The sequence below is a fragment of the Macaca mulatta genome, chromosome 7 (assembly GCF_049350105.2).
Source record: "Macaca mulatta isolate MMU2019108-1 chromosome 7, T2T-MMU8v2.0, whole genome shotgun sequence".
Lineage (NCBI taxonomy): Eukaryota > Metazoa > Chordata > Mammalia > Primates > Cercopithecidae > Macaca > Macaca mulatta.
The window spans coordinates 32629970-32918327 of NC_133412.1; the positions used below are offsets into that span (position 1 = coordinate 32629970).

At 41.3% G+C, this 288358-nt stretch overlaps 6 protein-coding genes, 1 non-coding gene and 1 pseudogene across 19 annotated transcripts; 2 read left to right on the top strand and 6 right to left on the bottom strand.

Moving 5' to 3' along the window:
- Positions 1–17285: 17285 nt before the first annotated feature.
- LOC144329763 (uncharacterized) lies at positions 17286–20224 on the bottom strand (annotated as a pseudogene).
- Positions 20225–24714: 4490 nt separating this feature from the next.
- Positions 24715–26857, bottom strand: PIGBOS1 (PIGB opposite strand 1). Of its 3 annotated transcripts, none has more exons than XM_015142291.3 (2): positions 26798–26857; positions 24715–25377 (listed from the first exon to the last, which is right to left on the bottom strand). In XM_015142291.3, exon 2 carries the CDS (start codon positions 25301–25303, stop codon positions 25145–25147), a length of 159 nt encoding a protein of 52 aa, XP_014997777.1. In that variant the 5' UTR covers positions 25304–25377; positions 26798–26857; the 3' UTR covers positions 24715–25144. The 3 variants fall into 3 exon arrangements, with proteins under 3 accessions (XP_014997777.1, XP_014997779.1, XP_014997778.1); XM_015142293.3 differs by having other exon boundaries at positions 26659–26857; XM_015142292.3 differs by having other exon boundaries at positions 26635–26857.
- Positions 26858–26947: 90 nt separating this feature from the next.
- PIGB (phosphatidylinositol glycan anchor biosynthesis class B) lies at positions 26948–64733 on the top strand. Of its 2 annotated transcripts, XR_013395595.1 has the most exons (13): positions 26948–27148; positions 28084–28217; positions 29059–29178; positions 35558–35662; positions 37754–37884; positions 40009–40149; positions 48720–48771; positions 50015–50226; positions 51130–51194; positions 55398–55557; positions 60353–60566; positions 63882–64062; positions 64372–64733. XR_013395595.1 is itself a non-coding variant. In XM_077939447.1 (12 exons), the coding sequence occupies exons 1-12, from the start codon at positions 27013–27015 to the stop codon at positions 64534–64536; spliced, it is 1656 nt and encodes a 551-aa protein (XP_077795573.1). In that variant the 5' UTR covers positions 26948–27012; the 3' UTR covers positions 64537–64733. The 2 variants fall into 2 exon arrangements, 1 of the variants encoding a protein (XP_077795573.1); XM_077939447.1 differs by lacking the exon at positions 55398–55557.
- Positions 64325–114457, bottom strand: CCPG1 (cell cycle progression 1). Of its 8 annotated transcripts, none has more exons than XM_077939444.1 (10): positions 114308–114457; positions 99069–99137; positions 95254–95368; positions 88110–88186; positions 86758–86959; positions 81610–81861; positions 74306–74427; positions 68873–70029; positions 65393–65490; positions 64325–64845 (listed from the first exon to the last, which is right to left on the bottom strand). In XM_077939444.1, exons 2-10 carry the CDS (start codon positions 99126–99128, stop codon positions 64829–64831), a joined length of 2100 nt encoding a protein of 699 aa, XP_077795570.1. In that variant the 5' UTR covers positions 99129–99137; positions 114308–114457; the 3' UTR covers positions 64325–64828. The 8 variants fall into 8 exon arrangements, with proteins under 8 accessions (XP_077795570.1, XP_077795566.1, XP_077795571.1 ...); XM_077939440.1 differs by having other exon boundaries at positions 68624–70029; XM_077939445.1 differs by having other exon boundaries at positions 113933–114457.
- Positions 82754–82848, bottom strand: MIR628 (microRNA mir-628). Its single transcript, NR_032655.1, has one exon. It is a non-coding gene; the product is annotated as a microRNA mir-628 (primary transcript).
- Positions 114458–114781: 324 nt separating the features above from the next.
- On the top strand, positions 114782–119818 carry PIERCE2 (piercer of microtubule wall 2). The gene is made up of 2 exons (XM_001089888.5): positions 114782–114877; positions 119252–119818. The coding sequence occupies exons 1-2, from the start codon at positions 114860–114862 to the stop codon at positions 119597–119599; spliced, it is 366 nt and encodes a 121-aa protein (XP_001089888.1). The 5' UTR covers positions 114782–114859; the 3' UTR covers positions 119600–119818.
- Positions 119819–136585: 16767 nt separating this feature from the next.
- Positions 136586–203526, bottom strand: DNAAF4 (dynein axonemal assembly factor 4). Of its 3 annotated transcripts, none has more exons than XM_015142294.3 (9): positions 203338–203526; positions 202846–202993; positions 196287–196420; positions 174513–174744; positions 157455–157600; positions 153598–153707; positions 144956–145109; positions 141068–141173; positions 136586–137147 (listed from the first exon to the last, which is right to left on the bottom strand). In XM_015142294.3, the coding sequence occupies exons 1-9, from the start codon at positions 203458–203460 to the stop codon at positions 137038–137040; spliced, it is 1263 nt and encodes a 420-aa protein (XP_014997780.1). In that variant the 5' UTR covers positions 203461–203526; the 3' UTR covers positions 136586–137037. The 3 variants fall into 3 exon arrangements, with proteins under 3 accessions (XP_014997780.1, XP_014997781.1, XP_028706784.1); XM_028850951.2 differs by lacking the exon at positions 136586–137147 and adding an exon at positions 138491–138594; XM_015142295.3 differs by lacking the exon at positions 141068–141173 and having other exon boundaries at positions 136921–137147.
- Positions 203527–223914: 20388 nt separating this feature from the next.
- PYGO1 (pygopus family PHD finger 1) lies at positions 223915–266976 on the bottom strand. Its single transcript, XM_015142296.3, has 3 exons — positions 266230–266976; positions 228624–228709; positions 223915–226863 (listed from the first exon to the last, which is right to left on the bottom strand). Exons 1-3 carry the CDS (start codon positions 266276–266278, stop codon positions 225739–225741), a joined length of 1260 nt encoding a protein of 419 aa, XP_014997782.2. The 5' UTR covers positions 266279–266976; the 3' UTR covers positions 223915–225738.
- Positions 266977–288358: the final 21382 nt, after the last annotated feature.

A 288358-nucleotide genomic window follows, 5' to 3' on the forward strand; every position in this document is an offset into this window, starting at 1 on the left:
TTTCACACATTTGATATAACATTTCCAGGCAACCATAACACAGTAAACTCGGGTTTAGAGATAACAGATGTCATAACAGGTTGATAAGTTCAAGAGCTGTTCCCGTGTGAGAGAAGGGCCTTCAGACTGTTGGTGAGGTTAAGAGAAAAAGGCCGGGTGCGGCGGCTCACGCCTGTAATCCCAGCACTTTGGGCGCCCGAAGCGGGCGGATCACAAGGTCAGGAGATTGACACCATGCTGGCTAACACAGTGAAACCCCGTCACTACTAAAAATACCAAAAAATTATCCAGGTGTGGTGGCAGCGCCTGTAGTCCCAGCTACGTAGGAGGCTGAGGCAGGAGAATCGCTTGAACCCGGGAGGTGGAGGTTGCAGTGAGCTGAGATGGCGCTACTGCACTCCAGCCTGGGCGACAGAGAGAGACTCTGTCTGGAAAAAAAAAAAGGGGGGGGGAAGGTAGCCCCATGTTCATGTCTAGAGGAATAGTCCTGGCAATCACTGGTCAGCTAAAATCTGGGAAGCCAATAATGCAGTAATTGCTAATGGCTGGTATGGTACAGGGAAAGCCCACCGTCAGCTTTCCCCACTCCTGCGGCCAGGCATGGCTCTCACCAGGAGTATACCAGACAGGAGATCAGAAAACCCAGGATGGCGCTATGGCCCATTCATCACCCATTCATTCACTCATTCATCAAGTCAGGCCCTGTATTAGTAAACAAGGTAAACTGGTCCCTGACCTCAGGACTTACTTGAGAGACCAGCGAATAAGTAGGCAACTCCAGTAGTGAGATAAGAGCCTCAGTAAAGGAAGTTAAAGAGTGTTATTGGAACACAGATAAATGACACCAAATCAAGAGAAAATGATGGATAAACTTAGAATGAATGAGGGCAAGGGGCAAGGGAGAAGAGAATTCCAGGAAAAGGGAGCAGAGGGAAGGCCTGGAAGCAAAAGATAGGATTCGACCCTGGAGCAACAGGAAGAGGTTCAGAAAAGCTGAAAGACTGAAACAATCAGAAAAGAATTTGGAGAAATAACAGAGGCCGTGTGGTGAATAACCGTGCAATGATGATCATGATAATAACTAACATTTCTTGATCATTTACTCTGAGTCAGCCAATACGCTAATAGTTTTGACTACATCACCTCTTATGTGTCTTACAACTACTTTATGAAGTAGGTTCTATTCTTGCCTCTGTATTACAGATGAGGAAACTGAGTCCTAAAGCGATTAAGCAATCTGACCAAGATCATATAGCTAATAAGTGGCACAGCCAGGACTAAAACTTAGAACTGAAGTTTGTAATGGTTCTAAGACTAAGAATGGGTTTGAGAGGTCAATTAGCACTCTGTAATCCAAGTGAGGGATAATAGTGATCTGATTAAGGCAGTGGCCATAAGGATGGAGATGAATGGACATATTTGACATATTTAGGAGAATGAATCAAGAGGACTTGGATGTCGGGGTGTGAAAGCGAGGCAGGAGTCCATGGGGATGCCCAGTTTCTGGTTTGGGCAACAAGAAACCATTGAGCAATAGGAAGAAAACCTAGTTGCAACCGGGAGGAAGGGTGAAATAGGCCACGGTGATGAGTTTAGGACATTTCCATTTTGACACACTAGCAACAACAGAATATCCAAGTGAAGCCTGGATATTTAGTATGTAGTCAAATAGGCCTATCTGAAGCACTGAAAATTTGTGCTGTAGCTATTACCCAAAAGGTACTGGAAGGCGTTAGAATCAATGAGCTAATCTAGAAAGTGAGCTGAGAGGACAATAGGCTTGTTACAGAACCCAGATGAACACCCAGCTTTTAAGGCATGAGCAACAGAAGTTCAAAAAGGAATCCAAAAAAACAGTATCCAGAGAGGTAGAAAGAAAACAAGGAGACTGTTATTACGGAAACTAAGTATACTAAACACATCTTGTGTGCCAGTTCAAAGTCATCTCTACGCCACTTCTTACTCCAGCCACAGAATCGATCACAGTATACCTCTTGCTTCCCACCCTGGGGCTTTTCGGACACTGCTACTTGCAACATGGAGAGTTTCACCTCCAGTTTTCCTAATAGAATTAAAGTTGGTGGAATCAGTAAGAATTCATGGATTTTAATATATAAATATATATATATATGTGTGTGTGTATGTATGTATTATCTAGTTCTGTCTGCTAAGAGGTCCTAGAAGCAATTATATCAAAGTAGCCATGAGTACACTTAGCACTTGGATCTTGATTTCTTTTTTCTTTTTTTTTTTTTTTTTTTTGAGATGGAGTCTCGCTCTGCCGCCCAGGCTGGAGTGCAGTGGCCAGATCTCAGCTCACTGCAAGCTCCGCCTCCCGGGTTCCTGCCATTCTCCTGCCTCAGCCTCCCGGGTAGCTGGGACTACAGGCGCACACCACTTCGCCCGGCTAGTTTTTTGTACTTTTTAGTAGAGACGGGGTTTTACCGTGTTAGCCAGGATGGTCTCGATCTCCTGACCTCGTGATCCACCCATCTCGGCCTCCCAAAGTGCTGGGATTACAGGCTTGGGATCTTGATTTCTTAATATCCCTTTCCAACAAAAGGAACCAATTACATGATATTATATATAGAAAATCCTAAATAATAAAAAAACTATTAGAGCTAATAAATGAAATAAGCAAAGATGCAAAAGACTAGATCAACACATAAAAATTAGTTGCATTTCAACACATTAGAAATGAACAATTGAAAAGGAAACTTTAAAAGTTCCATTTACAATAATATTAAAAAGAATAAAACACTTAGGCATAAATTTAACCAAGAAGGTGGAGGATTTATACATTGAAAACCACAAACCACTACTGAAAAAAATTAAAGAAAATCTAAATAAATGAAAAGACATGGTTGGGCGCAGTGGCTCACGCCTGTAATCCCAGCACTTTGGGAGGCTGAGGCAGATGGATTACCTGAGGTCAGGAGTTTGAGACCAGCCTGGCCAACTTGACAAAACCCCGTCTCTACTAAAAATACAAAAATTAGCTGGGCGTTGTGGTGGGCACCTGTAATCCCAGCTACTCAGGAGACTGAGGCAGGAGAATTGCTTGAAGCCGGGAGGTGGAAGTTGCAGTGAGCCCAGATCGCACCACTGCATTCCAGCTTGGGTGATGAGTGAAACTCCTTCTCAAATTAAAAAAAAAAAAAAGAAAATACATTTAATGTTCACGGATTCAAACACATAATATTGTGAAGATGGCTATATTCCCCCAGATAGAGCTACAGATTCAGCAACATTTTTGAAGAAATGGAAAAGTATACGCTAAAATGCATATGAAATTACAAAGGACCCAAAAATTTAAAAAGCTCATGCTTCCTGATTTCAAAACTTACTACAAAGGTACAGTAATTAAAAAAAAAAAAAAACTTATGGTATTGATGTAAAGACATATAGAGGAGGGGAATAGACTTGAGAGTCTAGAAATAAAAGTATGCATCTATAGTCAAGATCATTCAATGGAGAAAGAAGTGGCCCCAGCAAGTGGTACTGGGAGAACTAGATATCTACATGCAAAAGAATGAAACTGAGGCCTGGCGTGGTAGCTCACGTCTGTAATTTCAACACTTTGGGAGGCCATCGTGGGTAGATCACTTGAGCTCAGAAATTCCAGACCCAACTGGGCAACATGGTAAAACCCTGTCTCTACTAAAAATAGAAAAATTAGCCAGACATGGTGGCTTGCGCCTGTAGTCCCAGCTACTCGGGAAGCTGAGGTGGGAGGATCGCTTGAGCCCAGGAGGTTGCAGTGAGCCGAGATCCCTCCACAACACACCAGCCTGGGTGACAGAGCAAGACCCTGTCTCTGGAAAAAAAAAGAAAAAGAAAAAAAAAGAAGAACAATAAGAAATTGGACTCTTACCAATATCACATACAAAATTACATGATATACAAAAATTAACTCAAAATGAATCAAATAGCTGAATATAAGAACTAAAACTCTAAAACTTTTAGAGGAAAACATAGGCACAAATCTTTATGACCCTGGATTTAGCAATGATACTTTTTAGGTTTGACACCAAAAACACAAGCAACAGAAGAAAAGAGTAGATTAATTAGACTTCACCAAATTTTTTGTAAATGGTGCATAAAACACGCTATCAACAGAGTGAAAACACAACCTACAGAATGAGAGAAAATATTTGCAAATCATATATATCTGATAAAATTATAGTATCAGAATATATAAACAGCTGTAACTACTCGACAACAAAAAGACATAACCCAATTAAAAAATGGGCATATGAATATAATTGGATATACATTTCTCCAAAGAAGACATAAAAATGGCCAACATCAAATGGAAAGATGTTTAATGTCATTAGTCGTTAAGAAAATGTGAATCAAAACCACAATGAGCTGCCACTTCAAACTCACTAGGTTGGAAAGAAAGAAAGAGCAAGAGAAAGAGAAAGAAGGAGAAGGAAAGGGAGGGAGGAAAGAAGGGTGATTTGACAAGGACATGGAGAAACTGGGAATGTAAAATAGTACAGTCACTTTGGAAAACAGTTTGATGAGTCTTCAAAAAGTTAAACAGATGAACTAGCAAGCCTATTCCTAGAACTATGCCTAAAAAAACTGAAAACAGGCATCCAAACACATATTTAATACTTGTACATAAGTGTTCATAGCAGCATTATTTACAACAGCCCAGAACTGGAGACAAATGGCATCAAAGAATGAATAAACAGAATGTGGCACATCCATATAATGGAATTGTATTCAGCCGTAAAGAGGAATAAAGTATTGATACATGTTACAACATGGATGAACTTCAAAAACATTACACTAAGTGAAAGAAGTCAAATACAGAAGGCCACATATTGTATAATTCTACTTACATGAAACATCCAGAGCAGGTAAATCCGTAAAGATGGAAAGCAGACAAGTGGTTTCCAGAGGCTGGGGAGAGGGAGAACTGAGGTGTTCACTGTTAATTGCACACGAGGTTTCCTTCTGGGGTGATGAAAATGTCTTGGAACTAGATAGATGTACAAAATGTCACAGAATTGTACATTTTAAAATGACCAAGATTAATGTTTTGTGATGCAGATTTTGCTTCAATTTTTTTTTTTTTTAAAGAACCAATACTTTTTTTTTTTTTTTTTTTTTGAGACAGAGTTTCGCTCTTTCACCCAGGCTAGAGTGCAGTGGTGTGATCTCAGCTCACTGCAACCTCCGCCTTCCGGTTTCAAGCAATTCTCCTGCCTCAGCCTCCCAAGTAGCTGGGACTACAGGCCCCCGCCACCATGCCCGGTTGATTTTTGTATTTTTAGTAGAGACGGAGATTCACCACGTTGGCCAGGTTGGTCTCAAACTCCTGGCCTTATGATCCGCCCACCTTAGCCTCCCAAAGTGCTGAAATTACAGGTGTGAGCCACTGCGCCTGGTCCCAGTACTTCTTGATTCAAAACTTGGTCTGGGGCCTGACGTGGGGCTCACACCTGTAGACCCAGCACTTTGGGAGGCCGAGGCGGGCAGTCAGGAGTTCCAGACCAGCCTGGCCAACAGGGTGAAAACCCGTCTCTACTAAAAATACAAAAATTAGCTGGGCGTGGTGGCACACGCCTGTGGTCCCAGCTACTCAGGAGGCTAAGGCCTGAGAATCACTTGAACCTGAGAGGCAGAGGCTCCAGTGAGCCTAGATGCCTAGATCGTGCCACTATACTCCAGCTTGGGTGATAGAGCGAAACTCCATCTCAAAAACAAAGAAACAAAGAAAAACAAAACTTGGTCTGGGAAGGAAAAAGATGAGTCAGAAAGTGAAAGAGTGCTCAGAAAATGACAGTGACATGCAAAGGACACAGGATCCATCCTGAGGGAGGACTATTCCTCAGTTAAAGGCTTATTTATTTTTAATGAGACTGTAATTTTCCTTTTAAGCTACATTAGCAAAATTTGTTTTTCGAAAACAGCTACTGTGAATGTCAAAGTATATTATTAAGTATTTTATACCTAATTGTAAACTTTTTTTCCCAAAAGTCCTGCTTTACATTTGTTAAATGGAGCACAACTTTTGGATAATGTTTAAAAATTAATTTCTATACTTGAAACATTTATTTAAAAAGAAAAAAAAAAGGGGACACAGGAACCAGCTTGAAGGGGTTCCCACTAGCCAAATCTGGGTCAATTTGAACATCAAAATTAATAGTGTTTGTCAGGGCTGGCTTTGTGGGCCTGTAGAATCACACAAGGCTTGGCACGTAGAATTTTAATAATGTACAGTCATTGCCTTAAAACCCTTTATCATTTTACCTTTGAATTTGTGGTTTCTAAGTGAAGTCTGATGGCACAATGGAGCATTCTGAGAACCTGGAGCCTCTGATGACACATGGGTCTGAGGCCTGCTGCTGCCCACTCCCTACCCCCGGTCCTGTGGTCCCTGCCCAGCTTTGCATTCCCTGCTTTGCTTCAGAGCAGTGACTGGGTCACCTTGGCTGGGGGAGGCCCGTGTTTTGTCATCACCTTTCACCCTGGCAGAAGCCTAGGCATGGATAGGAACAGGAGGGTTCAGGGTTGGGCCCATATCCCAGGGCACTGTCAACCTAAAAAAAGGACATCAGGGAAAAAAACTTCATAATATAATTATTTTATCTGGGAGTAAGCAAAAAGGATTATAACCTGGGATGCACAGTTACAGCAAGCCACAAACGCATCCAAAGAGGGGAGGGTAAAGAGAAGCCTTTATCAGTAACACAGAGACGTTCATGTAAGCTGCTTAGAAACAGTTTATTGATACCAGAGGTTCAAAGCCAGAGTCGGTAGCAGTGAATGGCTTCACTGGTAGAGAAGCCATTATCAGGCAAGTCTTCTTTTGAGATTATCTTATCTGAATAGATGCAGTCCTAAAAAATGTCTAGTGAGAAATCATGTCAAAGAAATATGTGCATGTGTGTGAAACATGCAAGAAAGCATAAGATGCATGAAGGGCATGAGAGAATTTCTTGTGGGTTATTGCCTGGAAACAGCTTTTAGCTTTAGACATGCAGGCATGAGCTCTCTCCTTTGTGCTCTCCTATCTCCAATTTGTCTGGGTCTGAGTAGAGTGGACTTTATCCTGTATCTGCAACTTTCATAGCACCATGGGGTGATCAAGAAGGCAGTTGTCCCCTCCCTAATCTGACAGTAACACAGCACATTCTGCAGGCCATTGAGCTAGGGCCTCTTACCAGTGCCATCCAACAATCGAGAACAAACCAGCGTGGAGGATACAGTTCCCTGGGCATTGTCCATTTGCATCGACTGGAACAGCAGTTTATGAGAAGAGGAAATTGGCTTCCTTGTCCGCACCCAGGGCCCTGCATTTTCATTTGTGCTGAGCCTCACAAATTACGCAGCCAGCCCTGATAGTAGTAATGAATTGTAACCCACGAAATAGGAATCCATGAATCATGCTACTACATCATTTCTGTATGTTTCTATCAAATTGAATCTATCAAATAATAAAAAAACCATCAACAAACCCAATTTAAGGGACATTCTACAAAACAGCAGGCCAGTATGCTTAAAAAATGTTACTTGTGACCAGGCGCGGTGGCTGACGCCTATAATCCCAGCACTTTGGGAGGCTGAGGCGGGCAGATCATGAGGTCAGGAGATTGAGACCACCCTGGCTAACAGGGTGAAACCCCGCCTCTACTTAAAAAAATACAAAAAATTAGCCGGGCATGGTGGCGGATGCCTATAGTCCCAGCTACTTGGAAGGCTGAGGCAGGAGAATGGCATGAACCTGGGAGGTGGAGCTTGCCGTGAGCCGAGATTGCACCATTGCACTCCAGCCTGGGCGACAGAGCAAGACTCCATCTCAAAAAAAAAAAAAAATGTCAGTTGTGGACCAGCCACAGTGGCTCATGCCTGTAATCCCAACACTCTGGGAGGCCAAGGTGGGTGGATCACCTGAGGTCAGCAGTTCAAGACCAGCCTGACCAACATGGCAAAACCCCATCTCTACTAAAAATACAAAAATTATCGGGGCATGGTGGCTCACACCTGTAATCCCAGCTACTCGGAAGGCTGAGGCAGGAGAATTGCTCCAACCTAGGAGGCAGAGGTTGCAGTGAGCCAAGATCACACCACTGCACTCCAGCCTGAGTGACAGAGTGAGACTCTCTCTCTTAAAAAAAAAAAAAAAAAAAAAAAGTCAGTCGTGAAAGGGAGTGACTGAGAAACTGGCTCCAGAATAAAGGAAACAAGAGACATGACAACTAAATTCAAATATGATTCTGGATTAGTTCTGGGACCAGAAAAAAACAAGTTTGTCTTGTTCTAAAGGACATTAATGGAACTTGGGAGAATTTGGATGATATATGAAGTTAGATAATAATGTTATTTCAATCCTAATTTCTTGATCATTATATTGTGATTATGAGAGAGAGCATCTTTGCATTTAGGAATGAAATATTCAGGAATAAAAGGGCATCCTGCATATGACTTACTCTCAAAGGATTCAGGAAAATTATAATATACTTGCGTGTGTGTATATATAAGTACATATACACTGTCATGGGAAGCAAGTCGGGAGTACAACCAGGGGGTCTGGACCCAGAGAGATCTGTGGTGATAGCTAAGAGATATGGTATTCTGAAAGGAAAGATAAAAGGGGTGTTTCTTGGCTGGGCCCAGTGTTTCACACCTGTAATTCCAGCACTATGGGAGGCCGAGGTGGGCGGATCACCCGAGGTCAGGAGTTCGAGACCAGCCTGACCAACATAGAGAAACCCCGTCTCTACTAAAAATAGAAAATTATCCAGGCATGGTGGTGCATGCCTGTAATCCCAGCTACTCAGGAGGCTGAGGCAGGAGAATCACTTGAACCCGGGAGGTGGAGGTTGTGGTGAGCCGAGAATGTGCCATTGCACTCCAGTCTGGGCAACAAGAGAGAAACTCTGTTTCAAAAAAAAAAATGGGGTGGTGTTTCTTGACTTACATATATTTTTCAAAAAGACAGAGGGCAAGGGCAAGATGGGTAGGGAATCAAGAACTACTGGATAGAAGGCTGATGTCAGTCTCTACAATGCAAATCATGGTCCCTCACCAATTTACTGATCTAAGCCATTTCATAGACTTCATAGACTTAGAGCCCAATGATTTAAATAGCCGTATCCACCCCTGGGAAAGGACTCTTCAATGCCACAAAAATATGCAATGATCATTCTCTTGCTCCTTTTCTCAAGACACCCAAAGCCATTAACCAGACAAATGTGCACTGGGGAAAGAAAAATACTCAGACTTTGATGGCCACTGGATACAGGCCTTAAGTTGACACTGGTACAAGCAGACTAGAAAATGCCACCATGACCTTTCAGTTAAGAGTGGGAGTTCAAGAAGGTTAAAGGATGAATGCAGCTTTGGACCAAACTAATCTAATAGGACCCACTTTGCAGGATTTTTTTCTCCCAGTCTTTAAGTGGGACAGATATAAACTCAGTAGTTGGCATGTGAGAGACCTCACACCGACCTTGTTGTAAAAGCCTTTATGGTAGAAAGTGCCAACTGAAAGCCCCCGAATCTGCCTTACCTGGCTAAGACAGTAAATTAGAAGCAATTCATAGGCCAGGCGTGGTGGCTCACACCTGTAATTCCAGCACTTTGGGAGACTGAGGCTGGAGGATAGCTTGAGCCCCGGAGTTTCAAACCAGCCTGGGCAACATAGTGAGACCCCATCTCTATAAAAAAGTTTTAAAAACTAGCTGGATGTGGTGGCACATGCTTATAATCCCAGTTACTTGGGAGGTTGAGAGTGGTGGATCAATTGAGTCTGAGGTCAAATCTGCAATGAGCTGTGATTGTGCCACTGCACTCCAGCCTGGGGAACAGAGAAAGAAAGGAAAATAAAGAGAGAAAGAAAAAAAGAGAGGAAGAGAGAAAGAAAGAAAGAAAAGGAGAGAGAGAGAAGGGGAGGTGAACGGAGGGGAGGGAAGGATTGTAGACATTAATGTAACCTTCAAAGATTTGAAGATCTAGAGATAGGGGACTCTATATCCCCATTCAATTCCCTCCGCTCCCTGTAAAAACCAGATAGAAAAAGTCTGGAGATGGATGGTGGTGATAATTGCACAACAGTGTGAAAGTACTTAATGTTACTGAACCGTATACTTTAAAACAGTAAATTTTAAGTATATGTTCTGACAATTTAAAAAATAGATGGATTGTAGAGTACCACAAGAGCAAAAAACACTGAACTGCCTTAACTGCAGTTGCTAGTTTGAATGCAGTATCTTATTTTAATGACAGCTTTGAGATATAACTCACACACAATAAAGTTCACCCCTTAAAAGTGTACAATTCAGCGGTTTGCACGCAGTATCTTCATGACAGCTTTGAGATATAATGCACACACAATAAAGTTCACCCTTTAAAAGTGTACGATTCGGTGGTTTTTAATATATTCACAAAGTTATACATTGATCACCACTATCTACTTTCAGAATGTTTTCATCACCCTAAAAATCTTTTTCTTTTGAGATGGAGTCTCACTGTTTCCCAGGCTGGAGTGCAGCGGCACGATCTCGGCTCACTGCATCCTCCAGCCCCCTGGGTTCAAGCAATTCTCCTTCCTCAAACTCTTTAGTAGCTGGGACTACAGGCGTGTGCCAACACACCTGGCTAATTTTTGTATTTTTAGTAGAGACAGGGTTTCACCGTGTTGGCCAGGCTGGTCTCAAACTCCTGACCTCATGTGATCTGCCCACCTCGGCCTCCCAAAGTGCTGGGATTACAGACATGAGCCACCATGCCCAGTTCATCACCCTAAAAATAATCTCCACGGCCGGGCACAGTGGCCTAGCCAATATGGTGAACCCCTGTCTCTACCAAAAATACAAAAATTAGCTGAGTGTGGTAGTTTGTGCCTGTGATCCCAGTTATTCGGGAGGCTAAGGCAGGAGAATCGCTTGAACCTGGGAGGCAAAGTTTGCAGTGAATCGAGATCACACCACTGCACTCCAGCCTGGGTGACAGAGCCAGACTCTGTCTCAAAAAAAAAAAAAAAAAAAAAATCATCTCCACTAGTAATGATTCTCCATCCCCCCTTCAATCAACCCCTATCAGCCACTAATTTACTTTCTGTCTCTAGACATTTACCTGTTCTAGACATGTCATACAAATGAAAACATACCAATAGGTGCCATCTTGTGCATGGCTTATTTCATAATGTATTCTAATTTTTTCTATGTTATAACACATACTTTTTCTCATTTTGGCTGAATAATATTCCTTTATACGGATATACCACTTATTTATCCATTCATCAGTTAATGGACGCTTGGGTTGTTTCCATTTTTTGGCTATTATGAATAATGCAATGAACACTCATTTACTAGCTTTAGTGTGAACATATATTTTCTGTTTTGCCTGTTTTTTTGTTTGTTTGCTTTTGCAGTTGCAAGATTTAATAGAGTGAAAACAGAGCTCCCATACAAAGGGAAGGGACCCAAAGAGGATAGCCGTTGCCAGCTCGAATGCCTGGGTTTATATCCTGATCATTGTCCCTCCCACTGTGCTCTCAGGTGATAGATGATTGGCTATTTGTTTTCCTCCTGTTTTTGCCTAATTAGCATTTTAGTGAGCTCTTTTTACTACCTGATTGGTCTGGTGTGAGCTAAGTTGCAAGCCCCATGCTTAAAGGTAGATGTGGTCACCTTCCCAGCTAGGCTTAGGGATTCTTAGTCGGCCTAGGAAATCCAGCTAGTCCTGTCTCTCAGTTCCCCTCTCAACAGGAAAACCCAAGTGCTGCTGGGGAGGTTGGCTGACGACCGCTCTAACTGCTTCCTGCCGAATTGGAGCATAGTAGGGGTTGTGCAGTTGAGATTTCCTCAGTAGGGGTGACTCTGACGTCATTAACATCGGAGCATGGGCTAGCAGGCCGGTCCAGGGGTCCACAGTAGACCTTAGTCATGGACTGCATCTGGGTATCCATTTGAAGAACCATTTGTAGCTTTACAGCTTCGATTATGGAAGAGAAGAACTGAACAAGAAGGTTAAAGATACAGGGTCCAAAGAGGAGAAACAATATTATAGCCGCTAGAGGTCCTAAGAAGGGGAGAATCCAGGGTATCCATTGGCTGAGGAGGCCCCAGGGTCTGGTGTTTTAAAGCTCCTCTGCTCTACGTTGTATTCAGTCTTGAATCTCTTTAACTTTCTTGGTGACAATTCTGGATTGATTAACGTAATAACAGCATTCTTCCCCTAAAAACAAACAGGTTCCCGCTCTTTCGGCAGTTAGTAAAGTCTAAAGCTCTTCGATTTTGAAGGACTACTGCTGCAAGGGAGTCAAGTTGATCTTGCAAGGTGACCAGGGAGTTGGCGACCCGTTCCATGTCACCATTTAGTTCTTAAGATAGTTTGTAGTAGAACTGAGCAGAGGTTGTGATACCGCCAATGCCAGTACCTAGTCCGCCTAGCACTCCTGCTCTGACAACAAAAGGAAGAATGGGTACTCTTTTGTTGCAGGGCTCAGGTACGACATAATTGTATAAATCTTGTTCAGTGTAGATAGTCATGGGGGCACTAAGAATGAGAGGAAGCACATAAATTCTGAAGAGCCATTCAAACAATGATAGGCTGAGGTACCACAGACAAAAAATATTCCTGAGGGTAGGCAGACTATTCGTGTGGGAGGAGTTACCCACCTGATGCATTGGGAGTTGGTTGTGTCTATAGTATTGCTAAATTTTACACAGGTGAGGTTTGAGGTATGGGTTATTTCCAGATTGGAAACAAGAGGTCCTACTAAAACGGAAGTGGAGTTTATTTCTGTGCTGAAGTTGTTCCATTGTTCAGGTACAGGGATTGAAATGTATGGCCTGAAGTGCAGGGGGAGGCACATCCAACAGTTAGTAGGGTTTTGGGCTGAGACCTCATGAAGCCCAGTGAGGGTGGTATTAAATAGGCTTATCAGGCGAGTATGGGTACGGAGGGTTTCATGTAGTTTTGAGAGATCTAGTCCTTTGTAGGGGCTAGGCGTGCTATGTACCCAGGTCAGTTGGGAGATTACTTCCTTTACGTGTGTTCTTTCTTGCCTGATCTTGAACTTCACCCCCATCAGACATACCGGTATGGGTGAAGTAAGTCCAACAGACAGTGGCTCCAAGTCCTCCAGGACAACTAGGATTAATCATTTTCCCTGTCCAATAATGAGTATTTGCATGCATGCAAAGAGTGGCAGAGTTACAGCAGTTGCAGGGCATATGGCTGTGGGTGGTGAAAGTGGGGTTTCCCTTAGATAAACTCCTATATGATGGGGCATCAATATTTCCGGGAAACCACATTCTCCATAGAAACTCTTGGTGAGGGGAGCTACTGGTCGTACAGCAGCATGGAGGGGGTGCAGTGAGAGTGAAAGGGGGTAAGAGAACAGTAAAGAGAAAAATATAAGGGAGGGCCATGGGGATTTGCAATTTTAGTTACTTTCCTCATGCTTGTTGCTTGAAGAGCAGGCGCAGATCCTCTAGAGGTTCACAGGAATAGCTAGTGTTGTCTCCTGGATTTTCAGGTTCCTTTGGCAGTATCCAGGGTTTGACTCAAGTGTGATGTATCCAAGACTCCACTCCAACCAGTTTAACCGCAGTTGGGGTAGATAAAATGACTGGGTACGGTCCTTCCCAGGATGTATCTAGGGATCGGGAATTAGAGGGAGGGGACTTGACTAATACCATGTCACCAGGGTGGAATAATTCTTTTCCCTCTTCTTGGGGACAGGCTCCTTGTAATGTTTTAAGAACTTGATATTTGGCTAAGGAGGTGATGTCTGCAACTAAGTTGGCCGTCTCTCGGTCAAGCACAAAGTCATTGGTTAGGAAGGGCCGTCCATACAGCATTTCGTATGGGCTAAGTCCTGCTTTTTGGGGAGAGTTTCGGATTCCTAGTAAGGCTATAAGCAACAGAGCAGGCCATGCAAGGTGGATTTCCTGGGTTAGCTTTTTCAGATGTCATTTGAGTGTTTCGTTTATCTTCTCAACCTTCCCTGAGGATTGTGACCTCCAGGCACGGTGTAAGTGATATTGTATGCCTAATGCCTGGGATACTCCCTGGGTTCTATAGCTTTGAAAGTGGAACCATTGCCACTCCGTAAGCCTCGGGGAAGTCCAAATCTGGGAATTATTTCATGAACTAGTGCCTTTATTACCTCTTGGGCCTTTTCCGTCCTACAGGGGAAGGCCTCTGCCCAACCAGTGAAAGTATTTACCCAGACTAGTAGACACTGAGATCCCTGAGATTTGGGCATGTGGGTAAAATCTAGCTGCCAGTCTTCTCCTGGGTAATGACCTATTCGTTGTTCTCCTGAAGGAGCTTGGCGATAAGGCAGGGGATTATTTCTTTGGCACACTTCACCGGCCCTGACTATCTGCTTAATAGTTTTGAAAAGGCCTGGTCCAGTAAATAATGATTTGGCCATCTGATGGGTGCTATCGATGCCTAAGTGAAAGGTTTGGTGAAGAGTTTTAAGTAATTTCCATTGCTTAGCTGCAGGCAAAAGTATTTTTCCTTCTTTGGTGGCTAGCCATCCTGAGGGGAGGAAACTATGTCCTCGCAAGCTTCCCCATTCTATTTCTTCTACTGAGTACTGGGGCTTGGTTTCCCAGAAAGGATTACCCCGTACTAGGGGTCCTTCTATAAGTATTTCTAATGGTCCTTCTATAAGCATTTCTAATGGAGGGTCCTGCCTTGCGGCTCTTTTGGCTTCAATATCTGCTTGGCAGTTCCCTTCTATTTCCCTTTCCTTTCTTTTTTGATGACCCCAGCAGTGTAAGGCTGCCACCTCTTTAGGTTTCTGGACAGCCAATAATAATCTCCTAATGGCTTCCTGATGTTTGATAGGTGTTCCCTCGGAAGTTAGGAATTCCCTTTCTCTCCATATTGCCTCATGGGCATGGGGGACTAGGTAAGCATACATAAGTATGCTTACATAGTCTGTATATCTATTTACCCTTTTTCTTTCTCCTAATTCTAGTGCCCCAGCGAGGGCTATTAGTTCTGCCAGCTGAGCACTAGTTCTTGGAGTGAGGGGATTACTTTCGAGTATTCCATTATCACTGACCACTGCACACCCCACTTTTCAAAGTCCTTTTTCTACAAAGGAACTTACATCAATATACAAATTGAGGACGGGATTGGTCAAGGGAACCTCTAAAAGGTCCCCCTCAAGTGGCGTAGGTTTGAGCAATTACTTGTTAACAATTATGTTCTATCTTTTCTTCATTGTCTGGAAGAAATGTGGCTGGGTTGTGTCGCAGCACTGGCCCCTCAAGTAATAGAGCCTGATATTTACGTAAACGGCTGTCTGACAGCCACAAGTCTCCTTTAGCAGTGAGTATGCCGGTCACATCATGAGATGTCCACACAGTAAGATATCTTCCCTGTATCATTTTAACTGCTTCAGATACTAAGACTGCCACTGCCGCCACTACCTGTAAACAATGAGGTCAACCCTTTGCCACTACATCAGTTTCCTTATTCAGGTATGCCACGGGTTGCAAGCTCATCCCTTGGACCTGTGTAAGGACTCCTAGAGCTATTCCTGTTTTTTCTGTGACATATAAAGAAAAGTGTTGCCCCATTGGCAAGCTTAACACTGGGGCTTGGGTTAGGGCCTTCTTTAGGACCTGGAAAGCCGCTTCTGCTTCAGGTGTCCATCTTATTAAATGGGTATTGGCTTTCTGAGTTTCCTTAGTGTATATAATGGTCTGGCTATTTTGCCATACCTGGGAATCCATATTCAGCAGAAGCCTGTTATGCCAAGGAACCCTCTTAGTTGCTTTAGGGTTTTGGGATGAAGATAAGCCAGCACAGGCTGGATACGTTCCTCACTGAGGGCCCTAGTGCCTTTGGATAATTTTAGCCCTAAGTATTTAACATGCTGTGAGCAGAGCTAAGCCTTTGGTTTGGAAACCTTGTAGCCACAGGTGGCGAGGAAATTTAAGAGCCCTTGGGCGGCTTGATGGCACAAGGTTTCTGAACGGGTGGCTAAAAGTAAATCATCCATGTACCAAAGGACAAGAGTGTCCAGGTATGAGAACTGGCTCAAGTCTTGGGCTAATGTCTGGCCAAATAGATGGGGGCTAACCCTGAACCCTTGGCGTAAAACAGTCCAGGTGAGTTGAGACGTTGGGTTCAAAGGATCTTCAAAGGCAAACAAGAATTGAGAGTCAGATGTAAAGGGATGCAGAAAAAGGCATCCTTAAGGTCCAGGACTGGAAACCACTCTGCTTCGTCTGGTATTTGGGAAAGCAGAGTATAAGGGTTAGGTATAGCTGGGTATAGAGGGACGATGGCCTCATTGATAATCCTGAGATCTTGCACTAACCTCCACTGTCTGTTGGGTTTCTGTACTCCTAAAATTGGAGTACTGCAGGGGTTATTGCACGGTTTTACTAGGACTTGGGCTTTTAGGTCCTTAACAATGTTTTGGAGTCCTTGTTGGGCCTTGGGTCTAAGGGGTTACTTCCTTTGGTAGGAAAAGGAGGTGGAATCCTTTAGTTTAACTTGAACAGGATGGGCATTCTTTGCTCGTCCATATTGTCCTTCTGTTGCCCAGACTTCAAGCACAGGACAACAAACGGGGTGTTCCTTCTCCTATGTTAAAGTGTGTAATGGCCACTGCTTTTGCTAGAATGTCTCTCCCTAACAAGGGAGTGGGACTTTCAGGCATAATTAGAAAAGCAGGTGAAAAGAGTAAAGTTCCCCAGTCACAACTTAGTGCCTGGGAGAAGTGTCTAGTGACTGGCTGTCCTAGGACCCCTCGGATAGTGACAGATCTGGAGGATAGTTGTCCGGGACAGAAGAGTAAGACTGAGAAGGCTGCGCCAGTGTCCAGGAGACAGTTAACCTCCTGGCCCTCAATGGTCAAGCATACCTGGGGCTCTGTGAGGGTGATGGCATGGGCTGGCACTTGCTCCGGGCACCCTCAGTCCTGCTGCTGGATCATCTGGTTAGTGGCTTCTGACTCAGAGGACCTTCATCCCCTGGGGCAGCAGGCCTTCCAGTGATTCCCTTGACATAAGGGGTATGGACGAGGGGGCGGCTTATTTCTACTTGGACAATCTTTTTTTAAGTGTCCTTGCAGACCACACTGGAAGCAAGCCCTATTAGGCATTCGATTTGCCCAGCTTTTCCCTTTTCCAGAGCCTCCAAAGTCCGCTTGCCTGAGGGCCATGACTAAAGCGGTGGCCCTCTTTTTTAATCCCATTTGTCCCACTCCACCTGCTCCTCCTGATCTCCATTATAAAAAACTGAGGTTGCCAATTTCAATAGGTTTTCTAAGTTTTGCTCTGGGCCTAAGGTGACTTTTGAAGTTTTTTTCTAATGTCTGCAGCTGACTGAGTGATGAACTTATCCTCTAAGATTAGTTGGCCTCCAATAGAATCAGGTGACAGAGAGGTATGCTTCCTCAATGCCTCCCTTAGTCTCCCCAGAAAGGCGGTAGGATTTTCTTCCTTCCCCTGTGTTATAGTGGACGTCACTGAATAATTCATAGGCTTCTTCCTAGTTTTCCTGAGTCCTAGCACGCAAGCTAGCAAATGTCTGCAGCACCAATCTCCATGTTCTGATGCTGTGTCCCAGTGAGGGTCTACACTGGGAACTGCCTGCTGGCCCGTGGGGAATCGTTCTCTTTCCTCTGTTGTCATCCTATCATTGACCTGACTGAGATACCAGAGATCGCCAAACTCTCGGACAGCAGTTATGGCGGCACTTCTCTCATTTGGGGTTAGTGTCTGATTTAGCAGTAACATTATATCTCTCCATGTCAGATGAAAGGATTGTCCTAACCCTTGTAAAACATCAATATAGCCATCAGGGTTATCTGAGAATTTACCTGGGTCTATTTTAATTTGCTTTAAGTCTGAGAGAGAAAAAGGTACATGCACTCTGGATGGGCCGATTTCTCCTCCTCCCACTGCTTGGAGGGGGCATAATCGGGGAATACTGGCACTCTCTGGTTCATTGTTTACCCCTTTGTCTATCTCCTTTTGGACAGTTTGGGTTGAAGGGGGGTCCTTATTAGTTGGGGAAGGAGTCGGGGGACGCTGGGGCAGGGAGATAGATTCTGAGGGCTTCCTGTAGGGCATAAATCACACGTTTTACATAATTGCCAGTTGTCTCTTAATGAAAATAAAGTTTGTACATATGGCACTTCACTCCATTTGCCTTCTTTTCTACAAAAGAGGTCTAGCTGTAAGATGGTGTCATAATGTATACTTCCCTCAGGAGGCCAGGTTTCTCCCCCTTGAAGAGGATATTGTGGCCAGGCGGTACTGCAGAAGAATGTAAGTCGTTTCTTTCTTAAGTGTCTGAGAGTCAAACTGGTCCCAACTCTCCAGAATACATCTTAGGGGCATTTTTCCTTTTGGGGGAATGTTTCCCATCACTTTGGAGGTCCCTTCGTGGTCGCCGAATGTTACCCGGGGTCCTTACTCCCAGAGCTCCCAAGATGGTGGCCGACCGCTTCTAAGATGGTGGCAAGCCTCATGTTCTCTGACCTGGGGTTCTTGGCTTCAAGGATTCCAAGGAATGGAATCTTGGGCCATGCAGTGAGTGTTATAGCTCTATTAGAAGCCATGGAATCCGGAAGAGAACCGTGGAACCCAGTGACTAGTGTTCAGCTCAATTAGGACGAACCCAGGCACTTAGCCGTGTAGGAATAATGGCAAGCCTTTAGCCTGATCGGGAGTGGCAATCGGCGCCTCACTGGATCAGGAGCACAGCGGACACCCTGCCGGATCCGAAGGGATGGAAGTCAGCGGCAGGTCTGCGACGGCAGTAAACAACAGGGGTGGACGGCGAGCCAAAGCTCAGCTCCAGCCGTAACAAACATGGACCAGAAGAATTCAGTTCCAAGATGTAACAGAGTGAAAACAGAGCTCCCATACAAAGGGAGGGGACCCAAAGTGGGTAGCCCTGAACATATATTTTCAATTATCTTGGGCATATGCCTGTAAGGGGAATTGCTAGGCCATATAGTAACTCTACATTTAAACATCTGAAGAACTGCCAAACTTTCCCAAAGTGACTACACCTTTTTACTTTCCCACCAGTACTGTATGAAGGTTCCAATTGTTCCACATCCTCACCAGCACTTGTCATTTTTCATCTTTTTGACTGCAGTCATCCCAGTGAACATGAAACGGTCAGTGTGGTTTTGATTTCAATGAACGCAGTATCTTCACCGGACGAAAAAAAAACTCAGCCTCTGGCACTTGGTATATAACAACTAAATTGGCATCCTTTTCAAAAGGAGGATCAAAAGCAGTTTAGTTTAACTTGATGTGTTAGGATTATTCCTTGAATGTAATAACATTATATATTCCTGTCACGTGACCTGACTTTGCATCCTATGGGAAGAGTCCACGTCCCTTGCTTTGTTGATTTTAGGCTTGAGCGTGCGACATGCTGTTAGCCAAAATATGAGAAGATGTGATAATTTGCCACAATTGAGCAGAAACTTACAACTACTCTCAATCTCTTTCTCTCCTACACCCTGTCATAGCCCTGACAGAGGCTGCTCCTTGAGCCTCGGTCCCATAATGAGAAGACACAAAGAACAGAATTCCAGTCTAGAGCCAAGCAAAGCCAAACCTGTTACCCAGCAGACACTTGGTATTTAAATTAAAATTTTTATAACTACTTTTAAGTGCATAGGAAAAAATCTTGCCAAGCGCAGTGACTGGCACCTAGAATCCTAGTGCTTTGGGAGGCCAAGGCAAGAAGATTGCTTGAGTCCAGGAGATTGAGACCGGACTAGGCAACAGAGTGAGACCCCATTTCTACAAAGATTTGTTTTAAGTGGGCCAGACGTAGTTGTGCACAACTGTAGTCCTAGCTACTGTAGAAGATGAGACGGGAGGAATCACTTGAGCCCCGGAGTTCAAGGTTATAGTGAGCAATGATGATACTACACTCAAGCCTGGTGTATCTCTTTAAAAACAAAAAACAAAAAGAAAACCTCAAAAGTTCACCCTAAATTGTTAAGGTAGTGAATAAATCAATTTATACATCAATAATTTTCACTTTTCACTTTGTTAATTTTGTATTATTAGAATGCTTTAAGGAACATATACTACTTTTGTAATTTCTTCGCTTTTTTTTTTTTTTTTTTTTTTTTTTTGAGACAGAGTCTTGCTCTGTCGCCTAGGCTGGAGTGCAGTGGCGCAATCTCGGCTCACTGCAAGCTCCGCCTCCCGGGTTCATGCCATTCTCCTGCCTCAGCCTCCTGAGTAGATGGGACTACAGGCGCCCGCCACCGCGCCCGGCTAATTTTTTGTATTTTTAGTAGAAACGGGGTTTCACCATGGTCTCGATCTCCTGACCTTGTGATCCGCCCGCCTCGGCCTCCCAAAGTGCTGGGATTACAGGCGTGAGCCACCGCGCCCGGCCCGCTTTCTTTTTTTAAAAATTACCTATGCTAGGCCAGGCACAGTGGCTCATGCTTGTAATCCCAGCACTTTGGGAGGCCAAGGCGGGTGGATCATTTCGGGTCAGGAGTTCAAGACCAGCCTGGACAACAGGGTGAAACCCAATCTCTACTAAAAATACAAAAATTAGCTGGGTGTGGTGGCGGGTGCCTATAATCCCAGCTGCTCGGGAGGCTGAGGCAGGAGAATCGCTTAAACCTGGGTGGGGGAGGTTGCAGTGAGCCAAGATCACGCCATTGCACTCCAGCCTGGGCATCACAGCAAGACTCCATCTCAAAAAAAAAAAAAAAAAAAAATTACCTATGCTGGTCTCCACTTAACATAGCTGAGATTAACTTATAATGAATTTTAGAAATTCTTAAATCTTAAGATTAAAAGTAAATTCTTACACATCTTAAGAAAAAGAACATCAATAATAATAAAAACACGTTCATTTAGATAAAGAACTTCGTACATACATGATTACATTTATAGATCTCATTGAAAATACAAGCTTAATAGAAGCATTCTCTTTGAAAACTAGCACAAGGTTGCCCTCTCTCACCACTCATATTCAACATAGTAACAGGAAGTACTCACCAGGGCAATCAGACAGGATAAAGAAATAAAGGGTATTCAAATAGGAAGAGAGGAAGTCAAATTGTCCTGTTTGGAGATGACATGATTGTGTATTTAGAAAACCCCATCATCTCAGCCCAAAAACTCCTTAAGCTGATAAGCAACTTCAGCAAAGTCTCAGGATACAAAATCAATGTGCAAAACACCAATAATAGACAAACACAGAGCCAAATCATGAGGGAACTCCCATTCACAATTGCTACACCAATAATAGACAAACAGAGAGCCAAATCATGAGGGAACTCCCATTCACAATTGCTACAAAGAAAATAAAATACCTAGGAATACAACTTACAAAGGAGGTGAAGGACCTCTTCAAGGAGAACTGCAAACCACTGCTCAAGGAAACAAGAGAGGACACAAACAAATGGAAAAACATTCCATGCTCATGGATAGGAAGAATCAATATCATGAAAATGGCCATACTGCCCAAAGTAATTTATAGATTCATTGCTATTACCATCAAGCTACCATTGACTTTCTTCACAGAATTAGAAAAACTACTTTAAATTTCGTATGGAACCAAAAAAGAACCCATATAGCCAAGACAATCCTAAGGAAAAAGAACAAAGCTGCAGGCATCAAGCTACCTGACTTCAAACTATACAAAAATGCTACGGTAACCAAAACGCCATGGTACTGGTACCAAAACAGATATATAGACCAATGGAACAGAACAGAGACCTCAGAAATAATACCACACATCTACAACCATCTGATCTTTGACGAACCTGACAAAAACAAGCAACGGGGAAAGGATACCCTATTTAATAAATGGTGCTGGCTAGCCATATTGAGAAAACAGAAACTGGACCCCTTCCTTACACCTTATATAAAAATTAACTCAAGATGGACTAATGACTTCAATTGAAAACCTAAAACTGGGAGAAGAGAGACAGACCCTCTCATATTATTTTATACTCAGAAAAGTGAAAAAAAAGGCGAAACAAAAGGCAGGTAGCCCGGGGCCTAGGAACCAGACCTGAAACCAGGCCTGGGCCTGCCTGACCTAAGCCTGGTAGTTAAAATTCCACCCCTGACCTAGCAACTGATGTTATCTATATATTCCAGACATTGGATGGAAGGATATTGTTCTGTTTCACCCTGCCCACCAGTTCTTGCAGCCCCTGTCACATACCCCCTGGCTTGTTCAATCGATCACGACCCTCTCATGCGGACCCCCTTACAGTTGTGAGCCCTTAAAAGGGATAGAAGTTGGGCACCTGACAAGCTCAGATTTTAAGATGCTAGTCTGCCAACGTTTCCAGCTGATAAAAGCCACTCCCTTCACTATCTCGGTGTGTGAGGGGTTTTGTCTGCGGCTCGTCCTGCTACAAAACCATAAAATCTCTAGAAGAAAACCTAGGCAATACCATTCAGGACATAGGCACGGGCAAAGACTTCATGACTAGGTCACCAAAAAGCAATTCTAACAAAAGCCAAAATCAACAAATGGGATCTAATTAAAGAGCTTCTGCACAGCAAAAGAAACTATCATCAGAGTGAACAGGCAACGTGCAAAATGGGAGAAAATTTTTGCAATCTGTCCATCTGACAAAGGGCTAATCTCCGGAATCTATAAGGAACTTAAACAAATTTACAAGAAAAAAACAAACAACCCCATCAAAAAGTGGGTGAAGGATATGAACAGACTCTTCTCAAAAGAAGACATTTATGCAGCCAACAAACATATGAAAAAATGCTCATCATCACCTGTCATTAGAGAAATGCAAATCAAAACTACAATGAGATACTATCTCATGCCAATTAGAATGGTGCTCATTAAAAAGTCAGGAAACAACAGATCCTGGCAACGCTGTGGAGAAACAGGAACGCTTTTATACTGTTGGTGGGAGTGTAAATTAGTTCAACCATTATGGAAGACAGTGTGGCGATTCCTCAAGGATCTAGAACCAGAAATGCCATTTGACCCAGCAATCCCATTACTAGGTATATACCCAAAGGATTATAAATCATTCTACTATAAAGACACATGCACGGCCGGACACAGTGACTCACACCTGTAATCCCAGCACTTTGGGAGGCTGAGGGGGGGTGGATCACGAGGTCAGGAGATCGAGACCATCCTGGCTAACACGGTGAAACCCCATCTCTACTAAAACTACAAAAAAAAAAAAAAAAAAATTAGCCAGGCACGGTGGCAGGCACCTGTAGTCCCAGCTACTCAGGAGGCTGAGGCAGGATAATGGTGTGCACCTGGGAGGCGGGCCTTGCAGTGAGCGGAGACTGTGCCACTGTACTCCAGCCTGGGCAACAGAGCAAGACTCCGTCTAAAAAAAAAAAAAAAAGATACATGCACACGTATGTTTATTGCAGCACTGTTCAAAATAGCAAAGACTTGGAACCAACCCAAATGTACATCAGTGATAGACTGGATAAAGAAAATATGAGACATATATACCACGGAATACTATGCAGTCATAAAAAATGAGTTCGGCTGGGTGCAGTGGCTCATGCCTGTAATTCCAGCACTTTAGAAGGCCGAGGCGGGCAGATCACGAGGTCAAGAGATCGAAACCATCCTGGCCAAAATGGCGAAACCCTGTTTCTACTAAAAATACAAAAATTAGTTGGGCGTGGTGGTGCACTCCCATAGCTTCAGCTACTCAGGAGGCTGAGGCAGTAGAATTGCTTGAGCCTGGGAGGTGGAGGTTGCAGTGAGCCAAGATCGCACCATTGCACTCCAGCCTGGGCAACAGAGTCAGACTCCATCTCCAAAAAAAAAAAAAAAAAAAAAAAATTAGTTTATGTGCTTTGTAGGGACATGGATAAAGCTGAAAGCCATCATTCTCATCAAACTAACATAGGAACAGAAAACCAAACATCACATGTTCTCACTCATAAGTAGAAGTTGAACAACAAGAACACATGGACACAGGGAGGGGAACATCACACACTGCGGCCTGTCTGGGGGTGGGGGACAAGAGGAGGGAGAGTATTAGAACAAATACCTAATGCATGTGGGGCTTAAAACCTAGATGACGGGTTGACAGGTGCAGCAAACCACCATGGCACATGTATATCTATGTAACAAACCTGTACGTTCAGCACATGTATCCCAGAACTTAAATTAAAAAAAAAAAAAAAGAAAATACAAACTTAAGATTAGGGTAAAAAGTAATACCAATTCTTAGCAACTTCAAAAAACTTTTTAACTATATGAATAATAGCTTCATAACAAACTATTCCCTTAACACCATTATTAATGCAAATTTGCTTAGTGGATTAAACAAACATCTGTGTCACACCTGCCATCCTCTCAAACAGCATCTACCTTCTCTAAAACCCCAATTTGATCTGAGCCATCCCAATTCTCAACTACTCCTCCACACTGCCTGAGATGAAAAATGGCTGGGATTCAATGACCGCCGAAATATATCAAACCAATCTAATTGCAGGGTAACTGCAGGGCTTTCTGTCTGAGGTAGTTTAACTTGGTTCACATATCTACAAATACTATTGTAAACACTCTCCCCAATTATTTTATACACACTGAGGCTGGCACCCCATGATATTACATATGCTAAATTCCTAGAAAAACAAACTTCAAGTAGAAAATATTTCTAAAACATTCACTTTTGTTTAAAAGGAAATTACTTTTCTGTCCTGGTAAAAAGACATAAAATGACAAAAATACAGTAAACGTTAAGTGTTAGGTTAAAAAATCATTATCCATGATTTATTTTTAAATACATCTATGTTTTTGCTAGATTAAAGTTAAAATAATTACAATGGAACTTTAAGCAATTATTACGGTTCAACTTCATGAAGTATTTGTTTTCTTTTTGTTGAGATGGAGTCTCGCTCGGTCGCCCAGGCTGGAGTGCAGCAGCGTGATCTCAACTCAGTGCCACCTCCGTCTCCCAGGTTCAAGTAATTCTCCTGCCTCAGCCGCCCGAGCAGCTGGGATTACATGTGCACACCACCAAGCCCGGCTGATTTTCATATTTTTAGTAGAGACAGGGTTTCACCATGTTGGTCAGGCAGGTCTCGAACTCCCGACCTCGTGATCCACCCACCTCGGCCTCCCAAAGTGCTGGGATTACAGGAGTGAGCCACCGCGCCTGGCCTAACTCAATGTAGTATTAACTTTTCTTCTCTTCTGATTCTTGTACCAACTGCACCTTTAATTCCTTCTGATCTTTGGTATACTGTTCAAATACTGGTTGAAAAATATATACTCCTCCAGCAATTCCAAGGATAGTGGTAAAAAGCAGGTGTGAAAGTGTCAATCTCCTAAACATTGTTGCAACAAATACAGCACAAGGAAAAGGTGGTTTCGGAAGCCACACTCCACATCCAGGAAATCTCTTCAAATCTGTGTACAAAAATGGAAAGCAAAGCCATCACTTAGCACAATGTCCTTTTAAAAGATTTTACGTCACTACTTTGCACTGGAGTGAACAATATTTTTATGTTACTAATTGAAACAAGAATATAAATACATAAGGAGTACAGGAAACGAATTAGGGAAGGGTATAAGACAAAGCCAAAACCTCTTCTATTACATAATGTTCTCAATGGTTTTAAACGCATATATATATTTTTTTTTTCTTTTTTTTTTTTTTTTGAGACGGAGTCTCGCTCTGTCGCCCAGGCTGTAGTACAGTGGCGCGATCTCGACTCACTGCAAGCTCTGCCTCCCCAGTTCACGCCATTCTTCTGCCTCAGCCTCCCGAGTACCTGGGACTACAGGCGCCTACCACCACACCCTGCTAATTTTTAGTAGAGAGGGGGTTTCACCGTGTTAGCCAGGATGGTCTCAATCTCCTGACCTCTGATCCACTCCCCTTGGCCTCCCAAAGTGTTGGGATTATAGGCATGAGCCACTGCGCCCGGCCTAAATGCATCATTTTTAAAATGGCAATAAAAGAAAGGGCCAAAAAAATTGACAGTGACTGCCCTTTGTTCTCGTCTGTCTGTGTGTGTGTGTGTGTGTGTGTGTGTGTGTGTGTGTGTGTGTGTGTGTGTGTTTTAGGAGTCTTGCTCTCTTGCCCAGGCTGCAGTGCAGTGGCACGATCTCAGCTCACTGCAAGCTCCGCCTCCCGGGTTCACGCCATTCTCCTGCCTCAGCCTCCCAAGTAGCTGGGACTACAGACGCCCGCCACCACGCCCGGCCAATTTTTTGTATTTTTAGTAGAGACGGGGTTTCACTGTGTTAGCCAGGATGGTCTCCATCTCCTGACCTCGTGATCCGCCCACCTTGGCCTCCCAAAGTGCTGGGAATACAGGCGAGAGCCACCGCACCCGGCCTGGTTTTACTTTTAACTAGAGGACAAAAAACAAAAAGAAAGTAACAACAACAACAAAAACAAAAACACAGGAACCACTGAGCATGTTTCCACATTTATACAAGAAGCTAAATCATCCCGACCCTGTCCACCTCGTTCAACGGGCATTTTTTCTGAGAGCAACGAACTTAAAATGTTACACCAACACTGACGTTTACGATTATCATTACTTTTTTTTTTCCAGCCAGGATGGTCTCGATCTCCTGACCCCGTGATCCGCCCGCCTCGGCCTCCCAAAGTGCTGGGATTACAGGCGTGAGCCACCATGCCCGGCCTATCATTACCATTTTTAATAACCACTCAGGCACCTCCGACTGTTCTGCGCCTGCTCCACGTCGCTAAACTCGCTACCGCCTGCTCCCCTCCAGAGATGAGACCGGGCTCCTTCTGGCAGTTTTCGGACCCCAAGCACAGAGACCGCCAAGCCAAAGGCGAATAGTAATATACCTCGGTTCGGAAACAGCGAAAGAAAACCGCCCACGAGCCACCTCTTGGGGTGGTAGAGACAAAGTTGCCAGTTCCCGGTTACTTCCGGGCTTGGGAGCGACGGCTGCTCGCAAAAGCCAAACTTAGTGGATGGACGAGCAGCACGCTCCTGCAGCTTTCTTCCGCTTCAGGAAGGTGGCGGCCGGGGATGAGGAGGCCTTCTAAGCAAGTGCGGAATGGAGCGGGGACGCGAAGATGCCAGCCTCACTTTGCGTGGTCTCCAGAACCGCTCCCACGAGAAGATAAAGCTGCGAAAGAGAAAGTCTACCTTGTACTTCAGCACCCAGGAAAAGAACGTCAGGCGCCGCGGCGGTGAGTGAGGGGGTGCTGTCTGGAGAGCTCCTGCCCCATCTGAAAGGAGCCCCCGTATATTTCACTACCAGCCAGTTGCCCGTTGAGCTCTGTGTTGCCAGATCTTAACGAGTTTTGAAATGCTGGAAACACAGATTTTAATATAAATTCTGATTTCTAAATGTTGGCAACTAAATTCAAATTTTAAAAGAATACTCTGTATTTGGCCGACAGACTGTCCATTTGTGGTCAAGAGCAGGACTTTGGAGACAGCAGACAGATCCGGGTTTGAATCCTGATAAGTCATTTACAGCTTTATTTGGACAAGGCAGTTTAATTTCTGGACCTCAATTTGCTCGTCTGTAAAATGGGGCTAATAATACCTATCCCATAGCACTGTGTGGAGGATTAAGTGAGATGCATGTAAAGAAATTAACACAGTGCCTGGCATATATAATAATAAGCCTCAATGTATTTTAAAAGGTACAGAGGACCATTTTATATTGCACATATACAAAGGGTTGCTTCCCAAATTAGTAATTTATTAGCTGTTTTTTTCATTAGATACACACGTAGTATGGCCTAATTAATTAGCCTAAGGCCTTAGTTAACCCACTCTTTAATATTTTAATTAATATTTAAATATTAATATTATATTATTTAATTTTTAATATTTTAATATTTAATATTTTAAATATTTATATTATTTTAATATTATTATCTTTATACAGTAAGTTGCAAGAAAAGTTGGGTAAGCTAAAAGAGGGACAGTCACCCAGTGATGAGGCTGTGGTCCTTGTATAACCTTCCCTAGGTTGGCTTTGAGAATGGTGTGGAGGGGCCAGAGGTCGCTACTGTGCCTTACAAGGGGCCAACCAGAGCAGCAGATTTTACGTTCTGCAAGTGTAACTGCCTAACTTTTGTGCCACTATTACCTGTTTTGTTCTGTTTTTCAGATCTTCTTGGAGAGAATATTCATCTGGTCTTGTTCACCATAGCTTTACGAATATTAAACTGCTTTTTGGTACAAACAAGCTTTGTTCCAGATGAATACTGGCAGTCTCTTGAAGTTGCACATCACATGGTTTTCAAATATCCTTTGTGGTTTCTTGTGTATTCATCTTGGAAATTGTGTTCAGTTTCTTTTAGAGTAGTCCCCCCTGCTCTCTTGTCTTCAGGAGATAGTTTCCAAGATCCCTAGTGGATGCCTGAAACTATAGACAGTACCAAACTCTGTATATATTGTTTTTATGTATGTAAAAAAAATACACACATTTATAAAGTTTATATAAATTAGGTACAGTAAGAGATTAACAGTATTACAATATAATAAGTTTAACACAATACTATAATAAAAGTTATGTGAACATGGTCTCTCTCTCAAAATATCTTCATATTTTCTGACAGTGGTTGACTATGGGCAACTGAAACCATGGAAAGTGAAACCACAGATAAGGGGGGACTACTATACATATTTTCAGTTTTCTGTATTTTCCCCAAGTAATTTTAACTCATCAAAGTACGCCATTATTTTATACTAATATTTCTCCTGTATCTTTCCTTTATGTTAATATACTTGACACAGCCGTTAGCATACATTCCCATAGTTCTTAGCACTTGGAGGATACCGAGAAAGTAAAAAACACATTACTGCCTTGAAGAAGTTAAGAGTTTAGTTGGCCAATTGAATTTTTAATGCAAATATCCAGTATAAAATGCTGTTTTAAGACTGCCACAAAATAAAATATTGGTTTACAAATGGAAATGAAAATAGATTTGCCAAGTGAAGTGGGGTGCACGTAGAGGCAGGAGGACCACTTGAGCCCAAGTTTGAGATCAGCCTGGGCAAGACAGTGAGACCCCATCTTAAAAAAAAAAAAAAAAAGGAAACAGGTTTCAATATTATTTGACATTTACTCCTTAATGTTACTAATTATGGTTATTTGACTTGGGAATGGACAGAGAGATTGAGGAGTTACACTTATCCCTTAATCTTTGCAAGCATTTACAAGATTCTTCATCTTTTAGGGAAAGATAGTGTTCAGTTACTGGTAAGTTCAAATAAAAGTAACCAAAATACTTATTAAAAGTAGATTTATTCTACCTTTTTCAAAGCTTAATATATATTAACTAAATGATATTGGGGCCATGGAATTTGTTTTTAAAAGGCTACTGTTGCTAAAGTCCAGCCATATCTGGGAAGCCCATGATACTACAGACATACTGTGATGTGTAACTCTTTAGTTTGTGCTGCAATACAAGACTGAGCATGAAAATGTCCTGATGCGAGGAATCCTGTTATGATGTGCAGATTTTCAAAATGACTATGTTATGTATTATTTGGACATTAGAAGTATACTTCTTTCTTTTTTTTTTTTTTTTTTTTTTTTGAGACGGAGTCTCGCTCTGTCGCCCAGGCTGGAGTGCAGTGGCCTGATCTCAGCTCACTGCAAGCTCCGCCTCCCCGGTGTACGCCATTCTCCGGCCTCAGCCTCCCGAGTAGCTGGGACTACAGGCGCTGCCACCTCGCCCGGCTATTTTTTGTATTTCTTAGTAGAGACGGGGTTTCACCGTGTTAGCCAGGATGGTCTCTATCTCCTGACCTCGTGATCCGCCCATCTCGGCCTCCCAAAGTGCTGGGATTACAGGCTTGAGCCACCGCGCCCGGCCTACTTCTTTCTTTTTTTGAGGGGGAATGGAGTTTCGTTCTTGTTGCCCAGGCTGGAGTGCAATGGTGTGATCTGCCCGTGTGGTGGCTCACGCCTGTAATCCCAGCACTTTAGGAGGCCAACGTGGGCAGATCACCTGAGGTTGGGAGTTGGAGACCAGCCTGACCAACACACAGAAACCCCTTCTCTACTAAAAATACAAAATGAACTGGGCGTGGTGGCACACATGCCTGTAATCCCAGCTACTCCTGAGGCTGAGGCAGGAGAATCGCTTGAACCTGGGAGGCAGAGGTTGCGGTGAGCCGAGATTGCACCATTGCACTCCATCCTGGGCAACAAGAGCGAAACTCCATCCCCACCCTACCCCCCCACAAAAAAGTATCACTGGAGAGCAGCATTGTATTTTGTGTTTTTTACCTTGTAAGTAGAAGACCACGTTATATGATTTTATGAAGTCTGTATACATACAAACCCACTCAGGATTTAGTGTTGAAATTAAAACTTTAAAAAATTTAATTTGACAAAAATTTAGTGATATGCATAATCATTGTGCTATATAGTAACTAGGATCAACAGTAAGTAGGATTGTAATTCCTCAGTTATCAATTGCTGGGGTCAGTTGCCAGGAGATGGTACAAGGGCAGGACTAATGGTGCGAAAGTTTCTGTAGCCTCACTCCCATGATCTTTTAAGCTATCATCAGATGAGACTCCGAGTTTGGGGTCTCCCCGATTTCTGTCAGTGGGGGTTAATGGCTCAGCATTCCAAAGGCAGTCCAAATCCTGAGGTGTTTTGTGTAGCTTAGAAAGACACAGGTTCTGGGGTATTTGTTTTAAGGTAGGGTTGTACTCTCCCAGTTGCAATACTTGCTTCCCCATTATTGAGAAATTAGGGAAATTAAACCACTGAAACTGATGCTTCAAATGGGAAGATGATAGGGAAGAAGAATTCAGAGTGGTAGCAGAGTTTCTTCCATTAACACAGGTAGAATTTAGGAGCTGCGGCCTGACTTTTCTCCTCTTACAGTTATCTACTAGTTTATAGATTATGCAAGGTATCCATAAAGTCTGGAATCACAAGAAAATATACATAATCTCATCAATGACATTTTATATCCCAGGAAGTAGGTCAGATTACGAATGAAGTCTTCAAGATAGGAAAATTCCCTGCTCCTCCAAGACCTATCCACTGCACTCCATCTGTAGCTGACCCACCAGGTCATTTTGTGGTGTAAAGGAAGCCTCCCCTGTCCCGCTCCAGCCCCCCTAAAAGGAACTCATTGTCATATCTAGAACTTGACCATGCAAAGAGATTCGTTAGGATATGATCAGTCATTATTATTTTAAGCAAATTATATACATAATTTTGAAGCTGGAAGAGGTCAGAGAAGTAAAGTAAATAGACCAAGGTCACAGCATGTTAAAAGCAGAAGTAGAGCTAAATCCTAGGTCTATTACTCACAGCCCAGTGCTTTTCCCAGATAGCTCCTCTACAGACTGCATAAGGCTTATGCACAGCTGGGCATGGTGGCTCACACTTGTAATCTCAGCACTTTGGGAGGCTGAGGTGGGAGGATTGCTTGAGGCCAGGAGTTTGAGACCAGCCTGGGCAACATAGCAAAACTCTGTTTCTACAAAAAAAAATTTTTTAAAGGAGACATGGCTTAGAGCTGCACTGTCTACCAAGGTAGCCAGTAGTTTTATGTGGCTGTTGAAGACTTCAAATGTGGCTAGTCCGATTTGAGAAGTGCTAGAAATGTAAAATATGTACTGAATGTCAAAGGCCTAGTACAAAAAATAATATTTTTATAATTTTTTAATTGATTAAATGTTCAAATAATAATGCCTTAGATACAATGGGTTAGACAAGATGAAATTAATTTTACCTGTTTTGGGTTTTGGGGTCATTTCTGTTTTTGCTTTTTAATTTGCCAGCTATAGAATTTAAAATTACACATGTGGCTCATGTTATATGTCTTTTGGCCTGTGATGGCTTAGAACATGTGAAAGGAAAGAGGAAGAGGAGGGGAAACCTGAATGGGGAACCACAGTAAGGTTCGTTGGTTTTTGGTTTTTTTGAGATGGAGTCTCACACTGTCGCCCAGGCTGGAGTGCAGTGGCACGATCTTGGCTCACTGTAACCGCCACCTCCTGGCTTCAAGTGATTCTCCTGCCTCAGCCTCCCGAGTAGCTGGGATTACAGGTGCCTGCCACCACACCTGGTTAATTTTTGTATTTTTAGTAGAGGTGGGGTTTCACTGTGGCCAGGCTGGACTCAAATGATCCGCCTGCCTCTGCCTTCCAAAGTGTTGGAATTACAGGCATGAGCCATCAAGCTTGGCCAACAGTAAGGTCTTTGAATAGTCAGAAGACAACACAAGGGTATTTGGCTCCTGTAGCTTAGGGGAGGAGTCAGGAGCTTCAAGAACAGAAGTATGGAATGAGGAGCTGCCAACATAGGCCTAGTGTTCAAGTTACGCCTGGCATGTTTCTTCTCTTTACCTCACTCCACTGCTTTATTTTACTCTTTAGCAGGTCCTTACTGTAACATGGAAAATTATGGTATCAAAATCTGGAGAGACTGCTAATGATTGGGAGTTCAGAACTCTGCTTATTTTTATGCTAAAGTCTACTTTGTTTTAAATTCAAGATTTCTACTTCTGGCCGGGCGCGGTGGCTCAAGCCTGTAATCCCAGCACTTTGGGAGGCCGAGACGGGCGGATCACAAGGTCAGGAGATCGAGACCATCCTGGCTAACACGGTGAAACCCCGTCTCTACTAAAAAATACAAAAAACTAGCCGGGCAAGGTGGCAGCGCCTGTAGTCCCAGCTACTCGGGAGGCTGAGGCAGGAGAATAGCGTAAACCCGGGAGGCGGAGCTTGCAGTGAGCTGAGATCCGGCCACTGCACTCCAGTCTGGGCGACAGAGCGAGACTCCGTCTCAAAAAAAAAAAAAAAAGATTTCTACTTCTACTTAACCACCCTAGAAAAACTTCTCTTTATTCAGGGTAAAAGTCTCTAGCTCTTAACCTCATAATCATAGATAGTATCCTGTAGATACTTTGTAATTTATTAATATTCATCTTAAAATGTGGATCTCCAAACTGACACAATACTGAAGGCAGAGTAACTAGTTCAGAATATGGTGGGTTCATTAACTTACATTTCTCAGAGCGCAGGAATTCTTTTAGCTGTTTAATAGCTACCTCACACTGTTGGCTCATATTAAGTTTGTAGCCAAATTGACTTTTCATATGAACTGCTTTCAGGGGGCCTGGGAAGTAAGGATGAAGCTTATAGCTCCCTATGCAGAGTAAACAGAAGGTATGTACATGAGTGCCTTTTCCTGTATTTTACAGGGCACAGTTTATGTGGAACTAAGTACCGTGTACCTTTAACTTTCCAATTTTAGCATTTATTTACACACTGTGGACAAAAAGAACATAAAGCTAAAGTGCTAAAAGCCACTGACAACTCAAAGTAAAGCAGCTCCTATAATGTGGAGTTAATGAAGTTTGATTCAACAAAAATATGAATTAACAGCCGGCGCAGTGGATCACACCTGTAATTCCAGCACTTTGGGAGGGTGAGGTGGGTGGATCACCTGAGGTCAGGAGTTCGAGACTAGCTGGCCAACATGGTGAAACCCCATCTCTACTAAAAATACAAAAATTATCCAGGCGTGGTGGCGGGCACGTGTAATCCCAGCTACTTGGGAGGCTGAGGCAAGAGAATCACTTGAACTCGGGAGGTAGAGGTTGCCATAAGCCAAGATTGCACCATTGCACTCCAGCCTGGGTGACAGAGTGAGACTCTGTCTCACACACACACACACACACAAACACACACATACACACAAATACAAATTCACATACAAATTTTTAGAAACACATCTTTTGAACAAACCAAGATTAAATTGTGCTCTACCATCGTGTTATTTTGTTAGTGTTAACTATGACACCTTTTTTTTTTTGGAACTCTGAGAGATGCTAGTGCATAGCATTAGCATTTCTAACTATAGTTGTAATACATTTATTCTTTATTTCAATTTTACACTTAAATTTACTCTTTAATGTCATCTGAATACCATGTTCATATAATTGCAGAATATTTGTGCTTTTTTAAAAGGTAATTTGTTGGTTGGGTGCAATGGCTCATGCCTGTAATCCTAGCACTTTGGGAGGCTGAGGCGGGCAGATCACGAGGTCAGGAGACCAGCCTGTGCAACGTGGTGAAACCTTGTCTCTATTAAAATACAAAAAATTAGCTGGGCGTGTGCCTATAGTCCCAGCTACGCTGAAGGCAGAGGCAGGAGGAGGTGGGAGGTGGAGCTTGCAGTGAATGGAGATCACACCACTGCATTCCACCCTGGGCGACAGAAAAAAATGTAATTTGTTATTATCTATATTGCAGGATAGAGAAGCCGTGTAACTTAGTAATTAAAGTCAGGCCAACCTGGGTTTATAATGCTGGATTTCATACTAACTAGCTGTGCAGCCTTGTGAAAATTACTTAACCTCTCTGTGCCTCAGTTTCCTCATCTATAAAACAGTCCTTTACTCAGAAGATTGTTAGGACTAAATGAGTTGGTACATATAAAGTACTTAGCATGATACATAGTACACGGTGCTGCAAATACTTGAATTTTTAAAAACCTGTTGTTGCTAATGAATATAAATATATTTTTAAAATAGAAACAACACAGTGAAATGATTGGCTAACTATTAATATTTACATTAAAATTAGGGCCAGGCACAGTGGCTCACGCTTGTAATCCCAACACTTTGGGAGGCCAAGGTGGGAGTATCACTTGAGGCAAGATTAGCTGAGTGTGGCAGTGCATGTCTGAAGTCCTAGATGCTCAGTAGACTGAGGCAGGAAAATCGCTTCACCCCAGAATTCAAGGCTGCAGCCTGGGTGACAGAGTGAGACCCTGTCAATCAATCAATCAATGTAATAAAAAATAATTTTAAAATATATGTATAATATATATGTGTATATATATGTGTATATATGTCATATATACACACACAGAGAATGAGACTGGTAAATATTTTATATTTTATATTTATATATAATATATATAGTTATATTTATAATATATTTTATATTTATATATAATATGTTTGTCTATATATGTCATATATACACATACAGAGAATGAGACTGGTAAATATTTTATATTTTATATTTATATATAATATATAGTTATATTTATATTTTATATTTATATATGTTTGTCTATATATGTGTATATATGTCATGTATACACACATACAGAGAATGAGACTGGTAAATATTTTATATTTTATATTTATATACAATATAGTTATATTTATAATATATTTTATATTTATATATAATATATGTGTGTGTATATATGTCATATATACACACACACAGAATGAGACGTAAATATTTTATATTTTATATTTATATATAATATATAGTTATATTTATAATATATTTTATATTTATATATAATATATGTGTGTCTATATATGTGTATATATGTCATATATACACACACATACAGAGAATGATACTGGTAAAACTTAAAACTACATTGATTATTTTAATGAGAATATAATTTTATAGAAAAAGGGATGTAGTTTTGCAAAAGAATAGAAAAATATATTGTCTATTTTTGTACTAATAATGGCTTCCCATAGATAGTTGGATCAGCTTGTTGACTTTTATCATAATTCAGTGTGAACCAACAGATGTTTTTAACATCCTGTTCTTCTTTTTAACTGATGAAGATTTGGATTCCTAGACTTGCCCAAGCACTTCTGTCTGCTGTAGCAGACGTGAGACTTTACTCATTAATGAAGCAACTAGAAAATCAGGAAGTGGCAAGATGGGTGGTAAGTCCTAAATACTTTAGAAGCTGTATGCCAGTTATTTCATTCCTATAGGTATAAAGCACATGGAAACACTGATTCCCAGAACAATTTTAGAAGGTAATTCATACAACTTTATAGAGGTACGTCCATAATTAAGAACAGTAACATGCAAGTGGGGCACCTGCCATAGCTTTTCTTCTGATTAAGCCCTGGACAGGGATGCCCTCAAACCCTTTTAGAGTCTAAACCCTGGGAGACAGCCTTTGGAAGCCCCTTCACTCCTCAAAACTATCCTTGCCTCTCTTTCCATAGAATTGAGTAAGGATAGTTCTAAATTACCAACTACTTCACAAAGCATCTTAACTATTTACAACCCTTGTTCTGTTCCTCTAGCCAGCCTCTGTCTGAGGTGCAGCCCAAGAAATCTTTTTGCACTGAAACTCTTTCACTTCCGAATGAGATGTTGGAAGTATTAGGTTGGTGCAAAAGTAATTGTGGTTTGTGCCACAACAATATTAGGTTGGTGCAATTACTGGACTCATGTAAGGAAGACAGTATGGTATAGAAGACTATCTTTTGTCATTTAACTTATTTCAAGGTGGAGAGATAGATTCCTGACATCTCCCACTCAGATCTTGAATGGATTTTTCCCATTTAAACAATATCCTGATGAGGGATTGGATTCTGTAGTACTGTTGTTAATTCACTTGGCTCTTTGTAAAGTTAATAAGCTTATATGAACCTGTTTGAAAGTCTTACTACCTTTTTTATATTGTTTCTATTGGAAAATACATTCTAAATTCCAAGTAACCAATTTAGCAACATATCTCTGAAATATAATTTACTAATAAATTAGAAAGGGAACATTTCTGCAGGTATTCTATTCTTTTGCATTAAAAAGAAAGATTGGTTTAGCAACTAAGTCCTAGCTAATTGATTCAGCGATATGGTTAGCCTCATTATTTTGTGCTTATATTTTATGTGCATTGCTGAAGACTCAACATAAAATGGTAGGCAAAAGTCATGATGGCTTTGAAGTCCTTCCCCCAAAGATACAGCACTAGGGCCGGGCGTGGTGGCTGACGCCTATAATCCCAGCACTTTGGGAGGCCGAGGTGGGCAGATCACAAGGTCAGGAGTTCGAGACCAGCCTGGCCAACATAGTGAAACCCCGTCTCTACTAAAAATACAAAAATTACCCAGGGGTGGTGGTGGACACCTGTAATCCCAGCTGCTCGGGAGGCTGAGGCAGAATTGCTTGAACCCGGGAGGCAGAGGTTGCAGTGAGCTGATATCATGCCACTGCACTCTAGCCTGGGTGACAGAGCAAGATTCCGTCGTGGGAAAAAAAAAAAGAAAGAAAAAGATAAAGCACTAGGTTCTTCTAGTTTAGGAAAAACTTTTACTTTCATGAAAATTAGGAACATTTTTTAAAGGCTATGTTTGGCCAGATGGGAAGCTAGTGCCACATGCTTAACAATTGCCTCAATAAGTTTCTTTTAACACATTTGTTTTGTAGACTTAATGGTGCTCTGTGTGCATGTTCTTCCAAAAACTGATTCATTAATTTAGTCAATTTCCAAATTAAAATTTAATAATGTCTCCTGATTTTTTTTCCCTGTTTCCTGTTTTGTCTTAATTTTTCATTCCAAAACAGGGAAAACATTCCAAACAAGTGCAACATTCCAAACAAGGTCAATTTAAAAAGTCACAATACTTGTGTCAGTACTATAAGACAGTTTGAGAAATATTGATTGGAAGAATCTAGTTATGAATTTCAATCTTCTTAAACTCTACCAGAAAAGAATCTGTTTTTTATGTGTTTCATTAATGGAAAGTGGGATTGATTTTAAATCAAATGGAGTGCCATAAAAATGCACCTGAAAGTATAAACTTCTTAACATGAACAAATACAGATCTGCTATTATTTTAAACCTGTGTTTGATACAAGTTTCTAAAAACAATGTTTGGGCATGCCTACTTACTTTTAATATCATCTACCTTTTCATGTCCTTTTCACAATATTTAGACTTGCTTGCTATTTAGAAGATAATATGTACTAAGGTTTTCAATTTCCAACTTCATACATGTTTGCTCTATACTTTTTCTTAGTTTTTTTGCCAGTTGTGCTCCTGGTTCACATGGTATTGCTGTACCAGAACCCTTACAAACACCATGGAAACTGTTCTCACTATAATTGCTCTTTTCTACTATCCTTTGGAAGGTTCAAAGTCTATGAACAGGTAAGAAAAATTATTGTTAATAATTATGTACAAAACTTTACTTTTGAAAAATCTTAAATATCAACATATTGTAATGTCTAGTAGACCCCCTAATTTTCATGAGTCATGAGAACCACAATAATATATTCAGTTGATACATTATAGCAGAGAACAGATAATACTCAAACGGAATAATTAAGGAGAGTTTAACAATAGGAATATTTGCGAAGGTGTAGACAATATTTAGGAAAGCCAATAAGGAAACACCATCGTACCGCCAGCCTAGTTATAGCAGGAAGTCTGTAGTATCTCTAGGCCCCAAAGAGCAAGGAGAAGAAATGGTTACTGGAATTTGTAAAGAGCTATAATTATAAGAGAGGGCCCCAGCAGGGGACAGGCACAACCAGTCTTTAGCAATAATGAGGAGACAGCCAGGGGAATAAATAATCCTGACCCAACTCTTCTGCCTCTCAGCCAAAAACAGTCAGAAACCAGAAAGCAAGGTAGCCACTGATGCTGTCCATTCAGGTCAGCTTTCCTGCATGCAGACTAGATAAAGGCTGGAGGAGAAGAGATTTGGAAGGGCAAATAGGAAATACTTGGACTTTATTTGGCTTCCTTTAAACTGGGGAAACAAATACCAAGCAATGGGAACGTGAGTGAAGGCACATAACTGTCAGTGGGCTTCATTTACAGTTACAGTTACAGTATATTCAGGGCAGATTATCCAGAGTAGTTGTAGAGTGCGGTAGGATGCCTGTAAGAGGAGAAGAATAAGAGATGAGGCTGGAATGGGACTTTGAATTTGGATTTTATTCTGTAGGTAATAGGGAGCCATTTGAGGCGTCTGAGCAGCATGACATAATCAAATCTGATTTTGAAAAACTTTTGTAGTAACAGTATTTAGGATATACTGAAAGGAAAAAAGACAGAATTTGAGATCTAGTTAAAATTCTAGTATCCATTCTTCCTACACAAAAGGAATAGGAAGTTAAAGGTTAGGAGGATCAAATCAAATAAGATCATTTCGTCTTAGACTCTCTTAACTACAAGAAAAAGCATTCACTCAAGTTATGTATATGATGAGGACTTTATTATAAGACTAAAAGGGAAAATGGGCATCTCAAGCCTTGTGGCCAGGACTGGAAGAAAACTGCAGAATATCTCAGCCACACAAATGAATTGAAATGTTATGCAGAATCCAAGGCAGTTTTGGGGAATGGGCTGTTTTGTTGTGCCTTTATATACCAAATAGCCTATGAATCCTGCCTTAGTCTTCCATCATTTAGGGACTTAGCTAGTCTCTGTCCACTTCTATTCTTGCTAGCAATTACCCAAATTTCTCTGTATCTCATATTCAATTTGAGAGAATCTAATTAGGTCCATTAAATGTCATTGTCTCTATCTGGAGATAACTTTATTTCACACTGGCCAGCCTTAGATTGGCTACTTGGGCCCAGGTGCCGTTCCCTAATTCAGTTAGGAAGTGCAAGGGTCATGTGATACAAAAGGACTGCTATATAAGCATTTTTCCTTGTATAAGCACGACAGATACTATTCCAGACCTCACAATAAAATGACATTTTGCACACTCCTTTAAGAAATGCAAGTATTGGCTGGGCACGGTGGCTCACGCCTGTAATCTCCACACTTTGGGAGGCCAAGACAGGTGGATCACTTGAGGTCAGGAGTTTGAGACCAGCCTGGCCAACATGGTAAAACCCCATCTCTACTAAAAATACAAAAAATTAGCCGGGCATGGGGATTAGCCTGTAATCCCAGCACTTTAGGAGACTGAGGCGGGTGGATCACCTGAGGTCTGGAGTTGGAGGCCAGCCTGGCCAACATGGTGAAACCCCGTCTCTACTAAAAATACAAAAAATTAGCCAGGCATGGTGGCACACACCTGTAATCCCAGCTACTTGGGGTGCTGAGGCAGGAGAATCGCTTGCACCCAGGAGGCAGAAGTTGCAGTGAGCCACTGCACTCCAGCCTGGGTGACAGAGTAAGACTCTGTCTCAAAAAAAGAAAAAAAAAGTTCATATAGCTATTCATACCAAAAGGAAAATGTCAAATCACAGTGTAAATAATAGATAACTTCAAGTTAATTTCCCACTTGTCTTATCACACATTTTCCTCTTACAGTGTCAAGTACTCATCCTTGGTGGCACTTGCCTTCATAATTCGTCCCACAGCTGTCATTCCCTGGACACCTTTGCTCTTCAGACATTTCTGTCAAGAACCAAGAAAGCTTGATCTTATTCTACATCATTTTTTACCTGTAGGGTAAGTGTGGCAATAATCCATCCATTAATTTTAGTAGCCTATAAGTCACAGATTATGAACAAGATTTTACATCTTTCAGTTAATTATTTTATCTTCTAATGTCAATGAGCACTCTTAGTCCAAGGAAATAGAATATTGCAAAACTTATATATTATATTCTTATATTTATGATCCTGATTATAACTATTTTAATTTGCTTAACTGAGTGCTTTTGTAATTACTTCTAACTTAGCGCTTTCTGATGCTTTATTTACTAAATATTTCTCAAATATATTTTAGAGATACTTGATTCTTTTACATTTGTATAAGGCTTTATAATTCATAATGTGTTTTCACATATTACCTCATAATTTTCATAATACTTCTATCTAGGCAATATATGTTTTTATTTGGTAGTAGAGAAAACAGGAGGCTGGGAGAAATTAAAAATGTGTTAGTCAAAGTCATTGGCTTGGTTGCTATACTGATATTGAAACCCAGGTCTTCTAACTATACTATGAGCTCCTAGGATCAGACATATCCCAAGTATCTAGTAGACTACCCCAAATAATTATTTATTGAAGGGATGACTGCATTCTGACTCTTACAACAGTGATCTTTTTAATATACAATCATGCACTGCATAACGACATTTTGGTTAGCACTGGACTGCATTTATGACAGTGGTCCCATAAGATTAAATTACCATATTTTACTGTACTTTAGTTTCTCTGTTTGGCTATATATATTTTATATTTATTTATTTATTTGAGACCGAGTCTCGATCTGTCACCCAGGCTGGAGTGCAATGGCGCAATCTCACTTCAACCGCCTCCCAGGTTCAAGTGATTCTCCTGCCTCAGCCTCCCAAACAGCTGGAATTACAGGCGCCTGCCACCACGCCCAGCTAATTTTTTTATTTTTAGTAGAGTTGGGGTTTCACCATGTTGGCCAGCTACTCTCAAACTCCTGACCTCAGGTGATCCTCCCACCTTGGCCTCCCAAAGTGCTGGAAATACAGGCATGGGCCACCATGCCCAACCTGTTTAGCTATAGTTAGATACATAGATACATAGCATTATGTTACGATTGCTTACAATATTCAGTATAGTACCATGCTGTATAGGTTTGCAGCCTAGGAGCCATAGGCTATACCATATAGCCTAGATGTCTGTAAGCTGTACCATCTAGGCTTGTGTAAGTGCACTCTATGATGTTTGCACAATGATGAAATTGCCTAATGATGCAGTTCTCACAATATATCCCCATTGTTAAGTAATGCATGACTGTACTAGTGTTCACTAGTCACAAGTATTTTTCGGGTAGCAATCTGAAAGGACTAAATTGTCTTGCGTCTCAGTTGCCACTGTTGTCGTTTCTCAGGTGTATTAATAATATTGCATTAAATGTATTCATTCATTCAGGAAGTATTTAATCCTACTATGTGCCAGGCAGTGTTCCAGATGTAGGAGATGCATCAGTTTAACCAAAAAAAGTACCTGCCTTCATGAAGTTTACATTCTAGTAGGGAGAGACAGACAGCTAAAAAGATAAGAATAAATATATATTTGTCAAGTGATGGCAATACAGGGAAAAATAATTGTGGCATAAGGAGGATGGAATGCCAGTGCTTGGGGTGACAGGGGAGCTGTTATTTTTAAACAGGGTGGTTGGGAAAGACCACCATGTAAGGTGACACTGGAGCCAAAACTTAAAGGAGTTGAGAGAGTGAACCATGTAGTTACTTGATGAGAGAATATTCCAGGCAAAGGGACCAGCCAAGTACTAAGTATGTTGGGCATGTTCAGGGAACAGCAAGGAGACGGATGTGGCTAAAAGAGAGTGAGCTTGGGAGAATGGAATAATGAGATCAGAGAGATAGCAGGGGCTCAGTTCATTCCGGATTTGACACTGAGGGAGATAGAAAGCCTTTTTAATCTCATCAGCAGCATGATAATAACTTACTCATTTAATAAGCATTTAACCTACTTTGTATCCAGCATTTGATAATTCAGAGGTGAGTAAGATACAGTGTCTGCTCTCAAAGTCAAAGTCTGTGGGGGAAAAAGATAAAACAATACAGATGCTCCTTGACTCGGGATTACATCCTGATAAACTCATTGCAGGTTGAAAATATAAGTCAGGCAAGGCACAGTGGCTCACACCTGCAATCCCAGTGCCTTGGGAGGCCAGGAGTTCAAGAACAGCCTGAGCAACATAATGAGACCCCGTCTCAACAAAAAAAAATTTAAAAATTGGCCAAGTATAGGTGGCAGTAGGCACGCCTGTGGTCCTAGCTACTTGGGAGGCTGAGGCAGGAGCATCCCTTCAACCCAGGAGTTCAAGGTTGCAGTGAGCTATGATCATTCCACTGCTATTTCATAATAAAATATTTGAATATCTCATGTAATTCATTGAATACTATACTGAAAGTGAAAAACAGAATGGCTGTGTGGGTACCATTTTAAAGTTGAAAAATCGTAGGTTGAATCATCATCAGTTAGGGATTATAATTCTTACCCAGTGATTTAAAGGGGTCTAGTGGTCGGATACGGTGGCTCACGCCTGTAATCCCAGCACTTTGGGAGACTGAAGCAGGCACATCACCTGAGGTCAGGAGTTCAAGACCAGCCTGGCCAATATGACGAAACCCCGTCTCTACTAAAAATGCAAAAAAATTAGCTGGGCATTGTGGGGCGTGCCTGTAATCCCAGCTACTTGGGAGGCTGAGGCAGGAGAACGTTTGAACCCCAGAGGTAGAGGTTGCAATGAGCCGAGAACGCACCACTGCACTCCAGCCTGTGCAACAGAGCAAGGCTCCATCTCAAAATAGAAATAAAAATTAAAAATGAAGTATTCTAAGTTAGACATAACAAAATTCTGCAGAAGAACAGAAAGTAATCTAATTTTGCTTGCAGAGGGAATATTAGTAGAAGCCTTATAAAGTGGGTGGTGTTTCAAGTAACATCAGGGTGAATATGAATTTGGCATGCATGGAGAATGAGCTCGCTTAAAGCTGAAAAAGCCTAAAGGAACCTTTTCACATAGATCAGATGCTTGCTTTGTTTATTTTGAAGCGAAATATAGAAGAGAACAAATGAGATAATGCACGTGAAAATATTCTGAAGTTGTGCAGTATAGAACAAATGTCAATCACAGTCCTAATTAGTCTTATATTCAAGTCCTTTGATGCATAGAGTTGGCTTCAGACTTGAATGATATAACAACCTTTTACATATTTAGCACTCTTTAAAAATAGTCAGTTGCATCTCCAAACAGTAATAGTGTCTCTAAATATAGAGAAAAATATTGAATTCGTCTTAGGAAAAATTATAATATATGTGAACCAATTTTTGTTTACTTTTTATATGGCCTTGAGAATTTGGGATATCATTTTGTCATTTTGTAAAATCCAAAATACTTCAATTGCCTTCCAGCTGCCACACTATCTCACCAATAATTGACAAGACAGGAATGACTATAGGTCTTACAGCCATTCCCAAAATGAAGAAGACTATATTATAAACAACTTTTTGCTAATAAACTTGAAAAATGAACACATTTCTAGAAAAATGCAGCTTACCAAAACTGACAGGAGAAGTAGAAAATCTGAACAGTACTATATGAATTAAAGAAATTTAATTTGTAATTAAGATCTTCAAAGAAAGATGCATCAGGTTCAAATGGCTTCATTGGCAAATTATTCCATACATTTAAGAAAGAAGAAACATCAGTTCACATGAACTATTCCACAGAACGGAAAAAGAAAAACATTTCCCAGTTCTTTTCATGACAATAGCATATTCTCGATACCAAAATCTAACGAGGACATTACAAGAAAGGTCAATTATAAACCAGTATTTCTCATGACTGTGAATGCAAAAATCCTGAAGAAATATTAGTAAACTGAATCCATACGATATTTAAAAGAATACATGACATCCAAGATTGGGTTTGTTCCAAGAATATAATATTTGATATTTGAAAATCAGTCAGTATGATTCATGACATCAAGAGAATAAAGGAGAAAAATAATATGGCTTTCTTAATAGACACACAGAAAGCATATGATGAAACTAAAGGCCTAGTCATGATTGTCAGGGAGGGGGAAGACAACCCTTAGAAAACAAACTGTGGAAAGGGACTGATTCATACGACACTTCGTATAAAAACTTTACAGAAAAATTGTGCTTAGTGTGAACATATTGAAACCCTTTCCCTCCAGATTGGGAAAGATACAACGATGGTTATTATCTCCACTCCTGTTCAACAGTATCCATCCTACCTAGTGCAATAGGACAAGAAAAGCGAGTTAATGGTAGAAGGGAGGAAATAAAACTGTGACTTTGTATCATGATTTTATATGTAGAAAATTCAAAAGAATCTAAAGATAAACTATTAGATAGGTAAACAAATGAAGCATGCTCACTAGATACAGGGTCCATATACAAATATTAATTGCACTTGAATATTAAACCAGTGGGTAAAAGTTTGAAGAATAGTTACACAGTTCCAAAGTATCTTCCACAAGAGACCTATTAATTACAAATGATAATTTTATAGCAGAGAAACTTGGGAGACATACCTTAACTAGGTGACTGAAGTTAACATTGCTAGTAATAGGACAAATCAGTATTGTGAGATGCTTGATCTGAGGCACTGAGAAAAACATCCCTTCACTTTGGTGGTGTTAACTGCCAAAATGCATAACCTGAATCTAATCCTGAGAAAACATCAGATAAACCCAAATTGAGGTACATTATGACCACGCCTGGCCTGTAATAAGTCGTAATATCTAGTAGTGTAGGCCAGGGAGCCACCACACCCGCCCTGTAATAAGTCTTAACATCTAGTAGTGTAGGCCGGGCGCAGTGGCTTACGCCTGTAATCCTAGCACTTTGAGAAGCCAAGGTGGGCGGATCACCTGAGGTCAGGAGTTCGAGACCAGCCTGGCCAACATGGCAAAACCCCATCTCTACTAAAAATACAAAAACTAGCTGGGCATGGTGGCGGGTGCCTATAGTCCCAGCTACTCGGGAGGCTGAGACAGAAGAATCGCTTGAACCCAAGAGGCGGAGGCTCCAGTGAGCCGACATCATGCCACTGCACTCCAGCCTGGGCGACAGAGTGAGACCCTGTCTCAGAAAAAAAAAAAAGGACTTATTACAAAGCTATCGTAGTTAAGACAACTTAGAATTAGAATTAGTGCAAGGTAAAACAAATAGATCAGTGGAACAGAATATGGTCCAGTAGCATACAAACATATGTAGTCACTTTATGAGGAAAGTGATACTGTAGTACAGTAAGGAAGGGATAGTCTTTTTTCTTTTCTGATTTGTTTTTGTTTTGTTTTTTTTTGTTTTGTTTTTGAGACAGAGTCTTGCTCTGTTGCTCAGGCTGGAGTGCAGTGGTGCAATCTCGGCTCACTGCAACCTCCGCTATCTGGGTTCAAGCGATTCTCCTGCCTCATCCTCCCAAGTAGCTGGGATTACAGGCACCTGCCATCACACCTGGCTAATTTTTGTATTTTTTTTTTTAGTAGACATGGGGTTTCACCATGTTGGCAAGGCTGGTCTTGAACTCCAACCTCGTGATCCACTCGCCTCAGCCTCCCAAAGTGCTGGGATTACAGGCATGAGCCACCAAGCCTGGCCTGGATAGTCTTTTCAATAAATACATAGTTGGCTATCCATATGGAAAAAAAAAATCTTCTTGACTCCTACCTTCCCAGCGTAAGCAAAAATGAAAAACAAAAAAGCAAAAAACTCTAAGGGAATTATAGATCTTGATGTAAAGGTAAAACAGTGGTGGTTGTGCAAGATATGACAGAATATCCTCATGATCTTGAGGCAGGCAAAACTTTCCTAAATAGACGATAAGTACTAACTATAAAGAAAAAGATAAATACATTTGAATATATTAAAATTAAAGACTTTTGTTCATCAGATTCACCATTAAGAGTGAAAAAGCATGGCCAGCGTGGTGGCTCACACCTGTAATCCCAACACTAGGAGGCCAAGGCGGGTGGATCATGAGGTCAGGAGATCGAGACCATCCTAGCTAATATGGTGAGACCCTGTCTCTACTAAAAATATAAAAAATTAGCCGGATGTGGTGGCAGGCACCTGTAATCCCAGCTACTCAGGACGCTAAGGCAGGGGAATTGCTTGAACCTGTGAGGCGGAGCCTGCAGTGAGCTGAGATCATGCCACTGTGCCACTGTACTCCAGCCTGGGCAACACAGTGAGACTCCGTCTCAAAAAAAAAAAAAAAACAGAGTGAAAAAGCAAGCTACAGATCAGAAGAAGATGCTGTTATACATGTAACCAACTAAACCCTTACATCCAGATTATATATAAAACTTGTAAAAATCTATAAGAAAAAGATAACTCATAGAAAAATGATTGAAAAGATTTCATCAGGTACTTCAAAAAATATTAAAATGGTCAATAAGTATAAAGAGACTCATCTCATTTGTTATTAGGAAATACAAAGTAAAACCACCATGAAATACTACTATACTATACATCCACCCAAATGGCTAGTATGATGTGGAACTTATATATTCCTGTGGGAATGCAAACTAATAACTACTTTGGAAAACTTTTAAGTATTTACAAAAGCTAAATAAATACATAGTTGCACTTATAACTTAGGACAGGGGTCCCCAGTCCCAAGGCTGTGGACTGGCACCAGTCCATGACCTCTTAGGAACTGGACTGCACAGCAGGAGGTGAGCAAGCAAGCATTACTGCCTGAGCTCCACCTCCTGTCACATTCTTATAGAAGTGTAAACCCTATTGTGAACTGCACATGCAAGGGATCTAGATTGTGCTCCGTATGAGCATCTAATGTCCAGTGATCTCAGGTGGAACAGTTTCATCCAGAAACCATGCCCCACTCCCACCCCGCAACCTGTTCATGGAAAAACTATCTTTCAAGAAACCAGACCCTGGTGCCAAAAAGGTTAGGGAGCACTACCTTAGGGCCCACCAATTCCAGTCCTAGGTATATGTCTAACAGAAATGCATATATATGGATACCAAAAGATGTGTAAAAGAATGTTCATTGCAGCACTATTCACAATAGCTGAAAATGGAAGCACAGTGTCCATCAACAGCAGGAATACATACAGTGTGGTATACATAGTTACAATACACAGCATTGTAAATGAATGAACTACAGCATGCAAAAAAACGTGGTTCAATCTCACAAGCATAATGACTAAAGGAATTTGGACATGAGTACATATGGTATGATTCTATTCTTATAAAATTCAAAAAAAGATAAAACTCATCTGTTCTGTCAGAAATTAGGATAGTGGTTATCTTTGGGAAGCAGAAGGGCTACCTTTGGGCTACTTTTGGGGAGGGGGTAGGGACTGACTGGAGGGATAAGGGGGTGCTGCTAATACTCTTTATCCCGCTGTGTATGGCAGTTACACAGTTGTGTTCATATAGTGATGATTCATAGAGCTTTATCCTCATAGGGTATTTTTCTGTATATGTGTTTGTAGTAGGCAGTCTCTGAGATGGCCTCCAATGATCGCATCCTTCTGCTGTTTATGTCTTTTATAATCCCCTCCCCTTGAACATGGGCTAGATTTGTTGACTCAATTCTAATGCGTAGAATACAGCAGAAGGGATTGGATATCATTTATAAGACTGGGTTATGAAAAGATATGGTGGCCGGGCACAGTGGCTTACATCTGTAATCCCAGCATTTTGGGAGGCCAAGGTGGAAGTATTGCTTGAGCCTCAGAGTTTGAGACCAGTTGGGTAATACAGTGAGACTCCCATCTCTACAGCAAATCCAAAACTTATCCAGTCACGGCGGCACACACCTGTAGTCCTAGTTACTTGGGAGGCTGAGGTGGGAGGATCACTTGAGCCCGGGAGGTCAAGGCTGCAGTGAGCCATAATCACACACTACTGCACTCCAGCCTGGGTGACAGAGCAAGACCCTGTCTCTAAAAAAAAAGAAAAGAATAAATAAATAAAAAAGACTATGGCTTCCATCTTGGGTGCCTGTCTCACTCACTCTTGGCCGACTTACCCTGGGTTAAGCCAATTATTATGTCATGAAGCAGCCTTAAGGAGATGGACATATGTTGAGGAACTTAGCCCCATCAGCAACCATGTGAGCAAGTCTGGAAGCTGATCTCTCCACCCACAATTGAACCTTCACATGAAACTGTAGCCCCTGCTAAGAGCTTGACTACAATTCATGAGAGACCTCGAGCCAGAGGCACACAGCTAAGCAACACCTAGGTTATTGATCCCCAGGAACTATGAAATGGTAAATATTCATAGTTTAAGTTAACAAGTTTTGGGGTAATTTGTTACACTGCAGTAGTCTTTCAATAATCTTTATATTAATATATTTTTATGATATTAATTGATTAATTATATAATCTTATTTACTGATCTTTATCAACAGATACCTTTCAAAATGTGTAAATCCATATTCAGTTGGTGAAACTGTAAAGCATTTTTATAGTGGCTTTTGATGCAAGGCACATACAAAGCCATATGCTAATGGATTTTCAGCAAGCTGCAAATGTGAATCACTATTCTATTTTTGTTTTTCAGCCTTGCTACTTTGAGTTTGTCTCTGATGATTGATCGTATTTTTTTTGGCCAAGTAAGTAAAAGTATATTAAGCTAACAGCTATTTTTATTTTTAATCCATTAATATTTTAGAACAGCGGCAAACAATTTTTTAAATGATATGGGATACACTACAAAAGACTTCTAGGCATATCCTAATAAGCCTTTGGTTCAATTTGTTGTGCTTTCTACATAAAAGAATTAGTATTCCTAGTTAATATTCAGGAGAGTACATTTTAAGGCAGGGAATTATTAAGTGAGCACTGAATGTTACCTATTGTTGCTGTTTGTCATTATTGTCAGCTTTGTGCTGTAATTCAAATTGTAATGTTTTCAAAGCTTTATCTTAACAGGTAATGTGATATTGTAAAGTACCACACACAGTCCAAAAAATTTGTCTAGTATCCTCCTTATCTCTAACTAGATATAAAACTTGGATGGAACTAGAGGCCATTATTCTAAGTGAAATAACTCAGGAATGGAAAACCAAATATCATATGTTCTTACTTACAAGTGGGAGCTAAGCTATGAGGATGCAGAGACATAAGAATGATAGAATGGACTCTGGGGACGCGGGGTGGGGAAGGGTGGGAGAGGGGTGAAAAATAGAGAGTACATATTGGGTACAGTGTACATTGCTTCGCTGATGAGTGGACCAAAATCCTAGAAATCACCTCTGAAGAACTTATTCGTGTAACCAGAAGCCATCTGTGCCCCAAAAACTATTGAAATAAAAAAAAAACTTAGATTGCTAAAATGTAAGTTTGAATCTCACTTTGAATCTCAAAAACCTAGTTTTACAAATTAACAAAGAACACATTAATACGTAAAGAAGAAAAAATAACAAGAAGGATTTCATATAGTCATTAGTCAAAATTATTAGGTCGGGCACGGTGGCTCACGCCTGTAATTGCAGCACTTTGGGAGGCCAAGGCGGGCAGATCACAAGGTCAGGAGATTGAGACCATACTGGCTAACACAGTGAAACCCCATCTCTACTAAAAATACAAAAAATTACCCGGGCATGGTGGCGGGTGCCTGTAATCCCAGCTACTCGGGAGGCTGAGGCAGCAGAATGGTGTGAACCTGGCAGGCAGAGCTTGCAGTGAGCCGAGATCGTGCCACTGCACGAAAAAAAAAAAAATTATTAATGTAAACTATTGCCTGGTTTTAAGACTTGTTCTGATTTAATGTCAAAATTGTGTCAGTTCCCTAATGCCAAACATTACTACTTGGCACTAACACATTTCTATTTATTTTTCCTTCAACTGTGCCAGTGGACTCTGGTTCAATTTAATTTTTTGAAATTTAACGTGCTGCAGAACTTGGGAACATTTTATGGTTCTCATCCATGGCACTGGTACTTCAGTCAAGGATTTCCAGTTATCTTGGGTACTCACTTACCCTTCTTTATTCATGGCTGCTATCTAGCACCAAAGAGACACCGGATACTTTTGGTGACTGTGCTATGGACACTGCTTGTTTATAGGTAAGATTTGTTCAAAAGGCTAAAATGTTTTATGTTACCAAGAAATCAAATCAAATTCTTCAAAAAGTAAACTTTATTTTTTGGAGGTGCCATTAACTTTTGTTAGTGGGAATTATCTTAGAAGATACAAGTAGTAGTAATTATGGAGGCACTAGAGTGAATACTTTAGATATGTAGTTTGCTTAATAAGGATTACACTCAATTTTTAAGAACTTGGACTAATTTTTTTGTTTTTTAAAAAAAAGGCACAGTTACTCATGCCTGTAATTTCAATACTTTGGAAGGTCAAGGTGGGAGGATTGCTTGAAGCAAGGAGTTCATGACCAGCCTGAGCAACATAGCAAGACCCTCTCTCTGAAAAAAATGTAAAATTACCAGGGCATGATGGCATGTGCCTGTAGTCCTAGCTATTTGGGAAGCTGAGGCAGAAGGACTGCTTGAGCCCAGGAATTTAAGGTTGCAGTGAGCTATGATTGTGCTACTGCATTTCGGTCTAGGTGACAAAACAAGATCCAGTCTCAGTCAATCAATCATCAATCAATCAGTCAATACCACCAAAATTTTAAAATGAAGGACCACAGAAATACATTCTAAAATAAAAATGATGTATCCTTGTTCCAAATTTGACTAATTTTACTTACTTGGATAGAAATAGAAATCCCGTTTTTAGAATGTAACTGTACTCTGTAATTTCAAATTGACATCATATTTTATTATTAGTTTTACCATCTCATAATCACCTTATAACTAAAAAATGAGACTAATTCCTGAAGCAAGAAATTCAGTCTGAGTACTTCGAAAATAAATAGATCAAGTTAAATATATTTTATATTAAATACATTACTTTCTCAATGTATCATATAATATGATAATTAATATTTTTAATATTTCTTTTTATTATAGCATGTTGAGCCACAAAGAATTCAGGTTTATTTATCCAGTTTTACCATTCTGTATGGTGTTCTGTGGTAAGTGCTTTTGTTTGTTATAGAAAATAAATTATATAGAAATAGTCCAAAGACAACACATCCTCATTAAACTATTTTTATTTTCAACTAGGTTAATAAGGAATTACTTAATTACAGATTATCTTACTGCAATATTCCCTTTTTGTAGTCCAAATACCTTTTTTCCTATATCCTCTAAAGTGAGATAAAAACATAAAGATCCTAGCCCAGTGCAGTGGTGTGCACGTATAGTCCCAGCTACTCAGAAGCCTGAGGCAGGAGGTTCGCCTGAGTCCAGGAGTTTGAGATCAGCCTGGGTAGTATGGCAAGTCCGTCTCTCAAAAAACAAACAAACAAAACACCCACATAAATATCCAATACCCAAAGCAGTTTTTGGTGGTGGTGTTTCTATTTGGTGGTATTGTTTCTCACTAAAACGTAAAGTTAATGTCTGTTTTAGATTAGCTATTTTAAGTTTATGGTTAAACTGTAAGGGTCTTCATTTTCACAAAGGAAAAATGTATTTATTGCTGTTGAAACTAGTTTTTAATGCTTTTACACACAAAACATTTACACCTTTAAAACTCTAAGGCATATACAATTATTATTATTATTATTTTAGACGGAGTCTCACTCTGTCGCCCATGCTGGAGTGCAGTGGCACGATCTCAGCTGACTGCAACCTCCACTTCCTGGGCTCAAGCAATTCTCCTGCCTCAGCATCCCTAGTAGCTGGGATTACAGGCATGCAACACCATGCCCAGCTAATTTTTGTATTTTAAGTAGAGACGGGGTTTCACCATGTTAGCCAGGCTGGTCTTGAACTCCTGACCTCAGGTGATCCACCCGCCTCAGCCTCCCAAAAGTGCTGGGATTATAGGCGTGAGCGACTGCGCCCAGCCTGGCATATGCAATTTTTTAAGTAATTAACTCCTGATTTTATTTCAAGCCTTTTCTCCATTTTTCCACAGTCTTAACATGTATTTTTTTTGTCACTTACAAAAATTCTTACATGACTCAATTCAGGAAAATCTGGGTTTTTACATTGGTTGGTTTGGAAAAATTATGAATTGAAACTTTATTAACTTCAAGTTTAATTCGGAATAAATGACTGTTGGCTTCCTTCAAATATTAAGACCTTAAAAAAAAATCACTACGTTGGGAGAGAAGAAATGACTAGCCAATTGAACTGGAGGCTGGAAAAAACCTAGGGAGTTAGTTTTCAAACTTTTTACTTAAAAAAAAAAAGAAAAACATTGAGTCAAGCAGTGTTTGACCAAGTATACATCAACTCCTACAGATCTGAGATGTATAATCTCTTCGATTTAAGGAGATAAACATACAAATATAAAATCAAACATAAAAATCTGTATTTTTGATACATCTGAAGTTCTGAAACCAAAGCCTTAGTCTGTCATTACTTTACACTCTAACCATATACAAATGCAGGCACATACAGAAATATAGACATCTAACAGCTATTTGGCAAGCCTTAAGAATAGCTGGCCCCATTTGCCAGAGGAAATCTGTTCATAAATCACTATTCAGATGTTAAAATGGTTTCTGTTTTGTTGGGTTTTTTTATAGCCACTTGAGTGTGTGTTATAATTAAGCATTGCCAGAGTACAGAGGCAAATGTTTTTGTGTGCCTGAAGGGGATGGGGAGGTTGGTTAGTAACTTGGTTTGATTTCTGTTTTCATAAACCAGATTTTTCCAGCATTCCTCCTCTGTGTCTTGTTTCTTTACCAAGTATTTACCTGAAGATTGAGTTGTCTGAATCCTCATTCCCAGTCTGAAAGATTGAATCTTTAAGTGGCAAGATCCCTGTAACCAGGGCCTATTCCCAGTTTATTGAGATAAAATGATGATGAGGGATAAAGAGATCCCCTTTTAATAGGTGAGAATCACCCCTTCTTCCATCCTCTGTCTACTTAGACGGATTCCTAAAAGACAGTGACCTAGAAAACCCCTTGATCTCCTCACAGGATGCTCCACCCCCTACCTAAGGTTCTAGAGTGGGTCAAAAAACTGATTCCTAGGAGACTTGCACTTCCCCTAACGGTCAGAGCTCTTTAATGCCAAGAGGTTCCAACAGTAGGATCAATTCTGTCTAGTGATCTCACCTAGACAGAATCTTCGGACATTTAGAACAGTTCTCTTTGGAGCTCTTGATGTTTTAGAGACCTAGTTTGAATCTTTCCTAACTACTTGAAATCTTGAGTTATACCACACATTTCAGCCATATGCTGCTTTTGTGTGACTTGTTTTAACCTATTTTTATATAAACATGACAACTCTATCAGCCATTGCTGTGTAAAAGGCCTCCTCAAAACTGTAGTGGCTTAAAACTCCATTTATTATTATTTACAGGTCTATATTTCAACTGGGCAGTTCTCATCTCCACTGAGCTCACTTAAACAAACGTCATCAGCTGCAGTTTGGGTAGATACCTCTGTTGACCTAGGCTGGGCTCTCATGTCTGGGGTTCAACTAACTGTAGGCCAAGTCTTCTCAGCTCTTCTGAGTTTTCTCTTCCTCCAATAGGCTAGCTAGGGCTTGTTCACTTGGCGTAGGCCGGGTTCCAAGAGAGGGAGCAAATATGCAAGACCCTTTGAGACAAGCGCTTGGAATTTGCACACTGTCACTTCCACCACATTCTTTTAATCAAAGCAAGTCACTGGGCCAGGTCAGACTCAAGAGGTGGGGAAATAAATGCCAGCCTCATAGTGGGATGGGACACAGGAAGAAAAATAATTGCAGCTGTTTTTTTCAATCTACAGTAACCTCTCTTGCCTAATTTGAATTTCTCTTAGTCCTATAAAATAGGACTCAACTCTAGAAAATGTAGTTTGTGACTGGCTCTCATCTTTAGTGAATTGTTTAACAATGTGCCTCAGTTTCCTTATTTGTAAAAGAAAGGTGATATTTTAGCAACACTAATTCGGTTCTTAGATTGAATCTCTCACTTGTGCTGATAGAGTTCAGCACCCACTACTGATTCTGAGTTGAGTGTCTGCTTATCTGTTTTTACCACAGTGGTGGCCAATATAGACTTCTCTCTTACTGGGCCACTTTGTTTTTCCATATTCTTATCTTTATTTTATTTTATTTTTTTTTTTTGAGACAGAGTCTCGCTCTGTCGCCCATGCTGGAGTACAGTGGCACAATCTCGGCTCACTGCAACCTCTGCCTCCTGGGTTCAAGAGATTCTCCTGCCTCAGCCTCCAGAGTAGCTGGAATTACAGGCCCACGCCACCACAGCCAGCTAATTTTTGTATTTTTAGCAGAGATGGGGCTTGACCATGTTGACCAGGCTGGTGTCAAACTCCTGACCTCAGGTGATTCACCTGCCTTGGCCTCCCAAAGTGCTGGGATTACAGGCGTGAGCCACCACACCTGGCCCCATATTCCAATCTTTTTATCAAAATTGCATATGTACATTATTTCAGAAGACCTTCCACAAAAATTAAAAAAAAAAAAAAAGTGTTCCCCTGCTCTCCCTTCTATTTCCTCTCCCCAAAAACAATCACTTACACATTCTTACAGCTGGTTATTTTGGTATCTACCTCAATATCTCTATAACACTTATAATGCCACTTAAAGGTCTTTGTTTTAGGCATTAACTATTGAATTCTATCGAAGATGAAAAGATGGCTTTACTTCCTTAACAAGGTAGCAACATAAAATTCTTCCTGGCCAGCTGCCGGTGGCTCACGCCTGTAATCCTAACACTTTGGGAGGCTGAGGTGGGTGGATCACCTGAGGTCAGGAGTTTGAGACCAGCCTGGCCAACAGGGTGAAACCCTGTCTCTACTAAAAATACAAAAATTAGGCGGGTGTGGTGGCACGCACCTGTAATCCCAGCTACTCGGGAGGCTGAGACAGGAGAATCACTTGAACCCTGGAGGTGAAGGTTGCATTGAGCCAAGATCGGCACTACTGCACTCCCGCCTGGGTGACAGAGCGAGACTGTCTGAAAAAAAAAAAAAAAAAATTCTTGATACCTTCATCTGTGCCCAGTACCCTCATTATGGTTAATAGTTCAAAGTCTCTCTTTCCCAGCCTCATTCTACTGTATGTCCCACTCCAGAATTGAACCACCTTTTGTTGTTCTCATCTAAACAGTGAAACTAAGCTTTCTCAGAGATTATTTAAAAATAGAAACAATAACTCAGATCTCTAATTGGTAAAATGTGATAGGGATTTTTTTTTCTTAACATTAGGTTTCCTGATAATTCTTGTCAAAACCAGGATGGAAACAGTAATCTACAGTCTCAGATACTCCCATCCTCTCTATTACCATGAACCTTACCTTGGTAAGAAGGAACTTAGTCATTGCTGGAAATTACGGAGTGCCACGCTGGATATCCAAAATTTTAGAAAGTGTGTATATCACGCTAAATAATATGTGATGATTAAGAGATATGGCTTTATAAAGGAACCATCTCATGAAGTATCTTCTTATATGCTCAGGTTTTTAGATTTTATCCTGAAGAGTAGTCAACTGAGACGTAATGGATTGTAAACATTTCTGTAACAGTAATCTGTTGAACATGATCTGATAGGAGCCCAGTGTTTTTTTTTTTATGAAAATAAATGCTGATGGTACAAAAACAATTAGTGTGCCATCCTCAAGTCATCTAGCCCCATTCCCCAGAGGTAACTATTGTTATCACTTTCTTAAGAAGTTCTTCCAGAAATGTTCTGTATACCCACTTTCGGTTATCTTTTTGTAGGTCCAGATAATAGGAGCAAATTAAGTATTTAGGGATGATGTTTAGCACCCAGTTAGCAATGGGTTGTTACTATGTGAAAGTAAGGGACCTGTATTTCAGTCACTGGGGTACATACGAAGTCTTAAATCTTCAGCGATTCGGATTCACATCATTTACGTGGTGGGGATGATCACTTTCTGAAGCTAGGTCATTTGAGGGTGGATTATTTCAGTGAGAACTGCATCTCCAAATTTGTGCGTGCCATTAATTAGACTTACTGGACGTCACCTACTGGAATCTTGTTCATTTATTTTAAATATTGATGAAACAGAAGTACTTGTCTATAAGAAAATGGTGGACCTTAGGCTTCTCTTGTGGTTCACTCAGTCTAGCATTGGAACTGGAAAATCTTTCCAACCCTTCCTTTAGCAACTCATTTCTGAAATCCCCTTTGGAAGCTTTCAGTGCCACAAGGTTTAAAAACCCCTCAGAGGCCTTAAATTCAGGACTCTTAATATAACTCTAAAGTTAGGTTCTTTTCTAACATGTGCACAAGTCATTTGATGAGAACTGAAATTACAAAGATATTTTCTTTATATGTCAAATGCTTAGTAATGCTTATAGGATGCTAAACATGTAAATAAAGGCAGTTCTGGCTGGGTGCTGTGGCTCACACCTGTAATCCCAGAACTTTGGGAGTCTGGGGCGGGCAAATCACTTGAATTTGAGACCAGCCTGGCCAACATGGTGAAACCCCATCTCTACTAAAAATACAGAAATTAGCCGGTCATGGCGGCAGACACCTGTAATCCCAGCTACCCGGGAGGCTAAGGCAGCATAATCACTTGAACCCAGGAGATGGAGGTTGCAATGAGCGAGTTTGGCACTACACTCCCGCCTGGGTGACAGAGCGAGACTCTGTCTCAAAAAATAATAATAATATAAAGATAGTTCTATTTTAAATAAGGCTTTATCTCCAAACCTCATTTTTAAGTTGGAACCTGAAATATTTTTTTCTTAGAAATAATACTGTGACATGTAGTAAGGCTCCCAGAATATTCCACAAAAGCTCCTCTGATCCATAATACTGTTGAAGACAATTTTGAATGGCAACTGTTTCAGTATCCACTGTCCCCAAGAAAACTAAGCTATCAGCTGACTCTCCCTGGCAGTGTTCAGCTGCTCCTTCTCTTCCCAGCATTTTCTTTATATTACTTCTCTAAGTAATACGGAGATTCAGTTCTCACTAAAATGATCCATCCTAAAATGAGCTAAGCTCAGAGAGTTAAAGCCACCATCATGTAAGGCAAGCATTACCTAAGAGACGCCCTGTCTCACCAGTGCTGAAGATGCTAGAAACACAAGCATGTTATCTTCCAGCATTCTACCCAGAGTGCTATTTTCATAGTCTTGATCACCAAGTATTCTCATTTTGTATCACCCACCTGTATTATTGTATTCCTAGTGCCATAGTTTCTTTTTTTTCTTCTTTTTTTTTGAGATGGCATCTTGCTCTGTCACCAGGCTGGAGTGCAGTGGCGTGATCTCAGCTCACTGCAACGTACGCCTCCCGGGTTCAAGTGATTCTCCTGCTTCAGCCTGCCTCAGTTGGGACTACAGGTGCATACCTCAGCCTGCCTCCTGCCTCAGCTGGGATGACAGGCATGCGCCTCCACACCCAGCTAAATTTTGTATTTTTAGTAGAGATGGGGTTTTACCATGTTGGCCAGAATGGTCTCGATCTCTTCACCTCGTGATCTGCCCGCCTTGGCCTCCCAAAGTGCTGAGATTACAGGCATGAGCCACTGCGCCTGACCCAGTGCCACAGTTTCTAATAAAAATTTCCAACATTTAATGAATGAACAAATTATTATTATTCTGAGACAGAGTCTCGCTCTGTCGCCCAGGCTGGAGTGCAGTGGCGCAGTATCAGCTCACTGCAAGCTCCGCCTCTCCTGCCCAGCCTCTCGAGTAGCTGGGACTACAGGTGCCCGCCACCACGCCCAGCTGACTTTTTTCTGCATTTTTAGTAAAAAGAGACAGAGTTTTACCCAAAGTGCCGGGATTATAGGCGTGAGCCACCGCGCCCGGCCTTGAATGAACAAATTATTAAGTGAATCACTTTACACATGCTCACCTTATAAGTATCTTCAAATAACTGAGAACAAACCGTATCTTCTAGGGCCTTGCTGTAGGATGGGCTTGCTGTAGTTTGGATGTTTGTCTCCTAAACCTTGTGTTGAAATTTGATCCCCATTGTTGAAGGTGGGGCTAACGGGAGGTGCTTCAATAATGGGGTTGGAGCCTTCGCGAATGGCTTGGCACCATCCTGGGGTAATACGTGAGTTCTCCTTATTAGGTTTCCTGAGAATTCCCCTGAGTGCTGGCTGTTAAAAAAGAGCCTGGCACCTTCCACTTTCTTGCTTCTGCTCTCTCACCATGTGATCTCTGCACACACGGACTCCCCTGCACCTTCTGCCATGAGTGGAAGCAGCCTGAAGCCCTCACCAGTAGATGCTGGTGCCATGCTTGTACAACCTGCAGGACCATGAGCCAAGTAAACATCTTTTCTTTATAAATTGGCCAGCCTCAGGTATTCCATTATAGCAGTACAGACAGACAAAGACAAGGCTTTAATGTAGCTTTTTGTATTTGAGCCTACTAAAGTAGGTGGTGTTTTAGCCTACCACCCAAGTCAAGTGCTTCAGCTTATATTTGGGGATCTGCTGGATCTGACTGGGGTTATTACAGATGGTTGAACTTTTAGAATCCTATTTTATTTTTGAGACAGAGTTTCGCTCTGTTGCCCAGGCTGGAGTGCAGTGGCACGATCTCAACTCATTGCAATCTCTGACCCCATGCCCGGCTAATTTTTATATGAGATGGGGTTTCACCATGTTGGCCAGGTTAGTCTTGAACTCCTGACCTCAAGTGATCTGCCTGCCTTGGCCTCCCAAAGTACTGGGATTACAGGTGTGAGCTACTGCACCTGGCCCTATTTTATTCATTTTTATTTTCATAGTCAGGGTGTCACCCAAGCTGGAGTGCAGTGGCGTGGTCATAGCTCACTGTCCCCTCAAACTCATGAGCACAGATGAACCTCCTGCCTCAGCCTTCCCAGTAGCTGGAACTACAGGTGCGCACTATCACGCCTGGCTGATTTTTTTATTTTTATAGAGATGGAGTCTCACTATGTTGCCTAGGCTGGTCTTGAACTCCTGGCCTCAAGCAATCCTCTCATCTCAGCTATTTTATTTCAAATAAAGCTAATTCCAATTATCATTCCTTTTAGTAGGTTCCTCATTTTATCATTTCAAACATCTTATAAATGTAGATTTAAGTGATAGGCTTAGTTTTCTTACTCTTGCTACATTTTTCACCACACAACTTTTCAGATTATTACTTAATCAGAACTATTTCAAGTAGATTAAAAAGTACTAGGTGACATGGATATGTGATATTCCAACTCATGAGTTATGAACCGTGTATGTCATTAACATATTTATAGGAGGAACAAAATAAAATACACTGCCTTGGCCCCACTGAGTATTGTACTAACATTTTGGGCAAACCGTTTGGATGAAGAATACCCAAGTTCAAAAAGAACTATTATCTAGTTCTATAAAAAGAATATATGTAAATTATGAACAAAATGTCATGCTTACTAATAAGCTTAATCTTTTCCAGTGGAAAGGCTTGTTCTTGGTATTCTCAGTAGATCCTAATATGTCCATTAACAGTGGCTGTTGCTGAAGAAAAGGACTATCAGAGGGGAGAGAGACTTTTACTTATCCTTTTATACCCTTCTATTCATTCAACTTGGTTTTTGCTTTGGTTTTTTGTTGTTTTGCCCCACAGAATAATCACTTTCATAAATCAAAAAAGAAAAATTGTTCGGCATCTTCAAGTTGCCTGACTGTAGTGGGAAAAAAAAGTAAGACATAGCACTCAGATACTTATGGAAAATCTCCCAGGTGCCCAATGGCTTATTTTCCTAAGAGGACACATTATTGAAACTCATATTACACACTAAAATACCAATTATTAGTGCTTGGGAGATTAAAGAGGTAGGTAAATGGAATAATTTAAAGTCCTATTTATTTAGCAACTACTATGTACCAGGGCAGGCACTGGACATTTTTTTCTAACACTTGAAAAAGGTACTATTATCGAAATGATCAGCAAAGTAAAACAACTTGTGCTAGAACTGGAATTCAAATCTGGACCTCCTAGACTCCATGACCATAATCTTCCTACTATACCTCAATACCTTTTACTAGAAAAAGTCAAGACCTAGATGACAATAGTAGTGAATGGTCAGAGATGTGACTTACTGCTTATGTCTTATTTGTCGTAACAGTATTACAGTTTATGTTATTTCCATTAAAAATTACAGATGTATTTGCAGTTAACATAATGAAAGATTGTCAGTGTTAAGGTTCAATATGTCTATCTTCATATAGGATACTCACTAACCCACCTGAAAACATGGAAGAAACCAGCTCTGAGTTTCCTGTTTTTATCAAATTTGTTCCTCGCCCTTTATACTGGTTTAGTTCATCAACGAGGTACTCTTGATGTTATGAGTCATATTCAAAAAGTTTGTTACAACAATCCCAATAAATCTTCAGCTTCAATATTTATAATGATGCCTTGCCACTCTACTCCTTATTACAGGTAATAACAGATGTTCCACTATATGCTGTTAAGAAACTGAAACTGACTACTTTAAAATTCCCTTTCAGATTCCTGGATTTGAATTAATTGGTCATTGATCAAATGATAAATTTTAAACTCCCACTCATATTTATTCACTGATGGATTTTAAAAACCACTTGAACTGTGTCAAAGAAGACCTTTTAAATAAACTTTATTATTCTTTAAAAACAATTTACTTACACTTAATTCTGATTTAAGTCAGTATAAAACAATTTGTAGGTATTTGATAGTCTTCTTAGTAAAGAAACTTATGTATTACTTACCTTACTACAGATCTCTGTGATACATCTTTACATAATCTGAATTAAACTTAAAACATAAGATTTTAGTCCAGATCTACTACTGGACTATTGCCCTCATCTTAAACTAGAATTTTTTTTTTTTTTAGACAGAGTTTCACTCTTGTTGCCCAGGCTGGAGTGCAATGGCACAATCTTGGCTCACTGCAACCTCTGCCTCCTGGGTTCAAGTGATTCTCCTGCCTCAGCCTCCTGAGTAGCTGGGATTACAGGCATGTGCCACCATGCCCGGCTAATTTTGTATTTTTAGTAGAGACGGGGTTTCTCCATGTTGGTCAAGCTGATCTCGAACTCCTGACCTTGGGTGATCCGCCCACCTCAGCCTCCCAAAAGTGCTGGGATTACAGGCGTGAGCCACCATGCCCAGCTTTAAACTAGATTTTTAATCTCTTTGGACATCAGTTGTCTCACCTATAAAAATTAGGGAAAGCAACTAGATGATATTCTAATGCTTGAATTAAGTGTTTCTGGGAAATAAACTAAAATTGCCTCAACTATATATGGCCTTTAGAAGGACATCCGTTTTGTCCTGTGCTTGTATTTCAGGAAGCTGTATTAGTTACCAATTACCCAATAATGGTACAGGGGCAAAGGAGCCAGATTTCCTATGGAAAATTATATACCAGGCTGGGCGTGGTGGCTCACGCCTGTAATCCTAGCACTTTGTGAGGCTGAGGCGGGCAGATTGCCTGAGCTCAGGAGTTTGAGACTAGCCTGGGCTACATGGTGAACCCCTGACTCTACTAAAATACAAAAGAAATTAGCCAGGTGTTGTCGTGCATGCCTGTAGTCCTAGCTACTCGGGAGACTGAGGCAGGAGAATCGCTTGAATCAGGGAGGCGGAGGTTGCAGTGAGCTGAGGTTGTACCACTGCACTCCAGCCTGGGCGACAAAGCGAGACTATGCCTAAAAAATAAATAAATAAATAAATAAATAAATAAATAAATAAATAAAATCTGTAACTCAGTCTGGCTTTAAACAATCTGGAGTTAATGTCTCATATGCACGTTCAATTAATTTAATCACTGTGGTTATCATTTTAGGAGAATTTAACACTTGGAATACTCCTACTTAACTAATCATTAATGCCAGTCATTAATATACAGTTTAGAAATTGAGATCCTAGCAAAAACCACAGGCTAAATGAAAGACATCAGGTATCCTTTCAACGTAAGGATTCCCTACTATATGTGTACGTGGCTAAAACAGGGACATTCATTCTCTGTGCTCACATTAGGGGTAATACTGCAGAGAACAGGAATCCTAAAGGTACCAAGATGTTCTTTATACATACTTGTAGTCAGCTGATGTCTTAGGCTTTGTACAGTTCACCAAGTTCTCCACACCTTTTCAAAGCACACAACAGAGGAAAAAGTCTGATGCCTATTTTGCATCAGACTTAGCAGTAGAGAGCAACGTATGTCCATTGATTAACATCCAAACAAGTAATGGTTTTATTGTGGCAAAGAAAGACTACAGTAGGCCGGCAGCTTTTATATAAGGCAGGCAGCTTTTTCTGAGGAATTTCTGCTTCCCTTCGAAACAAGACCTTCATTTCCAATAAATAAATCACTATTAGGTCTTGTGTACATTTAATTTGTATGCATTTCATAAATAAAATAAACCTCCTGCATAATTATTAACTTCATTTCTAACTGGAAATTTTAAATGTTTGTTATCAGTGAGGTTTAATTTTTCCTAAGGCAGTTATAAACATGGCTTTTTTCATGACCTAAGTAACTGGCTTAAATTGTCATAACTGGTATTAGAAATTAATCCATCTTTTTTATACTTTTTTTTTTTTTTTTGAGACAGAGTCTTGCTCTGTCGCCCACTGGAGTGCAGTGACGTGTGATCTCAGCTCACTGCAACCTCCGTCTTCTGGGTTCAAGTATTGTCCTGCCTCAGCCTCCTGAGTAGCTGGAACTACAGGCACATGCCACCATGCCCAGCTAATTTTTGTACTTTGAGTAGACACAGGGTTTCACCATGTTGGCCAGGCTGGTCTTGAACTTCTGACCTCCAGTGATCCACCTACCTTGGCCTCCCAAAGTTCTGGGGTTACAGGCATGAGCCACTGAGCCCGACCTACTCTAGTCTTTCTATGCCACGATAAAACCATTACTTATTTGGATGTTAATCAATGGACATATGTTGCTCTCTACTTCTAAATCTTATATAAATATATAAGAAACACACACACACACTTCAAACTTGCCATGTGGCTGGGTGCGGTGGCTCACACCTGTAATCCCAGCACTTTGGGAGGCCGAGGCGGTAGATCACTTGAGGGTCAGGAGTTCAGGACCAGCCTGGCCAACATGGTGAAACCCCATCTCTCCTAAAAAATACAAAAACTCAGCCAGGCGTGCTGGCGGGCACCTGTAATCCCAGCTACTCAGGAGGCTGACACAGGAGAATTGCTTGAACCTGGGAGGTGGAGGTTGCAGTGAGCCGAGATTGCGCCATTGCACTCTAGCCTGGGTGACGAGAGCGAAACTCTGTCTCCAAAAAAAACAAAACTTGCCATGTAAGCATGTGATCCATCCCCTATCAGAGCAGAAAGGGAAGAGAGAAAGAATCCAGTTTCCTACTTTATCAAATACGCCTATGGAGAATTACTTTACTATTAACAAGTAAACTTACCTGGTCCTGAAGACCATTTACGCTTCTGGAACAGAATACCAATGCTACAGAATGTTGAGTCCCCCTACTGACCTACTTCTCTCCTTGAAATGGAGTTCTATGAGCTAGTTTGGGCTTGTAGATTATACTGCTGCTGATGCATAGGTACATGGTATGAGAATCATGTTTTTTATTTTTGAGAAAATGAGTTAAAGGCTTGCTTCTTAACTGCAACAGTTTATGGATTCAGATTTCACATTTTGCTAAGTATATAAATGACTTATCTTAAGATTAATGAAAACTTTCATGTTTTACTTGTATTTATTTATGGTAACTTTTCTTTTCATAGCCATGTTCACTGCCCACTACCCATGAGATTTCTCCAGTGCCCCCCAGACCTGACTGGAAAAAGTCACTATCTTGATGAAGCAGATGTATTTTACCTAAATCCCTTAAACTGGTTACATAGAGAGTTTCATGACGATGCATCACTGCCTACTCACTTGATCACCTTCAGCATTTTGGAAGAGGTAAGTAAACATGAAAAAGAGGAAATCTCAGTATTTTAATTGTATCCCAGGTTTAGGAAACCCTCAGGTAAACAGATAATACAACCTTTTTTTATGGTCTGTTGCAACCCACATTTCATAATTAGTCTTTTCTCTAGTCAAAATAAGCCCCAGTTCTGTAACTATCAAGGTATTTTACTTCCTATAAGTTAATTCTGTTATTAAGCAAAAAGTTGTAGAGAACAATTAGAATAGGCAATTCTAAAATTGACTGAAACAGTACTCAGCAAAATGTAGCCTTTATTTACTTAAACATTTATTTGCTTCTAGGAAATAAGTGCTTTCCTAATTTCAAGCAATTATAACAAAACTGCTGTTTTCTTCCACACTCACTTGCCGGAGGGTCGAATTGGAAGTCACGTATATGTCTATGAACGGAAGTTAAAAGGGAAATTCAACACAAAGATGAATTCTGAACTTTCTGAGATAAACTAACATTGCTGGGTGGAAATATTCAGATGCTGCTTAAATACTTCAGTAAACACTGGGTAAGATTCATGGAACTTAGAAAAAAACTATATGAACTGCTTTACCAAATATCACTACTGAGGAAATGTATAAAATACCACATAGTATAAAATCACATGTTAATACAATGCCAGATTTTAAATAAAGACCTTTAGTTTTCCTCATGGTGTAGTTTTATTGTTTCTTCGACAATATTCGGATGTGCAAAAAATTTCACAAGAAAACAAGTCAGCAAGCTCTTAAGAGGGCAGCAAATTCTTCACAAGTCAGCAGGCTCTTGAACCCACAAAAAGACAAGAAGTGAGTGTAAGATTATAAAATGTTAATGATGAAATTCCAGCACAATGTACTTTTCTCAAGCTCTGCTGCAAATTTAACACAAACATCAGTGTTAATTACACTTTGTCATGTATGATTGAGCTTGCTTTAAGCTCTTACACTGAAAGGAAGTCTCTTTTCATGCACAAAATCTGTTGCATGCCTGGCTTCCTTAATAAAACTACGGTTGAACATTTCCAGTGTCAAAAAAAATTCAGCGAAGCTAAACTACAGGAAAATGCAGGTTAGTAGGCTTTTAACTAATGCTTCTGAGTAATAATATAAAGTTATCAAACTGATACTTAGAAACAAAAAAAGACATTGTCATCTTGATAATTTCATTAGTTTCAATACCAAACATTGTACAAAGCATATGTTTCTCTTACAGTTGTCTAATTTAACTCAATTGTGAATCAGTATTTAGGATCAAAAGGTAATTGCCCCAATTCTATTTCAAGATTTGCCATTTGTCTTCCATTAGTGCGACCATATTTATGCCATTTACCTTCCCTTTTATAAGGCTGTGGCTGAAGGTGCTTCTGTTCTTGTTTTCGATGCCTGGAGTTTTCAATATTTACCATACGTTGCTTTTTATCAGGTCGACTGAAAGCAGTAAACACATTTTTCATCTATGTTAGAGTTCAATGTATTTAAATTTTAAACAATTTTAAATGTTTTCTCCATTAATCTATTATCTGAACACTCTGAAAAAAGATATTAAATATTTGAATTATAATCCTAGTATATCCATATAAAAATAAAGGAGTCTGTATTAGTTTTTTTGTCCTCTAGAAAGAAAAAATAGACAATAACTCTACTGGCAAAAAGGGGAAACACTCAAAAGATAACAAAGAAAAGAAATGTGACAATAAAATAATGAGATGTGTTTCCATTATTTTTCCTCCTTTCCTATAAAAATCAATCCCTCCCCGTTGGCTTTATCACTCAGCAGAAATACATACACATCTCTCACAAACCAAGCAAAACAAAAGTCTCAACTTTTTCTCTTACAGCAAAAGCTCACAACACCTACACCGCTTTCCTCAATGTCTATGATCAGGCTTCCGTCACTACTTCACTGGAAGTCCATACTGCCATCCCCTGGCCGCCCAGTTTCCAACCCAGGAAAACATTTTCCACACATCAACTTTTTAAAAAGCATGACACATTTATTCCTTTTACTTGAGATGACCTTTGGATTTTCATGATACCACTCCCCACTCTTGTCCTTAGCCTTCCCTACAACCCCGTAGATGTTGGTCTTCTCCCAGGAGTCTGATATACAGTCTCGGCAAGAGATGACCATAGAACTGCCAACTAACCCTCTCCACTTGAATGTTAGTAGTTACCTCCAAACACAATTCTCATCTCCAATTACCCTTGCCCCAAACCTTGAATTCCCTATCTCAATGGTACTACTATCCAACAGATGACCCAACCCAGAAATCTAGAAGTCACAGTTACTTTCTCCTCCTTCACAAGAAATGTCAATGTTACTGTTTTCCAAATGTTTTCTCCTTTCCTCTCCTACTACTACTGTCCCAGTTTAGATGCTCATCAGCTCATGTCTGTATTGTGCTGACCACCTTCTAGCATCACACCTTTCCCATCAATCTTCTAGGCTGCTGCCTATACACTAGTCCCGCCTTATCCACGGCTTACTTTCTGTGATTGAGGTTTTGGTTACCTGTGGTCAACTGTGGTCTGAAAATGTTAAATAGAAAATTTCAGAAATAATTCGTAAGTTTTAGGCAGGGCACAGTGGCTCACGACTGTAATCCCAGCACTTTGGGAGGCGGAGATGTGCAGATCACTTGAGGTCAGGAGTTCAAGAACAGCCTGGCCAACATGGTGAAACCCCGTCTCTACTAAAAATATGAAAATTAGCCAGGTGTGGTGGCACATGCCTGTAGTCCCAGCTACTCGGGAGGCTAAGGCAGGAGAATCACGTGAACCCAGGAGACAGAGGCTGCAGTGAGCTGAGATCGTGTCACTGCACTCCAGCCTAGCTGACAATGCGAGACTCCACCTCAAATAATTAAAAAAAGAAATAATTCATAAGTTTTCAATTATATGCCTGTTCTGAGTAATGTGATGAAATAATGCAGTTCTGCTCCATCCCACATGGGGTGCGAATCATCCTTTTGTCATGTATCTACGCTACCCACCCATTAATCACCTAGTAGCAGTCTGTTAATCAGATACACTGTTATCGTACCACAGTGCTTGTGTTCAAGTATCCCTAAGATAAGGATTATTAAGGATGATTAAGTAACTTAATAATGACCCCAAAATACAATAGTGATGCTTGCATTTGGATATGCCAAAGAGAAGCTATAAAGCACTTCCTTTAAGTGAAAGGGTGAAGGTTCTCAAGAGAAACAAAAGTATGCTGAGATTGGTAAGATCTATGGTAAGAACAAACCTATGTGTGAGACTGTAAAGAAGGAAAAAGAAATTCATGCATATTATATATAGAATTATGTTCTATCCTTGGTTTCAAGCATCCAGTGGGGGTCTTGGAACATATATCCTGAAGATAAGGGGGGACTACTGTAATCTAAAATACAATATAATCTTATCCCACCACCTTGAAAATTCTTCAGAGGTTCTTCATGTCCTACAGGACAAAACCTTTAGCATAAAATGGGTCCCTTCGTGGTCTGCATCTCTTATCCTCCAGCACTACCTTGCTTCCTTAAAGTAGTGTATCTTCACATCCAAAGAACCTTCCTTTTAAGTGAAATTCCCTTCCCTGTCTGCATAGCAAATTCTCATTTCTCCTCCAAAAGCTACTTTAAAAACTAAGTTCAGTTAAAAGGCCACCTCACTCAAGAAGCCTTTCCAAACATCTCCAGACAGCCTGAGGCCACCATGCCCCCATACCTTAATTTCATTTATTTACTTAGCTTGTGAGCTCCTTTGAAGCAAAAATTTTTCACTTGTCTCCTCAAGGAAGCCTCACCTTTGTTCATTATAGGACTAGATACCTGCTTAATGACTAAAGATACCAGAATCAGTCTCATTATTTTATAGACACATTATTATTTATTCAGAAAGGTAAGTATTTCATAGGTAAAAAGTGAAGCGAACATTTTAAGATTAGGTAAGTTTCATGTTACAGAATATAAAGATGAAAATGGATAAAAAATTATTATGAGGTACACACATTAGAATTTGACTTGCTCAGTTGCCTCTTTGATTGTGCCTCTACCTTTATCAAAGATAATTATGTGATTAAGTATTAAGTATCATAACTAAGCTGCTATGTGGAATGGACAAGTGAAAATAGGTGGGGCATTCAAATTATTATATATGAGCTCTTCTGACTTCAGAGTAAAATTTGTGTTGCTCACTCCTAGCTTCCGAAAGTGAATAAATACATAAAAGATTAAAGGAAAATAATTTCACTTAAGGTGATCTTTTCATTATAAACTATACTGAAAAGAAACAAAGTTGGCCAAAATAGGATTTTATATATTCTTAACTGATTTTTAGGATAAAAATTAAACCATTTGCTCAAATCAAAGTGATTACATTATAATGAAATGTTCCATTTGTAACAGCTAATAATTTTTAGACTCCACCTTTCAATTTATTCTGAATTCTCTCAGTGGCAATAAAGCACAACTCTTAGAAACAGTAACCTTCCAAGAAACTCATCAAATCATAAAAATGCTATCCAATCTACAAATGTTACAAACTACTGTAATGACATGGTTTTATGTAAACCGACCTGGGTCCATATGGAGGGGAAAAAGTGTGACCAAAGAAGTGTCTATATATATATTCATCCAACTTCTCAAATACTCCATCATTATCTACTTGATATTCCTTCATGTTTCTAAGATAATCTTTAACATCATTAACAAAGTCAGTGAAGAGCTTCCGATCATGTATAAAGACACCATTTAGGAAAAACTTATTGATGAACTGATCAAGTTCGTTCCAGTGACAGAAAGTATCCAGTTCTTTTAACATGTACCTTTGAATTATCTGTCTAAATTCGTCCATCCTTATAGGATTCACCACTGTGTTAAAAAGGCTCATGGACTCTTGTTGAGCACAATCAAATACACCAGAACAAGCCTTTCTGAAAGAATAAGAATTGTCTCTACAATCATGCCCAGGACTGCATTTCTTTGAATTTGTATTTTTCCTGAATTCTTTAAAGTGAACTGGCTTTTCTTTCCTTCCATCATTTTGCATAGTAGGGCCTCTATTATGATGGTTTTCTGTAGGTGCCTTATACTGTGGATGTAAATAGTCACTAAAAACTGTTCTTGCTTTTTCAGCTGCTTCTTTTGTAGCACCAAATCTTTTATTACCCTTTTCATCAAAGATATTCTTGGTGGTATCTTTAAAATGTCTGAAAGTGGATTTAACTGAGTCTGAGAATTTTTTCAGATTTTCCTTCACAGCTTCTTTAGCCTGCTTAATTTTCTCTTTGTGATGCCTCACAAACTCCTTGGTAGAATTCTTCATGGCATCAAATGTTTCCTTAACTGAACCCAAAAATGTTTCCTTTGACTTATTTTTAGCCCTGTGGTTTCCTCTGCCCCCTTTCTTTTTTCCATCCGTTTCTTGTTTTCCACTTTGATCTTTCGCCTCAACATACAATCTTTCCCACAAATCAGAACGCTGCTGTTCGAAGGTTAGCTTCCGTTCCAGCTCAGAGAGTCTTTCCCGTAAGACTGCTATTTCCTTTTTTTCAGTGTATACATTGGGAGAATCTGACTTGCCATGTAACTGACTACCACTTAACTGCTGGAGTTCCCCCCTTAAAGCCATAGTTACTAGTCGTTCTCTCTCCAGTTCCCTCTTTAGCATCTTTGCTTCTGCCAACAGAGTCTCTCTTTGACTAAGAAAGCTGTGTTTTTTCTGCTTTTCCTCTTCCAAATGCTGCTTAAGTTTCTGATTTTCTCTAACTAATTCAGTACTTGTCCCTTTATCTTCCAATATTCTAATCTGTTCTCTTAGTTTGTTTAACTCTTCCTGTAATGAGGATAAGGCCTTTTCTTCCTTCTCCAGAGATATTCTTAAATACTGATTTTCTGTAGCAAGGTTCGTTTTCTGAGTTTCAAAGGACATCTTCTCTGCTTCAGTAAGTGTCCAACACCTTGCAAGATTTTCTTTCAATGACTACGTTTTTTTTTGAAAGAGAAGAAATAAAATGTCAAGAGCTTTAAAAGCTGAATTTAAATCTTTTAAGATATAACAACGCATAAGCTTTTGTGTCTTTACTTCTACAGAGACCACCCCGCCCCAGGTAGTATTTTCAATAGTATAAACACTGGGAAATACAACGTTCATATGCAAGAAAGCACAGAGCAGAGAGCTACATCAAACTGAGAACTACAGCATGGTGGAAGAATTTTCTTTTTTTTGAGACGGAGTCTCGCTCTGTCTCCCAGGCTAGCGTGCAGTGGTGCAATCTCGGCTCACTGCAACCTCTGCCTCTTGAGTTCAAGCAGCGACTCTCCGGCCTCCCAAAGTGCTGGCATTATAGGCATAAGCCACCGCGCATGTCTGGAAGAACTTAAAAGACAGAAAGTTAGCTACAGCTTGCAGGACTAAAGGTTTTTCTGAATTGGGAAGAGAGATTACCTTTTACAAAAGGTAAAATTATTGGCCGGGCGCAGTGGCTCACACCTGTAATCCCAGCACTTTGGGAGGCTGAGGTGGACAGATCATTAGATCAAGAGATCGAGACCATCCTGGCCAACATGGTGAAACCCCATCTCTACTAAAAACACAAAAATTAGCTGGGCATGGTGGCATGCGCCTGTAGTCCCAGACACTCGGGAGGCTGAGGCAGGGGAATCGCCTTAACCTGGGAGGCAAATGTTGCCAGTGAGCCAAGATCGCACCACTGCACCCCAGCCTGGTGACAGAGCGAGACTCCATCTCAAAAAAAATAATAAAATAAAATAAAAAATAAAAGTAAAATTACATCAAGAGCTGACTTATGGCTTCAAAAATTGTTTGTACGCAGTGTACACTTCAAAGAATGAAATTCTAATAATCTTAGTCCTATTTGAAACATTTTGGTCCTATGCAATTAACATTTCTAAGTAAGTACAGATAAGCCATAAATTCTATAAGCATGTTAGAGGACAGACTGAATCTTGAACATTTATAACTAACTTATCCAATTTTATGTAAACTTTTGAAGTGACTGTCACCCAGATTACAGCAGTTCTGTAATCTGTATAATTAATATAACTCTGAAGATTAATCTATAGATTACTATAACTGAAAGTCAGCACCTGTGGTAGAAATCATGGTCAATTCGGCTTATAGAATTTTACTGCTTCGATAAGGGTATCCTTGACTGATTTGAATTTTCTTTCAAACATATGCATTAGTAACAAAATTTAACCAAAAACAGTCAAAACTTAAACAATGTGGTTCAACAAGTTCTTACAGCATTATCCATCCAGTTAAAAATATCTTATGTATAAATCTGCAAAATGATACTTAAATTTGGCTTAATTTATCACAAACGTTATGGTTAGACCAGTCAATTACCTGGGTTCAGAAACAAGCAAAAAAAAAAAAACAAAAAACAAAAAAAAACAGTCCTTTAAGAGAATGACACTATTTTATACTTGAAAAATAACTATCTGAAATGACTGCTTCACTTTCTGGCTCATTAATCTTCAGAGAACAAATAAAGATTTAAAATTTAATCACAGTCATTTCATCTGCTCTACCTGTATGAGAGAAAGGAAGTTTCTTCTACCCAAAAGCAGTGGACTGTGGAGTAGAAGAGACCGATACACTGGTGTGGCAAACTCTTGAAATGCACAAGCACAGGAAGCCACAGGATGAAAGAAGAGTACAGCATTCCTCATGCAGTAAATATGATGTTGATATAAGTGATTGATAAGCAGATCCTGACCAGGTCTTCCAAAGAGCTTCAACATCTACCTGATCCACACTTAACAGCTAGAAACAAGAGATCTGCAAAAACTGACTCACTAGGTAGGCACAGTGGCTCAATCCTTTAATCCCAGCATTTTGAGGCCAAGGCGGGAGGATCACTTGAACCCAGAAGTTCCAGAATAGCCTGGGCAACATAGTGAGACTCCATCTCTATGAAAAATTTAATAAGAAAGTTGGACATGGTGGCATGTGCTTGTGGTCCCAGCTACTTGAGAGGCTAAACCAGGAGGATTGCTTGTGCCCAGGAAGTTGAGGTAGCAGTAAGCCATGATCGCACCACTGCCCTACAGCTTGGGCAACAAGAATGAGACTCTGCCTCTTAAAACAAACAAACAAAAAACAAACAAACAAAAAAAAACAGGCTAAGTGCAGTGGCTCATGCTTGTAATCCCAGCACATTGGGAGGCTGAGGCAGGCAGATTACCTGAGGTCAGGAGTTCAAAACCAGCCTGGCCAACATGATGAAACCCCATCTCTACTGAAAATGCAAAAAATGAGCCAGGCATAGTGGAGGAAGCCTATAATCCCAGCTACTTGGGAGACTGAGGCAGGAGAATCACTTGAACCCAGGAAGCAGAAGTTCCAGTGAGCTGAGATCACCCCACTGCATTCCAGCCTGGGCCACACAGCGAGGCTCCATCTCAAACAAACAAACAAATCCAAACCCAAACCAACTACAAATTCTCTCTAGAGATTTATGCGTGGTGAGTTTTCCAAAAGCCAATGTTATCCTATGGAACCAGAAAACATTGTGGTGAAGAAAATGGCATCTTCTAATACAGGTAGGAAAAACTGAACTATTTATAATTAACTTCATAAGTACCTCCCTGTGTCTACAGCCATACCACCCCGAATGCGCCCAATCTCCTCTGATGGCAGAAGCTAGGCAGGGTCTGGCCTGGTTAGTACTTGGATGGGAGAAGTACCTCCCTGAAAGATACAATTTAGTTACAAAGTAGTATTTTTGTCTTTTCAAGAAATATAACCTGTAAGGGAAGCATACATAAATTAAGTGTGAGAATTGGGGGTGGAAAAATGGAGGAAAAAAACAATAGCTTACTTTTCTTCCTTTTCCTTTTTTTTTTTTTTTTTGAGACATGGTCTTCCTCTATGGCCCAGGCTAGAGTGCAAGAGCGTGATCTCAGCTCACTGTAACCTCTGCCTCCCAGGTTCAAACAATTCTTGTGCCTAACTAAGCCTCCAAAAATCTGGGATTACAGGTATGTGCCACCACAACCGCCTAATTTTTGTATTTTTAGTAGAGACAAAGTTTCACCATGTTGGCCAGGATGGTCTTGAACTCCTGGGCTCAAACAATCCACCCACCTCCGCCTCCCAAAGTCACCAACTTTGGGAATTTGGGAGGTTGTCACCACGCCCAGACACAGCTTACTTTTCTACCCTGAGTTTCTCTCTATATCCTTCCTAGGGAAAACTAGATAGGAAACCAGCCATTTTGCTGATCCTCATAAACCTCCAGGGGTGTTGGGGAATGACACAACGGACAGTACAGTCTTGTGAGACAAGATCTAGTGAGTTATAGGCAGAAAAACATAACATGCTCTCCCTTCCATCAGAATAAAAAAAAAAAAAAACAATGAAAAGGAATGGCTATGTCCCCTGATCAAGAGAAGATCTTAGAGAGGCTATAAAACCACAACTCTCCTCTTTCCCTTCTGCCAACTGAAAATGTCTGATTCACTCTGAAAATAATGCTAATAAAAATATCTATATACACATATAAAATGTCACTTTTAAAAGATGTTAACTATAAAATAGCAGCTAGGGATAAGAGTTCTTAAGTCAAATCCCTGGAATCAAATTAGCTCTCCAAAACAAAACAAAACAAAAAAAGGCCGTGGCCGGGCACAATGGCTCACACCTGTAATCCCAGCACTTTAGGAGGCTGAGGTGGGTAGACTGAGGTCAGGAGTTCGAGACCAGCCTGGCTAACATAGCGAAACCCCGTCTCTACTAAAAATACAATAAAACTAGCCAGGCGTAGTGGCGCACACCTGTAATCCCAGCTACTTGGGAGGCCGAGGCACAAGAATCACTTGAACCCAGGAGGTGGAAGTTGCAGTGACCTGAGGCTGCACCACTGCACTCTAGCCTGGGCAACAGAGCAAGACTCCATCTCAAATAAATAAATAAATAAACAAACAAACAAACAAACAAAAACAAATTAGCTCTGCCAGTTGCTACCTTGGGAAAGTCCCTTAACCTTTCTAAACCTCTTTCCCACCTATGAAAGTTAATAATTGCTTAATTCCCATGTTTTGAGAATAAGAGAAATACTCTATATGGTGCACTCATGACTGACTAGGACACTGTAAGTACCCGTATTCAATTCAACAATGATTTGCATTATTTCTGATTTACTAATCTGCACTACTAAGCACAATAAGCTCTAAGTAATAAGCACAATAATTACTAACAATTATTTTAAATATTTGTTAGTGGTACATACCTTATAATCAATGAAAGATTCTTGTTCCTGTTGACACTGGGAAAGATAATCCTTCATATCATTCAATTCATCTTCATGTATCTTTCTGACTAACTGTTGACGCTTCTGAATCTGAATTGTGCCTAAAATAAATATTTTTATTAAGGGTATATAACATAATTATTATCATTCAATGTTTTATTTATTTTTAAACATTGGTAATCTGCATATAAGCTATGTAATCTTTTTTTTTTTGAGACAGAGTCTCGCTCCGTCGCCCAGGCTGGTATGGTCTCAGCTCACTGCAACCTCTGCCTCCTGGGGTTCAAGCAATTCTCGTGCCTCAGCTTCTCGAGTAGCTGGGACTACAGGCAAGCGCCACCATGCCCAGCTAATTTTTTATAGAGACAGGGTTTTGCCATGTTGGCCAGGCTGGTCTCAAACTCCTGGCCTCAAGTGATCCACCCACCTTGGCTTCTCAAAGTGCTGGGATTACATGTGTGAACCACTGTGCCTGGCCATAACCTATGTGATCTTAACAATCATTTTATTCAGAGTATCATCAGCATTTCACCATTCTTTAAAAATTCTGATTACATAAAGAATAAGTAACTAAGGCTGGGCACGGTGGCTCACGCCTGTAATCCCAGCACTTTGGGAGCCAAGGCAGGTGGATCATTTGAGGTCAGGAGTTCAAGACAAGCCTGGCCAACATGGTGAAACCCCGTCTCTACTAAAAATTAAAAAAAAAATTTTTTAAGATAAGTAAGTGAAAGCCCATGATCATTCATCAGATGATGGTGAACATTTACGTAATATAAGGCCAAGTAGGCCAGTTTTTATAAACATTTATTTACATATACCCAGGAACATTTAAGCAGTTCACTATCTTTTGTATTAAAACACACAGGCCCGCCCATATGGCTCTAACCAAGAGAACAATTTATGTAATGTTCTTATCTTACTATATTGAAGGCACTCAGCTTTGTTGTTTTGCGGGTTATCTCTAAGTACAAAAAGTGTTTCAGCCTCCTTTATACAGAGAAATGAACAAACCCTGGTGTTTTTTCACAGGTCATGAAGTCAATAAGGAAAAATGAAAACCTTTTTTTTTTTTTTTTAATATTTTGCCTAAAGGATACAACAAAGCCCAAAAAGTACAGCACAGAAAATAATTGGCTAATGGTGACTGTGCACCATTCTCAAAGCCAAATTTGTTAAGAATTCTGCAATGGTTAAATCTGTACTGGAGTAGCACTGTCCTTCTACCAACAGTGATAAAAGAATCGGACAGGCATGGTAGCTCACGCCTGTAATCCCAGCACTTTGGGAGGCCAAAGCAGATGGATCACCTGAGGTCAGGAGTTCAAGACCAGCCTGACCAACATGGAGAAACCCTGTCTCTACTAAAAATACAAAATTAGCCAGGGCATGGTGGCACATGCCTGTAATCCCAGCCACTCGGGAGGCTGAGGCAGGAGAATCGCTTGAACCCGGGAGGCAGAGGTTGCAGTGAGCTGAGATCATGCCACTGCACTCCAGCCTGGGCAACAAGAGCAAAACTCTGTCTCAAAAAAAGAATCTTAAACCAACTAGGATTCTTCATATTTTCACCCTAAAAATCAAAATGTTACTTTACTCAGACATGCTGTTCACATGCTTCATGTATGGGGGGAAAAAACCACGAAATCAAAAATAAGGCAAAATGCAGTTAGCTACCTTAACATTACATCTACTAAGTATAGATACTATAGAATTTTACAAAGAAAGGATGCAATGATCACTATTTCTTCCCTTACTGCTATAAAAATTATTTTAAATGTCTTCAATACATCTTGAAAAACACTAAAAACAACTTTTGCCAATTTACAGATAACGGTTACATATTCTAGCTATGGTATTCTGTGTTAGAATTCATTTCCTCTCTTTAGATTTCCCAATTTATAGAAGCATGGCAAGCTTGTTTCAAAACTACTCAGAAGAATCCCAGATTTTTTCAAATGTTGAAGGAAATTTATCTATAGTTCCCAGAGTAACAGAAAACTTCTGCAATTTCTATTTCAAACTGCTAAGAAGATTCATTCCTTTGCCCACTGGAAAATAATCTAAAACTGTGTTGAGGTCTGAATTCAAGATAGTATAATATAGCATATGCTTGATTACTGTCTTAATGTGGCCTTTTACAGTATTACTGACTAATCACTTGGGGGTTTTTCCTGCACCTTCGGCTGCCTAAAGTGTTATCCTCAAGATACAATCTTTGGCCTAGTCATGTCTACAAATGCTGCCTATTGTACCATGTTGCACCACTGTCAGATTTTGCTATCACTCCTATTAAGAATTCCAATCTACAGATCTAGTCTTAACTTCTCATCAGAGCTTCTAATCAACACATCCAGCTGCGTAGGGGGCCTCTTTGTAGGGTGGGGGGAAAAAAAAAAAATCAAACCTCAACACCTGCCCCAAACCAAACCAAACTGTGCTTACCATCTATTTATCATCTGGCAAAACTTCCCCAGTAACCCCAACTCCAAAAGTGAAGCAGCTAGCACATTTCCTACAATTTAATAAACTGCCATTATTTTCCATTATTCCTTCAATATCCCTTATTCCATTCCCACTGTTATTCCAATCGTCAAGGTCCTCCTCACCAAATATCCAGATTACAGAACTCCTAACAACTATTCTACATTTTCCCATACCACTTTTTCCACACCAGCAAAACGTTCCGGCACTCTTTTTCTCTAACCTGATAGCAGGTTACTCAATAAATCAAACTTTCCTATCGATTCCAAGATGTTTTACAATATACAGTTGACCCTTGAGCAACGTGAGTTTGAACTACATGGCAGGATGCAAAATCCAATGGCAGGATGCAAACTCCACGTATATGGAGAGGTGACTTTTCGTGTATGTGAGGTCCGCCGTCAAGGGACTTTAGTTTGTATGGATTTTGGTATGGGTGCCTCCTGGAACCCATCCCTCATGGACATCAAGGGATGACTATAACAGCACCCCACCCACTCCATTATTTCTAAATACCTACTCTGCTATAGTCCGGGCAGTCTTTTCACTGCTCCCAAACCCAAGATTACTTCTTCCTCAGGTTATCAGATTCTCTATTGCTGGAATGTTCTACCTTCCTTGAGTCTATCATAAACTTACTATGATTAGACACAATTTAAATCTTACCACCTCTATTTCTTCACCAGTCCCTGATATGCAGTAGGAGCTCAACGAATATTTGCTGAATGAATTTAATGTTAAGTGAAAAAAACAAAAACAAAAAACAAAAAAACAAGGTGACTCCAAGAATAGCCCCAAATGCAGAAGTTTGTCTGTTACATACACTTACACTCAACACCTTGGCCATGCCTCTTAGACCTACAGTCTTGCCGGGGTTTCTCTTCTTTGGGTTTCTTTTCCTTGGCCATGTCTATTGTGTTGAAGGACATTCAGAGTCCATTCAAGGGCACATCACTTTTGACTACAGCACAGAAGAATCTTGGAGTACAAATCTCCTATTTAAAAAAATATTTTAGGGCCGGGCGCGGTGGCTCAAGCCTGTAATCCCAGCACTTTGGGAGGCCGAGACGGGCGGATCACGAGGTCAGGAGATCGAGACCATCCTGGCTAACACGGTGAAACCCCGTCTCTACTAAAAAATACAAAAATCTAGCCGGGCGAGGTGGCGGGCGCCTGTAGTCCCAGCTGCTCGGGAGGCTGAGGCAGGAGAATGGCGTAAACCCGGGAGGCGGAGCTTGCAGTGAGCTGAGATCCGGCCACTGCAGTCCAGCCTGGGCAACAGAGCAAGACTCCGTCTCAAAAAAAAAAAAAAAAAAAAATTTAAAAAATCTTCTCCTGTTCAAATCATTTCTCCTTGAGGAGCAATTGTATCACCAGCCAATAAACGTCGGTTGAAATAAATGAATTGAACTATTTAAAAAAAAAGAAAAATCTTACCACCTCTGGGATAATTCAGTAAGTGTATGCTTTGAGCTGTAATTCATTCTGTTGCTCTATAACTTAGCATCTAGATATCTTGTTATATAATAGTCTGCCGAAGAGCCAGGTAGTCTATCAATACTTCAAGCAACTCAAGGAGAAAACTAAATCAATTGAACTCCATTGATGATTTCGAATGTTGATAGTCACAAGTAAATGTAAGAAGAAAGACTGCTTCATTCATGAAACTTTTTAATAAAACTTCTGAAAGCATTTTCAGATGGAGTACACTGGAGTATACTGCTTCACTATCCTTAGTCGTGCTAGCTTTCTCTTCCCTGCAGTGTAAATCTGCCAATTCAAATTTGTATGGCACCAAGGCTGACAAATGCAGAATGATTCAATTAGTAGTATGGTATTGTTAAATTATTATAAAGCGGGCCAGGCACAGTGGCTCATGCCTATAATCCCAGCACTTTGGGAGGCTGAGGCAGGCAGATCACTTGAGGTCAGGAGTTCAAGATCAACCTGGCCAACAGGGCAAAACCTCATCTCTACAAAAAATACAAAAATTAGCCAGGCGTGCTGGTGGGCGCCTATAATCACAGCTACTCGGGAGGCTGAGACAGGAGAATCGCTTGAACCTGGGAGACAGAGGTTGCAGTGAGCCAAGATTGCACCACTGCATTCCAGCCTGGGCAACAGAGCAAGACTCTGTCTCAAAAAAAAAACAAAATTATAAAGTGAATGAATGACTATGGGATGCAATGACCAACTTCACGGTGAATGGGAAATTCAAAATGGCTCTGAAATCAACTCCAAAGAATGTTGAGATCAGTGCTAAAATTAAAAAATGTGATGTCTTGCCAGGTGCGGTGGCTCACACCTGTAATCCCAGCCCTTTGGGAGGCCAAGGTGGGCAGATCACCTGAGGCCGGGAGGTCAAGACCAGCCTGACCAATGTGGAGAAACCCCATCTCTACTAAAAATACAAAATTAGCTGGGCATGGTGGCACATGTCTGTAATCCCAGATACTCCGGAGGCTGAGGCAGGAGAATCACTTGAACCCAGGAAGCGAAGGTTGCAGTGAGCCGAGATCATGCACAGCACTCCAGCCTGGGCCACAAGAGCAAAACTCTGTCTCAAAAAAAAAAGTGATGTCTTTTAAGTAGTGATTTGGAAAAGTCATCTAGGTTAGGTCTTATATGTTAATTAAACTAATCTCATGACTATAAGGCCTACTTCATAATATATTATCCAGGCTTTTCATATTCTGAAAAGGCTAATATGAAGTAAAGGACAATGTTTTATTAATTAACTATTAAGGTAAATTTTACTAATAACCAAAATCCTACATAACAGAGAAGTAACTTCTCATTTTGAAAGCACTCCTGTAAAATGACCTTTCTACAAAATATTCAAAGGTCATGTAAATAGTGAAGTTTTAACGCAATTTTGATTAACACTTTAAATCACTATCCAATTTTTTTTGAAGAAAAAAAGATTAAGATAAGATCTTCTCCTTTGTTACTCTCATGCTTACCTGTGGAGGGAAAATCATACTCAAATACATATCAATTAATTTGTTTCAGCTAGTCTATAAAGGTAAATATATATTTCCAATCAAATCTTATTACAACAAATTTCAAGAAAGGATACAAATAACAGTATCTCAGTATTAAATTCAAACAGGCATCAATCAGAAATCTAAATACATATTTTTATTAATATAAATACAAGAAACACATCTTACAAGCTCTGACTTTAAACAGGTATTGTCTTCATTAAGTCTATTCTAACATTACGCTATGTTGAATAATAAACCTTTTCCACAAATCCACATAGGATACATGTAATTCTTCAATCTTTGCATAAGAAATACATTTTTCGAAGGAACTAGCAAAATGAAAGTTAGACTGTGGATTATGCAGGCAAAAAAATCTAAAAGTAGTTAATATAAAGGAAGCTAAAATTCGAGAATTTGACAAGATCTAAGACATTTCCTTTTAAAGTGTCTCTACCCCAAATTCCAATACAGCAAAGAGAGTCAAAGTTCAGGTTTCAAATACTCCAGTCATTGTACAAATACATACCTTAAATAAGAGATTCAGGCCAGGTGTGGTGGCTCATGCCTGTAATCTCAGCACTTTGGGAGGCTGAGGCAGGTGGAGCACCTTAGGTCAAGAGTTCAAGATTGGCCGGGCACAGTGGCTCACGCCTGTAATCCCAACACTTTGGGAGGCCAAGGCAGGTGCATCACAAGGTCAGGAGATCAAGACCAGCCTGGCCAAGATGGTAAAACCCCATCTCTACTAAAAACACAAAACAATTAGCCAGGCATGGTGGCGGGCACCTGTAAACCCAGCTACTCAGGAGGTTGAGGCAGGAGAATTGCTCGAACCCAGAGATGGAGGCCGCAGTGAGCCGAGGTCGCACCACTGGACTCCAGCCTGGGCGACAGAGTGAGACTCTGTCTCAAAAAAACAAACAAAAAAAAGTTTCAGACCAGCCTGGCCAACATGGCAAAACCCCATCTCTACTACAAATACAAAATAATTAGCCAGGCATGGTGGCAGGCGCCTGTTACCCAGCTACTCGGGAGGCTGAGGTAGGAGAATTGCTAGAACCCTAGGGGTGGAATTTGCAGTGAGCCAAGATGGTGCCACTGCACTCCAGCCTGGGCGACAGAGTGGGACTCCGTCTCCAAAAAAAAAAAAGAGAGAGGTTCAATGGGTGAGGCTCCTAAATGAGAAAGTAAAGTAACACCAATGGAATACCTTCCTCTTCTCACCCAAAAGGCATTTAAAGGCTTTGAATTGATAAGATGATCAACATATATAAATAGTATCAATCATAATAAAGAGCAAAGTATAAGAATAAAGATGAAAACCTCTCAATTCATGTGAATCACAGAAACAACAATGAAAGTTACAAAGTATGATACTTACATGAAACCTCAAAGTAGAAATAATGAACACTTACTATTTCTACATTTCAAATGTAACTCTTTCAACTGCGATTTAAATAATCTTCCTAATAAACTCACACTTCAACTTAGTTTAACTATGATTCTAAATGTAAATGATTTCCCTCATGGTGAGCATTTCAGATTTTTAATCTTCCATCTTTTAACTTTAAAAGAGTCACAAATATATGTGGTTATTATCTTTATATTTATTAATAACTACTACCTTATTTAAATAAAAACCTTTGTGAGATAGGCAGCACCCACTTCCCGAATGAGAAAACTGAGGCTCAAACAGGCTTCAAGTTTTCAAGGCCATATATTTAATAATGGCACTGAAAACACATCCCAGGATTCCTCACTCTTAAGTGCCTCTACACTATCCCATCAGGTTACACATTTTTGAATACTTACCATAGAAATGTCCAAATCCCATGCTGATTGCAATCACCAAAGCAAGTATAACACACTTATTGAGACCACTACTGAACTGACGTTTACTCAACTCCTTAGAAGGTTCGGTTTCTTGTTCAGCAACTAGCCGGTCTTCAGATTCTGAAGTAGAAACAGTCTTCTTCCTAGCACGGCGTCGTCTAAAGGCAGGGCTGGGCTGGTTACTGGTTTCATCACTACTTGATTCATCGTCACTAGGCTGAGATGAAAATACTATTAAGAAAAAAGTTGACATTTAGCTATTCAAAATCTTGGAAATGCTTTCCCAGTAAAAATTATTTAGAATAATCAATGCCATCCCTTACATGCCTTTTTACACGAGATAGCCAAAAACAAAAACCAAACAACATAAACAAAAACACAGGTTTTCAACTCATCTACATAAAGCCAAAACATAAAGCATTTCAAATGTGATACACAAGAATCTGTTAATCATATTCATTTGTGCGTTGAGAGCCTATCTCTGGTTTTTTTTAACCCTCCTCGCCTTATAGTTTACACTATTAGAATAATCCTTCATTCTCATAGCCTCAAGTTTCACAGTTGGCCAGGAGCGGTGGCTCACGCCTGTAATCCCAGCACTTTGGGAGGCCGAGGCGGGCAGATCACCTGAGGTCAGGAGTTCAAGATCAGTCTGGCCAACATGGCGAAACCCCTTATCTACTAAAAATACAAAAATTAACCGGGTGTGGTAGTGCACCTATAGTCCCAGCTACTTGGGAGGCTGAGGCAGGAGAATCACTTGAACCCAGGAGGTGGAGGTTGCAGTGAGCCGAGATCCTGCCACTGTACTCCAGACTGGGAGACACAGCATAACTCTGTCTCAAAAGAAACAAAATTTCATTGCTATTACAGGTATAAACAAGTATTATTTCTGGAAAGAGAAAACAATACTCTCTGTCTCTTCATTCAGTTTCAAAGAGGTAATTGAAGTGCAACTGTTTAAGGAACACAGGAAAGTACACAAGCATTTCCTGTGACTTATAAAGTAAAATAACTACCAAGTTTCCTTGGGTGTATCTGGTCTCTAGTTTCATTTCTAACCTGATTAGCCCACGATCAAGGTTCAAAGCATTCTATTTTAACATAGGTTTCCAGAAGTCAGATGAGTCCTTCCCTTCGACTGCCACTCTTACTAGAAGGTTATTAATTTTACCCTCTAGTAAATATGTCAGCATGAGGAAGTGACACAACAGCTATCTCCGATATTAAGGACTATTCTGGTGCTGGTCCTATATGAAAATAATAGTAGAGAAAAGCAAACTGGTGGGAAAAATCTGCACAAGAAATCCTAAGTCCAGGAAACAAATTCCCTGGAAAAATCACCTTCAGTTTTTTCCGAATGCATTAATTTCTTAACACGGTTCCATATATCAACAAACTGTATGTTGACACAGAAGCTTCGATTACTCAGAAAAATTTCCACAAGCTACTTAGAGGAAAAGCACTAAAAGGAAGGATAAAATATGAACTTGAATACAAAGAGCTCTAAAACAATAAACATTCATGCTCCAGAAAAGCAAAAACAGTTCTTCAGAAGACAGGATATCCATGCCACAGGAAAGCTGGTGATTTAGGTTAGGCAATATTTTTCAGAGATGGATCACGGAGGATTCAGTTCACTTTCACACTTACAACAATAAACACAAAGACAGAAGGCACTACTGAAATGAATGAATATTCCTAATATTTAGTGATACAGATGCCACTGAGAGATCTTTTTGGTCATGACCCTTATGCCCATCATGTATATCTGGTTATTCTTGATCACTAGTTTTTCAAAGATGCCGTCGCCTCAGGTGTGAGGTTATATTTCTTGGACAAAGAGAAAGAAAGGAAGACTTAAACAAAGCATTACATAATACAAAGGCATTCATGATCATGGTTAGAGTATTTAAGTCAGGTTTTCTGACATAAAATTAAGATAGGTAAATGTAGAAACAAACCATCTGTAAAACTTCTTTAAACAAATGTTCAATTCTACATTAACACTGCCTTCATTACATATTCTAACAAAACAGCTTAACCCATATTAATATATTCATGTCCTTATCTAATGCTTCCAACTTTTTTAACCCATACATATAATAGCTAAAATATTTTGATTTTTAACTTCTTTTAAAAAAGCTTAATTTGGCCCATAGATGCAAGCAATGCAAAGGCATGCAATAAGCTTGGCCAGTGCCTTTACAAGAGATTCTGAACACCTGTTTAGAGTATCACAGATGACAACAGGTATCTTTAAAGCACTCGGTAAATAGTAAATGTGACTAGGCACACTCAGCTCTAGAGAAGCTGGTCAGAGTTAGTCACACCACCTTGGAAAGTGAGTTGGCTAGGAACATGGTGTTTCAGCTGATCATCCCATCCCCATATGCACTCAGGAATCTTCCACAGCTTCTCCCACCACCTTTCTTTTGTGAATAAACAGGAAAAAAAGATGCATAAAGCTATATTATAAAGACTAAAAAGAAAAAAAGAATTAAAAATACTTAATTATCACTTAACATTGCTATCGTACTAAATTAAAATATAATAATCATGCCTTCTTAAAAACATACACAATACAAACTCTACACTACCAACTTTGCTTTTTGTCAGGAAAAAGTTCATATAGAGGAAGCACGTAGTGTTCTTAACCCAACAAAACCTACACTGCCACAAGAATGTAAGTCAGGAGAAGAAAAAACTGAAGTTGAAATCTTTAAGGATGAAGAAAGGGAAAGGAAAAAACACAATTAAGCAATGGCTATAGCACAAAATTAACAAACCAAAAGGGAAAAACAAAAACTCTTTTTTTTTTTTTTTTTGAGACAGAGTCTCCCTCTATTGCCCAGGCTAGAGTGCAATGGCGCAATCTTGGCTCACTGCAACCTCCGCCTCCTGGGTTCAAGAGATTCTCCTGCCTCAGCCTCCAGAGTAGTTGGGATTACAGGCCCGCGCTACCACAGGCAGTTAGTCCCAAGTAGCTGGAATTATAGGCACCCGGCTAATTTTTGTATTTTTAGTAGAGAAGGGTTTTCACCATGTTGGTCAGGCTGGTCTCAAACTCCTTACCTCAGGTGATCTGCCTGCCTCAGCCTCCCAAAGTGCAGGGATTACAGGCATGAGCCAACGTGCACAGCCCCAAAACAAAAACTCTTGGCAACTGGTTTATATGTAGTGTTTTCAGTATAGTCCAAAATTTCGTCTTTAAACATTTGGTTTATTGAAACAATATCTTTAGGAGGAATAACAATGGGTAAAAAGATAATTAATCAAATATTCCTCTTAACTCAGTCTACAAAAATCTCAAGAAGTCAGAATTCAGAAAGAAGACAAAAGAAGAATGAGTTTAGAAGTATGCAACTTCCTGAAAAAAGTTAACAATATGTAATTTCTTTCTTTTTTTGAGATGGTGCTGGGATTACAGGCATGAGCCACCATGCCCGGCAATAGTATGTAATTTCTTTTATGTCTATGTCAGTTTCTTATATATCTGACCATTCTGTAATACTCCAGCTTCAATTTGACTTTTCTGGGCCATGAACATTATGGAATTAAACCAGAGGCAAGAAAGGAAGGGGGCAAAAAAAAAAAAAAAAAAAAAAAAAAAAAAAACTACCTGAATACAACACAAATTCCAGAGTTTAAAAAAATAATAAAATTTGATGACCAACAAGGATTCTAAAATCAATTACGATATCCCTCCCTAAATAAATATACTATGAATGCTATTCTAACAAAGGCTGAATTTTCCTCTGACCACCAAGAATGTCACCTGAATATTCAAATAGCTGGATAAAGTGTTTTCAAGTTCATGTTTATAGGCAAACCACTGATATACTAGCTGAAAATAACTTCTCATTAAATGAGATAGCCAAGAATCTCTATTTTTTTATTTTTGAGACAGGGTCCTGCTCTGTCACCCAGGTTGGAGCGCAGTGGCGCAATCTCAGCTCACTACAGCCTCAACCTCCCAGGCTCAAGCAATCCTCACATCTCAGCCTCCCAAGTGGCTGGGAACACAGGCGCATGCCATCATGCCTGGCTCTTTATTATTTGTAAAGATGAGGTCTCGCAATGCTGCCCAGGCTGGTCTCAAACTCCTAGGCTCAGGTAATCCACCTGTCTCGGCCTCGCAAAGTGCTGGAATTACTGGTGTGAGCCACTATGCCCAGCCAAGAATCTCTACTTGACATTTTATTAGCTAAACTGGAATGACAGAAATTATATTGTCTGATTCTGGTTGGCAAATGTAAATATTAAAGAATGGTAAAATCTAAAAAAATTACCTAAAATAGATACTACACGTTTCCTGTTTTTCTGTCAAACTAGGAAATTTTTACAATCAATAGCAGTGTTTCAAGTTGTCCCTGCCATCACTCACCCTTAGTTATAATTGTGGGTTAATAACTGATATTTCCAGGAACTTTATATTTACATACTTATATCACATTAAAAGATGTTATACACACTGCTAAAACTGAGCTGAAGCATAGTGGAAAGAAATCAAGCAACTCACACTTTAATCTCCGAATGAGTCTGTCTGTACAACGGATATTGATTGCACTAAAAATGTGACTTAACACTAGTGACATTTTCATCACAGAATCTAAAACAAAAGCTCTGAAGGTCAGGAGCTTTGGAAGACTAGCTGTATTGACAGCACCTTGAACACTGTCTGGCATATGGTAGGTACTCAATAAATGTTTGTTGCATGATTAATAATTGAATATATTTGAAGAGACTTTAATAAGAATTTTTCTTTCACTATTTCTATAATACAGAATGTATACTACTGCAAGCAAAAATATTAACATCCCCAATCTCCCAATCTAAAAAGCACCAAATGAATTTTGGAGCATTTGTGATTTTTAAAAAACCTCACTGAAGCAATTTTGCCTTCTATTTAATGGCAAAAGATGGTTACTGTTATAGCAAAAGATTGCTATGCTCCAGAACAGTCCAGGAAAACACTAGGTATTAATAGATTTCACACACAAAATAGTCTTGAGTTTTACCCAAACATATTCAAAACTAGAGACTAAATTATTAGGGGTAGAAAAAAAGTCCTTATATAAAATGTGGTCGTACATGTCTTTATGTCTCTTATCAGTGTATTCTTACCAGTTTCTGGCTGACAGAAAGTATACTGGCTGCTAGAGGAAGAGCCCATGTTAAAGTCTTCTGAACTCTGTGCTTCTTCAACAATGACAACTTCTTGATTTCCAATTTCTTCTAACTTAGGTGGCTCAAGGGTAACAATATCAGAATCATCACTGGCAGTTCCAATATAGATACCGTCTTCAGGTATCTTTTCTTCCTCTGCCTGAAGAACCATAATTTTAGAGATGGTAAATCAACAATGATTTAAGGGCCTTATATTCTCGTAGAATACAACAGTGCTAAGTATTATAGTAATCTGAGTTAAAATAAAAGATACGATTCCTCCCATTAGTAAAGAATTACGCAATAGTAGGCTCATCATATAGCTTGAGAACACTATCAGATCCCTTGACAACTCTCAGAATTAGATCAGACCACCGCGTTCTCCTAGTGGGCTGCAGAAGCTGAGAAGCCCACCTTTGCTCCTCAATAACCACAGAAAAAAGAGTTCATTTCTCTCACGAGTTCCATGGGTCTATTCGAGCACAACTCTGTAGCGTGGGAGCCCAAAAAAGACTCACTAAACTTTCTAGGTTATGTATGTAATAAACTTCAACAGCTGTATCTTGTACTGAATGTGTCTGAAGGTGTCCCCAAAAATTCCTAGGCTGGAATGTAATCGCCAGTGTGATAGTACTAAGAAGTGGGACGTTTAGGAGGTGACTGAGTTATAAGGGATCTCCCCTGGGAATATGATCAAGGTCTTTATAAAACAGGCTTCATGCAGCATCCAGCCTTTTTTCGCTCATCTCCTCTTAGAGATGTAGCAACAAGACGCCATTTGGAAACAAGACAGCATGCCATCAGCAGACACTGAGGTTGTCCACGCTTTGATCTTAAACTTCCCAGCCTCTGTAACTGTGAGAAATAAATTTCTGTTCTTTATAAATCATCCAGTCTCAGGTATTTTGTCAGATCAGTACAAACAGACTAAAACACCATGTAAAATGATCATCTAGCTATCTAGTTTTATATAGAAGTCAGGTAAAACCCCAAAGGACAAGTCTTAGGTTGTTACCAAATTTTAAAACGAACCATCGTTTTAGACGTGAAACCTAACAGGTTAATTGTTCAATATAATTCAAGAATGCAATCTACTTCCAAAGAGAATTATATTAGAGGTGAAAAGATAGATCTTTAACACAATACCAAGAAATTACTTTGCTTAGATGTCTTCTAAGACATCTAACTTAGAAGTCAAAATTGCTTATAATTCAAAATAGGAATAGAATGCATAAATAGAGTTAGAGGCTTTAATTAGTACTCTAAGGATACTATTTAACATATATCCATAGAGTAAAATACAAGTTTACCTCAATTGTTGAGCTGGTTTCCTCCAAAGCTGGATAAGCAGTTTCTTCCATAAGCACTGTGCCATTTTCGCTGCTTTCTGATACAAAGCAAAGATCAATATAATTATTTCTTAATTTAAAACTCTCTATAGACTTTCTGCAGCCAACATATAATCTGGGTAGATAAAAATATCTTCCTGCCGGGCGCAGTTGCTCATGCCTGTAATCCCAGCTCTTTGGGAGGCCAAGACGGGCGGATCACGAGGTCAGGAGATCAAGACCATCCTGGCTAACACGGTGAAACCCCGTCTCTACTAAAAAAACAAAAAATTAGCCAGGCGTGGTGGCGGGTGCCTGTAGTCCCAGCTACTCAGGAGGCTGAGGCAGGAGAATGGCATGAACCCGGGAGGCGGAGCTCGCAGTGAGCCGAGATCGCACCACTGCACTCCAGCCTGGGTGACAGAGCGAGACTCTGCCTTCAAAAAAAAAAAAAATTTCTTCCTAATATGTTAGAGTAGATTTAATGAAATGTCACATACAATTATAGAAGTCACTCCACTGTTGCTAATAAATTTTATTTGAAATTATCAGGTGATAATTTAGATAAGAAAATGCAATTATTTAAGCTTTTTTTTTTTTTCTTTTTTTGAGACAGAGTCTGGGAACTCTGTTGCCCACGCTGGAGCGCAGTAGCATTATCTTGGCTCACTGCAAACTCTGCCTCCTGGGTTCAAGTGATTCTCCTGCCTCAGCCTCCTCAGCAACTGGGATTACAGGCATATGCCACGGCTAAATTTTATATTTTTAGTAGAGATGGGGTTTCGCCATGTTGCCCAGGCTGGTCTCAAACTCCAGACCTCAAGCTATCTGCCCACCTTGGTCTCCCAAAGTGCTGGGATTACAGGCATGAGACACCGTGCCCAGCCACAAGACTTATTAAGAACTCAAATCAAAACTACCTTGACTAAGTAAATAAAACCTCTACCTTACATTGCCAAATTACTTGATCCAGTGTGTTTCTTAATACCTAATATGAAAAAATCTATCATTAGTACCTAGTGATACATTTCCTGCATTCTTAAAAGTTTATTCAAAGTTCCTAAAGACCATTCGAATGGCTGTCAATGCCTGCTACCGTAAGAATAAAAACCATGGCTTCAAACTATTATTTATAAAAGTATATATGTATATGTACGTGTGTGTGCGTGTGTGTGTGTCTAAATGCTTTACAAGAAAACATAAACTATAAAAAGGACTCAGGCTGGGTGCAGTGACTCATACCTGTAACCCTAGCACTTTTGGGAGGCCAAGGCTGGAGGACTGCTTGAGCCTACAAGTTCAAGACCAGTCTGGGCAACACAGCAAGACCCTGTCTCTACAAAAATAAAAATTAAAAAATTATTTGGGCATGGGGGTATGTGCCTATAGTCCTAGCTACTCAGAAGGCTGAGGCAGGAGGATTACTTGAGCCTAGGAGTTGAGGCTGCACTGAGCCATGATCATGCCACTGTACTCCAGCCTGGGCAACAGAGTGTGACCACGTCTCAAAAAAAAGTTGGAGAGAGGGGAGTCCAGGCACAGTGGCTCATGATGTAATCAAAGCACTTTGGTAGGCCCACATGGGAGAATTACTTAAAGCCAGGAGTTCAAAACCAGCCTGGGCAATATAGTGAGACCATTTCTACCAGCAATTTTTTTAAAAAAGAAAGAACTCAAAACACAGAAAAATGAAATGTCACTACAGAAGAAGTATTTTATAAGAATCTCCTCAAAGAAAATATGTACAAACAGAATGATGACCTCACAATATATTTTTAATGAAAAAGAGCATAAAGGTCGGGCATAGTGGCTCACACCTGTAATCCCAGGACTTTGGGAGGCCAATGCAGGTGGATCGCCTGAGGTCAGGAGTTCGAGACCAGCCTGGCTAACATGGTGAAACCCCATTTCTACTAAAAATACAAAAAATTAGCTGGCTGTAGTGGTGCACGCCTGTAATCCCAGCTACTCAAGAGGCTAAGGCAGGAGAATCACTTGAACCCGGGAGGTGGAGGTTGCAGTGAGCCGAGATCACGCCATTGCACTGCAGCTTGGGCAACAAGAGTGAAACTCTGTCTCAAAAAAAAAAGAGCATAAAATATTAAGAAAAGTTAAAAGTAATATATCAATTTATGAGCAAAGTATACCAAATATCAACAGTACTTACTTCAAGATAAAAGAATTATAGGCCATTTTAAATTTCTTTTGCTTACTATTATTTTTTCCCTATCATGAACATGCATTTCTTCTGTAATTTAAGTCCTGTAAAGAACGGGAGGGGGGGGGGGAATTATTTTTCAGCATTATATAGCCCCAAAAGAAAATGTATTAATTTGGAGGTACGATTCTGCCACAGTACTGGGCTGGGGTACTGGGATCGGGCGCAGTGACTCATGCCTGTAATCCCAGCACTTTGGGAGGCTGAGGCGGGCAGACCACAAGGTCAGGAGTTCAAGAGCAGCCTGACCAACATAGTGAAACTCCATCTCTGTTAAAAATACAAAAAAATTAGGCCAGGCACAGTGGCTCATGCCTGTAATCCTAGCACTTTGGGAGGCTGAGGCAGACTGATCAGGAGGTCAGGAGTTCGAAACCAAACTGGCCAACATGGTGAAACCCCATCTCTACTAAAAATACAAAAAAAAAAAAAACCAAAAAAAACCCTAACTGGGCGTGGTGGCGGGCACCCGTAATCCAAGCTACTCGGGACTCTGAGGCTTGAACCTGGGAGGCAGAGGTTGCAGTGAGCTGAGATCATCGCGCCACTGCACTCCAGCCTGGGTGATAGTGCGAGGCTCTGTCTCAAACAAAAAAGAACTTTTCTTTAACATATTCAAATAAATGCATTTCTTGGAAGAAACTGTCCATAGCTTTCAGATTCTCAAAAGGATCTCTGACACACAAAAGCTGAGAATCACTTTTCAAATGAGAGTAGTAATCAACATGTAGGCTTAAAAAAGTTAACAGGTATAATCTCTTCTATTTCTGGACTTGACACATCCACTTTTTTCTCCTGAGGGGAAATGTTCTGTATGCATTTTACTGTAATACTAAAAAGTTAATGAGGTAATTTAAATATGAACATAAGTGTATGCAGCAATTGTTCAGGAGTCCTATTTCTCTACATAAATAATCTGTGCATCAAATCCCACAGGAAGTATACATAATACAGATGCAATACAGTAGTCAAATTCCATTTTATCAAATTGGAACCAGAGTACAGGCATATCTCAGATATACTGCAAGTTCAGTTTCAAACCAATGCAATAAAGCAAGTCACATGAATTTTTTGGTTTCCCTGTCCATGTAAAAGTTAGGTTTACACTATACTGTAGTCTAGCTAGTGATCATCTGAGCCTTCAGTGAATCTTAATACTGTTGCTAGTGGAGGCTCTTACTTCAAAGGTGATGGCTGCTGACTGACCACTGTGGTAGCTGCTGAAGGCTAGAGTAGCTAGGGCAATTTCTTTTTTTTTTTTTTTTTTGAGACAGAGTCTCGCTCTGTCGCCCAGGCTGGCGTGCAGTGGTGTGATCTCCGCTCACTGCAAGCTCTGCCTCCCGGGTTCACACCATTCTCCTGCCTCAACCTCCCGAGCAGCTGGGACGACAGGTGCCCGCCACCACGTCCGGCTAATTTTGTTTTTGTATTTTTAGTAGAGACGGGGTTTCACCGTGTTAGCCAGGATAGTCTCGACTGCAATTTCTTAAAGTATAACAACACTGAAGTTTCCCACATGGATTGACTCTTCTCTCATGAAAGATTTCTCTGTAGCATGCAATGCTGTTTGATAGCACTCTGTCCACAGTAGAACAACTTTCAAACTTGGAGTGAATCTTCTCAAACCCTGCCACTGCTTTATTAACTAAGTTTGTGTAATATTCTAAATCCTTTGTTGTCATTTCAACAATATTCACAGCATCTTCACCAAGAGCAGATTGCATCTCAAGAAACGACTTTCTTTGCTCATCCATAAGAAGCAACTCCTCACCTGTTCAAGTTTATCATGAGATTACAGCAATTGGATCACATTTTCAGGATCCACTTTTTTTTTTTTTTTGAGCCGAAGTCTTGCTCTATTGCCCAGGCTACAGTGCAGTGGCGTGATCTCGGCTCCCTGCAAGCTCCGCCTCCCGGGTTCACGTCACTCTACTGCCTCAGCCTCACGAGTAGCTGGGACTACAGGCGCCTGCCACCACGCCCGGCTAATTGTATTTTTAGTAGAGATGGGATTTCATCCAGTTAGCCAGGATGGTCTCCATCTCTTGACCTCATGATATGCCCACCTCGGCCTCCCAAAGTGCTGGGATTACAGGCACGAGCCACCACACCCAGCCAGGATCCACTTCTAATTCCAAATCTCTTGCTACTTCTACCACATCTGCAGTTCCTTCTTCCATTAAAGTCTTGAACCACTCAAAGTCATGACGGTTAAAATCAACTTCTTCCAAACTCCTGTGAATGTTGATATTTTGACCTTTTCCCACAAATCACAATTGTTCTTAATGGCATCTAGAATGGTGAATTCTTTCCTGAAGATTTTCAATTTACACACATTGCCCAGATCCATCAGAGCAATCACTATCTACAGCAGCTACAGCCTTACAAAATTCATTTATTAAATAATACAAGCTAAAAGTCAAAATTAGTCTTTGATCCATGGACTACAGATTGGATGTTGTGTTAGCAGGAAACAAAGCAACATGAATCTCCTTGTACATCTCCATCAGAGCCCTTGGGTGACTGACCACGTATTACTATACAACGTCTAGTATTTTGAAAGGAATATTTTTGTTCTGAGCAGCAGGTCTCAACACTCAGCTTAAAATCTTCAGTAAACCATGTTGTAAACACATGGCTGTCACCTAGGCTTTGTTGTTCCATTTACAGAGCACAGGCAGAGTAGATGCAGCATATTTTTTAAAGGCCCTAGGATTTCTCAAGGCATGGTAAGTGAACACTAGCTTCAACTTAAAGTCACCAGCTACATTTGTCTCTAACAAGAAAGTGAGCTTGTTCATTAAAGCCTAGAAACAGATACCGACTTCTCTCTAGTTAGGAAAGTCCTAGATGGCATCTTCTTCCAATAGAAGGCTGTTTCATCTACACTGAAAATCTGCTGGTTGGGGTAGCCACCTTCATCCATTATGTCAGTTAGATCTCTTGGATAACTTGATGTGCCTTCTACATCAGCACTTGCTACTTCACCTTGCACTTTTATGTTATGGACATAGCTTCTTTCCTTAAACCTCATGAATCAACATCAGCTAGCTTCAGCCTTTCTTCCTAAAGCTTCTTAACCATTCTCAGCCTTCACAGACTTGAGAGAGTTAGGAAGGACCTAGTTCTGGATTAAGTTGTGACTTAAGGGAATTTTGTGGCTGGTTCAATCTTCTACCAAGACCACTAAAACTTTCTCCATGTCAACAATAAGGTTATATGGTTTCCCTATCATTCATGTGTTCACTAAGGACTTTTAATTTCCTTCAAGAGCTTTTCCTTTGCAATCACAACTTGGCTAACTATCTAGTCCAAGAGACTTAGCTTTCAACTTAGCTTTCAACATGCCTTCCGCCTTCCTCAAATAAGCTTAATCATTTCTAGCTTTTGATTTGAAGTGAGAGACACTCAACTCTTCCTTTCACCTGAACACCTGGAGGCCACTGTAGGTTATTAATTGGCCTGATTTCAATATTGTTGTGTCTCCAGGAACAGGGAGGCTCAAGGAGAGGAAGAGTCAGTAGAGCAGTCAGAACACACACATTTATTAAGTTCACTGCCTTTCATAGGCACGGTTCATGGTGTCCCAAAGGAATTATAATAGTAACATCAAAGATCACTGATCACAGATCACCGTAACAGATATAATAATAATGAAAATGTTTGAAATATGACAATTACAGGCCAGGCACAGTTGCTCACGCCTGTAATCTCAGCACGTTGGGAAGTTGACATGGGTGGATCACCTGAGGTCAGGAGTTCAAGACCAGGCTAACCAACACGATGAAACCCCGTCACTATTAAAAACACAAAATTAGCTGTGCACAGTGGCACATGCCTGCAATTCCAGCTGAGAGGCTGAGGCAGGAGGATCACTTGAACCCAAGAGGTGGAGGTTGCAGTGAGCCGAGATCATACCATTGCACTCCAGCATGGGAAACAAGAGTGAAACTCCGTCAATTCAATTCAATTCAATTCAATAAAATAAAAATAAATGAAATATTATAATTATAAAAATGTGACAGACATGAAGTGAGCATATGCTATTGGAAAAATGGCATTAACAGACTTGCTCAACACAGGGTTGCCACAAACTTCAATCTGTAAAAAATGCAGTATCTGCGAAGTACAATAAAGCAAAGCAGAATAAAATGAGAGGTATGTCTGTAACTCCATAACATGATAACTGGAAAAGAGATTAGTAAATCTCTTGTGATAAATGAATAATTTTTTTCTTAACTTTAATAATGACAAGTAAATACAAACTACCAAGCAAATGATAAGTAATAGAAACTACCAAACAAATTCACGTTAAACCATGAAACACTTTTTTTTGGTCACCGGTTACCTCCGTAGCAACAAAGTGTATCTGAAAGCTCAAAAACATACTACAGCTGCAAATAAACCCGTGGGGCAGGCTGTTGGCTCTGGGTTCTGTGGGCCTTCATTAAATCCACACTGAAGTTTTTTTTTTTTTTTTTTTTGAGATGGAGTCTAGCTCTGTCGCCCACGCTGCAGTGCAGTAGCGCAATCTCGGCTCACTGCAACCTCCGCCTCCCAGGTTCAAGCGATTCTCCTGCCTCAGCCTTCGGAGTAGCTATGATTACAGGTGCCCGCCACCACACCCGGCTAATTTTTTGTATTTTCAGTACAGACAGGGTTTCACCATGTTGGCCAGGCTGGTCTTGAACTCCTGACCTCAAATGATCTGTCCACCTCAGCCTCCCAAAGTGCTGGGATTACAGGTGTGAGCCACTGTGCCCGGCCTATACTGTAAGTTCTAATCCTCCAATGACCACTTAGATTAGCCAGAAAGGCCACCCACCTGGAAAGAAGGTGAGACTCATAATATCATTCATATACTCTACTAAAAAAAAAAAAAAAAATCAGAATTTGTGAACAACTTACCTCCCTGCTCTATCTGCAATGCTTGAAGTTCCTCTTGCTCTAAAGACGAACATTCTGGGGTGGGCTCACAGCTGTCAGCGGCTGTCACAGAATTTAACAGTTCTATATCTGACCCCTAGGGAAAAGTGATAATCTTTCAGTTATTTGCCTATTAGCTCCTCAAAGCTAGATTTGACTACATGTAAATGCTTCTTCCATTATTAAAAGTCTCAGATACTGCCATACTCCAAGGGAACAATATCTAATCAGACAAGCTTTTGTTCAATTTAACCCACAAAGGCCCATGGCAGGAAAATGGCAGAATGGAGTCTCAGGTTTAAATTCTAAGTCAGGTCAGCCCAAAAGCGGAATGCTCTATTTTATGAACTCAAGCAATAAATTTGAATCCCAGAGAATAAGGGTCTAAATTTAGTTATTTCTGTAGTAATTTGTTTTGGCTTAACATTTATGGAACTATTCTAGACAAGGCACTTTGTTAGGTGTTGTAGGGTATAAAAAATTCAAATTCACAGCTGGGCAAGGTGGCAGGCGCCTGTAATCCCAGCTACTCAGGAGGGTGAGGCAAGAGAATCGCTTGAACCCAGGAGGCAGAGGTTGCAGTGAGCCAAGATTGTATCATTGCACTCCAGCCTGGGCAACAAGAGCAAAACTCCATCTCAAAAAAAAAAAAAAAAAAAAAAAAATCAAAAATTCAAACTTACAACGTATTCAGAGAAACAGCCATATGCAAATAAGTACTTATTATGGCAATATAAACTAAAACTGTTTAAAGCTTTAATGACATGGATTAAATAAACCTATAGGGCTAATGAATACTCTCCTTATACAATTTTAGACTATCTTTTTATTCTGAGGTTATCTTTCCTACTTTGATGTCAGACTGTCTCTTCATTAATAATAGTGGATCATACAATTTTTCTTTGTGTCTTAATTAGCAAAACAAAGTTAACGACCAAGGTGATTCTTTCCCTATGTCCCCACTATAGTCTGCTGACACACACGATTGAAAGGTCTGCATTCTCTTGATGTACATAACTCAAGACAGCAAAAATCAAAAGAATTCATGACAAAGCAGCATTTAAGATGAGCCCTAAAGAGAATTCTGGATGCAACACTCTTGAGGTTGTCTATAGTGGCAGGAGAATGGTAGAGGCTAAAGCAAAGTTAGAGTTGGATTAGTAACTGCTGGGGAAACCAATTCTGGCCCAAATCAGAACGGTGGTAATGGGAAAGGAAAAGGAACACATGTAAGAGACATTAGCAAGAAAGAGTAGATCCTGGAAAGCAGATATAGAAGAGAGATAAAAGTACAAATGTGATTTACTCTGGGACATAATGTCCAGTACAGAACACCCCAATGACATACTTGACTAAGTGCCAGAGAGGTCTGCTGTGATACTCCACCCTGCAGACTCACAGGTAAGACTACCATAGCTGCCTTGCTCCTGTATTGTTAATTATCCTTGAAGGAGAAGTTGCTATGGGAGTTGATCTAATCCTTTGAAGAAAACAAGTTAAAAATAGAAAAGTCACTGAAGATTTTAAAAAGAAAAATCATCTCAATCTCAAATGATACAGATGTTTTTAGATTTTGAAACTTTAACGCAGAAAAGGCAAACTTGTTTTTTCTGTTAATGTTTTCTAAACATAACTACCTGAACCTTAACTGAGAGTAAAAAAACAATTTTTTTAAAATTAATTTTTAATTAAATTTTTTATTTAATTTTTAATAAAAAATTTTAATTCCGCCTCAAATTTTTTTTAAAAATGTTTTTTTTTTGAGCCAGAGTTTTGCTCTTGTTGCCCAGGCTGGAGTGCAATGGCACAATCTCTGTTCACCACAACCTCCGCCTCCCGGGTTCAAGCAATTCCCCTGCCTCAGCCTCCTGAGTAGCTGGGATTACAGGCATGTGCCACCAAGCCCGGCTAATTTGATATTTTTAGTAGAGACGGGAGTCTATGTTGGTCAGGCTGGTCTCGAACTCCCGACCTGGGGTGATTCGCCTTCTCCTTGGCCTCCCAAAGTGCTGGGATTACAAGCGTGAGCCACCACACCCGGCCTAAAACTATTAAGAAAACAAGTGAGGCTTACAATACCCTAAAAACAAATGGGAAAATTATAGATAAGTCCATTAAAACCTAGAGTAAGTATATTTCTGTTTATCAGTATACTGTCATTTTTCTTTTCCTTTTTTTTTTGAGAGAGAGTCTGGCTCTGTCGTCCAGGCTGGCGTGCAGTGGCGCAATCTCGGCTCACTGCAAGCTCCGCCTCCTGGGTTCACGCCATTCTCCTGCCTCAGCCTCCTGAGTAGCTGGGACTACAGGTGCCCGCCACTACACCCACCACCACGCCCGGCTAATATTTTGGTGTTTTTTTTTTGTTTTTCTTTTTTAATGAGACGGAGTCTCACTCTGTCACCCAGGCTGGAGTCACTGCCGCAGTCTTGGCTCACCGCAACTTCCGCCTCCCAGGTTCAAGCGATTCTCCTGCCTCAGCCTCCGGAGTAGCTGGGACTACAGGCGCCGGCCACCAGGCCCGGCTTATTTTTTGTATTGTTAGTAGAGACGGGGTTTCACGGTGTTAGCCAGGATGGTCTCAATTTCCTGACCTCGTGATCCACCCGCCTCGGCCTCCCAAAAGTGCTGGGATTACAGGCGTGAGCCACCGCACCTGGCCAATATTTTGTATTTTTAGTAGAGACGGGGCTTCATAGTGTTAGCCAGGATGGTCTCGATCTCCTGACCTCGTAATCCGCCCACCTCGGCCTCCCAAAATGCTGGGATTACAGGCGTGAGTCACCGCGCCTGGCCAGTATACTGTCATTTTTCTTTTTTTTTTTTTTTTTTTTTTTTTGAGACGGAGTCTCGCTCTGTCGCCCGGGCTGGAGTGCAGTGGCCGGATCTCAGCTCACTGCAAGCTCCGCCTCCCTGGTTCATGCCATTCTCCTGCCTCAGCCTGCCGAGTAGCTGGGATTACAGGCACCTGCCACCTCGACCGGCTAATTTTTTGTATTTTTAGTAGAGACAGGGTTTCACTGTGTTAGCCAGGATGGTCTCGATCTCCTGACCTCATGATCCGCCTGTCTCGGCCTCCCAAAGTGCTGGGATTACAGGCTTGAGCCACCGCGCCCGGCCTTACTGTCATTTTTCTATAGTGAACATACATTACTGGCATGAGAAAATAAAATGTACAAGTTATGTACACTTGTTGTACATAGATCAATCTTCTATTATAAAATTCATTTTGTGGCGGGCGCGGTGGCTCACGCCTGTAATCCCATAACTTTGGGGAGCCGAGGCGGTGGATCACGAGGTCAGGAGATCCAGACCATCCTGGCTAACATGGTGAAATCCCATCTCTACTAAACATACAAAAAAATTAGCCGGCGCAGTGGCTCACACCTGCAGTCCCCGCTACTCAGGAGGCTGAGGCAGGAGAATGGCTCCAACCCAGGAGGCGGAGCTTGCAGTGAGCCGAGATGGCGCCACTGCACTCCAGCCTGAGCAATGGAGTGAGACTCCATCTAAAAAAAAAAAACGAAAAAATTATATGAAAATGAAAGTAAAGCACAAGGCCTGACCAATAATAAACCCTCAGTAAGTATTTGCCTAATGTCTCCAAGCTATGTACAATAATGTAGAAGATGCTGGCTCATGAAGAGTTCTCAGCAGTGAAGTTTAATACGAGAGGGAAAATGTCCATTGGAACTTTTTGCTTAAATGTAGAAAAAGACTAATCTTCAAAGAACACCGTTTACATCACTGGTAATATTAATATTACAAATTACCTTAGAAGAAAGTATTAAATATCATACCTCATGACTGATGACAGTCCAACCACAAGATGAATCACTGTCACTGGAATTTTCAGACATCTTTCAGGTCTACAAATACAAAAACATATTGACTTATGGGACACATTTTTTAAAATTCTATAGGAAGCACTATATGTGACACTAAGTTTGAAAAGTGGTTTACTGTCTTCCAGGTGAAACAGAGACAAGCCACCCATAAATTTACCATACAGAACATGACAGGACTGCATACCTATATGAACAGATATAAGGAAACTTCTAAGACAAGGAGACCCTCCTAGACTAGAACCGTCTAGACAGTCATATTGTTGGAATGAAAAAGAAAGTTATGACTAAAAGAAAATGTAGCATTTGGCCAGAGGTAAAAGAAAAGGAGAATTGTGAATGGGGAGCAGGCAGCAACAGTGAAGGACTCTATTTTCAATGAACAGTAAGGTGTGAAAAACATGACTGCAGAAACTGAGAAGCAGAGGGAAACTGAAAAGCTCCTATGCCAAGAAAAAGGAAGTCTGTATGTTGGCAACATGAAGCAATTTACATTTTTCAAACAGAGAAGAAACATGATCAAACTGTTTTGAGACTGAGTCTCGCACTGTCGCCTGGGCTGGAGTGCAGTGGCGCGATCTTGGCTCGCTGCAACCTCCGCCTCCCAGATTCAAGCAATTCTCCTGCCTCAGCCTCCCGAGTAGCTGGGACTACAGCGCGCGCCACCATGCCCAGATAATTTTTGTATTTTTAGCAGAAATGGGGTTTCACTATGTTGGCCAGGCTGGTCTCAAACTGCTGACCTCATGATCTGCCCGCCTCGGCCTCCCAAAGCGCTGGGATTACAGGCATGAGCCACCCTGCCCGGCAATCAAACTGTTTTTATGAAAATAACTGTGTCAGCAATACTTCAGTTGGATTAAAGTTGGGGCGGTGGTGGGGAAGACACCAGAGGTTGGTTAGAAACATCTGGTCACTGGCAACAACCTGGACTCAAGCCCTTAAACATAGGGAAGCAACTAAACAACCCTAGACCTGTGGGATGCAAGGAAGCAACATAATATTCCATGAAAAAGCTGAGCATCTAAACTTAATCAGTGTTGATGAGGGAAAGGGTTTAGAAGATAGCGGGAAAGGTTTAGAAGAGCTCTGAGAAGACATGAAAGATTATTATTTTTATCATGATTTGGATGCAAGGTCTCACTCTGTCACTCAGGCTGGCGTACAGTAGTATGAACACAGCTCAAAGCTGCTGAGACAGGAAAATAGGGTCTGGAGGCAGGGTACATCAGGCCGATTCACACTTCAGCTATGACAGGAAATATCCTCTCCATAGGGCATACACCAAGGAAATGACTTTGTAACTTTACTTCACCTCTCCATTTACATAGGGTGTACACCAAGTAACCAGTGGAAACCTCTAGAGGGTATTTAAGCCCCCGCAAATTCTGTAACAGCGCCCTTGAGCCCCTACGCTAGGGCCCGCCACCACACTGTGGAGCGTACTTTCATCTGACTTCATTCTTTCCTTGCTTTGTCTGTGTGTTTTGTCCAGTTCTTTGTTCAAGATGCCAAGAACCTGGACACCCTCCACCAGTAACACAGCCTTGAACTCCCAGGCTCAAGTAGATGCTCCCACCTCAGTCTCCCAAGTAGCTAGGACTATGCAGATATGTGCCACCCTGCCCAGCTAATTTCCTTTTAAGAGTCGGGGACTTGCTAGGTTGGTAGGCTGGTCTCGAACTCCTGGGATCAAGTGATCCACCCATCTCAGCTTCACAAAGTGCTGGGATTACAGGCGTGAGCCACTGCACCCAGCCTAAAGATTATTTTATTAAAGGACTGAATAACCAACTGTAGAAGGGCGAAAGTGTAGGATAGCTCCCAGGTTTTGGGTTTAAGTGACTGGGTAACTGGAAAAATTCTATATGAAATCAGAAGTAGGTGAGGGCTTTGTGATAAGAAAACTGGCTGAAGCCACTGGGAGCGGTGGCTCATGCCTCTAATCCCAGCACTTTGGGAGGCCGAGGCGGGCGGATCACGAGGTCAGGAGATGGAGACCATCCTGGCTAACACAGTGAAACCCCATCTCTACTAAAAATACAAAAAATTAGCCAGGCGTGGTGGTAGGTGCCTGTAGTCCCAGCTACTGGGGAGGCTGAGGGAGGAGAATGGCGTGAACCTGGGAGGCAGAGCTTGCAGTGAGCCGAGATCGTGCCACTGCACTCCAGCCTGGGCAACAGAGCGAGACACCAAAAGAAAGAAAGAAAGAAAAGAAAGAAAAGAAAGAAAAGAAAGAAAGGAAAGAAAGGAAAGAAAGGAAAGAAAGGAAAGAAAGGAAAGAAAGAAAGAAAGAAAGAAAGAAAGAAAGAAAGAAAGAAAGAAAGAAAGAAAACTGCCTGAAGCCTAAAAAGCATTCTTTCTCAACTGTGTGAAAGCTTCCCTCCTTCCCTTTGCCTGATCCCATCTTCTAACAAACAGATTTCAAAAAAAAGGAAAATATATTACTGACTTGGGAGAACTTACCATACTTGAATTTCTCAAATCAAAAAGCCCACTTCAATCAAGCCCCAGTTTAATGGTTTGTTTACTTCCTTGAGGGAAAGATAACATTGAAACCAGCCAGTTATCCCACAGAACTTTTATGGTTTCTTTGAACAAATACAGAAATTGATCCTCTCAGTCTTAAAACTTGAGAAAGCTCTATTTGTGTTATCTAAGCTCCTTTCTTAGGAAACAAACCATAAGGCCTCCTAGATAGGGTCAAGAAGCTGAAGCTTACTTAACAGATGACAATGAGAAGCCAGACCCTGCATGATTGCTTAACTGACCACCTGTTGCCTGTTGACCAACTTCTCTTTCTCACCCCTCTCTAATTCCTGTTTGCCCACACATGGTTACATTTCTTCTCTGCTACATAAACCTCTAATTTCAGTCAGTCAGAGATGGATTTGAGACTGATCTCCCATCTCCTTGGCTGCAGCACCCAATTAAAGCCTTCTCTGGCAATACTCATCTCTGTGATTGGCTTCCTGAGCGGCAAGCAGCAGGACCTAGACCAAACCCCTGATATTTTGGTAACACCAACCAGCCCAAATGAGAAAAAAAGATTTCCCGCTGGCCCTAACACCACCATGACAATTTAGATAAAATTAACAGGCTTCCTAAAGAACCCTATTAATTCAGCTGTTCTCAAAATGTTGGGCGCATACTACAATCAAAGCAAGAAAAAAAATAATAATTTTTTAAGCCCTATCCTAGACACAATGAATATGAAAGCCCCCTGGCAGTTTGAACCTCCCCATTATAGCTAGAGATCTTAAAATGTTAATCTCATTATGTCATTCCTTTAAAATGTTAAGATTTTCTTCAAGATAATGCCCCAAGCCTTGAATATCAAGTCTTTTATCTCTAGCTTTCATCTCTTTTAATTCATTCCCTCTTTGCCCAACCTTCTCAGTTCCCCTCAAAATGCCTGGCTTTGTCTTTACTCCAGGGCTTTATATATTCTGATCAGTCGCCCATCCCTTTACCAGCATCCAAACTCCTGTGCTTATCTCAGCTAATGGTTCACTTCCTTTGAGAGCCATCCCTTGACCCCATCCCTAAGACTCTATTATTTTCTGCATCTAGCACTTAATACAGAACATTGTGCTGTAATTGCTTGTTTACCAGCCTATAATGTATTCCCAACACATACTGAGTGAATGCTAAATACATATTAAGCAATCAATAAACAAGAAAGGTAACCACGTCTGGGGGACAGTGCAGTTAATTGTTCTTTACAGAACTCAAAATTAGGCTGGGTGCAGCAGCTCACGCCTGTAATCCCAGCACTTTGGGAGGCAGAGGCGGGCAGATCACGAGGTCAGGAGTTCGAGACTAACCTGGCCATATAGTGAAACACCGTATCTACTAAAAACACAAAAATTAGTCGGGCATGCTGATGCGCGCCTGTAGTCTCAGCTAGTAGGGAGCCTGAATCAGAAGAATCGCTTGAAACCAGGAGGAGGAGGCTGCAGTGAGCCAAGATCATGCCACTGCACTCCAGCCTGGGCAACAGAGTGAGACTACACCTCCAAAAAAAAAAAAAGAAAAAAAGAACTCAAAATTCTGGAGAAGTCCATGAGCCTCTCCCATTATTCTGACCATTGGTAAATGTATAAACCCTCCCCTCATTTTAAGAGCTTTACTAAAAATTTAGACATAAGCAGAATATAGGACAGCTACAAAGGCTAAGAAATCATACAGTTATAAAACAAAGAATATTTTGTGAAGACAATAAACTTGAAGTTCTGTTTAGGCTCAGGCTTCCTTTTATTCCTCAGAGTAGTTTATTTTAACTCGATCTCCAGTCACATATTTCCAATTGCTTTTGATGTCCACTTGCAGGTCTCTCAAAGTGTTTAACACACAACAGCTACAATACTGAAATCATCTTCTTGCTGCTCCTCCTATTTCTGCTAACTCACAGAATGGCAGTAGCCAAAAACAATATGGCCATTATAAGCAAGAGTCACCACACATTCAGGTCAAAAACCTTAGACTTATGTCGACAAAAAGAGTCAAACCCTGTAAAATATTTGAAGAGATTTGTTCTAGGATAGATTTATGCTGGAATAGAGAAGTTTAATTCTAAAAAGGGTGGTCAGCGGAAGCTTCATTGCTAAAGTATATGTGAGCAAAGATTTGAATGAGTGAGGCACCATTATATACAGTTAACTGGAGGAAGAGCATTTAAGACCAAATGAATAGTAGGTATAAAGTTGAGATCAAAGCTCTACCTTTGAGAAATAGCAAGGAGGACTGTGTGGATCACCTAGCAGGTGAGAGGAAGACAAGATTAAACACAAGATAATAGGGTGGGCAAGGGGACAGATTGAGTAGGGCTTACAGATCCTAAGATTCCTTTTGAAAAGCATTTTAGCTTTTTACTCTGAGTGAAAACAAAGTCACAGACGGGTTTTGAGAAAAGGAATAAAAGATCACTCTGGCTACCTATTGGGACAGAATTGTGGGGGAGCAAAGGCAGAAGCAAGAAGTTCATTTGCGTAGCTACTGTGATAATCCAATTCCAGCACTTTAGGAGGCTGAGGTGGGCGGATCACTTGAGGTTAGGAGTTCACGACCAGCCTGGCCAACGTGGTGAAACCCTGTCTCTACTAAAAATACAAAAATTGGCCAGGTGGTATGGTGGGTGCCTGTAGTCCCAGCTACTCGGGAGGCTAAGGCAGGAGAATTGCCTGAACCCAGGAGGCGGAGGTTGCAGTGAGCCGCGACCACGCCACTGCACTCTAGCCTAGGAGACAGAACAAGACTCTCATCTTGGAAAAAAAGAAAAAGGAAGAAAAGAAAATCAGTAAATTGATTTAGAGCATTTTAAATCTGAGATTGTTATTATCACATCCAAGAGGAAACATCAAGTAGGTGTCCGGAGACTGAATTCAGGGAAGAGTTACAGACTAAATAAGTCATTTTAAAACACTTTGGTGGAGGCTGTCAAAATCTGTAAGAATAACCAAACAACAATATCAATTTTACCTCATAAAATATAACTGGAATGAGTATTACCTGATGTGACGGTGCCCCTCATCATTCCTGAGTAGCTACATTTTACTATGAAAAAGGTAAGGTTTCCATCACCATATCTTCTAGAACTAGACAAGATAGAGAAGAATGGGAGCATTATTCTCCCACACGTCTACAATTCCGAAGTGAGGCAACCAACAGGATATAGGCAAAGGCCCCAAAGTGCAGCTGTACTGTCACGTGACCAAAGATAAGAGAGTCAGTTTGGAGTGCTTTTAAGAACGTATTTCTAAAATGCTTTTCAAAAGGTCTGGATCTTTCACCTCCGCCAAAGGATATGAAAATGTCTGCTTTAAAACACATCACTTGAGAAAGGGAAGAGGATACAAGATCCCAACTAATGAAAACTTTTTTTTTTTTGAGACGGAGTCTCACTCTGTCTTCAGGTTACGGTGCAGTGGCGTGATCTCGGCTCACTGCCACCTCTACTTCCCAGGTTCAAGAGATTATCCTGCCTCAGCCTCCCAAGTAGCTGGGATTACAGGCACGCACCACCATGCCCAGTTAATTTTTGTACTTTTAGTAGAGATGGGTTTCACCATGTTGGCCAGGATGGTCTCGATCTCTTGACCTCGTGATCTGCCTGCCTCAGCCTCCCAAAGTGCTGGGATTACAGGTGTGAACCACTGTGCCAGGCATGAAAACTTTCTGAAAGTCTACTTTTTGTCTAATAAACCTATGGAAATATTTCAAATGAGCCTATCCTCATCTGGAACATGAAACTGCATTTATTCATTCAACATATGATTATTGAGTACCTACTATGTGCCATGAACTCTTCTAAGTCCTGAAGATACAGGACTGAAAGAAAGAAAACAAAAACAAAAGAAAAACCTCCCGTGAAGAAAAGTACTTTTTAAAGACAGAGTTAGCCAGCTGGTGCCCAGTGCCATGGAGAAAAAAGTGAGGGCACAGTAGGGGTAGGGATGGTGCAAGAACTGGAATGTTAAATAGGATGGTTAGGGAAGGCCTCCTTGAGGTGCTGAAAACAGTTGTGAAGAATGAATGAGTAGTTTTCCATCTTTTTTGTGCCTGAACACAACTGAGATTTAGTTATATGGAATGAAACACCTAGAGATAAGCTAAATATTAAAAAGACCAACTGTTAGGCCGGGCATAGTAGCTCATGCCTCTAATCCCAGCACTTTGGGAGGCCGAGGCAGGTGGATCACCTGAGGTCAGGAGTTCGAGACCAGCTTGACCAACATCGTGAAACCCTGTCTCTACTAAATACAAAAAATCACTCGGGAGTGGTGGCACACATGTGTAATCCCAGCTACTTGGGTGGCTGAGGCAGGAGAATCACCTGAACCCGGGAGGTGGAGGTTTCAGTGAACCAAGATTGAGCCATTGTACTCCAGCCTATGCAACAAGAGCAAGAAACTCTGTCCCAAAAAAAAAAAAAAAAGAAAAGAAAAGAAAAGAAAAAAAAAGGCTGAGCATAGTGGCACATGCCTGTAATCCCAGCATTTTGGGAGGCCGAGGCAGGTGGATCACCTGAGGTCAGGAGCTCGAGACCAGCCTGGACAACATGGTGAAACCCCGTCTCTACTACAAATACAAAAAAAAAAAAAAAATTAGCTGGGCCTGGTGGTGGGCACCTATAGTCCCAACTACTCAGGAGGCTGAGGCAGAAGAAGCGCTTGAACCCAGTGAGCCAAGATTGTGCCACTGCACTCCAGCCTGGGTGACACAGCAAGACTCCGTCAGTCAAACTGAATTAATATCTAAAAAATCAAAATGAAACTGATAAAACAGATCCTTAAGAAGCAGATGTCTGTAACTCATGAGAAATAGTGGAGCCTTCAGAGAGTAATTCAAATTATCTAGGTAAAAGGGACTGGAAAGTGAAGACATTCCAAAAGGTAGAGAAAGTAGAAAGCCCAACAGCACAGACAACTGACGTTCTAAGAACTCCATGAAAAGCCACAGGTCGGGCCCGGTGGCTTATGCCTGTAATTCCAATACTTTGGGAGGCAGAGCTGGGCAAATTGCTTGAACTCACAAGTTTGAGACCAGCCTGGGAAACATGGTGAAGCCCCATCTCTATTAAAAATACAACAAATGAGCCAGGCATGGTAGCTCACACCTGTAATCCCAGCACTTTGGGAGGATCACTTGAGACCAGCCTGGCGTCTCTACTAAAAATACAAAAAAATTAGCTAGGCATGGTGGCAGGAGCCTGTAATCCCAGCTACTTGGGAGGCTGAGGCACGAGAACTGCTTGAACCCAGAAAGCGGAGGTTGCAGTGAGCCGAGGTAACACCACCGCACTCCAGCCTGGACAACAAAGCAAGACTCTGTCTCAAAACAAACAAAAATGCCGGGCGTTGAGTCACACCTATAATCCCAGCTGAAGTGGGTGGATCATGAGGTCAGGAGTTCAAGATCAGCCTGACCAACATGGTGAAACCCCATCTCTACTAAAATACAAAAGTTAGCCAGGTGTGGTAGTACGTGCCTGTAATCCCAGCTACTTGGGAGGCTGAGGCAGGAGAATCACTTGAGGCTGGGAGGCAGGGGTTGCAGTAAGCCGAGATCACACCACTGCACTAAGTTCTGGGTTACAGAGCCAGATTCCATCTCAAAAATAAATAAATAAGGCCAGGCGCACTCCAGTGAAACTCCATCTCAAAAAACAACTAAAGCAACTATAGATATTGCTAAATTGCTCTCCCAAAGGTAGTACAAAGTTGCTGCCAACAACATATGAAAGTACCTATTTCTCCACAATCCCACCAACAGAGTAACAACCATCTTTAATTTCTGCTCATCTCATGAGCAAAATAATGAATTCCTTAATCTGCACTTCCCAGAAGACTTCAGTGGGGCTGTGCATCTTGTGTTGACTGGCTATCCTCATCTTCTTCTCTGTGAAGCATCTATATTCATGTGTTCACTTTCCTATCGGATTATCATTACTGATTTGTAGTTCTTTTCAAGTTGGGTCACGAATTAATGTTCTAGCATGCTTCAAACATTTTTAAAGTATCTTCTACTAGGTTTCAAATTTTATACAGTCAATGTAGAGGCTGGAAAACAGGGTGTCCTTTATAGTATCTAGATTTTGTATCTTGTTTTAGAAAGCTTTTCCTGCTCCCAAGATTATAAAATTATTCTCCTATATTTTCTACTAATACTTCCAGAGTTTTTGGCTTTTACATTTAGCTGTTTAATTCATGCATTTAGATTTTTTTTTCTTTTGGTGTGAAGTGAAAATTAAACCAAATATTGAATATTCCATACTTTTTCTATAATTTGAAATGCCACCTTTTGTCATATAAAGTCCCACACATTTATTAATCCATTTCTGTGTTCTCCATTCTGTTCTACTGATCTGTTTTCTATTCCTGAACCACTACAACGCTGTTTTAATTCCTGTGGTATGCAACAGCTTTCTATAGTGCCATTTTTCAACCTTCCCTGTCCCTCCCTAAAAACAAACTACTGCCGGGTGCAGTGGCTTATGCCTGTAATCCCAGCACTTTGGGAGGCCGAGGCAGGCGAATCACCTGAGGTCAGGAGTTCAAGACTAGCCTGGCCAACATGGCGAAACTCTGTCTCTACGAAAAATACAAAAATTATCCAGGTGTGGTGGTGCATGCCTGTAATCCCAGATACTCGGGAGGCTGAGGCAGGAGAATGGCGTGAACCCGGGAGGCGGAGCTTGCAGTGAGCCTAGATCACGCCCCTGCACTCCAGCCTGGGCGACAGAGCAAGACTCCGTCTCAAAAAGAAAAAAAAAAGATCCATTTGAGAGTATTAAAAACAATAGCTACTTCCTATTGTCAAACTAGACTGATGACCTTTCTTACACTTACAGAAGTGAGATTAAAACAAATCAAAACCAAAATTAAAAGCTCAATCACAGAAGTACACTCCAGTTGCGGGACATTCAATGCAACAGAGTGCAAAGTCACAGTCAGGAGAGGAGCCGGGTTTCCTTCAGTCTGGAAAAAGCCACCAAGTTCTACCAAGAAACCAAATGAATACCCCACTTGACTTTTTTTCTTCATCAAACTTCCCAGTCAAAAAGTATTTATCCCATCATCACACTTCAAATATATAAGTGCTTCATGTAAATGCACTTATGCAGTACAATAATACTTCACCTGAGTAGGTAACTCCGCGACTTACAAAGTAATTTCATTTTCATATCTGATTTCATCATCACAAATACCCCCATAAAGGCAGCTTGCTATTATTTACAAATTCCAAATGAAAATGAACAGAAAATTATAAATAATCACTTGTTCAACATCATTAAAAAGTCTCTGATTGGCCGGGCGCGGTGGCTCACGCCTGTAATCCCAGCACTTTGGGAGGCCGAGGCGGGCGGATCACAAGGTCAGGAGATCGAGACCATCCTGGCTAACACTGTGAAACCCCGTATCTACTAAAAATGCAAAAAATTAGCCGGGCGAGGCGGCGGGCGCCTGTAGTCCCAGCTACTCGGGAGGCTGAGGCAGGAGAATGGCGTGAACCCGGGAGGCGGAGCTTGCAGTGAGCCGAGATCGCGCCACTGCACTCCAGCCTGGGCGACTAAGCCAGACTCTGTCTCAAAAAAAAAAAAAAAAAAAAAAAAGTCTCTGATTTCCAACCCAATGCTCTTTTTACATTTCAACATGCTGGCAATATGAACTAGAAGTAAGATTTTGTAAGATTTTAAAAGAATAGTGATTTAGATAAGTACTGAAAAAAAAAAAAAAAGATTTCAGGCTTCCTGTGATGACAGAAAAACAAAACTTAACTCACACTTCTTATTTTCTAATACTTCCTCAGGTAATTAAAGAGCTTTCCACACATTAAATGCCCTTTGGGGAAAAAAATCCCTTTATTCACCACTTAATTGTAATCATTCCCATATTATAGGGCTGAATTTAATCTTAGAACTCAAATTGAGAGAAAATACAGCCAAGTTTATCTGGTACAATACATTGCAAATGACCTTTGAAACCAAGTGTTTTAGCCTAGTTAAAATTATGGAACTGTCAGGAAGGAAATGTGTGAAAATGTAATCCTTTATCACTGACAATACTGCAACTTCCTCATCTTCACCACAAAGAAACAAACATAATTCAGCCTCCAGCAGTTCTGCATTGTTAGATGAGTCTGCATTTTTTGTTTAAAGTACCTTGGGCTTAACAGGCCTTGCTGCTGTGTTCATGTTCTTAACATGTTCAAAAATGACTACTTCCATGATTTTAGCAGTTCATATACACCTAATTTTTTAAAGTCTTTCTTTATCTTGAATAAGAATATAATTATACAACCCATACAACACCACTGTGGAAGGAGTTAGTAAATCAGACACATTAATCAATTTTGAATTTTTCTTATGCCCTGTGAATAGACCCAAAGCCTAATAACATATTGAGCCAACTCAGTACACAGAATATACAAAATTATAAGATAAAAAAAATATTGAAAAGAAATTGACATTTGCAATAGACAAGCTCCAAAGAAGGCAACCTAAGAAAATAAAGTATGAACACCGTAACCTGAAAAACAACAGTGTTAAAAGTGTTTTTTCTAAAACACTTGAATAGATTTTTTTTTAATCAAGTGTCAACTGACACTTGGCGTTAAGGTAAACCCCCTTAATTTTTAAGAGACAGATAGTAGCAAAAAAAATGTACTGTATATTAATATGGAAGAACAATGTAGCCCTTTACAACAGAAAACAAAATGTGGACTAATGATTGATTACACTATTTACCAGTCCATATCCAATATAACCATAACAAAAAATAAAACAAAAACAGACATAAGCCAAAATATCAAACATATAAAACATGGTACTCAAAGTGATTCAATGTTAACAAGTTAAGATTGTCCAGCCTTAAGTGAAGAAAAGCTAAGCACTTTTGCCTCTGATTTCACTGTACAAGGTGAAAAGAAACCAGATCAAAAGATGGGATGCATAGGCCAGACATGGAGTTCTCATGCCTGTATCCAACCCTGGGAGGCTAAGGCAGGAAAATCGCTTGAACCCAGGAGTTCAGAGACCAGCCTGGGCAACATAGCAAGACCCTGCTTCTATATAACATTTTAAAATTAGGGCCGGGCGCGGTGGCTCACACCTGTAATCCCAGCACTTTGGGAGGCCCAGGCAAGTGGATCACGAGTTCAGGAGATCGAGACCATCCTGGCCATCATGGTGAAATCCAACCTCTACTAAAAATACAAAAATTAGCCAGGCATGGTGGTGTGTGCCTGTAATCTCAGCTACTCGGGACGCTGACGCCAAGAGAATTGCTTGAACCTGGGAGGTGGAGGTTACAGTGAGCTGAGATCACGCCACTGTGCTCCCACCTGGGCGACAGAGCGAGACTCCATCTCAAAGAAAAAAAAAGAAAAAATTAAAAAATTAGGCTGGGTACAGTGGCTCACACCTGTAATCCCAGCACTTTGGGAGGCCAAGGCGGACAGATCACTTGAGGCCAGGACTTCACAACCAGCCTGGGCAACATGGCAAAATCCAGTCTCTACTAAAAATACAAAAATTAGGTCGGGGCGGTGGTTCACACCTGTAATCCCAGCACTTTGGGAGGCCGAGGCGGGTGGATCACCTGAGGTCGGGAGTTCGAGACCAGCCTGACCAACATGGAAAAACTCTGTCTCTACTAAAAAATACAAAATTAGCCGGGCGTGGTGGCGCATGCCTGTAATCCCAGCTACTCAGGAAGCTGAGACGGGAGAATCGCTTGAACCCAGGGGGTGGAGGTTGCGGTGAGCTAAGATCTTGCCATAGCACTCCAGCCTAGGCAACAAGAGCGAAACTCCATCTCAAAAAAAAAAAAAAATTAGAGGGGCATGGTGTCACATGTCTGTAATCCCAGCTACTCGGAGGCTACGGCACAAGAATCATGCTTGAACCCAGCTTGAATCACACTGTAATCCCAGCTACTAGGAGGCAGAGGTTGCAGTGAGCCAAGGCTGAGCTACCATATAATAGAGCAGGATTCTGTCTCAAAAAAATATATATTAAACAGACCTAGGCCTGGTGACATGTGCCTGTGGCCCCAGCTATTTGGGAGGCTGGGTTGGGAGGATCACTTGAGCCCAGAAGACTGCAGTAAGTCGTGTCCAGGCCACTGCACTCCAGACTAGGTGACAGAGCAAGACATCTTCTCCAAAAAATAAAATGAGATCTACAAATGCTACTAATTGTCAGATCTGTTATTTTCTTCCAGTCCAACTAATTCATTTATTGTCCCTACTCTCCAAATAATTTACGCTTAAATTAATATAGTCTGCAGATGTAACAACAGGGACTTTGCCTGTGTTTTTTACTGTTACTGCTTATTTGGATTTTTTGAGATAGTCTCATTCTGTCACCCAGGCTAGAGTGCAGTGGCATGATCTCGGCTCACTGCAACTTCTGCCTCCCAGGTTCAAGCGATTCTCCTGCCTCAGCCTCCCAAATAGCTGGGATTACAGGCACCCGCCACCACGCCTGGCTAATTTTTGTATTTTTAGTCAAGACGGGGTTTTGCCATGTTGGCCAGGCTGGTCTTGAAGTCCTGATCTCAAGTGATCTGCCTGCCTTGGCTTCCCAAAGTCCTGGGATTATAGGCATAAACCACCGCACTAGGCCCTTATTTTCTTTTTAAAGTAATGTTCACAGAGTCCATAACTGGAATTGCTGCCTTTTTTTTTTTTTTTTTTTTTTTGCATAAGGGGGGTGCTTTCCACTAGAAAGTGAAAAAAATGATATACAAACTCTCAAAGTGCTGTTAATACTTGCATCCTTTTTTAAAAGTTTTTTCTACAGAAAACTTGAAAAGTACAGGAAAGTACAAGAAAAATCATTTCTAGTTTCACTATCTACACTTTCATAAGTGTGAATATCCTTTATTTCTTTTCTGTTTTTTTTTTTTTTTGGTTTTTGGTTGTTTTTTTTTTTTTGAGATAGTCTCGCAGTGTCACCCAGATTGGAGTGCAGTGGCCAGATCTTGGCTCACTGCAACCTCCACCTCCGGGTTCAAGTAATTCTCCTGCCTCAGCCTCCCAAGTAGCTGGGATTACAGGCGCATGCCACCACGCCCAGCTAATTCTTGTATTTTTAGTAGAGACAGGTTTTCACCTTGTTGTCCAGGCTGGTCTCGAACTCCTGACCTCAGGTGATCCACCTGTATGGGCCTCCCAAAGTGCTGGGATTACAGGCATGAGCCACCGTTCTGGGCCCTTTAAGTCATTTCTAAAAGAATTATGTTCACTTTTTGTTCCATGGTTTACAAAATTGCAATTACACTATTTTCTAAATGGTTTTCATATAAGAACAAGTATTTCCCACACCTTTAAATTGTATTTGGGCTGATTTTTAATACCTTTTTTGATTGAAATTCCGTCCTTAGCGTAAAATGTTAAAAATTATGAATTAAGGCTGGGCGCGGGGGTTCACGCCTGTAATCCCAGCACTTTGGGAGGCCGAAGCCGGCGGATCACGAGGTCAGGAGTTCGAGACCAGCCTGGCCAACATGGTGAGACCCCCCCCCCCCCCGTCTCTACTAAAAATACAAAAATTAGCCAGGCGTGGTGGCGGGCACCTGTAATCCCAGATACTCGGGAGGCTGAGGCAGGAGAATCGCTTGAAACCGGAAGGCAGAGGTTGCAGTGAGCCGAGATCGCGCCACTGCACTCCAGCCTGGGCAACAAGAGCGAAACCCCGTCTCAAAAAAAAAAAAAAAATTATGAATAAAAATAATACCCTCACCATCTCCATCTTCCGCTATATGACCTGAGCTCAGAAAACAATAGTAAACCATTCACATTGGGTGTGTGTGATAAATACCCCGAGACGTGTGGGGCCCAATAAGATTCTAATCCTAAAAGATACGATGCGTTAATAGCGACATTTCAAGCACTATCCTGTAGACTGGAGGAGACAAATCTAAAATTCATAGTACTATAGTTAGCTATTCTAGCTACAAAAATGCCCCACTGTGTTTTTCAATAAAAGTAGAGCAGAACAGTACACATCTCATCACTCAACAAAATACCTTACTTGGCGCTCCCAATAGTGCTAAACATAACGCGTACAAGGCACTGCATGAGGCAGCTGTTAATGAGGACAAATCGGTTAGGAAGACCAAAGCTAAAGGAGGCCAGTGAGTTGGAGAAGGGTATGGAGAGGTATTTGATCATCATCAGGCTGGCGTGCCAGCGGAAGTAGCCGGGCATTATTTAATATTTAATCTTTCTATTCCTGACATCACGGGGGCTCAAACGTCATCAAAAGACAGGCTGGCATTAAACCCGGCAGGGTGACGCACATAACATCTTACCATATGGATTTTCATCAGTCCAGACCGACCAGCACCTCAGAGCCTGCCCAGTGAAGGAAGGAGGGTGCCCCAGGCCGTCCGCTCTCCCACTGTTGGCGCGCAGCTCAGTATAGCACACGGGGTTTGGAGGCTGCAAGACCACCGGACCGGATGCCCCAGGGGCCAGCTCGGGCCTCCGGGACTGTGGACTCGCGCACGGCCCGAGGAGGTCGCCCGTGCGGCCGCTGACGCCAGGCGTCAAGTCCCCGCCCGAGCAGCCCCAGCCTAGGAGGCGGACCACGCCACTGCTCCTCTACTGAGCCGAGGGTGTCGGCCAGGGACTCAGACAGTCGGCACAAACCCCCTCCCGGGGTCTAAGCCCGCCTAGTACAGTACCTGAAGGGGCAACGCCACCTCCGCCCAATTGTGCTGGCTGCCCCAGTGGCGGCGGTCACAGCTCGGGCGCCAATGACGCCTCTTATAAAAACAACAACCTGCTCGCAGGCGTCTGCAGCCCGCAGGCGGTGACCGGCTGGGCGCCGCAGTGCATGCCGTGACGCGTAGTCCCGCTTGCGCCTCCTGCCAGGCACCGGTGAAGAGAAGAACTACCACTCCCGAAGAGGAGCGCAGGGCGCCGCCGGGCGGCTGCAGGAAGCTGGGCCGGGCGGCCGCAGATCCCCACAACATCCGGGAGCCGGCGACCACTTCCAGTTGCTATGGATACGAGTTGCAACCTCCAGAAAGGATTCGTGGTTTCACCGGGAAAACAACTCCCCGGATTAAACGGATAGGTTTACACATACTGATCCACCCAGCTATTTATCTTCTATTTGCTGCTTTAATTGGGTGCGGTTAAAACGCCACGTCCCTAGGCGTTCACCGGCTTTCTTGCCATCTACTGCATGCAAACTGACTTTGCCGAAAAAATTAACAAAGAAAATAGCGAAAATGACAGACCGCGACTGGGTGAGTTTAGGCAGAGGGATAGATGTTTGGGAATGTTGGTATTCGTTGGTATAATTTGAGGCACCACCTACTCCTACCAGTCCCAACCCCACAACCCCGAAAAACACTTTACAAGGCAGCTACTGAGCTTTTACATTTACACATGTAAATGTACGTTTCCTTAAATCCGAATAGCCTCTAAAGGTGTAAAGACCATCGGGATTGTATGCACTCATACCCTACTGCAAACTGTTAGTGATGGTTTTGAACAAGAAAAACGTACTTTGTTAATTGTATACATAAATTGTACTTTGTCAAAGAAGGGAGTTGTTTTAAAAAAGGATATGGTGACCGGGCGCGGGGCTCACGCCTGCAATCCCAGTAATTTGGGAGGCCGAGGCGGGTGGATCACCTGAGGTCAGGAGTTCGAGACCAGCCGGACCTACATGATGAAACTCCGTCTCTACTAAATACAAAAAATTAGCCGGGAGAGATGGCGCGCGTCTATAATCCTAGCTACTTGGGAGGCTGAGGCAGGAGAATCGCTTGAACCTGGGAGGCAGGCAGAGGTTGCAGTGAGAGGAGACTGCGCCACTGAACTGCAGCCAGGGCAACAAGAGCGAAAGATATCTTACATTTATATTCACTCTTTACAGAAGCAATGAAAAGTTTAGGTTTCATTCTCTGTCCCCTAATTGTGGTAAAAGTAAATCAATAAATGAAAAAATAAATAATAAACGTAAACATTAGCAAGGAAGATGGTGGGCCTGAGCAGAGACAAAAGAGTGCCTCAAAATTAGACCTTTTTTATTTTTGCTTTTCTATTAACTATATTTAACATCAACAGTGACATCAAAAAAATCTTAATTTTATAGTTACAGCTTCTGCGATGGGCATTATTAACTAATGACTTGTTTTCATTTATCTTTTTAAGTATATATTTATCTATACCGAAGGACTTCAAAAAGTCAAGGTGGTCTGGCTTTCTCTAACTTTAACTGAAAATTAAATTACTAAGAAAGCTAATACCAGCTACTGGTAGATTTTTATACCTTTCAAGCCACTTTCACAGGCCAATTTTAAGATGTAATTTCTTCTGTAAAATTATTTACAATTTTAACCTTTTTATCATTTAATAAAAGTTGTTGACATATGTGGCAGATAATTTAAACTCATCCTTTTATTATTCTTTGTATTGGCTGTTTGTTTCGTTCTTAATTGTAGTCAGTTTGAACTCCACATTTTAAGAATATCAGGTTTGAAGAAGGTGAAACCCAAATAAGAAAACTGCAGTGGTTGTCTATGATGTAAAGTATAAAGCAATGGGCCTTTTGTTTCAGAATCTATAAACATTTGTGAATTATCCTGGAAATCTAAAAAAATTTTAATTTAGGATTTAACTTTTCCAGATTTTGCGGTACTAATTATGCCAACAAAGTTTATCAGCTAATTTGTCTTCTGTTTTGACTAGATTTCATTTTCTGCATTATGTTTTGAGCCAAAGCTGATCGGAATTCTAGAACCAGTAGTTAAGGAAGGTCATTTGATGACAAAAAGAGTTCTCAGCTGGGCGCTGTGGCTCACGCCTATAATCCCAGCATTTAGGACCCAGTATTTTGGGAGGCCGATGCAGGTGAATCACCTGAGGTCAGGAGTTCAAGACCAGCCTGACCAACATGCAGAAAACCCATCTCTACTAAACATACAAAATTAGCTGGGTGTGGTGACGCATGCCTATAATCCCAGCTACCTGGGAGGCTGAGGCAAGAGAATCGCTTGAACCGGGGAGGTGGAGGTTGCAGTGAGCCAAGATCATGCCATTGCACTCCAGCCTAGGCAACAAGAGTGAAACTCCATCTCAAAAAAAAAAAAGAGTTCTCAGTGACTGAAGGAGATAGTATTAATAACAACAACAAATCTACAAGTTGCCCTGGGCAACCTGCTTAGGTGCCCATAAAAGTAAATTACAGTGGTACTTTTCCCCACAAGTCACAGGGCCGCCACCTTCTACCTATAAAGCTTTCCCCTGTGCTGAGGAAACGTAGAAAATTGGAGAAAAGCTGATCAGTTGAGATACCATCAAAATTTTATGATTCTTATGATTTACTATTATCCAGTATCTGTGTTGTTAATATTTAAAACAAATTAATAAGCAGTATCAAAAATAATAAACAGCAAGATCTGATGAGAATAACATTGATGACACTTAGTGAACCTGAGTTCTATTTCCAGCTTTGCCAACTACAAACTTATGAGTATTAAGTGAATATTAGCAAACCATATTTGCTAATATAAGGTGTTATTAACCTGTAAATTTCAGAACTGATTCTGGAAGATCATATATTGAGGTAAACCTGCAAAAAAGAAAATAATAAAATCTGGTGAGGCCTGGTGGCTCATGACTGTAGTCCCAGCACTTTGGAAAGCCGAGGCAGGCAGATCATCTGAGGTCAGGAGTTCAAGAACAGCCTGACCAACATGGTGAAACCCCATTTCTACTAAAAACACAAAAATTAGCCAGGTGTGTTAGCAGGCACCTGTAGTCCCAGCTACTCTGGAGGCTGAGGCAGGGGAATCACTTGAACCTGGGACACAGAGGTTACAATGAGCTGAGACTACACCACTGCACTCCAGCCTAGACGACAGAGCAAAACTCCATCTCAAAAAATAAAATAAAATAGTGATAAAAATTGATTTCATTTGGCCAGGCGCGGTGGCTCACACCTGTAATCCCAACATTTTGGGAAGCCGAGGCAGGTGGATCACTTGGTCAGGAGTCCAAGACCAGCCTGGCCATCATGGTGAAACCCCATCTCTACTAAAAATACAAAAATTAGGCTGGGAGGTAGTTCACACTTGTAATTCCAGCACTTTGGGAGGCTGAGGCGGGCGGATCACCTGAGGTTGGGAGTTCAAGACCAGCCTGACTAACATGGAAAAACCCCATCTCTACTAAAAATACAAAATTAGCTGGGCGTGGTGGTACATGCCTGTAATCCCAGCTACTTGGGAGGCTGAGGCAGGAGAATTGCTTGAACCCAGGAGGCGGAGGTTGCAGTGAGCCAAGATTGCACCATTGCAGTCCAGCCTGGATGACAGAGCGAGACTCCGTCTCAAAAAAGAAACACACAAAACAAAACAAACAAATCTGCTCCATCTCCATGCTACCACCTACTATATATTGTCATCATTACTCACATGGACTATTGCAGCTCCTCACCACATTCACACAGGCCCTAACAACAGCCAAAGTAATTTTACTAGAATTATATTACATCATGTCACACCTCTCCTTAAAACCCTTCAATAGCTTTCCATTGCTTTTACAATAAAGGTTCAGATTTTAAACACAGTCAACAAAACCCTGAGAGATCTGACCCCTGGCTCTCTATTCTGATCTCATGACATTTTCACCCTAATTTATTTGACTTGCCATACTTTGTCCCCACCTCTATCTTTTACTTCCTTGCTTTATAGTCAATCTTAGATTGAATGGTACTTCAGTGGCATGGCTTTCCCTAACCCCCAGCACTAGGTTAGAACCCCCATTGTGTCTTCATTAATATGTTGTATTTTTTTTTCTTCATAGCAGTTATCACAATTGTAATTATTCAGTTAGCTGTGTAATTAGTTGCTTAATGGCTGCCCACATACCCAGGCTAACCCTGGATGTTTATCTTGTTCCTTTTTCACTCTAAAATAAAGCTGTACTTCCTCTTCTAACTATGACTTTTCAGATTTTCCCTATGATTTACAGACTTTTCAATAAATTCTCATAGTTGTAGTACAGAATGTTTAAAAAGCTACCTTATGCATATTTTTGACAAGTTCACTCTGTGTACAGGTGTATGTGATTTTAAGGGTAGTTTTCAATGTCAAGAGAAGAGACCACCAAACAGGCTTTGTGTGAGCAATAAAGCTTTTTAATCACCTGGGTGCAGGCGGGCTGAGTCCGCAATGGGAGATAGAGGTGGGACCGTTTTATAGGATTTGGGTTGGTAATGGAAAATTACAGTCAAAGGGGGTTATTCTCTGGCGGGCAGGGGTGGGGGTCACAAGGTGCTCAGTGGGGGAGGTTCTGAGCCAGGAGAGTGAATGTCACAAGGTAATGTCATCAGTTAAGGCAGGAACTGGCCATTTTCACTTCTTTTGTGATTCTTCACTTGCTTCAGGCCATTTTCACTTCTTTTGTGGTTCTTCACTTGCTTCAGGCCATGTGGATGTATACGTGCAGGTCACAGGGGATATGATGGCTTAGCTTGAAATCAGAGGCCTGACATTCAATCCCCTCAAGAGAACAGAATTTCTAAAAAAGGGAAGTGGGTGGGACTGAATTTTATTTTATTTTTTTCAGAACTTTAAAATGGAGAATGATTTTATGTGTTTGTTTTTTAGGACAAGAAAAGTACTTCACTTTCAAATTCAGACACAGAAATGAAATCTGAACAACTGCCTCCTTGTGTGAACCCTGGCAATCCTGTGTTTTCATGTATGTTGGATCCGAAGACACTCCAGACAGCCACCTCACTATCAAAACCTCAGATGATTATGTATAAAACCAATTCAAGTCATTATGGTGAATTTCTACCTATGCCACAGTTTTTCCCCTGCAAATATACTCCAAAGGAGCAAGTATTTTCAAGCCATATCAGAGCAACTGGATTTTATCAAAATAACACTCTAAATACTGCACCTGACAGAACCAGAACTCTTGATTTTCCTAATATTCAACACACTCTATGAAAATACATTTCTTTGTATATTGAAAAGAAAATATACTCGGGAAAAATGAGTGTTAAATCTAAGGGTAGAATACCTAATTGAGATAAAAAGTTTATAATCAATTTTTAAAATAAGTTAAATAATTTCAACTGATAACTGAATGACAATGACTTTTTAAATGAAAATATGTTCAAAATAGCAAAATAAAAGGTAGAAAGTGTTAGTCCATGTAATCCAAAAGCTTCAAAAGCCTTTTATATTTTATTTACTTATCTATTGAGTCTACTTATCAAGACAGAGGAACACAGGAGCTGTAAGAAAAAAAATGATTTAAGGAAGATTCTGACCAACAATTTCACACTTTGGTTTTTGTTTTTGTTTTTTGTTTTTTTTTGAGATGGAGTCTCACTCTATTGCCCAAGGTGGAGTGCAATGGCGCGATCTCGGCTCACTGCAACCTCCGCCTCCCAGGTTCAAGCGATTCTTCTGCCTCAGCCTCCCGAGTAGCTGGGATTACAGGCACTCGCCACCATGCCCAGCTAATTTTTTGTATTTTTAGTAGAGATGGGGTTTCACCCTGTTAGCTAGGATGGTCTCAATCTCCTGACCTGGTGATCTGCCCGCCTCAGCCTCCCAAAGTGCTGAGATTACAGGCGTGAGCCACTGTGCCTGGCCAACACACTTTTATTTTTTATTTTTGGAGACAGGGTTTCACCTTGTCACCCAAGCTGGTATGCAGTGGCATGATCATGGTTCATTGCAACCTTGGACTCCTGGGCTCAAACCATCCCCCACCTCAGCCTCTACTAGCTGGGACTACAGGCAGGAACAACATGCCCCCGGCTAATTTATAGGGGGTGTGTGTGTGTGTGTAGATGGAGTTTCGCTGTGTTGCCCAGGCTGACCTCAAACTCCTGTCCTTAAGCTGTCATCCTGCCTTGGCCTCCTGAAGTGTTGGGATTACAGGAGTGAGCCATGCTGCCCAGCCAATTTCCCACTTTTAACATAATGTTAGTTCCCACTGCTAGGCTGGTGGAAGAGATAACTTGTAATTTATTGATTCATTCAGCAAATATTTTTTGAACCCTGACTGATGACAGACTGTACTATGCAAATAGAGGTACAGAAATAAAAGACAGTGATTTTTATTGTTTTAATTAACAATATTGGCCAGGTGTGGTGGCTCACACCTGTAATCCCAGCACATTGGGAGGCTGGGGCAGGTGGATCACCTGAGGTCAGGAGTTCAAGACCAGCCTGGCGAACATGGTGAAACCCCATCTCAACTAAGATACAAAAAAATCAGCTGGGCATGGTGGTGGGTGCCTGTAATCCCAGCTACTTTGGGAGGCTGAGGCAGGAGAATCGCTTGAACCCGGGAGGTAGAGGTTGCAGTGAGCCGAGATCACGCCATTGGACTCCAGCCTGGGCAACAAGAGCGAAACTCTGTCTCAAAAAAAAAAAATATTTGGGAGAATGAGATTAGCAAATTAATATGTGATAATTTTTGTAATGTAAAGTAGGCAGTATGCACAGGCCTTTCAGACATAGAATTGCTCAAATTGAGACCAGAGAGATCAGGAGAAGTGACCTAGAGAAGATAAAGCTAAATCAAAGGAAGGTTATTCTAGGGAGAAGAAACTATGGATAAAAGTACAAAGATACGAGACAATGTGGTATATTTTTATAAATGCAATTAATTTTATATATCTTTAACATAGTGTGAGCAGTGGTAGGTGACAGGCTATACAATTCTTTAAAATCTCTGATTCTACTGCACACACAGATTTATTTCAGCTCCCATCTGTTTAAACCGTATGTTGATAATTGGGTCTGAATATCTTTTTGGAAAAAAAAAATCATTGTTATTTTCCCCTGTTGGTTTTATTTCAGGATATTACCATCAATTAGAATAAATTTGTGAGTCATTAGGGGATTATAAAAGTTGAATCTTCTAATCATAGAAGTTGCTTGATGTAAGGAAACAGCTCAAACTCTGCAGACTCATCAATTTCTTCCAATTACCCCCAAAACTGATAATTTGGTAATGGCACAATCAAGAAATATTAATTTTTTTCACTTCCTCAAAACATCAAATAGTGAGGCACTGCACAAGATGTCCAAGTGAATTATGCAATAACGTTTTAGTTTATTAGCCTGTTTTTGCAGTATAAACCATACAAACAATTTTCCCCCTTCACTGTAGGTGCCCAATTCATGGCAAGTGAATTTACCTTTTTATATGTAGAATCTAGAAACTAACCTAAAATTCCTACCTATGGCAGTGGTGCACCGTTGGGTCATTTTTGTTGTTGCTAAAATTCTCAGGATTGGCTGGGCGCTGTGGCTCACGTCTGTAATCCCAGCATTTTGGGCGGGTGGATCACTTGAGGTCAGGAGGTCGAGACCAGCCTAGCCAACATGACGAAACCCAGTCTCTACTAAAAATACAAAAAATTAGCCAGGTATGGTGGCGTGTACCTATAGTCCCAGCTACTTGGGAGGCTGTGGCAGGAGAATCACTTGAACCCAGGAGGCAGAGGTTGCAGTGAGCCAAGATCATACCACTGCACTGCAGCCTGGGCAACAGAGTGAGATTCTGTCTCAAAAAAAAAAAAGGCCGGGCGCGGTGGCTCAAGCCTGTAATCCCAGCACTTTGGGAGGCCGAGACGGGTGGATCAAGAGGTCAGGAGATCGAGACCATCCTGGATAACACGGTGAAACCCCGTCTCTACTAAGAAATACAAAAAACTAGCCGGGCGAGGTGGCGGGCGCCTGTAGTCCCAGCTACTCGGGAGGCTGAGGCCGGAGAATGGCGTGAACCCGGGCCGGGCGCGGTGGCTCACGCCTGTAATCCCAGCACTTTGGGAGGCCGAGACGGGCGGATCACAAGGTCAGGAGATCGAGACCATCCTGGCTAACACGGTGAAACCCCGTCTCTACTATAGTAAAGTACAAAAAAAACTAGCCGGGCGAGGTGGCGGGCACCTGTAGTCCCAGCTACTCGGGAGGCTGAGGTTGGAGAATGGCGTAAACGCAGGAGGCGGAGCTTGTAGTGAGCCGAGTTCGCGCCACTGCACCCCAGCCTGGGTGACAGCAAAGACTCCGTCTCAAAAAAAAAAAAAAAAAAAAAGAATGGCGTGAACCCGGGAGGCGGAGCTTGCAGTGAGCTGAGATCCGGCCACTGCACTCCAGCCTGGGCTACAGAGGGAGACTCCGTCTCAAAAAAAAAAAAAAAAAAAAAAAATTCTCAGGATACTCCAGGCACAGTGGCTCATACTTAAAATCCCAGCACTTTTGGGAGGCCAAGGTGGGCGGATTACAGGAAGCCAGGAGTTCGAGACAAACCTGGGCAACATGGTGAGACCACATCTCTACTAAAAATACAAAAACTTAGCCAGGCATGGTGGTGCATGCCTGTAATCCCAGCTACACCAGAGCCCGAGGCAGGAGAATCTCTTCAACCTGGGAAGTGGAGGTTGCAGTGAGCTGAGATCACGCCACTGCACTCCAACCTGGGTGACAGAGGGAGACTTCATCTAAAATAATAATAAAATGATCAGGATAAATAGCTGAAAATCAAGCATGTCATCTGGAATTTCATTATATACATAGTCATTCAGTGCCTATTAAAGTCCCAGGACTGGCTGGGCATGGTGGCTCATGCCTGTAATCCCAATACTTTGGGAGGCTGAGGCAGGCGGATCACCTGAGGTCAGGAGTTCAAGACCAGCCTGGACCAACATGGAGAAACCCCGTCTCTACTAAAAATACCAAAAAAAATTAGCTGGGCGTGGTGATGCATGCCTGTAATCCAAGCTATTCGGGAGGCTGAGGCAGGAGAATCTCTTGAACCCGGGAGGCGGAGGTTGCAGTGAGCCGATATCATGCCATTGCACTACAGCCTGGGCAACAAGAGGCAAATTCCGCCTCAAAAAAATAATAATAATAATAATAAGGTCCTAGGACTATACTAGGCACTAGAAGCTAGTCCTATTGGAGCTTAGATTCTAATGAATCCCAGCAGGAGGAAACAGACCAAAAAGCATGTATAAATATATATTTTTATATATTTATAAATAAAAATACACATTAATACGTACATAAATAACATATATGAATATATATTTACATAGTTACCTATGTTCTATACCTAGTGGTAAGTATTATGGGAAAAAACATAAAATAGAGTTAGGAGGAAAGCGAGTACTTCAGCAAGGAATTACTTTAGGTAGGTTGGAAAGGGAAGGCTTCTGATAAGGTGAGGTCTGACCACACCCTCTGAAGGAGGTGAAGAGAATATCTGAGGAAAGTCAAGTTGATGTAGGGCAATTGAATATACAAGTTGAATTCAAGAGAGAAGTCCAAGTTGAAGATAATCAATTTGAACAACATGTTATTTAAAACGATTAAATCAGACAAGACTACAAAGTGTAGGTAAACAGACCTGAGGACTATGCTTTAGGGAAAACCACCATTTAGAGGTCAAGGCAAAGAACAAGAAGAAACAAATGAGACCAAGAAGGAGTGACTAGTGAAGAAAGGAAATTAGAAGACTGTGAGGCCTCGAAGCCAAGCTTGTTTCAAGGAGAGGAACTGGCCCAGCAGTGTGAAATTATCTTGGGAAACAGCATATGAATTGAGAACTGACCTTTGATGAGGCAAAGCAGAGGTCATGGATGACTTCAAACAAAAGTATTTCAACAAGGCCAGGCGCGAAGGCTCACACCTGTAATCCCAGCACTTTGGAAGGCTGAGGTGGGCAGGTGGCCTGAGGTCAGGCGTTTGAGACCAACCTGGCCAACATGGTGAAAACCTGTCTCTACTAAAAATACAAAAATTAGCTGGGCGTGATGGCGGACACCTGTAATTCCAGCTACTCAGGAGGCTGAGGCAGGAGAATCGCTTGAACCTAGGAGGCAGAGTTTGCAGTAAGCCAAATCACGACATTGCACTCCAGCCAGGGTGACGAGCGAAACTCTGCCTCAAAAATAAATAAATAAATAAGTATTCCTCTCTACAACAAGAAGCGGTAGAGAGGAAAACTTTATTGGAATAAGAAAGAGCCGAAGAACTCAAAACTAATTTTAAGTAATTTTGCTGCACACTGAACAGATAAATGGGGCAATAGCTAGATGTTGAGCCAAAGGTTTCTTGTCGTTTTTTTAAAGATAGGATATAATATAGCATATTTTCTACTCTTTTTGAGTCAGCGTCTCCCTCTGTCACCCAGGCTGGAGTGCAATGACACAATCACAGCTCACTGTAACCTCAACCTCAACCTTGACTTCCCCAGCTCAAGCGATTTTCCAACCTCAGCCTCCCAAGTAGCTAGGACTGCAGTCATGCACCACCATGCCTGGCTAACTTTTTTTCTATTTTTTGTAGAGATGGGGGTCTCACTATGTTGCTTAGGTTAGTCTTGGACTCCTGGGCTCAAATTATCCTCCCACCTCCTCCCAAGTGCTGGGATTATAGGCGTGACCCACCACCTACCGAAGTGTTGGGATTATGGGTGTAAGCCACCGTGCTGACCAGAGTATTTGTATTCTGATGAGAACACATTTTGAGAACTGCTGACCTACAGCAATCAGATGTAGATAGCTGAAGATAGATGTAGATAGCTGAAGATAACTAGAGAGTAATGTTAGTCCTTAATATGCACTAAAAAGCTAAAGCAAAGCCAGGGCGGTGGCTCATACCTGCAATGTCAGCACTTTGGGAGGCCAAGGCAGGTGGATCACTTAAGATCAGGAGTGTGAAACCAGCCTGGCCAAGTGGTGAAACACTGTCTCTATTAAAAAATACAAAAATAGACCAGGCACGGTGTCTCATGCCTGTAATACCAGCACTTTGGGAGGCCAAGGCAGGCAAATCGCCTGAGGTCAGGAGTTTTGAGACCAGCCTGGCCAACATGGTGAAAAGCTGTCTCTACTAAAAATACCAAAATTAGCCAGGCTTGGTGGCGCATGCCTGTAATCTCAGCTACTCGGGAGGCTGAGGCAGGAGAATCACCTGAACCCAGGAGGCAGAGGTTGCAGTAAGCCTAGATCATGCCACTGCACTCTAGTCTGAGTGACAAAGCAAGACACCATCACACACACAAAAAAGAGACTATTAGTTCATGGGGACACCACCCTCTTGAATAGATTAAAGCTGTTAATACAGAAGTGAGTTATTGCAGGACTGGGTTAGTTATAAAAGACAGGAGTTCAGCCCCCTTTTCCTTTCCTCTCTTTCTTGCATGCTCTCTTACTATGTGATACCTTCTGCCACGTTATCATATAGCAAGAAGGGCTTCACCAGATGCATGTAGTCCCTCGATCTTGACCTCCCAGCCTCTAGAACCATGAACCAAATAAATCTCTGTCCGTTATAAATTACCTAGTCTGTGGTATTCTGATACAGCAGTGGAAAATGAAGTAAGGCACCTACTTTTTCCCTAGATGGTATGTGCAAAATCCTTTGCCCTTACTTCCCACATGGATGACATTTGTTGGAAAGCACCTGGCTTGCTAGTGATTAAGCGGTCTCTCCTTGACCAAACTCTAGATAGGCTCCTGTGAACCACTTTTTTGACTAGGCCCCATCCTGGCACCTCGCTCTTTGTCCAGGCTGGAGTACAGTGGCATGATCTCAGCTCACTGCAACCTCTGTCTCCCAGGTTCAAGGGTTCTCCTGCCTCACCCTCCTGAGTAGCTGGGATTATAGGCACGCGACACCATGCCAGACTAAGTTTTATATTTTCAGTAGAGACAGGGTTTCACCATGTTGGTCAGGCTGGTCTCCAACTCCTGACTTCATGATCCACCTGCCTTAGCCTCCCAAACTGCTGGGATTACAGGCGTGAGACACTGTGCCCGGCTGTACCTTGCTTTTTTTTTTTTTTTTTTTTTGAGATGGAGTTTTGTTCTTGTTGCCCAGGCTGGAGTGCAGTGGCGCATTCTTGGCTCACCACAACCTTCACCTCCCGGGTTCAAGCAATTCTCCAGGCTCAGCCTCCTGAGTAGCTGGGATTACAGGCATGTGCCACCACAACTGGCTAATTTTGTATTGTTAGTAGAGATGGGGTTTCTCCATGTTGGTCAGGCTGATCTTGAACTCCCGACCTCAGGTGATCCACCCACCTCGGCCTCCCAAAGTGCTGGGATTACAGGCATGAGCCATCATGCCCAGCCACGTACCTTGCTCCTAAGAGCCCAGTCATGGCAAGAGTCCTGCCAAGTTCCTTTAGCCAGAATCCCCACCATCAATATCTGATCACCCTTGATATTTGACCAGATTCCTCATTCCCTATAACCGCCCCCACCCGCCGCCGGTAATACCTGATCAACCTGGCCTGTCTTCAGCAAGAATCCTATTAGGTCAATTTAACCAAAATTCCTCTATCCCTAATGTTTTCTCTTAGTAATTTTTCATCCACTGACCACCTTCATTACCCAACCTACTCCTTGGCTATAAATCCCTAATTGTCCATGTCATATTTGGAACTGAGCCTAGTTCTTTTTCATTTTTTATTCTCAGACCTCACAGAAATGAAAAGAACTCAGCCTCGTTCCATGCTGAGGTCTCTTTTTCCTTATTATAACAGTTACTGAGTAAAAGCATTGTTTTTTCAGTTTAACTACTGTTCAACTCTGATTTTCGTCTACACTAGGGAACCAAGACAGAATAGGTTTACATAACACTAAACTATTAGACAATATCTCTATATTAGGACTAATATTTTGACCTCTGTCAGCAAAGAGCTAACATGTGGAAAAGAAAGATCATCCCAAACCTGGTCTAGGACAGAACCTTTTGCTTGATATAAATCATAACCTCTTTCTGGGATGTGTTAAATAAAATATATGGAAGGCCACTGATTTGGACTGAACCTCTTGCACTAGTGTAACTCCCAAATGGGTTCACCTTGCCTGCTGCCTAGACAGAGCCAATTTATCAAGACAGGGGAACTGCAATAGAGACAGAGTAATTCACACAGAGCCAGCTGTGCAGGAGACCAGCATTTTATTATTAATCAAATCAGACTGCCCAAGCATTTGAGAATCAAGAGTTTTTAAGGACAACTTGGTGGGGGAGGGGAAGCCAGTGAGCCAGGAGTGCTGATTGGTTAAGTAGGAGATGAAATCAAAAGGAATTGAAGCTGTCCTCTTACACTGAGTCAGTTCCTGGGTGGGGGTCACAAGATCAGATGAGCCAGTTTATTGATCTGGGTGGTGCCAGCTGATCCAGCAAGTGCAGGGTCTGCAAAATATCTCAAGCACTGATCTTAGGAGCAGTTTAGTGAGGGTCAGAATCTTGTAATTCCAACGGCATGACTCCTAAACCATAATTTCTAATCTTGTGGCTAATTTCTTAGTCCTACAAAGGCAGTCTAATCCCCAGGCAGGAAGGAAAAGGTTTTGGGAAAAGGTTGTTACCATCTTTGTTTTAAACTATAATCTATAAACGAAGTTCCCCCCAAAGTTAGTCCAGCCTATGCACAGGAAGGAACAAGGACAGCTTAAAGGTTAGAACTAAGATGGAGTCTGTTAGGTTAGCTCTCTTTCACTGTCTCAGTCATTGTCCTGCCTCAGCCTCCCGAGTAGCTGGGGTTACAGGTGATTGCCACCATGTCCAGCTAATTTTTGTATTTTTAGAAGAGATGGGATTGGCCAGGCTGCTCTCGAACTCCTGACCTCAGGTGATCTGCCCGTCTCAGCCTCCCAAAGTGCTGGGATTACAGGTGTGAGCCACCGAGCCTGGCCCAAAATTTGGTTATTTATCTGATCTCCTGATAAATCATGAGAGAGATGATAGCCAAATCCCCCAACAGGCCCCTTTTAGCTGGCAGGATAGGCAAGTCCCCACTGTTTTAACTCTTGCAAGGAAAGTGATCTGAAGTTACCAGATATCAACCAACCCACTTTTCGTATTATGCTGTTTCTTGTTCCTGCTTGAGCTACCTTATAAATACCAATTGTTTTTGTTACCCCTAAAGGGGTGCTGCCTAGACAGAGCCAATTTATTAAGGCACGAAAATTAAAACAGAGAAAGAGTAATTCATACAGAACCAGCTGTGCGGGAGACCAGAGTTTTGTTTTCGTTTTTTGTTTTTTTGAGACAGTCTCGCTCTGTCACCCAGGCTGGAGTGTAGTGACCCGATCTCAGCTCACTGCAACCTCTGCCTCCTGGGTTCAAGCAATTCTCTGCCTCAGCCTCCCGCCGCCACACCCGGCTAATTTTTTTTGTTTTTTCAGTAGAGATGGGGTTTCACCATCTTGGCCAGGCTGGACTTGAACTCCTGAGCTCGTGATCCACTTGCCTCAGCCTCCCAAAGTGCTGGGATTAGAGGCGTCAGCCACCGCGCCCAGCCAGGGAGCAGAGTTTTTAAAGACAACTTGGTGGGTGAGGGGAAGCCAGTGAGCCAGAAGTGCTCATTGGTTAGAGATGAAATTATAGAGAGTCGGAGCTGTTTTCTTGTGCTGAATTAAGTTAGGTGGGCGCCACAAGATTAGATGAGTCAGCTTATTGATTTGGGTGGTGCCAGCTGATTCATTAAGTGCAGGGTCTGCAAAATATCTCAAGCACTGATCTTAGGAGCAGTTTAGGAAGGGTCAGAATTTTGTAGCCTCCAGCAGTATGACATTTTTTTTTTTTTTTTGAGATGGAGTTTCGCTCTTGTTGTCCAGGCTGGAGTGCAATGGCGTGATCTCAGCTCACTGCAACTTCCGCCTCCCGGGTTCAAGCGATTCTCCTGCCTCAGGCTCCCAAGTAGGGGATTACAGGCAAGCACCACCACGCCCAGCTAATTTTGTATTTTTAGTAGAGACGGGGTTTCTCCATGTTGGGGTCAGGCTGGTCTCGAACTCCCAACCTCAGGTGATCCACCCGACTCGGCCTCCCAGTGCTGGGATTACAGGCATGAGCCACCGTGCGCGGCCTCCAGCAGTATGACTTCTAAACCATAATTTTTTTGGAGATGGAGTTTCACTCTTGTTGCCCAGGCCGGAGAGCAATTGCCCAATCTCCGCTTACTGCAGCCTTCACCTCCCAGGTTTAAGTGATTCTCCTGCCTCAGCCTCCCAAGTAGCTGTGAATTACAAGCACCTGCCACCACACCCGGCTAATTTTTGTATTTTTAGTAGAGACGGGGTTTCACCATGTTGGCCTGGCTGCTCTCTAACTCCTGAACTCAGGTGACCCACCTGCCTCAGCGTCCCAAAGTGCTAATTTTTAACCTTGTGGCTAATGTTAGTCCTACAAAGGCAATTTAGTCCCCAGGCAAGAAGGAGGTCGGCTTTGGGAAAGGGCTATCACTGACTTTGTTTAAACTATAAACTAAGTTTTTTAAAGTTAGTCCTACACCCAGGAATGAACAAGGACAGCTTGGAGGTTAAAAGCAAGATAAATTCAGTTAAGTTAAATCTCTTTCACTGTCTTAATCATAATTTTGCAAAGGTCATTTTATTCTGCTACTTCTAGTAATGTCTCTTCTAAATCTTTACATAAGATGCTGCTTGATTCATGAGTCACTGATAAAGGCCAATTAGATCTTTAAACTCAATTTGTTAGGCCAGCACGGGGACTCATGCCTGTAATTCCAGCACTTTGGGAGGCCGAGGAGGGCAGATCACTTGAGGTCAGGAGTTTGAAACCAGCCTGGCCAACATGGTAAAACCCAGTCTCTACTAAAAATACAAAATTAGCTGGATGTGGTAGCACGCACCTGTAATCCCAGCTACTTGGAAGGCTGAGGCAGGAGAATTGCTTGAACCCAGGAGACAGAGGTTGCAGTGAGCCAAGATTGCACTGCACTAAAACCTGGGTTACAGGGCCAGACTCCATCTCAAAAATAAATAAATAAGGCCGGGTGCAGTGGCTCATGCCTGTAATCACTGCACTTTGGGAGGCCGAGGCGGGTGGATCACCTGAGGTCAGGAGTTGGAGATCAACCTGGCCAACATGATGAGACCCTGTCTCTACTAAAAATACAAAAAATTAATCAGGCGTGGTGGCTCCTGTAATCCCAGTTACTTGGGAGGCCTGAGGCAGGAGAATCACTTGAACCCGGGAGGCAGAGGTTGCAGTAAGCTGAGATTGGGCCACTGCACTCCAGCTTGGGCAACAAGAGTGAAACACCATCTCAAAAAAAAAAAAAAAAGGCCGGGTGCAGTGGTAGCTCACACACCTGTAATCCCAGCACTTTGGGAGGCCGAGGCGGGCGGATCATGAAGTCAGAAGATTGAGACCATACTGGCTAACATGGTGAAACCCCGTCTCTACTGAAAATCCAAAAAACTTAGCCGGGCGTGGTGGCGGGCGCCTGTAGTCCCAGCTACACGGGAGGCTGAGGCAGGAGAATCGCCTGAACCCGGGAGGTGGAGCTTGCAGTGAACCGAGATCATGCCACTGCACTCCAGCCTGGGCTACAGAGCGATACTCTGCCTCAAAAAAAAAGAAAAAAAAAAAGTAGTTGGGTGTGGTTGCGGGCACCTGTAATCTCAGCTACTAGGGAGACTGAGGCAGGAAAATCACTTGAATTTGGGAGGAGGAGGTTGCAGTGAGCCGAGATTGTGCCATTGCACTCCAGCCTGGGCAACGGAGGGAGGCTCCATCTCAAAAACAAAACAAAACAAAACAAACCTTTAAAATTTAATTAGAGAATTACAATAACTACATACAAAAGGGAAGCTGTGCTATTGTGCTTAACACCTGCATAATCCCAGTGATACAACACAAATGGTGGTGCAATCCAATGCCAATACCATAATATTCCAGGTTAATATCTTACAGTTTGCTGTCTCTTTTCCCCCCCTTGTCTACTTGGAGGTACTAGAGAACGATTTCACTCAAAAAATTTATCTTCACTGTTATGCCCAGACCGTTTATTCCCCGAAGAAGACCACCAGAGTCCAGAGTCAAAGCTAAGCAGCAAGGATCTTTATTACAGGTTCGAACCTGGAGCTCTCACTTGCTCGTGAAACGAGACGGGCAGGAGAGCTCCCCTACTGAGCTCCGAACAATGTTATATAGTCTAAGGAAAGTAGGCATAGAATCATTATACAAATTAGAGGTATGATTGGCTGGAGTTTGAACAAAGCGATTTGGCAAACTATGATTGGTTCCCGCCATTTCTGATATTTCAGTACAACCCTTGAGGCGGAAGAGCAGTTTTACACAAAGGCAGTTAATTATATTGCATCAGGTTGCACGACCAGTTTATGGCTATCTTGCTTAAACACACCTTGTGACCTGGCTATCTTACTTAAACATTCCTTGTGACCTGGCCTCAGAAAGAGAAACATGTACTTACAGAACTTACGAAACCTCTGGTACGTGCAAAGATTAGAGAGCAGAACAAGGGTGTAGCGGGTGGGGGGCGGGTACACATCTATCTTTGTGTCCTTTCATTTCTCCCTTCTCATAAGTAACTGGATGTCCAATCTTGGATTTCCAGAGTCTTATAATATAGCCTCACTTTCTGGGTGCAGGAGAGGCTGGTGATGGCTACGGAGGACCATTAGTTGGATGGTATCAAACCTTTCTCTGACAAATTGTAAAATTTTATTTACCACACAGGGGCCTATAGTGAATAGAAGTAGTAAAGACATTAGGGGGCCTAAAAGGGGTGCCAGAAGGGAAAACATTGAAGAGCTCCACCAATTGTTAGCGGCTGTAGTGAATTGTTGCTTTTTCATTTCTAAGCTTAGTTCGTGTAGGCGTTGGACTCTTTCCTCAACTAACCCTGACTCATTTATATAGAAACAGCATTCTTCTTTGAGGAACATACAGGTACCTCCTTTCTCAGCCGTGAGTAAGTCTAAGGCTCTGCGGTTTTGAAGGGTGACCTGTGCTAGGGAGGTGAGCTGCCGCTGAAGGGAGGCTAGGGAATAGGCGGAGTCTTCCATAGCAACAGAGAATTGTTGTAACAGCTTGTCGTTTTCTATCATGGAGTGTTGTAGGGCCCCTCCTGCTAACCCCGCTGCGACGACAGAGGTGGTTAAGGATATTCCGGCAATTAGTGGTAGAAAAACTGCTCGTCTATGTCGCGCAGTTTTAGTTGGGGCGGTCCCTGCCCAGCCTATGAACTCTGCCGGGGTTAGCAGTGTCAGTCGGGGAACTAGGGTAACAGGGATACACAACTGTCCGTCAGAGATGCTTTTGGACAGAGTTTTTAACAGAGTCATATTACACCAGAAGAACACACCAGGGGGAGCATATATGGGACTATTAGGGTATGTAGCCGATTGGTTGCAGAGGCTGTTGCTAAATGCCGAATAACAATAGGGGTATTTCTCTTGGTATGGGTCACGGTACAGGGCTACATCGGGTATCGTGACTATCGATGAGTTAAAACCTGTATAGTTTGTAGGAGGGGAGGATAGAGGAACAGCCGTTAATGGTGGTCTTCCTAGGGTTGCACACATAAAGCAAGAGGACAGGTCGCCTAAACCAGTGAGGTTGGCGAATGCTAGCCCTTCCGGTAATAGAGTTAGCCAGGAGAAGGGCTGCAAGTCTTCTGATAGCTTGGTTTCTTGCCTGTGGATTTGTGTGTGGATTAAGGGTTGAATCTGGACTAGACTTCTCCACAGATATAAATGGCTACTGGGCCAGGTACTAGTTGATGAGTAATATACTCCCCCATGTTGTGGGGTTGTCCACCGAGAGTCCCATGGGTCTCTAATTATCCAAGTGTAAGTGACGGGAGACTCAGTTTTGTAAAAATACCACCCTTGTCGTTCTCTCCAGTATCGGACAGAGTGCGTCTTACAGTAGCTATATGGGCAACCTGCACTCTGGTGCCACCAATAATTTTTACAATTATATTCAGTTTGATCATATTCAAAACAGATCATGGGTATTGCTGGTTGGGCAATCTGGAACCTAGTGAAATTGAGGTAAACTATAGTATTACACCCTGAGGGGGGGCAGTCTGCGCTAGCTAGCAGTTTACCCGCTTGGGGGGTTTCCCCGGGGTGAGTTTTTTCTCATAGAGCCAGAACCTCCAGACATAGGGATTAGACGGCGCAGCAGTGAGGAGAGTCAGATGCATAAGGCATAAAAGCATAGGTAAGCTAGACATGGTTACGGCTATGGGGATGACGGCGCAGGGTTAGCTTTAAGGGATTGTTCTTAGCTTTGTCTACAGTCCATGTAACCGGTGCTCCAGACGGCTTGAGAAGGTCGGATGTTGGGTCCACTGGTTTGACGTGTGTGTAGTGGATCCACGAAGCGATGCCTTCTACTTTGAGAGCGGTGGGAGTAGTCAGGAGTACTTGCAGTGGTGCTTTCCACCTGGGTTGAAGAGTTTCTTGCCGGTGGCGCTTGACTAGGACCCAGTCTCCCGGCTGGAACGGATGAGGCGTCGGCGGAGGTCCTGCCTCGTACAGTTCTCGTAGTCTGGGCCAAATTTCCTGGTGAATTTTCTGTAAGGCTTGTAAGGAGAACAGGAGCTCAGAGACATTTTCAGTTTCAGGTTTGAGTAAGTCATCTTTTAGACTGGGGACCAGGGGTGGGGGTCTGCCATACATGATTTCATATGGTGTGAGGCCTAGTCTGTAAGGGGTATTTCGGGCCCGGAACAGAGCGTAGGGGAGAAGTACTACCCAATTAGCGCCAGTCTCCATGGTCAATTTAGTTAAGGTCTCCTTCAGAGTCCGATTCATCCTTTCTACCTGTCCTGAGCTTTGGGGCCTATAAGCACAATGTAATTTCCAATTTGCCCCCAGAATGGAAGCCAAATCCTGACTTACCTTAGCAACGAAGGCTGGTCCATTGTCTGACCCTATTTGGACGGGAAAGCCATACCTGGGGAGGATTTCTTCCAAAATTTTCTTTGCTACAACCTGACCAGTTTCTCTCTTAGTTGGGAACGCTTCTGTCCATCCTGAAAAAGTATCTTCTGCCGTGTTGTAGTCCCATCTGGGCCGGGTCAAAGGGAAAGCCGCATTAATGAGGTCAGGATTTGCAGTTGGCTGGCCGTCATCTCCTGGAACCAGTTTTCTGGCCTCAACTTGGATTCTTTCCCGCTCCTCCATTGTGAACAGGATTCGGAGGAGCTGTTGACAGTCATCCCAGGTCGGCTGGTGAGTAAACATGACACTGTCTAACAACGAGGTTAGATCTTTGGGATTATCTGAGAACCGAGCATTTTGGGACTTCCAATTGTATAAATCACTGGTGGAAAAAGGCCAATACATGAGACGGGAGAGCCCGGTATCATCGAGCGATCCTATTTCTCTGAGAGGCAGGGCTACAGTGGAGTCAGGGAGTCGGGAAGCTTGGTCCCGCTGTACGCGGCCTCGTGTTCGGCCGGCCGGCCCCCCCAGGTTACTTTCACTCTCGGCTGCTTCCGCTTCTCAGTTTCCCTCTACGGAAGCACCACCCTGGGGGACTGGGTCCTGCGGGATAAGGTGCTGATATGATGGGGGAAATGTGGGTTCTAACGTTAGGGGGTCCTGGCTGTCCGGCAGCACAGGGGCCGAGGGAGCAGAGGGAGTCTTTTGTCTTGTAGGTCGCGTTACTAGGACTTTGCAGGGCTCAAGGATGAATGGAGTTATCCAGGGTGGTGGGTTTTCCACAAGATCCTGCCACACTAGAATATAAGGAATTTGATCAGGATGTCCTGACTGCCCTGGCAGGAAAATCTTAGTTTTTACCTTAGTAATAATAGAGAGACAGAAAGTTCCTTCAGAGGGCCACCCTACACCGAAAGAGGGCCACTCCGAACGGCAGAAAGTAACTAGCTTTCCCTTCTTTAGTTCTACGCTTAAGTTACGCCCCCGAGCCTTCACATCCTTAAAATTGGTAACAAGGAGTGAGAGCGGCGTGCTCTGGTTGTTGCCCATCTTTGGACTGCTCCTACAAAGAGAAGGGGGGACGAAAATGAGTGTGAAGCAGAGGGGAGTATCCGACAGGTCCGGTCCTGGAGGGGGAAGAAAAGGTTTTATGTTTCGTTTTGGGCTTACACTTAACACTTAACAATAACGGACAGACAGTGATAACGATGAGCATTCGCGAGCGCGTGTCGGACTTCCGACCTGAGTCAGACGGGGCAACCAAGGATGGAGGCCCCCAGATGGGCACTGGGGAACGTCTCCCACCAGTCCCGAGTGGCTGTCTTCTAGCGCGTCCGCCAAGACCGTGCCACTTACAGAACAGACCAATACAGATTACAGATTACGGATTTCGCGAAATTTCAGGGAGACAGACAGAGACAAAGACAGAGACAGTGACAAAGCCGGCTTACCTACAGATTAAGATCCGTTGACTTGGGGGTCTGGTGGGCTTGGGGGAAATCCCGGACGAGCCCCCATTTGTTATGCCCAGACCGTTTATTCCCCGAAGAAGACCACCAGAGTCCAGAGTCAAAGCTAAGCAGCAAGGATCTTTATTACAGGTTCGAACCTGGAGCTCTCACTTGCTCGTGAAACGAGACGGGCAGGAGAGCTCCCCTACTGAGCTCCGAACAATGTTATATAGTCTAAGGAAAGTAGGCATAGAATCATTATACAAATTAGAGGTATGATTGGCTGGAGTTTGAACAAAGCGATTTGGCAAACTATGATTGGTTCCCGCCATTTCTGATATTTCAGTACAACCCTTGAGGCGGAAGAGCAGTTTTACACAAAGGCAGTTAATTATATTGCATCAGGTTGCACGACCAGTTTATGGCTATCTTGCTTAAACACACCTTGTGACCTGGCTATCTTACTTAAACATTCCTTGTGACCTGGCCTCAGAAAGAGAAACATGTACTTACAGAACTTACGAAACCTCTGGTACGTGCAAAGATTAGAGAGCAGAACAAGGGTGTAGCGGGTGGGGGGCGGGTACACATCTATCTTTGTGTCCTTTCATCACCAGATAGTGTTATGAAATATGATCGGTTTTCAGGTGCACAGCCTATAACTGAAGTTGAAGATAAGTTTTCTAAACAGTTATTTTATACTAGGCTGAACTAGTCTAATCTTGAACAACAAGCATTAGAGAAGTATTAAACAAAAAATAAGGTTCTGTGCATTTGGAAACTAACAGAAAACCTGTCAACATTTATTATACCAAAGTCAACCATTCAGTCAATTAAATCGTATATTAATACAAACAAAAGTTATTTATAAACAATCTTTTATTTTAAAATTCTACCTTGTTAAAAATTAATCAGTAAGTGTCCTGGTAACTATACCAAAATATATTTTGTTACAAGGGCAAGCTTAATTCAGTAACACAAAAATGTATACGTATGTATTAATATGAAGAAATAAGGAATCAAAATAGGTTCTTATTTAGATTTATTCAAAAATGGTTCAAGTCACTTTATTTTCTATAGATTTATAATATTTTGCCCTCTACAGAACTAGAGTACTAAACAGAAAGCAATTCTGTACAATTGGCCATAATATGTACAAAGATTTCTAACGCCTCCAGGTCTTTTTAAAAAACTTATAACAATACTTAGTTACTTCTAAGAGTCATTAAGATTTTAGTTCTGTTCCTTGAATTACATTCCGAATCTTCTCAGCATCAATTTGTACAATTTTGTTGGATGGATCAATCTTAAGTGCTGCTTCATAATCCTGTAGGCCTGTGTTTATATAGCAATGATGATTAATACAATAAATATTTTATTAGTACTTCTTTTATCTAGACGATAGTTGTTTAAAGTAAAAATAACCACTAGTAGCATGGTTCAGGACAAGTACCAAGTTTTAAATTGGATTCCCATCTTTACACACATAGTAGTATCTCTGTAAGATTGCAGAAATTTTTCAGTGATTTAGGGAATTATTTTATTCAATGTTCTGTAAGCAACAGTTATTTTAAATTCATGCACAAATAAACTAACAACTTAGACTCATTATGACATAAATGAGAGGCCGAGGCAGAAGAATTGCTTGAACCCAGGAGGTGGAGGTTGCCGTGAGCCAAGATGGCGATACTGTACTCCAGCCTGGGCTACAGAACGAGACTCCATCTCAAAATAAATAAATAAATAAATAAATAAAATATTTTTTGTAGACTGAAATCATACTTTATTCACTGACTAGAACATAGTATAAGCTGTCTTTTCTTTTTTTTTTTTTTTTTTTGGAGACTGTCTCGCTCTGTCTCCCAGGCTGGAGTGCAGTGCCACGATCTTGGCTCACTGCAAGCTCCGCCTCCCGGGTTTACGCCATTCTCCTGCCTCAGCCTCCCGAGTAGCTGGGACTACAGGCGCCCGCCACCTCGCCCAGCTAGCTTTTTGTATTTTAGTGGAGACGGCTGTTGCCCAGGCTGTTCTCAAACTCCTGAACTCAGGCAATCCGCCCGCTTCAGCCTCCCAAAGTGCTAGGATTACAGGTGTGAGCCACTGCGCCTGGCCGGTAGTATAAGCTTCTTTCTGTAGCTACTACATGTACAGAATTCCTTTGAGAAAAAATGGTTAAAAATGAAAGCATTGTCTACTGCTTGTTAAAAATATGTAACTGGATCTCAATCTTCACCCAAAAACGCAATGGAAAAAAATATTTATTTCAGAGTAAGGAAACTTGAGTTCTAGTTCCTAAAATGCTATTGATTTGTTTTGCCAGCTCAGGCAATTCACTGAACTTCTCCAAGCCTCAACTTTCTCATCTTTAAAAGAAGGGGTCTTTGTAGCTCAAAACAATCTACGATACCATAATTTCTTTTTTTCCTTTTTTTTTTTTTTTTTTGAGACGGAGTCTCGCTCTGTCGCCCAGGCTGGAGTACAGTGGCCGGACCTCAGCTCACTGCAAGCTCCGCCTCCCGGGCTCACGCCATTCTCCTGCTTCAGCCTCCCGAGTAGCTGGGACTACAGGCGCCCGCCATCTCGCCCGGCTAGTTTTTTGTATTTTTTAGTAGAGACGGGGTTTCACCGGGTTAGCCAGGATGGTCTCGATCTCCTGACCTTGTGATCCGCCCGTCTCGGCCTCCCAAAGAGCTGGGATTACAGGCTTAAGCCACAGCGCCCGGCCAACGATACCATAATTTCTGAAGAACTTTTCATTCCTGTCTTGGTCATCTTTATCCTCCTGAAATTGAATAAGACATTTAAAAAAGGTTGGGGCATATAAACCCAATGTGGATGCCTTGGTTAGAAAAAAATCTCCTACAAATGGCAGAACCAACTTTAAAAATGAAAACAGAAATAATAAAAATGTATAGCCTGGAGCCCTGGCAAGACATCATCAAGAGGTGGCCTTTAGGCCTTGAGTGAATGGAAGCTGAACAGGCTTCTCCTTAGGGAGGTATGGGAGGAGAAGCCTTGAAGATAAACTTTGGCTACTACAAAATTTTGCCTTTGGTACACCATGAGTAACTGCAAATAACTGCAACTATATATATATAGTTTTCGGGGGTTTTTTGTTGGTTTTTTTTTTGCTTTTGAGACGGAGTTTCCCTCCTGTTGTCCAGGCTGGAATGCAATGGCACAATCTCGGCTCACTGCAACCTCTGCCTCCCAGGTTCAGGTGATTCTCCTGCCTCAGCCTCCCAAGTAGCTGGGATTACAGGCATGTGCCACCACACCCAGCTAATTTTGTATTTTTGGTAGAGATGGGGTTTCACTATGTTAGTCTCCCAAAATTCTGGGATTACAGGTGTGAGCTACCGCACCTGGCCACCTAAATCTATTTGAAATAAGATAAAATAAATGGTATGTTTTCTGTATACATGGAGCTAAATTATAGACCTTAATACAATCTAACAAATATAAGCAATACGCATGCACTATGGTAGATCGTTATTTCCAAGCTTAGGTGTGTGTGTATACATACATACAGACACACAAATACATACATACAGGGTATGACCAAGGAAGCTCTTTGAGATAAATATCCATGATATCTCAAATCATTTATATATTTTATCATGTTTTTTGTTTGTTTGTTTGGTTGGTTGGTTGGTTGGTTGGTTTTGAGACAGAGTCTTGCTCTGTCACCCAGGCTGGAGTGCAGTGGCACGATCTTGCCTCACTGCAAGCTCTGCCTCCCGGGTTTACTCCATTCTCCCGCCTCAGCCTCCTGAGTAGCTGGGACTACAGGCACCTGCCACCATGCCCGGCTAATTTTGTTTTTTTATTTTTAGTAGAGACGGGGTTTCACCATGTTAGCCAGGATGGTCTCGATCTCCTGACCTTGTGATTCACCTGCTTCAGCCTCCCAAAGTGCTGAGATCACAGGCATGAGCCACCGCGCCTGGCCTATCATGTATTTTTTTTTTTTTTGTAAGAGACAAGGTCTCACTATATTAGCCCAGGCTGGTCTCAAACTCCTGGCCTCAAGCCACCCTTCATTACAGGGGTGAAGCACCACACCCAACATTTATCACATATGTTTCTATGAAGAGTTGTCTGGTAACATAGCCTTTTTATTTTATTTTTTATTTTTTTTTGAGATGGAGTCTTGCCCAGGCTGGAGTGCAGTGACCGGATCTCAGCTCACTGCAAGCTCCGCCTCCCGGGTTTACGCCATTCTCCTGCCTCAGCCTCCCAAATAGCTGGGACTATGACGCCCGCCACCTCGCCCGGCTAATTTTTTTGTATTTTCAGTAGAGACGGGGTTTCACCGTGTTAGCCAGGATGGTCTTGATCTCCTGACCTCGTGATCCGCCTGTCTCGGCCTCCCAAAGTGCTGGGATTACAGGCTTGAGCCACCGCGCCCGGCAGCCTTTTTTTTTTTTTTTGAGAAGGAGTTTCACTGTTATTGCCCAGGCTGGAGGGCAATGGCGCAATTTCAGCTCACCACAACCTCCGCCTCCCGGGTTCAAGCGATTCTCCTGCCTCAGCCTCCCAAGTAGCTGGGATTATAGGCATGAGCCACTACGCCCAGCTAATTTTGTATTTTTAGTAGAGGGTTTCTTTTTTTTTTTTTTTTTGAGACGGAGTCTCGCTCTGTCGCCCAGCCCAGGCTGGAGTGCAGTGGCGCGATCTCGGCTCACTGCAAGCTCCGCCTCCCGGGTTCACGCCATTCTCCTGCCTCAGCCTCCCGAGTAGCTGGGACTACAGGCGCCCATAACCGCGCCCGGCTAATTTTTTGTATTTTTAGTAGAGACGGGGTTTCACCGTGGTCTCGATCTCCTGACCTTGTGATCCGCCCGCCTCGGCCTCCCAAAGTGCTGGGATTACAGGCGTGAGCCACCGCGCCCGGCCCAGAGGGTTTCTCCATGTTGGTAAGGCTGGTCTCAAACTCCTGACGTCAGGTAATCCGCCCGCCTCTGCCTCCCAAAGTGATGGGATTACAGGCGTGAGCCACTGCACCCAGTCAATATAGCATTTTTCTAGACTGAAACTTGTTGTTCACACTTATTTTAATTCCCTTCTACAATGAATTTTTTAAATATAATTCAGAAATAATGTATTGTCAGGTATGCTGCAGACATTACTAAGAATCAAATGCTAAAAATATTTAAAAATGGAGTCCTTCAAAGTCATGATCTTAAATAATTCCAATGACATTTTTTTCAGAGTATAATTTTGGACTTACACCATTTCTATCAATTCCTTACCTTCTACATACAATTCTAGTTGACAGAATGCTGTTCCACGTCGTACATGTGCCTTCATTCTTGCATTAGCATTGTCTGTAACAGGTGGCATCAGTAATTCCAGTGCCTTACAAAATATATATAATTATTACATGAAAGTTATAATTTCTTAATTTAAACAAGCAAAAGGCTGGACATGGTGGCTCACACCTGTAATCCCAACACTTTGTGAGGCCGAGGTGGGTGGATCACCTGAGGTCAGGATTTTGAGACCAGCCTGGCCAACATGGCCAAACTCTGTCTCCACTTAAAAAAAAATACAAAAATTATCTGGGCGTGGTGGTGCGCACCTGTAGTCCTAGCTACTTGGGAGGTTGAGGCGGGAGAATTGCTTGAACCCAGGAGGTGGAGGTTTCAGTGAGCTGAGATCGTGGCCACTGCACTCCAGCCCGGGCAACAAAAGTAAGACTCCATCTCAAAAAAAAAAAAAAAAAAAGGCCTCCAGTCCTCACCTAAATTTTTAGCTTAGCTGCTACAGGAATTTACCAAATATATATATATATACACACACACACACACACACACACACCAAATATATATATATATATAAATCCTATATATATATATATACACACACACACAAATATATATATATAAAACAAATAATTATTATCAGGTCTTCCAGAAGAGATATGTTGAACTACTTAAGGAATTTTTCAGTTGCTCCTGTATGGGATTCATACCCCTCCAAGGTTATTGTCAGGCTTATCATTTCACATCTCCACAGCTTTATTTTTACTAGGAGGAATTATTAAAAAGGATTTATGGGCTTTTGTATTCGGATTGTACTCAGCTTATTCATTCATTCAATAAATATTTGTTTGCATTTTGAGAGTCAAAGAAAAACTGGATCATAAAAGTAGTATGATATCAAAGTGTGAGGATATTGGTTGTGTCCTCCATATCCTCAATCTCAAGAAGCTACCTAAGAGATTTTGCACATGATATTCCCTTAAAACAAGTTATCTTGACATGGAAAAAAGAAAAAGCTGTAGAAGTTCGAGACATTCACATGAAATACTAGTAATGGAAAGTAGAATATACTAAGTTACCCTGTAAATGAGAAAATGACTGTAATGATATCTGGGCTGGGCATGGTGACTCACACCTGTAATCCCAGCACTTTGGGAAGCCAAGGCAGAATGATTACTTGAGCCCAGGAGCCTGAGGTTGCAGTGAGCCACTGCACTCTCGCCTGGGCAACACGCTATCTCTTAAAAAATTAAAAACTTAAAAAAATTTTGCTGGGTGTGGTGGCTCATGCCTGTAATCCCAGCACTTTGGGAGGCTGAAGTGAGTGGATTACCTAAAGTCAGGAGTTTGAGACCAGCCTAGCCAGCATGGTGAAACCCTGTCTCTACTAAAAATACAAAAATTAGGCCGGGCATGGGTGGCTCAAGCCTGTAATCCCAGCACTTTGGGAGGCCGAGGCGGGCAGATCACCTGAGGTCGGGAGTTTGAGACCAGCCTCACCAACATGGAGAAACCCATCTCTACTAAAAATACAGTATTAGCCCGGCATGGAGACACATGCCTGTAATCCCAGCTACTCAGGAGGCTGAGGCAGGAGAATTGCTTGAACCCAGGAGGCAGAGGTTGTTGTGAGCTGAGATCACGATTGCACTACAGCTTGGGCAACAAGAGAAAAACTCCGTCTCAAAAAAAAAAAAAAAAAACGAAACAAAACAAAATACAAAAATTAGCCAGGTGTGGTGGTGTGCAGCTATAATTCTACCTACTTGGGAGGCTGAGGCAGGAGAATCTCTTGAACCTGGGAGGAAGAGGTTGCAGTGAGCAGATGTCACACCAATGTACTACAGCCTGGGCGACAGAGAGCAACATCGTCTCAAAAAAAAAACCTTAAAATTTTTTTAACAAAAGGATATCCTTTTACTGCACACGTGGTAGAAATAACAAGGGAAAACCAAGTGTTCTTCCTTCTACCATGCACTGAGTCTGTAAAAAAAAATTTTTTTTTTTTGAGATGGAGTCTCACTCTGTCACCTAGGCTGGAGTGCAATGGCATGATCTCAGCTCACTGCAACCTCTGCCTCCTGGGTTGAAGTGATTCTCCTGCCTCAACCTCTCCTATAGCCTGGGACTACAGACCCATCACCACACCTGGCTAAATTTTGTGTTTTTAGTAGAGACGGGGTTTCACCATGTTGGGCAGGCTGGTCTTGACCTCTGGTGATCTGCTTGCCTCGGTCTCCCAAAGTGCTGAGATTACAGGCGTAAGCCACCGTGCCTGGCCAAGTCTGCAAAACTTTTATAAGAAAAAGGGTGGGCCAGGTGAGGTGGCTCACACCTTTAATCCTAGCACCTTGCAAAGGTGACGCAGGAGGACTGCTTGAGCCCAGGAGTTGGAGAACAGCCTGGGCAACATGGCCAAACCCCAGCTCTACAAAAAATACAAAAATTAGCTATGTGTGGTGATGTATGCCTGTAGTCCCAGCTACTTGGGAGGCTGTGGTGGGAGGATCACTTGAGATTGGGAGGTCGAGACTGCAGTGATCTGTGATCACACCTCTGTACTCCAGCCTGGGTGACAGAGCCAGATTCTATCTCAAAAAAAAAAAAAAAAAAAAAAAGGAGGAGGAAGAAAGAAAAGAGAGGGAAGGAGAGAGGGAGAGAGGGAGGGAGGGAAGGAAGGGAGGAAGGAAGGAAGGAGAGATGAAGAAAGAAACAAAAAGGAAAGAAAGGGAGGGAGGGAGGAAGGCATGGAGGGAGGAAGGGAGGAAGGCATGGAGGGAGGAAGGGAGGAAGGAAGGAGGGAGGGAGGGAGGAAGGGAGGAAGGAAGGAAGGAAGAAAGGAAGGAAGGAAGGAAGGAAGGAAGGAAGGAAGGAAGGAAGGAAGGAAGGAAGGAAGGAAGGAAGGAAGGAAGGAGAAGGAAAGGGGAAAGGAAAGGGGTAAACACAACTGACCACCATTTACTAATTTCCGGCTGGGTACAATGGCTCACACCTGTAATTCCAGCACTTTGGGAGGCCAAGGTTGTAGCAGCCCTTGAACCCAGGAGTTCAAGACCAACCTGAGCAACATAGGGAGACCTCGTCTCTCTAAAAAAAAAAAAAAAAAAAAAAAAAATACAAAACTTAGCTGGGTGTGGTGGTTGTATGCCTATAATCCCAGCTACCTGGGAAGCTGAGGTGGGAGGATTGCTTGAGATTAGGAGGTCAAGGCTGCAGCAGTGAGTTGTCATCTTACTACTGCACTCCAGCCTGGGTGACAGAGCAAGACCCGGTCTAAAAAGCAAAAAACACATTTACTAATTTCCTTGTGAACTTGAAGTGCAATACAGTAACCCTGGAGGTTTTTTGTTTGTTTGTTTTTTGGTTTTTTTTGATGGAGTCTCTCTCTCCAGGCTAGAGTGCAGTGGCACAATCTCGGCTCACTGCAATCTCCACCTCCCGGGTTCAAGCGACTCCCCTGCCTCAGCCTCCCGAGTAGCTGGGACGACAGGCACACACCACCACACCCAGCTAATTTTTTGTATTTTAGTAGAGATGGGGTTTCACCATGTTGGCCAGGATGGTCTCAATCTCCTGACCTCATGATCCACCCACCTTGGCCTCCCAAAGTGCTGGGATTATAGGTGTGAGCCACCAGGCCTGGCCAGTAACAGCTGATTTTTAATCTAACTAACTATTCATAGAAGTCACAAAAAAACACCAGATCCTTGTCCATTAGTAAAAAATCAGTTAAAAAAATAAATATTCAATAAGAAAGACAATTTTTAAAATCTTTGCATTTCAATTATTTCAATTGAACAGAAAAAAATAATCATTTAAACCAATTAATAGAAGGATATATTTAAAGCACCATATATCATAAATAGATATCCATACCTTAGAAGAATCTTCAATAGCCTTGTGTAAGTTTTTTAGTTTTAGGTGGCAAGCAGCCCGGTTCAAATACAAGAGTGGCATTTTATTATTTAGTCTTATGGCTAAATTATATGCATTGATAGCTGCCAAATAGTTTTCTGTTGCAAACAATTTGCTAATGAGACAAAAACAGAGAAGAAAAACAATTTAACATTGAAAGAGAAACACAGAAATAATATCTAATTGTATTTGACAAAGAGGATGGCTTACCTCTTTTTGCATTCTCTTTAGGGTAGACATTGTTGGCTGCACTGAATCCATCTCTTTTCACATATACCAGCCTGTCATTTGAATGGAATGGACCGCACTCCCACTTCCAAGGGTAGACATTAGTAATTTAAGCCAGTAGGCATATTTTCATTATTTTTGCTACAGTAATTGACTCAGGGATAGGCTTGTGTGACCTATATTGTTCTATTTAGACTGAAGCCTGTGGGATGGTTTCAGAGTTGGAGAATGAAAAGTTGGGCATACTTCTCCCCCTGCTGGATATAAATGAAGAAGTCACATAGCCCACATTGTTGCTGACCATTTTTAACACCATGGGATGAGCTGGCATTAGAATAAAGCTGATACTATGGAAATATGAAAGGAATAAAAAGGCAGAAAGAAACAGCCCTTCATGATACAGTTAAGCTGCTGGATCAACCTTTACTTGAAATAGAAAACACCTTTAGCTGTTTAGTTATATAACACAATAAATTCCTTTCAATATAAAGCCAATTTGAATTGGGTTTTTTGGTTACTTGCAATGGATATACTCTTTCAGTTCAAATGTTCCAAAATTTTCTTCAAATAAAGGGATGTACACGATTAAAGGATCTCTTCAAAATGCAAAGTTTCTTTGTTTGTTTGTTCGTTTTTTGAGACAGAGTTTCACTCTTGTTGCCCAGGCTGGAGTGCAATGGTACAATCTTGGCTCGCTGCAATCTCCACCTCCCGGGTTCAAACGATTCTCTTGCCTCAGTCTCCTGAGTAGCTGGGATTACAGGTATGCACCGCCACACCTGGCTAATTTTGTATTTTTAGTAGAGATAGGGTTTCTCCATCTTGGTCAGACTGGTCTTGAACTCCTGACCTCAGGTGATCTGCCCGCCTCGGCCTCCCAAAGTGCTGGGATTACAGGCGTGAGCCGCCGCACCCGGCCTCTTTTTTATGTATAATTTCCACTTACAAAAATTTGAAAAAGTACATCAACAGGAAAATGGAAAATACTTTGCTGAAAATAAAAATGTCATATAAATATAACTTTGTATTCATGTTCATTCCGTTATACTGCATACTTTGCTGCTCTAGAATATTAAACATGTCAAAAGTAAACCTACAAAAGCAGCCAGTAAACTGAATAAAAGGTAAGATTACACCATTGTTGGCTGGGCGCGGTGGCTCAAGCCTGTAATCCCAGCACTTTGGGAGGCCGAGACGGGCGGATCACGAGGTCAGGAGATCGAGACCATCCTGGCTAACCCAGTGAAACCCCGTCTCTACTAAAAAATACAAAAAACTAGCCGGGTGAGGCGGCGGGCGCCTGTAGTCCCAGCTACTCGGGAGGCTGAGGCAGGAGAATGGCGTGAACCCGGGAGGCGGAGCTTGCAGTGAGCTGAGATCCGGCCACTGCACTCCAGCCTGGGCGACAGACCGAGACTCCGTCTCAAAAAAAAAAAAAAAAAAAAAAAAAAAAAAAAGATTACACCATTGTCACATCTAACTTGAGCTAAACTCAAGCTGAAAATAACTTGTACAAACTAGAAGAGCTAATTCTATGGGTAGTTTACATTTCTGAAATGCCTCATATCAGCGACGTTTCTGATTGCAAGTAACAGAACCACAACTCAAGTGGGCTTAAACAAGTAAGGAAATAAATTATCTCACATTTTTGAAGTCCATGGGATTAAGGCCCTTATAAAGAAGATTAAAAAAACAAAAATAAAAAGTCCAGAGGAAAGAAGCTCCAAGCCCAATCAGCAGCTCAAAGGTGTTATCAAGGCCGCAGGCTCCTTCCATCTGTCCATTCTACTGCACTCAGCAGGAACCACAATCAGGCTGATTTTCCTCATGGACATAATAGCCCAAGGTGCCACATACAGGCATAATACTCATTGGAAGAAAAGGTAACAGTATTTTCTGATATATGTTCCCTAAGAGAAAGAAAATCTTTTCCAGAAAACTCCCAGTTTACTTCCTTTCACCTCTCATTGACCAAAAGTACATACCCTTAAAACAAAAACACAAATAAAAACCAGTCTTTCTCTCCCTCAAACTCTCTTTTCCTTTATCCTTGCCTCCCTCCCTGCCTGCCCCCTGCCCTGCCGCCATCTCTCTCTCTCTCTCTCCTCCTACCCCTACCTCCCCAATTTGACTCCTCACTACTATATACTGCTGTTTAGAATGATTTTAAAAATTCAAAAACATGTCCATCTTTCCATGTTAAAAAATAGATAAATACATTTTTACAGAGTATACATAATACATGGATTATTCTTACAGTATTCTCTCATAAGTGCTAGGATTTCTGAAACCAATTTCCTCCTACTTAGGTACATTTAGGGGGTCTTGTTTTCCAATACTTTTGCTTTTATAAAGAACATTATAATAAGTATTTTTGTATCTATATCTTTTTTCTTTTTAAAAGCAGGAATGCAACTAAAGCAATAATAATCTGTTGAAGTCAATGAGAATTTATCCCTGGACTTGGAATAGGGTCACTGTCCTAAATCACATGGGCAAGGGCTGCACACCTCAACAAAATATGAGCTCATCTAATAAGGATGAAGGGAGAGAATAAATGTTGGCTAGGTAATCTACAGTGTCTACACAGAACCTTATTTTTTAAACTGTGGTAAAATATATATAACAAAATTCACCATTTTAACCATTCTTAAATGTAAAATTCAGTGGCATTAACTACATTTACATTGTGCAACCATCATCACCATCCATATTCAGAACTTTTTCATCTTTTCAAATTGAGACTCCATACCCAGGAGTTAGGGAATAACCCTCCATTCCCCATCCTCTCTAGTCATTCACAACCACCATTTGACTTTCTGTCTCTATGAGTTTGACCACTCTAAGTATCTCACAAAAGTGAAATCATATGTTTGTCCTTTTGTGACTGGCCTATTTCACTTAGCATAATGTCTTCAAGGTTCATCCATGTTGTAGCATGTGACAGGACTTCCTCTCTTTTTAAAGCTGAAATAACACTGCATTGTTATGGATATAACACATTTTATTTATCCATTTATCCCTCAATGGACACTTGGGTTGCTTATATGTTTTGATATTGTGAATGTTATTGTTATGAACATGGTTGTATAAATATCTGTTTGTGTTCCTGCTTTTAATTCTTTTGGGTATACACCAAGAAGTGGAATTACTGGATCATATACTAATTCTATTTTAGGCCAGGCATGGTGGCTCACGCTTATAATCCCAGAACTTTGTGAGGCCAAGGTGAGCAGATGGCTTGGGCTTATGAGTTTGAGACCCTCCTAGGCAACATGGCAAAACCCTGGCTCTACAAGAAATATAAAAATTAGCTGGGCACAGTGGCTTGTGCCTGTGGTCCCAGCTACTTGGGAGGCTTAGGTGGGAGGATGGCTTGAACCTGAAGGGTAGAGGTTGCAGTGAGCCAAGTTCACACCACTACACTCCAGCCTGGGCTATAGAGCCAGACCTTATCTCAGAAAAAGGAAAAAAAAAATCTATTTTTTTTATTATTTATTTACTTATTTATTTAGACGGAATTTAGCTCTTGTTGCCCAGGCTAGAATATAATGGCACGACCTTGGCTCACAGCAACCTCCGCCTCCCGGGTTCAAGCGATTCTCCTGCCTCAGCCTCCCAAGTAGCTGGGATTACAGGCATGCACCACCATGCCTGGCTAATTTTGTATTTTTAGTAGAGACAGGGTTTCTTCATGTTGGTCAGGCTGGTCTTGAACTCCTGACCTCAGGCAATGCGCATGCCTCGGCCTCCCAAAAGTGCTGGGATTACAGGCGTAAGCCATTGCGCCCGGCCCTATTTTTATTTTTTTGAGGTACCACAATACTGTTTCCCATAGCAGCTGAATCATTCTATACCTCTACCAACAGTGCACAGGATTCTAATTTCTCCGCATCCTCACTAACACTTGTTATTTTGTTTGTTTGTTTGTTTTTTTCTGAGTAGCCATCCTAATGGGTGTGAAGTGGCATTTCATAGTGGTTTTGATAGACCTTTCCCAAATGGTTAGTGATGTTAAACATCTTTTCATATTTACTAGCCATTTGTCTCTCTTCTTTGGAGAAAAACCTGTTTAAGTTCTTTGCCCATTATTATTATTTTTAAAAATTATTATTTTTTTTTTTGAGCAGAGTCTCTCTCCGTTGCCCAGGATGGAATTCAGTGATGCCATCTCAGCTCACTGCAACCTCTACCTCCCAGGTTTAAGTGATTCTCACGCCTCTGAGACTCAGATTAGCTGGGATTACAGGTGTGAGCCACCACGGCCGACTAGTTTTTGTATTTTTAGTAGAGACAGGGTTTCACCATGATGGCCAACCTGGTCTCGAACTCCTGGCCTCAGGTGATCCACCTACCTTGGCCTGCCAAAAAGCTGGGATTACAGGCGTGAGCCACTTCACCTGGCCTCTTTGCCCATTTTTAAATTAGGTTATTTGTTTTGTTGTTGAGTAGTAGTTCATATATATTCTGGATCTGCAAATATTTTCTCTATTCTGTGGGTTGCCTTTTTACTCTATTTATAGTGTCTTCAATGCACAAAAGTTTTTAATTTTGATGTGGTCCAACTTAACCATTTTTTCTTTTGTTGCCTATGGTTTTGGTGTCATATCCAGGAAACGTTACCAAATCCAATGTAAGGAAGCACCCTGTGTTCTCTTCTAAGAGTTTTATAGTTTAGTCCTTACATTTAGGTCTTTTGATTTTGAGTTCTTTTTGTACATGGTGTTAGGAAAGGGCCCAATTCTTTTCCTTACTCTTTTTTTTTTTTTGATGGAGTCTTGCTCTGTCGCCCAGGCTGGAGTGCAGTGGCTCAATCTCGGCTCACTGCAACCTCCGCCTCCTGGGTTCAAGCGATTCTCCTGCCTCCGCCTCTGAGTGGGTGGGATTCTGGGCACCCACCACCACACCCAGCTAATTTTTTTTTTTTTTTGAGACGGAGTTTCGCTCTTGTTGCCCAGGCTGGAGTGCAATGGCACGATCTCAGCTCACCGCAACCTCTGCCACCTGGGTTGAGGCAATTCTCCTGCCTCAGCCTCCTGATTAGCTGGGATTACAGGCACCTGCCACCACGCCCCGCTGATTTTTATAGTTTTGGTAGAGATGTGGTTGCGCCGTGTTGGCCAGGCTGGTCTCAAAATCCTGACCTCAGGTGATTCACCCACCTTGGGCTCCCAAAGTGCTGGGATTACATAGGAGTGAGCCACTGTGACCGGCCAATTGTTATATTTTTAGTAGAGATGGGGTTTCACCATGTTGGCCACGCTGGTCTCAAAATCCTGACCTCAAGTAATCCGCCCACCTTGGCCTCTCAAAGTGCTGGGATTACACGCATGAGCCACCGTGCCTGGCCAGAAATTTTCTTTTTATTTTCAGATGGAGTCTCACTGTGTTGCCCAGGCTGGAGTGCAGTGGCACAATTTCAGCTCACTGCAACCTCAACCTCCCAGGTTCAATCAATTATCCTGCCTCAGCCTCCCGAGTAGCTGGGATTACAGGTATGCGCCACCACACCCAGCTAATTTTGTACTTTCAGTAGAGACGGGGTTTCTACTTGTCATTCAGTCTGGTCTCGAACTCCTGACCTCAGGTGATCCACCTGCCTTAGCCTCCCAAAGTGCTGGGATTACAGGCGTGAGCCACCACGCCCGGCCCTATTACCTTGTTCTTATCCATGTTATTGTACTTCCCACACAGTGTTTTAAGTATTTGTGTATGTCTCTCTCCTCCTGATTTCTGTTGTTCAGTGCCTATAGTCTGGCAAATAGCAAGCAATCAATAATTGCTTATTTAATGGCTGAATAAATGAATAGGAAGGAAGAAAGGAAGAAGAGAAAGAGGAGGAAAGATTATATATGGTATTACTCTTGGGAGTTAGAAGAGCCAACCTGTCAGTTCCAGGCTTCTAACCTTCAGAAAAATTGCCAACTCTAGCTAAACGCCACAAAACAATTCCTGGTGTTGTAACAGACAAGAGAAAAGACCAAGAAAAAGGAAAAAGAAAAGAAAAATACAGATATTGTGGTAGACAGATAATGCCCCCCACCCCCCAAAAAAGATGTCCATATTCTAATCCCAGAACCTACGAATGTTACCTAACGTGGCAAAAAGGACCTTGCAGATGTGATTAAGTTAAAGAGCTCGATGGAGAGAGTACCCTGGATGATGTAGGTGGGATTTATATAAACACAAGAGGCCTTATAAAAGAAAGAAGGAGGCGGGAGAGTCAGAAAAGGAGAAGAGACCATGGAAGCAGAGCTCAGAAGAATGCAATCAGTGGCTGGGGAGCCACAATCCAAGGAATGCAAATAGCTTAGAAGCTGGAAATTTAAGAAAATAGCTTTTCTCCTAGAGCCTTCAAAAGGAATGCAACTGATCCCTAATTTTAGCCCAGTAAAACTCATTTTGGACTTCTGAACTACAGAACTATAGATAATAAATTTGTGTTGTTTTAAGCCACAAACTTTGTGGTAGTTTGTTATAGAAGCAATAGGAAAATAAACACAGAATCATATATGATGAAATATAATAAATAATATCTATAGCTGCCTCAAAATATGAACACAAACTGCCACTCAGAATATACCAGAATTCACTGTTTTTGATCAGTATGTTAAAATATTCATGGCCGGGTGCAGTGGCTCACGCCTGTAATCCCAGCACTTTGGGAGGCTGAGGTAGGCGGATCACCTGAGGTCAGGAGTTTGAGACCTGCCTGGCCAACATGGTGAAACCCCGTCTCTACTAAAAATACAAAAATTAGTTGGGCGTGGTGGCAGGCGCCTGTAATCCCAGCTACTCAGGAGGCTGAGGCAGGAGAATCGCTTGAACCTGGGAGGTGGAGGTTGCATTGAGCCAAGATTATGCCATCACACTCCAGCCTGGGGGACAAGAGCGAGACTTGTAGGTCTCAAAAAAAAAAAAAAAAAAAAAATATCCATATACAAATGAATGAATAAAATGACTGCCCAGATATAAGATAATTTCTGGGATAATATGGTAATCTTCTTTGTGTTTGAGCCACTGACCTGAAAGGCAGTAAAATGGTCCTCTTTTAAAAATGGATTTGAATAGGTCCCACACCGGGGCTCATGCCTGTAATCCCAGCACTTTGGGAGATCGAGGTGGACGAATCACTAGAGGTCAGGAGTTCGAGACCAGCTTGACCAACATGGTGAAATCCCGTCTCTACTAAAAATACAAAAAATATTAGCTGGGTGTAGTGGTGGATGCCTGTAATCCAAGAGTAAAACCATAGACTTGGGAGGCTGAGGCAGAAGAACTGCTTGAATCTGGGGGGTAGAGGTTGCAGTGAGCTGAGATTGCACCACTACACTCCAGCTTGGGTGACAGAATGAGACTCTATCTAAAAAAAAAAATAAAATAAATAAAATAAATGGATAAGAATAATCAAAACAGCTCTAGCTTTGCAAAAAGTCTGTTTTTATGGGAGACATCAGGAAGGACTTATATCAAATGTAAAAGGCATTTAAAAGGAATTTTTTTTTTTTTTTTTTTTTTTTGAGATGGAGTCTCGCTATGTCGCCCAGGGTGGAGTGCAGTGGCCGGATCTCAGCTCACTGCAAGCTCCGCCTCCCGGGTTTTTACGCCATTCTCCTGCCTCAGCCTCCCGAGTAGCCGGGACTACAGGCGCCCACCACCTCGCCCGGCTAGTTTTTTGTATTTTTTAGTAGAGACGGGGTTTCACCGTGTTAGCCAGGATGGTCTCGAACTCCTGACCTCGTGATCCGCCCGTCTCGGCCTCCCAAAGTGCTGGGATTACAGGCTTGAGCCACCGCACCCGGCCTAAAAGGAATTTTAATAAGCATTCCAAAAGATGTAATTTTTTTTTTCATTTTTATGACATTTAAATAAAAAAATAAAATTAGAGCCTCATTGCCTTGTTATCTGACTTTTTAAATATGGAGGCCCTGTCTACCTTATTTGCTTATTTGGATTATCTTTCTGCAACAACACACAAACAGACAAAATATCTAGAGAATGTGATAACTACTTTTTTTGTTCAAAGACAGGGTCTCACTCTGTTGCCCAGACTGGAGTGCACTGGCCAATCATAGCTCACTACCGCCATGAACTCCTGAGCTTAAGGGATCCTCCCGCCTCAGCCTTCCGAGTAGCTGGGACCACAGGTGCTCACCATAACGCCAGGCTAATGTTTTATTTTGTTTGTTTTTTTGTAGAGACAAAATCTCACTTTGTTGCCCAGGCTGGTCTCGAACTTCTGGCTTCAAGTGATCATCCCACCTCGGCCTCCCAAAGGGCTGGGATTATAGGCATGAGCTACCATACTCGTCCTGTGATAACTACTAATGTCTTCATACATGATAAAGCTCATGATCAGAGTTCAAACAACTTACTTTCCTTTATCTTTCAACCATTCGGGGTTCTTTTCTTCTTCTTTTAAATCGCAAAGTTCAGGAATGTCAGTATTCATTGCTCTTCGTGCCTCAGCTTGTTTGTGTAGCCACTAGAATGAGAAAGAAGTCCTATGAAGAATAAAAAGGTCTTTTTTTTAAATTAACATTTCCTTTTAGATTTTCCATCTTCCTCCAGTGGATGGAAATATTATTTGTTATGCACTGAATGTTTGTGTCTTCCCCACTTCTCCTCCAAATTGATATACTGAAGCCTTAACCATCAATGTGAATCAGTATTTGGAAGTGGGGCCTCTGAGAGGTAATTAGGTTTAGGTCATGAGAGGAGAGCCTCCAGAATGAGTTTACTTTCCTTACAAGAAGAAAGAGATCAGAGGTCCCTCACCCACTATGAGGACACAGTGAGAAAGTGGTTGTCTACAGGTTCTGATGAGGGCTCCTACCAAGAACCATGCTGGCACCCTGATCTTAGATTTCCCAGCCTCCAGAACTATGAGAAATGACTCTTCATTGTTTAAGCCACCCAGTCTATGGTATTTTATTTATAGCAGCCAGAGCAGATTAACATACTATTTGATAATGGTAACTTTTTTTTTTTTTTTTTCTGTCTTGCTCTGTCACCCAGGCTGGAGTGCAAGTGGCCCAATCTTGGCTCACTGCAACCTCCACCTCCCAGGTTCAAGTGATTCTCCTGCCTTAGCCTCCCAAGTAGCTGGGATTACAGGCGTGTGCCACCATGACCAGCTAATTTTTGTATTTCTTTCTTTTTTTTTTTTTTTTTGAGACGGAGTCTGCTCTGTCGCCCAGGCTGGAGTGCAGTGGCCGGATCTCAGCTCACTGCAAGCTCCACCTCCCGGGTTTACGCCATTCTCCTGCCTCAGCCTCCCGAGTAGCTGGGACTACAGGCGCCCGCCACCTCGCCCAGCTAGTTTTTTGTATTTTTTTTTTAGTAGAGACGGGGTTTCACCGTGTTAGCCAGGATGGTCTCGATCTCCTGACCTCGTGATCCGCCCGTCTCGGCCTCCCAAAGTGCTGGGATTACAGGCTTGAGCCACCGCGCCCGGCCTTAATGTTTGTATTTCTAGTAGAGACGAGGTTTCACTATTTTGGCCAGGCTGGCATTGAACACGTGACCTCATGACCACCCACCTCGGCCTCCCAAAGTGCTGGGATTACAGGCATGAGCCACCCCACCTGGCCGACGATGGTGATGTTAATCTTTTTTTTTTTTTTTTTGAGACGGAGTCTCACGCTGTTGCCCAGGCTGGAGTGCAGTGGCGCGATCTCGGCTCACTGCAAGCTCCGCCTCCTCGGTTCACGCCATTCTCCTGCCTCAGCCTCCTGAGTAGCTAGGACTACAGGCGCCCGCCACCGCGCCCGGCTAATTTTTTGTATTTTTAGTAGAGACGGGGTTTCACCGTGGTCTCGATCTCCTGACCTTGTGATCCGCCCGCCTCGGCCTCCCAAAGTGCTGGGATTACAGGCTTGAGCCGCCGCGCCCGGCCGGTGATGTTAATCTTGCAATATTTATACATTGTTAAACTTTTTTTTTTTTTTTTTTTTTTTTTGAGACATAGTCTCACTCAGTTGCCCAGGCTGGAGTACAGTGGCACGATCTCGATCTCGGTTCACTGTACCCTCCACCTCCTGGGTGCAAGCGATTCTTCTGCCCCAGCCTCCTGAGTAGCTGGGACTACAGGCATGCACCACCATGCCCAGCTAATTTTTTGTATTTTTAGTAGAGACGGGGTGTCACCATATTGGCCAGGCTGGTCTTGAACTCCTGACCTTGTGATCCACCCGCCTTGGCCTCCCAAAGTGCTGGGCTTACAGGCTTGAGCCACCATGACCGGCCTTAAACTTTTTTTAAACCTCATTAGCTGGTTGAAATATAATAGATAGAAGTTTCTAGCCAAATTTCTTGTTTTCTGGGAGTTCATGTGATATTATTATTATTATTATTATTATTTTTCCTGAGATGGAGTCACACTCTGTCCTCCAGGGCTGGAGTGCAGTGGCATGATCTCAGCTCACCGTAACCTCCGCCTCCTGGATTCAAGCAATTCTCCTGTCTCAGTCTACTGAATAGCTAGGATTACAGGCATGTGCCAGCACGCCTGGCTAATTTTTGTATTTTTAGTAAAGATGGGGTTTCACCATATTGGCCAGGCTGGTCTCGAACTCTTGCCCTTGTGATCTGCCCACCTCAGCCTCCCAAAGTGCTGGTATTACAGGCGTGAGCCACCATGCCCAGCCCATGTGATTATTATTTTGCCTTTCTTCATTATAGTATTTTCATTCTTCTATACTGAAAAATATACAGAAGGTCACTTGAGCCCAAGAGTTCAAGGCTACAGTGAGCCATGATTGCCCCACTGTACTCCAGTCTGGGCAGCAGAGCAAGACCCCAACTCTAAAAAAATAAAAAGGGGTGTGTGTGTGTATGTGTATAAACACAATTTAAAAATAATTCTAACTGTATAATTATAGAAATGTTACAAATACAGAAAATACATTGTTTAATAATACAAAAAAATTAATATTTATATTGTCATTGACTTTTTTTTTTTTTTGAGACGGAGTTTCGCTCTTTCACCCAGGCTGGAGTGAAATGGTGCAATCTGGGCTCATTGCAACTTCCACCCCCTGGGTTCAAGTGATTCTACTGCCTCAGCCTCCCGAGTAGCTGGCAGATGCCTGCCACCACACCAGGCTAATTTTTGTATTTTTAGTAGCAATGGGGTTTCACCATGTTGGCCAGGCTGGTCTCAAACTCCTGACCTCAGGTGATCCACCCACCTCGGCCTCCCAAAGTGCTAGGATTACAGGCGTGAGCCACCGTGCCCGGCTTGTCATTATGTCTTAAGGATCTTCTTATATCTACAATTTTTCAATTGAAAGATGTGTCAATTCAGACTTTCAGTTAAAAAATGCAATTCTTGGCCGGATGCGGTGGCTCAAGTGCTGGGATTACAGGCATGAGCCACCGCATCCAGCCAAAACAATGTAGTTCTTAGTGCTAATATAACTAAATATACAACATTTGAAATCCAGGGCTTAGGAATTTATACATGGATGGAAGATATTAATTCCAAAATGTCACATTACAAATACCTGTTATTAGAAATAATTAGTTGTAATGATATATTAATAATTTCCAAATATCTTCTTTCCAAACACATACTGATCCAGAGTTTATATGTCTATTAACATTATAGAAAATGATGTATTTGATAAAATAAATGGCAAGTACAGTAGTGTATCTCTTGGAATAAATAATACTGTACTATATATATACATATATATATATATATATGTAAGTTTTTCATTGTTTTGTGATGAAGTCTCACTCTATCACCCAAGCTGGGGTGCAGTGGCAAGATCTCAGTTCAGGGCAACCCCTGACTCCCCGGTTCAAGCAATTCTTCTGCCTCAGCCTCCCAAGTGGCTGGAATTACAGGTATGCACCACCACCACGTCTGGCTAATTTTTTGTATTTTTAGTACAGATGGGGTTTCCCCATGTTAGTCAGGTTGGTCTCGAACTCCTGACCTCAAGTGATCCACCCATCTTGGCCTCCCAAAGTGCTGGGATTACAGGTGTGAGCCACTGTGCCCGGCCTACTGTACATATATTAAATCAGTGTTCTCTTATCACTATTCTGGAGCCAAAAAAAATCTGCAAAATATATTTTCTCATAAGGAAATTCTAAAATATATTAATGACATTATTTATTTAGTGTAATAAATACTTAAGAAACGCAGAACCAGTACTAATTTCAGTAGATGAAATAAAAATAAAGTATTTTCATTTGTGGTAATTACAGTAAGTATATCTACCTCCTCCTCTTCTGCTACTTGTGATTCACGAAGAGCTGTTGGGAATACTCGAGGGGTAAAGTTGATTTTAATACTGCCAACAGAGCGAGGAGCAGGAATACTGTCTTCCTTTAACTTCTCAGTAAATATATTTTCTGAATTTCTCCCTTCAAAAACAATGGTAGCAAGCAAGTCACTTATTTCTCATTTTCTAGTTAACCATCAACTGACTTTTAATTACACATCAAAGCTAACCCCCAAGTCCTAAATAAATAAATCAAATATATTTTCTGCAAGAAAAAAATGCAAAGTTTAGCACTGATAATACGGCAGCCAATGACCTACCTGCTCTTTATCAATGGCCTCAGCTACTTTTCTGGGGTTCTCTTTGTAAAACCAGTATTTAATTCACATCAACTCTAAGGGAAGATACTTTAGGTAACTCAACATCAACTCTAGAGAAGGGCACATAGGCAAAACCACCACTGCCAATACCACCTCTATCTCCTTACACTCCATAGCAATATCTCCTATATACATTATCTCCTATATGCTTTCTTACAAAAGTGTAAGAAGTTTTAGCCATCAAAGAAAACGAATGAGAATTGGTGGCAAGGATGGGCACAGCAGCTCATGTCTGTAATCCCAGCACTCTGGGAGGCCAAGGCGGGCCAATCACCTGAGGTCAGGAGTTCAAGACCAGCCTGGCCAACACAGTGAAACCCTGTCTCTACTAAAAATATAAAAATTAACCAGGCCTGTGGCGTGCACCTGTAATCCCAGCTACCTGGGAGGCTGAGGCAAGAGATTTGCTTGAACCTAGCAGGCAGAGGTTGCAGTTAGCCGAGATCGCGTGTTGGAGACTCCATCTCCAACAAACAAGCAACAAAAACTTGGAAAGGGTCTTGACTAGACATTTCAAAGGACTGGGGCAAGGAGGGAAAAAGCCCTCTTAGACTCAAACATGAAAGCCAAATAATGTGATAACAGAGGTGATCCCATCTGCCAGGATGGCCTTGTGGAACACAGTTGTTGAGTACTGTTGCATAACAAAGTATTACATTAAAGAGAACTAAATTTTTATCTTTATTTGATCTGCACATTTGGGGCTTTATTTTACAATGCTTGGCTTGAACCTACCTAATACAAGGTCCCAATAATTTTATATCCAAGTTAACTGCTGCTCACTCATAAAGGCAAAAGACATTTCTAGGTATGTAAGAACTCAGCCAACACTACCTAGTCATCTTTTCTGAATACATTACTCAAAGAAATGTTCCAGAACACAGAGAAATAACATTAAGAACCCAGGAGTGGGGAACTTGAGAGCAAAATGAAAAAGAATGGGTTTTCTAAAGCAGTGGAGAACACACCAAAAATGTTGTAAATAGTATCCTTTTTTTTTTTTTTTTTTTTAAGAGACAGGGTTATTACTCTCACGTAGGCTGGAGTGCAGTGATGCAATCACAGCACACTGCAGCCTTGAACCCCTTGGCTCAAGCAATCCTCCCATCTCAGCCTCTCAAGAGCTGGGACTACAGGTGTACACCACCATGCATGGCTAATTTTTTGTTTGTATGCTTTTTTGTAGAGATGAGGTCTTGTTTTGTTGCCCAGGCTGGTCTTGAACTCCTGGGCTCAAGCAGTCCTCCCATTTTGGCCTCTCAAAGTGCTGAGATTACAGGTGTGAGCTACCACACCCAGCCTGTAAATAATAGTTTTAAATAGTAATACAAAAGAAGGAAAATAGGTCTTGGCGCCGCGGCTCACACCTGTAATCCTAGCACTTTGGGAGGCTGAGGCAGGTGGATCACTTGAGGTCAGGAGTTGGAGACCAGCTTGGCCAATATGGTGAAACCTCATCTGTACTAAAAATACAAAAAGTTAGTCAGGCGTAGTGACGGGTACCTGTAATCCCAGCTACTTGGGAAGCTAAGGCAGGAGAATCACTTGAACCTGGGAGGCAGAGGCTGCAGTGAGCCAAGATTATGCCACTGCACTCCAGCCTGGACAACAGAGCAAGTCTCACCAAAAAAAAAAAAAAAAAAGAAAAGATAAAAGAAAAGAAAAGAAAAAAAAGAAGGAAAATAGAATAGAAAGTGAAAACGAAGTATACTTCATTTTACTTCAGATTACTAATAATACTAATGATTAATACGATATAGAACATGTAGGAAATCATCACTATTATCCCATGAGAAGAACTAAAAAAACTATTTTGCTACAGAAAAACAAATCTTTATGCGTTTATAAAAAATATTAAAGTGACCACTAGTTACAGTAAAAATAAGAAATATAATTTCCAAACTCATGTATCTAATTTACAAACTCTTCTATTTGCTATTTGCAAATTGCAAAACACAAAAAAGAAATTTGCTGTTTGTAGCAACACAGGTTAAAACTTTTACTACAAAGTTTTACATGCAATTTTATGAAAAGGTAAACTGTTATGAACACATACAAATTCTTAATAAAAAATAAATAAAAGGTTCAACATATAGTTCAGTTTCAAAAGTAAGTAAAGGAAAGGCCTCATCACCGAATTTAAAGCCAGGGTCATCTCAAAAGTGAACACAAAGCTGTTTGGAAAGATTTTAGATGCAAATAGATTAATATCAATGGCTGGAGAATGGAAATTTAATGCTGATACAGGTACAGAGGTAGGAAGGTGTAAATGAAACTAGAATCATAGAAGGGTGGCACCTCCCGGCTTCAAGCGATTTTCCTGCCTCAGCCTCTCGAGTAGCTGGGATTACAGATGTGCACCACCATGCCCGGCTAGTTTTTTTGTATTTTTAGTAGACACGGGTTTCACCATGTTGGCCAGGCTGGTCTCGAACTCCTGACCTCATGATCCACCCACCTCGGCCTCCCAAAGTGCTGGGTTTATAGGCGTGAGCCACCGTGCCCAGTGGGCGTCACTCTTAGTGAAAAGGATGCTTATACGATCTCTGCTCACTAGTCTTAGAAAGTAAAGCTTGGAAAAAAGTCTCTTGTAAGAAATTGAAGCTCCAGGTATTCCTCATCAAGAAGTCTTTTGTAAAAAAGAATATATGATATTTCCTCAAACATACACACAAAGAAGTTTTTGCAGAAGATTAGTGGTCAGGTAAAAAAGCACAATTCGCAAGAGGAAACAATCCAGTATGAGGAACAATCAGCAGACACAACAAATCAGACGACTGGCTCCCTAAGATTTTGAAATAGCACAACAATCTGAAAGAGATGAATCATTTTAAACATACCTACTTAAAGACAGTAAAGACAGGCTAGCATCAATAATGAAAACTAAGAAGCTAGTGACAAAGAACAGAGAGGTGTGAAAAAAGACAGAACTTTCAAAATGAAAAATATTGTCACTGAAATTAAAAACATCTTGGACAAGTTTAAAATAAAATTAGTCATGGTTAAAGAAAATTTATAAACTAGAAGATAGATCTGAGGATATTAGACAGAACATAGCTGAGGAAGATAAAGAGAATACAAGAAAGTTGGCCAGGTGAGGTGACTCACGCCTGTAATCCCAGCATTTTGGGAGGCCAAGACAGGTGGATTGCTTGAGGTCAGGAGTTCAAGATCAGCATGGCCAAAATGGTGAAACCCTGTGTTTACTAAAAATACAAAAATTAGCCTGGTGTGGTGGTGCACATCTGTAGTCCCAGCTACTAAGGAGGCTGAGGCAGGAGAATTGCTTGAACCCAGGAGGCAGAGGTTACAGTGAGCTGAGATTGTACCAGCCTGGATGACAGAGCAAGATTCCATCTCAAAAAAAAGAAAAACATCTGTATAATTTAAAAATATATACTGAAAACAAGAGAATACAATAATGTAATATTTGTTTGTTTTTGTTTTTGTTTTTGAGACAGAGTCTCACTCTGTCACCCAGGCTAGAGTGCAGTGGCGCGATCTCGGCTCACTGCAGCCTCTGCCTCCTGGGTTCAAGCAATTCTCATGCCTCAGTCTCCCAAGTAGCTGGGATTACAGCTGTGTGCCACCACAGCCAGCTAATTTTTGTATTTTTAGTAGAGATGGGATTTCACCATGTTGGCCAGGCTGGTCTCGAACTCCTGGCCTCAAGTAATTTGCCCACCTCAGCCTCCCAAAGTGCTTGAGATTACAGGAGTGAACCAAGAAGGTAAATTACCAGCAAGAAGGTAATATTTGAAGACAATAGTTTTGAAATTCCCAGAATTGATGAATGACAAAGTTCTTTGAGTGACAGTATGCTCCAAGTTATGATATTATGAGACAAATAAATAAATATAAAATTGAACTTATACTAATGAACCCATAATATACCAAGGGGAAGAATTTTAAAACAACCAGAAACAAAGGATAGATTACTTTATTAAGAATCAAGCTGGATCAACTGCACTCCATCCTGGGTGACAGGGTAAGATCCTGTCTCAAAAAAAAGAACAATATTAGAAATTAGTAAATTATATAACTATAGATAAAGTAGGGATAAGCAAATGAAAACTTTATGGAAATGAATTTGAAAAGATAAAACGCACAATTTAGAAGACAAATTACCAAAATTGACTTTGGAAAATTTCAATAATCAATAACTATTATAGAAACTAAATCTATTAAAAAAAAAAAAAAAAAAACCAGACCTAGACAGTTGTAGGGGAAGTTTTACTAAACTTTAAAACAACAGATATTTCTCTTATCTAACTATATTGTTTCAAATAGTAGAAAAAGAAAAATGCTCTATAGTATATGGGTCTGGTATAATTTTGTATAAAATCTAGACAAGAACAGTATGAGGAATGAAAAACATAACTAAATCTCAATATGAAGATAAATGTGACAATTGCTTATAAAATATTAGCAAATTTTTTAAAAAGCATATATATATATTTTTTTTTTTTTTCAATCTAAATGACTTTTTCTTTGTTTTTTTGAGACAAGGTCTCACTCTGTTGCCCACACTGGAGTGCAGTGGCGTGATCTTGGCTCACTGCAGCCTCTGTCTCCTGGGTTCAAGCGATTCTCCTGCCTCAGCCTCCTGAGTAGTTGGGACTACAGGCGCACGCCACCACGCCTGGCTAAGTTTTGTATTTTTAGTAGAGACAGGGTTTCGCCATGTTGCCCAGGGTGGTCTGGAACTCCTGACCTCAGGTGATCCACCCACCTCCGCTTCCCAAAGTGCTGGGAATACAGGAGTGAGCCACCATGCCCAGCCTCTAAAAGACTTTTCAACATGCCAAGCCTCACTGTTAAAGTAGTAAAGACATATAACCTGGTGGAATTAGCACAGGTTTCAGATGCAGAACAGATCTGGGTTCAAATTCTGCAAGTTTACTTATTCATAGTTATCTTTTTTTCCTGAACATCTATTTCCTCTAAAATAAGAACAGGAGCACTTAGACTGAAGTGTTGTGAAGACTGAGTGACCCAAGCAATAAAATCCCCTGGCACATAGTAGTCACTTAATAAATGTTAATTATTATTATTATATATGTGATTTTATACTAAAATGTTATAGGAATTCAATAATGACTTATGTAAGGAAAATACTAAATATTTCTTTTTCTCTCTTTTTGAGATGGAGTTTCACTCTTGTTGCCCAGGCTGGAGTGCAATGGCACGATCTCGCCTCACTGCAACCTCCACCTCCTGGGTTCAAGCGATTCTCCTGCCTCAGCACCTCCCAAGTAGCTGGGATTACAGGCGTCCACCACCATGCCTGGCTAGTTTTGTATTTTCAGTAGAGACAGGGTTTCTCCATGTTGGTCAGGCTGGTCTTGAACACCCGACTTCAGGTGATCTGCCCGCCTCAGCCTCCCAAGTTCTGGGATTACAGGCACGAGCCACTGCGCCCGGTGGAAAATGCATCCAAAACAAAGTTTAATATTCTAAAATTAGATAAAACCAAACTTGTAGCTTTCACTATAGAATTATATTCATTGGGAGATAGGAGGGAAAATGGCAGATAGGAGACAGGATTAACATGCAGCTGTCACTTGGATGGGCAGAACAGTATATGGAGACTCACATTGTGAACTTTTACTCTAAGAATCACTTCAGGAACACCGCAAGAAACACTGCAGGAAAACTGAAAGAATTCACAGACCCTTTGAAAGAAGTGGCTTGCTGCTGCCAATGCCACAAGACAGCTGAAAAACTGAGTTCCCAAAGTGTGAGGGAGGAAAAGGTCAGTCTCTGAACATACATCCCCACTGGGGAACCTGAAAATCCAGATCACAGGGGAAGGATTTAACTTTACCCTGAGCCAAAATAGATTTAGGGAGCTGAGCAAAATATAGAAGTAGAAGAAGCAACAGGAAGAGCCCTGTAGGCACTTCCATCCCCAGCTGGAGTCCAAAGCAGCCATTCCTGGCCTGATCTCACAGAGGTCCTTGGAGAAGGGAAGGCAGCCAATGGAAATGAGGCGGGACCGCAGGGTGAAGGAAGCTTGCAGCTGAACTTTGCAATAATTTTGACTGAGCAGGAATTTTCCTAAGCAGAAATTGGTGGTGGGGGGTGCAAATGGGAAGTACAGACGCGAGTGCGGAAGCCACAGCCAATAGTGTGGGCAGGCAGGGACTGGTGAGGCCTAAGAGCCCTCTTGCTTTCTCAGTGGCAAGGCTTATAGTCTGGGGCAAGATCTCAGCCCTGCTCACCGACTGCCTGGATATAAACTCAGTGCGGTTGGGGTGTCATGGCTGGAGTGAGACTGGCCTTGGTGGGCTGCCTAGGAGTTGGGTGAGGCCTGTCACTGCCGGCTTTCCCCTACCTCCCTGGTGACCTGCATGGCACAGCAGAGGCAGCCATAATGCCCCTGGGAACATAATTCCATTGGCCTGAGATTCACCCCTCCACCCGCACTGTGGCCACAGCAAGCTCCACCCAAGGGGAGTCTGAGCCCAGACCCAACTAACCTTGCCCCCACCTGATGGTTTTTCTCTACCTGCTCTATGGCTCTGCCCGTCACCTGAGAAACCCGAGTACTTGTCCTGACCAACATCAAGATTATATCTCTCTTCTATACTGCAGCTGGTGCCCTCTTGGAAGTGCCACCTCCTGGCTGGAGCCCAACCAACTCAAGCCACTATAGCAACTCAGAACAGAACAACCCTGCTCCAAAGGAGAAAACAACAGCTAATTCCACTTCCTGCAATACCCTGTCTAGCCAAAGGTCCTGAGTCTGTCCACGTGACAACTTCACTGCTAGCATAACCAGTACTTGAAGTGCACTAAATGAAATTACAACAAAAGACTCCAACAGCATCCACTTCACTCACCTGCCACCACCAGAACAGGTGCTGGTATCCATGGCTGGGAGACCTGCGGATCACATCACAGGCTCTTTTTTTTTTTTTTTTTTTTTTGAGACGGAGTCTCGCTCTGTCGCCCAGGCTGGAGTGCAGTGGCCGGATCTCAGCTCACTGCAAGCTCCGCCTCCCGGGTTAACGCCATTCTCCGGCCTCAGCCTCCCGAGTAGCTGGGACTACAGGCGCCCGCCACCTCGCCCGGCTAGTTTTTTGTATTTCTTAATAGAGATGGGGTTTCACCGTGTTAGCCAGGATGGTTTCGATCTCCTGACCTCGTGATCCGCCCGTCTCGGCCTCCCAAAGTGCTGGGATTACAGGCTTGAGCCACCGCGCCCGGCCATCACAGGCTCTTTGCAGATATTCCCCAGCACCAGCCTGGGGCCCAACTGGGTGGCTAGAACCAGAAGGGCAATAACAATCACTGCAGTATGGCTCTCAGGAAGCCCCATCCCTAGTGGCAGGGGGAGGGCACCACATCAAGGGAACGCCCATGGGACAAAAGAATCCGAACAGTAGCCTTTGAGTTCCAGATCTTACCACTGAAACAGTCTACTCGAATAAGAAGGAACCAGAAAAGTAATTCTGGTAATATGACAATACAAGGTTCTGTAACACCCCCAAAAGAATACACTAGCTCTCCAGCAATGGATCCAAACCAAGAAGAAATCTGTGAATTGCCAGAGAAATAATTCAGAAGGTTGATTATTAAGCTCCTTAAGGAGGCACTAGAGAAAGGTGAAAGTCAACTTAAAGAAATTAAAAAAAAAATACAGGAGGATATGAATGAAAAAGTCTCCAGAGAAATAGATATTATAAAGAAAAGATAATCAAAATTTCTGGAAATGAAAGACACACTTAAAGAAATGCAAAATATACTGGAAAGTTTCAACAATAGAACGGAACAAGTAGAAGAAATAACTTCTGACCTCAAAGACAAGGCTTTCAAATGAACCCAATCCAACAAAGACAAAGAAAAAAAGAATTTTAAAAAATGAACAAAGCCTCCAAGAAATCTGGGATTATATAAACGAGCAAACATAAGAATAACTGGTGCTCCTGAGGAAGAAGGGAAATCTAAAAGTTTGGAAAACATACTTGAGGGAATAATCGAGAAAAACTTCCTTGGTCTTGCTAGAGATCGAGACATCCAAATACAAGAAGCTCAAAGAACACCCAGGGAATTAATTGCAAAAAGATCACTGCCTAGGCACATAGTCATCACATTGTCTAAAGTAAAGATGAAAGAAAGAATCTTAAGAGCTGTGAGGCAAGGCCGGGCATGGTGGCTCACACCTGTAATCTCAGCACTTTGGGAGGCCAAGGAGGCTGGATCACGAGGTCAGGAGTTCGAGACCAGCCTGGCCAAGACGGTGAAACCCCGTCTCTACTAAAAATACAAAAATTTGCCAGGCGTGGTGGCGGGTGCCTATAATCCCAGCTACTCAGGAGTCTGAGGCAGGAGAATTGCTTGAACCCGGGAGTTGTAGGTTGCAGCGAGCTGAGATCGTGACACTGCACTCTAACCTGGGTGACAGAGCAAGACTCTGTCTAAAAAAAAAAAAAAAAAAAAAAAAAGGAGCTGTGAGGCCAAAGCATCAGGTAATCTATAAAGAAGAACCTATCAGATTAACAGCAGACTTCCTAGCAGAAACCCTGCAAGCCAGAAGGGATGGCGGTCCTATCTTTAGCCTCCTTAAACAAAATAATCATCAGCCAAGAATTTTGTATCCAGTGAAACTAAGCTTCATAACCAGAGGCGAGATAAAGTCTTTTTCAAACAAACAAATGCTGAATTTGCCACCACCATGCCAGCACTACAAGAAATGCTAAAAGGAGTTCTAAATATTGAAACAAAAGCTTAGAATATACCAAAATAGAACCTCCTTAAAGCATAAATCTCACAGGACCTATAAAACAACAGCACAATGAAAAAAAATATGGTATAAGGCAACAACTAGCATGATGTATAGAACAGTACCTCACATCTCAATACTGACGTTGAATGTAAATGGCCTAAATGCTCCACTTAAAAGATACAGAATGTCAAAATGGATAAAAGTCAACCAACCAAGTAAGTCTTTTAACAGACTTGCCTAACATATGCAGACTCATAAACTTAAGGTAACAGGGAGGAAAAAGATATTCCATGCAAATGGATACCAAAGTGAGCAGGAGTAGCTATTCTTCCCCCCCCCCCTTTTTTTGAGACAGAGCCTCTTTCTATTGCCCAGGCTGGAGTACAGTGGCACAGTCTTGACTCACTGCAACCTCTGCCTCCTGGGTCCAAGTGATTATCCTGCCTTAGCCTTCCGAGTAGCCGAGACTACAGGTGCGCACCACCACACCCGGCTAATTTTTGTATTTTTAGTTGAGACAGAGTTTCACCATGTTGGCCCGGCTGGTCTCCAACTCCTGACCTTGTGATCCGCCCACCTCAGCCTCCCAAAGTGCTGGGATTATAGGCATGAGCCAATGCGCCTGACCAGGAGTAGCATACAAAACAAAGCAGACTTTAAAGCAACAACAGTTTAAAAAGATTAAAAAGGACATTATATAATGATAAAAAGATTAGTCCAACAGGAAAATATCACAATCCTAAATGTTTATGCACCTAACACTGGAACTCTCAAATTTATTTATTTCCTTTTTTGTTTTTTTTTTTTGAGACAGAGTCTCGCTCTGTCACCCAGGCTGGAGTGCCGTGGCACAATCTTGGCTCACTGCAACCTCCACCTCCAGATTCAAGCAATTCTCCTGCCTCAGCCTCCTGGGTAGCTGGGATTACAGGCATGCTGCCTCAGCCGAGACTACAGGTGCGCACCACCGAAATTTTTGTATTTTTAGTATAGACGGGGTTTCACCATGTTGGTCAGGCTTGTCTCAAACTCCTCACCTTGTGATCCACCTGCCTTGGCCTCCCAAAGTGCTGGGATTACATGCGTGAGCCACTGCGCCCGGCCAGAATTCTCAAATTTATAAAACAATTACTATTAGACCTAAGAAATGAGATAGCACCACAATAATAGTGGGAGACTTCAGTACTCCACCGACAGCACAAGACAGGTCATCAAGACAGAAAGTCAGTGAAGAAATAATGGATTTAAACTATATCCTAGAACAAATGGACTTAACAGACATTTACAGAACATTCTACCCAACAACTGCAGAATATGCATTCTTTTCATCAGCACATGGAACATTCTCCAAAACCAACCAAATGATAGACCACAAAACAAGTCTCAATAAGTTTTTGTTTTTGTTTTTGATACAGAGCCTCACTGTGTCGCCCAGGCTGGGATGCAGTGGCATGATCTCGACTCACAGCAAACTCCACCTCTTGGGTTCAAGTGATTCTCCTGCCTCACCCTCCCAAGTAGCTGGGATTACAGGCCCCCACCACCACACCAGCCTAATTTTTGTATTTTTAGTAAAGACGAGGTTTCACCATGTTGGCCAGGCTGGTCTCAAACTTCTGACCTCAGGTGATCCACCGGCCTCGGCCTCCCAAAGTGCTGGGATTACAGGCGTGAGCCACTGTGCCCGGCCATCTCAATAAATTTTGGTTTTATTTTTTTTTTGAGACGGAGTCTTGCACTGTTGCCCAGGCTGGAGTGCAGTGGCACAATCTCAGCTCACTGCAAGCTCCGCCTCCCGGGTTCACGCCATTCTCCTGCCTCAGCCTCCCGAGTAGCTGGGACTACAGGCGCCCACCACCACGCCTGGCTAATTTTTTGTATTTTTAGTAGAGATGGGGTTTCACCATGTTAGCCAGGATGGTCTCGATCTCCTGACCTCGTGATCTGCCCACCTAGGCCTCCCAAAGTGCTGGGATTACAGGCGTGAGCCACCGTGCCTGACCCATCTCAATAAATTTAAGAAAATCAAAATTACATCAAGTATTCTCTAAGACCACAGTGGAATAAAACTGGATATTGACTTCAAAACGAACGCTCAAAACTATACAAATATATGAAAATTACATAACCTTCCTCTGAATGATCTTTGGGTCAACAATGAAATCAAGATGGAAATTTAAAAATTCTTTGAACTGAATGATAAGAGTGATACAACCAATCAAAACCTCTGGGATACAGCAAAAGCAGTGCTAAGAGGAAAGTTCATAGCACTAAATGCCTACATCAAAAAGTCCGAAAGAGCATAAACAGACAATCTAGGTTCACACCTCAAGAAACTAGAAAAACAAGAACACATCAAACCCAAACCCAGCACAAGAAAAGAAATAACAAAGATCAGAGCAGAACTAAATGAAACTGAAAGAAAAAAAATACAAAAGAAAAATTAAACAAAAAGCTGGTTCTTTGAAAAGACAAACAAAATTGATAGACCATTAGTAAGATTAACCCAGAAAAGAAGAATATCCAAATAAGCTCGATTAGAAATGAAATGAGAGAAATTACAACCAATACCACAGAGATACAAAAAATCATTCAAAGCTATTATGAATACCTTTATGCGCACAAACTAGAAAACCTAGAGGAGATGGATAAATTCCTAAACCTAAAAGGAATTAATCCTCCCAGATTAAGCCAGGAAGAAATAGAAATTCTGAATAGACCAATAACAAGTAGGGAGATTGAAACAGTAATTTAAAAATTGCCAACTAAAAAAAGTCCAGGACCAGATGGATTCATAGCTGAAATTTTTTTTTTTTTAAAAAACAGGGTCTTGCTCTGTTGCCCCCAGGCTGGAATGCAGTGGTGAGATCTCAGCTCACTGCAACCTCCACCTCCAGGTTCAAGCGATTCTCCTGCCTCAGCTTCCCGAGTAGATGGGGTCATAGGCATGCGCCACCATACACTGCTAATTTTTGTATTTTTAGTTAGATGAGGCTTCACCATGTTGGGCAGGCTGGTCTCGAACTCCTGACCTCAGGTGATCGCCTGCCTTGGCCTCCCAAATGCTGGAATTACAGGTATGAGCCACGCTCCCGGCCCAACAGCTGAATTCTAACAGACATTCAAAGAGAACTGGTACCAATCCTACTAAAACTATTCCAAAAGATAAGGAGGAAATCCTCCCTAAATCATTCCATAAAACCCGTACTACCCTAATACCAAAACCAGGAAAGGACATAACAAAAAAAGAAAACTACAGACCAAATATCCCTGATGAACACAGATGTAACACTACTCAACCAAATACTAGCTAACCAAATGCAAAAGCATATCAAAAAGGTAATACACCATGGTTAAGTGGGTTTCATACCAGGGATGCAGAGCTGGTTTAACATACACAAATCAATAAATATAATACACCACATAAGCAGAAGTCAAAACAAAAATCTTATGATAATCTCAATAAATGCAGAAAAAGCATTTGAGGCTGGGCGTGGTGGCTCACACCTGTAATCCCAGCATTTTGGGAAGCCGAGGCAGGCAAATGATTTGAGGTCAGGAGTTTGAGGCCAGCTTGGCCAACATGGCAAAACCCTGTCTCTACTAAAAAATACAAAAAATTAGCTAGGTGTGGTGGTGCACACCGGTAATCCCAGATATCGGGGAGGTTGAGGCAGGAGAATCGTTTGAATTTGGGAGGCAGAGGTTGCAGTGAGCCGAGATCATACCACTGCACTCCAGCCTAAGGAACAGAGTGAGACTGTGTCTCACACACACAAAAAGCATTTGACAAAATCCAGCATCCCTTTATGACTAAAACCCTCAGCAAAATGGGCATAGAAGGGATATACCTTAAGGTAATAAAAGCCATCTTTGACAAACCCACAGCCAATATTATAATGAACAGTGAAAAGTTGAAAGCATTTCCCCTGAGAACTGAAACAAGACAAGGATGTCCACTTTCACCAACTCTATTTAACATATTACTGGAAGCCCTAGCCAGAGCGATCAGACAAGAGAAAGAAATCAAGAGAATCTAAATCAGTAAGGAGGAAGTCAAGTTGTCACTGTTCGCCAATGATATGATCGCATACCTAGAAAACCCTAAAGACTCATCCAAAAAGCTCCTAGATCTGATATATGAATTCAAGCAAAGTTTCAGGATACAAAATCAATGTAAACAAATCAGTAGCACTACTATACACCAACAAGGGCCAGGCTGAGAATCACATCAAGAACTTGACCCCTTTTACAGTAGCTGCAAGAAAAACCCAAAAACAAAACAAAACAAAAAAACAAAAAACTTAGGAATATACCTAACCTAAAGAGGTGAAAGATCTCACAAGGAAAACTACAAAACGCTGCTGAAAGAAATCGTGGATGACACAAACAAATGGAAGCACATCCCATGCTCATAGATGTGTAGAATCAATATTGTGAAAATGACCATACTGCCAAAAGCAATCTACAAATTCAACGCAATTCCCATCAAAATATCATGATCATTCTTCACAGAACTAGAAAAAACAATCCTAAAATTCACGTAGAACAAAAAAAGAGCCCACATAGCCAAAGCAAGACTAAGCAAAAATAACAAATCTGAAGGGATCACATTACCTGACTCCAAACTATACTACAAGGCCATAATTACCAAAACAGTATAGTACTGGTATAAAAACAGGCACATAGGCCAGTGGAACAGAATAGAGAACCCAGACGTAAAGCCAAATACAGCCAGCCAATCTTTGACAAAGCAAACAATAAAGTGGGGAAAGGACAACCTATTCAACAAATAGTGCTGGGATAATTGGCAAACCACATGTAGGGGTATGAAACGGAATCCTCATCTCTCCCCTAACACAAAAATTAACTCAAGATGGATCAAAGACTTAAGCCTAAGACCTGAAACAATAAAAATTCTAGAAGATAACACTGGAAAAACCCTTCTAACACTGGCTTAGGCAAAGATTTGATGGCCAAAAATCCAAAAGCAAATGCAACAAAAACAAAGATAAATAGATGGGACTTAATTAAACTAAAAAGCTTCTGCACAGCAAAAGAAATAATCAGCACAGTAAATAGACAACCCACAGCGTGGAAGAAAACCTTCGCAAACTATGCATCTGACAAAGGACTAATATCCACAGTCTACAGGGAACTCAAACAAATCAGTAAGAACAAAACAAACAATCCCATCAAAAAGTGGGCTAAGGACATGAATAGACAATTCTCAAAAGAAGATATACAAATGTCCAGCCAGGTGCAGTGGCTCACGCCTGTAATCCCATCACTTTGGGAGGCTGAAGCAGGCAGATCACCTGAGGTCGGGAGTTCAAGACCAGCCTGACCAACATGGAGAAACCCCATCTCTAAATTAGCCAGGCATGGTGGTACGTGCCTGTAATCCTAGCTACTCGGGAGGTTGAAGCAGGAGAATTGCTTGAATCTGGGAGGCAGAGATTGCGGTGAGCCAAGATCGTGCCATTGCACTCCAGCCTGGGCAACAAGAGCGAAATTCTGTCTCAAAATAAATAAATAAACAAAGAAACTAATGTCCAACAAACATAAGAAAAAATGCTCAACATCGCTAATTATTAGGGAAATGCAAATCAAAACCACAATGCGATACTGTTAAGAATGACCATAATTTAAAAATGAAAAAATAACAGAGGTTGGTGTAGATATGGTGAAAAGGGACACTTTTACACTGCTGGTAGGAATGTAAACTAGCACAACTACTATTAAAGACAGTGTGGAGATTCCTTAAAGAACTAAAAGTAAAACTGCCGTTTGATCTAGCAATCCCCCTACTGGGTATCTACCTAAAGAAAAAGAATTCATTAGACACTTGCACACTCATGTTTATAGCAGCACAATTGCAATTGCAAAAATATATAACTAGCCTAAATGCCCATCAACTAATGAGTAAAGAAAATATGGTGTGTGTATATATATATAAAATCATGGAATACTACTCAGCCATAAAAAGGAATAAAATAAAATAATGGCATTCTTGGCAACCTGGATGGAGTTGGAGACGATTATTTTATATGAAGTAACTCAGGAATGGAAACGCAAACACTATATGTTCTTGCTTTTTTTTTTTTTTTTTTTTTGAGACGTTGTTTTGCTTTTGTTGCCCAGGCTGGAGTGCAATGGCACAATCTCAGCTCACCACAACCTCCGCCTTCCAGGTTCAAGCAATTCTCCTGCCTCAGCCTCTTGAGTAGCTGGGATTACAGGTATGTGCCACTACACCCAGTTAATTTTGTAATTTTAGTAAAGATGGGGTTTCTCCATATTAGTCAGACTGGTCTCAAACTTCCAACCTCAGGTGATCTGCCCGCCTTGGCCTCCCAAAGTGCTGGAATTATAGGTGTGAGCCACTGCTCCCGGCCCATGTTCTCACTCATAAATGGGAGCTAAGCTATGAGGATGCCAAGGCATAAGAATGATATGGGCCTGGGGACTTGGGGTGAAGGATGCGGGGGTGAGGGATAAAAGACTACACATTGAGTGCAGTGTACACTGCTTGGTTGATGGGTCTACCAAAATCTCAGAAATCACCACACATGTAACCAAACACCACCTGTTCCCCCAAAACTACTGAAATAATAATTTTAAAAACACACACACATACACACACAAAAACAGAAATATATTTGTATCAGCCATACATGGTGGCTCATGCCTACAATCCCAGCACTTTGGGAGGCCAAGGCAGGCAGATTGCTTGAGCTCACGAGTTCAAGACCAGCCTGGGCAACATGGCAAAACCTCGTCTCTACAAAAAGTACAAAATACATTAGCTGGACGTTGAGGCACATGGCCTGTAGTCCCAGCCAAGGGAGAATGGCCTGAGCTGGGGAGGCAGAGGTTACAGTGAGCTGAGATCGCACCACTGCGCTCCAGCCTGGGCGACAGAGCCAGACCTTCTCTCAAAAAAAAAAAAAGAAAAAAAAATTACATTAATTTACCTATTTTTGAACACATCAAGATTAAAAGCTAGAAGCAACCTTTATTTGCTGTAGAGTAAGTTTTCTTATAGTACTAATTTTCCTAAGTGATGTGAGGAAAACGTCTTTTAATGAAATTCCTAGTTTCTTATCTCTAATGGAATAAATGAATGCTTCTGACACTGCTAGTCCACTCCAAGTCTTTTTGGGCCTGAGCCTGAGTTAAGCACTTATTTAACAACATCTCTGTAAATTTCAAAAGAAAGCACACAAGCAAAGAAGATACTCTTCTTTTTGAATCCTTGAATGAATCCTTGCTAATTTTTTTTTTTTTAAACGGAGGAGTCTCACTCTGTTGCCCAGGCTGGAGTGCAGTGGCATGATCTCACTGCAACCTCCGCCTCCCAGATTCACACCATTCTCCTGCCTCAGCCTCCCGAGTAGCTGGGACTACAGGTGCCTCCTTGTTCATTTTATTAGAAAACTTCATTACCGGCTGGGCGTGGTGGCTCACGCCTGTAATCCCAGCACTTTGGGAGGCCGAGGTGGGCAGATCACGAGGTCAGGAGATCCAGACCATCCTGGTGAACACAGTGAAACCCTGTCTCTACTAAAAATACAAAAAATTAGCTGGGTGTGTTGGCGGGCGCCTGTAGTCCCAGCTACTCAGGAGGCTGAGGCAGGAGAATGGCGTGAACCCGGGAGATGGAGCTTGCAGTGAGCCGAGATCGTGCCACTGCACTCCAGCCTGGGCAGCAGAGCAAGACTCCATCTCAAAAAACAAAACAAAACAAAACAAAACAGAAAGAAAACTTCATTACCCCCGAAAGAAGAAATGTCTTTTACTTTAGTCTTTGTACTGAATTGCTTATTCTCAATATGCCAAAATAGTAACCTAATGCTGTGAATATATTTACAAAAAAAGAAAAGTGTCATATATACGTCACCAACAGGACTCACTACTCAAGAAAGTCTTAATCATTTTACCTTTTGGAGCAAGATTTCTTGATGCCGAATTTCTAGTACTAGTCTTATATTTTAATTTTTTTCTTTCTTCTTTAATTTGCTTTTCTTTTTGACATAATTTCTCTTCTTTCTGAATTTTTTTTTGCTCTTCAGCTTTTCTTTGACATTCTTTCCAGGCTTCCAATTCTTTAGTGGCTTTTATCCGTTCATTTTCTTTCATATCTTCTATTTTTTTCCTCTCTTCTTCTTCAATCTATAAAAATTGCAATTACCAAATTCTTTAAAATACATAAAAGCAACATTTCTTTAAATGAGAAATTCATTACAATAATTAATTATTCATACCTCTAAACTCTTGCCATTGTATGTGTAACAACAGATAGTAGTGAATTTTGAATTAAAATGGGAAAGGTAAATGATTCAGGAGAGAAACCATTGGTGTTGGCATCATGGAACAAAGGTTTTAGTCCCAGATCTACCATTAGCTATATGATCTTAGGCAATCACTTTCTCCAACCTCAGTTTACTTATATGTAAAATGTGGGCAGGCATTCAATTAGATGGTATCTAAGGGCTTGGTGGAAAAAATAATATAAATTTATTATTCTAGGAGTTAAGCCACTTCTCTCAAAATCTATACATACACACCAACACATATACTCAAACATTTGCTTTTCAACTTATCCCAAGTCTTACCCTGTCAACTGAAGTTGTGTCAACTGAAGAGGGAATAGTAGAAAAGGAAATAGGAAGGATGAACAAGATGGTCTGTCTCTGGTGGGTGGAAATATTTGAAGTCTTAATCCTGCTGCAAAACCTATGTTTGCACAGTTGTCTGACACTTTCGAAGAGCTAAATACCAGGTGAATTTGAAAGCAGTATCTTCTACAGGTGTGTAGCAACTTTTCTCCCTTTCACAAACTTCCCTCACATGGGCAAGAAAAAAAACCCCTGTGAAATAGAGTACCTAGTTGGTGTACATGAGTGACTCCATGTATCTGACTTCCCTATGGTAAGAAAGATTTCTTAACTCTATCCACGAGAGAAGCACTTACTTCAATGATCAAAATGCCTGTGCTATCCAATATAGTAGCCACTAGCCACAGGTGGTTAATTAACTACTTCAAATGTGGCTACTGAGACTCAGGAACTGAATTTTAAATTTTGTTTAAGTTTCATTAATGTACATTTAAATTAATTTACATTTAAATAGGACATCTGGGCCGGGCGCGGTGGCTCAACCCTGTAATCCCAGCACTTTGGGAGGCCGAGATGGGCGGATCACGAGGTCAGGAGATCGAGACCATCCTGGCTAACACGGTGAAACCCCGTCTCTACAAAAAAATACAAAAAACTAGCCGGGCGCGGTGGCGGGCGCCTGTAGTCCCAACTACTCGGGAGGCTGAGGCAGGAGAATGGCGGGAACCCGGGAGGCGGAGCTTGCAGTGAGCTGAGATCCGGCCACTGCACTCCAGCCTGGGCGGCAGAGCGAGACTCCGTCTCAAAAAAATAAATAAATAAAAATAAAAAAAAAAAAATAGGACATCTGAAGTGGTTCTAGAATATGGATATGCTAGGATGAAGGTCCCTAAAGGTTGTACTACTTTAAAATAGAGATTTAACATTACAAGTATGAAACCTGTGCACTCAAAGGTGCTCTATAATATCTACATGACATAATACTCTCTTCTAGAAGACTGATTATTTTCCTGTGAGATGCTGACTTTAAAATAAATTTCACAGGACATTGAATGAAAATTTCCTGTAGTCCCAATTTTACCTCAGGCTTAAATTAAGCACAAAATATGCTAATTATTACTACATATTAAGTTCAGAGAGTTGCCAGTGAGCTGCCAACAGACTGAACCAGGAAGAATCTACACATGGCAATGAAACAAAATTTAAGTGACTCACAATAAGGCATGATGAACACTCCGTGTTAGAGAGGAAGCCACAACCTAAAAGAAGACGACTTCACCCAGCCTAATTATATGTCTGCCTTTTTTCACTCTCTGCCCCAAGACATGAAAAAGAAAGAATATGTGAAGAGTCAGACACCCTCACCCATCATAATCCCTGCAAGAAGAATGAATTTTACATGAAGTTTTTAAAATGCATAAGACTAAGTCTTAATTACCAAAAATGAGACTGTTCTTACAATGAAAAATAACAGGAAAGTTCTGGTATTATAGCCAAGATGTAGTTAAGGGAACTATATGCATAATGTTAATTTATAATAAGCTATATTAGAGACAGAAATAGTCCAGCTCTTCAGAAAGAAGTGATGAAGAGGAGAAACCAAGAAAGGCTTCACACAGTAAGTAAAGGAACTACAATGAAGACAAAAACACGAAGAAGAAAGTAACACAAAGCTTATGAAAAACAGAAAAGAGAGACTACATGCACCAAAGAAAAACAGAGAGTACAATGACCAGGCACGGTGGCTCATGCCTGTAATCCCAGCACTTTGGGAGGCCGAAGCAGGCAGATCATCTGAGGTCAGGAGTTCGAGACCAGCCTGGCCAACACTGTGAAACCCTGCTCTACTAAAAAATACAGAAATTAGCCAGGCATGGTGGCAGGTGCCTTAATCCCAGCTACTTGGGGGGCAGAGGCAGAAGAATCGTTTGAACCCGGGAGGTGGAGGTTGCAGTGAGCCGAGATAAAGTCACTGCACTCAAACCCGGGGAGAAAAGAGCGAGACTTCTCTCAAAAAAAAAAAAAAAAAAGAAAAGAAAGAAAAAGAAAAACAAGAGTGTACAGAGAAAAAAAAAACTGTTTACGCCTCTTATATACCCTCACAACACTCCATAGTTCACTTGCAGTCACCAAATTTGTGGGTTTTTCCTATGCTTACCAATTCTCTAACACCAGCTAATTCAGTTCTGACATTATCTACTTGGAGTTAGCATTAGATCCCACAGGTTACAGGCTCAATTCCACAAAACAGTCCCCATATAGGTGCCAATCATAAGTCCAGGTCTCCCATGTTTCTTTTTTCTTTTTTTTTTTTTTTTGAGACGGAGTCTCACTCTGTCGCCCAGAGTGGAGTGCAATGGCGTGATCTCTGCTCACTGCACGCTCCGCCTTCCAGGTTCACATCATTCTCCTGCCTCAGCCTCCTGAGCAGTTGGGACTACAGGTGCCCACCACCACGCCTGGCTAATTTTTGTATTTTTAGTACAGCTGGGGTTTCACTGTGTTAGCCAGGATGGTCTCAATCTCCTGACCTCGTGATCCGCCCACCTTGGCCTCCCAAAGTGCTGGGATTACAGGTCTGAGCCACCGCACCCGGCCCAAACAATTCTTAAAGATATTTTATTATTTATTTATTTACTTATTTATTTTGAGATGGAGTCTGGCTCTGTCACCCAGGTTGGAGTGCAGTAGCACGATCTTCACTCACTGCAACCTCTGCCTCTCGGGTTCAAATAATTCTCCTGCCTCAGCCTCCTGAGTAGCTGAGATTACAGGCATGTACCACCACACCCGTCTAATTTTTATATTTTTAGTAGAGATGGGGTTTCACCATGTTGGCCAGGCTGGTGTCGAACTCCTGACTTCAAATGATCCACCCGCCTCAACCTCCCAAAGTGCTAGGATTACAGGTGTGAGCCACCGCACCCAGCCCTTAAAGATATTTAAAATAAAAATCATCTAATATAGGAAAGACACAATTTAACATAGACACTGACAAATATTAAACAATCCTTGAAGGTCTTTTAAAGAAAAACAGGCCGGCGCAGTGGCTCAAGCCTGTAATCCCAGCACTTTGGGAGGCCGAGATGGGCAGATCACGAGGTCAGGAGATCGAGATCATCCTGGCTAACACGGTGAAACCCCATCTCTACTAAAAATACAAAAAATTAGCCGGGGAGGTGGTGGGCACCTATAGTCCCAGCTACTAAGGAGGCTGAGGCAGGAGAATGGCGTGAACCTGGGAGGCGGAGCTTGCAGTGAGCCGAGATAGCGCCACTGCACTCCAGCCTGGGCGACAGAGCAAGACTCCGTCTCAAAAAAAAAAAGAAAAATCATCTAATACAGGGAAGATACAACGGAGGAATCTGCAGTAACAGAAAAATTCAGAAGGCTAAAATAATAATCATTGTACATAAAGGAACTGGACGGTGGGGGGCAGTGGCTCACGCATGAAATCCCAGCACTTTGGGAGGCCCAGGCAGGTTGATCACTTGAGGTCAGGAGTTCAAGAACAGCCTAGCCAACATGGTGAAACCCCGTCTATACTAATAATACAAAAATTAGGCGGGCATGATAGCACACACCTGTAATCCCAGCTACTTGGGAGGCTGAGGCAGGAGAATCACATGAACCTCGGAGGCAGAGGTTGCAGTGAGCCACGATCGCCCCCTGCACTCTAGCCTGGGCGACACAGTGAGACTCTTTCTCAAAAAGAAAAAAAATAATAATAATAAAATAAAGAAATTGGGTTTTAGGTGTTTGTACTGTTCAAAAAAGGATGCCATTTACTACAGGCTATTAGTTTAATATAGACAGCAAATACAACTAATAGGAGAATAATGAATAATTCCTAAACCAAATTTTTGAAAAACAGGAAACGTATAATTCTTTTAATCTAGAATGAATGAATGGTCAATAAGGCATTGTTCTTTTTAAGCCAATCCCACTTGTGAATTACATGCAAAAATTATAAATAAAATATTAGCAAACTCAGCCCAGTGCGGAGGCTCACGCCTGTAATCCCAACACTTTGGGAAGCCGAGTTAGGCGAATCACCTGAGGTCAGGAGTTCGAGACCAGCCTGGCCAAAATGGCAAAACTCCCATCTCTACTAAAAATACAAAACTTAGCTGGGCATGGTGGCACACAACTGTAGTCCCAGCTACTCGGGAAGCTCAGGCAGGAGAATCTCTTGAACCTGGGCGGTGGAGGCTGCAGTAAGCTGAGATCATGCCACTGCACTCCAGCCTGGGTGACAGGGCAAGACTCTGTCTCAAAAAAATAAAAATAAAAAATAAAAGAAATATTAGAAATATTTCCACCAAAATCACTAAGGCAAGTATACCTAATGTTTTACTATTTTCCTAGAGGTCAGAACCTAAATGATAAAATTTTAAAAATAAGAAATACAAATATAGATTACAAGGAGATAGAATTGCCACCATTTGCAAATAGTACACTACTTAAAATAACCAAAATAATAAAGTGACAAACCAAAGAAAATTCAGCACAGCAGTCACATATAAGATCAACTAGCCGGGCGCAGTGGCTCATGCCTGTAATCCCAATGCTTTGGGAGGCCGAGGTGGGTGGATCACAAGGTCAGGAGTTCGAAACCGGCCTGGCCAACATGGTGAAACGCTGTCTCTACTAAAAATATAAAAATTAGGTAGCCGTGGTGGGGCATGCCTGTAGTCCCAGCAACTCAGGAGGCTGAGGCAGAAGAATCGCTTGAACCCAGGAGGTGGAGGCTGCAGTGAGCCAAGATTACGCCACTGCACTCCAGCCTGGGGGACAGCATGAGGCTCCATCTCAAAAGAAAAAAAAAGATCAACTTATACAAACTTATAAAAACAAACTTACTTTCCTACAAACTGGCAATAAATAATTAGAAACTACAATGGAAACATTAATTTCATCAGCAATTACCAGAAAAACATAAATGAATAAGTTTAGCAAAATATAAGCAAGTCATAAGGCCAGGCGTGGTGGTTCACGTCTGTAATCCTAGCATTTTGGGAGGCTGAGGTGGGTGGATTACCTGAAGTTGGGAGTTTAAGACCAGCCTGGCCAACATGGTGAAACCCCGTCTCTATCAAAAGTACAAAAAATTAGCCAGGTGCAGTGGCACGCGCCTGTAATCCCAGCTACTCTGGAGGCTGAGGAAGGAGAATTGCTTGAACCCAGGAGGTGGACGTTGCAGTGAGTGGGCCAAGATCGCGCCACTGCACTCCAGCCTGGGCTACAGAGAGAAACTTTGTCTTAAACACAAAATAAACAAACAAAAAATATAAAAGCAAGTCACATATGGGTATTAAATACTTTTGCTGAGAGATGTAAAGTAAATCCAAATAAATGGAGATAAATGCCATGTTCCTGGAGGGAAATCTCAATATTATAAATATGTTGATGCTCTGCAAATTTACAAAGTCAATGTAAATTCAATCAACATACCAAGAGGACTTCTTAGGAAACTGGATAAGTAAATATAAAATTCATCTGCAAAGACAAGGTGCAGATTTTGTGGCAACATGAAGAGGCTGGCAATTCCCCTCCACAAATATTAAGGATAAAACTGGATAAAATGATCAAAAACAACCATTTCGGGGGACTGGAAATTAACCAAAAGAAGACTCCAAAGAAGTCTTTAGTCTAGAAAACTGCTAAAGTTCTAAGTATGAACCGTAAGAAGCTGTGCCCTTCGGCCTGAGGTTGCTCCTAACACCCGCTCCCAGCTAGGATGATGAGCCTGGCAATTTTACAGACTGAGTATCCCTCGTCCAAAATGCTTGGAACTAGAAGTGTTTCAGATTTTGGATTTTTTTCAGATTTTGGAATATTGCAGAATACATACTGGTTGAGCATCCTTACTCCAAAAATCTGAAACCCAAAATGCTCCAGTGAGCGCTTCCTTTGAGCATTGTGTTGGTGCTCAGAAGTTACAGATTTTGAGGCATTTCAGATTCTGTATTTTTTTATTATAAATGCTCAACCCATACCAACATGAAACTACCAAAAAGAACCTAGCAGCTTCTTGCTACAAAGGGTGGGCTCATTTCTGGGTAGGGCAGTGAAAACCTGTAGTGTTGGTGGATAAAAGTGGTGGGCTTGGTTGGGAATAAAGAGGAAAAATGTGCAGTTGATCTGAGGTTGAGGTCCTGGTTAGGATAAGTGCCTAGGTAGTCAGAAATTTAGTGGAAAGATCATGTAAATGAGACAGCTACGGATGCATGGTGAGTTTATCACAACCTTTTAAGGCTCTCTTATGAAACAGTGGATAGAAGACAGTGAGATGACATGTTCAAAGTACTGACAGAAAAAAACAAAACTATAAACCACAAAATTTATATTTACCAAAACTATTATTCACAAGTGAAAGCAAAATACATGCCAAGACAAATGAAAACTGAGGGAATATGTTGCTAATAGACCTGCTCTGTAAGATACACTTTTTTAAAAAAGGGCCAGGCATGGGGAGGTGGCTCACACCTGCAATCCCAGGTGTGATTTGGGATGCCAAGGCAGGAGGATCTCTTGAGGCCAGGAGTTCAAGACCCGCCTGGGTAACACAGAGTATCCCCATCTTTTTTTTTTTCGAGACAGAGTCTTGATCTGTAGCCCAGGCTGGGGTGCAGTGGCCGGATCTCAGCTCACTGCAAGCTCCGCCTCCCGGGTTTACGCCATTCTCCTTCCTCAGCCTCCCTAGTAGCTGGGACTACAGGCGCCTGCCACCTCGCCCAGCTAGTTTTTTTTTTTTTTTTTTTTTTTTGTATTTTTTAGTAGAGACAGGGTTTCACCAAGTTGGCCAGGATGGTCTCGATCTCCTGACCTCGTGATCCGCCCGTCTGGGCCTCCCAAAGTGCTGGGATTACAGGCTTGAGCCACCGCGCCCAGCCGAGGATCTCCATCTTTACTACACAGGCATGGTGACATGTGCATGTAGTCTCAGCTACTCAGGAGACTGAGGCAGGAAAACTGCTTGAGACCAGAAGTTTGAAGCTACAGTGAGCTATGACTGTACCACTGCACTCTAACCTGGACAGCAGAGTGAGACCTTATCTCTTAAAAGAGAAAAGAAAACAAAGGTACACTAAAAAGAGATCTTCAGGCTAAAAGGAAAATGATACCAGATATTAACTAATTCATATCTACAACAAAGAATGAAGAGTATGGGAAATGGTGAATATGTGGGTAAGCATAAAAGACAATACAAACAGATTTTTTTAATATGGTCTATACATATTAATAGAACATGATTCAGCCTTAAAAAGGAAGGAAATTTTGACACAAGCTAAAATAAGGATGAACCTTGAAGACAAAGTATGCTAAAAAATATAAAACGGTCACAAAAGGACAAACACTGTGCAATTCCACTTACATGAAGTACCTAAAATAGTCAAATTCATAGAAACAAAAAGTAGAATGGTGGCTGTCAAGGGCTGGGAGGATGGGGAATAGAGAATTATTGTTTAACGGGTACAGAGTTTTAATTGTGCAAGATGAAAAGAGTTCTGGAGGGCTGGGCACAGTGGCTCACGCCTGTAATCCCAGCACTTTGGGAGGCTGAGGGGGGTGGATCACCTGAGGTCAGGAGTTAACAGACCAACCTGGCCAACTTGGTGAAACCCCTTCTCTACTAAAAATACAAAAAATTAGCCGTGCATAGTGGCACATGCCTGTAATCCCAGCTACTCGGGAGGCTGAGGCAGGAGAATTACTTGAACCTGGGAGGCGGAGGTTACAGTGAGCTGAGATCGTGCCACTGCACTCCAGCCTGGGCGACACAGTGAGACTCCAACTCAAAAGAAAAGAAAAGAAAAGAGTTCTGGAGATGGCAGTAGTGATGGTTGCCAACATACTTAATGCCACTGAACTATATACTTAAAGATGGTAAATTTTATGTTAGGTATATTTTACCACAATTAGAAAATAAACTTTTTAAAAATACAATATATATATATTTTTGCTTTCTGCTCTTCATTTATTTAAAAACCTAAGATTTTTTGAGAAACAATGATTTTTAATGTAAAATCATAACACATATTGTTGGGATTACAAGTATATATGCATATACATATACCTGAATGGCACTAATAGCACAAAGGTAGGAGTAGAAAATGGAGTTATATTAGAGCAAGTTGCTATATTTTACTGGAACTGAGTCAGTATTAACCTGAAGTAGATTGTGATCAGTTAAAGGAACATAGAACAACAACTGAAAAATAAATTTTAGGAGGTTCCAAGATGGCCGAATAGGAAAAACTCCAGTCTACAGCTCCCAGCGTGAGCAACGCAGAAGACGGGTGATTTCTGCATTTCCAACTGAGGTACCAGGCTCATCTCACTGGGGCTTGTCAGACAGTGGGTGCAGCCCACAGAGTGTGCACCAAAGCACGGCGGGGCATCACCTCACCCGGGAAGCACAAGGAGTTAGGGAAATTCCCTTTCCTAGCCAAGGGAAGCTGTGACAGACAGTACCTGGAAAATCGAGACACTCCCACTCTAATATTGCACTTTTCCAACGGTCTTAACAAGTGGCACACCAGGAGATTATATCTCGTGTCTGGCCCGGAGGGTCCCATGCCCATGAAGCCTCGCTCACTGCTAGCACAGCAGTCTGAGATCGAACTTCAGGGCGGCAGCAAGGGGTAGAAAAGACCTTAAATAACCTGATGGACCTGAAAACCACCACATGAGAACTACATGATGCATGCACAAGCTTCAGTAGCCGATTTGATCAAGTGGAAGAAAGGGTATCAGTGACTGAAGATCAAATTAATGAAATGAAGCGAAAAGAGAAGTTTAGAGAGAAAAGAATAAAAAGAAACAAAGCCTCCAAGAAATATGGGACTATGTGAAAAGACCAAATCTACGTCTGATTGGTGTACCTGAAAGTGACGGGGAGAATGGAACCAAGGTGGAAAACACTCTTCAGGATATTATCCAGGAGAACTTCCCCAACCTAGTAAGGCAGGTCAACATTCAAATTCAGAAAATACAGAGAACGCCACAAAGATACTCCTCGAGAAGAGCAACTCCAAGACAGGTAATTGTCAGATTCACCAAAGTTGAAATGAAGGAAAAATATTAAGGGCATTCAGAGAGAAAGGTCAGGTTACCCACAAAGGGAAGCCCATCAGACTAACAGCAGATCTCTTGGCAGAAATTCTACAAGCCAGAAGAGAGTAGGGGCCAATATTCAATATTCTTAAAGAAAAGAACTTTCAGCCGGGCGCGGTGGCTCAAGCCTGTAATCCCAGCACTTTGGGAGGCCGAGACGGGCGGATCACGAGGCCAGGAGATCAAGAGACGATCCCGGCTAACACGGTGAAACCCCGTCTCTACTAAAAAAATACAAAAAAACTAGCCGGGCGAGGTGGCGGGTGCCTGTAGTCCCAGCTACTCGGGAGGCTGAGGCAGGAGAACGGCGTAAACCCGGGAGGCGGAGCTTGCAGTGAGCTGAGATCTGGCCACTGCACTCCAGCCTGGGTGACAGAGCAAGACTCCGTCTCAAAAAAAAAAAAAAAAAAAAAAAAAAAGAACTTTCAACCCAGAATTTCACATCCAGCCAAACTAAGCTTCATAAGTGAAGGAGAAATAAAACCCCTTACAGACAAGCAAATGCTGAGAGATTCTGTCACCACCAGGCCTGCCTTACAAGAGCTCCTGAAGGAAGCACTAAACATGGAAAAGAACAACCGGTACCAGCCACTGCAAAAACATTACAAAATGTAAAGATCATCGACGCTAAGAAGAAACTGCATCAACTAACGTGCAAAATAACCAGCTAACATCATAATGACAGGATCAAATTCACAAATAACAATATTAACCTTAAATGTAAAAGGACTAAATGCTCCAATTAAAAGACACAGACTGGCGCATTGGATAAAGACTCAAGACCCATCAGTGTGCTGTATTTAGGAGACCTATCTCACGTGCAGAGACACATACAAGCTCCAAATAAAGGGATGGAGGAAGATCTACCATGCAAATGGAAAACAAAAAAAAAGCAGGGGTTGCAATCCTAGTCTCTGATAAAACAGACTTTAAACCAACAAAGATCAAAAGAGACAAAGAAGGCCATTACATAATGGTAAAGGGATCAATTCAACAAGAAGAGCTAACTATCCTAAATATGTATTCACCCAATACAGGAGCACCCAGATTCATAAAGCAAGTCCTTAGAGACCTACAAAGAGACTTAGACTCCCACACAATAATAATGGGAGACTTTAACACCCCACTGTCAACATCAGACAGATCAACGAGACAGAAAGTTAAAAGGATATCCAGGAACTGAACTCAGCTCTGCACTAAGAGGACCTAATAGACATCTACAGAACTCTCCACCACAAATCAACAGAAATACATTCTTTTCAGCACCACATTGCACTTATTCCAAAATTGACCACATAGTTGGAAGTAAAGCACTCCTCAGCAAATGTAAAACAACAGAAATTATCACAAACTGTCTCTCAGACCACAGTGCAATCAAACTAGAACTCAGCATTAAGAAACTCACTCAAAACTGCTCAATTACAGGGAAACTGAACAACCTGCTCCTGAATGACTACTGGGCACATAACTAAATGAACGCAGAAATAAAGATGTACTTTGTAACCAATGAGAACAAAGACACAACATATTAGAATCTCTGGGACACATTTAAAGCAATGTGTAGAGGGAAATTTATAGCACTAAATGCCCACAAGAGAAAGCAGGAAAGATCTAAAATCGACACCCTAAGATCACAATTAAAAGAACTAGAGAAGCAAGAGCAAACACATGCAAAAGCTAGCAGAAGGCAAGAGATAACTAAGATCAGAGCAGAACTGAAGGAGATAGAGACACAAAAAACTCTTCAAAAAAAAATCAATGAATCCAGGAGCTGGTGTTTTGAAAAGATCAACAAAATTGATAGACCACTAGCAAGACTAATAAAGAAGAAAAGAGAGAACAATCAAATAGATGCAACAAAAAATGATAAAGGCGATATCACCACTGATCCCACAGAAATACAAACTACCATCAGAGAATACTATAAACACCTCTATGCAAATAAACTAGAAAATCTAGAAGAAATGGATAAATTTCTGGACAAATACACCCTGCCAAGACTAAACCAGGAAGAAGTTGAATCCCTGAAGAGACCAATGGCAGGCTCTGAAATTGAGGCAATAATTAAAAGCCTACCAACCAAAAAAAGTCCAGGACCAGACAGATTCACAGTCAAATTCTGCCAGAGGTACAAAGAAGAGCTGGTATCATTTCTTCTGAGACTACTCCAATCAACAGAAAAAGAGGGAATCCTCCCTAACTCATTTTATGAGGTCAGCATCACCCTGATACCAAAGCCTGGCAGAGACACAACAAAAAAAGAGAATTTTAAACCAATATCCCTGATGAACATCGATGCAAAAATCCTCAATAAAATACTGGCAAACTGAATCCAGCAGCACATCAAAAAGCCTATCCACCACAATCAAGTTGGCTTCATCCCTGGGATGCAAGGCTGATTCAACATACGCAAATCAAAAAACGTAATCCATCACATAAACAGAACCAAAGACAACAACCACATGATTATCTCAATAGATGCAGAAAAGGTATTCAACAAAATTCAACAGCCCTTCATGCTAAAAACTCTCAATAAACTAGGTATTCATGGGACATATCTCAAAATACTAAGAGCTATTTATGACAAATCCACAGACGATATCATACTGAATTGGCAAAAACTAGAAGCATTCCCTTTGAAAACTGGCACAACACAGGGATGCCCTCTCTCACCACTCCTACTCAACATAGTGTTGGAAGTTCTGGCCAGGGCAATCAGGCAGGAGAAAGAAATAAAGGGTATTCAATTAGGAAAAGAGGAAGTCAAATTGTCCCTGTTTGCAGATGACATGATTGTATATTTAGAAAACCCAACGTCTCAGCCCAAAATCTCCTTAAGTTGATAAGCAACTTCAGCGAAGTCTCAGGATACAAAATCAATGTGCAAAAATCACAAGCATTTCTATACACCAAGAACAGACAGAGAGCCAAATCATGAGTGAACTCCCATTCACAATTGCTTCAAAGAGAGTAAAATACCTAGGAATCTAACTTACAAGGGATGTGAAGGACCTCTTCAAGGAGAACTACAAACCACTGCTCAATGAAATAAAAGAGGACACAAACAAATGGAAAAACATTCCATGCTCATGGATAGGAAGAATCAATATCGTGAAAATGGCCATATTGCCCAAGGTAATTTACAGATTCCATGCCATCCCCATCAAGCTGCCAATGACTTTCTCCACAGAATTGGAAAAAACTACTTTAAAGCTCATATGGAACCAAAAAGGAGCCCACATTACAAGACAATCCTAAACAAAAAGAACAAAGCTGGAGGCATCACGCTACCTGACTTCAAACTATACTACAAGGCTTCAGCAACCAAAACAGCATGTTACTGGTACCAAAACAGAGATATAGACCAATGGAACAGAACAGAGGCCTCAGAACTAATACCACACATCTACAGCCATCTGATCTTTGACAAACCTGAGAAAAACAAGAAAAGGGGAAAGGATTCCCTATTTAATAAATGGTGCTGGGAAAACTGGCTAACCATATGTAGAAAGCTGAAACTGGATCCCTTCCTTACACCTTATACAAAAATTAATTCAAGATGGATTAAAGACTTAAATGTTAGACCTAAAACCATAAAAACCCTAGAAGAAAACCTAGGCAATACCATTCATGACATAGGAATGGGCTAGGACTTTATGACTAAAACACTAAAAGCAACAAAAGTCAAAATAGAAAAACGGGATCTAATTAAACTAAAGAGCTTCTGCACAGCAAAAGAAACTACCATCAGAGTGAACAGGCAACCTACAGAATGGGAGAAAATTTTTACAATCTACCCATCTGACAAAGGGCTAATATCCAGAATCTACAAATCTACAAAGAACTTAAACAAATTTACAAGAAAAAATCAAACAACCCCATCAAAAAGTGGGCAAAGGATATGAACAGACATTTCTCAAAAGAAGACATTTATGCAGCCAACAGACACATGAAAAAATGCTCATCATCACTGGCCATCAGAGAAATGCAAGTCAAAACCACAATGAGACACCATCTCACACCAGTTAGAATAGCGATCATTAAAAAGTCAGGAAACAACAGGTGCTGGAGAGGATGTGGAGAAATAGGAACGCTTTTACACTGTTGGTGGGACTGTAAACTAGTTCAACCATTGTAGAAGACAGTATGGTGATTCCTCAAGGCTCTAGAACCAGAAACACCATTTGACCCAGCCATCCCATTACTGGGTGTATACCCAAAAGATTATAAATCATGCTGCTATCTTTACATGCACACATATGTTTATTGCAGTACTATACACAATAGCAAAGACTTGGAACCAACCCAAATGCCCATCAATGATAGATTGGATTAAGAAATGTGGGCAGGGCGCGGTGGCTCAAGCCTGTAATCCCAGCACTTTGGGAGGCCGAGACGGGTGGATCACGAGGTCAGGAGATCGAGACCATCCTGGCTAACACGGTGAAACCCCGTCTCTACCAAAAAATACAAAAAACTAGCCGGGCGAGGTGGCGGGCGCCTGTAGTTCCAGCTACTTGGGAGACTGAGGCAGGAGAATGGCGTGAACCCGGGAGGCGGAGCTTGCAGTGAGCTGAGATCCGGCCACTGCACTCCAGCCTGGGCGACAGAGCGAGCCTCCGTCTCAAAAAAAAAAAAAAAAGAAAAAGAAATGTGGCACATATACACCATGGAATACTATGCAGCCATAAAAAACGATGAGTTCATGTCCTTTGTAGGGACATGGATAAAGCTGGAAACCATCATTCTCAGCAAACTATCGCAAGGACAGAAAACCAAGCACCACATGTTCTCACTCACAGGTGGGAATTGAACAATGAGAACACTCGGACACAGGATAGGGAACATCACACACTGGGGCCTGTTGTGGGGTGAGGGGAGGGGGAAGGGATAACATTAGGAGATATACCTCATGTAAATGACGAGTTAATGGGTGCAGCACACCAACATGGCACATGTATACATATGTAACAAAGCTGCACGTTGTGCACACGTACCCTAGAACTTAAAGTATAACAATTAAAAAAAAGAAAAAGAAATTTTAAAAATATTTTAAAATATATGTAAATATGTATGTATTATGTATGTAATCCTAGCACTTTGGGAGGCTGAGGCGAATGGATCACCTGAGGTCAGGAGTTCGAGACCAGCATGGTCAACATGGTGAAACCCCGTCTCTACAAAAATACAAAAATTAGCCCGGCGTGGTGGCAGACGCCTGTAATTCCAGCTACTCGGGAGGCTGAGGCAGGAGAATTGCTTGAATCTGGGAGGTGGAGGTTGCAGTGAACTGAGATCACGCCACTGCACTCCAGCCTAGGCGACAAGAGTGAAACTGTCTCAAAAAAATAAAAAATAAAATAAAATAACAAATAAAATAGAATAAAATGGCAAAGCAGTTCATTGCGGTCTTTTTGTACATTAGTTATACATGCCCATGATAAACACGGCATGTGCATTCACTGATAAGGATCATTTTGAGGTCCTATGGCATTACCTAGACAACTAGCAACTCATACCTTATCTGCATGATCAGGCAAAGTTCTTTCAAAGATTAAGGTTTCTGGGTTTCAACTTTAAGAAACCACAGCAGAATAACACACTTCAAATTTGACCTATCCAGTTTAAAAGATCAGTCGGAAAAAAGAGTTCCACTGAAGTGGAAAACAAAACAAAAACAAGAAATGATTAAAAAAAAAAAAAAAAATTCAAGATAGAAGTTGGTAACCTACAGAACAAAATAGTGAAGAAGGAAAGCAGGCAGTAGCAGCCAAGATTACCAAAGAGGAAAAAAAGCATTTTGGAAGATTAGTCTGGCGTCAGTATTCCAAGCTTCCACTAATCACCTCACATCCCTATACCTCCACCTCAATCTCTCCCTTTCTGCCGATGACCCTGCCTCGTGTTTTTGTTTGTTTGGTTGTTTTTTGTTTTGTTTTTTTTTTTTTTTAGATGAAATTTCACTCTTTGTCACCCATGCTGGAGTGCAATGGCATGATCTTGGCTGACTGCAACCTCCACTTCCTGGGTTCAGGCAATTCTCCTGACTCAGCCTCCAGAGTAGCTGGGATGACAGGTAGCTGCCACCACACCTGGCTAATTTGTGTATTTTTAGTAGAGACAGGGTTTCACCATATTGACCAGGCTGAAATCGAACTCCTGACCTCAGGTGATCTGCCCGCCTCGGCCCTCCAAAGTGCTGGAATTACAGGCATGAGCCACCCTGCCCGGCCAACCCTGCTTCTTTACCAAGCAAAGTAAAAATTCCTTTAATTATCTGTGTGCTTAAGAATTTTCCAGATCCTTAGATATCCATTCTTTGTTCCTTCTGGGCAACATAGTGAGATCCCATCTCTAAAAAATTACAAAAAAATTAGCAGGGCATGGTGGCATATGCCTATAGTCCCAGCTACTTGGGAAGCTGAGATGGGAGGATCTCTTGAGCCTGGAAGGTCAATGCAGTGAGTTGTAACTGCACTCCAACCTGGACAACAGGTCCTGTCTCCAAAAAAAAATTTTTTTTTTAATTAACAAAAAAGATAAAATATCCCCATATCACCAGAAAATGGCTCCATCATCAATCTTCTCTCTTGTATTATCAACCTTCCCCTCTTTACTAGCTTCCTTCTTCAACATATAAGTATGCTCAAAATTTCTCCATCTTTACAAAAACTCTGCCTCCTCCCTGCAACCTCTTCAAACTCAGTAGCCAGAACGAGCTTCCTAAAAGACAAACCCAACTAATGTTACATTTTTGTTGAAAATCCCTTGAGAGTTCTCTATTACCTTTGAGAAATTTTTTCAAAATCTAAGGATATTATTTCTGACCAATAAATGTTCCCTTGTGTTCCTTATTTTCATATACTTATTCAAACTGTGATGTCATTTTCCCATTATACCTCGCTTTCCAAGAAGAAGTATAATCTATTTTTCCAATCTTTAAATCTGAACTTGGGTATGAGACTTGATTTGGCTAATGGTACATTAGGAAATATGACACAGCAGGGGTTTTAAAAGCACTTCTGCAATGGGGTTTGCCCTCTCTTGCTACCAGGAACCTAACTGTGATTCATTCTCCAGGATTCAGCTTGACCATACTCTCAGAAGGAAATACCAATCTTTTTTTTTTTTTTTTTTTTTTAGGCGGAATCTCACTCTGTCGCCCAGGCTGGAGGGCAGTGGCGTGATCTCGGCTTGCTGCAAGCTCCGCCTCCTGGGTTCACGCCATTCTCCTCCTCAGCCTCTTGAGTAGCTGGGACTACAGGCGCCCGCCACCACGCCTGGCTAATTTTTTGTATTTTTTTAGTAGAGACGAGGTCTCACCGTGTTAGCCAGGATGGTCTCGCTCTCCAGACCTCATGATCCACCCGCCTCGGGCTGGGATTACAGGCGTGAGCCACCGCGCCCGTCCGAAATACCAATCTTGTACCAGTGGGTTTTTTTTTCTTTTTCTTTCTTTTTTCTTTTTCTTTTTTTTTCTTTGAGACAGGGTCTTAGTCTCACCCAGGCTGGAATGCAGCAGTGCAATGATCTTGGCTTATGCAACTTTCACCTCCCAGATTCAAGTGATCCTCCTACCTCAGCCTCCCAAGTAGCTGGAACTACAGGTGCACACCACCACGCCTGGCTAATTTTTTTGTATTTTTAGTAGAGATGGGGTTTTGCCATGTTGCCCAGGCTGGTCGCAAACCAGTGTTTTCTTTCTATCCTCCAATGATCACTTATGAATATTTGGTACAACCTTTGATTTTTCTTGTCTGTTACCCTCTTTAGACTATGAGTAAAGTGAAAGTGAAGACTGGCTTGTTCAGCTCTGTCTCAGCACCTTTCACGGTGTTCAATAATGTTTGTTAGTTAATGAATGATAGATCTGCAACAAAGATACAGAGAAGCTGATGTAGTGAACCAAATCAGAAACAATAATGACTTGAAATAAAGGTGCATGTAAACATACATAAAACTCAGCTGGGCATGGTGGCTCATGCCTATAATCCCAGCACTTTGGGAGGCTGAGGCAGGCAGATCACTTGAGGACAGAAGTTTAAGAACAGCCTGGCCAACATAGTGAAACCCCATCTCTACCAAAAAATGAAAAAACTAGCCGGGCGTGGTGGCACATGCCTGTAGTCCCAGCTACTGGGGAGGCTGAGGCAGGACAATCACTTGAACCTGAAAGGTGGAGGTTGCAGTGAGCCAAGATCAAGTCACTGTATTCCAGCTTGGGCAACAGAATGAGACCCTGTCTCAAAACAAACAAACAAACAAACAAACAAACAAAGAAAAAAAAAATTACCATTATTAATATTGTCACACAATATCCGAAACCATTGTTTTATGGAGCTTAAAAGAGAGCCAAAGAGAGCCAAAATAGCAGATGGTTTATCTTCCTCCGGGCCCTATTAAGTACAGATGTGGATCATCTCACTATCATCAGCCCGAGAATGAAGCAGGCACAAAGAAAAGGCAGTGCTAGAGATGCTGCAGAGAGATGGGGTCCAAACGTTGATTTAACCACATCTGATCATTGTTCTCTCTCTGAACTTTTTTTGCTAGATGAGTCAAATCCCCTTTATAATTAAATCCTAATCTTTTAAATTTAAACAGAGTAAACTATAAAATGGCCATGAATTCTTCCCATCCCTATATACATACTACTTTGCAATGTGACTTAATCCTTCTTTCCAAGAAGAGGTACAGTGTATTTTTCCAATTCTTAAATCTGGGCTTGGCTATGTGACTTGCTGTGGCTAATGGTACATTAGCAAATATGACACAGTAGAAGCTTTAAAAGCACTTGTGCAGTGGGGCTTTCCCTCTCTTGATGCTAGGATTCTTAAGACTACCAAGCAAAGAAACCTGGGCTAGGCTCCTGAAGGATGAGATACTACATGGGGAGACGCTTCAGCTCTCTCAGTCAAGGCTCTAGACATGTGAGTGAAGCCACCCTAGAACTTCCAGTCACAACTGAGCCAGCCTCAGATTACAAGAATCATCTAACCAACACAAAAAAGTTTGAGAAATAAGTGTTTGTTGTTTTAAGCCACTAACTTTTGGATGGTTTGTTACACAGTGTTACAGATTAAACACTTGTTTCCCTCCAAAATTCCTCTGTTGAAGCTCTAACCCTCAGTGTGACTACATTTGTACATAGTCTGGGCTCTATAGAAGTAATCAAGGTTAAACGAAGTTATTAGGGTGGGGCCCTGATCTCATAGGATTGGTGTCCTTATAAGAAACACTGAATAGCTTCCTTGTGTGCTCTCTCTCCACCATGTGAGAACACAGCAAGAAGTCCCCAAAAACAGAGAGTCTAACCAGAAAGAGACCCTACCAGACCTTGATCTACGAGAAAATAAATTTCTGTTAAACAACATTTTGTTATGGTAGCTAAAGCAGAATAATACCTGTACACACAGCATAGCGAATTGACACAGCCCCGCTAATTATTTTTTAAAAGGTTACTACTTGAAAACCACTAATTTTTGGTAGATGTCCTTCAAGTTTTAAATTAATTTATGCTAACTTAAGCTAACAATAGGTTGCCTTTTGTTACTATTTGCTCTTACTGGATCATCAAAGTTCTTTTCTAAGAAGTGTCTAAGATTGCACAGAGTGAAAATACCTTCAGCTATTCACCAAAGTAGATGTTTGCTACAGGATATAGTACTACAGCAATGCATTCATATTAATTCATCCAAATGTTTGAGCACCACTTTACTTGATAATGTCTATAATAAGGATGAAACAAAACATAGTCCCTCAACGCTACTGAGGGAAGAGAGAAAACAGTTTGTGGAACAGAATACTGGCTTTTGTAGGCTCTGTCCTCTTAATATAACCCATATCTTCGTATTTTATATATTAATTCCTCTAAATCACCTTTCCAAATACCAAAGTCAAGCTTTCATACATTAGCAGATTAAAAGCTTCAAGGTACAGCATAGTGGTGCTTCCTGCCGGTCAACTGTTCTGTTTTGACATACCAGTATAGCAGTATGTGTGCCATTATTTAACTGTTTTATTATTTCAGTGAATACTTAACTATTGTCACAAATTTTATATATTTTTTTAAATTCAGGAAAATGATAAAATCAAAAGGTCAACAGCTGTGATCACACAACAAAGAGAAGATGGAATTAAGTATACTAAAGGCAGGAATCTTTGACCAGCTGACCAGTTCAATTACTAAGTAAAAGACAAACTATATGGCTGAGTGTGGCGACTCATGCCTGTAATCCTAACACTTTGGGAGGCCAAGGCGGGTGAATCATTTGAGGTCAGGAGTTCGAGACCAGCCTGGCCAATATGGTGAAACCCCGTCTTTACTAAAAATACAAAAAATTAGCCAGGCGTGGTGGTGCACATCTATAGTCCCAGCTACTCAGGAGACTGAGGCATGAGAATTGCTTGAACCTGAGAGGCGGAGGTTGCAGTGAGCCGAGATCGTACCACTGTGCTCCAGCCTGGGCAACAGAGCCAGACTCCATTTCAAAAAAAAAAAGACAAAATATATAACCATACGCTATATATAAAAGTTAAGTGAAAGTGATAAAAGAAGTGGAGAAATCTTTGGAATCATGAACTATTGATGATAAAAAAAACAATGCTAGTTATGAAAATCCAAAAAACAGTCATGGGTCCACAAAAAATCTTAAATAATGCATACTATAGATTCCTTAGTCATATCAAGATTTCAAAATGGGAACCTGAGATAAGAAATTTTTTTTTTTGAGATAGAGTCTCACTCTGTCACCCAGGCTGGAGTGCAGTGGTGCAATCTCCGCTCACTGCAACCTCCACCTCCCAAGTTCAAGCGATTTTCCTGCCTCAGCCTCCCGAGTAGCTGGGATTACAGGTGCCCACCACCATGCCTGGATGATTTTTGTATTTTAAGTAGAAACGGGGTTTCACTATGTTGTCCAGGCTGGTCTTGAACTCCTGACCTCGTCATCTGCCCACCTCGACCTCTCAAAGTGCTAGGATTACAGGCATGAGCCACCGTGCTCGGCCTGAGATAATAAGTTTTTTGTAAAAATTAGTCAAAATAGGTAAATCTATTGAGACAGAAAGTAGATAAGCAGTTGCCTAAGACTAAATGTTACGGTAAATGGGGGATGGCTGCTAATGGGTATTGGTGTTTATTGGGGGGTGATGAAAATGTTCTAAAATTGACTGTAGTAATGGTTATACAACTCTGAATGTACTAAAAACTATTAAATTGTACACTTTAAATGGGTAAATTATATGGAATGTGAATTGTTTCTCAAAAAATATATTGCTGATTAAAACTTTCACTTAAAACTCTTAACAGTTAAAAAAATTTGACATAGTGTTTTAAATATGCTTTTCTTGTTTTAAAAATCATGTCCGTTACTCCAAGGTTTATAAAGAAGCAAAACACTTGCACCACTGCAACTTTATTTTTTCTCCCCTAGAAATAGAACCCTCTCCCTGAAACAATTGTCCAACTTTTACACCTTTGACTTTCATTCAGATTTTCAAGAACATATATAGGTCAGGCATGGTGGATCACGCCTGTAATCCCAGCACTTTGGGAGGCCGAGACAGGCAGATCACGAGGTCAGGAGATCAAGACCATCCTGGCTAACATGGTGAAACCCTGTCTCTCCTAAAAATACAAAAAAAAATTAGCTGGGCATGGTAGTGGGCGCCTGTAATCCCAGCTACTCAGGAGGCTGAGGCAAGAAAATCGCTTGAACTTGGGAGATGGAGGTTGCAGTGAGCGGAGATCGTGCCAATGCACTCCAGCCTGGGTGACAGAATGAGACTCCATCTCAAGAAAAGTAAAAATAAAAATAAAAAACACATATAAATAGCAGACAGCCTATATAACACAGTAATTCTTATAAAAAAAGTATGAAGAAAATGCTGAGGAAGTCCAGTAGCTGGAACCCACTAACCTCACACAGTCTACTATTATCTCTTTAGAGTACTTGCCTGTCAATCGCAACTTACCTTCATCATGACACTTAGTGCATATTTTTGATCTTCCCTCTTTGCTGCAGCTTTTGCTTCTGTAGCTTCTTTTGCTCTCTCTTGTGCTTGCAAGATAGATTTTTCTCTAATTCTTTGCATCATCTCTTTGTCAACTAAAATGTACAGAATATTGCTAAATTAGAATTATGATAAATTTGCTTTACTTATGAGAAAACTACTTAAATAAACTGAACCAGGATGAGATTTCTTTGGACCCAACTTCACAAGGAGCATGGAAAACATTTTTCAATATTAAACTGGCCAAGAAGCTAATACTAAAAGGTAAGCAACTAACTGTAGTCATAATGAATGACCACAGAATGAAGGGGGTGGAGAGGAAGAGGAAGGGGTGGGGGAGGGACACAAGAGGCAGGTAATGAGAGGGAGAAGGTGAGGACGAAGGTGCAAGGACACATTTATCCTCTTCCTTCTCTGTTAGGAAACTAGGGCTATTTGCATATAAACCTGATCACAATAAATCATCACTCCAAGGTCTCCTAGGAAAGATGAGTTGAGATCATCTAAAATGATCAATCTCCTTCAAAAATATAAAGCAATAATTTACACCTAATGAGAGTACAAGGCCAGCCCTAAGAAAAATTATAAAGTAGCATGAAATTTTTTTATATATGTAATATATATCATATATGTATATGATATGATATATATTATATATTTTTATATTTTATATTTTATATATATCGTATGTATATAAAACCTTACCATTCACGGTTTGTTTGTTTGTTTGGTTTCCTGAGACAAGATCTCCCTCTGTCACCCAGGCTGGAGTGCAGTTGAGCAATCACAGCTTACCACAACCTTAACCTCCTAGGCTCAAGCAATCCTCCTACCTCAGCTTCCTGAGTAGCTGGGACTACAGGTGTGTGCCACCACATCCGGCTAATTTTTAAATTTTACGTAGAGACGAGGTCTCACTATATTGCCCAGGCTGGTCTTGAACTCCTGGGTTCAAGCTATGCTCCTACCTTGGCCTCCCAAAGTGCTGGAATTACAGGCGTGAGCCACCGCGCAAGAACTCAGTTATTTTTATATTTGGTGTGGCTCAATGTTTCACAAAATGCAGGCTGTGATCCGTTAGTGGGTAAATTATCTTATAGAAGGAAAGATCAGGGCCTGAGGGAAAAGATCTAGCCTTTGAGCAGAAAAAAAAAACAGAAGGGGAGCTGAGAAAACTTGAGGGGAAGACAAAGTTGGGGAGAGTAGATAAGGGGTGGGTAGAGGGATGAATCATATCCCAAGCATGGGTTCTTAACCTTTTTTGTGCAGCAGACACCTTGGCAGAGTAGTGAATATAGATCCTTTCACAATGTTTTAAAATGTATGAAATAAAATATACAGGTCTACAAAGAAACTTTGTATATATTATGTATAACTTTGTTATACTAAAAACACTCATAAAACATTAGTGATATACTCCTTTTTTTTTTTTTTTTTTTTTTTTTTTTTGAGCCAGAGTCTTGCTCTGTCACCAGGCTGGAGTGCCGTGACCCGATCTCAGCTCACTGCAACCTCCGCCTCCTGGGTTCAAGCAATTAGCAATTCTCCTGCCTCAGCCTCCCAAGCAGCTAGGACTACGGGCATGCATCACCACGCCCACCTAATTTTTGTATTTTTAGTACAGATGGGGTTTCACCGTGTTGGCCACGATGGTCTTGATCTCCTGACCTCGTGATCCGCCCGCCTCGGCCTCCCAAAGTGTTGGGATTACAGGCAAGAGCCACTGTGGCCGGCCAAATTGTGATACACGATTATGTGCTTCTTTAATTAATGCATTAATATATAGCAACAAGTCTAATATTGTAATTTCAAAGTAGTAATGAGTATAAAAGAGGTATCTCTGATATAAACATACTTTTGTTTTTGTTGATACTGCTTGCTGTGGTCTGAATGTTATACGTCTCCCTAAAACTCATATGTTAAAATCCAAACCCTTAAAGTGATGGTATTTGGAGGTGAGGCCTTTTGGGAGGTAGTATCCTTATAAAGAAGGCCCCAGAAGGCAGATTTGCCCCTTCCACCATGCGAGGACACAGTAAGGTGCCAGCTATAGGAAAGTGAGCCCTTACTGCGTACCAAACCTGCCAGTACCTTGATCTGGACTTCCCAGCCTACAGGACTGTGAGAAATAAATTTCTGTTGTTTATAAGCTTCTCAGTTGATGGTATTTCGTTATAGTACCCAAATAGACTAAGACACTACTATCGTTTGTTGCCTATCTTCACAATTGAAGAGAACGTTAAATTTCAGTTAGAGGTAAGTAAAAGTGTGTAATTTTATTCATCCGACTAAAACTAGGTCTGAAGCCTCTTCTCATCTCTCCTCCTTTTTAAAAACAGGAAGGTAGACAGTTGAGTCAGCTTCAGGGGCAGACATACTAGAAGAGTATTAACTTCCCAAATGAAATACTCCATGTCTAATAGAAATTAAAGAGGGTATGAAGAAGGAATTTCCAGAACAAATGAGAAAAATTAGAGTTTGAATAATGAGGCAGAGGGTCTTGGTGTATAAACTGGAGTTCCACGATATTTTATGGGGAAAAAAAGGTTAAATAAATAATCCCACCGAATTGCAAGTAAATCTGAGTTTGATTTCTTTTTTTTAAGAGAGGGTCACATACTGTCACCCAGGTTGGAGTGCAGCAGTATGAGCATGGCTCACTGCAGCCTCCAACTCTTGGGCTCAAGTGATCCTCCCACCTCAGCCTCCCAAGTAGCTGGGACTATAAGGCACATGCCGCCATGCCCAGCTAATTTTTTTCTTTTTTTAATAGAGGTGAAGTCTCCCTATGTTGCCCAGGCTGGTCTTGAATTCTTGGGCTCAAATGATCGTCCTACCTTGGCCTCCTAAAGTGCTGAGATTATTTTAGGCATGAGCCACTATACCTGGCAAAACTGAGTTTTCTTTCTTTCTTTTTTTTTTTTTTTTTTTTTTTTTTTTGAGACCGAGTTTCACTCTTGTTGCCCAGGTTGGAGTGCAGTGGCACAATCTCGGCTTACTGCAACCTCCGCTTCCTGGGTTAAAGTGATTCTCCTGCCTCAGCCTCAAGAGTAGCTGGGATTACAGGCATGCACCACCACGCCTGGCTAATTTTGTATTTTTAGTAGAGATGGGGTTTCTCCATGTTGGTCAGGCTGGTCTCGAACTCCCAACCTCAGATGATCAGCCTGCCTCGGCCTCCCAAAGTGCTGCGATTACAGGTGTGAGCCACCGCACCTGGCAAACTGAGTTTGATTTCTCAAAGAATTTTAAACCTGGTTTCTGAAGTAGAATCAATGTTCGTTAATTGTGATATAAATTAATGGTTTATTTATTTATTTATTTATTTTTGAGATAGAGTCTCGCTCTGTTGACCAGGCTGGAGTGTTATGATGAGATCTCAGCTCACTGCAACCTCCACCACCCGGGTTCTAGCAATTCTCCTGCATCAGCCTCCCAAGTAGCTGGGATTACAGGTACCCACTACCACACCCGACTAATTTTTGTATTTCTAGTAGAGACAGGGTTTCACCATGTTGGCCAGGCTGGTTTCAAACTCCTGACGTCAGGCGATTCACCTGCCTTGGCCTCCCAAAATGATGGGATTACAAGCATGAGCCACTGCGCTCAGCTTTAGTTAGTTTTAGGACTGTTTTGATTTGTTATTGTTTAAGTCAGAGGTTGTCAAACTATGACCCCGGGCCAAATCCAACCTGCCACCTGTTTCCCCTCAGCCCACAAGCCTTGAATAATTTTCACATTTTTAAACGAATGAAAAAAATCAAAATAATATTTTGTGGCATGTAAAAATTAGATGAAATTCAAATTTCAATGTCCATAAATACGAATCATCTGTGGCTACTTTTGTGCTACAGTGGCAGAGTTGAATAGATGTGACAGAGGCCATAGTGCCTGCGAAGTCTAAAATACTATCTAGTCCTTTGCAGAAAAAGTTAATTTATAAGAGTCAAAATAAATGTACATTCAATTTTAGGTAAGAAGTCAAAACAGCCTGGGTGTGTTTTATGACATCCTCAGGCCCCAATATAGACTTACTGAGTCACAGAGGAAGTCAGAGGTCAAAAAACAGGAATCTGATTATTTAAAACTCTTTAGGTAGTCTGGGGCTCACTAAAAAAAAAAAGAAAAAAAAATTTTAAGTAAATTGGCTATGTTAACCTACCTTAACCAGTATTTTCTGAGCTGAATACCTGATCTTAGAAAAATAAATTCTACCTTGGTCTTGGAAATTAAAAATTGAATTCCACTATAAGATACCAAGAAAGCCTTGATAGAAAGAATGGTTGCAACTCTTTCTATCCTCAAGAGTCCATATTCAAGGCTTAATGCCAAAGACTTAAAAGAAATTCCAGGCAGTAGGCTGGGTGTACTGGTTCACGCCTGAAATCCCAGCATTTGGGAGGTCAAAGTGGGAGGATCACTTGAGCCTGGGAGTTCAAGACCTATGGGCAACATAGTGAGACCCTGTCTCTACAAAAATAAAAATAATTAACTAGGTGTTTTGGTGCACACCTGTAGTCCCAGCTACTCAGGAGGTCAAGGCAGGAGAATTGCTGGAACCTAGGAGTTTGAGGTTACAAAGAGCTATAACACCAATCACACTCCAGCACTGGTGACAGAGTGAGATTCTCTTAAAAAACCCAGAATTAAAAAAAAGAAATTCCAGGCAGTAAACATGAAGTATTAGAAAACATGACAACTAAAGAAGGAAGAAGCACAGGGCTAAAGCAGTAGAGGACATGTACTGACTATCGAAGCTGATCTTGGTATCAGTACAAAGTACTGACAACTAACTTAGTAAGATTACAGAGAACTAACTTTAAAACTGGGGATGTCAGGCCAGTTGCGGTGGCTCACGCCTGTAATCCCAGCACTTCGGGAGGCCGAGGCGGGCGGATCACTTGAGGTCAGGAGTTCGAGACCGGCCTGGCCAACATATAGTGAAACCCTGTCTCTACTAAAAAATACAAAAATTAGCTGGACATGGTGGCATGTGCCTGGAGTCCCAGCTACTTGGGAGGCTGAGGCTGAAGAATCACTTAAACCTAGGAGGTGGAGGTTGCAGTGAGCCGAGATCACGCCACTGCACTCCAGCCTGGACGACAGCGAGACTCGGTCTCTCAAAACAAACAAAACAAACAACAACTGGGGATTTCAACTTTGGCTGCTCATTATAATCCCTGGAAAGCTTGTCAAAAACTACCAACACCTGAATCCTATTCCCAAAAACTGATTTGACTGGTTTAGGGTATTATTTTAAAATTTCATAGCTGATTCAAATATGTAGCCAGGGTTGGGTACATCTGCTCTAGAGTGAAACTGCTAAGGCTCCAGTTCCAGGCTGCCAGTCACTAGCTGTGTGATTTTGCCAATTACTCAAACTTTCCATGTGTCAGTAGCCTCCCCTGTAAAAAAAGGGTAATAATACCTAAGTGACAGGTTGTTTCAGGGAATTACAGGTATGTTAACGCCTAATGCAAAGTTAAGTATTCCACAAAGGCTATACATCAGGAGGGCTTACCCTTAAGATATGCGCCCACATCTTCTGCTTAATGTGCGCTAACTTTAACTAATTTGGCCTTTAGGTTTATTTAAAAGGCTGCTGAAGCACTGTATCACTTAAATTAGGCTCATAAGCCTTTTTTTTTTTTTTCTAAAAGAGCAATTGAAAGAGTTCACGATATGCCACCCCAAACTATGCTGCTTTGATATAGCAATCATTTTGAGTTAAAGGCACCTGAAAAGCAGCAAATGCAGGGAGAGGTTTTCTCTGAACTCTTATCTGCTTAAAAACAGATTTTCCAAAAGGAACTCAGGGTCATAAATCCCTTCTCCTGGAGTTTCATTAACCACGGAATATTGACTATTCTCCCAGAAGAGGAAACTACAAGTCAACACCACGCTCTGACAAACTTTGTTAAAAACTATCACATCTCCTATCTATTCTTCTAAGGATCCATTCATCTTTCCTAAAAATCATTTCCTGTTCTAAGTGGCCTACATCCCCTCCCCCTTCCCCTATTAAGAGAGTCCCTAAACTCTCAAATCTCACTGATTTGGGGGGTATTCACTTTTTTCCCTGTGATGCCCCTAAGCACTAATATTAAAAATTAATAAATTTCTATACATTTTCTTCTGTCAATCCTTCTGTTGTTAGTTTATTTCATAGACCCAGCTATTGAACCTTAGAGAAAAAAAGGAAAGTCTATCTGGCCGGGTGTGGTGGCTCACACCGGTAATCCCAGCACTTTGGGAGGCTGACGCGGGTGGATCACTTAAGTCAGGAGTTTGAGATTAGCCTGGCCAACATGGCGAAACGCTCCACTAAAAATACAAAAAAACTTAGCCGGGCGTGGTGGCGGGCACCTGTAATCCCAGCTACTTGGGAGGCTGAGGTAGGAGAATCCCTTGAACCCGAGGGGGCGGAGGTAGCAGTAAGCCGAGATCAAGTCATTGCACTCCATCCTGGGCGACAGAGCGACACTCCGTCTCAAAGAAAAAAAAAAAAAAAGGAACTTACCACCCGTCACAGAAAGGGTCTCCCACATGGCCGCTTCTTTTTTATACAAGGTGAAGACAATGGTGTCATTCCCAATCTTTGCTTTGCTGCTCTCATCGTCTATGGGAGCATAAAGAAATGCCTCAAATAAAAATGGAGGAAAGTTGACCTATGCAGAAGGGTGAAAACAGAAACTAAGTTAGTTACACAAATTAAGCACGCGTATTAAGAAATACGTGAAAAAGGTAAAATAACTTTCTAAAAAGCCCACTATATTCCAGGTAGTGAAAGATTAGCAAGGCATATGAGGAAGCCCTGGATAAAAGTAGTCTCTGATCTGATGATCTGTCTACAGATGGTGTGTCACCTGTATGGGATTCATTTTTTTAACAGGATTAAAAATTTAGGACGTTTATCTGTAAAGATGAGCCGGTTGCTCGTGCCCAGCTGCGCTCTTGTAGAAGCTTCGGACCACACCCCCGGGGACCGGCAGGCAAGACTTGGCATTCTTACCTTCAGATAGTTTTCCGTGCAGAACACGTCCGTGTCTCTGACGCACACGCCTTTGAGGGGCAGAGACAGAAAGACCGCAGTTTTCGTCTGCTGCCAGCTGTAATCGCTAACCTGAAGGGGCATTCCGGGATCAACGGGAGCGGAGCGCGGCTGGCTGCTGCTTTCGCCTGCTTGGTTGCTAGGGAAGCTGGCGTTACCAAGCGCCAGCCCTTCCGGGCCAGGCCGACGGAAGCCCTGCGTTCCCAGCGTGCTCCGCCGCCACCACCTGGCGGACTCCATGCCTGACTATCTAGGCCCCCAGACCGGAGTGTGTTGCGGATTGTTAGTTACCTTGCAGTCTAAGCGAGTGGTCAAAGAAGTAGGACCATATCCTCTGATTAAGAAAAAAGAAAAGGGCCGGGCGCGGTGGCTCAAGCCTGTAATCCCAGCACTTTGGGAGGCCGAGACGGGCGGATCACGAGGTCAGGAATTCGAGACCATCCTGGCTAACACGGTGAAACCCCGTCTCTACTAAAAAATACAAAAAACTAGCCGGGCGAGGTGGCGGGCACCTGTAGTCCCGGCTACTCGGGAGGCTGAGGCAGGAGAATGGCGTCAAAACCCGGGAGGCAGAGCTTGCAGTGAGCTGAGATCTGGCCACTGCACTCCAGCCTGGGCGACACAGCGAGACTCCGTCTCAAAAAAAAAAAAAGAAAAGAAAAAAGAAAAAAAAAGCACTCCATGGGTAGGGCGCGGTGGTTCACGCCTGTAATCCCAGCGCTGTGGTAGGCCGAGGGAGGTGGATTACTTGAGGTTAGGAGTTTGAGACCAGCCTGGCCAACATGGTGAAACCCCATCTCTGTTAAAAATACAAAAATTAGCCAAAGGTGATGGTGCCTGTAATCCCAGTTACTTAGGAGGCTGAGGCAGGCGAATCCCTTGAACCTGGGAGGCAGAGGTTGCACTGAGCCGAGATCGTGCCACTGCACTCCAGCCTGGGGCAACAAGAGCAAGACTCTGTCTCAAAAAAAAAAAAAAAAAAAAAAAAAGAGAAGTGGTGGTCCTCATCAAAAGGCATAATAAAGACTGTTAAGATCTCTGAAATATTCCCTTCAGCCAGAGACACAGGGACATTTGTGGTTGAACAAGTTAAATTCATTGCTTACTAAGCAAGAGAGAACACACATCATGAGGTGTCTCAGTAAGACAGTGTTAGAATTTAGGGGAATGAGGTTTGGTTCCCCATAGTTTGGGTGTTTCAGAGAGCAAAGGTAATTCTATTGATTGGAGTTCAGTACATACTACCCCAAATTATGACACTTTAATTAAATTTTTAAAATTTAAATATTTGAAGCAGAAGGAATTGGAGAAGGAGTATCTCACCTCTCTCTTCCCTGGCCCTTCTCCCATGAAGCAGGTCATAGGATAAGACCCTCATGTGAGAAGTGTTCTCCCTGTACTCAAATGAAAGAAGCATCCTTATCTCCAAATAAGAAATCTGAACAAACAAGGAGTGCAAAGTTCTCCCGACTGTACTACACTTAGCTCAGATCCTTTGTATTATTACATTTCCTATGACTTTTCATTCTCTGTCAAACCTAGCATAAAAATGCTGAGGTTTAATCATTTCTTCCATTCTTCATGTCCTTAAGAAGGTTCCCATGTAATGTAAACTAATATTGAATAAATTTGTATGCTTTTTATCTCGTTAATCTGTCTTTTCTTACAGAGGCCCCAGTCAAGAACTTAGAAGGGTAGAAGGAGATGATATTTTTTCTTCCCTACATGATGACTGGAAAAAAAAAGAAAAAAAGAAAAAAAGTAGCTGTTGCTCCTGAATGACTACTGGGTAAATATCGAAATGAAGGCAAAAATAAAGATGTTCTTTGAAACCAGTGAGAACAAAGACACAACGTACCAGAATCTCTGGGACACATTTAAAGCAGTGTGTAGAGGGAAATTTATAGCACTAAATGCCCACAAGAGAAAGCAGGAAAGATCTAAAATAGATATCCTAACATCACAATTAAAAGAACTAGAGAAGCAAGAGCAAACACATTCAAAAGCTAGCAGAAGGCAAGAAATAACTAATATCGGAGCAGAACTGAAGGAGATAGAGACACAAAAAACCTTTCAAAAATCAATGAATCCAGGAGCTGTTTTTTTAAAACGATCAACAAAATAGATAGGACGCTAGCAAGACTAATAAAAAAGAAAAGAGAGAACAATCAAATAGATGCAATAAAAAATGATAAAGGGGATATCACCACCGATCCCACAGAAATACAAACTACCATCAGCAAATACTATAAACACCTCTATGCAAATAAACTAGAAAATCTAGAAGAAATGGATAAATTCCTGGACACATACACCCACCAAGTCTAAACTAGGAAGAAGTTGAATCTCTGAATAGACCAATAACGCGTTCTGAAATTGAGGCAATAATTAATAGCCTACCAACCAAAAAAAGTCCAGGACCAGATGGATTCACAGCCCAATTCTACCAGAGGTACAAAGAGGAGCTGGTACCATTCCTTCTGAAACTATTCCAATCAATGGAAAAAGAAGGAATCCTCCCCAACTTGTTTTATGAGGCCAGCATCATCCTGATACCAAAGCGTGGCAGAGACACAACAAAAAAAGAGAATTTTAGGCCAATATCCCCGATGAACATCATTGTGAAATCCTCAATAAAATACTGGCAAACCGAATCCAGCAGCACATCAAAAACCTTATCCACCACAATCAAGTTGGCTTCATCCCTGGGATTCAAGGCTGGTTCAACATATGCAAATCAGAAAATGTAATCCATCACATAAACAGAACCAACGACAAAAACCACATAATTATCTCAATAGATGCGGAAAAGGCTTTTGACAAAATTCAACAGCCTTTCATGCTAAAAACTCTCAATAAACTAGGTATTGTTGGAATGTATCTCAAAATAATATGAGCTATTTATGACGAACCCACAGCCAATATCATACTGAATGGGCAAAAACTGGAAGCATTCCCTTTGAAAACCGGCACAAGGATGCCCTCTCTCACCACTCCTATTCAACATAGTACTGGAAGTTCTGGCCAGGGCAATCAGGCAAGAGAAAGCAATACAGGGTATTCAAATAGGAAAAGAGGGGGTCAAATTGTCCCTGTTTGCAGATGACATGATTGTATATTTAGAAAACCCCATCGTCTCAGCCCCAAATCTCCTTAAGCTGATAAGCAACTTCAGCAAAATCTCAGGATACAAAACCAATGTGCATAAATCACAAGCATTCCTATACACTATTCCACATTTAGCAAAGTGGAAGAGAAAGGTGGCCATCATATCAATGGGAAAGAAGAAATCAACTAAATTTTTTTAAAGGCCATACATGGGTTAGTGTGTCAGTTTGTCATAGGTGGGGGCCTCAGACACAAAGTGAATTTGCACTCACTTGTAGGCCTTCACTGGATGCTCAAGAAAATGATTGGGGGGAGGTACTCTGCTGGATACGTGGTGTGGGTTCGCATAATAGGAGAAGAATCCCATCCCCTTGTTGCTCTCCTTTTTATAAGGCACACACAAAAAGAACCTTGTCAGTAAGGAAATTACTAGAGCACCAGGCAATCTGTTTATAGGCCTTTTTTGTTTGTTTGTTTGTTTGTTTGTTTGTTCGTGATGGAGTCTCACTCTGTCGCCCATGCTGGAGTGCAGTGGCGCGATCTCAGCTCACTGCAAGCTCCGCCTCCCGGGTTCAAGCCGTTCTCCTGCTTCAGCCTCCCGAGTAGCTGGGACTACAGGTGTGAGCCACAGTATTCACTGTTCCTTATCCTAAATATTATGTAGGAATAATATTAGCTTATCAGATTAAATCTATGAAAGAAATGTCAGAAATTCAAAGTAGCAATTCTCTTCGAAATATAAATCAAACCCACAATGAGATAACATCTCACCCCAGTAAGAATGGCTATTATTAAAAAGTCAAAAAATAATAGATGCTGGCAAGGTTGCAGAGAAAAGGGATCACTTATATACTGTTGGTGGGAATGTAACTTAGTTCAGCCACTGTGGAAAGCAGTTTGGTGATTTCTCAAAGAACACAAAGCAGAATTACCATTCAACCCAGCAATACCATTATTGTGTATATACCCAAAGGAATATAAATGATTCTACCATAATGACACATGCACACATACGTTCATCACAGCAATATTCACAATAGCAAAGACATAGAACCAACCTAGATGCTCATGAATGGTGAACTGGATAAAGACAATGTAGTACATATATACCATGGATTACTATGCAGCCATAAAAAAGAACAAGATCATGTTTTTTGCAGCAACATAGATGGAGCTGAAGGCCATTATTCTAAGTGAACTACCACAGGAACAGAAAACCAAATACTGCATGTTCTCACTTACAAGTGGGAGCTAAGCATTGAGTACATATGGACGCAATGAAGGAAACAGCAGACACCAAGGCCTGCTTAAGAGTGAAGGGTGGGAGGAAGATGGGAATCAACAAACCACCTATCTGGCGCTATGCTTATTACCTGAGTGATAAAATAATCAGTACATCAAACCTCCATGACACAAAATTTACCTTCATAGCAAGCCTGCACATATTCCTGAACCTGAAATAAAAGTTTTTTAAAAATTACCTTTATGAATAAACAAATCCGTAGTTTTAAAAAGAATGAAACTTGTATACTTGTATTTTTTCTTCACACTGATATAATCAGAAAAATATATGACTTTTTTTGTGGGAGGGAGACAGTCTCACTCTGTCTCTCAGGCTGGAGTGCAGTGGCACAATCTTGGCTCACTGCAACCTCTGTCTCCCGGGTTCAAGCATTTCTCGTGCTTCAGCCTCCCAAGTAGTAGCTGGGATTACAGGTGTGTGCCACCACACCCAGCTAGTTTTTTTTTCTTTTTTTTTAGTAGAGACAGGGTTTCGCCATGCTTGCCAGGCTGGTCTTGAACTCCTGGCCTCAAGAGACCCACCCACCTCAGTCCCCCAAAGTGCTGAGATTACAGGCATGAGCCACTGCACACAGCCTAATATAGTTATTTTTTAAACCCCAATTATCAAATAAGTCTAGTTGAATTGCACGAACTTGATTTCTTTCTTTCTTTTTTAAGTGCTTTTGAGCTAGCAGCTTCTGTGAGAAGGATCTTTTTTTTTTTTTTTTTTTTTTAAAGCAGGCTATCACATTTAAAGCATTAGACATTCAATTTACATTGAGGAAATGTTGAGAATATTAGATTTCTATAAGTGCTTTTTAGTTTCTCTAAAAGGATTGTCATTTTAGGCCAGATAATTGTTTTGTCATGCAGGGCAATCCTAAGCATTGTGAGATGTTTGCAGCATACCAAACCTCTACTCATTAGATGCCAAAAGCACCCCCAAATTGTAACAGCCAAAAATGTGTCCAGACATTGCCAAACATTCCTGAGGGATGAGTGGTGATATTGCTCCAAAACAATCATAATGGTACTCTTTAAAGAGTATTCTAATTTATTTTACTTATACCCTCCCACCCCGTTCCCCCGCTGCCCCGAAGTAGGAATATATCCCAAACTCACACAGCCAGAGGTAAAGACTTTTCTCACTAGATGCTCAAAAACACAAGGCTCTTGCAGCTTCAGCGTAGCAAATTAGCAACGGGTCCTAAGCAATCAAAGGACACACACTCACCTGTCTGTTATCCTTTTCAGTGGACCCAAGACTGGTTTGTGCACAGAGTTAAACATGTGGAACTGTAAGTCCAATTAAACCTCTTTTTCTTCCCAGTCGTGGATATGTCTTTATCAGTAGCGTGAAAATGGACTAATATAGTTATCAAGTCTCTTCAGTTTTCTCCAATCTCAAAAAGCTCTTTAATCTTTGGAAGAGTACAGGCCTTACCTTTTGTAGGATGGTCCTTGAGCTGGATGTTTCCTTATGATCAGACTCAGGTCATTCATTCACGGCAGGAATATCATGGAAATGAAACTATGCCCTTCTAAGAGTATCAGCCATAGTACGGCGCATATGCCGTTGACTGTTCCCACCTCTGGTGATGATAACATTGGTCATCACCTGTCATGTTGGTGTCTGCCAAGTTTCTTCACTGTAAAGTCATAATTTTCCTCTTTGTAATGGATTCGTGTTTTGTGGGAGGCAGATAATCTGCAGTCACATCAATATCCTATTCCTTCATCTTCCTGCAACTAGTGCCTCCACTGACATAAAGCTACTTAGAGCATTTTCTACTTTATCTAAGATAATCATGTTTTTATTCCTAATATTGCTTGTTTGTATAATCTCTTTCTGTCCCATCTCTCTTATTACATGTTTATTCGTTTTTTGAAAGAGAAGAAAAAACAACCTTTATTTTTGTTGATCTTCTCCTATTTTTCTTCTATTTCATTAACTTCTGCTCTTACATTTGTTTCCATTCTTCTACTTGTTTTTCTTCAACCTCTTAAGTTAAATCATAATTCATTTTTTAAAAAGCTCCTTGTTTTTCATAGGTTCATTTAAGACTATAAACTGACCTTCCAAATACTGCGAGAGCTGTATCCTAGAATTTTTAAGTTAGGTTTACTGAGGTATAATTTACATGCAGTAAAATTCACTCATTTGTGATATATTGTTCTATGAGTTTTGATCAATATATATAGCTCTGTAACCTCAACCACAACCAAGATATTAAATATTTCCATCTCACCAAAGTTTTCTCGTATTTCTTTGCAGTCAATTTCCTCCTCCTGTAACTGACTCAAGTTCAAGTGCTCACCGTTAGAAGTCAAAGCATGAGAAATGAGGTGTGACAAAAGGGAAACGGCTTTTATTCAAACGTTAGCAGATGGGGAATGTCCAGGCTCACGCCCTTAACAGACTATTTCAAACTTTAGGCTGTGGACAGGGGTTTAAAGAGGGGAACTTGGAATAGAAGGCATGCAGGAGTGGTGCTGGGTGCGAGGTCTGTGTATCTTGTTCCACTGGTTATCCTGAGTCATGGTCCACTTGGAGTGCAGGCTCGCATCATCTCAACAGCTAACATCTCAACAGTTAGCTGTTGACTAACTGCCCTGAGGTAATCTCTGGAATTTCACACCTGGGTTTCCATGCCTGGTTTGTCTCAAGATTAGCCCCTGCAACTTCTAGACACACAATTAGATAAACTACCAGTGCACAAGAGTGTCTGGTGGGAAGACAGGGGAACAAAGAGTATTAAGGTATGTTTCAAGGCTAAAAGGAAGGAAAAAAAAAAAGTCTCAAAATGCATTTTGAACCTAAGCTACTCAGTTACATCCTCCCAGCCCCCAACCCTGGCAACCACTGAACTGAATTCTTTTCCTATTCTTTCGTCTTTTTTCAGAATGTTATATAAGGAAATCATGTAGTATGAACCCTTCTGTTTTCTTCTTATGTAGCACAATGCTTTTGAGATCCATCTGTGCTGTTGTGTTTCATGCATTCTTTTGTTGCTAAGTATTATATAATATACATGTACAGACTTGTTTGTCTATTCTATAGTTGGTAGACATTTTGGTTGTTTCCAGTTTTTGGTAATTATGAATAAAACTGCTATAAACATTCAGGAGTAAATACTTAAAAATATAATTATGGGGCCATATGATAGGTTTAAGTTTACTAATTTTATAAGAAACTCCTAAACTACTTCAAAAGTACAAATTTTACATTTCTACCAGCAATGTTTAAACGTTTCCATTACTCTGCATATTCACCAGGACTGGGTATCAATAGTTTTATGGGCCTTTAAAACATTTTATCAAATCTAATAGTTATCTATTTGTACCTCACTACAGATTTAATTTGCATTTGTCTGGTAACTAGTGACATTAGCATCTTTTCATGTGCTTATTTGTTCCACTCTTCAGTGATACATCTGTTAAATGTGTTTTATGTATTCTGGATACGCTTTTCAAATATTTTATTTCATCGTATGGTTTGTCTTTTCATCCTTCACAATGTCTTTTAAATAACAGAAGTTTTAATTGTGATAAAGCTTAATTTAACCACTTTTAAAATAGTTGTTTGAGTCTTAACTAAAAAGTTTTCTAACCTAACACACAAAGCTTTTCTATTTTCTTCTAGAAATGTTATAGTTTTAGGTCTTAAATGTAGATGTGTTTCATTTTCAGTTAAATTTTTATATGACACCATGTATAGGTCCAGGCTCATTTTTTCTTTTTTCTTTTTTTTTTTTTTTTTTTTGAGACGGAGTCTCGCTCTGTCACCCAGGCTGGAGTACAGTGGCCGGATCTCAGCTCACTGCAAGCTCCGCCTCCCGGGTTTACGCCATTCTCCTGCCTCAGCCTCCCGAGTAGCTGGGACTACAGGCGCCCGCCACCACGCCCGGCTAATTTTTTGTATTTTTAGTAGAGACGGGGTTTCACCGTGTTAGCCCGGATGGTCTTGAACTCCTGACCTCGTGATCCGCCCGTCTCGGCCTCCCAAAGTGCTGGGATTACAGGCTTGAGCCACCGCGCCTGGCCCAGGCTCATTTTTTCACACATGGTTGTCCAATTGTTTCGTATCATGTGTTTAAAAAGAGTACCCTTTCTCCATTGAAATATCTTGGCAATGTTTTCAGAAATCAATAGACTCTCTCTCTATATATATAGTCTATTGACACACACATATATATAGTCTATTGACGTATATATAGTCTACTGACATATATATAATCTACTGACATATATATAGTCTACATAGTCTATTGACATATATATGTGTATATATATATATGGGTCAAAGCAATTACAAACAAGAAGAAATATCTTTTATATTTACCTTCATTTTTGCTACTTTCAACACTATTCATTTTTTGGTGTGGATACAAGTTTCTCTGCAATATAATCCTTCTGCCTGAAGAACATCCTTTTTTTTCAGACTTCTCAAAAGAATAATTATTTATTATTTCTTTTCCTGTGTCTGTGTGTGTGTGTGTGTGTGTGTGTGTGTGTATTTTTTATTTCCACAGGTTTTTGGGGAACAGGTAGTATTTGGTTACATGAGTAAGTTCTTTAGTGGTGATTTGTGAGATTCTGGTGTGCCCATCATCTGAGCAGTATACACTGAACCCAAATTTGTAGTCTTTTATCCCTCACCCCCTTACCACCCTTTCCCCGAGTCCCCAAAGTCCATGTGTCATTATTATGCCTTCGCATCCTCATAGCTTAGCTCCCACTTATGAGAACATACGACCTGAAGAACATCCTTTAATCTTTCTGGTAGCACAGGTCTGCTTGCAACAAATTCTCAGCTTTTGTTTGCCTTGGCTGAGCTGGGTTTGGGTTTTGTTGTTGGTAGAGCTGTCTTTAGTGGAACACAAACTTCAAATTCCTCTACGGATGTGCTACTAAAGTTTTGTGCTTAGGGGAGAGGCACAAGACCTGTGTCTCGGTAATGGGACTTCCTCATTATTCTTTCCCCTCCCCTCATGGCCACTAAACTCTGCTTTATCTTTGTGATTGGTCTTGGGACACAGTTTCCTACTTCTTTCCAGGACTTCCTCTCATGATCTGCTTGACATCAATGAAGCATCCTTTGCCCAAGAAATTCCCTGTTCTTCCTACAGTGGCAGAGAGTTTTTCTTTTACCCTTCCTCCAGCATTAAGGGATCTTTGCCTTTGTTCTGGTATTGGGATAGTATCCTATCTGCTACCAAGAAGCAAACAAGTTTTTCTTCTGGCCCTCCCCTAAAAACAGTAATTCTTTGCCTGTGTCCAGGGACAAAAGAGTTTGATGATCCTTCCCAATGTTTTAAGGCTTTTGATTTGTAGGAGAGAAGTGGTTAGACAATTGCACTTTATGCCTGTCCCCAAGAATCTACTAATCACATGAACACTTGAACCACTGCTGTGGGTGGTGGGTGAGGGGTATTTCTTCAGTCTTCTCTCCTCCCCCCAATCATTTTCTTGAGCATCCAGTGAAGGCCTACAAGTGAGTGCAAATTCACTTTGTGTCTGAGGCCCCCACCTATGACAAGCTGACACACTAACCCATGTATGGCCTTTAAAAAAATTTAGTTGATTTCTTCTTTCCCATTGATATGATGGCCACCTTTCTCTTCCACTTTGCTAAATGTGGAATAGTTAATGTGCTTTCTCTCCTTGGAGAATCTTGTTTCTCTTTGCTATTCAGATTACTTGATTGCCTTTGAAATTAGCTGTATGATGGTTTTAGAAAAAGTTATGGTTTTGCAGATTATCCAGCTTTTTCTCATGGTTAGAGTGGAAATGAGGTTCTTTGCAGTTTTCTATATCCTAAACCTACCCCTTTAGTCTTCAAGGTATAAATGTTACATAACTTTCCTTTTGATGAATTAATTACCAAAGAGTTTACTTTTTTTTTTTTTTTTGATGGAGTCTCATTCTGACACCAGGCTGGAGTGCAGTGGCATGATCTCAGCTCACTGCAACCTCTGCCTCCCAGGTTCAAGTGATTCTCCTAGCTCAGCCTCCTGAGTAGCTGGGACTACAGGCGCCCGCCACCACGCCCAGCTAACTTTTGTATTTTTAGTAGAGACGGGGTTTCACCACGTTTGCCAGGATGGTCTTGATCCGAGGTGGGTGGAACACGAGGTCAAGAGTTTACTTTCATTTTCTAAACATACATGGTTTTTTTGTCATTATCTTTTGGCCAGACAACACAGTCTGCATACCACCCAGTCAATAGTATTGTTATAGCAGCCGAAGTGGACAAAAATAAATGTTAAAAATCATTTGTTTAAAATTTGATGCTTGGACTATCATTTTCTGAAATAAATTTGTTTGAAAATCTTAAGCAGTTGCTGCTTATTTCTCACCATAATTCTCTGTGATTGTATCTCCCGCTTTATATATGTTGAGACTCTGTTGCAATCATACATGTCCACGATTATTTTATCATTTTGGTGGGGTTTTAAAAATGTTTATAAAATGTTCTGTTGGGTGTAAATGGGGGCAAGATGGCTAACTAGATGCAACCAGATAGAACAGCTGCCACGGAGGGACTGAGATGACTGTTATACCCCTAAGAGATCTTCAGAGGGAAGGCACCAGAATGAACAAAAGGAAGACACAGAAGCTAGGCTGAAGGGGGAGGAAGCTGGGAGCCCTGCATGGGGCTACTGTGCACCAGGACTCATTCCTGGCCCTCAGAGACTCTGAGGGAACAGGTAAGTTGAACTGGTAAGGAGCAACCCACTCTTGCTGTGTGCCTCTGGAATCTTGGCAGGAGACCCCCTGACCACCAAGGACCCTTGAGTTGGCAGGGATAGCTGCTCAGAGAAGTGGTAGGGGCAGCACGTCTGCTGAAGAGGAGCCCAGAAGGTTTGGTGCGGGAGCATCTATAGTGAAACATGGCCAGGAGAGCCCATCTCTCTAGGCTCAACTTGCTCCCATAAGAGACTTTAGCCCTAGAGGAACTTTTGGACCTGAACTCTGCTAGGTGGTCTTGCCCATCAGACACGCAGGTCTGACATAAGCATCCCTTGGTCTGCTGGCCCCTCCTGGGGCCCAGGCCTGATTGAACCTGCTTGCCAGACAGCCTTGGGTGTCCTGGGGGCCCACATCATAGTTCCTGTGCTGGTGGACCATGCCTGACCATCAGAGAACTACAGCAGGACAGCCCCTACAGCCACACACCAAGCCACCCACTCCCTCCCCACACTGCTGCTTTGCCTGGCCCACAGCAACCCCCCACATTGCTTTGCTGGCATGCCCTTGCACCAACACTGCCATGGGAATGAAACTAGGCACAGAGAACAGCAGAACCTCCCCCGACTTGAGTGATCACCCCTGCCTGTGGTGCGCAGAAAACACATACAGACTACGCCTGCCCGCACCCCATTCTAACACTACCACCAGCCAACCACACACACAGTCACCAGCAGGGGCCCCTGGAAGCTGTACTGCCTCCGCCACTGTGGTGAATATCTGCACAAAGGCAGGCACCCCAGCACCTTCTACACTCTGCTGCAGCCAACGGGTGTGTCCCCACCATGCTGCCACTATGCCACTACTGCTGCTGCTGCTGGCACATGTGTACAAGGTGCCCGGCCTGCTATATTTCTTTGATTAGTATTGTTCTGGTATAGTTTTTTGTAACTCTTTACTTATTATTTTTTTTTTTGAGACAGAGTCTTGCTCTGTTGCCCAGGCTGGAGTGCAGTGGTGAGATCTTGGCTCACTGCAAACTTGGCATCCGGGGTTCAAGCGATTCTCCTGCCTTAGCCTCCCAAGTAGCTGGGATTACAGGCGCCTGCCACCACGCCCAGCTAATTTTTGTATTTTTAGTAGAGAAGGGGTTTCATCATGTTGGTCAGGCTGGTCTTCAACTCTTGACCTCAGATGATCCGTCCACATTGACCTCCCAAAGTGCTGGGATTATAGGCGTGAGTCACTGCACCCAGCCTGCTATATTTCTTTGATTAGTACTTTTTTTTCCTATTACAGGTGTGAGCCACTGCACCCAGCCCTTTCATTTCTTAATCGCACTTACCCTTTTACTCTCTGTATCATTAGAATAAAAACCTCATGAATAGTGATTTTTGGCTGTTTGATCTACTGCTATAGTTCTAGCATCTAGAAGAGTGCCTGAACATAGAAGACAGTAAATATTGAATGGATTAATGTCAACTTATTTGGGTTTCATCATTTCTATCTTATTGTTTAGCTTACCTTTACGAATCCTATGCAAACTTATTTAAAGTTTCGGTTTATTCCATTATTTTCATCTTGAGTGGACTGAAATTTCAAAAGGTATTGATTAGCTGGTTTTCCTGTCTTCAGATCTCATGTGTTCAGAAATTTTGATTTGCAGTGTCTTTTTTGTTCCCTTCTCTTATCTTTCTTTCCTCTGGGTTCATCCTTTTCTTTCTAGCAATTTTGGGTTGCCTTCAATTTGTGTCTTAGGGACCCCAATTCAGCGAGGTGTTATATGCTAATTCACTGCTTCAGTTCTTTCTTCATATTGTAACCCAGTTACCAACTCTGTAAAGTTTTAAAATTGCGTATTTCTACCCACTTAGCTCGGCATCTTCCTATAAATTAGAGCCCCGGGTATCAGTTGAAGGTAGGTTTCGGTTTTTAGCTTCCTTTCACAAGTGGTACAGCAGTGGAGAGAAATCAGCCCCTGGCTTCAAACGGTGTTATGCTTGCCTCCACTTTCATTCCTGATATTTCTGCCTACCATTAAAAAAAAAAAAAAAAAAAAATCAGTTTTGGCCAGGCACGGTGGCTCATGCCTGTAATGCCAGCACTTTGGGAGGCTGAGGCGGGCAGATCACTTGAAGTCAGGAATTTGAGACCAGCCTAGCCAACATGGTGAAACCCCGTCTTTACTAAAAATACAAAAATTAGCCAGGTATGGTGGCATGCGCCTGTAATCCCAGTTACTCAGGAGGTTGAGGCATGAGAATTGCTTGACCCTGGGAGATGGAGGTTGTAGAGAGCCGAGATTGTGCCACTGCACTCCCGCCTGGGTGACAGAGCAAGATTCCATTTCAAAAAAATCAGTCTCGTCAGAGGCTCAAATTTTTTTTTTTTTTTTTGACAAGGTCTTGTTCTGTTGCCCAGACTGAAGTGCAGCGGCATGATCAAGGCCCACTGCAGCCTCAACTCCTGGGCTCAAGCAATACTCCCACCTCAGCCTCCTGAGTAGCTGAGACCACAGGTGTGCACTATCACACTTAGCTAATTAAAAAAATTTTTTTTGTATAGACAGAGTCTCCCTAGGTTGCCCAGGTTGATCTTGAACTCCTGGGCTCAAGTGATCCTCCCACCTCAGCCTCTCAAAGCGTGGAATTACAGGTGTCAGCCACCGCTCCGGGCCTCTTTATTTTTTAAATAACCTATTTATGGTCTTATTATTCCTTCTAGTGTTTTCCTATTTCATTTCCTATTATTTCCTTCCTTCTACTTTCAAGTTTTTTGTTGTTGTTTTCGTATTCTCTTGAGATCAATACTTAGCTCATTATACTTTGAGCTTAAAAATAATCTAAAGCTATATATTTCCCTTTCAGCACTGTTATTGCATCTCATGTTTTAAAATGTTTAGACCTCATTACCTTGTCAGATTAGAATTTCTGACTGCAAGTTTCTGCTTGTGAACTCAGAGTCAGGCAGGCTGCTGCTTCACCATGGCTCATACTTTCTTTCTGTACAATATTACCTGTCCTTGGATTTAGCGTGGTTTTGAGTTCAATTTTATCTTTTCATATTTATCACTGCTATATGTTTAAAATAGAGGGAGTAACTTAGAGCATCAATTAATGTTATTTGATAAGAATTCTCTCTATATATTTCTTCTCTCTCCTTCAGCAAGATACACATATTTTTTCCTATTAAATTTGAAATGTCATGCATTTAAATTTTATCTTGAGATAATTTCATCTCATCACTTCTTACCTATAATGCCGAGCTTTCATCAGTTGACACATTATTTTGTTCAGCCTCTTTTTGTGTAACAGACTCAAGGCAACTGATGATTGTTTCAAGCAAACTTTAGAGGTCTTATCATTCAAGAAAGTTGCTTTTTTTTTTTTTTTGAGACAGAGTCTCACGAGTCTCGCTCTGTTGCCCAGGCTGGAGTGCCGTGGCACAAACTCAGCTCACTGTCACTGCAACCTCTGCCTCCTGGACTCAAGCGATTCTCGTGCCTCAGCCTCCCGAGTAGCTGGAATTACAGGCGTGTACCACCACGGTTGGCTGATTTTTGTATTTTTAGTAGAGACAGAGTTTCACCATCTTGGCCAGGCTGGTCTCTAACTCCTGACCTCAGATGATATACCCACTTTGGCCTTCCAAAGTGCTGGGATTACAGGCATGAGCCACTGCGCCTGGCTGCAAGTCTGTTCTTAATATTTGCTACAATGATGTCTCTGCCCCAGGGATCATTAAGCTGCTGAAGTTGTAAAACTCTTCTCCAGATAATTTTTACTAACAGAACTGAAGTCCCAAATTGTTAAAATCAAAGTAGATATGTCATGCTCATAATTTCTGAAGGAAATCCAGGACTCCGTTTTCTGAATAGACTTCACAGAAAAAAAAATATATATACAGCAATATATATATACAGCAAAAATAAAAATATATATGATTAAAAATACTGGTTCTCTCTTCAGTATAAAATCACACTGATAAATTGTAGGCTATTCCCTGCTTGATGTGATATTGGACATCTCCCACCCAAAGCCAAGATTCTTACACCTACTTGTCCTGATGAAAGTCAAACGCTTAAAAAAGTTCTTTTTCTCTTTAAAAACTAGCTTTATTTAAAAGAATCGGAAGCATAATAACACTATAGGAAACAAACTTACAATACATATTATTCAAGAAAGCCTGCCATACATCATTTCTACTAATAGTAGGTCTATATACTGATAAACAACATTCTTTATACAATGCACAAATGACATGAAGCATTATCCCTGAAAAGAATGGCCAACAATAACATGGACTGTCTTGACAGCAGAACATCTACTTGTCTTATTACTTATCTATAGAATAAAAAAACTAAAATGTAGATGACAAATTAAACTCCTCCAATTTTAAATTCTAGCATAGTTTTGGGGGAAGAAGGGATTGGGATCAGAAGAGGCAAATTGTGTTAAGTATCTCAAAAAGAAAAAGGAGTCTGGCTTGCCGTTATTTAAGTAGTTCCTATGAAGTAATTCAGAACTGAGAATGTATTTGTTTAACACTTGGAGGCCCTTACAGAGTCAAACTTTCCATTATCTACTATATTCCATCAGTTATCAAGCCAATTTTATTTGTCTGAAAACTGTAACCTGGTCATTAACCACATAAAAAAATAAACAATTTGGGGTAATCTAGTCATTTCATACTTTATTTAAATGTTTCCACAAAGCAGTTCGTGAATTAATAATACTTCTTTAGACTTCTATGATCTAAATAGAAACAGATCCAGTTCTAAAAGAATGTATGTGAAAATAGCAGACAAAAATAAATCCCTAACATGTAATACTAAATTTTTAACATAAAATATAGAACTATGAAAATTTGGGGCATTCAAGTCAAATGTAATAGGATTATGATACAGTATGGTACCTAGCATTTTAAAAAATATTAGGACTGAATCAGATTTATTGCTATATCAATCCTATCAATAGTCGACAATCAAAAGTACAAAATATACCATAACCATGCCAAATATGACGCAGCATAGAGATATCATTAACATAACACAGGTAGACATTTTGTAATATACATCACTGATATAGTAAAACCGTATTCAGGATAATTTAAACTGATATGTCTAGAATTTGAATTTTTAAAAAGATACCCAGTTTAAGCACTCACAAGCATTCATTTTTTTCTTTCAAGTGTATAATTTCAAATATACAAATTTGCATTGGCCAAGTATTACTTATTACAATTCTTTTGGGTACTTGTCTTAATGACAAAACAAGAATGCTTTTAAATTACTATTCTTAAGTAAACACCTCTAAAATAAAAAGCTTAAAACTTTGCCTTCAAGATTGAACATTTTTCTTTAAAATCTTGATTATAACCTTTATTACCAAATCCTTTCATCAGGTAGTACAAAGTAAACAGCACTCAAGTCCTTGAATCAATGGTTAAAAATTCCAGGTAAATTAGAGGAGTCTTATGGTATCTTCATCATGTCTTAATAAATGAAGATAAACATTACAGTGCTACTTATTTTGGTTATGAGGGAGTGAATGATGTCTTTTTTGGCTGGGAAATATCAGCATAATTTCAAAGTGACTATATAATTTTAGTAGTATGGGCTAAAAAATCCTAACATGCACTACCATTTAAGGTAATTACTTAGTAAATTATACCTGTAAGTGGAAAATAAAAATTTTAAGAGTTATTGTATTACAAATGTCATGAGTTGGTAACACTAAAATTTACTCCTCTCCCATTTGAAAGACATCAGGCCATCTATTAATCCGTAAATATTGATGTTTCACATACTTCATAGAGTAGCTTAAAACATACCAGCATAAGAAATAATTAGTATTACATAGTAATTTCCTTTGCCATAGGAATAAATGTTGGACAAAGTCTGGAAACATTTTTTTTTCCAATTTGAATTACAGTAATTTTGCCACAGACCACAGCACTAGTGCATGTGTTACTTTAGACATGCTCTAAGAACAAAACAAAAAGTTACTGCAAAAATACATGTCACCAATGTGGAACACACTCAGATTTGTATAAAAGTACTGAACTAATATCCCAAAAAGAGGTATATGTAAACAGTACATAAGGAAGAAATAGTTTTAATATGAAACAATCATTTAAGTCACATACATCATGATAAGAAGCAGGACTTTCTTTTATAAAAGATAATATTTTGACAAACAAGCAACATCATCTACACATCTACAGAACAAGAAAGGTACAGGTATTTAGAATAAGTTTTAATATAATTGCAAGTAATGTATTATTGACAAATAAGACAAAGATGCTTATCCATTGAGTTTCATCAAAAGTTTTAAATTAAATACAGGCAGCCTCTGATATATTAACGCCTGGCGTATATATGGCCACGGTCTTTCCTTCATTTCCCCTACACCACTTGTCTTGGGAGATGCTAATGCTATCCCTAGCCTCTTTGCTCCAGGGGTGCTTCCAAATTCCCATCACTGTACCACAAGTTGGAAGATGCAGATTTGACTTTTATAATGCTCTACTGGATAGAACAATAAGCTACTAAAAATTAGAAATGAGAAGAAAATCTCTAAATTCAGAATTAGAGGAGAGGAAGCTGTGCAAAGTCACAACAACCTAAAGGAAATTGGATGTACCTTCAGACAGTACCAGCTAATTCACTAAACGTACTGCTTTCATGGTATCTGAAATGTGGTCATATTGTCTGAAATGTTAGATAGTAAAGATTCATTCTTAATAAACATCCTTTTTTAAGAAAGAAATTTAATGACACTTTTCCCACTATCTTCGTTCATACCTTAGTAGAAAATGCTTTTCTCTTAAAGTCTAGCCAACTACTGTCACACAAAGACACAGGATTTCTGATGGGAGGAAAGATATAAAATGTTGAAGCACAGAGCATCCAGGAAAGGAAAAGCCAAGCCTGCTTATACATTTCACCAGAGTTCAGCATGGTAAGGGGGCAAATACAAAGAAACCCACACCAAAGGACTTAACCTCCTAATCACATCAGGAAAAAGACAAGACCTCTGCTTCTTTCTCCCTCCTACATTGATCGATTGGTTTTCTAAAGAAAACTGAGAGCTCAGCATGATACTATTAACTAGATTATGGTCTAAATGAGCCTTTAGGAGCTTCCCTATTGCGCAGAGTTCCAAGCCACTATTTACAAATGAACTTTGGGAGCCTGGATGCTTTTAAATTTTTTTTAATTGAAAAAAATATAAAACAGCACGAATGTTCATGCATATGAAACCTCTATGCACTGCAGAAAGAAATCCAAAACTCTTGAGAATTCCCTTTTAAAAAATCATTGCTTATATATTTTCTTACTATTAAATACAATTACTATAGTACATTGAACAATAAGTGCTAAAACTCTAATTTGTTCAAGACAAACAAGTTTGAAAGAATATTGAATGAAGACTCTTGATACTTATTTGGATTAAAGTTGGCAGATTTCATGATGACCCATACTATTAAGAGGTTTTTCTGCCACTAGGCAGAGTTTGGAATCTAAAACAAACCACCAAAAAACTAGATTTCTGCACACTGTGTTTATGAAGAATAAGTACTAGTACTAGAAAATCTTCAGTTTTATGTATATAACCTTCTAATTTGAATAACAAGAATCATAATAGCAGTACTCTAAAGTATTTCACACAAAAGGAAAACACTGATCACAAATCTAATTCTAAGCACTCTATCTGAAGAACAATTTATCTTTCACAAGCTAAGCTGTTTCAGTATTAGTGAATCGAGTAACACCTAGAAGCATGTGGACCAGAAATTCTCTAGTGCATGAGCAAATCAAGTTCTGAGAAAGAAACTGATGCTTTAAAAATATTTCTGTCTTGGCCGGATGTGGTGGCTCACGCCTGTAATCCTAGCACTTTGGGAGGCTGAGGAGGACAGATCACTTGAGGTCAGGAGTTTGAGACCAGCCTGGTCAACATAGTAAACCCCGTCTCTACTAAAAATATAAAAATTAGCCGGGTGTGATGGTGAGCAACTGTAATCCTAGCTACTCAGGAGGCTGAGGCAGGAGAATAGCTTGAACCAGGGAGGCAGATGTTGCAGTGAGCTGACATCTCATCACTGCACTCCAGCCTGCGCAACAGAGCAAGATGGCTCAAAAACAAAACAAAACAAAACAAAACAAAACAAAAAAACCACCTTTCTGTCAATAACCTGGCTTTGGTGAGTAAACCTAGATGCTCATAGTTAGCCAGGTTGAACTTCAGCAAAACTCAAGGATGTCAGAGAAAGAGAGTGTGTGAGTGTGAGAGAGAGACAGTGTGTGTGTGTGTGTGTGTGTGTGTGTGTGTGTGTGTGTGTGTGTGTGTGTGTGTAAGATGAGGACTTTCAGTGAAGGAAAGAAATAAAAAAGGTACAATTCCACTTGTGTTTTTTTCCATCACTGCATATTTTTTAAGTTGAAGGCAGCTTATCATTTGTCCTAAGAAGCCATTTCAGTTTGTATAACAGCCTTCTTCAGACAAACTATCATCTGGCTATTCTTATATTTCATCACTTTTTCCATCCAAAAGCATCTATATAACTTTTGACTTAGCATTACTTAGAGACAAATGTAGAACTAGGAAGAAAATTATTTCAAACACATGAACACTATTCATCAGCATGATTACAGCTTGGCTATGATTCACTGTCAGAATGAACCATGAGTTTTTCTTCTGAATATTTACAGATTCTTATTTAAGTAAGGTGCTTTGAAGACCTAAACACCTGAATAAAAATTCACCTGTTTGTAGGTTTTTAAAAACAACTATGTGGAAATAGAAAATGAATTATATTGCATAACAAATACTGTTAGACTAGCTTGGAGAGGTTATTTCATTTTCACAAAAACAGTTAACTACTGAAACTTAAAGAAATAAAGAGTTTAAGAAACTGCATAATCGATTTTAGTAATGATCACAACTCAAGTACTACCATGTAAAGTGTTAACTCCTGAGAACACTGGAAAGTTCTACTCAAAATATCTAGCTCTATTCAGGGTAATAACAAATCATGATCTGATGCTACAACTAGGCATATAGCATGCAGTGCATCATTTATTAAAAATCAGCACACATTAAACTTTCAGGAGCAACATAACCAGGTTCTTAAACATTTAGAGAAGTATGTATAACAAAAATTCCAAGTAAGATGAGATCTTCAAGTATGCTAGTGAACACCATCAAATGTCTGTCAGCCCAAAATACTGCATTTTAACCTGCTTCAACTGGTAAAGTTTTCACACAAAGGAGTACCTAGAAGTATAGTTTGTATCATTTTGTTTCCCAAAACTGTAAAGATAAATATTTTACAACTACTGAAAATATTTTGTACTCATCTCTAACTAGTCAAGGGTAAATGGAGAAAACCTTATATTACCTTGTACCATATGAAATTGCTGTTTTTGTAGGTCAAAATTAAAACACTGTATTTAAAAAAATAAGTTTTATTCAATCAAAATATGCATCAGGAGCATGAATAGTTTTCTTCCAACAGAATATTAAAGGTTTAACTTTTAAAAAATTCATCATTTGTTAGGCTGTATAAATTGTTCACATCTTCCAGTTACTTCATCTCAATTGGGGAATGCACTGTTTCTTAGAAAAAGCTCCAAATGGTAAAGACAGTAGTCCATGGAATAAAGGTCCAGTGACTAAAATGGACATGACAAAATTTCATAGCCCAAGTCACTTAACTTTTGCTTTAGTAGCTTCTGACATGTGAGGTCGAGTCCTTGTCTTAAAAGTGTAGGTTCTTGTGTGTTACCCAAAGGACATTGTTTTTAAATCACATTTTTCATGCATAATTTAAATTTCTTGACAATATGCTGCTGCCATCATTGTCTCACTTGGGTTTAAATAATAGTAATTATTTATCTCCTTCGTAGATCACCACACAATCTTCAGAATTTTTTTTGGTTGCAATGATAATGGTGGCAACATATTAGGGAGATTTACCAGCCTCCAACGATTGTATAAATTGTCATTAGCTGTCAAACAGTATACTTTTTTTTTTTTTTTGGCCACAGGTTAGAAACTGCTCCAAAAATGGATTTCTGCTGTTTTGAATCTTAATGAGCACACCTCCAACTGTCTCCATTCTTGATCATCCCTCAAGAGGGTACTCTCAGGTCCATTTTTATACTTTCCCCCAGTCACAGTGGGAGCTCCTTAAGTCTTCTGCAAGGCTTCAAATTGTTGTTTGCGAGTTAGATTTCACTTTGGCTCTTAATTGATCTTTGTTTAAAATGGATTTTGATCTCCCCTAAGGTTCATTTTTGATATCCAGATCCCTAGAACAAGATTTTTCAAACCACCACTGAGTAGTTCTTTTACTAGCAGAGCCCTCTAAGGCCAAATGGATGTTTCTACCTTCCTCATTTGCAATATGTCCCAGTTCAAAATTATACAAAAAGTATTCACAATTCTTCTGTGGATACTATAGTATTCCTCTAGAAAACAATAAACAATAACAAAACAACTCAATATCAAAGAAAAGTAGGAGCATAATACTATCATAATTCTAAATAGCACAACTGGGACATACATTACGCCAACTTTACTAATTGCAGTCAATTTTCAACTGATCTAATATTAGCAATTTCATGTGGTACCATCCACAAGTTAATCAACAATACTTACTGAGAATTTACTATATGCTAAGATCTGTCTTGTATCTGTACAAACAGATATCCTGAAAACTCACTTGAAAATATGAAACTAATTAATTCCAAAGACCCTAGTGGAGGAGGAATCTGGTGTCATACTATTATTTTTTTAATCCATAAAAATGTATGCTTTCCCCCATGTTACAGTTACATATATTATGTTGTGAAGACGTGTTAAGTGAATCCTTGATAAACTTTTTGAACTAAATCTTTAATATGGTACAACCAAAGTTCAGCAATGAAATACACGTATTTCAATGATTCTAACTTTTAAAAGTTAAAACTTGCCTACATTTATTATATATTATTTTGAAGTTTCAAGAGGCTTTTATGTTTGTGATAAATAACAACAACTAACATTTATTTATAAATGCTTCTAAAGCACCCCCATATACATTATTCTCATTTAAGACAGCAAGCAAAGACAATAAAAAATTTGCTCTAGTATGAGTGAATTATTAATAAAAACTAAGTAAATAATGTTTTTGTGTATGCATTTAAAAAAATAATGTAAAACATTAAAATCCTGTGTCAATGAACTTTCGCAATACACAGGAAAATAAACCCACTTTAGTTAATGCCTGTGATTAAGCATCACTGCCCACTGCAGATGGACCGAAAGTTTCTCTAGTACGCATTAACTGGACATCTTTGTCAGCCATACAGGTATCACAGCCCCATACTGCAGATGCTTCTGCAGTTAAGAGGCCATAAGCTGTTTCAGTCATTCCAGTACAGATCCGATGAAACCATTTCTGACAAGAGGCCTCACATAAGATGGCATCCTGATCATCATTCACCTCGTTTGTACAAATTCCACAAGGATACACTGGGTCAGAAGATGAATGGCCATGACGGTTTGGGTGAAGAGAAGATTTATTGCTTTTTTCAGTGGTGCAGGCATCTGCTGCACCTCTTGGTTGTCGTGGCTTATTCTGCGTCCCATTTGCATGGTTATTGTTTGTGGCTTCAGTGCTACTTGAACGGCTGTTCTCTTGATTTACTGCATTGCTTCGATTAACATTTTTTAATTCAATATTACTCTGATTCACTGTGTCATCCATATTCAAGTGAGGTGGATGAGCAGAGGAATTTTGATTAGTGTTTTTGGTTGCTCCTTGAGGAAAGTCTTGTTTTGGGGGAGGTGCTTTTGCTTGACCAAAAGTGTTTGGGGGAGGAATAAAAGAATGATTAGATTCTAATGGAGATGTAAAATTTGAATTATTTCCAGGAACAAAATTGGATGCCAAATCAGGGTTAGAAACTTGGCTAGCGTTCTGTGGAGGAATCTGACTGAAATTTTCAGCAGGACTTTGTCTAAAATGTTGATTAGGCATGTTGACATTCTGACTTAGTGCATTATTATAAGATGGGTTACCGAAACTTGAATTATCATGTGGCCCAAATGTAAAAGCATGAGGTCGATTAAAACCCATGCCCAGAGGATTCTGAGGAAATGGGTGTGGCTGGTTCCTGAGTGAGTAAGGACCACAGTATGGGGAAGACATTCTTGGGGGAACGTGAGGTGGCATTCTGAATGTACTATAGCCTCCAAAGCCAGGATAACCAGGGCCAAGATATGGATTTGATGAAGGTAGTGGTTTATAGGAAATAGTATTATAGTTGTCATCAAATGGATTAGCAGCCACTAGATGGTCAGAGTTTGGATTCGGTGGTGGAGCATACTCAGACAATGGAGGAAAAGAAGGTCCCTGAAATGAAAATGTAAAGTAAAATACATGTTTTTGATCAAATATGTTATTAAAATTGTCCTGTTACCTTAATACCTGTGAACCCAGTATTAGTCAAATTTCTCTTGCAGTGTTGTTATAAACATTTATTATCTTCACTTGACCTTTCAGTTATGACTAATGTTTACATTTAATTATACTTGCTGATAAAAATTTTAGGTTTATTTCATTTACGAAAGAAAATAAAGTATGATTTTCTGAGCTCAAATCCATTGTAACTTCAAACCCCAAAAGTATTTAACTTTCAAAAGAAGCTTCATTATCCTAATTTTCATTTAATATGCTTACCTATAACTCTGGAATCTTTCACTTAAATACTAAAGCAGTCTAACCTAAAACACCTTTCATACACCAAACAGTCACAAAATTAAATAACAACAATCAGAATCTAAGTTTTTCCCCTAGCTTAACTTCAGGGAGATACAATTAAAGTATTCCCAAAACATTAAGCTCTGGGCCTCAAACTGAAAAAATAAACTGCCAGTTTTAGTCACACTGCAAGTTTAACAGATGGTGGTCAAAATGATCAAAAGATCAGTAATCTGTACACACAAACTTACTAGTAGCCTTTATCATAAAAAGAGCCTTTATCATTCAAATTTATAAAGAATAAAACCATGAGAGCCTATATGTATAATTGCTTGTTATAATCGAAAATTATAACAAAGGCCTCCATCATGATTGCTTCGTGATATGCACATAATACTAAATTACTATTATAGTTGAACAATTACTTCAGGTTAAAATTGTTACTATATATTTTTAAATCTTTTAATAGAACTACAGGCATTCATGCCCTTGAAAAACTTTTACATTAGATTTAAGAACAAGCATTTTAATTATAATTTTTTTTGAGACAGAGTCTCACGCTGTCACCAAGGCTGGAGGGCAGTGGTGCGATCTCAGCTCATGGCAACCTCTACCTTCCAGGTTCAAGCAATTCTCATGCCTCAGCCTCGCGAATAGCTGGGATTACAGAAGTGTGCCACCACACCTGGCTAATTTTATATTTTTAGTAAAGAGGGGCTTTCCCCATGTTGGCCAGTCTGGTCTCAAATTCCTGGCCTCAAGTAATTCACCCACCTTGGCCTCCCAAAGTGCTGGGATTATAGGCGTGAGCCACCACGCCCAGCCTCTTTAAGAACAAGCATTTTAATTTGCCCACACTTCCTTTGTGCAATATCTACTCTATGCCGATAGTCCGACAATAGCCACGATAGTCCGACAATAGCCACTAGTTACAGACTTAAACAAACAAACAAAAAGTACAGCCGGGCACGGTTGTAATTATGCTTGTAATCCTAGCACTTTGGGAGGCCGAGGCGGGTGGATCACAAGGTGAAGAGATTGAGACCATCCTGACCAACATGGTGAGACTCTGTCTCTACCAAAAATACAAAAATTAGCTGGGCATGGTGGCGCTTGCCTTTAGTAATCCCAGCTACTTGGGAGGCTGAGTCAGGAGAATTGCTTCAACCTGGGAGGCGGAGGTTGCAGTGAGCTGAGATCACCCCACTACACTCCAGCCTGGCAACAGAGCAAGAATCTACCTCAAAAAAAAAGAAAGTACCATCACTTGAATGATTGATTGAAAGTACAATGAATGACTGAAAGTACAATCACTTGAATAGAAAACAAAACTTATGACCAAGTTTAAATTTACCTCATCAGCCTGATCATACTAGAAAGAAAAACTGTTATTAAAGAAAATATCAGTTTACCTGTGTATTTGCCTTGCGTTTTTTCTTATCTGGGCTTCCTAGTTGTACACCTGGTCCTCCTAACCCATCCAGTCCACTATCACCACCTAAAAAAAAAATTCAGATAATATTTCCCACTTGTAAGTAAAGTTATTTTATATCTCACAGTAATATCTATTATATTTACCTGTTAATGTTTTCTATTTTTGTTAGACAAGAGAAATACTAAGCTTTCATTATCTTTATTTTTCAAAAAAAGTCTTTCCCATAGTTTCAGCCAGATATAGCCATTCATCCCTGCTCCCATATTTATCATTCTTTCAGTGAAAAAGCAAAGTCTCTCTCTCACTCTAAAACCTTTAGTAATCTGGTTCCCTGTCTCAGAGGCCACCACTATTATTAGTTTCTGGTCTACCTTTCCAAAGATAATCTAGATATATTCAAGTACAATATTCTTTTTTGGCAGAAAGAACACAAATGCTTTCTTATTTGCAGATCATTCCATATCACTCTATTTAGAACTTCTTTATTCTCTAATAACTGAGTAGTATTCTACAGTGTGACTACACTATGATTCATTAAACTAGTCCCCCCCATAATGATGAGAGTTTAAGTTGTTTCCAACAAAAATCCATGTATAAATGCCTTCAGAGAGATTTACAAGTAGTTCCTAGAACCAGAATTATGGCATCAAAGGTATGTGCCTTTTAATTCTTTTTTTTTTTTTTTTTTTTTTTGAGACGGAGTCTCGCTCTGTCGCCCAGGCTGGAGTGCAGTGGCGCGATCTCGGCTCACTGCAAGCTCCGCCTCCCGGGTTCACGCCATTCTCCTGCCTCAGCCTCCCGAGTAGCTGGGACTACAGGCGCCCACAACCGCGCCCGGCTAATTTTTTGTATTTTTTAGTAGAGACGGGGTTTCACCGTGGTCTCGATCTCCTGACCTTGTGATCCGCCCGCCTCGGCCTCCCAAAGTGCTGGGATTACAGGCGTGAGCCACCGCGCCCGGCAGTGCCTTTTAATTCTTAAAGATATTGTTAAAAATGCAACAATGTTTCCAAATATTGCTTTCTCAACAGTATATGATCAAGGAAAGCAAAAGCTTGACTATCAATTTAAGAGGTTAAAGAAAGTTTATGAAAGGAATTTTTTCAGCTTTAAGAAACATTTTATTATGGAGAATTCTGAACATATACAACATACAGAGAAGAATAAAATTAACCCCATATGCCTATCAGCCAGCCCTAATAACCATCAATTCATGTTCAATCTTGTGTTTTCAACACCACCTTCACCTTGCTCCATCCAGTACTACTTTGAAAAAAATTTCAGACATCATTTTATCGGTAAATATTTCAGAAAGTATTTCTAAAAACTAGGAACTGAAAAAAAGTACAATGCCATTCTAGCCACTATAGAAATTAACAATAATCCTTCATATTATCTCATACCCAATCCAAATATCTCATAATATCTATATGGTTTGTTTAGATTGGGATCCAAATATGGTCAATAGATTACAACTGGTTTGACATGTCTTTTAATTGATATACTTCCTTCCATCACTGTTTTTTCCTTGCAATGTATTAAGTGAAAGAACCAGATTGATTATTGTTCCAATTATTAAGCTATTGTCTTTTAGCTCCAACCCCTCTTAGTGACACTGGGACTGGGACTTTGCAAACTACATTTTTCTTTTGCTAGGGTCTTCCAACGGGAGCTCTAGAGGGATACTTGAAGGCCAGGGGAGGTGATACGGAATTGCTGCTCCTCGTGTCTGCTTAGTCTTCTTATCTCTATCATCCCAACAGGCTTTCTCTCTGGCACTGGTAGTTCATCCCACTCCCCAAACCAGCTTCAACATGTTCTCTCAGAGGTATTAATACCAGCTGGGCAGCACCTCAATCTCCAAGTCTGAGTCCAAGCTCTAAGGGGTTTCTCTTCCAATCCTCTAGGTTCTCATAACCCCAACTTCTTTTCTTTGTTCACTAAGTCCCAGATGTGGAAGTTGCTTCCTGCAGTTACTGTCCATGCTACCTCACTTTTTGCTTTTTTGGTTTTTCAACACCTGTTTAATTCCTTATATAAAATTATATTACAAACTATATTACATTCAGTTGCAGGTGTGATTTATGTTTTCTAGCCTGGAATGTTTGATATATCTGGATTTTGCTGATTATATTTGCTGACTGACATAGTTTAACATGTTCCTTATTTCCTACAAATTGATATTGGGTCTAGACCAGTGATCCCCAACCTTTTTGACACCAGGGACCAGTGGTTGGGGATGGGAGGCAGGGATGGTTGTGGAATGAAACTGTTCCACCTCAGATCATCAGGCATTAGATTCCCATAAGGAACGCACAATCTCGATCCCTCGCATGCACAGTTCACAATAGGGTTCACCCTCCTATGAGAATCTAATGCTGCTGCTGATCTGTCAGGAGGCGGAGCTCAGGCAGTAATGCTCGCTCACCAGTCACTCACCTCTTGCTGTGTGGCCTGGCTCCTAACAGGGCATGGACTAGCACCAGTCCATGGCCCAGGGGTTGGGGATCCCTGGTCTAGACTTGATCAGATTCAGATTTCTATTTTTTGCAAGGCTGCTCCATAGGTGATGGTCTGTTCTTCCATTAGAAGGCACCTCATTTCTAGTTGATTTTCTTTAGCAGTTGTATTAATTTTCTTATGTTGTATAACAAATTACCACATACTTGGTTGGCCACTTAAAACAATGTCCACTTAAACAGAAGCAGAGGGAACACTTCCTAACTCATTCTATTGGGCCAATATTACTTTGATACCAAAGCCAAAAACATCACAAGGGAAAAAAACCCAAAAAAACTACAAACCGACATCTCTTAAGAATACAGATGTGGCCGAGTGTGGTGGCTCATGCCTATAATCCCAACACTTTAAGAGGCTGAGGCGGGGGATTGCTTGAGCCCAAGAGTTTGAGACCAGCCTGGAAAACACAGTGAGATTCCATCTCTACATTAAAATTAAAATTAAAAAAAAAAATTAGCCAGGTATGGTGGCACATGCCTGTGGTCCCAGCTACTAAGGAGGCTGAGGTGGGAGGATCTCTTGAGCTCAGGAGTTAGAGGCTGCAGTGAGCTGTGAACATGCCAGTGCACTCCAGCCTGGGCAACAAAGCAAGACCCCATCTAAAAGAACACAGATGCAAAAATTCTCAACAAAATACTAGCAAAACAAATGCAGCAGAATATTCAAAGGATAATACATCACGACAAAGTGAGATTTTTCCCAGAAATGGAAGGTTGATTTAGCATATTAAATCAATTTAATATGCCATATTAATAGAATGAAAAGAAATACACATGATCATTTCAACAGATGCAGAAAAGCATTTGACAAAAATCTAATACTGAGAAGGGGCCAACACGGCTGATTAGAGGCAGCTGCAGGCCAGGCACAGTGGCTCATCATGCTGGTAATCCCAACACTTTGGGTGGCCGAGGCGGGCAGATCACTTGAGGTCAGGAGTTCGAGACCAGCCTGGCAAACACGGCAAAACCCCATCTCCACTAAAAATACAAAAATTAGCCAGCTGTAATGGCAGGCACCTATAATCCCAGCTACTTGGGAGGCTAAAGCGGGGAGAATTGCCTGAATCTGGAACGCAGAGGTTCCAGTAGGCTGAGATCGCGCCACTGTACTCCAGCCTGGGCAACAGACCAAGACTCTGTCTAAAAAAAAAAAAAAAAAAAAACGTGGTCCATGGCTCTCAGGGAGAAGAATGAAAATGGTGAGTGAATAAAGCACCTTCAACTGAAATATCCAGGTTCTCACTCTAGGACTGACCAAATGAATAACTTGACCCACAGAGAATGAAGAAAAATGCGGTAGGGCAACTGCCCACCCAGGAGCGGCACAGAGCCAAAGAAAAAATGCCCCACCTCCAGTCAAGGGAAGCAGTGAGTGTGTGACCCCATCCAGGAAACAATGCTTCTCCCACGGATCTTTGCAACTCATGGATCAGGAGATCCCCTTGTGAGCCCATGCCACCAGGGCCTTGGGTCCAATAAACAGAGCTGTGCATGCAGAGTCTCAGGAGAGCAGCCACTCAGGCACACACACACAGACCCAGGAGTTTTACATACTCCAGCCCCAGAAATCCTTGCAAAGATGAAAAAGAATCCTGCGAGGCAGGAGATCCACCCATACATTGCCTAGGAAGGGGGCTGAATCCAGGGAGCCAAGCAGCATTGTTCTGCAGACCGCACTTCCATGGCACTCCCAAGTTAAGATCCATTGACTTGGAATTCCAGCCAGCCAGCAGCAACAGACTGGAGACTGGCTGAGACAGAACAAGTTCCTGGGGAAGGGGTGGCCGCCATCTCTGCAGTTCAGTTGACTCAGCTGTTCTAGCCTGCTGGCTCTGGGGAGTCCAGGCAGTCTGGACAAAGGGGAGTCCTCTGCAATGCAGCACAGCTGCTGTGCCAGATCATGGCCAGACTACTTCCTTAAGTGGGACCCTGATCCATCCCTTCTCACAGAGCAGGGCCTCCCTGTGAGAATTTCCAGGCAGGGTTATACAGGCAGAACTCTGATCTCTCCCCAGGATGGAGCCTATGGGGAAAGGGGCAGCCGCTATCTCTGCAGTTCAGTCAACTCAGTGTTTCCTACCTGCTGGCTCTGAAGAGTCTAGGCATTCTGGACAAAGAAGGATTCCCCCAGTGCAGCACACCTGCTCTATCAAAAAGCAGCCAGACTGCTTCTTTTCTTTTTCTTTTTTTTTTTTTTTTTCTGAGAAGGAGTCTTATTCCATTGCCCAGGCTGGAGTGCAGTGGCATGGCCTTGGCTCACTGCAATCTCTGCCTCCTGGGATCAAGCAATCCTCCCCCGTCAGCCTCCTGATTGGCTGGAATTACAGGCACTTGCCACCACCACCACTTGCCACCACCACTAATTTTGTTTTGTTTTTTCTTGTACAGATGGGGCTTTGCCATGTTGGCCAGGCTGGTCTCAAACTCCTGACCTCAAGTGATCCACCCACCTCGGCCTCCCAAAGTACTGGGATTACAGGTGTGAGCTACCGTGCCCAGCCCCTAGACAGTGGTGAAACCTCTGAACAGGAGTCTCCAGACACCTCCTACAGGAGCACTCAAGCCAGCAACAGGTCAGGACTGCCCTGAGATGGAGCTGCTAGAGGAAGGAGCAGGCTGCCACCTTTGCTGTTACACAGCCTTCACTGGTAATATCTCCAGGTACAGGAAAAATTGAGGCAACTAGGGTCAGGAGCAGACCCCCAGCAAACTGCAGCAGTCCTACAGAAGAGGGGCCTGAATGTTAAAAGAAAAACAAACAAACAGAAGCAATGACAACAACAATATCAACAAAAAGACGCCACAAAAATCCCATTCAAGGTCAGCAATCTTAAAGATCAAAGGTAGATAAGCCCAAAAAGATGAAAAAGAATCAACACAAAAATGCTGAAAACTCAAAAAAACTGCCTCTTCTCCTCCTAATGATCACAACACTTCTCCAGCCAGGGCACCGAACAGGGCTGAGGCAGCCGGGTGTGGTGGCTCAAGCCTGTAATCCCAGCACTTTGGGAGGCCAAGGTGGGCACATTACGAGGTCAGGAGATCGAGTCCATCCTGGCTGACACAGTGAAACCCCGTCTCTACTAAAAATACAAAAAAAATTATCTGGGGGTGGTGGCAGGCACCTGTAGTCCCTGTTACTCGGGAGGCTGAGGTGGGAGAATGGCGTGAACCCAGGAGGTGGAGCTTGCAGTGAGCTGAGATTGCGCCACTGCACTCCAGTCTGGGCGACAGAGCGAGACTCTGTCAAAAAAAAAAAAAAAAAAAAAAAAAGAACTGGGCTGAGGCTGAGATTGGCTGAATTGACAGAAGTAGATGCCAGAAGGTCAGTAATAATGAATTTCACTGAGCTAAAGAAGCATGCTGTAACCCAATGCAAAGAAGGTAAGAATCATGATAAAACAATACAGGTGCTGATAACCAGAATAGCCAGTTTAAAGAGGAATATAACTGATCTGATGGAGCTGAAAAACACAACATGACAACCTCATGATGCAATCACAAGTATCAACAGCAGAATAGACCAAGTGAAGGAAAGAATCTCAGAGCTCAAAGATAATCACTCTGAAATAAGAGAGGCAGACAAGAATAGAGAAAAAGGAATGAACTAAACCTCCAAGGAATATGGAATTATGTAGAGAATAAATCTACAACTCATTGGTGTCCCTGAAAAAGATGGGGAGAATGGAACCAAGTTGGAAAACATACTTCTGGATATCATCCAGGAGAACATCCTCAACCTAGCAAGATAGGCCAACATTCAAAGTCAGGAAATCCAGAGAACCCCCGTAAAATACTGCACAAGAGATCAACACCAAGACACATAATCATCAGATTCTCCGAGGTCAAAATGAAAAAAAAAAATGTTATGGGCCACCAGAGCGAAAGGCCAGGTCACCTACAAAGGGAAACCAGTCAGACAAACAGTAGACCTCTCAGCAGAAACCCTACAAGCCACAAGGGATTGGGGGCCAATGTTCAACATTCTTAAAGAAAAAATTCCCAACCAAGAATTTCATATCCAACCAAACTAAGCTTTTAAGCAAAGGAGGAATAAGATCGTTTTCAGATAAGCAAATGCTGAGGGAATTCGTCACCACTGGGTGGTGGTGCCTTGCAAGAGCTCTTGAAGGAAGCACTAAATATGGAAAGGAAAAACTGTTACCAGCCAGTACAAAAACACTGAGGTACATGACCAATGACACTATGAAGCAACCATATAAACAAGCCTGCAAATTAACCAGCTAACATCATGACGACAGGATCAAATTCACATATTAACAATATTAACCTTAAATATAAATGGAGTAAATGCCCCAATTAAGACACAGAATGGCAAGCTGGATAAAGAGTTAAGATCCATCGTTATGCTGTCTTTGAGAGACGCATCTCATGTGCAAAGACACACATAGGCTCAAAATAAAAGGATGGAGGAAAATTTATCAAGCAAATGAAAAACAGAAAAAAGCAGGGGTTGCAATACTAGTTTCTGACAAGACAGACTTTAAACCAACAGAGATCAAAAAAGGGCCTTACATAATGGTAAAAAGTTCAATTCAACAAGAATGGCTAACTATCCTAAATACATCTGCACCCAACACAGGAGCACCCGGATTCATACAGCAAGTTCTTAGAGACCCACAAAGAGACTCAGACTCCCACAAAATAATACTGGGAGACTTTAACATTTTACTGACAATATTAGACAGATCATCAAGACAGAAAATTAACAAAGATATTCAGGACCCGCACTCAGCTCTGGGTCAAGAGGACCTGATAGATATATACAGAATTTTCCACCCAAAAACAACAAGATTTACATTCTTTTCATCGCCACATGGCACTTACTCTAAAATTGATCACAATCGGAAGGAAAATACTCCTTAGCAAATGCAAAAGAACTGAAATCATAACAGTCTCTCAGACCACAGCACAATCAAATTAGAACTCAAAACTAAGAAATTCACTGAAGGCCAGGCGCAGTGGCTCAAGCCTGTAATCCCAGCACTTTGGGAGGCCGAGATGGGCGGATCACGAGGTCAGGAGATCGAGACCATCCTGGCTAACCCGGTGAAACCCCGTCTCTACTAAAAAATACAAAAAAAACTAGCCGGGCGAGGTGGCAGGCGCCTGTAGTCCCAGCTACTTGGGAGGCTGAGGCAGGAGAATGGTGTAAACCCGGGAGGTGGAGCTTGCAGTGAGCTGAGATCCCACCACTGCACTCCAGCCTGGGCGACAGAGCGAGACTCTGTCTCAAAAAAAAAAAAAAAAAAAAAAGAAATTCACTGAAAACCACACAACTACATGAAAACTGAACAATGTGCTCCTGAATGACTCCTGGGTAAATAATGAAATTAACACAGAAATCAAGAAGTTCTTTGAAACTAATGAGAACAAAGAGAGAACGTACCAGAATCTCTGGGATGCAGCTAAAGTAGTGTTAAGAGGGACATTTATAGCACTAAATGCCCACATCAAAAAGCTAGAAATATCTCAAGTTAACAAGCTAATATCACAACTAAAAGAACTAGAGAACCAAGGGCAAATAAACCCCAAAGCTAGCAGAAGAAAAGAAATAAGCAAAATCAGAGCAGAACTGAAGGAGACAGAGACACAAAAAACTCTTAAAAAAATAAATAAATCCAGGTTGGTAATTTGAAAAAATAAAATAGACTGCTAGCTAGACTAATAAAGAAGAAAAAAGAATCAAATAGATACAATCAGAAATGAAAAGGGGTATACCACCACTGACCTCACAGAAATACAATACAGAAATACAATCACCAGAGAGTATTATAAGCACCTCTATGTACATATACTAAAAAAAAAAAAAACTGGAATAAATAAATTCCTAGGCACATATGCCCTCCCAAGACTGAACCAGGAAGAAAGTGAATTGAAGAATAGTAACAAGTTCTGAAATTAAGGCAGTAATAAATAGCCTACCAACCCAAAGAAGCCCAGGAACAGATAGATTTTCAGCTGAATTCTACCAGAGGTACAACTGAAACTGTTCCAAAGAAATGAAAAGGAGGGACTCCTTCCTAACTCATTTTTAGGAGGCTAGCACCATCCTGATATCAAAACCCAGCAGAGACAAAGCAAAAAGAGAAAACTTCAGGCCAATATTCCTGATGAACATTGATGCAAAAACCCTCAATAAAATACTGGCAAACCAAATCCAGTAGCACATCAAAAAGCTTACCCACCACGATCATTTTGGCCTAATCGGTGAGAATGCAAGCTTGATTCAACAGATGCAAATCAATAAATATAATTCATAAACAGAACTAAGACAAAAGCACATGATTATCTCAGTAGATGCAGAACAGGCCTTCAATAAAATTTAACACCACTGCATGTTGAAGACTCAATAAACTAGGTATTTAACAAATATACCTCAAAATAATAATAACCATAAATGACAAACCCATAGCCAATTATCATACTGAATGGGCAAAAGCTGGAAGCATTCTGCTTGAAAACTGGCACAAGACAAGGATGCTCTCTCTCACCACTCCTATTAAACACAGTATTGAAAGTTCTGGTCAGGGCAATCAGGCAAGAGAAAGAAAGAAAGCGTATTCAAATAGGATGAGAATAAGTCAAATTATCTTTGTTAGTAGATGACATGATCCTATATCTAGAAAACCCCATCATCGCAGCTCAAAAGCTTCTTAAGCTGATAAGCAACTTCAGCAAAGTCTCAGGATATAAAATCAGTGTGCAAAAATTGCTAGCATTACTATACACCAACAACCAAGCAAAGAATGAAATCATGAGTGAACTCCCATTCACAATTGCTACAAAGAGAATGAACTACCTAGGAATACAGCTAACAAGGGACGTAAAGGACCTCTTCAAGGAGAACTACAAACCACTGCTCAAGGAAATAAGAGAGGACACAAACAAATAGAAAAACATTCCATCCTCATGGATAGGAAGAATCAATATTGTGAAAATGGCCATACTGCCCAAAGTAATTTATAGACTTGATGCTATTCCCATCAAAATACCATTTACATTCTTCACAGAATTAGAAAACACTACTAGCTGGGCATGGTGGCTCACACCTATAATCCCAGCACTTTGGGAGACTGAGCTGGGCAGATTGTGAGGTCAGGAGTTCAAGACCAGCCTGGCCAACATGGTAAAATCCTGTCTCTACTAAAAAATACAAAAATTAGCCAGGCATGGTGGCACACACCTGCAGACCCAGCTACTTAGGAAGCTGAGGCAGGAAAATTGCTTGAACCTGTGTTTCAGTGAGCTGAGATCATGCCACTGCACTCCAGCCTGGGCGACAGAGCAAGACTCCATCTCAAAAACAAAGAAAGAAAGAAAGAAACCCCACTACTTTAAAATTCATATGGAACCAGAAAATAGCCCAAATAGCCAAGACAATCCCAAGCCAAAAGAACAAAGGTGGAGGCATCACACTACCTAGCTTCAAACAATACTACTAGGCTACAGTAACCAAAACAGCATGGTACTGATACAAAAACAGACACACAGAACAATGGAACAGAAGAGAGAACTCAGAAATAAGACCGCACACCTACAACCATCTGATCTTTGACAAACCTGACAAAAACTTGCAATAGGGAATAGATTATTTAATAAGTGGTGATGGTAGAACTGGCTAGCCATATGCAGAAAACTGAAACTGGACCCCTTCTGTATTAGTCCCTTCTCACATTGCTATAAAGAATTTCCTTGAGATGGTAATTTATAAAGGAAACAGGTTTAATTGACTCATATTTCCACATGGCCATGGAGGCCTCAGGAAACACAATTATGGCAGAAGGGGAAGCAGGCACCTTCTTCACAAAGTGGCAGGAGAAAGAAGAGTGAGCAAAGGAGGAACTTGCCAAACACTTATAAAACCATCAGCTCTCCTGAGAACTCACTTGTATCACAATAATAGCATGGGGGAAACCACCCCCATAATCCAATTGCTTCCCACCAGCTTCCTCCCTTAATACCTGGGGTTTACAGTTCAAGATGAGATTTGCATAGGGACACAAAGCTAAACCATATCACCTTCCTCACACCTTGTACAAAAATTAACTCAGGATGATTAAGACTTAAATGTAAACCCAAAATGATAAAAACCCTAAAAGAAAATCTAGGCAATATCATTCAGGACATAGGCAAGGGCAAAGATTTCATGGTGAAAACTCCAAAAGTAATTGCAAAAATTGACAAATGGGATCTAAACTAAAGAGCTTCTACGCAGCAAAAGAAACTATCATCAGAGTGAACAACCTACAGAATAAGAGAAAATTTTTGCCTTCTGACAAAAGTCTAATATCCAGAGTCTACAAGGAACTTAAACAAATTTACAAGAAACAAACGACCAACCCCATTAAAAAGTGGGCAAAGGACATGAACAGACACTTCTCAAAAAATTACATTTATGTAGCCAACAAACATGAAAAAAACCTCAACATCACTGATCATTAGAGATATGCATATCAAAACCACAATGAGATACCATCTCACATCAGTCAGAATGGCGATTATAAAAGTCAAGAAACAACAGATGCTGGCGAGGTTGCGGAGAAAAAGGAACGCTTTTACACTGTTGGTGGGAGAATAAATTAGTTCAACCACTATGGAAGAAAGTGTGGTGATTCCTCAAAGATCTAGAGGCAGAAATACCATTGGACCCAGCAATCCCTTTCCTGGATATAGACCCAAAGGAATATAAATCATTCTGCTATAAAAATACATCCACATTGGCTGAGTGTGGTGGCTCATGCCTGTAATTCCAGCACTTTGGGAGGATGAGGCAGGTGGATCACCCGAGGTCAGGAGTTCAAGACAAACCTGGCTAACATGGTGAAACCCTGTCTTTACAAAAATACAAAAATTAACTGGGCATGATGGTGCGTGCCTGTAATCCTGGCTACTCAGGAGGCTGAGGGGAAAGAATCACTTGAACCTGGGAGGCAGAGGTTGCAGTAAGCTGAGATTGTGCCATTGCACTCCAGCCTCAGTGACAGAGCAAGATTCCATCTCAAAAGAAAAAAAAAAAATCCACGCCTATGTTCACTGCAGCACTATTCACAACAACAAAGACATAGAATCAATCCAAATGCTCATCAATGATAAAGAAAATGTGGTATATACACACCATGTAATACTATACAGTCAATAAAAGGAATGAGAACATGTCCTTGGCGGAGACATGGATGGAGCTGTAAGCTGTTACCCTCAGCAAACTAATGCAAAAAGAAAACAAACAAACAAACAAAAAACACTGCATGTTCTCATTTACAAGTGGGAGCTGAACAATGAGAACACATGGATACATTGCAGGGAACAACACACACTGGGGCCTATCAGAGGGGGAGCCGGAGGGAGAGCATCATGACCTTGGATTAGCCAAGTTTCTTAATTATAACACCAAAGCACAAGAAACAAGAAAAAAACATAAATTGCACTTCATCAAAATTAAAAACTTTTGGTGAAAGTTTTTCATCAAAGAACACTACCACAAAAGTGAAAAGACAACCCACACAGAGGGAGAAAATAATAAGACTCTGATAAGAGTGTAGTATCCAGAATATATAAATAATTCTTACAACTCAAAGAAAACAACCTAACTGAAAAACGGCCAAAGGTTTTGTTTTTGTTTTGTTCTTTTCTTTTTTCTTTTTCCAAATGTATCTTTTATTTCAATATGTTTTTAGGGAGGAGATGGTGTTTGGTTGGTTACATGAATAAATTCTTTTTTTTTTTTTTTTTTTTTTTTTTGAGACGGAGACTCGTTCTGTCGCCCAAGCTGGAGTGCAGTGGCACAATCTCAGTTCACTGCAACCTCCGCCTCCCGGATTCAAGCGATTCTCCTGCCCTAGCCTCATGAGTAGCTGGGATTACAGGTGTGTGCCACCACGCCCAGCTAATTTTTGTATTTTTAGTAGAGATGTGGTTTCACCACGTTAGTCAGGCTGGTCTCGAACTCCTGACCTTGTGATCTGCCTGCCTCGTCCTCCCAAAGTGTTAGGATTACAGACGTGAGCCACCATGCCCAGCCACGAATAAATTCTTTATGGAGATTTCTGAGATTTTGGTGTACCTATCACCCGAGCCGTGTACACCGTACCCGATGTGTAGTCTTTTATCCCTCACCCAGCCAAAGGTTTTGAACAGACATTTCTCCAAATATATACAAATGGCGAAGAAACACATGAAAAGATGCTCAGCACCAATAGTCATTATAAAAAATACAAATTAAAACCACAATGAGATAACACTGGGATGGCTGTCATCAAAAAGACAAATAATAACAAGCATTGGCAAAGATATGGAGAAACTGGATCCCTCATACTTTGCACGCGGGAATGTAAAATGGTACAGCCACGTGGAAAACAGTTTGGCAGTTCCTCAAAAATGTAAAACATAAAGTTACCATATGATCCAGCAATTCCTCTCCTAGGTATATATCCAAGACAACTGAAAATTTCTTTGCACAAAAACTTGTACAACATTTTTAGCAGTATTATTTGTAATAGCCAAAAAAGTAGGAACAACCCAAATGTCCATCAACGAGTGAATGGATATACAAAATGGTATATCTATACAATGAAACATTCCTCAGCTATAAAAAGGAATGAAGTATTGATACATGCTACAACATGGATGAACCTTGAAAATGTTATGCTAAGTAAAAGAAGCCAGACACAAAAAGCCACATGTTGCATGATTCCATTTATAGGAAATGTCCAGAATCAGAAAATCTTTAGAGACAAAAAACAGATTAGTAGTTGCCAGCCCAAGAGGAAAAGGAGGGAATTGGGAGTTACACGGTATCTTTCTGAGGCAATGGAAACTAATACAGAATTAGAAAGTGGTGGGTAAAGTCCTCTAAAGCTCTGACTGCTCAGAGCTCCTCTGCTCCTAGCGGCCAGAACAGAGACGTGGAACAGCTCCGCAGCCCAGGGGTTCTGGTGGCCATGCCTGTCCTGAGGCCATGCAAGGCACAAGTGTCGCAAAAGACAGAAACAAAGAAAGTAGTGACTTTTTAGCACCTTACTAAAAACCACTGAAATGTCCACTCTAAGATAGTTTAAATGGTGAATTTTACATCATATGAATTTTATCTGAATTAAAAATAAATTTTAAAACCATTTATAATCTCTCAGTCTGTAGTTCACAAATCAGAAATTGGGCTGGGTTCTCTGCTCAGGATATCAAGGTATCAGTAGGGTGAGTTCTTGTCTTGAGGCTCTGAGGGAAATCTGCTTACAAGTTCATCATTCTTGTCCGTAGCCAAATTCAGTTTCCTGTGGTTGTAGGATTAACATTCTACTTTCCTTGCTGGCTGTCAGCTCTTATCTCCTAGAGACCACCCACATTCCTTGATTCATGACTCTTTCTGCTTTCAATGTGTATCAAATCCTTGTGCTTCAAGTCTCTGATTTCTTCTTCCTGAACCAGCCATAGAGAACCCTTTGCTCTTAGAAGGTTCATGTAATTAGATCAGGTCCACCCAGTTAATCTCCCTATCTCAAGGTGAACTGTGCCATATGACATAGCCCAATCAAGGGATTAAAATCCATCAAATTCACAGTACTGAGCATTAAACAGGGAGGTACACTAGCAGGATGGGACATCTTGGTGGTCATCTTAGAATTCTTTCCCTACATAAACCACCACTGATAATCAAAGCCTAGGTCCGTTGATTCACCAGAGGATGCAAAATGGTCATATTTTCATTCACTTTCATTTACCTTACTGAAGGGGGCCAGCCCCTCCACATCTGTGGGTATTGCTCATCAGGTGGGACGAGAGATTGAGAAAAGAAATAAGACACAGAGCCAAAGTATAGAGAAAGAACAGTGGGCCCAGGGGACCAGCGCTCAGCATACGGAAGACCCACACCGGCACCGGTCTCTGAGTTCCCTCAGTATTTATTGATTACTGTTTTCACTATCTCAACAAGGGGAATGCGGCAGGAGAACAGGGTGATAGTAGGAAGAAGGTCAGGAAGAAAACATGTGAGCAACGGAATCTGTGTCACAAATAAGTTCAAGGGAAGGTATTATGCCTGGATGTGCACATAGGCCAGATTTATGCTTTTCTCTATCCAAACATCTCAGTGGAGTAAAGAGTAACAGAGCAGCATTGCTGCCAACACATCTTGCCTCCCGCCACAGGGCGGATTTTCTCCTATCCTAGAATAGAACAAATGTACAATCGGGTTTTATACCGAGACATTCAGTTCCCAGGGGCAGGCAGGAGACAGAGGCCTTCCTCTTTTACTAGTCCTCCAAAACAGACCCTTCACGGGTGTCGGGCTGGAGGACGGTCAGTTCTTTCCCATCCCACGAGGCCATATCTCAGAATATCTCAGTGGGGAGAAACCTTGGACAATATCCGGCTTTCCTGGGCAGAGGTCCCTGGGGCTTTCCGCAGTGCATTGTGCCCCTGGTTACTCAAGAATGGAGAATGGCTAAGACTTTTACCCAGCATACTGCCTGTAAACATACTGTTAACAAGGCACATCCTGCACAGCCCTAGATCCCTTAAACCTTGCTTCCATACAATACAATACATGTTTCTGTGAGCTCAAGGTTGGGGCAAAGTTACAGATTAACAGCATCTCAGAGCAAAACAATTGTTCAGGGTACAGGAGTTTCTTATGTCTTCCTTTTCTACACAGTCACAGTAACAGTCTGATCTCTCTTTTCCCCACATCTTACCATGTATAAACTTTCATTTATCTATAATGTATATTCAAAAATCATATGTATTTTGGCCAGGGACAGTGGCTCATGCCTGCAATCCTAGCACTTTGGGAGGCAGAGGCAGGCAGATCAGGAGTTCAAGACTAGCTGGACCAATATGCTGAAACCCCGTCTCTACTAAAAATAAAATTAGCCGGGCTGGTGGCGGGCACCTGTAGTCCCAGCTACCTGGGAGGGTGAGGCATGAGAATCGCTTGAACCCGGGAGGCGGTGCTTGCAGTGAGCCGAGATTGCGCCATTGCGCCCCAGCCTGGGTGACAAAGCAAGACTCCATTTCAAAAAAAAAAAAAAAATCATATTTATTTCCTTTTCCATGTATGTCCCTTGCCATTTTTTTTTTCTTGAGATGGAGTCTCGCTCTGTCACCAAGCTGGAGTGCAGTGGCATGTCTTGGCTCACTGCAACCTCCAACTCCTTGGTTCAAGAGATTCTCCTGCTTTAGCCTCCCGAGTAGCTAGGATTATAGGCACGCGCCACCACGCCCAGCTAATTTTTGTATTTTTAGTAGAGACGGGGTTCCACCATGTTGGCCAAGCTGGTCTCGAACTCCTGACCTTGTGATCCGCCTGCCTCGGCCTCCCAAAGTGCTGGGATTACAGATGTCAGCCACCACGTCTGGCTTTTATTTTCAACTTTTATTTTAGATTCAGGGAATACCTGTGCAGGTATGCTACCTGGGTATATTGTATGATGCTGAGGTTTGGGGTATGAAATGATCCTATCACCCAGGTGCTGAGCAGTTTTTCAAACCCTGCCCCTAATTGCATTGCCCCTCAGTAGTCCCCAGGGTCTACTGTTACCATCCTTATGTCCATAAGTAACCAATGTTTAGCTCCCACTTACAAGCGAGAACATGCAGTATTCGATTTTCTCTTCCTATGTTAATTTGCTTAGGATAATGGCCTCCAGCTGCATTCATATTGCTACCAAAAAAAAAAAAAAAACCAAAACCATGATTTCATTCCTTTTTTATGGTTGTTTATATTCCATGGTGTATATGTACCACATAGTCTTTATCCAGTCCACCACTGATGGGCACCTAGGTTGATTCCACGTTGTGACTGTGAATAGTGGTGCTATGTAAATACAATTATGTGTCTTTTTAGTAGAACAATTTGTTTTCTTCGGGGTATATATCCAGTAATGGCATAGCTGGGTTGAACAGTAGTTCTGTTTTAATTTATTTGAGAAATCTCCAAACTGCTTTCCACAGTGACTAATTTATATTCTCATCAACAGTCTATGTGCATTCCCTTTTATCCACAGGCCTTATCAACATCTGGTTTTGATGTTTGTTTTGTTTTGTTTTTTGAGACAAGGTCTCACTCTATTGCCCAGGATGGAGGGCAGTGGCATGATCACAGCTTGCTACAGCCTTGCCCTCCTGGGGTGAGGTGATCCTCCCACCTCAGCCTACCAGGTAACTGAGACTACAGGTGTGGGCTGCCATGTCCAGCTAATATTTTGTATTTTGAGTAGAGACAGGTTTTTGCCATGCTGTCCAGACTGATCTCGAACTCCTTGGGCTCAAGCAATCCACCCACCTCAGCCTCCCAAAGTGCTGGGATCACAGGCATGAGCCACCCATGCCCGGCCATTCTTTGACTTTTTAAAAATAGCCATTCTAACTGATGTGAGATGGTATGTTATTGTGGTTTTGATTTGCATTTCTCTGATGATGAGTGATGATGAACATTGCTTTGTGTTTCTTGGCCACTTACATGGCTTCTTTTGAGAAATACCTGTTCATGTCTTCGGCCCACCTTTTTTCTTTGAGACAGGATCTGGCTCTGTCACCCAGGCTGGGTGCAGGGGTGTGACGACAGCTAACTGCAGCCTCAAACTCCTGGGCTCAAGAGATTCTCCCACCTCAGCTGCCCGCGTATGTGGGACCACAAGCATGTGCCACAATACCAGGCTAATTTCTGTATTTTTTATAGAGACAGGGTCTTTGTTGCCCAAGCTGGTCTCAAACTCCTTTTGCCCATTTTTAATGGGGTTGTTTTTGGCTTGTTCAATGGTTTAAGTTCCTTATAAATTCTGGATATTAGACCTTTGTCAGATGCACAGTTTGTGAATATATTCTCCCATTCCGTAGGTTGTCTGTTTGCTCTGTTGTTTCTTTTGCTATGCAGAAGCTCTCTAGTTTAATTAGATCCTACTTCTCAATTTTTGTTTTTGTTACAATTGCTTTCAAGACTTCGTCATATATTCTTTCACAAGACTGATGTCCAGAATGGTGTTTCCTAGGTATTTTAGGATTGTTATAGTTTGAGGCCTTAGATTTAAATCTATAATCCATCTTAATTTTTGTACATGGTGATAAGTATGGGTCCATTTTCATTCTTCTACATATGGCTAGCCAGCTATCCCAGCACCATTTACTGGGCCTTTCACCATTGCTCGTTTTTCTCAATTTTGTCAAAGATCAGATGGCTACAAGTATGTGGCTTTATTTCTAGGTTCTCTATTCTGTTCTACTGGTCTAAATGTCTGTTTTCGTACAAGTACCATGCTGTTTTTGATACTGCAGCCTTATATTTGAAATAATCTGATACCTCCAACTTTGTTCTTTTTGCTTAGGATTGATTTGGCTATTTGGACTCTTTTTCAGTTCCATATGAATTTTAACACAGTTTTTTCCAATTCTGTGAAAAATTCCATTGTAGTTTGATAGAAATAGTGTTGAATGTGTAGACTGCTTTGAGCAGTGTGGCTATTTTAATGATATTGATTCCTTCAATTCACGAGCATGGAATGTTTTTCCATTTGTTTGTGTCATCTATGATTTATTTTATCAGTGTTTTTTAGTTCTCCTTGTAGAGATATTTCACCTCAATGGTCAGACATATTTCCTAGGTTGTGCGTGTGTGTGTGTCTGTGTGTAAACAGGATTGCTTTCTTGATGTGGCTCTCAGCTTGTATATTACTGGTATATCGAAATGGTACTGGTTTTTGAACATTGACTTTGTATCCTGAAACCTTGCTAAAATTGTTTATAAATTCTAATAGCCTTTTGGTGGAGTCCTTAGCACGTTGTAAGTATAGAATCATATTTCAGCAAAGAGAAATAGTTTGGCTTCTTTTCCTATTTGGATGCCTTTTAATTCTTTCTCTTGCCTGAATGCTCTAACACTTCCAGTACTGTGTTGAATAGGAGTCATGAGAGTGGGTATTCTTGTCTTGTTCCAGTTCTCAAGGGGAATGGTTCCAGTTTCTGCCTATTCAGTATGATGTTGGCTGTGGGTTTGTCATAGAGGGCTCTTATTATTTGGAGGTATGTTCCTTCGATGCCTAGTTTGCTGAGAGTTTTTATCATGATAGGATGTTGAATTTTATCAAAAGCTTTTTTCATGTTTATTAAGATGATTATATGATTTTTATGTTTAATTCTGTTTATGTGGTGAATCACACTTATTGATTTATGTTGAACCAACCTTGTACCTCAGGACTGAAACCTACTTAATCACGGTGAATTAACTTTTTGATGTGCTATTGAATTTGGTTTGCTAGTATTTTGCTGAGTATGTTTACATCTATGTTCATCAGGGATACTGGCCTGTAGTTTTCTTTTTTTCCTTGTGTCCTTGCCAGGTTTTGGTACTGGAATGATGCCGGCTTCATAGAATGAGTAAGGAAGGAGTTCCTCCTCCTCAATTTTTTAGAATACTAGTATAACTGGTACCAGTTCTTCTCTTTTTGAATTTCTGGTAGAATTCAGCAATAAATTCATCTGATCCCAGGGTGTATGTTTGTTTCATTGATACTTTGTATGGATTTTGGTGTCTCAATGTGTTCAATTCAGCTCTGATTTTAGTTATTTCATTTCTCCTGCTAGCCTTCAGGTTAGTTTGTTCTTGTTTTTGTAGTTCTTCTAGGTGTGATGTTAGATCATTAATTTGAGATCTTTCTAACTCTTGAGGTGGTGTTCAGAGCTACATACGTTCCTTTTAATACTGTTGTCACTGCATCCCAGATATTTTGGTATGTTGTGCCTCTGTTTTCATTTATTTCAAAGAATTTTTTAAATTTCCGCCTTGATTTCATTACCCAAATGTCATTTCACTACCCAAAAGTCATTCAAGAGCAAGTTGTTCAATTTCCATGCAATTGTATGATTTTGAGAGATCTTCTTGGTAATTCTTTCTACATTTATTCCACTGTGGTCCAAGAGTACGGCTGGTATGATTTCGATTTTTTTGAATTTACTGAGACTTGCTTTACAGCCAAGCATATGGTCAATCTTAGAGTAAGTTCATGTGCAGATGAGAAGAATGTATATTCTGTGGTTGATGGACGGTGGCTGTGCCTGCCATTGGGGTCCTGTAGACATACCTACCACTCCATAGCAGGCACTCCAATCTCTAGCCTGGGACTGAAATGTCTATATAGCCACACTGCCAGGTCACCAAGGAATTCCTGATTTTGTACACACCCAGATTTAAAATGGCATGCTGCTCTCAGGGTCTAGGAACATGTCTGCAGCTCTTCCCAGTGTTTTTCCCTCACAATGTCTCCAAGATTTTCCCCAAGATAGCTCCAGGGCTTGGGAGAAACAAAGTGCTTTCCCTCCACCTGGGTTGCTCAGATCCCTAGTGGAAAGGTGAGTCAGCAAGTGGGCTCTCTACCTCTCTCACATACTTAGGCCTCACTCACTTTTATCAACTGGATGCCATCATGGGAGCTGTTTGCCAGTGTTCTCCTCTCTGGGATTGAGGGTGTCCTTCACAATTCCATTGGATACTCATTTTCCTTTCTGAATTAAAGCTCACAGAGTTTATCTTTATGTACTATCTTGCTATTTCCAGGTGGCTGAGGCATGCCAGAAGCCTCTAATCTGCCATCTCGGGGAAAAAGGAGCCTGCTTTTGTTTTTAAGAAACATTTTTTTAAAATTTTACTCTGATTTATCAAAAATATCTAAACTAGCCATTTTCAATCTTCGCTGCATGTTAGAATCACTTGGGAGCTAATATTCCTTGCCATTTTTCTACTGAGTGTTTGATCCTCTTCTTAGTGATTTATAGAAGCTCTTCATATACTAAAAAAAAATACTGAACATATTTAAACTGCAAATACTTTTGTCAAGTTATTATGTTTTGATTTCTTGTTATAAAATTTTAAACATATTTAAAATGTTAGATTTTCACATTTATAAAAATGTGAAGATAGTAAAGAGAATTTGCACATACCCTGTACCCAGTTTCCTCTATAAGGCTATCCAGAATTTTAAAAAATAATTTTATGTAATAAAATGCATCAATATTTTATTTTTTTAATTCTGGGCTTTGTCTTATGCTTATGTCTCATTTTTAGAGAATAAAAAATAATTCTCTCAGATTTTTTTCCTAATATTTTTATGGCTTAATTTTTTTTAGTTTTTAATTGCAGTAAAACACATATAGTTTACCATCTTAAAGTATACAGTTCAATGGTATTAAGTATATTCACATTACTGCACAACCAACCTCCAGAATGTCTTCATCTTGTAAAACTGAAACTATATCCATCGAGCAACAACTCCCCATTTTCCCCTTCTACACCCCTATGATCCCCATCAAGTTCCCCATGCCCTGGGATTCCCATCTACTTTCAGCTTTTATGAATTTGACTACTCTAGATATTTTACACAAGTAGAATCATCCAATACTTGTCTTTCTGTGACTAACTTATTTCATTAAGCATAATGTCCTCAAGGTACTATAGCATGTGTCAGAATTTCCTTCCTTTTTGTGGCTGAATAATAATCCACGTATAGTATGTACATACTACATTCTGTTTATCCGTTTATCTGTAGATGGATACCTCAGTTGTTTCTACCTTTTAGCTACTGTGACTAATGTTAATAACATATATGTTATAATACCTCTTTGAGACTCTATTCTCAACTCTTTCGGATATATACACAGAAGTGAAATTGTTGGATAGTTTATCCTATGATATGGTGTGGCTGTGTCTCTACCCAAATCTCACCTTGAATTCCCATGTGTTGTGGGAGGGATCTGGTGAGAGGTAACTGAATCATGAGGGCAGGTCTTTCCTATGCTGTTTTTATGATAGTGAATAAGTCTCATGAGATCTGATGGTTTTAAAAACGGGGTTTCCCTGCAGACGCTCTCTCTTTGCTTGCCACCATCCACGTAAGATGTGACTTGCTCCTCCTTGCTTTCCACATGATTGTGAGGCCTCTCTAGCCATGTGGAACTATAAGTCCATTAAACCTCTTTTTATTTATAAATCATCCAGTCTTGGGTATGTCTTTATCAGCGGTGTGAAATCATCCAGTATTTGTCTTTCTGTGACTGGACTAATACATCATATTTTCAATTTTTTAAGGAACCATCAAGCTATTTTTTTCAAACTATGGCCATACTTTTATGTTACATGTTTACTCCATTTGGAATTTATTTTGGGATAACGTGAGATAAAAAACAGTATTATTTTGTTCCAGATGGCTAGCCACAACAGGGAATACTATTCCATTTATTAGAAGTCTTCCTCTGTGTCCCTCAATAGGGTTTTTAAAGAGTTTTTATCTATATATTCAATATAATCTCCATCAAAATTCCAACGGCATTTTCCACAAAAAAAGAAAAAAAAATCCTAAAATTCATATGGAATCACAAAAGTTTCTGAATAGCCTAAGCAATCTTGAGAAATAAGTGAACAAAAAATCACTTCCTGATTTCATACTATATTACAAAGCTGCAGTAATATCGGCATAAAAACACACACATTCACCATGGAACACAATCAAGAGTCCAGAAATAAACCAACAAATACATTATTAATATGTGGCAAGGGTACCAAGAGTACAAAATGGGGAAAGGATAGTCTAGTCCCTCCAACAAATGGTGCTGGAAAAACTGAACATCCACATGCAGATGAATGAAACTAGATGCCTATCTTATAACTACTCACAAAAATTAACTGGAAATGGACTAAAGATTTAAATGTAAGACCTGAAATTGTAACACTCCTGGAAGAAAACAGAGGAAAAAACTTCCTTGACATTGGTTTTGGCAATGATTTTTGGGATATGACCAAAAGCACAAGCAACAAAAGCAGAAATAAACAAGTGGGAATACCTCAAACTAAAAAGCTTCTGCACAGAAAAGAAAACAAAATGAAAAGGCAGCCTACAAAAATGGGAGAAAATATTTGCAAATCATATACCTCTTAAGGAGTTAATACCAAAAATATACAGGTACTCATCCAAAAGCAAAAACAATGCTTAATCAATGGAGAAAGGATCTAAATATACATTTTTCCAAAGAATACATAAAAATGGCCAACAGGTACCTGAAAAGGTGTTCAACATCACTACTCATTAGGGAAATCAAATCAAAACCACAATGAGAAATAACTTCACATTTGTTAGGATGTATTATCAAAAAGACAAAGAAAAAAAAAAAAGCCAGGTGTGGTAGCTAATGTCTGTAATCCCAGCACATTGGGAGGCCAAGGTAGGAGGATCACTTGAAGTCAGGAGTTCAAGACCAGCCAAGGTCAACATAGTGATACCCTGTCTTTAAATAAAAAATAATAATAATAATAATAAAAGGCTGGGCACGGAGGCTCATGTCTGTAATCCCAGCACTATGGGAGGCTGAAGCAGGTGTATCACAAGGTCAGCAGTTCAAGATCAGCCTGGCCAACATGGTGAAACCCTATCTCTACTAAAATACAAAAAAATTAGCCAGGCATGGTGGCAGGCACCTGTAATCCCAGCTACTCAGGAGGCTGATGCAAGAGAATCACTCAAGCCTGGGAGGCAGAGGTTGCAGTGAGCCAAGACTGTGCCACTGCACTCCAGCCTGGGCAACAGAGCAAGACTCCATCTCAAAAAAGAAAAAAAAAAAAGGCAAGAAATAGTAAGTGTTGGTGACGATGTGGAGGAAAGGGAAACCTCATCCACTGCTGGTGGGAATGTAAATTGGTACAGTCATTAAAGAGAAGTTTGGAAGCTCCTCAAGAAATTAAAAATAGAAATACATATGATCCAGTAATCCAACTTCTGGATATATATCCAAAGGAAATGAAATCAGTATCTCAGAGGGTTATGTGTACTCCTATGTTTGTTGCAACATTATACACAAGAGCCAAGACATAGAAACAACATAAGCATCTGCCAACAATGGATGGGGATATAGTTGATCCTTGAACTATATACATTGTGATATAGTTGATTCTTGAATAATGCAAGTGTTAGAAACTCTGATCCTCTGTGCAGTCAAAAGTCCATGTATAACTTTTGATTACCCTAAAACTTAACTACTAAAATAGGCTACTGTTGACTGGAAGCCTTAACAGATAACATAAAGACTTGATTAACAAATATATTGTATGTTATATGTTTTATTACATACTGTGTTCTTACAATAAAGTAGGCTAGAGAAAAGAAGATATAATTAAGAAATCATAAAAGAAAATACATTTATAGTAGTATATTTATCATACTGTATGTTTTCATCGTCTATTTACAAGATGAATCATCTGTCTGAAATGGTGGGCAACCAGGTTGAAGACCTCAATCTACGGTACATATTAAGCAATTCAGCTTTTTCTGGTAATGTCATGGCTTTTCTGTTTCTTGAGAGCACTTCCAGCATCACTAGTGACACTCTGTATGGGTCCCATGCTGTTATTTAAGGTTTACGGTACAGCACTAAAGATGATGAAAAATATGTGAGAACCAAAAGGTACTGCTTTTTACTGTGACATGCAATTTACTGGAGAAATGAACTGCTTTCATAGAGATGATTAACACCGTGTGGTATTTTAAGCAGATACTTGCAACATTTGACCTCACCACAATAGCAATAAGAGGTGGCTATGAAATTACAGTAGTACAATAAGTACAGTTAATTTTATGCAGTTATGATTTAATACTGCATCATTGTTTACATTTCCCTCAACTGCAAATGGTGCCACTTAGGGTCTGTAAATGCTTGTGTATGTAAGTTCTGATAAATTTTAACTTTTTATAATAGATTTGTATAAGTTTTGTGGTAGTAAATGATAAAGCAGACTAGTATCTACATATATTTTATGCACTTAAGACATACTTAACTTTTCCTTAATTTGTTGGTATTTCTAGGCTACAGGGTTCATCTGTGAGTTTTTTTTCTATTTGTTTCAATTCTTCAAAAAATTTCAGGTACAAACCCATGTTGTTCAAAGGTATACTGTATATGTGTGTGCATATGTACATAAGATACATAAAGATATCTTTAAAGATAAATGATATATAAAGATATCTTTATAAGGAGAGCTAATGTCATTTATTTTTTATCTACCCACAGTATATGGCCTTATCCATAGGCAATAAATGTTTGTTGAATTAAATTGAGTCCAAGTGTTTTTGTTTTTGTTTGTTCCTTCACTTGCTATAGTATATTTCAACAGTTAACTGATGTAACAATTAAAAGACAAAAACTAAGACAATTTCCACAATACCAGATTGTTACAAAAATTAATTCAGTGAATGTTTACTGTGTCAGATACGGGGATAAGCACTTTATATACATTATTTCATCTGATCCTCAAAAAATTCTATGGCTATACCCATTTTATAGATGAGAAAACAGAGGCTCAGATTTAACTAACTTGCCCAAGGTCACAGAGTTGTGTCTTTCTGACTCAAAAGCCTATATATGAAGTTTTAAAGTATGTATTAGTGGTTCTCAAACTTCAGTATGCATAAAGATTACCCCAAAAGTTGGTTAAAATATAGATTCCTGAGTCCCACTCCTGAAGATTCTGTTTGAGTAATTCTGGGACAAAGCCCATGAACTTGGATTTCTAACAATCCTCCTCAGGTAATATAGATATTGGCGGTCCATCAACCATACACTGAGTAGCAATGTACAATTCTCTCCCCTAGGCTACACTACTTTGCTTTTTAAGCTTTATGACAAATACTGTAGTTAGTACTTTTTAAAAAATCACTATTTTTTTTGTAGGAAATAGACATGCTCATTATAAAGAAATATAAGCAATGCATACAAATACAAAGAAAAAAATCAATCACCCTGTTCACATCATTCTATACTCTCTGCTTCATCTCTACCAGGCTATGCCAATAGGGTGTGCTAGAGGGAGACTGGAAGGCTGGAGGAGAAAAATGAATATGCTCCTTCTGTTCCTCTCCATGGCACCCCTGGCCTGACGTCTCCTCCCCGCACTGGCAGTTTGTTTCAGTCATAGCAGTTGCAGTATATCTAGTTTGTAGTATTTCCAACACTTGCAGAAACAGACTTCTGTGCTCCTCAGAGACACGTGCACCAGGTGTCTGGGTCCCAGGCCTACAGGGCTGCTCTTCCAAGTCCAGAGGTATTAATACCAGCTTAAACAGTATTCCTTTCTCAGAGATCTGAGTTTGCACTCCACAGGGCCCCTCCTCTGAGTTTGTACAATTTAATAATTTCCACCTCATTCCTTTGTTCCACAGCCTTAGGAATGGCAGCTAGTTCCCCCAGTTGTTATCTCTGTGAAAACTTTGGCATCTTATTTTTGTTACTTAAATCTCTGTTAACAACACTTTATATTAAATTCTTTGTTAAAAATAACTGGTGTGGTTTCTGTTTCCTGACCAAATCCTAGTTGATTTACATTTCAAGTCCAATGAGCCAGAAACTATCATTACTATTAACATCAATAAAGCTGTTAAGGTTAATTTAAAAAAGAAAAACATCGGGCGTGGTGGCTCATTCCTGTAATCCCAGCACTTTGGGAGGCTGAGGCAGGCAGATCACCTGAGGTCAGGAGTTTGAGACCAGCCTGGCCAACATGGTGAAACCCTGTCTCTACTAAAAATACAAAAATTAGCCCGGTGTGGTGGCGGGTGCCTGTAATCCCAGCTACTTGGAAGGCTGAGACAGAAGAATCACTTGAACCCAGGAGGAGGAGGTTACAGTGATCCACTGAGATTGTGCCACTGCACTCCAGCCTGGGCGACAGAGCAAGACTCCTTCTCAAAAAAAAGAGAGAAGTGAGGAAAAGATTCTGTAAAGCAGCCTTGTTTCATCATCTTAACTTAGAAGCCTGTTAGATATGACATCCATGTTCTTTTCCTTAATCTTCATAAACTTATGAGGTAGGTGTGAAAGTAAAATAAATCTCGGGACCCCAAAATCACTAAGCCAAGGGAAAGGTCAAGCTGAGAACTACGTAGCTAGGCAAACCTGCCTCCCATTCTATTCCTAAATAAGACAGCAAAAAAGTTTAAAAAACAAAAACAAAAACAAAACAAACTACATACCTCCCTCACAATTTGCCCATAAGGAAGAGTTCTGTTGAATTTCACCCTGCCAGTGTAAACTGATGGCTTATCTTCAAACGTGCAGGACAGACACTCATCCCTCTGCTTACCTGAGACAAATGCATATCTGATCGGTTTCTCTGCCCTGTTGTTTATGTAAAAAATGGAGATTCACTGAGTCAGACTAAATTGTGTATTCAGTGAAAGGCTGATCAAGGACTCAAAAGAATGCAAACTTTTGTCTCTTATCTGCCTATGACCTGGACACCTGCCCACCCCTCATCCCGCCACTTCTTTTGGACCAAGCCAATGTATCAATATTAGCTGATGTCTCATGTGTACCTAATATGTATAAAAGCAAGCTATATCCCCACCACCTTGGGCTCAGGAACCCCTGAGGTTGTGTCATGGGTGCGTCCTTAACCTTGGCAAAATAAACTTTCTAAATTGATTGAGATTTGTCTCAGATACTTTTGAGCTCACAAAGCAAGTCATTCCCAATTTTTAAAAAGTTAAGAAAAATAAACGTAAAGCAGTCACACCATTGATCAAAAGAAGCAATGAAATCTAAAACTAGATTTTTGTTTTAAGTGTACAGTCGGTGATTTTTATTTACCTGGTTATGTAATGATCATCACCATCTAATTCCTGAACATTATCATCATCCCCAAAAGAAACCCTATCCCATCAACAGTCACTCCTCATTCCCCACCCCCTGACAATTACTAATCCGCTTTTTTTTGGAGACAGAGTCTCACTCTATCACCCATGCAGGAGTGCTATGGCACAATCTTGGCTCACTGCAAACTCCTCTGCCTCCCAGGTTCAGGTTTCAGCAATTTCCCTGCCTCAGCCTCCCGAGCAGCTGGGATTACAGGTGGCTGCCACCACGCCTGGCAAATTTTTGTATTTGTAGTAGAGACCGGGTTCCACCATGTTGGCCAGGCTGGTCTCAAACACCTGACCTCAAGTGATCCACCTACTTGAATCTTAATCTACTTTCTATCTATGAATATGCCTATTCTGGACTTTTCATATAAATGGAATCATACAATATGTAGCTTTTTGTATACGGCTTCTTTCATTTAGTATAACATTTTCAAGGTTCATCCATGTTGTAGCACGTGTCAGTTTTACTCCATTTTATGGCTGATTAACATTCCAATATATAAATATACCACATTTTGTTTATTCATTCACTAGCTAATGGACATTTCAGTTACTTCCACTTTTGGGGCTACTATGAATAATACCTCTATAAACATACTTGTACAAGTTTTTTTTTTTTTTTTTTTTTTTCCCCCACAAGTTTTTGTGTGAGCATGTTTTCAATCCTCTTGAGTATCTATCTAGAGGTGGAATCACTGGGTCATACAGCAATTTTATGCTTAACTCTCAGAAACTGCCAAACTGTTTTCCACAGCGGCTGCACCATTTCATATTTTCATCTGCAAAGTATGAGGGTTACAGTCCACATCCTCACCAACATTTTTCTGTTTTTGTTTTAATATAGCCTCCTAGTGAATGAATATAAAGTGATATCTCATTGTGGTTTTGATTTGCATTTCCATAATGACTAATGATGCAAACAATCTTTTATGTACTTACGGACCATTTATATCTTTTCTTTGGAGAAATATCTATTCAAATCCTTTGGCCATTCATTTCTTAGGTTGCATTTTGTTGCTGAATTGTAAAAATTATTTATATATTCTGGATACTAAACTCTTAGCTACAAGATTTGCAAACATTTTCTTCCATCATGTGGGTTGTCTATTTTTACTGACAGTATCCCTTGACACTCACAATTTTAAAATTTTGATGAAGTCCAATTTATCTATTTCTTCTTTGCTTAATTGAGTAAAACCAGGCTTATCTACCTCTAAGATACTATTGCTTCCCTAAAATCTTATCCATACACTAAGTCTTTGAAAGAAAAAATGGAAACTTCTGGTTCAAATTAAAAGAACTTCTGTATTTTAATTTTAATTTGATGTCATAATACCATCTGGGAATATGGTAAATAAAGAATTGACAGTAAGAGCCAGTGCTCTCCTCAAGTTCATTTTTTTTCAAATCTAATGGTTTGAATAAACCTATTACCAATTTATAATTATTCAGTAGTCCATATAAAATGAACTGATGACTGCAGATTAATAATTTGCATGCAGTTTTTCTATAACACCATATACCCACATATTGAACAGAGAAATGTGATATCCTTGAATCTGAATACCTTGAGATGGTGATGAGCCTGACATGGAAAAAGAATTAGCAATGGTCTTAGAAGTCAAATAATAAAGTGGTTATATAAATAAACAAAGGTGCCAAACTTCAAAGTCCTATCTTCCCTAACATGTCATGAGTGTTTCATTTTAACAAAAGTATAAATAGAAAAAGGTAATTCTTTTTTTTTTTTTTTTGAGACGGAGTCTTGCTCTATCGCCCAGGCTGGAGTGCAGTGGCGCAATCTTGGCTCACTGCAAGCTCTGCCTCCCGGATTCACGCCATTCTCCTGCCTCAGCCTCCCGAGTAGCTGGGACTACAGGCGCCCACCACCATACCCGGCTAATTTTTTGTATTTTTAGTAGAGACGGGGTTTCACCGTGTTAGCCAGGATGGTCTCGATCTGCTGACCTCGTGATCCGACCCGCATCGGCCTCCAAAGTGCTGCAATTACAGGCGTGAGCCACCATGCCCAGCCCAGCCCACAGCATTCTTAAGACTACTGAACAACCGTAATTTTACAATTAAAATGCTGTAATTTAAAAATGAACAAAATGTATTCTTAACAGTATCTATCATTTTTGCTCACTTTTCAAGAATCAAATAATTGCTCATACTTAATATACAGCAAAACTCCTGATGCTTGAAATCATTTAAATAAATTTTTCATTTTCAAGCAATCCACCTAAAATTCTTTTTTGAACATTGAGTTTTATGGTAATAATTTTATATTTAAGAATCTAACATTTCCCTCTGTAAAACAGGTCTTCAAATTCCCACTGGTCTCCCACTTACCTCTTTGTGTTACTGAGGTCCATGGGGTTTAAGGTTGCTTAGAAAGGTAAAGCTTAGGAGAATAGGTGGATGGTATTCACATGTGAAGATAATGATACAATAATACCTCTGATAATGAACTTCTTTCATGAACAAAGTCAGGCAAATTTTTAGTCAAAAAAACTCAGAAATCATGGGGAACAAAGCTGCAGATATTCATGAATATTATTCAATAAACAGTTTCTATTTGTCTTTTCCAACAAAACGGTGAAACCTCAGAGTTTTCTGCTTAAAAAAAATTTTTTTTCTTTCTGTAGGAAGAAAACATTTCTGTTCTCTTCACACCCACTCCTAATCAAAATAAGAATCTGCTGTAGGTTATTTACATTTATTGATTGACTGATTAAATATACCTAAAAGTGAATGTTGATCACATTACTTAAACAGAATGTGTATTTTAGACTTATTTCTGATGTTAATAGCAAACAGATCACTTAGAATGCAGAAGACAATGTTCTAAGTGGTTTATATATATTAACCAATTTAATCCTTCAAACAACTCCATGAGATAAGTACCATTATTATTTTGATTTTGCAGCTGAGGAAACTGATGCAGGGATGTTAAGTAACTTGCCAAGGACCATACAGCTAATAAATGGCAGAGCTGGGATAAAAACCTTGGCAGTCAGGCTCACAGTTACAATGCTGTACTGTTTCTCATTATTGCAGTTGGCACATCAATAGAGATTAGGAATAAAAAAGGAGATCTGAAATCATTCTTGACCATACTTTAAGGCTAATTTTGATGTTAAAGATGACTCAGACCTCTCGGGTTGCTTAAAACAAGAATGTCAGAAGACAAAACTGTATAATCTTCCCAGGAGGTAACTTCTCTACACACCTGGGAAAAGCAAACCAGGAAGACTAATGGCTTGAAGTTACTGAAACCTATTCATTAATGCTCATCAAATTGGATTTCAGAAACATTTGTTGAACTTGTGGAAGTATAAAATAAATAAAAGTAATAATTTCTCCCTGTAAGGATCTTATAACCTATAGGAAACAACCTTTTTCTTTTGAAACTCTTAAATTTAATGTGATAAACACTGTGATAGAGATGAGCACAGGATACTGAGGGAACATAAGGAACTCCCACCGAATCTTGGCTGAGTGGGGAGCTCAGGAAAACATCCTGGGAGATTTCAACTGAGCTGAAACTTTGAGGATGAGTATCGCCCAAAGGTGGTAGAAAAGGCGGACAGGTTTAGCAGGAGAGATAGAATATGCAAAGGAAGTTTTAAAAGCAAGAGAGACCACGACAACATTTAGAGAGGAAGTGTGAATACTGTAGGACTGGAGCATAAGAAACAGGGAAAGCACTTCATGGAGTGTGAAGAATAGAGGACTAAGTGGTAGACCTGGGCCAAATCAAAAACAGCCAACATAAGAAAGTTTGATTTTTACTCGAAAGGTAATAGGAAACCACTGAATAATTCTACAAAAGAGAGTAACGTGGCTCAATTGTGTTTGGGGACCACTATGGCAATGCAGCATAGTAGCTAAGAGCTTGGGCCCTAGATTTTGAGTTGTGGCTTTGCTGCTTATTCACTGGATAAACTTATATATGTTACTTAAGCACATACTACTTAACCTCTCTGAATGTCAATTCCTCAACTGTAAACCAACAATAATAGTAACATCTAATTCACAGATTTACTGAGAGGATTAAGCAAGAAGATCCATTTAAAACACTCAGAACTAAGTATTTGGTAAGCTATTCATCACTATCAGTGGCAATGTGGAAATGGATTAAGAGGGACTAAGGGGGAAGCCATGAAACCAATGAGAGGGTTACTGAAATAAAGGGAAAAGCAAAACCTAAAATAAAGAAGCAGCTGTGGAAAGGTCAATAAGCCAATGGGTTCAAAACATTAAGGAGAGGCCAGGCGCGGTGGCTCACACCTGTAATCCCAGCACTTTGGGAGGCCAAGGTGAGCAGATCACCTGAGGTCAGGAGTTCGAGACCAGCCTGGCCAACATGGTGAATTCCCCCCTCTACTAAAAATACAAAAATTAGCTGGGCGTCGTGGCATCATGTGCCTATAATCCCAGCTACTCAGGAGGCTGAGGCAGGAGAATCGCTTGAACCTGGGAGGCAGAGGTTGCAGTGAGCCAAGATCATGCCATTGCACTCCAGCCTGGGCTACAGAGCAAGACTCCATCTCAAAAAAAAAAAAAAAAAAAAAAAAAAAAAAATTAAGGAGACAGAAATTCTAGGACTTTGGGACAGTGTTGCGTGGGAGTAGGGGATGGATAAAGATGGCCATGTTCCCCAAGAGAGGGAATATGGGAGAAAAAGCATCATGGACATCTCATGGATAGAAACATTTTATTCCACACATTAAAAACAAAATTCATTTATCTACCCCTCATTAATCCATTCTTCCTTCATTATCTGTAACACCACTCTCTCATGGTTTTTCTCCTACCTCTCTGACTCCTTCACATTCTGCTTTTCAGGGTCTTTTTCCCTGCCTTGTCTCCCAAATGTTAGTGTTTCCAAAGTTGATGTTCTCAATGCTGTTCTCTTTTTACTGCTCACTCTCTCTTGTGTGAGCTCATATACTCCCAAGGCATTAATTAACATTCACCTGTTTACTGACGACTTCCAGATCTCTACTTCTGGGTCGGACTACTCAACCCAGTTCCAAACCACATATATCCATTGTATATACTGGAATATCCCAGGATACTCACTCAATGTGTCTAAAACCAAACTCACTTTCCTGATAATCTGCCTAGCTCTTATATGGACCAATTTTAAAAACAAAACAAAAAACCTTTCCTTCAGACTTTCTCTCACAGGCTCTTCCCCAACCCCCAATTTGCGACTGCATAAATTATGCTCCTTCTCCAATCTTAATCCAAATCCTCTATATTTATACCATCGAGACAGTCTATATTTTCTTGTAAAGTCCATTTTTAGTAACTTTTATGACATTTCTGTACTATTCCATTCTAAAATACATCCTTATCCCTTCTATGTTATTTCTAACTCTGGTTAAAAGCACTGAAATAAATGCCCTCAACTTCCTTCTTCATCTCTAAATTTTTTTTTCTCCATTCTCTTTTTCTCCAAGACTAAACTTCCATGTGTATACTTGATGCTAATCCTGTTCCCTTAGCTGCAAAGACCTGATTTATGAGAATAGAAAACTTGTCTGTCTCATATCCAGCTACTGGAATAATGACTGTATAGCATATGGTCTATATTTTTAAAACGTGTATTGAATGCCTTATTTACAAATGAATTATCCTCTCTCTCTGGTGCCTTTCCAGTTTTTCCCCTCTCCTTCTACCTTGAGTTCTTCTGTAAATCTACAAATATGTTTAAGTCTTTTTCCAATGAAGAAGAAAAAAGACTAATATTTTCTCTTGACTCTTTTTAAGATATTTGCTATGTCTTTCCATCTACGATCAAGCTTCTTTTAAGTTTTAAGCCACATCTTCATCGTTTAATCTTTTACCACATTTTTTGTTTTTGTTTTGAGACAGGGTCTTGCTGTTACCTAGGCTGGAGTGCATTGGTGTGAACATGGCTCACTGCAGCCTCGACCTCCTGGGCTCAAGGGATCCTCCTACCTCAGCCTCCTGAGTAGCTGGGACGACAGGTACACACCACCATTAATTTTTAAATGTTTTGTAGAGATGGGTTCTCCGTATGTTGCCCAGGCTGGTGTCAAACTCCTGGGCTGAAGCGATGCTCTATGCTTCAGCCTCCCAAAGTGTTGGGATTACAGGCATGAGCCACCACACCTGGCCCCACGTTAATGTTCAACACTTTGAAATGTGGTTTCCTCCTAAAACTGCCTTCTCAAAATTACAAGAGACCTCCTAGACCCTTTCTCACATTTTTATCTCCTCTGATGCTTTCTGCACATCACTTAAGACAAAAGAACACTCACTGAACTCTTCTCCCTCCTCGATTCCCAAAAAGATGCGCTCTTTTATTTCCTATAAATAATCACAGCCCTTACCATGCTATTTGTAGCTATTTATTTGTCACTGTTCTGTACTAGACTTAACAATTTCTTGAAGACAGGTGTCGTATCTTTTTTTTTTTTTTTTTTGAGATAAGGTCTCACCCCAATTGCCCAGGCAGGAGTGCAGTCGTGCGATCTCAACTCACTGCAGCCCCAACCTCCCTAGGCTCAGGTGATTCTCCCACCTCAGCCTCCCAAGTAGCTAAGACCACAGGCACATGCCACCATGCCCAGCTAATTTTTTGTATTTTTAGTAGAGACAGGTTGTTGCCCAGGCTGGTCTTAAACTTCTGAACTCAAGTAATCCACCTGCCTCAGCCTTCCAAGGTGCTGGGATTACAAGTGTGAGCCACCATGCCCAGCCAGGTGTCATATCTTAATCAGTGTATTCCCACTATATAGCACTGTGATTGCTCAATAAATATTTGTTGAATACATGAATGAATATTGCCATCAGATCAATGCCTAAAAGAGTTCTAGGAATACTGGAGAATGGGAGTGTTGGTTAAAATAACGATGACAGTTGACATTCTAAGGGAAAAGGGCAAGTAAAAGCAGTATGAGGGGCAATGGACTATCAGAAAGCAGCATAATTCATGTATTCACGCATTCATTCATCTGACATTTACTATGGGCAAGGCAAATAAGACAATCAAGACGTCGTACCTGTCCTCACAGATCTGTCTTATAATCAAAAGCTGAAGGTTTGGGGTGGAGTGTTAAGAACTGGTAGAAAACAGAAGTAAGATACCACGTCACTAAAGAGTAATTCTAAATCTAATGTTAAAATATAAGGACAGTTTGGAAGACCACAGCCAGCTGCTTCTGGTCTACTCACACCTTTGTGATCTAGGTCTATTAGTAGCAGTTCTCAAACTTCAGTATGCATAAGGAGCACCTGGGGATCTTGTTAAAGATGAAGTCCTGATTCTGTAGATCCACGAATCTATGTTTTAATAAGCATCACAAGTAATGCTTTTGGTCTGCAGAGCATGCTACTGTAAAGTCCTCAGTCATTCATGTTTTAATTTTGCCATATCTGGGTTCTACCTATAATATTACTTTCTTAATAATTCATTTAATTGCTGTATGTGTGTGTTTATACACATAGGTATCTTAGCCTTATCCTAAGCAAGGTATTTGGTGACTTTTTTGTTTTAATACATGTAAAATAAATACACAACCATTAAAAAGGTCTGTCTCTATTACATCAGCATATGGGAAAGTTTGAAAAGCACTGCTCCAGAGTTCATGCCCTGCAAACATCACATCCTGCATGCAGTCTGATGATATAAATTATATTAAATAACAAAAAGTTCCAGGGCAATGAAGTTCAGCAGAATTGTGCTTTGGAAGAGCTCATTATAAAATAATCCAAAAATTTTTTTTTTTTTTTTTTTTTTGAGACGGAGTCTCGCTCTGTCGCCCAGGCTGGAGTGCAGTGGCCGGATCTCAGCTCACTGCAAGCTCCGCCTCCCGGGTTTACGCCATTCTCCTGCCTCAGCCTCCCCAGTAGCTGGGACTACAGGCGCCCACCACCTCGCCCGGCTAGTTTTTTGTATTTTTAGTAGAGACGGGGTTTCACCATATTAGCCAGGATGGTCTCGATCTCCTGACCTCGTGATCCGCCCGTCTCGGCCTCCCAAAGTGCTGGGATTACAGGCTTGAGCCACCGCGCCCGGCCCAAAAATATTTTTTAAATGAATGTTCTAATGATTACAAAATGACATTAAGGAAATCCTCCCCATAACATCAAAATATTGACTTTTTATTTTAAAAAGTGCTTTGTCTTTTATTCTGGTACTTAACTCTCAGAATATTCTTGAGCTAACACCGGAGCCAATCCCAATAGCTAAGCCGTAGAACTTAACAGCAGTTGAACAAAATGAAGATATATCTGTGTTCTTGCCCCACAATAAAACACTCATCCATTTTATTTAGAATTACATTTGATTAGGACTGATAATTCAGTTCAAAGGTATAAACTTGATACCTCTTTCTTTTCCTTTAACCCCCAAACAATTTATAATAGTAGGCAAAATTATACAGCAAAAATATCAGGGGAATAATTGTATCTCAGGAAGGTCTATTCCTTAAAGGCTTTGGCAACTCACAACCACAAATAGAAAAGACAAAATATTTCACCAAATTAAAGGTTGTGCTGATATTAAGCCTTTAAAAACAATACTCTTCTCTAAATTATGTTTTCTCTTAAATGGCTAAGAAAATCATTTTCTACCAAAATACTCGAGTGGATGTCTTTTGGATTGTGTGTCACAAGCCAGTTCTATACTTGTTTAATTTCTGGTCACATTGAACAAAAACAAAAATGAACGACTGTGGTCCTTCATCTCTACATCACTTAAGTCAGCTGGAAATTTACCTTATTACTTACTGATTTATAAAGCACTTTACCCTGTTTACCCTGTTTGGATGACTACTGCAATCGCCTCTCTACTAGTCTCCCCTGCTTCAGCCTTTTCTCTACAGTCTGTTCTCCGCACAGCAGCTTACGATGCCCTGTTTAAAATGTCAGCTTACTCACTCTTAACGCTCAAAACTCTGCAGACCTTTTCTCAGAGTAAAAGCCAGTCTTTTAAATGGCACACCAGGCCCTCTAATACACAATCATCCTACAGCCCACAGCATTAAGACTACTGAACGACTGTAATTTTACAATTAAAATGCTGTAATTTAAAAATGGACAAAATGTACTCTTAATGTTATCTATCATCTTTGCTCACTTTTCAAGAATCAAATAATTCTTGATCCTACCCCTCAGCCCCTGTCACAGGACTCTTTCCTTACTTTGCTGCAGTTACAATAGCTTCTTTGCTGTTGATTGCATATACTGGGCATATTCCAGACACAGGCTTTGCATTTGCTGCAGCTTTTCTGAGAGTGCTCTTCCCACGTGAATCCATATGGCCCTGCTCTATCATTTCCTTTAGGTCTTTGCTCAAACATCATCTTCCAGGTGTGCCCTTTCGTGATCACCTTACGGACAATCCATACTTCCCACCCCCACACATATTTCCTCTCCTCTTTTCCTCTTTTGTAGTCCACCATATCACCTACGATTTGGCATTCTGTATCTACTGTTTATCATTTGTTTACCCCACAAGAGGGTGAATTCCTTCTGGATGAAGATCGTCTATCTGCTTTGTTCACTGCTGTATCCCAGGAACAAGAACAGGTCTAGCACATAGTAGATGTTCAATAAATATTTGCTTAATGAACAATATTACTCCAACTCTAGAACTTTCAGTCTTAACCCCATTAAGAGCTAAAAGGCATCCCCCAATTTCCGGGTGGCATTTGACTTTCGTGAACTTATATGCAGTATCTTTTGTTTGACACACGGTTCCCTCTGATTTTTCTTAGATATGTGCAAGAAAGATGAAAATCAATCATGCATAACACTGATTTTAGATAATTTCTTATCCATAAACCAATAGAGAAAATGCCTTCTGAATTTGTAGCTTCTCCTCTTAAACCTAAGGGACATAAACTGAATATCTGTTGCCTTTGCCGCGTGGGGGGGGGGGTTGGAAGGGGGCCAGGAGAGACGTGAAAGCCCAGGAGCCCTTCTTCAAGAGCGTCAACTCTTGTGCACTCCAACTTACTTTTTTGAGGGGGTGGGCATCGTTCGAGGTCTCTGCCAGGGGGTGTCTGTTTTTCACCCTTTGAGGTGCCTATTGTGCTGTGTCTTGAGAACGAGGAGAGGTGGGCGAGGAGGGGGTAAGAAGGGATGCTGCGTGCGGCTCCAACTGCCTCCGAACACAAAGTCGGGAGGCGAGGGATCCGCGCGGGTGTCTCGGGGGCCAGCGGGCGCCCGGGCCGCGCGCTCGGATCGCAGCCTCGGCCCCGGGGCGCGGGCGGGACGCGGGCTGCGCGGAGTTAGGCCCGGACAGAGCCCCATGGCCTCCCGGCGGCCGGGCACGGGGCCCCGCGCACCTCACTCACCCCGGTTCCCCCAATCCGGCACCCTTCTCGGTTACCTCGAACTCTCTTCAGCGAAATGGGATCCTTCTCCTGTTCTGCTGACATTACAGACCGCAAAGCATGACTCCCCCCCAGGCCGCGGGAATTCGGTCTCTTTGATGCTGCGGCGGCGGCTCCTCCTCCTCGCGGGGCCGCTGCGGCTGCGAGGCAAGCCTCGGAGCCGAGGCACGGCCGAGGGCGGTGGGGACGCGGGCCGACTTTGCAAAGTTTGGGAGGAGGACGAGGCCTCGGGGCGGCGGGGCGGCGTGCGGGCACCGGCGGGGCTCAGCGGCGGTGGCCGGGAGCGCGGCCTGGGGGCGGCCCCCCACCCGGGACCGGCATGTGCTGAGGGCGAGTGCGCCGCCGCCGCCGCCGCCGCCTCCCACTCCTTCTTCTTCGCCGCCGCCGCCGCCGCCGCCGCCTCAGGAGCCGCTGACAGGGGAGGCAAGAGGCTGGCGGCCCGGCCCTGGCGGCACACTCACAGCGCCCTCTGAGGAGGAGGTCTGCTCTCTCGCCGCTCCCGAGTCGCAGACACAAAAGCCCCCAGACTGGAGCCGCCTGCAAAACCCGCTCTGGGGCGGGCGAGGGACGTGGCGCGGCCCCGCGGCTTCCCCGCCCTGAGCTCCCCAGCCCCGCGCGGGGACGGGCTTCGGGGGGCGGGGGCCGCTGCCTCGTCCCGCTGCGCCTCCCGCCACCGCCGCCGCCTCGCGCTCCGCCTCGGCCCAGCCCCCACGGCCCGCGCGCGCCTCTCGCTCCGCGTCGGGGCTCGCGGGCCCGCGGCTCTTGCAGCCCGGACGGGCAGCGCGCGCCTAGGGGCCGCCCCGCCCCGCGCCGGGCGCTCCCTCGCAGCCCGCCAGGCCCGAGGACGCCAGACCCTGCGGCTGACGCGACCGGGCCCAGCTTTCGCAAGGAAAGGGCATCTCCGAACTTCGTCGGAGGCCACAGCAGCCGGTATCTCGGCCTCGCAGCCAGGGATCGCAAAGATGAACGTACCATGCGAGGAAACTTTGTAAGCCGGAGCTGGAGAGTTCTCGGCGGGCATGTGGGAATCCAGATTCCCCGACTCCGTGTCCGCGTGGCCGTGGTGTGGACACCTGTTTGTGGAATGCCTCCACTTGGTATTTTAACGACTTGACTCTTCAAGAAAAAGCGACGTAGAATGAATATCAGGACGGTGTGTGTGTGGGGGGGGGGGTGTTGAAGCAGTGACGCGGCTGAATCTCATTTAGACGTTAAATTTTAGGAGGAACACCCCCGGTGTGATTGTAAATTAGATGTGATCACCCGTCCACATTCTTCAGTTGGGCTGTGTGACCGGAGGCGACTTGGGTAACCTCTCTGGGTCTCAGTTTTCTGGTCTATAAAAGGCAGTGGGGCTACATCTCGAAGGTTTCTTCTAGCTCTGACATTGTTTAACGTAGTTCTACGAAATTGTTTTCCCTGGTTTTTTTTTTTGTTGTTGTTGTTGTTGTTGTTTTTGCTAGGTTTTCTAGTTATCCACTGGGCTTATTTTGATGTAAGAATCACCGAAAAGCACTCATGAAGCGTGGGAGGACATAGAAATAGCTACAGACTGGAGTCTCGTCCTTCCAGAGACAGACACCCAACTCATTCAGCTGCACAGTGTCCCAGAGAACAGATGTAAACATGAAGCCAACGTACAGCCTCAACAGCTGCATACCAGACAAGCGTCACATAGTGTGGTCCAGGCCAAATGTAGCCCTTTATCTAATCAGGGTGGTCTGGAATGATGGAATTCCTGATTAGAAGAGTCAGACTAGGACAGGCTAGGGAAAATATTCTTACAGGAAGCACCCCGAGGAGAAGGTTCCTGCTAACTAGAACGTAACCTCCATGCAGGCAGGAATTTTGACTGGTTCGCTGCTGTATCCTCTGGTACCTAATAATGACTAACACATAGTAAGTGTTCGAGAAAATGTTTACTGATGTATGAATAAACAGACTTCAAGTGGCCCTGGAACGACTGGGATGGCAGGGCTTTGGTAAGAGTAATAAAGCCGAAGCAAATGGTAATATAATAGATTGGGGGCCGGGTGCGGTGGCTCACGCCTGTAATCCCAGCACTTTGAGAGGCAAAGGCGGGGCGGATCACGAGGTCAGGAGATCCAGACCATCCTAGCTAACATGGCTAAAAAGACAAAAATTTAGTTAGGCGGGTGTGGTGGCGGGCGCCTATAGTCCCAGCTACTGGGGGGCTGGGGCAGGAGAATGGCGTGAACCCGGGAGGCGGAGCTTGCAGTGAGCCGAGATGGCGCCACTGCACTCCAGCCTGGGAGACAGAGCAAGACTCCGTCTCAAAAAAAAAGTAAATAAACATAAACATAAAAAAGCAGATTGGATCTGATAGTTTACCTTATAGGGTTGTTGGAGGAAAATTTGAAAGCACTTTGGTAAGTCAACAAAGAAATGAAGGCCAGGCATGGTGGCTCAGGCCTGTAAATCCCAACACTTTGGGAGGTTGAGGCAGAAGGATCACTTTAGCCCAGGAATTTGAGACGAGCCTAGGCAACAAAGCTAGACCCTTCTCTACAAAATAATTTTTAAAAATTAGCCAGGCATGGTGGCATGGGCCTGTAGTCCCAGCTACTCAGGAAGCTGAGGCAGGAAGCTCCCTTAAGCCCAGGAGTTAAAGGTTGCAGTGAGCCATGATGACGCCACTACACTTCATCCTGGGTAACAGAGCAAGCAAGACCCTGTCCCCGCTCCAAAAAAATATGGAAATGACATGTTTTCATTTTATAACTCTTAGTGCAAGGAGAATGGCTCAGAAAAATCATTGCTAAGAGATTTTGAGTTCTTTATTGTAATTCCCTAAAACTAGAGACTCAGAAATAGTAGGAAAATCAAGAGAAATGAATTGGCTTCTTTTTCATGATTCATCAAGAATAAAAAGACCTTCTTACTTGGGCATAGTCTTTTAGATCGACTTTACTTCCAAATCTTGATGGCTTGCTTGCACATAATCAGAATTACCTGGAGAGCATTCCAAAATTTCAGATTCCTAAGTCCCTCCCCAGATTTCCTCAAGTCAGAATCTCTAGACGTCTGTTTTTAAAGGCTCCCTAGATGATTCAAAAGCAATGAGCTGATTTGATGACTTGCATTTATCAGCCATTTGGTGTAAAACATTGTCACCCAAAGATATACAGAGTTTGAGACAATGGTTCCTGTCCTTAAGAATTTCACAGTTTGGGGGAGGAAGTAGAGGTTTAAGGTAACATGAACAATGCAAAATGCCAAGCACTGCAATAGAGTACCGTGTCAGCAGAGGAGAGAAACCCTCAACTCAGCTTGGGAGGCAGGAAGCTGATGATGTTTTTAGGAGAGCCTTAAGAAGAACATATAGGAGGCTGGGTGTGGTGGCTCACGCCTATAATCCCGGCACTTTGGGAGACCGAGGCGAGTGGATCACGAGGTCAGGAGTCAAGACCAGCCTGGCCAAGATGGTGAAACCCCATCTCTACTAAAAACACACAAAAAAGCCAGGCATGGTGGCAGGTGCCTGTAATCCTAGCTACTCAGGAGGCTAAGGCAGAGAATTGCTTGAACCCGGGAGGCAGAGGTTGCAGTGAGCCAAGATTGTGCCACTGCGTTCCAGCCTAGACAACAGAGAGAGACTCTGTCTCAAAACAAAACAAAACAAAACAAAAACATATAGGAGTTGTTTCCAGGGGTTGAGGGTAAAGGTTAGGTAATGAGGAGTTATTGCTTAATGAGTACAGTATTTCAGTTTGGGATATTGAACATTTTCTGGAGATGGACAGTGGTAATAGTTACACAACAATGTGAATGTAATTAATGCCACTAAATTGTATCTAGTGGCTAAAATGGTAAATTTTATGTTACATGTATTTTACCATAAAATGGTTGAGGTGAGAACATGTAGAAAATAAAACAGATTGCAAGGGCAAATGGAGTCTTGTAATCAGAGGGAACAGAGTTTCCAAAGGACAAGAAAGGTGAAAACATATGAATCTTTTGGAGACTGTAAGTAGTTGGAGCATAAGGTACCCTTTGAGAAGTGGCAGGAGCTGATTCTGAGGAAGTAGACAAGAGGCCAGACCTCTGAAGGGCATTGCATGCCACACCAAGAATTTTTGATTTTATCCTGAAAGCAATGGATAAACATTGAAGAGTTTAAGCAGGTGAGTGACATGTTTAGGTCTGCATTTTAGAAAGATCATTCTGGCTACTAGGTGAAAGATGGATTAGAGAGGCACAAAACATTAGTATCTTAGTCTATTTGTGCTGCTATAACAGAACATCAAAGACTGGGTAATTTTTTTTTTTTTTTTTTTTTTTTTTTTTTTTTTTTTTGATACGGAGTCTTGCTCTGTCGCCCAGGCTGGAGTGCAGTGGCTGGATCTCAGCTCACTGCAAGCTCCGCTTCCCGGGTTTACGCCATTCTCCTGCCTCAGCCTCCCGAGTAGCTGGGACTACAGGCGCCCGCCACGTCGCCCGGCTAGTTTTTTGTATTTTTTAGTAGAGACGGGGTTTCACCATGTTAGCCAGGATGGTCTCGATCTCCTGACCTCGTGACCCGCCCGTCTGGGCCTCCCAAAGTGCTGGGATTACAGGCTTGAGCCACCGCGCCCGGCCAAGACTGGGTAATTTTTAAAGAACAGAAATTTATTCCTCATGGTTCTGGAGGGTAAGAACTCTTAAGATTAAGATGCTGGCATTTGGTGAGGGCTACTCTCCACTTCCAAGATAGTGCTTTGAACACTATGTCCTCCGGAAGGAAGGAACACTGTCCTTACAAGGCAGAAGCTAGAAGAGCAAAAAAGGGCACATTAAAGGTAATCAAGCCCCTTTAGAAGGGCACCTATCCTGTTCATGAGGGAGGAATCCGCATGGTCTAACCACCTCTTAAAAGCAATGCCTCCTGGCCAGGCACGTTGGCTCACGCCTGTGATCCCAGAACTTTGGGATGCCGAGGCGGGCAGATCACGAGGTCAGGAGATCAAGATCATCCTGGCTAACACGGTGCAACCCCATCTCTACTAAAAATAAAAAAAATTAGCTGGGCGTCTCATGCCTATAATCCCAGTACTTTAGGAGGCCAAGGTGGGTGGATCACGAGGTCAGGAGATTGAGACCATCCTGGCTAACATGGTGAAACCCCATCTCTACTAAAAAAAAATACAAAAAATTAGCCAGGTGCGGTAGTGGGCACCTGTGGTCCCAGCTACTCGGGAGGCTGAGGCAGGAGAATGGCGTGAACCCGGGAGGTAGAGCTTGCAGTAAGCCAAGATTGGCCTGCTGCACTCCAGCCTGGGTGACAGAGCAAGACTCCCTCTCAAAAAGGAAAAAAAAAAAAAAAGGCAATACCTCCTAACACTATCATATTGTTGACACCTGAATTTTGGAGTGGACACATTCAAATCATACCAGGTAGGAATTATAACGTAGCCAACAAGCATATGAAAAAAAGCCCAACATCACTGATCATTAGAGAAATGAAAATCAAAACCACAATGAGATACCATCTCATACCAGTCAGAACAGCTATTATTAAAAAGTCAAATTTACAGTCCCACGAACAGTGTATAAGCATTCCTTTTTCTCTGCAACCCCAGAACTACCATTTGACCCAGCAATCTCTTTACTGGGTATATACCCAAAGGAATATAAATCATTCTATCATACAGACACATGCACACATATGTTCATTGCAGCACTATTCACAATAGCAAAGACATGGAATCAACCTAAATGTCCATCAATGGCAGACCAGATAAAGAAAATGTGGTACATATATACCATGGAATAGTATGCAACCATAAAAAGAATGAGATCATGTCCTTTGCCGGGACATAGATGGAGCACAGGCCATTATCCTTAGCAAACTAATGCAGGAACAGAAAAACAAACACCACATGTTCTTATTTATGGGTGGGAGCTAAATGATGAGAACACATAGACACATAGATGGGAATAAGAGACACTGGGGCCTACCAAGAGGTTGGAGGGTGAGAGGAGAGAGAGGATCAGAAATAATAACTATTGGGTACTAGGCTTAAGGCCTGGGCGATAAAATAATCTGTACAACAAACTCCCATGACACAGGTTTACCTGTATAACAAAACTGCACCCCTGAACTTATAAAAAAGGAAATTATAGAGACAATGAGGTAAGAGATGGATGAGGGCCTTATACATTGAAGTGGGGTAGTGGAGAGGAAGCATAAGGAATGGTGGTAAAAACTGACAACATGGTATTTGTTTAGATGTGGAAGGTGAAAGACAAATCAGGAATTTGCTCCCAGACTTGTTTTAGGTGACATAGAATACAGGGAGACATTTGATGATAGTAATAGTTGGTGAAGCAGGGTAATGACGAGCTTAGTTTTGGACACCTGAGTCTGCTATGTCTCTACTAAAAATACAAAAAAAATTTTTTTTTTTTTTTTTTTTTTTTTGAGGCGGAGTCTCGCTCTGTCGCCCAGGCTGGAGTGCAGTGGCGCGATCTCGGCTCACAGCAAGCTCCGCCTCCCGGGTTCCCGCCATTCTCCTGCCTCAGCCTCCCGAGTAGCTGGGACTACAGGCGCCGCCACCACGCCCGGCTAATTTTTTTGTATTTTTAGTGGAGACGGGGTTTCATTGTGTTAGCCAGGATGGTCTCGATCTCCTGACCTCGTGATCCGCCCGTCTCGGCCTCCCAAAGTGCTGGGATTACAGGCTTGAGCCACCGCGCCCGGCCTAAAAATACAAAAATTTAGCCAGGCATGGTGGCGGGTGCCTGTAGTCCCAGCTGCTCGGGAGGCTGAGGCAGGAGAATGGCGTGAACCCAGGAGGCAGAGTTTGCAGTTAGCCGAGATCGCACCACTGAACTCCAGCCTGGGTGACAGAGTGAGACTCTTGTCTCAAAAAAATAAAATAATAAAATAAATAAAATAAAATAAAATAAATAAAGGCAGTGAGCTGGATTTGGCCCACAGGTGATAGTTTGCTGACCCCTGGGCTAGAACGTAGACTAGATAAAGGACTCTGGAGGTCAGATGACAGGCCTAGGCTGCAGACACATATGAAGGAGACATTATCTAAGAATGGATCAACTCATCCAGGAACAAAGAAAACTAAGAGCCAAGAACAGATGGAAGGAAATGATGACAGTTTAAAAAGTTAACAAAGATAGAGGAACCTGTAAAGTAAATCATGAAAGAATGAAAAAGAAAACAGGAGTGTTAGGGCAATCAAGAAAAGGAAGCAATGATCGACCATGTCACATGCTATGGAAAGAAGTACTCATTTCTATCATCAGTCATCCTTGGCCTGGCATCTACTGAACTTTTTGGTTTTCTTATATTTTAAAGTATTGATTTGATAGTCTGCTTTTAATATTTTTCATCTCAAATTTTGCGTGTTTTTATTGTGGATGGTTTCATGGTGGAGTGTTTAAGCACTCAACCTCTAATCTAAGTTGGTTCGATTGACATGTACACTTTTTTTCAAAAAAAAAATTCTGTAAGTTCTATTTTAAAATATTTGAAATCACAGATTTGTGTTACATTGAATAGAAATAAAAATCAAATCCAATCTAGATGTTTGGAAGTTTTGCAAATTGGTTTGAATCCTTTCATGTTATAATTGAAATTGCAGCCAGTTTAGCAACCTCTAGCCATCGGGCAATCATATCCAGGAGCCTTTTGTTGACAAATATAGTGCTATCAAAAGCTCAAAGTTGAGGGCAATAACAACAGCAAACTTTGGACGATGGTTTGTATGAATCGGGATTCAATCAGGACACAGGGGGCACACAGTTTGAATGGAGTTAATAAAGGATTATTAACTATAGCAAGGGATTGAAATAGTAAGGGATTAGTATGAAGTGAAGTAAGGGATAGTAGGAAGTAAAGAGAATGCTAAAGTATTTGAGAAAAACAGATGTAAGGAGCAGCCACTAACCTTAAAACTAAGATAAAGCACCTAAAGAAGAGGTCCCCTTCCTCTCCAGGCCAAGAGAGTGCACAGCTCTTATTGGAGAGTGCACAGCTGCGGCTCACTGGATGCCGGAGAAGCTGCTGTGGTGCTACCTTCTGAGGGGAGTGCCAAAGGAAGACGCCCTGGGTGTTGCCAGCATTGCAGAGCCGGCACTGATGTTGCCAGCACTGCAGGACCTGGAAGGAGGCTATGCATGCTGCAGAAACCCATTCAGAGGAACAATTGAAACAGGAAGGAAAGCAAAAGCCCCTTACTCTTATATGTCTTATAATGTCTTATAATACTCTTACAATGTCCCTCCAGCACCCTCTACTGACAAAGTTTAACATCATGCCAGCTGGTAAAGGCAAAATGTTAATATTTAGAGTCCAGCTCCATTTTTGCAGAGCAGGCAGTGAAGGATAAATTTGGAGTTGAGAGGCAATAAATTTATTATTGACGCAATGATGGTGTGTACTTTAGCATAGCAAAACTCTGTGAGGGACCTCATATCAATAAGCACCTGTGGTTCTGGAATATACTACGTCATAAAATGGTGACTCCCAAATATTTGCTGTCATGCCCTAAATACATGTTTATTTCCTATATTATGAAATATGGGACAAAGTTTTACTTCAAATTACTTTTGATCTTATTCTCTTTAGCCTTTCTTTTTTTGAGACAGAGTTTCACTCTTGTTGCCCAGGCTGGAGTGCAACGGCATGATCTTGGCTCACTGCAACCTCTGCTTCCCAGGTTCAAGTGATTCTCCTGCCTCAGCATCCCGAGTAGCTGGGATTACGGGTGCCCGCCACCACACCCAGCTAATTTTTGTGTTTTTAGTAGAGATGGGATTTATTTTTTTATTATTATTTATTTATTTATTTTTTTGAGACGGAGTCTCGCTCTGTCGCCGGGGCTGGAGCACAGTGGCCGGCCGGATCTCAGCTCACTGCAAGCTCCGCCTCCCGGGTTTACGCCATTCTCCTGCCTCAGCCTCCTGTGTAGCTGGGACTACAGGCGCCCGCCACCTCGCCCGGCTAGTTTTTTGCATTTTTTTAGTAGAGACGGGGTTTCACCGTGTTCGCCAGGATGGTCTCGATCTCCTGACCTCGTGATCCGCCCGTCTCGGCCTCCCAAAGTGCTGGGATTACAGGCTTGAGCCACCGCGCCCGGCCGAGATGGGATTTAACCATATTGGCCAGGCTGGTCTTGAATTCCTGACCTCATGTGATCCAACTGCCTTGGCCTGCTGGGATTACAGGCTTGAGCCACCACGCCTTGCCCTCTTTAGCCTTTTATATCCCATCCGTCATCAGATTCCACAAATTTTACCACCTATATATTCTCAGATGTGTCCTTTCTTCTCTATCCCCACTACCATCATCCAAGTCTAGCCTAAAATCATTTGTTTATTTTCTGGACTTATGCAATAATCACCCAAGTTTTCTCCACATTTCTTGTCCTCTATTCAATTCATTTTCCACTTAGTAGCCAGACTGCTGTGTTTTTATTTTTTAACTTTTTATTTTGAAATAATTATGGCTTCAAAGGAGGTTATAAAGAAATGTACAGGTAAGTCCTGTGCATCCTTCCCCCAGCTTATCCCAATTTTTTTTCTTTTCTTTTCTTTTTTTTTTTTTTCTGGAGATGGAGTCTTGCTCTGTCGCACAGGCTGGAGTGCAGTGGCATGATCTTGGCTCACTGCAACCTCCACCTGCTGGGTTCCAGCAATTCTCCTGCCTCAGCCTCCTGAGAAGCTGCGACTACAGGCACACACTGCCATGCCCGGCTAATTTTTCATATTTTAGTAGATATGGGGTTTCACCATGTTGTCCTGCCTGGTCTCAAACTCCTGAGCTCAGGGAATCCACCCACCTTGGCCTCCCAAAGTGCTAGGATTATAGGCGTGAGCCACCGCCCCCAGTCACTTGATTTTAACATCATGCAAAACTATAGCACAGTATCAAAACCAAGAAATGCACATTGGTGCAATTCATAGAACCTATTCAAATTTCACCAGTTTTACATGCACTTGTGTGTGTTTATGTAGCACACAATCAAGATACTTAACTGTATCACCATTACAAGACTCTAATGACAAGACTACGGTGTTAGCCCTTTATAGCCACTCATCCCCTCCCCCATCCTTAATTCCTAGCAACCCCTAATCAATTCTGCATTTTTATAATTATTTTATTTGATGAATGTTACACAAGTGAAATCAGGAATATGCATTTTTGAGACTGACTTTTTTCTTTCACACAATGCAATTTCCTTGAGTTTCATCCAAGTTGTATGTGTCAAAATTTTGTTCCTTTTTACTACTTCATAATATTCCAGGTATGGAGGTATCACCATTTAACACTTCCCTCTTTGAAGAACACTTGGGTAGTTCTACTTTTTGGCTATTATAAACAGAGTTGTTATAAACATTCACATACAAGTTCTTGTGTGAAAATAAGTCTGCTTTTTTTTTTTTTTTTTTTTTTTTTTTGAGACAGGGCCTCCTTGTTGCTTAGGCTAGAGTGCAGTAGCATCCAGGCTGGAGTGCAGTGGTGCGAACACGTTTCACTGCAGCCCTGACCTCCTTGGCTCAAGGGCTCCTCTCACTTTAGCTTCCTGAGTAGCTGGGACTACATGTGTGCACCACCATGCCCTGCTGATTAAAAACAAAAAAAATTGTAGAGACAGAGTCTTGCCATGTTGCCCAGGCTGGTCTCGAACTCCTGGGCTCAACCAGTCTTCCTGCCATGGCCTCCCAAAGTGTTGGGATTACAGGTATGAGCCACTGCGCTCAGCCCAAGTCTGCTTTTTTCTAGGATAAATGACCAATAATACAATTGCTGGGTCATATGGTAAGTCCAATACTTCCAAACTATTTTGTGGAGTGAAGAGTGCTTTTTTTAAATACACAAATCTCATTGTGTCATTATTTTACATAAAACTCTTCAATGCCTTTCCACTGCGGTATAATTAAGGCTTGATTTTTATTGTTTTTATTTTATTTTATTTGTTTGGACAGAGTTTTGCTCTTGTTGCTCAGGCTAGAGTATAATGGCACAATCTCGGCTCACTGCCACCTCTGCCTTCTGGGTTCAAGTGATTCTCCTGCCTCCCGAGTAACTGGGATTACAGGCATGCGCCACCATGCCCAGCTAATTTTGTATTTTTGTATTTTTAGTAGAGACAGGGCTTCTCCATGTTGGTCATGCTGATCTCGAACTCCTGACCTCAGGTGATCCACCCGCCTCAGCCTCCCAAAGTGTTGGGATTACATGCGTCAGCCACCGCACCTGGCCAAGGTTTGATTTTTTAAAATATATACTGCAAGACTTTACTATAATTTCCACTGATTTCTCCAGCCTCATTCTGTACCACTTCCCTTGCTCTTTATGCTCACTGGGCTTTTGAACATGTCCTCAATTCATCATTAGTCTCCTGCCACGGTGGCTTTGCAAATGCTGTTTGGTTTTCCTGGGATGCTCTTCTCCCTGTTCTTAGTCTAATTAACTTAAACTCTACCTTTCATTCTTTTTTTTTTTTTTTCTTTTTTTTTTTTTGAGACGGAGTCTCGCTCTGTCACCCAGGCTGGAGTGCAGTGGCCCGATCTCAGCTCACTGCAAGCTCCGCCTCCCAGGTTTACGCCATTCTCCTGCCTCAGCCTCCCGCGTAGCTGGGACTACAGGCGCCCGCCACCTCGCCCGGCTAGTTTTTTGTATTTTTTAGTAGAGACAGGATTTCACCATATTAGCCAGGATGGTCTCGATCTCTTAACCTCGTGATCCGCCCGTCTCGGCCTCACAAAGTGCTGGGATTATAGGCTTGAGCCACCGCGCGCGGCCTATACCTTTCATTCTTAACTCAAGCATTATTTCCTCAGGGAAAACTCTCTAGTCTAAGTCAGGTTCCTTTTTTCATCTTTCTTTCATCTCATCTCTCAGTTTGAAATTATATAGTAATTTCTGTGAATATCTGATTAAATCCTGTCTTCATCTCCAGATTAAAATCCATGTAAGCAAGAATTGTGTTAATTTTTGCTCGTTAATGCCTGGCATGTAGCAGATGCTCAAAAATATTTTCTGAGTGAATGAATGAATGAATTGTACACTGGCAAAGATTTCAGTGCCAAAGCATTCATATTCTATAATTTTATGTATCCATTATTCATTTAATGTATATTAACCAGTAATCATGTTCAAGGTAGTTTACTGAGCAATAGATTACTATAGACAAATTTCAGATTCACACAAAATTTATATTAATGCATCCTGAAATACATGTTATTTCAAACGAAGACTTTCTAAATAGTTCTACTGGATAAATATTGAAAAACTAAAAAATTAATATGTGGGCCAGGCGTGGTGACTTACGCCTGTAATCCCAGTACTTTGGGAGGCCGAGGCAGGCGGATCACAAGGTCGGCAGATCGAGACCACGGTGAAACCCCATCTCTACTGAAAATACAAAAAATTAGCTGGGCGCGGTGGTGGGCGCCTGTAGCCCCAGCTACTTGGGAGGCTGAGGCAGGAGAATGGCGTGAACCCAGGAGGCGGAGTTTGCAGTGAGCCGAGATCACACCACTGCACTCCAGCCTGGGCGACAGAGTGAGACTCTGCACTCCCCCCCCAAAAAAATTAATAGGATATTTGTAATTCTTTAAAAATATTATGGAAGTTTCGCCTGGGCAACATGGCAAGATCCTGTCACTATGAAAAAAAAAATTGTTTTATTTATTTATTTTTGGAGACAGAGTCTCACTCTGTCACTCAGGCTGGAGTGAAGTGGTGCCATCTCACCTCACTGCAATCTCCACCTCCCAGGTTCAAGTGATTCTCCTGCCTCAGTGCCCCCAGCAGCTGGGACTACAGGTGCCCACCACCACACCTGGCTAATTTTTTGTAGTTTTAGTAAATACAGGCTTTTGCCATGTTCCCCAGGCTGGTCTCGAACTCCTGAGCTCAGCCAATCTGCCTAACTTGGCCTCCCAGAGTGCTGGGATTACAGGCATGAGCGGCTGAGCCTGGCCAAAAAAAAATTTTTTTAATTAGCCGCGCGTGGTGGTGAGCATCTTTAATCCCAGCTGCTTGGGGTGGGAGAACCGCTTGGACCCAGAAAGTCGAGTCTGTAGTGAGCTGTGATTGTGCCTTTGCACTCCCAGCCTGGGTAACAGAGTGAGAGACCCTGTCTCAATAAAATAAAATAAAATAAATAAAAATCAAATAAAAACTGAGAATGTTTACAAGTCAAGAAAGGGACAAATGTAGCTCTCCATCTTGATTACTGTTTGTCATATGATATGGACTTGACATAACTCTCTGCAACCAACAACCAAAGACTTGAGTTTAATATTACCATCAAAAGAAGGTCACTGGTATTTTTTCCTGGACAGCATGGTTTAAAAAATTCATGGTTGTGACATCATATTATAAGGGACATACCTCTAGTGATACATCTGTCTGTAATCTTTGATCCTAAAGGCTTAGTGAGTCATGTACTTCTTATGTGATAGCTGATGAAGCCAATATGGCAAAGTCATGTGGGATTTTTGCCTTGTTTTGCTCTGTTTTTTACAGCGATGGGAAAAAAAGGCAGATTTTTTTCAGGACATGAATACTGCCAACGTAGGCAGACTGCAACACTGTGGGTTGCCTGAGAAATTTTTGTAAGAATGTGAGAATGAGCAAGATGTGTGCATATTTGTGAATGAAACACAGCAAGGCAGGACTACCTAAGAAATATGATAAGTCTTGGTGCTTGGTGTTAAAATAACAAACTGTAAATATAAAACAATTGGCATTTTATAAAATCTTTTTTTTTTTTTTTTTTTTTTTTTTTTTTTTGAGACAGAGTCTCGCTTTTATCACCTAGGCTGGAGTGCAGTGGCACGATCTCGGCTCACTGCAACTTCCGCCTCCCGGGCTCAAGTGATTCTCCTGCTTCAGCCTCCTGAGTAGCTGGGATTACAGGCACCCAACACCACACCTGGCTAATTTTTATACTTTTAGTAGAGAGGGGTTTCGCCATGTTGGTCAGGCTGGGCTCGAACTTCTGACCACAGATGATGCGTCCACCTCAGCCTCCCAAAGTGCTGGGATTACAAGCGTGAGCTACCTTGCCCGGCCTATAAAATCTCTTTTAAGAGACAGAAAATGTACCAATTTTAAGCCTTTTTGGTTTGTATGTGTGTTTGGAGGGAAAGAGTGGGAACAGGAAGGCAAAATGATGACAACTTTGTACTGTAATATTCCTTTAAGTCTTTCATTTTTTTGTACACTTGTGTATTTTATAAAGATATTTTCATACCACAAAATTCACCATTTTAATGTGTACCATTTTGTATCTAGTATTCTCACTTTTTAGTATACTTTAGTATATTCACAGAGTTGTGTAAGCATTACCACTAGCTAATTCCAGACCATCTTCATCACCCCAGAAAGAAACCCTATACTAGTTAGCAGTCCCTCCCTCTCTTTTCATTTCCTAGGCCCTGGCGGCTACTACTCTCTGTCTTAATGAATTTGCCTATTCTGGATATTTCATTTAATATAAATGAAATCACATATGGCCTTTTGCGACTGGCTACTTTCACTTAGAATAATGTTTTCAAGATTCCTCCATGTTCTTTTTTTTTTTTTTTTTTTTTTTTTGAGGCAGAGTCTCACTCTGTCCCCGAGGATGGAGTGCAGTGGTGCGATCTTGGCTCACTGCAAGCTCCGCCTCCCGGGTTCACGCCATTCTCCTGCCTCAGCCTCCCAAGTAGCTGGGACTACAGGCTCCCACCACCATGTCCGGCTAATTTTTTGTATTTTTAGTAGAGATGGGGTTTCACCGGGTTAGCCAGGATGGTCTCGATCTCCTGACCTCGTGATCTGCCCACCTCGGCCTCCCAAAGTGCTGGGATTACAGGCTTTGAGCACCGCGTCCAGCCTCCATGTTCTATATATATTAGTACTTCATTTCTTTTACGAGTCAATAATATTCCGTTGGATAGATATACCAGTACATTAATTTCTTAAATTTTTAAATTTTATTTTCGAACTCACAGAAGAGGTACAGGAAAAATAAAAAGAACTTAAGTATATCCTTCACTTGGATAAATAAGTAAATATTTTGCTTCAATTACTTATTTGTTCACCTTCTCTGTTTTCCTCTCTGTCTGCATACTCACACATTATTATTATTGCCATTGTTATTATTTTCTGAACAATTTTCTGAACCTCCATGCCTTTCTACTTGTAATAATTCAGTGTATATTTCCTAAAGACGAAATAGTCTCTTACATAGTCATAGAACAATAACAAAATTAAGGAAATTTAACACAAGTTAAAATACTTTTATCTCACATGCTGACCATATCTAAATTCATCAATAGTTTCAGTAATGTCCTTGGATGTCAGTTTTTTCTCCCCCGATCAAATATCCACATTGTATTTAACTATCATGTTCTTTCTTTCATCTGGAATAGTCCCTCAATCTTCTCTTGTCATTGGTGACACTGATATTTTTAGAATACAGGCCTGTCGTTATTATAGGGTGACACTCAGCTTGGGTTTTTCTGATGTTTTCTCACGATTAGATGAAGGTTGATGTGTTTTAGGCAGGAATAATGCATAATAACGAAGCTTTGTCCCACTAGCCCACCACCTCAGGAGGCACATTAAATCCGTTTGTTTTATTATTGGTGATGTTAACTTGGATCAGTTGGTTAATGTGGTGTCCTCTAGGTTTCTCTACTGTAAAGTTATCATCACTATAAAGTTAATAAGTGCCCTCTGGGAAAAGACTTTGAAACTATGAAATATCCCATTCTGCATTAAACTTTTATCCACTATTTTTTTTGCATCCTTTGATGATTCCTACCTGAATTAGTTATCAGTATTATAGCTGCAAAATGGTCATTTCTAACTCTAGCATTCCTTTTACATTTCTTATTTGGCATTCTACTTTCTCTTTTTCTCTATCAGAATGGACGTATGCATTCATTATTTTATTCAGTGGGTTATAATTTATTACTTGTTATTCATTCTGATAATCAGTTCGTTCCAGAATTGGCTAGAAGGAGCCCCTTCAGCTGACGTTGGTGATCTTTTGAACATGTACCACAGTGTCTTGAGCTCTTCCTTACTTTCTGACACAACAAAATGTTCCAGGTTCCAATACATTTCTCTGCTCCAGCCCTGGAATTAGCAATTTCCCCTAAGGAGTCCTGAGGACTAGTATTTAGAACACAGATTCTGGGTGCTTAGTGTGCTCATTACCACTGCAGTGTCACTAATTATAGGCTTCTTCTGGGAAAAAAAAATGACAGTTTCATATGGCTCAAGTATATATGTTTATTTATTTACATGTATTCACATGCATATATAATGAATTCCTATTATTCAATATATATGGATGCCTCTAATTTCAAATCAGTTTCACATGGTTCTTCCTCACCTTCATCCTTCCACGTTTTTATCTTTCTTCTCCCACAGGGAGAACTCTGCTTCCCAGAGTTCCCATTTTTATTATGGCTTTTGTTATAAATGAAATGTGAAAGGACATGTCTCATTTCTAATTTCAAAATTATATTAACATTAGAGGCAAAGTATAAGCATGTGTATGCATGCACAATTTGAGAGTATATGGTTACTCATTTAAATGAATTCTGATATGTTTAGAATATCAGAATATCAATATGCTTACACAACTCTGTGAATAGACTAGTTAGGCCCCTTACACAAAAATATCATCCTCATCCCATGTCATTCCACAATTGTAGCTTCATTCTTTTAGATTGTAAAATTGCTTTGGTGTTTAAGAGTTATCTATTAAAATGTCAATTACCTAGCTTTAGCAGCTTAATAATCAGTTAATACCTGAAAGGAATTAGTAGATAGCTTTGTGAGACTGAGCTGGAGGGTACTGAAGGTGAAGAAGGTTGACACAGAGAGAGGTGAGGATTGAAGGAAGTTAGGGAGGGTTGACTAGTACAAATGTTAACTTTTTGTAGTTATAAATTTTCTTCTATGCATAAATTGATCATAATACAGGTTGAACATCCCTAATCCAAAAATCTGAAATCCAAAATGCTCAAAAATCTGAAACTTGTTGGGTGCCAACACCACAGGTGGAAAATTTCACACCTCAACTCATGCGATGGGTTGTAATCAAAATTCAGGTACATAACACAGTTTATTTCTGTAGATAACATGTTGAAAATATTGTATATAAGGGCTGGGTGCGGTAGCTCACGCCTGTAATCCGAGCACTTTGGGAGGCCAAGGTGGGTGGATCACTTTCATCATGTTGGCCAGACCATCCTGGCCAACATGGTGGAACCTCATCTCTACTAAAATACAAAAATTAGCTGGGCATGGTGGTGCGCACCTGTAATCCCAGCTACTCAGGAGACTGAGTCGGGAGAATCACTTGAACCCGGGAGGTGGAGGTTGCAGTGAGCAGAGATTGTGCCACTGCACTCCAGCCTGGGGGACAGAGCAAGACTCCATCTCAAAACAAAACAAAACAAAAAACTCAGGTCCCATCTCTAAGATATCTCATTATGTATATACAAACATTCTAAACATAAAAAAAATCCCAAATCTGAAACACTTCTGGTCCCAAGCATTTTGGATAGCGGATACTTGACCTGTATGAATAGATATGTCAGTCAACATGGGCTATCTTCCTCTTTAAATAGTTCTTCAAATATACTCTTTGATAAAATTTATACTCTTCTCCATAAAAGTCTTGCATATTTGGTATGATATATTCTTAATTCTTAATTATTGTTGGTATGGTAAACTACATCTTTTTGGTTGTTTGTTGCTGATATATAGTAACTCTGTTATACTTTGTATTTTGATCTTATACCGAACTATCTTTCTTAACTCCTCTATTTGGAATGATAGTTTATCTGTTCCTTGGATTTGTGATGTAGACAATCACACTACATACATGTAATGGCAATTTTGTTTCTTCCCTTGCAGTTCTACCCACAGACCCATATGATGCTCTCTGGCTTATCCAGTACATTGTTGAAAAGGAGTGCAACAGCAAGCATCTCAGACGCTACCCTAAGTACGTTTGCTATAGGTATTTGATGGATATTTTATCAGGTTAAAATATGTGATTAGTTTGCCCAGAGATTTTTGTTTTTTAAAATAATGAATACTGGCCAGGTGCAGTGATTCAAGACTATAATCCCAGTATTTTGGGAGCCCAAGGTGGGAGGATGGCTTGAACCCAGAGACCAGACTGGGCAACAAAGTGAGACCCCATCTCTACAAAAAAAAAAATTAACAATTAGCTGGACATGGTGGTGCATGCCTGTAGTCCCAACTACCTGGGAGGCTGAGGTGGGAGGATCACCTGAGCCTGGGAGGCAGAGGTTGCAGTGAGCCATCATTGTGCCATTGTGCTCCAGTCTGGGCAACAAAGCGAGACCTTGTTGCACTCCAGTCTGGTCAACAAAGCAAGACCTTGTCTAATAATAACAATAGATACTAGTACAATTCTATCAAATACTTTCCTACTTCTATTTATTTATTTACTTATTTGAGACAGAGTCTTGCTCTGTTACCCAGGCTGGAGTGCAATGGCACAATCCGGGCTCACTGCAACCTCTGTCTCCCAGGTTCAAGCCATTCTTCTGCCTCAGCCTCCCAAGTAGCTGGGATTACAGGCTTCTGCCACCACGCCTGGCTAATTTTTTGTATTTTAAGTTGAGATGGCATTTTGCCATGTTGATCAGGCTGCTCTCGAACTCCTGACCTCAAATGATCCACCCCCCTCAGCCTCCCAAAGTGCTGGGTTTACAGGCATGAGCCACCATGCCCAACCCCTACTTCTTTTTAAACATTCATATAGTTTTTATTTATTGGATTACATTAATGAAATTTCTGATGTCAAAACACTCATTTCCTGGGATAAATAATACTTGGTAATACTTTATTTCCACATGCTAATATTATATTTAGGACTTTTGTATTTATGATCATAAGTGAAATTAGTGTATAATTTATCTTTACTGTTCTTTGCCCATTGTTGGTATTAACTGTACCATCTTAAAATAATTTGTCTAGTTTTTCTTTTTCTATTTTTTGTAACAGTTTATATAAAATAGAGAATATTTGTGTTTTGAAGATTTGTGATTTGTTAGAAATTGCTGTTAAATGGTTACGTGCTGTGGCTCATGCTTATAATCCCAGCACTTTGGGAGGCTGAGGTGGGAGAATCGCTTGAGGCCAGGAGCTCACGACTAGCCTGGGCTAGTCTCTTCTTAAAAAAAGTAAGACCTTGGCCGGGTGCGGTGGCTCAAGCCTGTAATCCCAGCACTTTGGGAGGCCGAGACGGGCGGATCACGAGGTCAGGAGATCGAGACCATCCTGGCTAAGACGGTGAAACCCCGTCTCTACTAAAAAATACAAAAAACTAGCCGGGCGAGGTGGCGGGCGCCTGTAGTCCCAGCTACTCGGGAGGCTGAGGCAAGAGAATGGCGTGAACCCGGGAGGCGGAGCTTGCAGTGAGCTGAGATCCGGCCACTGCACTCCAGCCTGGGTGACAGAGCGAGACTCCGTCTCAAAAAAAAAAAAAAAAAAAAAAAGTAAGACCTTAACAATAACAAGTTCTGAAATTGAGGCAGTAATAAATAGCCTACCAACCAAAAAAAGCCCAAGACCAGGTGGATTCACAGCTGAATTCTACCAGAGGTACAAAGAGGAGCTGGTACCATTCCTTCTGAAACTATTCCAAACTATTGAAAAGGAGGGACTCCTCACTAACTCATTTTATGAAGCCAAGTATCATCCTGAAGCCAAAACCTGGCAGAGACGCAACAAGAAAAGAAAACTTCAGGCCAATATTCCTGATGAACATTGATGAAAATTCTCAATAAAATACTGGCAAACCAAATCCAGCAGCACATCAAAAAGCTTATCCACCATGATCAAGTCAGCTTCATTCCTGGGATGCAAGGCTGGCTGAACATATGCAAATCAATAGACGTAATCCAGCATATAAACAGATACCACATGATTATCTCAATAGATGCAGAAAAGGCCTTCGATAAAATTCAACATCACTTCATGTTAAAAACTCTCAATAAAACCAGATATTGATGTAACGTATCCCAAAATAATAAGAGCTATTTATGACAAACCCACAGCCAATACCTATTAACTTTTTTTTATTTTTTATTTTTTTTTTTGAGACAGAGTCTCACTTTTTCGCCTGGGCTGGAGTGCAGTGGCAAGATCTCAGCTCATTGCAAGCTCTGCCTCCCGGGTTCATGCCATTCTCCTGCTTCAGCCTCCCGAGTAGCTGGGACTATAGGTGCCCGCCATCATGTCCAGCTAATTTTTTCTATTTTTACTAGAGATGGGGTTTCACCATCGTGGCCAGGCTGGTCTCGATCTCCTGACTTTGTGATCCACCTGCGTCAGCCTCCCAAAGTGTTGGGATGACAGGCATGAGCCACCACACCCGGCCTCAATTTGGATAATATTTTTCAGGTCATACATGTTGCAGCATGTATCAGAACTTCATTTTTTTTGAAACGGAGTCTTGCTCTGTTGCCCAGGCTGGAGTGCAGTGGCGCGATCTCAGCTCACTGCAAGCTCCACCTCCTGGGTTCACGCGATTCTCCTGCCTTAGCCTCCCAAGTAGCTGGCACTACAGGCGCCCGCCACCACGCCCGGCTAATTTTTTGTATTTTTAGTAGAGATAGGGTTTCACCCTGTTAGCCAGGATAGGATGGTCTTGATCTCCTGATCTTGTGATCCACCTGCCTTGGCCTCCCAAAGTGCTGGGATTACAGGCGTGAGCCACTAGGCCTGGCCAGAACTTCATTTCTTTTTTATGGCTGAATAATATTCCATTGTATGGATATACCATATTTTGTTTATCCATTAATCGATTGATAAATACCTGAGTTTCTTCTACCTTTTGCTTATTTGTGTATATACCTAAGAGTTGAATTGCGGGGTCATATGGTAAGTATTTATTTACATTTTTGAGGAACCCAAACTGTTTTCCACTGTGGTGCACCATCTTACATTTCCATAAGCAATGTATGTTGGCACATTTTTACCAACACACTTAATTTTCTTTTCTTTTTTAAGAATTATAGTCCCCCTAATGAATATGAAATAGTATTTCATTATAGTTTTGATGTGTATTTCCCTAATAATTAAGCATGTTGAGCATCTTTTCATGTGTATTGGTCATTTGTATATCTTCTTTGAAAAAAATTTTAATTCAACTCCTTTGCCCTTTTTTCAGTTGGCTTGTTGGTGTTTTTGTTGTTGAGTTTTAGAAGTTCTTTATATACTTATTAAACCATTATCCTATATGATTTGCTATTTCTCCCATTTTGTAGATTGTCTTATTTTCTTGATGGTATCATTTGACGTATGTTTTAATTTTTTTTTTTTTTTTTTTTTTGAGACGGAGTCTCGCTCTGTCGCCCAGTCTGGAGTGCAGTGACACAATCTCGGTTCACTGCAAGCTCCACCTCCTGGGTTCACACCATTCTCCTGCCTCAGCCTCCTGAGTAGCTGGGACAAAATCAATCGGTCATAGATGGGTTCATTTCTGGTCTCTCAATTCTATTCCATTGGTCTATATGTCTATCCTGATGCCATTACTAATCACTTAAGTGGTAAGTATTTTTTGGTCACTTTAGCTCTGTAGTAAGTTTTCACATTGGGAAGCGTGAATTCTCTTTGTTCTTTTTCAAGATTGTGTAGGCTATTTGGGGTCCCTTCCAATTCCATATCAATTTGAGGACTGGCTTTTCTATTTCCCTGCAAAAAAAGCTGTTGGAATTTTGATACAGATTGCAGTGAAATCTTTTATTTATTTATTTTTGAGATGGAGTCTTGCTCTGTTGCCCAGGCTGGAGTGCAGTGGCGCGATCTTGGCTCACTGCAAGCTCTGCCTTCTGGTTCACACCATTCTTCTGCCTCAGCCTCCCAAGTAGCTGGGACTACAGTGCCCTCCACCACACCTGAAAAATTTTTTGTATTTTTAGTAGAGACAGGGTTTCACCATGTTAGCCAGGATGGTCTTGATCTCCTGACCTCACGATCAGCCCGCCTCGGCTGCCCAAAGTGCTGGGATTACAGGTGTCAGCTATGATGCCCGGCAATGAAATCTCAATACTCTTAAGTTTTCCTATACATGAACATAGTATATCTTTCCATTTATTTAAGTCTTT

Coding starts and splice junctions, on each gene's coding strand:
- PIGBOS1 (XM_015142291.3), bottom strand. CDS start 25,303: ATGTTTAGGAGATTGACACTTTCACACCTGCTTTTTACCACTATCCTT.
- PIGB (XM_077939447.1), top strand. CDS start 27,013: ATGGAGCGGGGACGCGAAGATGCCAGCCTCACTTTGCGTGGTCTCCAG. Junction 48,772..50,014: donor ATCGTATTTTTTTTGGCCAA/GTAAGTAAAAGT, acceptor CAACTGTGCCAG/TGGACTCTGGTTCAATTTAA. Junction 51,195..60,352: donor ATTCTGTATGGTGTTCTGTG/GTAAGTGCTTTT, acceptor ATCTTCATATAG/GATACTCACTAACCCACCTG.
- CCPG1 (XM_077939439.1), bottom strand. CDS start 99,128: ATGTCTGAAAATTCCAGTGACAGTGATTCATCTTGTGGTTGGACTGTC. Junction 88,187..95,253: donor ATTGCAGATAGAGCAGGGAG/GTAAGTTGTTCA, acceptor GCTTTGTATCAG/AAAGCAGCGAAAATGGCACA. Junction 70,030..74,305: donor AATCTTTCATTGATTATAAG/GTATGTACCACT, acceptor AAAAAAACGTAG/TCATTGAAAGAAAATCTTGC.
- DNAAF4 (XM_015142294.3), bottom strand. CDS start 203,460: ATGCCCCTTCAGGTTAGCGATTACAGCTGGCAGCAGACGAAAACTGCG. Junction 153,708..157,454: donor AAGTAGCAGAAGAGGAGGAG/GTAGATATACTT, acceptor TTCTCATTCTAG/TGGCTACACAAACAAGCTGA. Junction 141,174..144,955: donor CTATTGAAGATTCTTCTAAG/GTATGGATATCT, acceptor ATATTTTGTAAG/GCACTGGAATTACTGATGCC.
- PYGO1 (XM_015142296.3), bottom strand. CDS start 266,278: ATGTCAGCAGAACAGGAGAAGGATCCCATTTCGCTGAAGAGAGTTCGA. Junction 228,710..266,229: donor TTCGCTGAAGAGAGTTCGAG/GTAACCGAGAAG, acceptor TTTTTTTTTTAG/GTGGTGATAGTGGACTGGAT. Junction 226,864..228,623: donor AACGCAAGGCAAATACACAG/GTAAACTGATAT, acceptor TTTTCATTTCAG/GGACCTTCTTTTCCTCCATT.